Source organism: Micrasema longulum, unplaced genomic scaffold, assembly GCF_059751315.1.
Source record: "Micrasema longulum isolate JH-2025_06_02 unplaced genomic scaffold, ASM5975131v1 h1tg000343l, whole genome shotgun sequence".
NCBI lineage: Eukaryota > Metazoa > Arthropoda > Insecta > Trichoptera > Brachycentridae > Micrasema > Micrasema longulum.
In genome coordinates this window covers 82,119-370,476 of record NW_028277546.1, presented here as the reverse complement: position 1 = coordinate 370,476, position 288,358 = coordinate 82,119, and the positions used below count along the sequence as shown (strand labels likewise).

Genomic DNA, 288,358 nt, shown 5'->3' with positions numbered 1-288,358 from the left:
TCTTTAAAATTAAGTTCTTACATTTTTGCATGAAGTAATAAAGTAAATTTTACCATCTATTTTATTGCAAATGAGGAAGTTCAGTGGTTTTTTAAATTATTTTTTATTTGTCAATAGCTATTAAACTAAGCAGAGTTTATTTTTTATTTTTAGTATCGTATTATCGGCGCTATGATTTTTAAAGTTTTGTGTTTTTCAATTCCTTCGCTTGTGACGCCTCAAGTTCTCTTCCCCTTCTTCTCGATGAGTTTTGCTGATTCGTCAGTTGACTTACCGTAAACCAGATATCCCTCACAATCCTCTTATCATCGGATAATTCGGAAGAACTAGTGACGTCATTCAAAGTAGTTCGTTTTTGTTACAATCTTTTTTTTTATGCATTTCCAAAAAAGCTCGCCGTACAATTTAATGCTCTTATTTTTACCGCGCGTAAGAATACATTTTTTATATCCAATTTCCCGTAGGGCTGAACATTCTTATTTAGAAGATTATGATTTTTATATGATCTACATATTTTAAAATCTATCGAAATGTGAAAAAAATAACCATTGCTCAAATCGTTAATTTAATCATTTACAATAAACCCAAATTTGAGAAAAAAAATACGTTTAAAAATGTTGATATTATTTCATTTAAAAAAAAATACTAACGGTTGTAGCCAATTTGTACAAAACGTATAAAGTTTAAAGATTAAACTAAATTTAGTAAAGGGAAAGCATAAATATACATTATGTATGTTGTATACGTTTGCATAAATAAATTATATTTTACAGGTAAACAGATTGAATTTTGGGTTTCTTTGTTATTGCTGTAATGTCAGTAGTTTTTATTTCCTATGTATCACTTAATGAATGTGTTAAACCATTCTAGATAGTAAGTATGATTGTTTAATGTTTCAGAGGTCTCAAACTAATTATATTCTTTAAATCTTTTTAAAAAAATGTCTACAAAGAGTGGTACATATAGAACGAGATATTATGCATTTATCAGAAATATTGCGATTATTATTACGACTGTTATCATGGAATCAGCTCGATAATAAAGAGACAGTCAAATACTCAAATGCATAAAAAAGGCGTAAAAATAGAATGAGATTTTCTACTGACATTTCCGTATTATAATTATTTAAAGCAAAATACGTTATAAAGATCAAAACTAAACAAAATCATTACTTCCCGTTCTAAACTGGTTCTTTGGAAGATACCGCGAATGTACATTTATATAGGTATTATTTTAGAGTCATAATTCTATAGAGAAGCCCTTAAGCTCTTTTGCATAGAACAAAAGCGGTTCTATTGTTTTATTTGATTTTAGTTTGATTTTTAGTTTATCAACAAACACGTAATGGACGGTTTTGGTTAGCACTCGCAATTCTCTACCCGAGTACCTACTTACGGCCCGTTGCATTGCTGTAATCTGTAGCTTACTTCGTGGTCAACAGTCGTAGAATGATTTTTCTCGGTATGGCGACTCTATTTTGTCATTACTCTAAAGGCATTATACATAATATATATTTTACAAAAAGTAGAATAAATGAAATAAAAATGTGTACAAATCCTTGTCTCGAGTAGTGGTTGGTGAATTTATCTACCATCCCTGAGGTCCTAACAGGGTGTAAAATTATTATTTAAAGTGCAATATTTAATGGTTCTGGATCGGCACCTGAAGCGTAAGACTGATTTCCTTACGTTTACGTAACAGATGATCGATATATATTGCATTTGGTTTACCAATTCAGTGCCCCATGCACCACTGGGTGCGGAAAGGGGATGTTGATTAAAAATACTGTAATTTTTATTTACTTCAAAAATGATATTATTTTAGCAAATAGTTTGTTTGAGTTATTCGGGACTTGAAAATACACGTGGCCTCGTAAATCTGTGTTGAGTTTACTACATTTAGTGCTTGAACAGCTGAGAATTATACTCGTATTAGCTAACCCAGCTGAAAATAAATATTCATAAGAATTCATAACTCATTTACAACCCCTAGTTCAATAACGCCAACGACAGAATAGGCCATTTAGCATCCCTCGCTAATAGATTGCGAGAAATATGAAAGGGAAGGAGGCTATTTCTGTCTTCGAAGCCCCCCATCGTTCTCTCGAATTATAATTTTAAATATTAAACTTTGAAATGTTACATCTCTGACGTGGGCTGTAAAAGTAAAGTATTGACAGGCAATAAATCAACCCAAATAGAAGTGGAAGAGTTGCCAACCGAATTGTTCTCCGTTACTATTGATCAGTAAACGGAGCCATAACTCATGTTCGTACTCTGGGCCGTTTTTCTGTTCGTCTCTTGTCTCATTATGTCACTTTAAAGGACAATCAAAGCACATTTGTTTTCAAATCATATAAAGGACAATATCTAATGATTATGACTTCACAGAGGTGTTTTCAGAAACAGGAACTATTGTTATTTGATTTTTCTGTTTTGATTTACCGTCTTGCTGTGTTAAAGGATTTAAAGCATTGTTTTTCGTTACATATTTTTTTCTTTAAAGGCACTATTTGGAAATATCTAATGCATCCATTTTTTCAAAGTTCCAATTTTTTGCTATTCATTGATTTACTTTCCCTTTTATCAATATTTTTATGCCTATTTACATTATGTACAATACACTTTTTTTGCTGTGATAAAATTAGGCAACTAATGTAAAATTAAAGACACAAAACATAAATATTATTAACATCACACCATTTCTCCGAAGGGGTAGGCTGAAAGGGTGGACCGCCACACACGTCTACCCTAACGTACATCTTAACTTCTTCTAGATTCATCCATCTTATTTTACTTGCCGTACAGCCCTACGGTTGTGTCTGCTTTGCGATCATTAAACTTTAACGAAATTAAACTAAATACCTTTACACGCGGTGATATAACATGTTTTTACCTCAAGCAGAAGACTATTCTGATGTTCAGACATTTGAAAAAAGAACCATATAGGCATACTGTAAAATAATTCCTTTTCCATAATTTAAAAAAATGTAATAAAATAACGACAGGCCTGTTATAGCAAAACAAATTAGTAATCATAAATACGCCGATCATATAACTAGCATGCACTCCCGCTCACTGCCAATAACCTACCAATTGAAGGAATTTCTTATTTTGTTTAAGTCTCTTTCACACAAACACCGGCCACAGAACAGCGTCTCTGTCTTTCTTGTTATAAGTTTTTCTTATACAGTCTTATACAGTAAAAAAGACTTATTGTGGTGTTGGCATTACTTTCATTCGTATAATTACAACGCATTGTAAATTTTACTTTTTAAATCCAATGAGAAAATGTCCATTTGAAGATTATAAAAATTTAACTTCATCGTTTAAATAAATAAGAAATATATATCAAGTCTTGCATTATATGTATACTCGTGTTACACCACAGCCGCACAAGAGTTTAGTACGTAATCTTATCGATAACAGATTTTTTCACCACAACAGGTTAGGAGGCCAAAAAACAGTGATCAATTACAGTACAAAACGCCCAAGCGATGATAAATGAGAAAAACCGCATTTAATTTTTGAGTTCTCACCGGGAATCGATCCCGGAACCTTCCGTACGTTAGTCAAGTGTCTTTATTTTTATTTATTTATTCATATATTTTCTCTTACAAACTATAATTAATAATAAAAATAATGTGACCTCACTGTTACCCGTGCTGAGGACACTTAACAATATACTTTTTTTTAAATATTTTTACATTGGAGAATAAACAAAAAAGACTAACTGAATAAACAGAGACAATTAACAAAATGTTCGGACAGTTTTAAACACTACGTATTTATGTTTATAATTAATTTATGTACATTTATATTATACATATTACAAAACGCACAATGTAAGAACAAAACCCTAACATAAGCTTTACACTTGTGGAGCAGTTGATTCAATATTGGTTTGAGCGAATGAGACAATCCATTTTACTTCTACCTAGCTCCACTATCCATTTTTAATAGCCTTTTTGAAAATTTTCTCCTTGCTAATTGTTTTAATAGATAGTGGAAGTAGGTTATAGATTTTAATTGAATAATACTCAAAATCCCTTTGTCCGAAAGTGGTATTAGTTTATAGTTGTTTAAGTTGTCTTTGTGTTGAGGATCTAGTGATTATATTATTTGTATGTGATGTAGTGTAGGGGTCATGTCTTTCATTTGAGTAAGAGTAGTTTTTGAATATGTAAGTGAGTATTGCTTTAGCGCATAATTCTTTTAATGTCATAAGTTGTGATTTGTGGAATATTTCTTCAGAAGATTATTGCCATTTGACCACGAAGGCCACCATGCAGAGTTGATTGTATATTTTGGGTAAAATTGTACTGTTTTATTTAAAAATCATTGCGTATATGTAAAGAAAAAGTCCCTTTAATACGTAAAAGGTCGCTTAATGAATGAACCCAGCTGCGTTCTGACAAAAAACTCCGCATCTCGATATCTTCATTCCGACGAAATTAGACACGTAAATCTTGTCTTTGTTTCCCGCTTACGAACGAATAATGACTACCTACCTCAACGTTTATTTTTGAACACCCCCCACCCCCACAGCGACATTCCCCTCCGGTTCTTACGTGGATCTGTAAGCGAGCGTTACTTTTCTTACGAAAACGACAGAAATGAAGATGTTTCTTAAAATAGTTGGACGGCACGTGCGTGTGTGCAGCGATACGCGTGTTTTGGTATACGGGTTCACGGTTAATTTGCGTTAATTTGGAATCTAGCGGGTCCTGTGATCTGTGTGATGCCGCGGATAGTCCGTCCTGATTAGGGAGGATCGCTAATGAGATAACGCTGCGCGATATAGATCGTCACATGAATTAGCGCCGCGCGCGCTAACGTACGGAATCACTCATTCACTTTGTAGCGAATCTCTACTTCGTACTTAGTTACCTATCTTCGTTTGTACTTGGTAAATGCAGAGTCGCACAAACAAAGCGTTTCATTGGGCAAATTCGACCATTCGTAGAAAACCACTCGGATAATTTGTTACCTCTCAGAACTCAGAGCGGGTCAATTGTCGGTTCTACCTTTAATTTTGATTTAATTAAAATTAATTGATCGTTTTAACAAAACATTACATTATTTGATCAGTATTTTATATTTATATATGGTGAATGGACACGTTATTTCATTACTTGCTGCGTCTCAGATTTATCGAATACTGTGATGCCATCCAAAATTTAAAAAAATAGATAACACATCATCAACATCATAACACAATGCACATCAAAGCATTCGTGAAAAAATTAGACATACATATTTTAAATTTATATTTCTTAGTGATTCGTTACCATAGTTTTAGCACTAGCCATCAGTGTTAATATTTATGTGCCTTTAAATAATTGTAGATGAAGTGAGCCCATTGACAAAATGTTCAAAGATTTAACTTTGTAAACTTTTTGCCTAACTCTTTTGATATTTTTGATTGACAGGGATGATTTGTACATAAAGAACCAGGAACAAGGTGTTTTATTATCCTGATTACCAAAATGTAATAGAAGCAATGAGTTTACTTTACCTTTTAAATAGAATTGACTTCACCAGCAATGGGCTCAAATAGTATGACCTATTATCTACTGATTCAATAAATAGTACCGCATAGTCCTAACGCTCCTATATAAATATGGACCCCTGAGAAAAATTTCAACGCTTGTCAGTTCATAGTTTAGCTCTTCGTTTTTATTCTTAAACTAGCCTCCTTACACCCTTCCTCAGTTCCTCTTTCTGTTATTTCGTTTTTTGCATATTTTCGTTTTTTTTTATATTTTATATTCTATTGAGTACGTTTTGAAACATAAATTATATAAATGAAACTTTTAATTTATTAGTTCATTGGAGAAATCGCCATTTGGCAATAAAATCGCCAATGTACTATTGATGTAATGTAGAAAAAGTTAAATAAGTCGCTTGGATTGTGTTTACGAATGAAACTATTTAAATATCTGTGAAAAACAGTATTTTTATTTAACGATCGTTTTCTTCACAGCTGCGGGGTATTTTATTCATTTTATGCATAGCGACGCGTCGGATCAAGAAGAGAGTATGTAAGATAATGAAATCAAGGAAGGTAATTCCCTGCGAATTGAATTGCCATCTACATACTACGTGCTTGTAACGCGTCTTTTTAACTATACGTCTTTGGTATTTTGTGTATTATTCTCGCTATCGCATAATAATATAATATGCAGAAAAAATGTAGAGTAACTTTGGATATTATAGATTGGTCTGGCTATGTGAACCACCGCATTATTCCCAAAGCTAAAAATTATATCAACAAAAAAGTAGATTCTGTCTAATCCTGACATGCACGAAATTGACCTCAGTTCACGAGAGCAGCCGGGAAGGACGCACGTCCGTGTTGTGAGTCAAAACATCAATTTATGATTATTATTCACGGGTAAGTATTTTTGAATATTTTGTTAATTGACCATTGTTTTTTAGATCTGATATTTAGTCACTCCTATAAAGGATATTTTGAAATCGATGTTTAATGAAATAGTGCGTGGTTTTGAATGACCGTTATTATTTTAGATTGAAGCAAGTTTAATATGCGTGTTGCAGTTAAAGTGGACTACATAGGGGTCGGACAATATGAACTACCAATCCATAGATACTGAAAGTGGCAAATCTGAATTCAGATGAGGGCGGAACTTGCAAAAGCCATGAGGACTCCGACGATAATTTGCATTTTGCTGAAATATCAAAGAAAATTGATGACAAATTGAACGTAGTTATGCAGAAAGCAGCCAGCCACAGAAAGGTGAAACTGAGATAATAGCACAATAGTGAAATGGGTGAATAAACAAATCTACACAACAGTTGGAATATTTTTTACTTTAACAAATGATAAACAATGAATGTATAAGTTTTTTATATTACCAACAAGAATCTTATTATATGTTTGACCAGCTAAAATAATTTTCAAAATTCGTTAAGATGTTTCTAGTACTGTGGGTGTTTTCTGCAAATTGAGAAATACCGTTGAAACCATTTTCAAAAGGTGATTAAAATATTTTTTTGTATGAAAGCGGTCTTGCTGTTTATATCAGGTCATAGAATCGTCCTCACTGCATCCGATAACATCATTTTCTCACTTTCTCAAAATTGTGGACTGGCTGCTTTCTGCATAACTACGTTCAGTTCTGATACATTTTTTTCTCCTGCTCGAGTTGGGGAGGCATGGACCTAGTGTGTTATTTTCTAAAATTGGAACCACGGTGAATTTGCTGGTTGCGACAGAGTGCGTACATTTGTGAAAATTATACACAACAAAATATTAATTTTATTTTTAAAATGGACCATGTCAGGTATTATAGATTACTTGGTCCACACTACCCTCCTCTGTTTTAAACGACCGAATTTTCCATTTTCCTTTATTTATTTTTAAATTGTATTTTGATGCTGTCTTTTCTTGTTTATGTATGTAATAAAATACAAAGTCCGTCTTTTTCCTATTATTTTTAGTTTTACTGACGAAAATAGGACTGGTAGTGCATATTTACCTCCCTTGCCTGACTCAAACCTCCACCCGTTGTGTCAATACCACATCCTACATCTACGTGCTTACAGTAATTACACATTCGTCGTAATCATTTAATACAAACGTCTACATAATAAAGGCAGTGTAAGAACGTATAGAAGATGATATTGAATTGATAATACGTTCCAATATACACAATAAACCAAAGTGATCATGAAACTTAACCTTCAATACCTTTAAAGCAGAAACAATCTCGTTTGAAATTTAATTAACTTCAGGTTCATCAACATGACACACACAGACACACATAGCGTACAGACACTGTAACCGGCTTCATACGAGCGCAGTTGTAACTTACCTGTACACGTACGCACGCATTACACATACACAAGTATTCTGTCAGAAAATCACCCGGTGCAGTCAATGGGTGGCTGTCCTTCGCACACTATTACAAGCACTCGCATACCGAGACAACGTAATAATTTTAAATCACGTTTGCCCCCTCTTAACCCTCCCCCAGCCACCCTCCTCCCCCCGTCACTGCGCCAATGGTATCGAGACAGGACACGTAAAGGGTTGGCCCGATCTAACGTAAACCATGTCATACGCCGCGATACAGATATAAAGGGATATAACCAAAACAAACTGGTTTCAGGTATATTATTTGAATATGGCCGACCTCACATATTCATAAAGCATTCAACCCCCCTCCCCCTCCGATCCAGGGTCGGGCGAAGAATTTTAATTTCACTGACTGAAGGAATCGCGGATTTGTCGGTGTATTCTTTCACGAATTTCTCAAACTAGATTTTTCCTCGCCCTGTCCTGCCAATGTCCTATTTAAAATATTTCGAAATTCATTAAATATAGGATGATAGAAGTCTTACAAAAATACAAGAATTATTATTTTTTTATTTGCATTTTTCGCTTGTATTTTTGATGGGGTAAAAACGTTAGTATTAATATTTCAACGGAACATTAAAACCTGAGAAAAATCTTTCAGGATACTGTCGCAATGATATTCCAAAGAAAATGTCAAATTTATTATTTAAATCGCAAAAAAAGATAACGTTAGAACAAAAAGGTACATTATATGTAGTTTTAACTCTATTTATCTAACGGGTGATATTCATATTTATTTCTAAAAACCAAGGTACTCCAAATTATGAGAGCCCTCCGATATATTTATCAAATAAAACTGTCAATTCAAAATACTTACTGGCATTTTTTTACACCATCCGTTGTATTTTTTCTTCTTTATTTGATTAGATTTGAGTATGTATGATATAAATTTTATTATTTTTACCCTACTTAAACAATAAGATAAAATAAACTAGATAAAGTTTTTTAATAAAAATAGCAAATGAATTGCGAAAAAGGAATACACGAGAAAGGTAGTAAGTATATATAAAAGTATTTTTCAATCAGTATTTCTTGCTTCATATTTAATTAAACTAATCACACCAACAGAGAAAGCATAATTTTTATCGCCGCATCAGGCCAAGCGACCCAATCACTGGAATCATTTACTTTTTGTAAATAAAAAGGTATAGAAGATTCGATGCTCTCTTAGTACCGCACTGCACAATACTCCATCCCTTTCGGAATGCTTTATGGCCTCCTCAAACCAACTGACCATACTCCATAAAGCCTACAGGGCGAGCCTTTTGGTTCAAATGGCGCTTCAAAAGTCATGTCGCTCTGAAAATACTAAGTTTCGCTTTCAGCGTAAACAACACGCGAGCTTTAAGCTGGAAACTTTGCTTGCTTTATTGCGATCCATACATATTGTGTACGTATGTGGTTTGTAAAAGGTTAAAAAAACACTTTGATAAAGGTTTGAGATAACTACCTCTAGGTACTATCATCACGCCATTTCACCGTAGGGGTAGACAGAAAGGACAGGATAAAACGCCACATGCGTCTATCCTAAAGTGCATTTCTAACTTCTCAAACATTTATACACGTCCTTCAATTGCATCTGATTGGATTGTTTTTACATGAACAGACACAGAATTTTAATTTATCAAATCATGCCAAATTTTTCTTCTCTGTCTTCGTTCTATGTTGCTTACCATTATTTTTTGCTTAATACCTATATCCGTTTTACTTTTCTTTCATCATCCATTTGATCCAGGTGAACAAACCATCGTTATTTTCTTTTCTTAATCTAATAAATAAAATCTATCTCAGATTTACATTTCCGTCTGATTTCATTGTTTGAAACCAAGTCATAAATCGTTTTTTAAAATAGTTTCAATCAAAAAATAATTCAACTCAATTCACCTGTTTAATGAAATTTGGTTCTTAAATTCAAAAAATATTTATAGTTTTGAATAAACTAATCGGCATAAGAAGCATAAAAATGGATAGTTTTTTCAGGGGTTAACTTGTAGCTGAAATAATTCAGCCAGATGAATCTCACCCACATCAATAAAGGTTTAAACCTTTTCACTTTACAGAGTTCAACAATAAATAATTGTAACATAAATATTATAAAATCTTTTTATATTTACCATAGTAAATGATATAAATTATTCATTTCCTTATTACAATATATAAATCATAACATTATCAGGATACCATGAATATAAAACTTACTACACGAGTATCAAAACTCAATAATTAATAACGAATCCAATAGTAATATCGTGGGGTAATTGCTATAACTCTAATATAAAGGTAACTTTAAAATCAGCATCTTAGAATTACATCATAAAAACTACAAATAGTCATGTCATAATTCATTCAAATCATATTATGATGATTTGAATGCATGGCTTGTCTATTAGAAGCATTAATGGAGGAGTATAAAAAAAAGTGTTTTTAGTGGGTAACTCACAAATGCTACTTTTGAAGTTAATTAATTTCAGTAATTACCCCGCGATATTAAGTAGTCAAATTAAATGAAAATTATTCAATTAGCAAGATGTGAATAATGAGAGAGAAAAATATCGTTGTGAAATATTATTGCATAAATAAATAATAATATCAATAAAAAATAAAATGAAAATTTTGTGAAATTATTAATCATTATCATCATCAACATCATCATTCCCTTTCCGCACCTAATGGTGCATAGGGCACTGCATCGGTACACCAATCGGATCATTTTTGTTACATTAATGTAAGATGATCGGTCTTACGCTTCAGGTACCAGCCCAGGGACTATAAAATATTCTAGCGTATAAACACCCTTTTAAATAAATATGTCATATCAACCACGTCGAGAATCGAACCCGAGACCTCTTTCTTGCGTGGTAGGCAGACGCGCTGACCATTACACCGCGAGGCCGATATTAATAAACAAACAAATTAATTAAATAAAAATATTATGAAAATGAGCATATTTTTTTGTATTGTGACACGTAAAAGTTATAATGAGAACCGATTTACGCTTAGAAATGTCTGTTTTCGTTGGTACACATTAACGATCATAATATATTAAAGTTTGATGATTATACGAGTACGTCTATTTGTACTTTATTTACTATATTACATCGTTCATTCCACGAACACATGTGTGAGCGTGTGAATCTAGACTTTTTACATGTAGGATATTAATGTCCATCGTTAAAGGACTTGATAAGTTAGTGTGGGTACCTGTCGATGGACTGAAAATCGAGCGATATACCTACTACTACCAAGACACGAGATATTAGTCATGTACATTGTATTGATGAAGTTTGCTGATACTTGCTTATTAAGTTGATCATTAATTAAGTGCATTCCGAATATTGGATATAATTTGTATTTAAGTTATAGCTGACTACATTTCAGATTTTATCTGTTTAAAAAAAATACCCCATTCAACCTTAAGAATTCAATAAAAATACATAAAAAATGCGTATGTTTTACAGAGAACCTAAATATCTGTATTTTAAATATATTTGTTTTTTTATTGAAATTTCATTGATAAAACCTGACGGTTTACATACATTTAACAAAATATTTTCACTTTTTAAATTCACATTCTACTGTTAATAATAATATTTTTAACATCTTTTGTAAATGTTGCCTGAGTCTTTTGTTTGGTTTTGTCTGGTAGTTTATTGTATAATTTCAGTCCATGGTTTATTAGTCTCGATTGTCCTTTTCTCGTTTTAAAAGAGTGTATATGATATTTTTTCTGATATTCTTGTATTGTGTTCATGTTTACTACAGTTTTTTTTCAAGTTTGAATTCTTCGTCTACAATTACATCAGTGGCTAATTTATGAATAAATTTTAAAGATTCTAGTTTAAAGAGTTTAGTTACATTTAATTGTTTAGTTTGTTCAAAAAGTTATTTAGTTGCTGTTAGATAGGGAAGGTCATATACTAACTTTGATATTTTATTTTGCTGTCTTTGTAGTCTGTTTATGTCATTTTGATTTCCTGTTCCCCATAGTAGTTGCATATAACATATTTTAGTTTTTACATAGGCTTCATACATTATTTTATTTTCCTTTATTGGAACAAAGTTTTTGATTAAAAAAAATAGACTCGATAAAGTCAATGTAAATGTGTGCTTTGATCATTTATTTTAACATGTGTTTTATATTTTTGTCTTCGTGTCCCTTTTTTAATCTTTCCTCTTTTCTATTACAAAGTTTATATTTGAAGCACTAACTTTGTGGTTATGCATTATAATAAAATAAATAAAACAACTTTGTTTTTAACCACTAATTTTTATTATTCACCTTGACAAAGAAGCTTGTTTGCTTTGAAACCGGTAGGTGAAAAATAAAAATTAGTGGTTAAAAACAAAGTTGTTTTATTTATTTTATTTTATTTCCTCTTTTCCTTTACCTCTATTCCTCTTTTCGTATTTAATTTCATACTGTGCTATAGAAATTCCGGGGGCGAAGCACCCGCGCGAGCTTCCTCATCCGCAGACCAGATCAGTCAAGTACAACACATCATAGAGAAACGGAAAGTGTGACCCGTGCGAAAATATGTGACGTCATACCTACTCAAATTTATTCGTCAGCATACTGCATATTATTACAACTGAAATAAACAAATAAACTAATAAAATTTAATTTGTTGGTTGGCAGAAATTGTCATTTGGCAATAAGCACGCCGATGCATAAATACGGATGTACAAAAAGTCTAATAATTTTAGTTTTTTTTCATATTTAAATAAATATATCAATGGATTGTACGAATATGCGTTTTGTAAATACGCTGAAACAAATTATAACAAATAAAAAAATATTAGCAACCACTACAACAACCAGTCATCGCGCCGTAGACAGAGAGGAAACAACATCTCATCACTCTTTCTTTTTACATACAGATCCAGCTTCCTGTATATTAAGAGGAAACGTGGTCTGTCTTTTCTTCATACAAACGTTTTCCCATGTTTTCTGCATGGTGTATGATACACACTATAGATATGGACCACTGTATATATATATATATATATATATATAGTTAGAAAAATTATATAGCGCCATTTTTGGGAAAATCACCTCAAGGGCGCTGTACAATTAATAAATATCCCAGTACGTCTTGCAGCTACAGAGTGCATGGACGATTGGGATTCTAGTTCCTCGTTTTCAATTAGATCAATCAAAAATTATAACAGATAGGAGCTAGATTACAGGACGTCTTGCAGCTACAGAGCGCATAGACAGCTAGAAATTTAGCCCCCATTTACACATTTCACTGTCGTGTACCTATCGTTTTGTTTTTTGATAAATTGTTTATTATGGGGACTAGAACCATCTAAAATCATTTTAAATCGCCCAGTTTTATCTGCCGTCTTCAGAAGTAAGTACGGTATAAAAAAATATTTTTGAAAAACGCAAAAGGTATCGAAACAGAAAATATCATTCCGATATTCCTTCTTAACCTCTAGCATACTGTGTGAAAAATCTCCCTCGAGTCACTGTGTGGTAACCTGAGGTTAGGAAATGATCGCCTGATAATCCATATCTGTAATCTGGTTAGATTTAATCTCTTTCTCTCAAATGAACGTTTTATATATTTGTCTTTGCTTTCACTTAGTTGTTTAGTTTTAATTTTTCTACTACATTTCATGTTCTGTATTACATAATGAATTGTTCACTGCTGTGATTATTTCTGTAAAACTTTTTATTGTAAAAGGTTCTTTGAACCGTTGATTTATAAATAAATACAACCATTTTTTTTTTGGATTGCATGGGAAAATGGTTGAATTGTGTATTTTAAGGGGTAGTTTTGGAGAAAAATAATTTTAAAAATCGTAATCCCGTAAAAAATATAATATTGAAAAATAATTGGTATGATGTATATTTATTTCATAATTTAATTTACAATTACTTAATTGCATTTGATATTTTTAATATATGGGAAATGTATGTTTACATTATTTTTCTCTTAAAAGGAATAATTCGCTAAACCTCTATTGTAGAGGCTTGTCAGCAGGTCGGAAAGAAAGGATATGGAAGGAAGTTATGATTAATACACCATGTATGAATACTAAAATACTAACCCTTTTGATCAACCTTTCGATTTTTGTCTCCTTTGAAAAGATAATGAATAATTGAGAAATTTGAATATGAAATTTTGCCAAACTCCAGACATTACAAACGCTCGCTGCCAAAATTTCAACTAACATAAGACAAGACAAAATGTAAACATAAGACAAAATGTGTAAGACAACATAAGATAAAATATGGATTACAACTTGTGATTTTAAATAATAATGCCTAAATATTTGGTACCATGGAAATTTCTATCGCGATGCATTAAAGGTTTAATATTTTTTCCGAATCTTCTACAGATTTGCAACTTTAAGTAAATTGTCTTAAAAAACAAAATAAATGTGTGAAGTCAAGTCTGGGTAGACTTACGCTAAGAAGTTGACAGAGTCTTCAACTGTCTATAAACTAATAACTTTTTTTGGTGAAAATTTGTATATTTATATAAAAATTTGAATTAAATTTATTGGTTACCTGTAATTAAATATGTTTCAAAACATGTTTTATAAGAATGTTACAATTTTTATGAAGAAATTTTTATTTTATTTTAAAGAAAATTGAAGTTAACTCTCTTGCCTTCCCATTGTAATACGGGCCCTGGTTTTTGACCACTCACTTATATATCAAAAAAAAAATCCTGTGAGGATAAAAATATAGTTTTTAACTACAATTTTTTGGACTTATTAAAAATATTTTATATTTCTCAGTTAGTTAATCAAAGGTATGGACTAAAATTTTGTATTGCAAGGAATCACAGGAGCAATACAAGAGAACGCATTCCTTAACTTTAGAAGAGTGTAAGGTTATTTATATAGTTTAAACGTGGCGATTACACGTGTGCTCGTGTTGCGATACACCTTGTTGGTATTCTAGAGACAAACATCACCGTGTGAAACGCGACTTTTGGCGAATCACAAAGACATCCAGGCTCCTAAACTCGGAGTCCATCGACCATGAAAATGGTACAACAGCAAATCATACAACCATTTTGAAATATTATTTGTAGAGACAAGTTTTTTGTAAGCGAAATTTAAAAATGTAAGAGTAGTATAGCAATTTTTACCAAAACTGAAAATTAATCAATCTTTTTTTTTTTAAATAAACTTTTTTATAGCAATAGTTTTTATTGTACTTATTAAGTTTAATTTTACATTTATTTATAATTTTCACTAGTCTGACGATGACGGTCACGATGGAACCCAGTCACCAATACGTACCAATTTTTATTATCATAATTAAAATGCAGTACCTACCACCAAAAAATGTCAGTAGAACAATAAAAACCGGTTTTTTGCTAAGCAACACTTATGATTTGATTGTAGATTAGGTAACGAGAAACGTTTTCTACAAGAACTTGAAAATATCTACATATTATATAAAAAAAACTGAATTGTCAGTAAAAACTGACAATTTTTTTTAACCGATTCTAAAAATAGAAAAAATGCAGAAAAGTTACAAGGGAAGAGGCGTTTTTCAGACGAAAAACAACAACACAATTTAAACTTAGAGAATTCTGAATGATTTTTTATTTATTTTTGGCTTCAATAAACCCATGTAACCTATGCGAATGAATCGGGTGTGGGACTTCCATAATTAAAAATGCATTATTAATCCTTTTACACTTTTATTATTTTCTTGCGGGGATAAACTGCAATATACCTACGTTTTATTATAAGAATATTTGAAAATAAATAATAAGAGGTTTTTTTCGGTTTTCTGTGTGACGCGATCGCAGATCTGGGCATTACCCCAGGAAAATAATAACTTAGACGAAAAAGAAATAATAAACATATTCTTCGAAAAACTATTTTAGAAAAAAACGAATCAAACTAAGATTCAAATAAAAACATAACTTTTCAGAAAGAATATATGTAGATGCAATTGAAAAGTAAACAAAATTTTAGGCATAGCGTACGATTTTTTTTTTACTAAGGAATATTTTTCTGTATTGTATTTGTGCAAAAATATTACATAAACTATGAACTCGGGTGTAAGGCACCCGATCGAATTTTAAACCCACCTTTCTCAGCCCACGCGCAAGGCACTACTTAAACTGAGCAAGCTATCGATACGTCAGTTTTTTTACTCAAGCTACTGAATGGGAGGGGATGCGACGTTGTCAATTCTATAAGAAGGGAGCGTTTACAGATGTGCCGAGTGTCTCACGCCCAGGTTCATTGACGCCGAGTTATAGAATATTTTACATACAAGCAATTTTCAAAAATACAGTTTTTATCTAAGAGTTTTCGGGTAGTACAATAGACAAATCAATTTTTTAAACCTCAGTGCAATCATGAACACTACTACTTCTATCATCTCGTTGTTTCCCCTTAGAAGTGGGTAGATATAATAGAACGTCCCATAAAATACTTACTCCTTTCCCTTTAAACATTTTATCATACATGCCCTTCGATTATGTATTTAATATTTTATTCTTGTTTTATATTTTGAAATTGATTTTTAAGCTCGGCGAGACAGAGCATCAGTCACTCAATTGAGTAGGTTTTTGTGATTACGCCATAATTTTTCAGTAAGCTGCTTGTTGTATGCTGACGATGCAGTTCTGTTAGCAAGCAGCAAGGCTGATTTGCAGCAAATAGTCTCTAGAATGTATGATGTATGCCTGGAGAGCGAATTGGCGATGAACGAAAGTAAGTCAAAAGTGATGGTATTTGAAAGGGATAGTGAGGTTACTGACTGCGTAATAAATGTAAACAACGAATGTCTCGAGCAAGTAGAAGAATTTGTGTACCTGGGAAGCATGTTTTCAAGAGATGGAAGAGTAGAAAAAGATGTTGAAAGAAGAGTGAATGCGGGCAACAAAATGAACGGAGCACTAAGCACAGTAATTTCTAATAAAAATATGTCAATCGAAGCTAAACTGGCAGTGCACAACGGAGTTTTAGTCCCAACACTTATGTATGGAAGTGAAACATGGAACTGGCAGAGGAAGGATGAAAGCCGAGTGAACGCGGTTGAAATGCGATCTCTTAGACGAATGTGTGGGAAATCAATGTATGACAGGGTTACGAATGATGAAATCAGGAGAGAGTGTAAATCTGAGACAAGTATAATTGATAAGATTAAAAAAGGGTCTCTGAGATGGTTTGGTCACGTAGAACGAATGGACGATGAGAGAATGGTAAAACAAGTATATATGGCAAAAATGAACGGCAACGTTAGACGAGGACGACCAAGGAAGACGTGGCATGATCAGATAAACCAAAATCTTAAGTCTGGTCATGTCAAAAGCAGACAGAACCGAAGGGCATGTATGACAAGATGTATGAATGTGGAAGAGGCTAGGAGTGTATGCCAGGATAGACGTGTGTGGCGGTCCATTCTCTCTGCCTACCCCTACGGGGAAATGGCGTGATGGTAGTAGTAGTAGTAGTAGTAGCCTTGGAGCTTTTCGTACGTGTAAGATTTCAAAATGACGAACTAAGAAACTGAGGTACCGCCTAGATCTGCGATCGCGTCATACAGAAAACCGAACAAAAATCCAGACCATGTCGAGGAGGATTCCTTAGTGCTGCTTGGGAGTTTTTCATACTTGTAAGATATTGACCACTCCGGTCGTGTCAGCCGTCCAGAGCAGGTGTTGAGATTTATGAATGCCGAATATTGATATTTATAGGCGCGGGAACGTTGGAGGTTTTTTGTTAAAACAAAGTCCCGACAGGCTAACGCGTTTGAGGCTTCGGATCGAAATAATTTCGGGAGATCTCGCCCCGATAGGACGAGCAGGGGGCGCGGGTGGCGGGGGCGGGAGATATTTCCACTTTGTGAAAATACTGACTTCTGACTGAAAAAACATTCATCTTAAAATAACAATGCGAAATGTTTACTTCTCCAACAGTAAACATTATATAAAAATATTTAAATAAAACTTTTGGGTAATTACCAACTTCATAAGTAAATTCAAGAAAACTTTATTCAGCCGCCTCAAAAATACTGAATATAAGTGAAAAATCTTGCATTTACACTAGTAAAAAAGTATAATGATATTTAAGTATTTTATTTTAAAGGCATTATTTGGATGTTCTGGTCTTATGTTTCTAACTGTACATGTACAGTGCATTCAAATCTTTTATAATCTTAGCTTTGTGTGTGTGTGTGATAATAAGTTTTCATATAAATCATTATAGTGTGACTACTAACTCAAACGAAACACGAATGTTTACTTGGTTCACCGACAGGGACGAACACATTAATTAACACAGGGTTATTAAACATTCAAAAGCACTGTATCTAATTATGTTTTTGATTATTTTGAATTTAAAATCGAAATCACTCGTATAAATATGTACCAAGATTTATATTTTTAATAGTTTTATTACGGTTATTTACTTAAGAGTATAATCTAAAGTTATTTGCAATAAATACACGACACTGGTTTTAAATTTCTGTAACCACTTGCTAGAAATAAAATCCACGTAAATCAGACTTACAGATAAGTAAAGAAGTAAAATTATTTTCTGAAATTAATAGGTTAAATTTTGTTGCAATATGTATATCGAATAAATTATGAAAATATGTTTTACAAAAACTAGTTACATAATTCATTTTAAAAGTAGATTAAGTAAAATTATTTCAGTGCAAAATATAATAATGAAATTGTATCCTCTTTGTTTATTTTGATATTATTTATTTTACTTTTTGTGCATAGTATTTATTTGTACATTGGCGGGCTTATTGTCAAAAAGTAATTTCTTCCAACCAACCAATAAAATTAAAGTTTTATTTTTATAATTCAAGTTAAAATATATTCAATGGAAAATAAAGATATATAAAAATAGAAATAAATGTATTTGTGTATAAATTACCTTAAATAAAAACCATCATTCAATGGGAAAAAGGAAAAAAGAGGAAAAAGGAAAGAAAAGAAAGGAGGAGAGATTAAGGAAGAGAAAGGAGATTTTTCAGACGTTTTTTACAATGAATCATTAAAAAAATATTAAAACCACGAATTATTTGAAAATGATAGTTAAATTGTGAATTAGTTAGATTACGTATAATATTTATATTCATCTATTTTAACTACAATCGAGCCACGGTCCAACTTGTGAATATAATAATTTTATTAATTACCTTATGAATAATAGTGGTATTTTCAATAAATTATCTCAAATGCGAGATAATATATTTTAGAATGTCAATTTGACGATTTATCAAATTTACCAATATTATTTAACGTCAATTGTGACTTTCAAAAACATTAATTCACCTATTAAAATGTCTCAAAAAGATTTTTCTCGTCAGCCACCATCTTCCTTAATTCCTTGTTCATTTGCAAATATATGCCAATGGATCATTTTATTTTTACTAATACTTATCCTGTTTTTAACCACGATCTTTAATGATCATAAAATGTTAAATACTCTGGAAAGTACGTACTCAAACGTATTTCTGTAAAATATTTATTACAATTTTTATAAAGTACACCGTAATACCGACTACTTAATTCCAGAAGTTTATAAACAAAATGTCGACTAATAATAAAATGTATGAATAATTTGTGGGTAAAAATAAAATAAAAATAGCAGATAGGTAAAAAGTCACTAATAATTTTTCAGTGCCATATTTGCGTTTGATTTTACCTCACAGTAAAAAATAACAAATTAAAATCGATAGAATCGAGATAAGGACGAGGTTGTCAATGTTTTTACAAGTCGAGATTAGCAATTAGCAAAAATTTACAAATCTGCTTTCCTTCCATACTTTTACTTTTATTTACTTTTTATACATCTTGATATTTTTATGTTTTTTCACTATGTATTTTTGTATTATTTAATTTAGTACGTACTATTATTTGGCATGTGATTTATTGCTCCTATTTCTGATATTTCTTACTATTGTATTAGTATTGAGTGAGTTTCTAGAAAACATATCTCAATTATCATTTCAATTATGTTTTTATATATAAATTCTTTTTCTGTTGATTTCAATGATACTTTTATTTTTTTGTTTTAAATACTACTATATTTTACTATTATTTTGTTGATTTTAATGATACCATTATTTTGTATATTTGATTATGTGTGATTCTTAATTTGTATAATTTATATTTTAAAAATTATTTTTTTTGCATTGTATTCTTTGGAATTTTATTATTTATTAATTATAATTTTTTTTTTCTAGATTGTTATTCTATTACATCACATGTCATTATAATTTAATATAATTAATTTGTCAGTGAATTTTTTTTGTGGCTTGACACGGGCATAGCCTAAAAAGCCTTAATAAGTTTATTAATATTTAAACTAGAGTAATTTTCAATGAATAAATAAATAAAATCTTAAAATGTCATAAAAATACAAATCGATATTAAGAACTTTGCGGATGATATTAGCAGGTGCTAACTTCATTCGTTTTATTGCGTCTAAGGTTAAAAAAAAAAAAAAAAACAAGGCAAATGGTGAAACGACTCTTCAATTAATAATGAATAGATGAGACACTTATTTGGATATTTCGTCATTTTTTTATTTTAAATGTACAATAGAAATTTTTATTACAATATGAATTATGTAGTTTAGTACCAAGTGGTAGTAAAATATTTACATTTTGTAGAATTAATTTAAAACAAAATGTCACAGAAGTTGTATGAATACAGATATATTATGTGTAAAAATATAATAATCGTCTCCACGAGTCAATTGACCAAACAAGTTTTCTACCATTCACTGTTTCATTCATGGATACGAGTGTGCCAGGAAACATTTAATTAACTTAATATTTTTTAAAGAATTATGTGAAATAATTGAATTCAAAGTGGTCGTGGACTTTCACAAAAAGGGTCGGGTCGGGGCGGTGATATAAAAAATGGTCGATGTTAGGTACATTTAATGAATGGTGTCGTTAAGTTATATTTATATCAGGCCGTAAACTTCATTAAACAAATAAACCGATCTTTTTATAAAAAGAAAAATTATATTGGATTAAATATTTTACTGAAAATATTCATTTAAATTCATGTTTGTTTAATGGGAAGAAGGCTACAAAATTATTTAAATTAAGGATTCAAAAGATTCTGGACAATCATCCTTATTATTTTATGGGATTGTGGTTAATGAGTTGTTTGAAAGATATTTTAGTAACGCACCTTACATAAATTATCAATAAAAAATCTCATTAATTAAACAGGTAACAATCTACGCCAACACAAATTAGATAGCGTATCTACTTTATAAAATATGTACATCAGAACCCTATTATCTTATTTAATCGGAACCTTAATTAACCGGTCAGAAATCGTAAAATTAAATTATCATAAATTATTGAAAATATCATAATTGAATTTTTTTACAAATATTTTTTTTTAATGCGAGTCAAATAGCTGGTATTTATACGAAGGTATCTTTAACCTTCTTAAAAATATTTTTTTATTGATTTCAATATCTATACTTGATGAAAAATAATAGGTTGATCTCTAAAAATGATAAACTAAAAGGATCAAAAATAAAGTTATGTAATATTTCATATATAGCATACCGGAGTATAATTATATGCATTAAAAGTATTTTTTTCAATTTTCTTTTCATACATATTTTTTATTTCGTTTTCTGATTTCTTATTAAAATAAGCGTGTGGATTGTCAAACATTTGGGTACAAATATTTGTATTTACTTTATTTTTTGTTAGATAATAAATAAAAATATTCATAAAATCATGTTGGTGCACGTGATGTTTTAATCAGTGCATGTGCTTATTAAACTGCATATCGTGTTAGCCACAACTATGGTGAAGGTGTATAGTGGATTTCGCTTGTTGGTTTAATTGTCCTGACAAAGAGACGGGTACGTCTTGAAACCGGTAGACATAGAAAAGTCGGTAAGTGGTTATATACTAATATTTAATAACATTTAGTAAATTTATACTTTTTTGGTGCAACTGGCCCTTAATTAATTCGGTTTTTTAAATATACGAGTCTGGTGTAATAAAAGAAAATAAAAATAAGAGTACGTATGAAGAATATTCCCCCTCGCGCTCTAAATACTGACGATATCTGATGATTCTCCCCAACCGACTATACCGCGGAGCCGTAGTCGTCTCGGCTAATTGGATGACACGGTATAATTTCAGAAAATGTTACAATCGCGATGAAATTTTCAAGCTACGTACGCAGTACGCATATAACTCACACCGTGTACCCACATACGCAGCATACCGTCACTTTATGCCAAAACTTTACCAAAATCATTGTTTCCACTCAAAAAGAGGACACTCATTTCGTCCTCTCCTTTATGCTCATTATGTTACATTACTGTTTAGTTTCAAAACCAACTCGTTTTATTTGATATGCTGAGATTTTATTTTCAGTACAGAAATACGACGTCAAATATTATGTATATTTGTTGTTATTAACTTTATATTACATATCATAATAGGAAAATATCACAAACTACAATTACCGATAAAAATATATTCGAATAAAATAGAGAAATGTTTTTATATAATTTTTTTTTTAAATATAAAAAAAACATGTCGCTAGAAAAACGTAACATGTTTGGCATAGATAGATGTGACGTTAAGATTCATGACGATGTTCCATACAACTTTAAATGATTTGGAATAAAATTGAAAATGAACATGAATCGTGACGTGGCCAATGCAATGGCCGTTTTTGCGGGAATTCAAAACTACAAATTCAAAAATACTTTTCATGTTACCTATTAATAAGTAGCAACATTTTTTTTTTATTGAGCAGTATTTCATAGACCCTTATTACTTTTAAAATGTTAAAAAAGTGATATTTCCCCGTTGGTTATATTCATCTGAGAATTTATATAACACTTAAGTATTTGAACATTAATATGAAGTGACCTCTGGTTTGGTTACTCTTTATAAGCTAATGTTAGTAAATATTAGTATGTAACCACTTACCGACTTTTTATTTCTACTGGTTTCGAGACGTACCCGTCTCTTCGTTCACAGTTAAACACTAAAATAAAATTGTACGTTTACCGTCACCGTAGTACACATGATATTTAGGAAAAATACATAAATTACATGCAGAGTTAAAGGGGATACAAACACCACCGTGTCCGAACATGCGCTAAAAAATAGGTTAATAATATTTAGTGAGATGTTGGAGAATGGGAGTTTACATTAGTTAAGTTTGTTAACATTAGTTTGAATGTTTGACCACAAGTTACAAGTTAATGCGTTAAGCATAAATAATAGTCTATTCAATATACTTCAGTTCATAATTATCAACTAAAATATTTAATTTTTTGGACCATTTTGTTAAGGTCGAAAATAGATTGTGCTGGAAAAATGGCAATCGAGCTGTAGTGGAATGAGATTTGATCCTCATATTGAACGATTACTTCTGCTACTATACTACTATCTACTACCATCACGCCATTTTCTCGTAGGAGTAAGCAGAGAGGATGGACCACCACTCACATCAATCCTGACACGCATTCCGTGCTTCTTCTTCATTCATTTATCTTGTCACACATGCCTTTCAGTTCTGTCTGCTTTTGACACAACCAAACTTCAGAATTCATTTCATCTGATCATACCAAATATTTTTTGGAGTCTAGCGTTCACTTTTCTTTCAACATCTTTTTCCACTATTCCATCTATTAAAAACATGCTTCCCAGATGCACAAATAAAAACAGAATGGAGATCATTATATATTTAGTGACCTAGAAGTTCCGTTTTCAGGCGGATAAAGATACAGTTCTATCTGTGAAATAAAACCAGAACTCGATTTCGACTCGATGGCTTCTCTTACGTAATCCTCAAAAGGTAATCGAGGTGAGATAATATTTCCACTTCGCAAATAAGCGGTTGGCGCGTTCGCCAACTATCTTTAAGGTCCCGAATTCGATTCCTGGCAGAGTTAACTTGAAATATTTAGATCTAAATTTGTTGCAACAGAGAAAAAACATTATTGAGAAGAGAATATGGAAGTCAAGGCATTTAAAGTCAATGACAGGTCATAAGCCCTATAAATACCTCGACTTCTATGTTCCCTTCTCAAAAATGTTTTTCCTCTTTTTCAACAAATTTAGAATTGAATAACTCCCTAGGAAGGAATTCTAGCCAGTCTGCTAATATTTAGACATACTCAAAACATAGTAAAATACTTTTTTTAAATATGGTTCATTGCAATATTTCACTGTTCCTGGACTGGCACCTGAAGCGTTAAACAGATCATCTTACCTTCATGCAAAAAATGATAATTCATGCTTAAATACGAAACACAACGGATGTCCTAAGAACCAATGCGTGCGTAAAAAAATGATGATGAGTAATGTTTTAGTTTAAAAATAATGGCATATTTTAGACGTGAGTAATCGATAAATTAAATCAGTTGTATTTGAAAGCAGTTTGTATTAATAGTTGACACCTAGGAATTGAGTTAATGTCAATATTAATAAGATTGCAGTGAAGATGTTCATCATAGTCAGTGAGGCGTGCCTATTGTGTGACGGTTCCCGCCTATAAATAACAATGTCCCCAACTTCAGGAGCACATCCATCTCCAAGAGAAGTTTACCCCCGCCTATCCTGCCGCCCTGGTACCGCCATGACCGCCCACTGCCGCCCAACTTGATTTACGCGTAAAAATTACTAATTTATGTTTCTTCTAGACACGAAAATGATGCTGATTTAAAGGACATATTCTTCGGATCCTTTTAACATTATTTATGAGTCTCGTCTTAAAAAAATGTTGAAAAATTATTTTTAATATAGGTGATCGTTTTTCTAGAGACAAAATCATTTTTACGAAAGAGTAATGAAAATATAAATGCTGCGTCATAAAGTGGAAATGTCAACTTTATTATTTATTATACTGCCTAAGTAATATAATTTATATTTATATCAGTTTGTGTCTATCGAATAAATGATTTTAAAAAATTGACATTAAAAACGAGTGTTTTCGACTCGATGGCTACCTTCGGGTAAAAATCCTGACGAAGGAAATCGAGTGGAGAGAAGTCCGCCTCGTAGTTAATGGTTCGTACATTTGCCTATAATTCTTGAGGTCCCGAGTTCATTTCCTGGGAAGCTGGAACTGAAATATTTGTTCATCAGGTGGTTATACACTGATATATTATACTGTCCCTGGACTAGCACCTGAAGCGTACGACGGATCACCTTGGTTTCCTGTAACAGATTATCAAAATACGATGCATTGGTTTAGTAAAACAGTGCCCTCTGGCCCGCCAAATGCGGAAAGCCGGGTTCGATATCGAGAACTAAGAATATTATTTTATATTTATTTATTTTTACTTTTACATTGTTTGTATTCTATTTTTTATACAGAATGATGTTCCCTCACTGGGGTGTACCGTGCCGAGGGAAACATTTTACAAAATGTGAAACATGCCTTAAATTAGTTATTTAACAAAGTTAACATGATAATAATAATAATAAAAATACGTAATTAATCTTATCAACCTAATTATCATTAACATAATAAACGATATAAACTAAAATAATCATAACAAACATAACCAATGTATACAGATCAATAGAACAAATTTCATAAACAGTACACACATTTTACCTATTTGGCTTGATCAACTCATCGATCCGTGCGCAACCCACCTCCGCTATACATTTCTTAATAGCAATTTTATATTGAAAGTACTTACTAATTGTTCTTATGGATAATGGAAGTAGATTGTACACTTTAACCGAGTAGTAGGCCAATCCTCTTTGACCGAAGGTTGTATTATTTTTTTATTATTTTTTTTCAGCATCGGGAGGGAGTATCTATAATAATAATAATAATTCTGGATAACTTATAAAGCGCCATTTTCGTAATATAATACCTCAGAGGCGCTTTGCACATAGTGATTATATAAATATATAAATTTAATTTTAGCTTTAACTTTTTAATTTAAGAAAAATAATGTACTTTTTCATACTACTTTTCCACCACATGCTAAGAATTTATTCAAATGATTTAGAGAAAAAGTGGGTTTTAAGTTTCTTCCGAAACATCACTTCACTCTCACAGATTCGGACCTCTGCTGGGAGAGCATTCCATGCCGTAGGGCCTGCGACCGCAAATGCACGTTCGACGAATTTAGTGCGCTGTTTGCGTAGAGGTTTAATAACTTTTCCTTTCGACGTAGATGTAGCTGATCTAAGCGTGAGACGTCTGTCAGCTAGTTCATCTGGAATGCAGAGTTCCCTTAGGTATTCTGGAGCAAAGTTGTGCAGTGACTTATACATAAGCCAACAGAGTTTGTATTCCACCCTCTGTGGAAAACGTAGCCAGTGCAATTCCCGAAGTAGTGGAGTGATATGACTGAATTTAGAGATTCCAAAAATAAGTCTCGCTGCGGCATTTAATACAGCCTGTAGGCGAGTCATTTTATTCATCGGTAGACCTGCGTAGATACCATTACAATAATCGACTCTAGACACTACAAACGAATTTATTAATTGACGGGCGGCATCAACTGGCAAATTTTTGCGCATGCATTTAATCTGTCTCAGCTGGTAAAAGCATGAACTTATCGTTTTACTAATTTGAGCGACAAGAGAAAAGTCAGAATTCAGGATTACTCCCGGTAGTTTAACGGTGGGTAAAGCGGTACTCCTCACATCGGGTAGTGCCGTATCCTGAATCAAATTCTGTCGTCTGGCTGAAGCCATCCATAGTTGTTCTGTTTTAGATGGATTAAGTGTTAGTCTATTTTCAGCCATCCAGTTTCCTATTTTCTCAATGCATCCATTAATCAAATCAATAAGCACATTTCTCTCGCTCGGTTTACAATAAAAATAAATCTGCGTATCATCTGCATAGCAGTGAGACCACAATCCACATTCTTCGATAATATTCTCTATATCTTTGGTGTACAGGATAGAGGAGTGGTCCGAGTACTGATCCTTGGGGTACTCCAGTAGACACCTTAAAGTTAGATGAGCTAGTAACTTTTGTAATTGTAACGGAAGGTAGAGAATAATGTTTATGTGCGTATAGTAACAGAGCTTTTACATAAAGTTGTTACAGAGTATGAGTTTATTTTACCTTGCAATTGAGAATTAGATACCTCCATTCAAAAACATGTATGTAAATTATTTTGTTTTTAACGTCATTTTAACTTTTAACGTTTTATGGGTAAAAATTCGTGAAAGTTAATTGGTCAAGTACTTTAAGCATTGATTTGCAGTTAAAATTTAAGTAATATTTTTTTGATGTTATTGCATTCCCTGATGGTTGATCATCGCATAATCACATAAAAAATCAGTAAAACAAGAAGTAAATGTATATTATATGTATTTATAATATTAAGAAATAAGAAAAATTCGAAATAAAGACAACATAAAAAAAAAACTATTATTTGTTTCACTCATTACTACAGTATGAGATTATTGGGTGTGGGGGGGCGTTCAATAACATAACAAACTTTTTTATTACTACAGATAACAATTATTATCGCCATACTTAAAAAGGTCAGTTTTCTCAACAAAGGCTGTAGGTATATTCAATATTCCAAGTTTCTAACGTAGACAATATTTACAGATTATTCGATTATTCAGCTGAAAACTACAAATGATTCCAGCAAAATTACAAATCTTTTTGCGAAAAACTTTGATAACCTCCCTACAGGAATTAAGAAAATAAAATACAAAAAGATAATTCATCAGTCTTTAAAATGCCTACTTAGGTGAAAGCGCTCGTTGGTCAAAATAATAAAAAAGTATAACCAAACCAAAAAGTTTCATTGATAACTTAATTTATAATTTTATCAAAATCATTAACTATGGAGTTTTGTGCAAAAATATCAACAAAAAACATCAAAGTTAAAAAGGTTCGAAATATGTTTCTTTTCATTCGAATTCATTGCTGTATAGGAGATCCTCGGTTTGTATTTTAAAATAAATGTTGATCGATTACGTCGTTACAATGAGTTGAAACGCAAGAATACAAATTACATCGCGTGAATTAAGGGACCAAAGCTTCCTTGGGGATGCGGAATAAAGAACCATGAAATCAGTACTTCAGATCAGTTTCAGTAAGCCCCCGCGAATCGCAAACACCTCGCAGCTATAAAAACATCGATTAAAAATAAACTGGCTTACAAACTGGAAAAATCGTACAACAAGATCGGTTGTCAAGCAGTTTATTGCAAAAGACACGCTTCCCTTCGGTGTGTTTCATTAAGATCTTATATTAATTGCATTCCACATGCAAAATAAATAATCCGCATTTACACCTGTGTTTCTGCTTATCAACACAGGAATAGGAAAAACGCACGGTTATTGAAAATATAAATAAGGGCAGATATATGGAAACTACTTCATTAATAAACAGGTGAAAATAATTACGAGATTTTTATTATGATATTACATGAGTCTACATAAAATAGTAGACTTGATATATTGTCGCTTTTTATTTTTTGAATAATAAAGTCGTATTTTGCTATAGCAGGCCAAAATTATATCATTTTTTACAAATTATGGGAACTACATTATGAAATAGTAAACATATTTTTTAAATTTTTGTTTTGAAATATGTGTACATAAAAACATGTCATTTTTTGCGGTCATCGATGATACTGATCTTGTAGATACTCTAAATTTTAAAAAATACTGTTTTTAAAATTTACGACGACGTTACCGCACAGTTGCCAGAAGATTTTTTTAGCACAGCCTTTTAAAAGTTGAAATACTAATTTATGTATTCTTTCTAATTGAAAAAATGAATGATCAAATACAATAATCAATAAAAATTGGAGATGTGTTGTTTTATTCAGTCCCATAATGAATTATTAGTTATTACTTATCCAGTACTCCTAGGAGTACTGGTTGTTTAACTAAAGCTGGCGCGTTTGCAAAACTCACCCAAACACATTTAAAATCTACAGGATATTGATTAAAAAAAGGTTATATTAAATTTTTACCAAATGTGCTATCTTTATTGTTTATCAATAAGGTAATATACATTTTTTCTCCAATATAATATGTACTGTGCATTTTAATTTCACTGTATTCATTATTAATATAATAAACACAAAATATTAATTGAAAAACATGCGTATTTAAAAATAAATAAATATAAGACATGTAAGTTTTGCGAAAGCGCACGCACTAGATAATTGACATATACATGATTTGAAACGAAAATATATATTTATAATCCAGTGTTTTTAATCCATAGCTTAATACATTTTACATCGAATACATATTTTTATATTTTTACTATTAAGAATCGTAGCGAAATTTAGACGAATACAGAAGCTTTCTGTATATATTTTACCACAATATCATTAGCAACCAATAAAGCCATAGTTGTCTATGTCACGCACATAAGCGCGTCTGAGCGCGAGAGAGATATGTGTTATTTTCATAATGCGTGTGCCATGTGATGTCATATCATGAGCTTATTCACAGATACTACACAATGCGTTTGTGTAAGTATTGCGAACGCGCCAGCTTAAAAAATCCACCAGTAGGCACAATGTTTTTCAAAGGAATAATTCGGGTATAATAATTGCCTATTTTAAGCATAATGAATGATTCAATTCGACTGATTGATAAGTAAACTTGATAAATGATGTTTAAATTATGCAAGTTGAGAACAACGATACGAAGAGATGAGTCAAGACGACTTTCAAATCACAGGCACAGATCTCACCGAGTGTCAATACGACACACACGGTCAACTACCGTGACAGTAGCGTGACAGTAGCGTGCCCAGAATGCAGACTTCCCTTAATACCCAGGTGTGAAACATGTATTTTTAATATTAGTGTGATGTATCACGCGCGTTTTTATAATCAATTCATATAATAGTATTATTGTACGTTTATTTACACGAATATTGGTTGAATGTTAAATTACACGTCGTGGATTGCATTCATTCCTTATAATTTTTACTATTTTTAAATTTTATTTAAATTTACTACCTGATATCATAAAAATAGTCCATCGTACCTTTCTTTATTTACATCCATACTTCGCTACCTCTATGATTATTCACCCTTTCATTTTCGCATACTGATTATTACATTTTTTTAGTGACCGACCGAAACGAGATTTTCAGCCGAAACCGAATTTCGACTTCTGTTCTAATTTCGGCCAAACTGAAAATGAAACTAATTTAAGTAAATTAAAAGTCACTTCAAAACGCCTAAAATTAGGCGTTTTAATTGTTAAACCTCAAGATTTCATTGAAATAAATACTAGATATGATCCATAAATTTAATTATTAAATTTGTTTATTTTCAGTGCTTCGTGGTTCGTAATTATGTTTTACATTCGTTTTAATGTTATAGCGTTCATAAAAGAACATGTCAGTTTCTAGGAACTTCAACTTATTAACTATAAAGGGATTACACCAAAATAAATATGAAAGATCTTAGAATTACTAACTATAGTCAACAAACTACAATATCGGCCTAGTTTTTATTTTTTATGTTAGGCAATCGCGATACAATAACTAATTATTTAAATAAATAACAATCCGAAATCTCAAATTATGCTAATTTTCTACTCGAGTTCAGCCGAACGTAATCCGACACATTGCGACTAGCGACCGCAGGTTTCGGCTGAGCCGAGATTTCGTCCAATTTTAGGCCTAAACCGAAGCGTGCCCTGAACTCGTTTTATTGGCCGAAATAGGCCGAAACCGAAACTTAGGTTGATCACTATAGTTTTTACATGGCATCTCAGAAAGAAATGAAAAAAAAAAATTGATCGTTATATGTCTTTCTGAAAAGGTTTAAATTCAAGTTATGTTATATAGTAATGGTTTCTTCAAAATTCATTGCTCTGTTTAATTTTTTTACAGGAACAAATTTTAGAAAACGTTACAATTATTAACTTCAATTCAATGCAACTAACCCTCAATTTTTCTTAGCAACATTAATTTGAACTGCAAATATGTTCACCCTGAGGGAGATTAAAGCTAGACACTTATGTTGCAAGAACAAAAATTAAACCTGCCTCCGCCTGGTCGGTTGCTTTTCGTAAATTTCCAATATGAAATTAACTTAATATTAAATTTATTGTTAGATTTTCATGCTTGTTTGCCAGTATTTTGGTCATGAATCACATCGCGATTTACACCAACAAGCTGCGTACATTGTTAGTTTTCTGTTGCCATTAAATCTGACAAAGCCGAGACGCGGATTCGCGGTGTCGAGTGCCTCGGCGAGGCGCGGCGAGGCGAGGCGAGGCGAGTAGAGGCGGGCGGAGTTCCCATGGCGTTAAATTTGTTTCAACACGATCATACTTTGCATACTCGAGACAAGTTACCTGTCCAGCTGTCCATGCCAGAGTTAGGAAAACACTACGGGCATGTTGACTTTAGTCATACGCGATGCACGCATGGATCAATAAATTTACATCGTATTAGTAGGCATTTAAAATATGTTTATGGCTATGTGTTAATCCACAGAATTATTTGATACACTTATTCATATATTTTAGAAGAAAAAAATCTAATAAAAGAGATTTACATTCAGTAAACTTTCAGAAACAAAACCAAAGGATGCAGAAACAAAAAAGAACAGGGGATGCCTACATTACAGGGAAAGTACAATTATTTCAAGGGTGGTAGTTAGCGCGTTTGACTTTCATGATTGGCTCCTGGGATTACAATGGAAAGTTAACAATTATCTTAAATTTTATCTCAAATGTAAAATTAAGTTTTTTGTATGAATAGCAGAATACGCATACAATTTTTTCTTCTAAACATTCAGTTATGGGTTACCGACGAAAATACTTTAAATGTTCATGCAAATAAACTCATTTTCGTAAACTAATGTCGGTTTTTCTTTATGGACCGTCGAAGATAACTCTGTTAACTTCCCATCGGGGCCCTGGGCTCGATTTCCTAGTTCTTAAAGATTTTTTAAATTTACAATTTTTGTGATTGATTTTGCATGGTTATTCATTTTAATTTATTTTTAAGATCAGCAACAAATAGTTTTTTTTTCTTGGGCATTTCTGATAGTGTTTTTTATTGGCTGATGCAAGACGTTCAGACGATAATTTACAAAGCTGTTAAAAACGTTGACAATAAGTGCGAACAATACATTTAAATAAATTTCTAAGCCTTTGCTCTAAATGTCATTTTAATTTATTTATCGTGTTATTTATTTATTTTATTTCATTTTATTTTGAATCTTGAAATAGGGCACACATAAACATATTCTTATGTTTGCTCTAATAATAACAATGTACATATATTTAATTTATAAGTTATTTAACACAGATTTCTTAACCTTCTGTTATTGTTAGTGCTTTTGTAAAAATGTTTGATCTTATCATTATAAAAATTAAATTTATAATGTGTAATAAATTGTAAAAAACAGCAGATTCTTTTAAAAAAACTCGCTCTGTTGCTACTCGTGCGTTACAATTGTTATAAATGTGCATAAAAGACAACAATAAAGGTATCTAAAAAGCCGTGAAAATCTAACGATTTCATCCTTTCTATCTTGATTTCAAAATAATATAAAACCAAAATGTTTATTTCAAGTAATTTTTCAGATAATAAATTATTTGGTGGGAAAGAAGATAGCTAGTTTCGTGTTAATGAATCACAGCCTATCGATGTTATATCGAGTTATCACCACTTCGGATAAATGTTTTAGAGTTAATCTATTCCGATGTTAAACAATAAACCGGTAATGTAATTATTGTTCATTTAACCAGTTTGGTCATAAACCAGAGTGAGCATATTGGACCCAGTACAAAACACGCTCTTCCATTCCGACATTGAAATAAATGGGGTATTAAGTTCAAAATATAAAGCAACTCATTTATCGAGCAGTTAAACTTTAACTGAAAGGTTACTTTTTGAAATTTTGTTAGTCGATACCTTCGTTTTTATTGTTTATATCCTTATTTAAATGACATTACCCACCTATTGACTATAAAATTCGATTCCAATTTACATTACTTTAAAATTGACAACCAGAAAGTGTAACTATAAGGAATCATCTTTATTTTCAAATCTGCACCTAAATATACCCACGGAAAAAAAAATCAATCCAGTATAAAGGCTTAATAGTGCACAGCTAATTTTACCATTCGACAAAAAAAGTATTTAAGCTTCGTAAAATAATATAGAAATAACTCACATGTATACAAATGTTTTTTTATAATTTTCCTAAAAAATACCAATTAAAATTAATAGAAATAAACTGATGGTAAGGTAAAAAAAATTAATGCATTTAAAGAAATAAATAAAATTATATCTACTATACGAGTATATGTTCTTATGCCAGTTTCCGCATTGGAGACTCCATTGAACAGGGAGGAGTGGGTCCTGAATACAACACTATCACTAAGCAGTTTTTTTTTTCTAAATTATCAAGTCGATTATTACCATATTTACTAAAGTGGCACATTTGTATACGTAGAAATTTTTTAAAATACATCATATTTCCATTTTTCAATTTTTAAATTAACTGGGTTGGGGTCCCGTGGATAATGTCACGGAGTTTCGAAACACAGGTCCGAGGTTCGAACCCCATTTCACCACAAATATATCCCCATTTTCTAATAGTGAGTAACAGAGTTATTTTATTTGTATATAAAAAAATCGGGTTGCGGTCGGTCCTGTGGCTAGTGTCTCGGACTCACGGACCAAAGGTCCGTGGTTCGAATCCCACTCTACCCCAACTCGATTCCATTTTCTAATAGTGAGTTATTTACAACTCGTTGAAAATGGCCCTCAAAATTAAATATTTGGGTAAATCATAAGAAAGCAAATATTTCTTTTTAAAAAATATATAAAAATAGCAATGATCTACAAAGGTAGTGCTGCATAAATATATCTAAAATATTTAAAATTCGTTGAAAATGGCCACCAAAATTGAAATACTTTGGTTAATCGTCAGAACGCGTTAAAAAAAAATATTTCGGTATAGTATCCAAAATTTTAAATTGCATAATTAGAAAAAATGCATGGTATAAGGTTTTTTCATGTTTTGATCATTGGAAAACCTAAGAAAAGATTATTTGATTCGTAAATTTTTGTATAAGATATAAAGGTATCATACATACTTTAAAAATAATCGTAAATCTAAGGTGCAAAAATTAAAAACACCCATATCTAATTTAATCTATTCTGTCTATTAAATTCCGAGATGAGATGAATATTATACTTGTGGTTACAAATGCAATGTTAAAGGTAATTTACCACCGCCATATACATATACTACATTGAAGCGAACTCTGAAAATATAACGAAGGAAATAAAATGTACCTATTTATAAGTAATGGGCATAATCAGTTAAGAAAATCTAATAATTCGTTTATTTTCATAACAGATGAATTTCATTTATACTCGTAACTGATAAGTTAAAACGATTACAAATCAACTGTGTTTCTCATTAACGAGAATTAAGAAAACCAACTATCAGCCATGGAAGGAGCCATTTTTAGGATAATCTTGAAAAATAGAGTTATAAATTAAAAAGTGAGAAGATGAACAAAAGTTACTGACATTACTCACAGCATAGCGACCCTAAAATGGCAATAGGCAGACCACGTAGCCAGAAGCTCACAAGAAATGGGCAAGAAACTCGTTGACTGGGAGACCTCGAACAACAAAAAGAAGTGCAGAGCGGCCACGACCATGGTAATTTGACCCGGATGCGGTCTACATAGGCTAGGGTGACATGGAGGCAATTGAAGGAAGACTTTGTCTAGGAGTGGATGTAAATAGGCTGAAAAAGAAGAGGAAGAAAGATTACTAATACGACGTAAACACAACTGTTAAAATAAACAGTTATTTATTTATTCATTCAAAATTCCACTAGTTTAAACATTAATAATCTAATTGAGGCTTTTTAGGCTATGCCTGTATCAAGCCATAATAATTAACAATAAAGATATATAGTAAAATTAATTAGATTAAATTATAATGACATGTGATGCAATAGAATAACAATCTCCCGACTTAACACGGAATTTTCTAACAAGTCGGGACATAAAAAATTATAATTGTGCTCTATGATAAAATTGTCTATTTTATGCATTAAAAAAATATAATTAATAAATTAAATCTTGAAAAAAGATAAAAGTAATAAATAATAAAATTCCTAAGAATATAATGCAAAAAAGATAATCAGAAATATTATTTTTTTTAAATATAAATTTTACTAATTCAGATTTACACTTAATCAAATATACAAAATAATGGTATCATTAAAATCAACAAAATAATAGTAAAATAAAGTAGTATTAAAAAAATTAAAATAATAGTATCATTGAAATTAATAGAAAAAGAATATGTATATAAAAGCATACTTGAAATGATAATTGAGATATGTTTTCCAGAAACTCAATACGTAAGTAAGAAATATAAGAAATAGGAATAATAAATAATATGCAAAATAATAGTAAGTACTAAATTATAAATCAAAAATTAGTCGTATGTTAATGATTATTTTGAAATTACCAACAAAAAACTTATTCATCTTTCTTTGAAGAAAAAATGATAACATGGAAAAACAGAATAAAATTTTCGAAAAGATCAACCAAAAGTTTATTAAGTTTTCCTTGGAGAAAAACTGATAACAGGAAAAAAGACAGCAAAACCCGATAATTCCTGCGGCGTATGCCTGCCTAATAATTTATTTCTATCTGACTGTTGAATAACCAATCGGATATTCGCATATTTTTTAATGATTTGGTTATATTCATGATTCGGTTATGCGCATCGCTAGAATTTATTGTTGAATCAAATTTTGTTTTTATGCGTCTCCTTAATGCGGCGGTTTAAATTCTAAATAGCCATCATGAATTTCGGTGTATCGTCCTTTGGTTTGTAAGGGAAATATTGAATTCATTAACACCCGCCTTGAATTATTGGGGTCCTTACTGTAATGTAGGAGTAGACTATATGAATGACCTTTTTTATTTGAGGACAGACCCTAACATGTCATTTTATCTCTCTCCAATCTGTACGCACGCGAGTATGGGTATATTTTATTATAATATAATCCACGACCATTATACAAAGGTGTTGTAAGTAGGGGTGTGAAACCCGGGGAACCCGAAAAATTATAAAAATAAAACACTAAAAATGTTTCATAGTATTCATTTGGAAAACAATACTTATATTTAGTACCATGTAAAATATTTTTTTATAAATATACTTTTATTTATTGACACTGTTATGAAAACGTAAAGAAATATTATCTTAAGTTCACGTTAAGTGTAATACCTAAAATACTATAATTTTATTGAATAACAATTATTTTTTCATATTTTATAAATCAAAAAACATTGTTTTAAAATATCATGTTTTTAATGGAAATGCAATAACAATATTTTAAGTACATAAAAAAAAAATGATATTTCATAAGTGATAAAGAAAGTTTTTTTGGTAGGATAATTAAAACTAAATTAACACTTTCAATTTAAACTTTTTATTTTAATTTTAACTATTAATTTTTAATTTTAATTTTAAATTTAACTTTTAATTTTAACTCTTAATTTTTACTTATTCATATGTACATCTACTACCCGCATCTAATTAATTATTGTTGGTTGTAATTTTTTACTAAAAAAATAAATCTTAATGGAAGCAGAAAGATTGAGGGGTAGAAAGTATAGTTGGAGCTATACAATGTCTTCTCCCTTTTATGTACTTTTTATTTAATATTAATATTTTTTTGTATTTATTTTTTAAAAATTTAATTATTATTTTCCCTGTCCTCCTGCATTCATATTAAATTAATGTGAAATCTGTAATTGGTCTTACTTATATTTATTGTTTTTTTTTGTACTTTCTATTTATGTAAATACTGTATGATTTCCCTAATAAATAAATAAATAATGAAAATCTACGCATTGACAGAGCTTAAACGGGAGTATAATCATAATTTTCATCATTACGTTTCTGCACCTAATGGTTCAAAAGGCACTGGATTAGTAAGCCAATCGCAGCGTATCTTGATCAATTTTTTTACATGAATTTATGGTAATCAGTTTTACGTTTCAGTTACCAGTCCAGGTACTATAAAATATTCTAGTGCGAAAACACCCTTTTAAATATACATTTCATTAACCATGTCGGGAATCAAACCCGAGACCTTATACATGATAGGCAAATGCGCTGACCACTACACCACGAAGTCCACGAGAAATATAAAAATTACATAATATTTTAAATAATTTAGGAAAAATCTCATTTCGAAATTCGTAAAGTGCGTCAAGCGGTCAATTTCAAACTTTACAAAAATCAATGATCAAATTGCTACTTAATATTTAAGAAACATAATATTTTTTATTGATTGTCATTTTTTAAATTAATTTATTTCAAAATAACGTATCCCAAACTCTATGAGGCTAAGAGTCCTGTGTTGAGTTGGGATACAACATTATGGTGGAATAAATGGAAGCACGTTAATAATGAAATAATAGCAAAAATAAAAATAGTTTTTTACTACATTAACATACATTAATAACAAATCTGAAAATAAATTATCAGTTTGGGCTCTACTTTGGTACAACTTAATTTGTCAGCATGCGTCGCACTCCAAGTATAAACACAAATTGGTACATGGTTACAACACCAGGTTTACTAGTATGAAAGGGCTGTCTGATACTAGATATTGTTGTTAATATCGCAAAGGGACACTGCAATACAGTATACCTAAAATATGTCACAAATTACCAAACAATATTAAGAACAGTAAGTTTATTACAGAAGTTAGATATATGCTCAAATTATGGCTAATAGAAAAAAGTTTTTTACATTAATGATGGTCGTAATTTTTAAAAATAATAGTAAAATATGTGATTATTTAATTAAAATAATTATTAATATAGGTTAAGTATGGAATATTGAAAAAATATATGGAACCTGCTGACGAATTATATGATTACATTTCAGCAGGACAATTTGAATATTAATGTGTAAATATTTAAAAAAAAAAAACAATTAAAACCAACAATGGTAGGTCGTAAGATTAATAAATGCCTATGCTTCCATATTCCTGACACTAGATCCATATTTTACCGTAACGCCATTCTTTTTACTATTTGACTTGCAGCAGTGATTTTCAAAATTGAAAAAGTACTTCAAATAGATAAACGAGTTTCATTAACCGATTGTTGTCGATTCCATCAAAGCGCGACGAAAAAGGGTTGGGGATCGAAGGAGTTCCAAAAATTTTAATTTATTTTTATGATGGCGTCCATTTGACAGTACACGCTTTTTTATTGGCTCGGAGAACAGTACCATCGGTCCATGTATTGGTAAGAGAGTGTGACGATGGGCTATACACACAAAGGTATAATGAAGAACAAACCGGTCACTTTGTCAGACAATATATACATATTTATATTTCTCTGGGAGATCAAACCAGCCATTATTTATGCATATAATAGGCGCATTAGATAAGGTTTTGTTTGTAGCTGAATGTGTATCTATAGGCGGAAGGTTTGAGACGCGATAATTACGGGTTTCTTTAAAAACATTAGGTCCTTTGGATTTGAACTGGTTCGTTTTTATTTTTTATGTGTTTACAGGGCCCAATAAATTTTCATTAAATTTGAAATCGACACCTTTTGAAGAGGGAAATAAAACGCTCGAATATGTTTGGATTAAAAAACGCATTTAAATACGTATAAATATTTTGATTTAGAAGCTTTTGATAAAATTGACCAACGTGCGACTCCACAGAATGCATTTTATTGATGTGTACACTTAGTTTTGGCCTCGTGGTATAATGGTCAGCGCGTTTGGCTACCAAGCAAAAGGTCTCGGGTTCGATTCCCGACATGATTGATGAGAAATATTCATCTAAAAGTTTGTTAACACACCAAAATATTTCATAGTCCCTAGACTGGTACTTGAAACGTAAGACTGATCATCTTATTTTTATGTAACAAAGAAATAATAGAGATCCACTGCGATGCACCATTAGGTGCGGAAAGGAAATGATGATGATGATGATGATACTTAGTTTAGGTACATTAGATAACACAAATGATTTATCATAATTTAGTGCTTCAAAACAGCGTTAATACTATAAATAATAAAAAAAAACATAAAATACTTTTTTTTATTTTATTTATTTATACTTTTACATTGTTTGTATTCTTTTTTATACAGATTAATGTTCCCTCACTGGGGGGTATCCCGTGCCGAGGGAAACATTTTACAAAAATGTGAAACATGCCTAAGATAATAATATTTAACAAAGTTAAAAAAATTAACAAAATAAGAACAATAAAAAAAACGTAATTAAACCAATTAACCTAATTATAATTTACATAATAAACAAAATGAAAAACAAAAATATTCATAAAAAACATAACCAATTTATATAGACTAATTAATAAAATTCATAAACAGTGCATACATTTTACATATTTGGCTTGATCCACCCATCGATCCGTGCGCAACCCACCTCCACTATCCATTTCTTAATAGCAATTTTATATTTTGAGAACTTACTAATTGTCCTTATGGATAATGGAAGTAGATTGTACACTTTAACCAAATAGTAGGTCAATCCTCTTTGACCGAAGGTTGTATTTTTTTTTGCAGCATCAGGGTGGAGTATCTAGTAACTATTGTATTTGTAACGGAAGGTAGATAATAATGTTTACGTGCGTATAGTAACAAAGTTTTTGCATAAAGATGTTTTATAGAATTTACATTGAGATTTTCAAATATACCGAGGGAGCTAGTTCTGATTGGGACTCTTAGGATAATTTTTATCAAAGCTTTTTGTCCAATTATTATTTGCTTGATCAGTGTGTCATCCCACTAAGTCTAGAGACGTTTCAGTTGAACAGGAATTTAAAACTAGTTTTGTAGTACTGAAAGATAAACTTATAAAATAAAATTTAGAAATAGAAAAACAAAGTTATACTTTTAATATAAATATTAAAAATAAAAGAGAATAAATTCAACCTATATCTGCTTCTGAAAATTAAAAACAAATTTCTTCAGAACTCTTTTTTTTCTTTCATTTACCAGCATTATTGTTGTGAATTGGGAAGTGCATTAATCAAATTATTATGCAAATAAAACGTTGTTATTAGTGTTACACATTTTTTTTTGCAAGAACACTACTACAGTTTCGGGAGAAGACTCGATTGAGAAGACTGGAAGGAGTTTTATATTACCCGTTGATGGGAGGAGTGATCTTTAAAAACTGTAGTAGTGTTCTTATAAAATAATAAAAATTGTAAAACACTAATAACAAAGTTTGATTTTTATCATAATTTATTATGAAGTGTTACGAAGTGAATGCCGATTCAATTAATAATATTAGTATATTAATCAATCAATTGGAGTAAATTTCAATTATGAGGAAGTTCAGTGGTTGAAATAAATATAAAAAATTGTTAATAGACTATACAAAGCTAACATTTTGTTTGCGTAAATTTTTATATATTATCAGCGCAACGCTATGATTTTTCAAAGTTTTGTGTTACTAAAATTACTCCGCATGTGACGTCAGGGGTTCTCTTCTGCTTATTTTTGATTAGTTCTGCTTGATTGGTCCATTCACGGTAAGTAAACCGGATACCTTTCAGAGCTCTCTCATCATTGGTTGATGCATATGAACTAGTAACGTCGTTCAAAGTAGTTCGTTTTTCAAGACAGTACAATTTACTACTCTAATTTTTACCGGGCGCAAGAAAATATTGCTTGTATTCAATTTCCCGTAGGGCTGAAGTTCTTCATTATGTAAATGTCAAAGGCCTGTTTAACGGTGGTGGAATATTGCAGTAAAAAAATTTATTTATAAAAAACCTGGCAAGCTTGTGAAAATCATAGCAGATTAGCCAAAAGCGGTAATTACTGCACCATGAAATAAGCAATTAAAACTAATAAAGTCATAAAACAAATTATTTAAAACTATATATCTCCATGAATATGTTTTAAATATGTGTCAATTCTCAAATACAACATTTTGTTTTCATTTCATTTTATAATTCTATCTTTTGTTTTTTTTTTTACATTACTATTTGCTAAAAATCATAATTATTCTTTTCGTGATATTTCGTGCATGCAAAAAAATTATGTTCACCCTTTTAGAATGTAATCTCGTGAACCTATCAGAAATATATGCACAAAAAACAGCCCTTTTTGTTACAATATTATGACAGGAAAACGAGCCAGTTTAAATGTAGCTTTATTTTGCGTCTCTTTTAAGTCACCATAAGCAGGGTGTGTGAGAAAAGGAGTCGAAAACATAGTGGTTAGTCTACACACTTTATAGTTTATACTCTAAACTCGTGACGTCAGAGGTGCGTACCTACTTAATCCGTGTGAGTTATGCGCTTGAGAGAGTAAATGATTTAAGCTTGCTATTACGTATGCCTGACGCAACAGCAACAATATGCTATTATAAAGTATTTTAGCGGCTTGCGTCTGTACTATTGTAGGAATTAAAAATTGTCGTGCATTATTGTGAGTTATGACAAAATTCTAGATTATATTCTTGAATGTATTTTTGCAAGATTTCCTTTTCTCATATTCGAACATTATAACTTTACCGAACACCATCCAATATATACGCGTTAGCATGAAACACAATAAAAAAGATTTTTTAATTAGAAGAAAAACGAATCGCAAAAATATTTATGTAAAACAAATAATGGTAATGACTTACGTATAAAGGTCCAAGGTTTGAACCCCGCTCTACAACAACATATCTCCCATTCTTGTTGAAAACGGGAAAAAAAATTCAACGTTTGAGTAAATCATAAAAATGAAAATAATCTTTTTTTGCTTGAATTTGGATTGATTGAATTGACTTTGACAATATGTGTCGATTTTTCCCAAAAATAATCAAGAAATGTAATGTATTTTTCACCATTTTGATTATTTTGGACAAAGGCAAATTTAGTTTTTTCTCACTTTAGCTATACAACTTATCTTTGGTCGAAATAAAAATCAGGCACATTGAGTATTTATTTCTTAAACTATTTAATAAATAATTAATAACCACATTTATTTTTTTACATATCACGTTCACTACTTTAGATGAATAAGCATAGTAGTATTAACTCATCCGGGCCTAAGGGGGTATCTAGGATCCACCAGGTTACATGTTTGTTATTTTCAATGACTTTTTTGTGAATCATCATTTGGATTTAATTTTTTTAATAATTCTACTATAATTTAAAGAAAAAAATTATTTTTTTTAATTCTGCCGAACTCTTTCAATCATAATTCACATTTTTCTTTGCTTTTTCCCCGTGCAAACGGCAAGCATAACGATTTATTGGCCCTACAATTCAGTCATATTCAGTTCGAATGCGTGTTTCTTACTAATTGCTCGCTTATTTCCAGAAATAACCACAAAAAACCGAATTTTGAGAATTACACAATAAATTCATTTTCCTCCCAACTCGCCGCTAACGGGTTGACAATCATAATGACAAACATTACTATGACAATCTTAATGACATTAGATTTTTTTAAAGTTGTATTTAAAGTATTTTTGTTGGAGTATTCTCGGTACCCTTCTCCGAAACTCGCGGATTTTTTTCTCGCTTAAGCCTGGAAAGGTTGATCTCATAAAACATACCCGTCTTAAACTAAAACACAAAAAAATTATACAACTTATTTATATATGTATTTTACTTAATTGTACATGTTTTTTTTACCTGAAACATCTTTGAAATATAAACGTATTACATATATTGCGAAATCTACACTTTTAAAATATGAAATCTACCCGTGCACTCTAAATGCCCACCTTTTCTTATTTCAACCATTTACGGATTAATTTTTTTACTCACAAAAAAAACAAATAATATTTAGCCAGTCGTTGAATTCTACGAATGATAATATGATATCCAACAATTTCGCATTCGTCTTTTCACAGGGGACATTTCTAATCATTCTTGTATTTGAGGACAAACAAAATAGTCGCTTCTAGCCGTCAGTTCGCATCAATCTAGTCGCAAGTCCAGCATCCGTGAAATCTGTGCGACATCCAGAAACATGTCCCCGAAATACAATATGGCTACATTGTCAAATTGTGTATCTTTATGCAGAAAAAGATAATCTCACTACCAGTTGGTATTATTAATAGGCGGATTGCATATTGGAGGGTAGTGCTGTGTAAATAAGCTCATTGTGTTCTGATATGTCGCGGATTGTTCGCCAATGTTACCCTGGGGTCAATTATAAAGCAGTAACGGAAAAATAATATTAGGCAATGAATTACTCACCCTTGCTTCTATTGTAGATGCGTTTATTTACTGCTACGAATAAAATAAGTTTGATATTAAAATGTTTTATGTAATATATGTTGTAATGTAGGGACCTGCGACCTATATTATGTGCAGAATTTACCCTATGATTCGGTGGATATTTTTTACTATTACAAATCAAAATTAAATCTGCTTCAACGTATTAAGTATGGGTTAGTATTTTTTATATCGAACATCAGATTTGATGCCTGCGTTCATGTTCTAATTTTCGTCAATTCGATTTGAAATATAATTTTTAAGTTGTTTTTCACTGTAATGTTTCGAACTTGCTATTGTGTTTATTCAAGTATAAAACGAATATAAACTTTTCATATTGTTTAATTTTAAAGTATCATAATAATATTCTTACTTTATTTCATTTTACACAATAATAATTGAGTCTCGATGACAATCTATAGAAGTTTATTGGGGTGAAAATCTACTGCATTACACGTTTTGTACAAATAATAAATTGCATTATTTCATATAAATATGTCATCTGAATTACAATAAAAATAACAAAATGCATATTTACTAAATTCAATGGCGCCGTGGCGCAGTTGGATAGACGGCCAACTTTGAAACTGGCGTCACTGGTTCGATTCCCGCCAGTTGCAAGAAAAATATCCAAGAAATATTGTTTTCTCAATTGGTCTGGGTGTTGCGGTGTATTTTTCATTACCTCCGTCCAAATCCTTTCCTAACCTATTCCGAAAAGTCCTAAGAAAATGTATCAATAATGTTTTTTGATAGTAAATAATTATAGTTTTAACATTAATATTTGAAGCTCTAACTTTGTGGTTATTCTTTACGTAATTAAAATAAATTGTAAAATATGATTTTATTCATTTCCCAATTATACCTCAATTTAGGATCCAGTATAAAGGAGCAAAATAATAAATTTAATATTTTACTGTTCCTAACTGTTACAACTGATATACTTGCGAATGCTTGGCCGGGTTACCCGATTTAATAAACTATTATATGTAAACGTACCCACAACAATTTACTGTGCACACTCGCCAATAAGAAGAATTCATGCGTTTGCAAATGAATACGCAAATTATATATTTAATATAACACTTTAAAATTTTAAATTTTACAAGGCAGTGTATCAATTCACTATCTTCAGATCTAAATATCTAAATACTACTATATTGATTTAAATTGTATACCTTTAACTGTATTCTTAAAGATTGTTTTTCTAACTTCTTCTAATATTAAGCTTCGTTTGACAGTGGGAATAAATTCCTGTTTGTTCTCTCCACTGCAATATATGTATGTGTTCTATGTACCTATATCCATATATTTTTACTCATATGCAAACAAGGTTTTTTTCTTTTTTCCTTATTCTTCTTAATTCACTTTTTATTTATTTATTTACAAATTTATTGCCAAAAAATAATTTACATACTTAATAACAGGGAATCTTTATAAAACCAATTAATGTAAAATGAAAACGGAGTGTTCTCTGTTTATGATAATCTCCATCTAACATGGCACAGCCTGTTCTAAGATGGAGATTTTCTATCTTTAGAGCGTAAGTAGTCCTATACTAATAAAACAATAACATAAAAAAGAAAAACTGAAACTACTTAATTATAAATGCCTAGCTAATTAAATATAAGAATTTGAAAATCATTATTATATAAATGTAAAGTAAATATATGTGGCAAGAATACATGTTACTTAAACATAAATAATATAGTATAATATATAATAAAACAAATATAAAGCAATGAAATACGTAAAAATATATTTTATGTGTTACTTTTCTGTAAAATGTATTTCTGAGTTTATATTTAAGATTTCGTAGATATCAACTTATAGATTCCATACAAAAAACAATATCGAAGATACAGTTCAATTTCAATCATTTTCTTGGGGCAGGAAACGGCATTTTCCTAAAAGAGAACGAAACAACGAAACTGAAATGTCTCCTTAAAAGATGCATTCTTATTGCGTGATATATTGATGAATACGTATCGGTATTTGGGTTATAAAAAACCACCGTTCATTGAGATTTTGGTCTCTAACAAAGGGCCTCGCGTGTAATTGGATATGTTTGTCATATACTCTCGTATAATTTCATAATAGAACCCAGCAAATGGCACACATAATTGCTTGAATGACATAAGCAAGGAACCGACCACAATGAGACTCAGCTGAAGCGAGTTATTAAATATGCTTGAACAAGAAATGTACACCACTCAAAACTTAAACCCTCCCGCCCGCTCCCTTATCATATTGTCAGGAAAGTTTTATTAAGGTATGTCAACCTAACGACGACAATATTTTAACAATACTACAGTGTGTTGAGAAACATTAAACATTCCAATTTTAGTATCTCCATATAACTTTTTTTTTAATTAGTAAAAAAATAATGATCATACAGGTATTTTCATTAATGATTTAGGTATAGGAAGTGAGTTTTGTATAAATTCAAATACATCATACATGGGTTTGATTACCATTTTGGGCGGCCTCCGTGGTGTAGTGGTCAAGACGCTTGACTCACACACGAAAGGTTCCGGGTTCGATTCCCGGTGAGAACACAAAAAAAAAATATAATGTGATTTTTTTCAAGCCTGTGTGTTCTGTGATGTAATTCACCACTGTAATTGGGCCTCCTGGCCTGTTGTGGTGCAAAAAAATAAATAAATAAAATTAAAAAAAGGTCCTCGTCTAGAGCGAAAGTACTAATTGATAAATAATTAAGTGTGAAATTGTTACTGAGTGTTTTATTGTTTAGTTTTTTTATATGGAATTCATTTCTAATCAAACTATAAAATTTATTTTAAATTAGAATTTCTATTGTGCACTTTTTTTATCAATTTTAAAAAATGTTAAACCATTTTAAAAAGTTAGAAATAACTGTGCTTGAGCAATTGGAATTAAATCGTGACTGAGCGGGGCTTGAACAATGGAACTGTGATTTCGGTTTGAACTTCAAACCACCGATCTATGAGTCTAAGTCACTACCATGGGACCACAGTCTGTACTTAAAATATCTGTTCTGCGTCAAACTATTTCAATCGATAATTTGATCGGAGTTTTAAAGGTTCAAGATGACCAGTTAGTTTTGAAATATGTTGATGAAACTATATTCTTTAAATGTGTATTCACATAAAGTATTTTTCATCCCCCTGTTGAAGGTTTTTTAGGAAGCTACGCAGGAATTAGTGGACAGTATGATGTAAGGGTATACAATATACAGTAAACCCCATTGGAGTGGATGACAAAGGTAAACATAATATAGATAAGTAAATATCCATGATTTTATAGACTGTAAGGGCAATAAAAAGATCAATACAATGTCTTACATCATACTTCTCTCCATCAATAATACGAGTAGTCTAAAAGAAAAGCTATTGGGTGATAAAAATAATAAAACGTATAAAAAATATGTTGAACGGAGATTTAAAAAAAAACTTAAACCACCAAAGGTCATTTGCACCAAAAAAAGTTAAGTTAAAGTTGAATATTTGTTGTTTTCATAAAAATTTACTAAATGAGTTATCTTATCGTACTTTTGAACACATTTTGCTCATTGTGATAAAAAATAAATAATTATTTAATTAAAAAAATCTCTTACCCTTTTCCTGGCTATGTATCCAATAGAACACACTTGTTTTATTTTTTTTCTTATGAACTGAAAATCGAGTAAAACAGCATTCAGTTCTTTACATTTTTCATTCTTATCGCAAACTTCAAAAACGTTCATCATAAACGTGGATTCTGAAGCTTTTTCAACCATCAAATTCAGATTAGAGTTAATTAAACTTTTTTTTGGTACAACTAGCCCTCATAAATAATAATCAAGATAAAACATTACAATAATAATTATAAAAACATTTCTATGTATTTCATCGTAAACTCGGTAAATTTAAAATTTGAAGAAAAAAAAAATTATTTTTTTTTCATTTTAAGATTGATCAAAATAGTTTCATTCTTAGCAGTGTTGTTTTTATAGTCAGTTTCTATTTTTATCATCTATAAACAATTTATTTATAAAAAATGATTATAGTGTAGTGTAGGATACTTCTCAAAGTGACTTACTTCACAAATGCAATTTGTCATTTTATTTAATAAGCGGCTTTTTTTGTTATTCTTCATGAAAATAGTGTTTTAATCGTACTAAAAAATAGTTTTTTTTTATTTATTTTTTTATTATCATATCATATACATTCATTTAACATTTATACAAATAGTATTTTTTACTACAATAACATACGTTATTTATATGTATTAATCCAAAAATGTTTTGAAAATTGCTCACAAATTCGATAGCAAAAAAGTTAATACTATTCGGTATATTTTATTTTTTCAAATAACCAAGGAGTCACATATAAAAAATATGCGTTAATACTCATATAAATACTGTAATAGGTATGAACGATAGATAGTTATGTAAAATAAAAGGCTAATTGATAAATAAATAATAAAAAAAAACCTCAACACTTGTGTTTATTAATATTTTTTTTTTTAAATTAACACTTTTCATATTTATTCATTTTTGTCTAATTCACATTCAAAACATTCTCGCAAATATTATTTTGCAGTAGTGTATACATATGCCTTCAATTCGGTTGGTTGTACGTCCATCAATAATAGTTTTGGAGACAAATTTTAGATTTTTGTTTGGATTCTGTGAAGCGTGAACACTAGAAAAGGTTGTTATTTGATTTTTTTTCAAAACATTGCATTCAGGCAATACCGATCGTGTATGAAATGTTATACAAGTAGGCAAAAGTAGGTACTTAGATACCTAAATGGTAGTTATCTCGTTTCTAGGTACCTAGGTAGGTTTATTTTACTGGCAAGCGGTCTTTTTGAAGAATTTAGCGAAATCCACAGGTCTGTGACATTCATTTATTAAAGTTTTCGTTTGATATTTTACATTTCGTAAAGTTTTTATTACCTAATTTCAATTTGTATGGAACGCTTATTTCACTACCGTTATTTTAAAATTAGTTTCATATACAGTTTTGAATCAAATCGGCGAATATCTTTATATAAAAAAATGTCCCATTAAATGATAAACGGTGTATTAAATCAGACATAAATAGATATATTATACTCGCTTAATTTAATCATTTCCGTTTAATCAAAATTTTCATCCATAAAATCTTTTTTTAATAAGAATAAGTTTGCTTAAGAGGTGAAAGGTGGTTGTGCAATATAGATACAAATTATGTGATTCACGCCTAAACTACAATAAGGAATGTCACTTAAATTTAAAAAGGGGATTAGTCGATGCTAACAGTTTGTGTACATTGAACGATTGGACGATGAAAACAAAATAAAATCATTAAATTTTGATCCAAATTTTACTACATGTATTTTACTAGATAAATTGAGAAATATATTTATTAATAGATACGATACAAATTTTCAGCATGTCTTTTTTGCATGTTTTCGTATCCCTTAAACTTTCCATTTTATTATATGTACAGTAATGATGGTAAAGGAGTCGTTATATTTTTGTGTTTATTTGTCAATGGAGGGAGAGTTTTGACGAAGAGACGGGTTAAGTAGGGTAAGCGTTACACACTTATATTTGCCTAGCATAATGTGTCGATATTATGTATTACGTACCATAAAATTGACGACATAATATATGTCTACGCATAAATATAAACTAAATTATACGGAAATTTTCTTTAAAATGGAATTCTGTATTTTCTATAAGATGCTAGGCATATTAAAAAAGAATTAATTCTTTCAGGCTTATTGCATTCACAACTCAATGCATTAACGATTATTCTTACTAGGGTTTCCCACAAAGAAAATCGCAAACAATGATTTTAGTATCATAATTACATACCATAGGTAATAATACCTTTTGAACGTGGGGGTGCACAAGTACTTGAAAAATTAAAATCTATTGTTCGGTACAATCCCTTTATATCCAGTAAATGGAACAATCATCGCCATCAATCTGTAACGGTCATCATCAGCACATGCCACTTCATCAGTCGGTTGTACTGCAAATCCCTTTAACATCCTTATTCCGGACACAACTAGACCACTGTCCACCCACGTCCTTATAAAACACATTCCCCTATCGATCGACTCCACTCACATCTGCCTGTCAAATTTGATTCATCTACCCACATAATAAATGTCAGTTCTTAATAAATCAATAATTTCATACATTTCAAAATCTACTAAGTTCTGTTCAAAATTTTTTTTTTTTAATTAATCTGATTGAGATTTCCGCATTAACAATATAAAGTTAACGCGTTTCTTGAAAATCTAAAGGCGCGCGAACTGTACGTAGCTTAAATTCAAGAGATTACTAGTACATTAAGTTCTTTTTACATTTATCTGTATCAAATTTTGGATATGAATATGCCTTGATTTATTTACAATTCTTGCCATTACGTGAAAGCCAGATGAGCAGTCTTCAAGTGTCAACCACGGTAAACTATGAAATATTTTATTCATCACCTGTTAAATATACAAAACGACGCGACGATGGAAGGGGAAAGTTCTCAAGCAACATGTAACACCTTTTCAGAAGAGCCAATCGAAGTTTTATTTGTTTTTTATTCAATAGAAAGATCTCATACATACCTATTACATTTGCGTGATTCCTACATAATTTAAATGTTTTTTTTTTTTTTTAAAAACTCTCACTGACTCGTCGATAATATTTCATATATATCAGCATGTTTTGAGAATCTAATCATAATTACCTGTAGACTTTACCTTTATAATCTTGTACCCATCACTTCCAAAGTTTTTAATTTTTTTTTCTACATTTTTTAAAGCCGATTGACAGGCTTAATGAAGCCCTAATAGAAAGCCCTAATAATATATTTAATTAACCTAACCTTAACAATCTTTGAATCTATTTAGTGTACAATAGACATAGTCATGGCATGATCTAGACATACATGGCAAGTATGTCATCTCAAGTCAGAAGAGATAGAAAACACCGCTTGAATGCTTATCTTTGCCTTAGGAATACATCGGCGCCGGCGGTACTGTTTAGTGAGATTTTGTGAACTGTTCTGAGGATCCTTGGCAGAGGGTAAAAGAATCCGACGCTGGTTCTAAAATTTCCTACAACGAAAACAGCATTGGTACGCAAGTTACGGTGAGGTACATTAAGATTAATCAGAGCAAAGATATCATGGGCATATAGGTATATAGTCAGTCCTTCTGAATTCTAAACTGTAAATGTGAATGTATTCTAGACGACCATAATTATATATAATCTATTATTATACTTTATACACAAACAAACAAACCATCACGCCGTTTCCTCGCAGGGATAGATAGAGAGGATAGAATGCCACATCTCTCTGTCTTTGCATACAGGCATCGCTTCATCTACATTCTTCATCTTCTCATGCACGCACAACATTTTTTCCGACGTTTAACATGTCCCACTTTAAGCATTTTTTTAATTTGACAATGCCACGTCTTTTTCGATGTTCCTCATTTTCTGCATCCATTGACATTCGCATCGTCAATCCTTTCAGCCGCTGTTTCGCTGTCCAATCGCTCTAAATGTCCAAACCAGCGCAGCGCTCCCCTCTTTATTCTGTCGTTAATGCTAGTCTCAGTATTTAATAATTTTTATTTTTTTATTTAACTTTACAATACGCCCTAGGAGCATTTACAAAAATTATACAGGTAAGTACAAACATAGTTAGTAATGATTTACAAAATAAACAACGCTTTTTTTATACATGTACAAACAATAAAAGCACACTGCAATGCAAAATAAAAATGAAACATTGCATTCTCGACATTTGTACACCTATCCGTAGTTTTACCACACATTCGCTTGAGAGATCGCATTTCGACAGCATTCAGCCTACTTTAATTATTGTTATTCTAATTCAATTCTATACTCCACTAACACTTTATATATGTAGATATATTATTTATTAATAACTGATATATTTAAGTGATGCTTTTTAGACGCTGACACGTCAAATTGATGTTAAATATGCAGGATATTTTAAACGAATGGGCTGGCCATTTGCCACAAAAGCCATTTTGATGCAAGGTATCCAAATATAATATTTTGTCTGTTTATTTTCTGGGCGCGTTATTATTATATACATTGACAAACATTAGAAGCAGGAAATTTTACCACGCCTCATCATAAAAAATATTAAATAGCAAAAAATAACATCGAATAAAATGAATGATGCCTACCATATTTACAACACCTAAGAAATTTAAAAAATATATATACATACATATTAGAAGATGTTTTATGAGAAAAGCAGAACCTCTTTGAAAATCTTAGCATGTACGGAGGTTATGGCCTGTGATTACTTGGTTTAAGTGATCACTTTACACAACGTGTAACATTCAACATTCTGCATTTCTTTAAACGTGCATATTTCTGCAAGTTCGTTATCTGTTGATATTTAAAATTTATAAAAGCTCTACGAGTATATAAAAATATCTGAACTTCTAAAAATGATCGTTTATCCCATTTTATTGTGAATTTTTTAAGCAAAAAAATTTTGTTTACCGAACTCACAAATTCTCTAATTTTCCTTTTTATAACTGTCTTCTAATAATTTTATTCATGCTATGTGTACTTACTGATTTGGTTTTTTGTTAGTTAGTTAGTTAGTTAGATAGTTTGTTAAATTGCTTTTGTTGTTATTATTTTAGGTATAGGTAATTTATTCCGAAAAATCAATAAAAAAGTTAGTAGAAAAAATGGATTTTTAATGTCTATTTACCAATTTTTATGCTTTTAAAAATTGACAGGCGCCGTGGCGCAGTTGGTTAGACGGCTTACAGTGAATCTGGCATCGCGGGCTCGACTCCCGCCAGTTGTAAGAAAAAAATCCAGAAAGATTTTTTTGTTTGGTCTTGGTGTTGTGGTGAATTTTTCATAGCTTCCTTCCATATCTTCTATTTCCTACCTGCTAACAAGCCTCTTAAACAGAGGCTTAGCGGGTTATTCCTTTAAAAAAAATTAAACTAAAATTTCGTTTTTAAACATCTTATTTTTGCTCGCAAAACTCGCAAAATTGTTCAACTGTATATTATTGTAAAATAGCGGTCCTTGTTTTGTTCAGCTGTAAATTGTTTAGAAATCAGCAGGATGATGAATTATCTCTGGCCACATAGGGTTGTCCGTTGTCCCTTCAAGGAACGGGGTTGGCGACAGACGTCAGGCGACTGTAAAGGCGCTACAATAGGCCGAGGTCAAATGACGTCATTAGCCACCGAAGGTTCTGGAGCGCTGGAGTATTCATCGGGCCTGGTATTTATACCGAACCCCATTATATTTCGCTAAATATGATTCCTAGTTACAGGTTTACGGCACGTTCGTAAAACCCTATTATTATTTTTGTCGAAATAGCCTGCATTTTGTGTGAAATATCGTCTTTTGTTTAGCGTTTAGCAGTTTAGCCCATTTGTGTACTTTAGTCCAGAGAGGTGAACGAAATCTCTGCGCTGTTTCCCAACATGTTTTCGCCCATATTGTGTTTACTCCATACTTTGTAGATCCCGCATGAGCATTAATAATAGTGTATGTATCAGTGGCGAACGGTGAATTTGAATATTGTTTTCTAAATCGAGAATCTTCAAAGAATTTGTGCAATCTGCATGTTAACTCTAGGAGAAAAATCTCGCTAGTAGGTTTAATATGTTCAAAATATAGTACACTTATTTGTATGAAGAAATAAGCTGGAGTAATCGGCTAGTTCCTTAGCTCATTGCTGGCGCTGGTCGTGCTTTATTAATATTTTTATTTATATTTGGAGAAGCATAGAAATGATGGCAATGATTTATAAGAAATGTTCATTCAAAAGCCTCTAAAATAGTGGCTTGTCAGCAGGCTTAGCGGATTATTCCTTTAAAAAAAATGGTAAATGCTATGTTTTATTTTTATATAACCACTTACCAACTATTCTATGTCCACCAGTTTCGAGACTTACCCGTTTCTTCGTCAGGACCTCAATTAAACCAACATGCAAAACCCACTATACCTACACCTTCACCATAGTTGTTGCATAAAAATATAAAACCAACACGACATGCATTTTAAGAAGCACGTGCACTAATTAGGATAAACATGCACTGATTCGGTTATGAAAATACTTTATTTTGTGGGAGAAATAATTGTAAAAAAAGAAAGGGGATGAAGGGAGGGGCTTAAGTTTAATAGGGATAGGGTGACCATTACAATGAAACATCGTAAAATGGGCTATATTGAAAGGTTGTTTGACTATCGATCAATTGATCAAAGTAACATAATTTCTTAAAGCTTTCCTAATGTGAAATATTTCCATTTTATTTACTTTTAATTCTTTAATATTTATATGGAAGATTTTAACTGTTGTATTTTTATCAAAGACATAATTAAAATTGATTAGGTGATTTACGAATTCGGATATTGTTATTATGAAATATTAAACTCACGCCCATGAATTGTAATTATATTAAACTCACGCCCTCCAAGATGTTAAAAATAAAGCATTCGTATTTTTATGAAAAATAAGGTGGAATAATTGGTTAATTTCTTGACTCACTACTGGCGCTGGGGGCGTTTTTTTTTTGAGAAATATACTAACGGTGGCTATGATTTACAAGGAATAACAATTATTTATCTGTTTTTCTCTAAAAAAAATTACGATAAAATTATATTCTGGATAGTCAAATATAATAGTAAGCTGCGCATAAACGCCTTTATAGACGATTACCCCTTCAGGTTCTTGCGGTCCTGAAGACACACGAGGACACACAGGAGTTGACCGCTAGCAAAGAGGTCTGAAAAGATTTCGTTTACATCATATACTCCACCTAGGGAGTGGACATGGATTAAGAAATTATTCTTACAATATTATTAATAAAAAAATACTTGTATCTCAGGATTGAGAATTCTAGGGTAAAAATGAAGTATGAACGCGTGTCCGGTAAGCCATCTCTAACACAAAAAAAATAGCAATAATTATGCTTGAAATACATTATAAAGTTATGGTATAGGGTTATGTTAGGTTAGGTGCGCACGAGGGGGTAGGAATGAGTTATGGGCGAACTGCGGGGGTGGTTTTCAGTGGCGTCACGCGTTAAATTTAATTACAAAATTAGTATTTAAACGATATCACCAATTGCATCACAGATAGATATATATGATTTTTTACTAGCTTTAACTTCATCATGAGTAGTCATATATATTTTTATGTATTATAAACCATGTCCGGGGGGAATAAAGACTTCAGGAATGTGTAAAACAGAAGTCTGGACAAACTATTTATAATTAAAGAAATATCTAGAACACGTAATATTTTTTCATTTATTTTTATATTTTATTTTATAGGAACATACGATCAGCAATGGTAAAATTATATTTGGGACAGACCAGCGAAGTTTCCAAATAATAATCATACATTTAATAATGATACACTCTTAAATTTGTGCGTGCGTACATATAAATATATATATATATATATATATGTAAGGGTGCGTGTTTGTGTGTATTTGTATGAGAAAAAGTGTGTGTAAGAATAATCTAGAACACTTAATATTTTTTAATGTACCTTCGTGGTACCTAGAATTTTTACCGTCCATGCGCTTTGTAGCTGCAATACGTGTAATCTACCTCCAATCTGTTATTAAAATTCACAGTGTTTTACAAATATGTAAAAGGGAATATTATTTTTTACATTTGAATCAAGTTTGAAATGTCACTATCTAAACGATCTTTACTCTTTCTCATTTCCTTCCTATCCCCTCTCCTCTCTTCGTAGTATAGTGCAGATGTTTAGTTCATTTTCGTTTTAAATTTGGATAAGATTTTGTATAATTACCCGGAATATGTCCATGTACTTGAAGTTTCTCAAACTGAACGATTTAGGTAGGTAGGAAAAAATTGCCTTAAGGCAATATGCCCGCTTTTATATGTATTGGATATGTATATAAAGTGCTGAATAAATCTAAATCACCCATTGATATGCTCTATAGCTGAAAAGCGAAAATAAAACACCCTTGAAATGATTTTTACAAAAAGGACATTTAAAAAATTATCCAAAATAATATTGATTAACTGTTTGATATATCGACTATTTTATTATCACAGAGGAACATCTATGTTCTGAAACCGACCAGCGCATAAAATTAGGTTTAGTAATTTTACAAAAAATAAATACGTGGGAAGTTTTTTTTAATTATTATTTTTGATTGATTTATTCATAAACCATTGCGGATTACATTCATTTTACAAAATCATATTCATTCATGATAAAATTAAATTCATATTCATTCATGATAATATTATTTTTAATATCTTTTGTAAAGGTTGTCTGAGTCTTTTGTTTCGTTTTGTCAGGTAGTTTATTATATAATTTCAGTACCTGGTTCATTAGTCTCGACTGTCCTTGTCTCGTTCTAAAATTTTGTCTGTGATATTGTTCTGATATTCTTGTATTGTGTCCATGTTAACCGCAATTTTCAAGTTTTTGTTCTTCGTCTACAATTACATCAGTGGCTTAATTATGAATGAATTTTATTAAATTATTTAAATTCATTGTCGTTAGTACCTATCTATAACATTTTATTCTTTTTTGGCCGATACGAGCCGCTCTACTGGTCAGGCGCAAGGCAGTAGCCAAGAGAAGTGTGGGGCGCTTAAGTGCTTTACCGAATAATGATGGTTTTATGACGCGCCGGCAGATGCTCTGGCACCCTCCACCCCCTACCCGCCACCCTTCACACAACAGAAAAAAAAGATATTTCATTTTATTTAGTGCTTCACAAAATTACCTGAATTTTGTCCAAAGAGACAATTGATTTGTGGCATGCGTGCTGTTCCAATATCACTCAAATATATATCATTCCATTCAACTGGAGTTTCATGAAAAGATCCGTTTTTGCGTTCAGATTCCAAATCGTTTTTCTCTGAACAGTGTATCTTTGTGTTCTTTTTAGAAAACTGTTTGAAAAAAAGAGTTATAATAAATTAAACAATAAACTTATGAAATAAGGAATTCGTTGCATACTTTTCTCGTAAATAAAGAAAGTCACCGAGAGACGGGTACGTCTCGAAACCAGTAGACGTAAAAAGTCGGCAAATAGATATGTACTAGTATTTACTTACACAAGTTGAAGAATATGAATTTCACAAAGTTTGTACCTGTGTAGTTTTTCTTCTATCCATTAATTCCTTCGTGCATTTTTACTTTTTGAATCATGATTGGAATGGGGAAGTTCGGTGGCTTTTTAAATAATTTTTTTTATTTGTCAGTAGACTATTAAACGAATCCAAAATGTTTATTTTCATGTTTCGTTTTAGGTATAAGCGCTGTGATTTTTATTGGTTTTGAATTTTTTTTATGACTTCGCGTGTGACGTCTCAAGTTCTTTTCTCCTTCTTCTCGATGAGTTTTGCTGATTCGTCAGTTGACCTACCGTTAACTCACAACTCTCTTATCATTGGTTGATTCGGAAGGACTAGTGACGTCATGCAAAGTAGTTCGTTTTTATTAAAATATTTTTTTATGCATTTTTAAGGTGCTTAGCCGTACAATTAAATGCTCTAATTTATTCGCGGGTAAGAATACATTTTTTACATCCAATTTCCCGTGGGTCTGTACTTTTTCGTTACACTGAAATTAATACAAAAATTTCATCCTATTTAGTATAAGGATAACATATAAAGACGCTTAACTGCCATTCTTCTTAATTTTGTTACATATATTGTACTCAATTCGTTTTTTTAGTCTCTCTCTTTTTAGTTCTGCACTCTTTAAATTCAATTGTGAATAAACCATCCAGGGCCCCATTTAAACCCAAAAAAATCATCTAAGTTGGTCCAGCCGTTTAGAAGTTCAGTGACATACACAATACACACGTACAGAAAAATTATGTATATATATAAAGACTATACATATTATTTTCATTTTTTTATGTTTTTTTATTCTGGATAACTTCTATAGCGCCATTTTCGTGAAAATCGCCTCAAGGGCGCTGTACAAAAAACATCCCAACACCTCTTGCAGATACAGAGTGCATGGCCGGTTGGGATTCAGTTCCCCGTGTCCAACTATATAAAATTTTAGTAGCATACCGAAGCTAGATTGCAATACGTCTTGCAGCTACAGAGCGCACTGACGGTTAAAAATCTAGCCCCCATGTATTATATTACAATGAAATTTAAAATAATAATTTATTTTACAAATAATGTGAATGGTTTATTTTTAACAAAATGACATATAAATTCTTAATTACGAAATATCTTGCAGCTACTAAGCTCATGGATAGTTAAAAATTTATACCAATTTTTTTACAGTTGAAGCTTATGTTATTTATTTATTTATTTATTCATTTAAAATTACAAAATTAAATATTTATGAACTTATTAAGGCTTTTTAGGCTATGCCCGTGTCAAGCCACAATAAACAACAATAAAAATACATAATAAAATTAATTAGATCAAATTATAATGACATAGAATCACAATCTGTTAGAAGAGTATTCATGATATTTAATTTGTTAATTTACATTATATCAAAGCTAATATTACCAAACCATTCGCAGCTACAAAACGCATGGACGGGTGAAATTCTAGCAACTTAAAATGTTTTTTTTTTAATTTACTAAAAAAATCATATTAAATACATCGAGCAAAGTTGTAAGTTTGAAAATAGTAAATAAAGGTACATCGGCATAAAAAGTAAACATTTATTAAAAAATTAAATTATTGCAGTAAACATAACCTTTTCAACTACTTATTTCTTTTTTTTGTCTTTATACGTCTTTCAGGTATTATTAATTCAACACTTTTTCTGCATACCTAAAAATTTTTTTACGTTTTTTTTTGCATTAAATACGGAGGTTATATTTATTTTTGTTTCTAGTAATATAATCGTAAATTGTTATTTAAAAGAGATAAAAACGTAAAAGAAATATATTCTGATACAAATATAATTCCATTTAGTATTTTATCTTTGTATGAAACAACTAACACTTTTTTGCAAAAATTGCAACATAAATTAAACTCAAATTTAGCGCTTAAATTTAACAGTGATATACAAAACCATCGCACACGATCTCATAACTGTCTACATTTACCCCCTGTACACTCCTTTAAATTCGGATTGAGGTGACATTCTACGAATGGAAATCAAATAACACTAAAAAATCATTTCCTTAAATTATTTCTCGATAACCCTTGACCTATGTAAAGTTAATGTCAAACAATATATTATAATTTGTTTTTAAAAAGGTTTCCGAGATTTGTCCATTTTTGTTTTAATTGTGTTTAACTAAATATATTTTTATCTTTAATTGTACCAATCCCAGAATGAGTTTGCTAACTCATATATTTTTTACATTTTTGTATCAAGAAATGAAAAAAACTAATTAAGGGAGTAATAAAAAATATATATAAATGATTAAAATAAATAATCAAACCACACGATTTCGATAACTTTAAAAATACTTTTATGCATTACACATTTTTTTTACATTAAGTTGAAAATAAATTTCCGTTGCTTGTACAATTTACCTACGTACTATAGAATACACCAAGATACCAAAATACTTACCTTATAAATTATGTGGCCTCCACATTTTTTTCAATTCATTCCGATTTACAATGATAATATTTGCAACCGTTATCTGAAGACCTTGTGAAGTTATGTAATATTTCATAATCCTTCGAAAGCTGCATCACAAAGGATCTGTTCCTTCCATTAGGATCTAGAACATCTTGGTGGTCAGATGTATTATACGAATAATGATCCTTAACTAAAACGTGAGGGTTCAATAGATATTCTAGCATTGTGAGCACGTGGTCACGAGGACATGTGTTACGTATGACTGTATTCCTTTATATTGTACTGTTATTATTCATTACCAAAATCCTTCCGATTGTTGCTTGAAGATTAAGGTAGCTAGCTAACAAAGTTTCTTCACACTTTACAAACTAAACAAAGTAATAATACCTACAATTTGAGTCTAAAATCAATCGGGGGTTCTAATAGTTTCAAGATTTTTAACTAATTGAAATTGTTAGTAGAAAAACCTATAGGTACGTCTATAAAACCTTGTACACAAGTAATGTTAATAAACCTTCGCGATAGAATGATACCTCCAAGTAATGGTGAAATTTCCATTGTTTCATATTCCCTTCTATGGAAGGGAATATGAAACTATGGAAATGAACAGCTCTTATGATTATAACATATAAATGTTTAAACTTGGGTAAAATAATAATTAATGTTTCAAAAAGGTTTTCCATCTCTATCAGGCATCTGTCAAGATGTAGGTTAGGGTGGCCAGATAATTTTTTTTTTCGAATTTTGAAATGAATAGGGTCTAAAAAGTTGTCTCTTGGATTACTCGGAATGCGAAAAATATTTGACACTACTTTTGGCCCTCAACCAGAGCTTGAAGTTTGCGAAAGAGTAAATTTTTTGCGCTAAACCGGGTGTCAATTCGTATTTAAGTAAGAAAATCCGTCCAATTAAATTTTATAATGTGCATTAAACATTATTAAATAATTATCTACAGGCGTAAGTTGCACTTTGTTTTGTAATAAATGGGTAGCATTGCTTTAATGAGCTATTGTTTTCGTCAATATTAGCCAGGCGCTCAACGGAATCAGTTCCGCGGAGTGTAAACTTTTTGCATTTCGGTAGTTTTAAAACGTGTTTGAATTTGTAATGTGAATAAGTTATATCTTTACCAACAAAAAAAAATATCAATATAGATAATTAACAAAATATTCAGATAGTTATAAATTTCAAACCACGGTTGAGGGCCAAAAGTAGTGTGGAATATTTTTTACGTTCAATGCACCTTTTTAGACTCTTTTCACTTTGGTGTGTAAAAAAAAACTTCATACATCATCGGCCCACTCTAATGTGAGTACCCACAAAATTGTCACGGAATGGGTTATCGAACCTTAGAACTTTTGTCAAATATCTACAACAATCACAAACTGACTTCCACAAGGACCTATTTTTTAGATTTGGTGTCCTTCTGTGTGTAGGTTTCAGTGCATTAGGTACATATTTTGGTTTATATGTGAAGCTACCGACAGAAGCTATAAGGCAGTAAAGGGGCTCTCTTATTTACCCTGCTCCTTGCTTCTGCCTTGCTTGTCTAGCTCCCGAAAGAACAGTCATGTTCATTGGTTCCTATTTATACACTAGAGTTCTCCTGATTAATGTTTAATCTTCCAAGAATGAATCTTTACAGAAAAGCAACGCCTTTAATTACAGTCCACAGATAATATATGCAAGGAACCTTTACGTCAACCTAAAATGACTTTCTTCATTATTTTATTTTGAAATAATGAAGTCATTTTCGGAAAGTAAAAGAGTTAGGGGGATTAGAAAAGAATTGGAAGACCCAGGTTAGAGGATGACGTTAAAAATTAGCGGTGGGATGAGCGAAACGGTGGCTGTGGACAGGTGGACAGGTCAAGGCTCGATTCAGGCTCTAGCGCCATCGAAGGTGAAGAAGAAAATTGTTCGTTAACTGCATCAAAAAATGTACATGCATCCAGGCAGACGAACCAGAACCCAAAACGAAAATTTTTGACTCAATGACTATTCTCAGTCAAAAATCCTGAAGAAAGAAATCGAGTGGGTATAAGATGGCCGTGTAGTGCAATGGTTGGCGCATTTACGTACCACGCTTGAGGTCTTGGGTTCGATTCCTGTCAGGGTTGGTGTGAAGTATTTATTTTAAATGTTTCACATACCAACAAGATTTGTCTCAAATTACTAGTGCATCATTATTCATAATAATCTCTGTATCAATAGGTATGAGCATTGCGCAACAAATCCTCCAGATAAGGAGTTGCTAAGATTGTGAGAGTCATCACATTGCATCAGTCAATATCAACGCTTTTAGTCAAGGCGCAGGTACGCAGGTACCACATCATAATTGTATTATAATATCAGATTGTGGGACAGGAGATCTAATGATCATCATTATAAATCACGTCCATTTTTGATCGTTATATAAATGAAAATGACACAATGACTGCCATTTTAGATGCCTATTTTGTAGACTTTCATTAAAGCTAAAATGTTGCGAGTATTATGCAAGAATGACCATCATCTAGTCTGACGCTTAATGTATGTGATTGATTGATGTGTAGTAGTGACGGAATAATTCGCATTAGCATTGTTATGTTATAGACAATGAACAATAGCAATAGCAATTGTCAAAAATATGTTCTAATTTTATTGAAATTTTGAATGGTTAATGTTACACAGTGTGTAAAGTGGATACTTAAACCAGCCAATGCCAGGTCATACGCCCTGTAAATGCTTTGATTCCATATTCCCATATCTAAAATGTTCTCTATTTTTATTGTAAAATGTTAATCTTTATAAAACCCTGGGGGTGAAATTTAGTCTTTATCTACTAACGTTCGGACAAACACAAAATATTGTTGAATCAACCAGCTGGTCCAAGAAAAATAATTAAATCTGAAAAATATTTTTATGCGTCTCCTAGTAGGTGAAGTAATTTAGGAAGTCGAGTTTTACCCGCATATATGAAGGTTTCAGCTCTTTAACTTCAAAAAATTAATTGATTGAAGAATTGTAGCAATGTGGATTTTCTAAAAAAAGGTAGAATAGTGAATGTTACACAACGTATAAAAAGGCCACTTAAACCAGCTAGTTACAGGTTATTAGCTCTGTAAATGCATAAAATTCCGTATTTCCTTCTCCAAAACGTTCCCTAATTTTTTTATTTTTTTAAAAATAAATATTTGCGTTCTTATAATTTACCTTAATATTTTGATGGCCATTTTCAACGTGTTGTAAATAAATCACTATCAGAAAATGGGAATCGAGTTGGGGTAGAGTGGGATTCGAACTAGGGACCTTTGGTCCGTGAGTCTGAGACACTAGCCACAGGACCACAACCCGATTCAAAATAATAAATTAAATATGTGTTAATTAAAACAGCATTTAAAATACCTTATTGCATGTAATGTTTTTTTTTAATTCTCTGAAAAAAGCTCTGTAAAAACCTAAGACGTACTGGGATATATTGGGAAGATTTCAAAATGAATTTCTTAAAAAAATGCGGACTTTCAAAATAGCTTTAGGATTGCAAAAACTAATGTAACTCCAAAAAAACTGACTGCTCACGGGGGGGATGAATAATTGTATTGACCCTGCCAGGAATAAGCAGAACAAAGACGATGAAATTTAAATAAAGATATACATAAATATACATAGACTGATAGTTATCTTAGTTTATATGTAGCTATTGTTAATGAGCTACCAATTTTATCATTTGAGCATAGAAATTGTATTTCACGTGCTAAGCTTATTAAATTAGCATGCTAATAAAACTTTGAAAATTTAATCAATCTCGCGTGGTTAGTAGATATAATACCTACAGTTCACTAATGTTAATATCGATCCTTTATCGCCAAACCATAGTAACCGACAAAAACTAGTATTTTTACAATTTATTTTTTTATAAGTACAAAGAATAAGTACTTTAGCGGACTTATTACCAAAAGCAATATCTTCCAGCCAACCAACAGATTGGTCAAAAAGAAGAGATTGTCAACATTTCGTACTAAAAAAAACATCAATAACTTATCTTTTGGTATATATTGATGTTTTTTTTAGTACGAAATGTTGACCAATCTCTTCTTTTTGACCAATCTGTTGGTTGGCTGGAAGATATTGCTTTTGGTAATAAGTCCGCTAAAGTACTTATTCTTTGTACTTGAAGGTTTAAATAAATAAATATAAAAAAATACTGTTTTTGTCGGTTACGGTGTTTTCTCGATATGCAAATCATATTACAGAACTGACATCTTGTCTGTGTGGCGTACTGGCTTATCGATACACTTCTTACAACAAATGAACGCTGAACGTTTTATTGATCATTATAATGAAATATGTCTATTTGTCTATTAGTTATGTCTACAATAAGAACAAGGACAGTCAATTCGAATATTTTGCTGTGAGCTAAATAGTCTACCTCACGGTGTAAAAAATAGTCTCTATTTCGATTCCTTGCAACGTATATTTATTACTCGTAATTGACCCAAGAAAGAAAGCAAAAATCTACATACATGGCCGCCTTTTCTAAGTCCAAGCAAAACAGTTTAATAATTAAGCATTCTTACTGTCAATATTTTAAAGAATCTATATGATATGTATACGTGATGTATACCCGTTAAATATAATACATTTGCTAGCTATCTCAAAACCGGTTACTGCTTATATGTTATAATAATAAAAATAGCTAACCGCAAAAATTGTGTATATAAATATGTATAACAGCAATAAACTACAGAAAAATTCTAGGTAAGATTTTAGTAACTTGTTATAAAAAACTATTTGTTTATTTATTTTTATTTATTATTAGTGTATACACGGCACAAATGCCTTTTATAAACATAAACACAAATACATTTAACATAACAGTGTTCTATTACAAAATTATGAAATAATATAATTACAATACATCTAAACATATTACACAGTTGTTTTATACAAAGTTCTATATAATTACTTTGGGACTTTAATACTTAACATACTTGGATGGAAAAATAATTTAAAAAAAATAAAGATAACGCGGTATATACGAAATAGCAAAAATCATAAATCATTGACTTGTTGGTTTTTTATTTATTTATTTATTTATTCATTTATTTACGTATTTATTTATTTATTTATTTATTTATTTATTTATTTATTTATTTATTTATTTATTTATTTATTTATTTATTTATTTATTTATTTATTTATTTATTTATTTATTTATTTATTTATTTATTTATTTATTTATTTATTTATTTATTTATTTATTTATTTATTTATTTATTTATTTATTTATTTATTTATTTATTTATTTATTTATTTATTTATTTATTTATTTATTTATTTATTTATTTATTTATTTATTTATTTATTTATTTATTTATTTATTTATTTATTTATTTATTTATTTATTTATTTATTTATTTATTTATTTATTTATTTATTTATTTATTTATTTATTTATTTATTTATTTACTTATTTATTTATTTATTTATTATATATACGGCCTAAGCCAATTACAGCAGTTACATGAAGAAACATAAATGCAAGAAACTGAACAAAAAGAACATAAAACTATTTAGCAAAGACAAACAAGGGCGAAACAATAATTGTATTCAATATATTCAAAAAAACGAAAGACCTAAAACTTTGAGCTAAACCATGCCAATCCAACTTCATCCCACACTGTTTAGTCGCGAAGAGATCTACGAAAAGCCGGAAGATCTATTCCAAAAAATTCCAAGTCGTGTGATGAATTGACTAATCTACATATTCTGGACATTGGGGCATAAAAACCAAAGCTGATCTTAGAAGATTTTATAAATAGCAGATTTTGACTTCTGGTGACACGGTTGGGAACATGAAAAGAAATTGATTGCAACAGAGATGGGACATCACTAAGCATTGAGTATTTTGAAAATGCATATAAGGTTCATCTCAATTGGTATTGTTGCAATGTATATTGAATGCCCTATATTTATGGATTAATTTATAATTACATTTTGAAAATAAGTATACAAGTCAAATTAATTGTAAAAAAAAAACATTTTGCGATGCAATAAACGCTGACTCTGTAAGCACTGAAAACGAACAAAAAATAAAAATGCATTATTAATTGTTTTCCTGGTAGACCGTAAGACTGAACTTTCGTTCACGAGAAAATTGATGAACATATTTTACAATTGATACACGAATCTGGTGCTCTATGCACTAATAGTTTCCTGACTTATGGAATTGTAGTAAAATAAATAAATTGTGAAAACACACATATATAATACAAACATAATAACACTACATGCGCGCAAACATGCGAATACATGTAAATAATTGTCCATATTAAAGTGGTGTACAAAATGTCAGTTTTTATATATTTCACATATCAATTCTCTCTTACAGGGATCATTTTGGACATATTTCCCCTATTTGTTGAATTTGGTCATGCCATGTCTTTTCCGGTCTTCCTTGTTTTCCGCAACCATAAATATTTACTTCATAAATCTTTTAAGTTGCTCTTTCTCTGTTTATTCATTCTACATGGCGACTAAACACCTCTTTCTTAATTTTATCGATAATGCTTTTCTCAGCCTTACATACTGCAAGGATTTCGACATTATTGTGCACCTGCGCACAAATTTGCCTAATAAATCCGCAACAGCATTTATCCTAAATATATTCTTCCTTGTTATTCCAATTTCATACTTCACCTTATACATAATAAAAAAAAATATATTGATTAAATTGTATTAACCTTTCCTCTTGGCACTAAGTAAAAAATACCTAGGTTTTTTATTTATCCCGCTTTATCTTAACTCTTATTTTTTGTTTATCTCGCAATTCGTGGTTGCTGGAAGTTCCGGTAGGTATGTTAAACGTTAATATAATATTTTAATGATTAAATATTATTTATCTAATTGACTTCTCCCATCGGCGTTAATATAAACTGGTTGGACCAATAATAATTTAAATTATTCAAGAAGTAAATCAGTAATATAAATTAAAGCAATCAATAAATCTTAATTAACGAGTTGAAATAGAAAAGTTATTATGACGGCCTTATCGTTATAAAAACTGTCGATAAAATCCTTCTATATATTATTATATTGTATCAATAAAACAAACATCGAGACGAAAAATATTTTTATAAAATTATTTTTCGATTTTAAAACACAGGAATGAAAACACATACCTACGAGTATCTATAAGACTTTTTTTTTAAATTAGACTTCTAAATGTAAGACTAAATTATTGCAAAATATATTTGTTTACTTAGGAGTACCTATAATATTTGAATAAAATTAAAAATAACAAGACATAAATAAACCACATTATAAATTTGTCCTCAAATATAATTCATTACAAATTCTAAATACCTATAAAAATAACACGTAAGCCCCGAACAGACAAATTATTTTAATAGTTTAATTTGGAATTTAATGCAAAAAAAAAAAACCTAAAATGAATAACGTCTTTTTAATTGCTTTCTATTTCAGTATATTTTTTACTGTTACAAAATTTAAAGTGTAAATGTCTCTTCCCATGCACAAGTTTTTGTATATTTTTTGAAAAGCACTGTGAATTGGAATATGATAGGTAAACTTAAGAATCGAATGTTACGACATGTATTTTTGAATTGTAATAAAAAATATTAAACAATAATATGTTATAAAATATATTAAACAACAATATAAATAAATAGGTAATAAACCTATATAATAAATAAATAGTCTTCTAGGAGGGGTATTATTGATTTATTATAGTGTTGAATAGTCTAAACGACGAGATGAGAATCCTGTGTTAAAAAAATACGTAAAAACCTGTTTAACTAAAAAGTCGGTTGATATTTATTACTTACTAATTTCACTATTTTTTTTCTTTCTTATTAAATGCTATTGACTTCAGAGCGCGTGTGACAAAACCTCACACATTGGATGAATTGAAGATTAATAATTTTCACAAAATGGCCGGAATCAACAAACATATTATTTTGACGTCAACGGCTTCAATTTTGCATCAATAAAAATTGACATTACTTGAATTATGTATTTTTTGCACTTTCATCATGGTGTAGGGATATTCCATTTTTTAAATATTTTAATATGCAAAATTTACGTAACTGTTTTTTAAAAATGTCCGCTTCTGCCCTGTAGGTACATAAAACGTCGGTTCGTAGATATGGAGGTAAATAAACGTATGTATATAGATACAAAAAGCAAAACAATGTGATTACATTTTAAAATAATTTATTTGATAACATAACCAATGTAACACCGGCTTGTTTATAAGCATGCTCTGCTTATTTTAATTCCTAGTATACCTATGTTTCTCCATATGAATCAATGTTTTAAAGATGAGAAGTTCAACCACTACTCTACACCTCTACAGACACGTAAATAACTTAACTATTCAAAAATCTTAGCATAAGGTAGCCCAACGTAGACATTTGTGTAATAAGCCCAAACCTTAATGTATTCAAATGTTATCTAAACTGAATTATCTCTGACAAATATTATGGGATAAATCAAAAGAGAGACGGTCAAATGCTTAGAAGTTTAAAAAAATATTTTCAGTACCAATGTCCAAATCTTTATTGATAGAAAAAATAGTCCAAACTTTATGATCAATTTTATAACTTTAAAAAAAAAAACTCATTAGAGTTATATAAGAACTATTAGAAGGGCTAGTCATATTATGTCTCGTATGGTTAGTGGTGTCAGGATTATTATTATTATACTCGAAGTGATTTTAAAAACAAATAAAAAAATGTTATTTACCCCGTACGGATCATTACATTCGTTTTACAAAAATAACATATCCGTTTTTTTCATACTCTGTTGTTGATGAAAATATTTTTTTCGCCTTTTGAAAAGTTTGTCTAAAAACCGTTGTCCATTTGTCTTGTTTGTCTTTAGCTAAAGATTACACAGATAAGGTAAAATCTAAGCTTAACCGACTTGCATAGTTTCAACCTGGTTTCACGCAAGATGTTGAATCCGTACAAAAAAAAACACAAATAACGAATTCGTAAGAATTTTCAAGCACTTCAAAATAATTTCAACGAATATCAATAAAAATTACAATTGCTAATATTTAAGAAATATTAACGATCTAACAAGGGCATACTAGTAAAGATAACTCAGTGTGTGAAGCGATTGATTGGAGATAAGTTCTGTAAGTGACTACGCTTTCGTATTTTATTACAAAATATCTAAACTTAGACATTTTTGTCATCTATTGTTATTTAAACTTTGGATAGATGAAAATTATTTTCGGAATTATTAAACGAATTTATTTTTAAATATTTATAAATGAATGTGAGGGTAAAATGAATTTTATATACATAACATCGTGAGAGTTAGAGATCTAACTTCGGGATAGAATAAAGTCATTTGATTAGTCAATAAATTGCGAAATCATAACTTAAGGAGTCGTATGTCTGTCCAAAAGTGGCTATTTATGTACATTTTTTCTTTTTCTTTTTGGTTAAAATCTTTTAAATCTTACACATTTACTTACTCACAATCTCAAAATGCTCAAAAAGTTCATCTCCATAGATAAATGATAACTTAGGAAGCATTCTGAGATCTAAAAAGGGTAAGATCAAAAAGATTTTAACCAAATATTTTTACTGAAACGAAACGAGACACCCCTGCTTTAAACCAAAACAATTTTTTAAATCAAAAAATAGAACAATGCTGCCTTGATATTACAAAAAAATATCGAGATACTCTGTAATTAAATAAAATAATATAAGTCAAATGTATTTTGATCTTGAATGCTGTTTTTATATTAATTAAATATTCATGTATTTTGTCCTTACTCTATTCTGGATATGAATAAAATTGAGTTTTGTTACCATTCGACGTTCAATTTGAAATTCATAACTGAAATATTTTCAGTGAATTTTAATGAGTCGTTACATTACAATAAAGGAAAATTACATGGAGCATAATGAGTCTATTCTTAATTTTACGTCATCTCACAGGGTAATTAAGCTGGGTTATATTAGGATTACGAGTTTACTTGAAAATCTATTCGATAACAATGGGTTTTAATTAAAATAATTAGATCATTAGTTACCCATTTTTTTGTATATTAATACCTTTTTATCGTTTCAATAAAGTATCGAAATGTTGTGGCGTTTCAAAATAGGCAAAAGTACCTACATTGATTAACAAATACATACAGTCAAGAAATATTACGTATGAAATCGTTAATACATAGGTAAAATAGTGAATGTTACGCAATTAGTTTTTTTTTTTTTTTTTAATAATTTGGTTAAAAAATCTTTTTTAATAAGCGTTTCATGTCAGCCATTTCGGGAATCATACCCGAAACCGCTTGTATTGTAGGAAAACGTTCTGACCAGTAGACCGCGAGGCAAGCGTTTTAATAAACATACTTAAAATATCGTTGATACGAGTAAGTAGTTAGGTAAGTAGGTACCTATATGATATTTTTTTATCAAGTTTTTAAAACACTCTCGATTTTTGACGCTTTCGCCTGACGCTCATATTATATGGTCAAAAATCGAGCGTGTCTGGTTGCGACTCGCGACATTTTACAATAGATATTTGTCGGCGATATTTGACAATCGTAAAAAAACTAATTTTAACATTAATTTGGCGATCAAAATTTGTCGTAAATGGACGATCGTCAAATGCGGCCATAGGCACTTGCTTATATTTATTAATTATTTTAAAGAAAAAAGCACAACGGATAAATGGTTTTTATCATGCTTAGTGCTAATGTTGCAGATTTAGTGCAGATAACGGATAGTAGACCAAGATATTACATGGGAACATATTTATGGATACACAACATACATTTTCCTTCTAGAAACATCGCTAGGAAAGGAAGGCGAGGTGGGTAATAGATTAGGTGGAGTGTATGGCGTACCTTCGTTTTTTGTTGAATTGAATATGCAATTCCCTCCCAGACGTTTAACATTTCTATGTAAAGTCATTTCTCAGGCGAATCCAATGTAAATGTAGATAAATACATAAGACTACGAAATAATTTATCAGCTATTATTTTATTCAGACATTACAGGCTCGGTTTGAAAAATAATTTGTAGGTAATTAAGCGCGCTAATTGACTGGACGGCTTTAAAACGACTGCGTTTTGTATAAAATCGATAAGAATAGGAGACGAAATGTATTAAGGTTGGTGCGGTTTATTCAAATCATTTACAAAATTTTCTTATGTGTGCGTAGCAAAAAGTTTTCGTATAAATCAATAAAATGTGCGTGCTTACACAAGCAAGAATTTTATGTTTACTATTTGGATCGCCGACAGGCACTAACACGCTCACATTTAAAAATCATTCAAACTAGAGCATAGATACCGGTTTTCGGTTTCGAATAACCGGAATATCGGACCAAAAATGCGATATTGAAAATAAATTAGGAATATTGTGTTCCAATATATGTATAGTTTTTTATTTTACCTATATTTGCAGTGTGCTAAAAAGTTACTGTTATTTTATACTCCTATACATTTGTAATTGTATTGTGGGTAACTAAACAAGTATTTATTTTTGTTTTAGCTTTTTAGCTTTTAACCTTTTGGCATGAACAACACTTGACAAATTATTTACTATGCTCAATGTTTTTTTTTTGTAAATTGATTGATATTATTTTAAGTTGCTCGAATTCCACTCGTCCATGCGTTATGTAACTGCAAGACGATTGGTAATCTTGCTTCAATATATAAATGATTTCAACCAGAAAACACTTTTTCGATTTTGCAAATAGCATCTTTTTTTATATTTTTTAAAAATCAAAAACATACAATAATTAACATATAAATTATCAAGTCCTACATAAAATGCAGTTCGTCAACAGGTGCTTATAGTTAAGTTCGAATATATATTTATGTATATATATATATATATATATATATATATATATATATATATATATATATATATATATATATATACATAATCTTATCTCTTAAATTCAAATCTATTTTAACAGTTCATGGACTCAGTAGCTGCAAGATTTGTTATTATCTAACTCCTATTTTAAAAAAATAGTTTTTTTTTTATTTTTAATATCATTGTCAAATTAAAACATACCGTAAATGGGGGCTAGATTACTTACCGTCCATGCGCTCTGCAGCTGCAAGACGTGCTGAGATATTTCTTTATCGAACAGCGCCCTTAAGATAATTTTCACAAAAATGGCGCTGTATAAATTATCCAACTATAATAAAATAATAAGTATGATCCGCGCTAGGTCGGTCCCTCCCGCTGTGCAGTCTGTTTACGTTTTGATTTCAAGGGCTGGTTTTTGGTGAACCTAATGGGAAGGTACCTAACCAGATAGACGGTGATTTTATTTATCTCCGTTGGGCGCATGTTTAGTAAAACCAGAAGCGCACGCGTCTTCGTCATATCCGTTATTCTCGTGTTCCACTAATGATACTGGAGACTGCGCCGACTACAATAAAAATATATTTAGGGCAAGTAGCACAAAAACAAGTTGTGTTAAACAAATTATTAAGTAAAATAATCATTTCGTTTTCGAGAAACTGTATAAAATTACGTTTTATATTTCTTTTTCGATGCAATCTATTTTGCCGATTTGAACGAAATCGCAACAATGATTTAACTTTAAACATTCCGTTTTGGTGCAATTGGCCCTTGAGAATTAATTAAAATCAAATCATAAGATAAATAAGTACTCCGTCTTCGTCAAAATTACCTAAATAAATCGTTTTATCTTACTTTTTTCATGCATTTCACTAAGTTCATTTCATCTTATTTCGACTATGTAGGGTCAGTTGTCATTTTTAAAAAATTAAATGACATTTAAAGTAAAATAATTGTTGCATTTTCGTCAAAATGGCCAATAGAATTCGCACGAAAAAGTAAAATAAAACAACTCTTTTTTATTAATTTTGACAAAAGCGCAACAATTATATAACTTCAAACTTGATTTGGGTTGACATTTTTGACGCAGCTTACGCCCTTAATAAGCTAAATGTAGATGTTTATTTACTAATAAATGATTATTACTTATATGAATTGTTTTTAACTTGCAAAAAGAAAACTCGAAAGACCATAGTTTTGTGATATGCTAACAAGTACCTACGAAAATAAATGCCATCGTCACAAATTAATGTAAACTACTTTTGACATGTAGTAATTCACTGTAATTACGTATTAATCCGTCTTTTTCTCAATAAATTGTATTTAATTATATTTTAAGATGTTTTATTGTTACGTATTTGTACATTTCACTTTTATTGTTTCAACTTTCTGGTTACTTACATATTTTAATGGCATGGCCCGTATTACAATAAAACGTTAACGTTTATCTTTAATTTTATTTACAAAGTAAAATAAAGTTTTCATTATGAAAAATATTTTAAAAGTAGATTTTTTTCTAGACATGTTCAATTGTAGGTAACCAACGAAAATATATCAAATTTTCCTACAAATATATACATTTTCGTACATAAATATCGACTTTACTTTACACTTTCGCGAAAGATTTTATTAATTTGTTGTTGTTTTCGTTTTGATCTCGACACCGGCTGGACAACAGATTTTGATTTGTTTATTTTTGCACATTAATAAGTAAAAAAATAATACATATTACCTACTTTAAATGAAAAAAATATTTTGTGAGAATTGTATCAAGAGAAATAAAATTTCAGCCATTATTTAAAAAAATAAGAACAGTGTATTTTTCCTAATTAGGGGTAACGAAATGTAAATAACTCAATAATAGAAAATGGGAATTAAGTTGTGATAGAGCGGAGTTCGAAATCCTGAACTTGAAGTCCGCGACTAATATTTATGATTTATTTTGTAATCTGCTTCAATATTATATCAACGCAGTGCTCATAACGAGAGGTGTCAACAATCCGTTATTTAATTTAGTGACTAAAAACCATATGTCGAGCGTAACGTGATACTAGCACTACTCCCTGCATCCCCCAGTGGCTCGTGCCTTGTGACTCCTGCGATCTTCAACACCTGTCAATATCCGTCACTATCACACCCGGGCACAAGTCACTCCTGCCCGCCGTCACTCGCGGTCACTGCGTCTAATTTTAACGGAGCTTTTTTTTGAGAAATGAAATAAGGTGCGTAGATTTTCACAACAACAGTTATCAATATAATCATTATTATCATCAAAAACTATTCCGCACCTGATGGCAAATATGATACTGTTATGGTAAGGAAAATGCAACGAAACTCGATCATCTGTCGCGGGACGATAAGGTGACACGTCTTACGCTCCAGGTTCCAGTCTAAGGGCAATGAAATATTGCAATGTTAAACTACCTACTTTACAAACAAATATTTTACGTAGACCCTTCAACGAATCGAACCCAGGACTTAAAGCATGGTAGGCGATTGCACCAACCACTACACTACGAGGCAGACTTTTCTCCATTCGATTGCCTCTAGGTGTTTTACTTGATGGTAGCCAATCGCGTCAAAAACACACGTTTAGGATTTAGGTTGTGTTTCTTCACACACAGAACTTTATTTTTCATCCGCCTGGACGCAAATTTAATATACTGACCTACCTAATACGAATTGTTTTTGAACCCGTTATTCCACACTCGTTTACCCGAAAAAAATGTTTCTGTGCATTTACAGGATTGATTATTTATTAGTCTGTCAATTACTTATACACCGTGTAATATTCACCATTTTGTTGACATTTTAACTTAGAAATTTTACTATTGAATCACTTAAACCAGACATATAATGTCCACTCTGATAATTAAATGTCAAATGGTGTATAAAACTGCTTCAAAAATGGAAATAAAACTAATACGGCTGGGTCAATTTAACCTAATTAAGTGTTTTGGGTAATGCTTAAGGTCACAATAATGTTCTGAATGAAAATCATCATGTTTGATGTTCATATTTTTCGGCGTTAATTCGTCAGTGTCAGCCATATATGAAGCAAAAATAAGTCGCATGGAAAAAATAAATATCCCCAAATCAACCACTCTCTATGGAATAGAGAAGATTCATTGTTGCACCCCTGAGATGCTTTTCTGAACCGTTCTCGCGGCCGTAGAAAACACTTTATATCGTGTATTTTAAAACACGAGATAAATGATTTGTGATAAATGATGTATGTAAATGCACGAGATAAATGATTTTCCTACGGCCGCGAGAGCGTTTGGAATACCAGCCCTGGACTGACATCAGAAGCGCAAAAGTTATAATCTTACTTTCGTGTAACAAAATTATCCAGATACGCGGCTATTATTGTACCAATACAGTGCTCTATGCACCAATCGACGAAGACAAAGCAATGATCACGATGGTAAATGTAAAACTAAAAAATTCTAACAAAGACGGGTAAAAACGCTTAAAAAATCTAGAGCATTAATTTGTTTTCTACAAAAGCTATTTTCGAATCGATAAATTTAACTTAAAGATATCTACAAATTTACGCTCATTCATTAAGCTACCTACGCTTCTTCTGCCAATTTTTTAATGTCTACCTAATGCCATACTAGTTGGCGGGTTTGGCTACCATTCATGATAGCCCGGGTTAAATTACTGACGAATTTGACATAAATGAAAACGAAAGACTACTTTTAAAGACTATTTTGCCTTTATAAAAGATTACAGAGAACACTGCAATGTACATATATAAAATAAATATTTAAAAGACTAATTAATTCATCATTATAAAGAACAGATAAAAAATAAATAAAAAGGCAATTGCACGGTGGACTGACTATGCGCACATTGAGCGTAATATTTTTATTTTTCGTACCTCAGAACTATACTGATTTTGTTTTGTTTTTGTTTAAAACACTTATATTCATTTGTTTACCGGACGTCCGAAAATGGCGCGGCTGTTAAAACTATGCGGGTTTAAGGGTTTTGGATGCTCCTAGACGCCGAGCTCATATAATTATTTTTTTTAATCTCTAAGGCGTCAAAAAATTATCTCTCAGTGGCTCTATAACCATTAAATTCAGCGAGTACATTTATTTTCCGAAAAGTCGGACCGCGTGCCTCTTAACAGCATTAAAAATATATGTTTTAGTTATTGTAGGTAGTTACTTGTTCCAAATATGTATGTTTATTATTTGGTAAGTTTTACGAACAACATAACAGTAAAAATCGGGTTACCCGGCTATTAAAAGTCATTTTGAACATCGCAGTCAAAACAAAATTATTAATATCCAGCCACATGGAAAAAGCCGTTTATTTTTTGCAATACCTGCAAATCCCCGAGAAGCAATAAAAGTTCTAAAATATTATTTCAACATGCATTAAAATAACGAATTCCCTCTTTGATACGTGGCACTGGGGCATTATTTTCGGAGCTAAAACCGTCTAAGCTAAAGTGTGCCTCGCGCCAGCCCGCTGGCGTTTACGCGAGTTTGCGGGACGCTATTTTCTCCCGAAACCAGTCGATAATATTGGTACAAAGTCGGTTCGCGGGTGTGATGTTCCCCCTCTCCCGAACCACACATAAATCAACCCCGATTCCTTCATTTTTTATGAAGCACCGCGGGGAATGTGGGGCGAGATGTGGCAAGGGGTTACACACAACGGTTTAGATCGCAGTACCAGAAATGAAACGATCTACCTATCTCGCATTTTCTAGTAAAGTCTCCTGTGCTAAAAAATCTTCCGGTTTTATTATCACATTCGTAGTATAAGAAATTCAATCTACGTTTATTACCTACAAAAACTTCGTATTTGTTTGTTGTGAGGAATAATAAAAACTTTGTTTCCTCCTAATTCGACTGAAATTTAAAAACTGAACAATGTTTAAAAATATTTTTTTTTATACTTGCACTTATACAAATAAAAGTTGTCGTAAATAAAATGTATTTACCAACATTTTTTACTTTTCACTCGTTTCAATGAATTTATTTATATTATCTTATTTCATAAGTATGTACTATATACATGTACAGTACCTACACTTAAAAGGCTTTAAAAAAGCATACAAATAATTGAGAAGATACAAGAATATAAAGATACAGAATAGTAAAAAAATAGTTAAAATTTAGATGAAATTGGCACTTGTGTTTTATTATTACTATTATAATGGATAGCTTATATAGCGCCATTTTTGTTATATAATACCTCAAGGGCGCTTTACAAAGTTATTATATGATGATATAAATATAATTTTAGCATTTTTAATTTAAGATAAACTATGTACTTTGTCACCACATGCTAAGGATTTATTCAAATGATTTAGAGAACAAGTGGGTTTTAAATAATAGTATACCTACACACATTAGTTAAGTACTTTTATTAAAAATTTGAAATGTGCATCGGATTTTTATTGCTTTAAATAAATATGGAAAATTATAAAAAAACTCAAAAAAAAAAAACTTTTTTTATTTATGAGAAATGTTTACGACTTCAATAAAATAATATACTTTTGTGGTAAATGTTTTAACTGAGCTATTTATTAACTTGTAAATATGCAGCGTGAACATAATATCTACAAACCATTTAACTGAAAATTGATAACAGGTACATACCTATTTTTATCTGATTATGAGACGGTGATAGTCAAAACCTTAAAAAAAAATAGTATAATAGTTATTAGTAAATCCAGACTGGCAGATTCCTGAGTCCATAAAGTGCCATAAAGAGCCACACGCGACCAGAGTGAAGTTTTGCGCAAGTCTTGCGACTTGGTATGCGACAATCCGCGCCTGAACTATTAGAAATTATTATAACAGTCCGTGTACCTAGCACCCCCTGTCTCCCCGTTTGATTTACTACAGCGGAAGTTAGCTCCTTCCCTCCCCTAATGTTCCTCCTCCTACCCCAACAATCGCTAAGCCCTTGGGGTCGCGATTTTATATGACGCGGGTCTCAAATCTTACGAACTTTTCCGGAAGGATTTCAAGAATCTGAAGGAAATTTCTGAGCGTTGCGTGAGGCGGGTTCATTTTGTGGTGAGAACGTTTATTTGTACTAACTAATTAGGGTATTTTAGGCCTATTAAGGGCCGGTAAATTGTAGTTCCTGTACTGTTATACCACCACTAAAATTTTATAGGAAAAAAACAGCACGTTATACCGATCATAATACCGATCATAAATATTTTAAAACAGTGATTTGCATAATACACTTTTTTGTTTGCGTTGTTAAACTAGGGAGTTTGTTTACAGACCCTTGAAATAAACGCTACACATTTCGTATGAAATGTATCACGGACATGTTTTATAACTTTAAAATCCCAACTGATTTTTCTCTTAAAATAACTTCATTAAAAAACATCAAGAACAGTTTTGGAACTAAGACATATTTTTCAATCAAACCGATCGATGCGCCATGTATTATGGTGACTATTTATATATATATATCAGCCTCGTGGTGTACCGGTCAGCGCATTTCCCTACCAAGCAAGAAGCCTCGGGTTCGATCCCGACATGGTTGATATGAACTATTTATTTAAAAGGGTGTTTCCACACCAGAATATTTCATAGTCACTGGACTGGTATCTGAAGCGTTAGACGGACCATCATATCTTCATGTAACATAAAAATTATCCAGATACGCTGCGATTAGTGTACCTATGCAGTGCCCAATGCACACATTAGATGCGTAAAAGGAATGATTTATTTATATTTTTTTATTAATTTTAAAGAAACAAACAGTCAACAGTGATACAATAACTTTTTTTTTTAAATACAGTTTTTTATGACAGACCAGCAAAGTTTCTAAATAAAAATCATACATATTATTAAATTGTGTTACAACAAAAGGATGTGTTTATGTGTATTTGTATGAGAGTAAGTGTAGATGTGTGTTTATGTGTATTAGTGTGGGAGTAAGTGTTCAGGAGTGTGCATCATTAAATTGTAAGTGGGATCGTATCGCAGCCAGAAATAATAAGTCTTAATTTATTTTTAAATAAATTAAGGTGTATGTAAAAGTAAAATATATCAATAAATTTTAAAAAAACAATATAGTTAGAGCAAGAACGATACGGGAAAGAGTGTTGTGCATAGTTAGTGCTACAGACTGGCAGATGGAATAAATACTTATTTCTTGTCACGCGAAAGGGGACATTAAGATTAATTTTGGAGAGTAGGTTAGAAGAGTCAATAATTTATGTAAATAGCATAATTCAGATTCAGTGCGTCTATTTTCAAGGGTAAAAAATATATTTTGTTTGGCAAATTAGCTGTAAGTACAAAGCGTTTTATTGTTTATGTTATAATGATGATTTATATAAAAGCGACACTTTTAGAATAATTATGAAAACGATGCAATGTCTGTTTTGATGCTATTTTATGAATAAATACTTTTTTTTCCATTTTCAACTAGTTTTAAATAACTCACCATAAGAAAATGAGAATCAAGTTGTGGCAAAATTCGTTATGAAATCCCAGACATTTTCTACATTTAAATCAAATCGTTTGTTTTCTTGGAATCGGGATACTGACTCGCGTGATTAATTTAATATATTTTCGTACTTTCAACGTGAAATGTGTCACTCGTATCATTGCCCCCCTGCTCCCTGCTGGCACCACCGCTCCCGCCCCACAGTTCAGTGCCGCGTGTTAATATACCAGACCAACAAGACAATGATTTAGGGATGCTCCGAGGCCGGAATTATTGCAGGCCACTCACATTTGTGCAAGGTAAACACTGGAAATTTGCATGGCTTTATGGCGCGGCGTCTGTAAACTAGCTGCCAGGAACTGCGCCTTGGACAGAGGTTACCAACTATTAACTATGAATTTAAACTCTAAAATCTATTTTTTGCCTCCTCTTTTACAGTACCTAGTATTAAGCTGATCAATAGGGAAATATCACATACTACGAATACCGATAAAAATATATGAAATGGATTTGGAATAACTAATTGTGTTTTCAAATTCAATGTGGATTTGGGGATAAATATGGATATGTTTTCATAAATAAATTTAACAAATATCTTTTCTTTTTTTTTTTAAACATAGGTACGTCACTAGAAAAACGCGACATGTTTGGCCTCGATATTTGTGACAATGTTCTAAATAAATTTGAATGGTCAGGAACAAATAAACATTAATCGTGACGTATAAGGGGCGTGGCCAATGGAAAGGCCGTTTTTGCAAGAATTCAAAATTACGAATTTTAAAATATTTTTTATGCCACTAACAAAAAATATTTTGATAAGTCCACCATTTTTTGAATATTTTTTTTATTCAGATAACAAATGAAAATACAATATTACAACTAAATACAATTTTTACATTTATTAAATACATATATTTACATTAACGTTTGCCATTACGTAAAAGAAATAAACAATTCTTTTTTACCTAATGGGGAGTGACGTTTTACAATAGTTTGTTTATTTTAGTTTTAATTATTAATATTTTAAGGATAACATATATATATTACGAAAAAATCTTATTAACGGTGTTTTTAATCAGTGCAACATAAAGAAGAATTATAAATGTAACTTTTCACTTCTTTCTTAAATATATTGTATTCCTGGAAGAAAAATATTCCTCTGTAAGTATAATGATGCTGTGCTGTAGTTGTTTTAAATTTGGAAATTAAGATATTACCACCTGTTCTAGGTCGCGTCCTTACGTTTTGTGACCTAGAAACACTACTATTTATTTTGTCTTTATGTATTTGAAGCCAGCAATTCTTTTTATATAACAATTTTATATCTAAAACCTTGAATTTTTTAAATAATTGAACAGTGGGAAAAGTAGACGTTTTTTTTTCAAAATAACTTTTAAGATTATTTTTTTTTTTTCGACCGGTAAAATATTTGTTTTAAAAACACCACCCCATCCGATTATTCCGTACTGTAATATGGATTGGGTTAATACAAAGTAAATTGATTTTTATTTTTCGATGGTTAATATATCTCTTAATCTAATAAATACATATATATATATATATATATATATTTTCTCATTCTATTTACAATATTATTTATTTGCTCTTTCCATTATATATCTTTATCAATTATATTGCCTAAATATTTTATGTTAGTTTAATCAGTGATTTGAAGGCAATTATCATTATGAAACTGATATCCCTCATTGCATTTTGTTGGGTGGATACAAATATTTATAGGAGGTAAAACTTGTTCTCTCGATGTAAAAGTGATGTAATACGTTTTTTCAGTATTCAGAGACAAAATATTGTCATCGAACTATTCTTTTAATTTATTAATATCTATATTTGATTTTAATTTTACTTCGTCCCATGAAAATACCCTTATAATGAGTACGGTATAATCAGCATTTGAAATTATATCACCATTCATATTCTGTAAAGTAAAAATATTATTAACATATATAATAAATAAAATAGGTCCAATTACTGTTCCTTGAGTACATTTGATTTAAAATATTGTATATTATGGTTAATAAAGATTTATTATTATAAATGGTTGCAAAATACTGTACTACTCAAATAATGTCTATTTTTTTTATTCTCCGAGCATTAATTGCATCTACCTATTCAGATACTCGTACATGATATTTACTCAGCTATTTATCGCATAAATGGATTGACACCTCCGTAGACTCCATATGTAGTCTTTATTTAGGTAACCTAACTTATAAGTATAAACTATTATCCAAACCTACTATTTAATTCGTTTTTATGGAGACTACGTATCTATAATTGCATGTAAAATTATTTTAATCAATGAAGAAATTCTCAATTTGGTGTTTCTGTACATCTTCACCAAAATAATATTTAAATGTTAATGTTAATATATACCTGTCCGGGTCAGCCATGTCAGTTTATCGTTTTCCCAGGCTTTTTTATCGTGATTAATGAAAAAAGCATCGATTAAACGGAGGTATGTGGGTAAAAACTTTGGATTGAAGAACCATACCACACGACGCAAACCGAAAACAAAAAATATTTTACATGTGCACGCCGCGCCGTTTGAATTTTCAGCGTTAGAGTAAATATGAACTTATCTATCCCACAATATATTATAAAGTTCAAGACTCAACTAATTTTAAGAATGCCGGTTTTATATAGGTTCTTTATTCTATGGAAAAAAAAATACTTAGACAATACCTGCTTATAGAAGATATTATGACGAATTTCTACTCGTAGATTACTCAAGGTACCTACTAGTAGCAAACAGTGATTTATTATATACAAAAAAAAAACATTAATTTGTACCTTTATACATATAAGTAGGTATATAATAATATATAAGTTATTTAATTATAAATGTCTATTTTTTCTGTGATTCTGTGAAAATCAAATCAAAAAACAATTATAATTAACTTCGCGATATACCTACGTAGCTGTTTTCTACATTATTTTAATAAAACACTTAGGGAAAAAAAATGCTAAATATAGATGGTAGTTCTTCGGCCTTCCCCTAAATACGTCACGATTCATGTTTATTGTTTCCTGCCCGCTGAAATTCGTTCAGAACAATACCACGAATCTTGACGTCACAACTAGTAAGGCCGAACATGTTGCGTTTTTCTAGCAGCGTATTTTTATTAAATTTCTCTCAACATTTCTGTGCGAAAACATTTCTCCACAATATCCATATTGATTTCGAAAATACAAATAATTATTCTAAATCTATTTCATATATTTTTATCGGTATTCGCAGTATCTGATATTTCCCTTTTGCTTATTGCGCCCGTTTTGTTTTGTGAGGCGTTTATGTGGATGGCGTTAGGAAAGCCCTTGACAATGTTACTGAAATAAGCATTTAGTTGAGGAATGGTGTAAGCCGCGCCCGCCGCGGGCATTAAAATAAAAATAGAAGAAATTTGTGTTCTTGTAACATTAAACCCTAAATACACATCGATAAATATGTCAAAACGTTTCTCAATGTCTATTTGCTGTTTTATGTCGTTGCGCCCGGAAAAATCTCTCCAGCGTAAATATTGTGTTTCCTTTCTTAATATTTGGAAACGTGATAATCGAGGAAAATAAACACAATTAGCTAAGTAAGTGCGTAGTAGAATAGCTCTCCTCGCAGCGTTGCGGTTGGCGCGTCTGCTCACCGTGCTTGAGGTCCCGGGTTCTATTCCTCGGATGGTTGACGTGAAACATTTATTTTGAGTATGTCAAAATGTTAGGAGGCAATGCGGGATCTCACTCCGTAGGAGTCACTGAGATTTACATTTATTGCAACAGAGAAGGAAAGCATTGAAACATTCCCAGACTTACATATTCCCTTGGCAAAAATATTTTCCCCTTTCTGTTAATACATTCGATAGTTTCATTGTTATACTGATCTCTCGTATATGCTTACAACATATCGAGATGCGCCGCATTTAGTTCAACAAAACGGTGCTCTATGCTTTCATCGGGTGCGGATAATATTACAATAATGATGATAAACAAGGGTTAGGTGTTAACATAAGTTGTGTCCGTTTTTTTCCGAATTTAAAAATGAGCACCAAAAGATTTTAAAAAATGGTTTTGGAAAAAAGTTATACGTCATTCGAAAGAAAAATTTCTGCTCTACGATACGTTTTGTTTGCTTCTACGTACATACATTAGTTTATTTGATTGCTAGCCTTCAAAATGGAATGTCAAGAAGACGAAAAGGAGGATTTTCGACGCTTTTTTTCTGTAAAACTGACGTAGCTACTCGTGATATTTGCGCAGTTTACGGTGTAACTAATTTGTTAGAAAATAATGAAGGAGGATACAAATATGTCCATAATACCTACGTAAAAAAAAAAACAGATGTTAACACCGTATCTTATTGGGTGCTATGTAATGTAACTTTTTTTTACAGGCTAAATTTTTTTTTTTTTTTTGACCTATCGGTTTTTTGGTTGGCTAGTGCTTTTAGCAATATTAGCCATCCAAAGTTAGAGCAAATCGATATTTTTTACCTAAAACAAGGTTTAATAAGTACTGAGGAATGTTTCAAAACATTTTTTCCCGATGTTTATTACAACCGTTTTCCGCTTTCGCAAAGTGCGTCTTTGAAGTTGAGTTTTCAAATCCACAATTTCTAATTATTCTTTTTTTAATGTCTCGGCCGTGCTTACAAAATTAACCGAAATTTCATTATGTATTTTTTTCATTGAAAATAATGATAAATATATTTCAGTTCCTCGAAACAAGTTTCTACGCAAGAAAATAGATTGTGTAATTAAGATTCCTAATCGTTGTAAATTTGTTTGAATCTCGCGGTCAAATTCACAAGATTGAGCCGAAATTTTCCGGAGCTGTGACAAAAGGGACCCTTCGAGTGTTTGCGCTCCTTAACAACTCCAAACTTGGGTTTAGTTGAGTTTTAAGGGTGTCTGTAATGAAACCTTTCAATTCGCCACTACAGCCTGGTCCTATTATCCGTTTAGGTAATGCGAACAGCTAAATGGGTCCAAAGTTGGACCTAAGATCTAATACTTTACAATATATTCAACCCTATTCTAGAAAATCTACAATCGAACCACTTGTAGCGATGATTTATTATTAAATTAAGAAGATACCTACAATAACTAAAGGAGCATTATTTTCTTGCAAATCTAATCATTGGATTATCATGGGTTCATCGCGAATCATGGGTTCATCACGAATCATAAGTTCATCCCGAATCATGGGTTCATCCCAATAAATGTGCTTAGTACTTACCAAAACCACGCTGAATTGAATATAAGTTAGTAGCTACATTCTAACTTTTTATATTTACGCTTAACAATTTAAAGCTTTTACTAAATGTTATTAAATATTTGTATATAACCACTTACCGACTTTTATATGTCTACCGGTTTCGAAACGTACCCGTCTCTTCGTCAGGACACCAATTAAAAAAACATGCAAACCAACATGCAAAACCCACTATACACCTTCGCCATAGTTGTTGCACAAAAATATAAAACCAACACGAAATGCATTTTAATAAGCACATGCACTGATTAGGACAAACATGTAAATATAGAAAAGTCAATAAGTGGTTAGATACAAATATTTAATAACATTTAGTAAAATGTTTGACCACAAAGTTAATGCTTTAAATATTGATAATATTAAAGTTTTTACTATATTTTAATCTATAACTCTACTGTTAAACTGTATAGCGTTTTTTAAAAATACTTTTTTGTTCTATTTTGACGCCACTTCAATTTTTTAATTTAGATTTTAAAAACCAACTTTTTTTAAACTTGTGGCGTCACACTTTCTTCCTGAGCCCGTATTACAATAGGAAGTTAACATTTATCTTAAATTTTATCTGCAAAGAAAAATTATTTTTTTTGAATGAAAAATAGAACATGCATAGATTTGTTTCTAAACATGATAAATTACAAAGATACTTTGAATTGTCAAACAAATATACTTACACATTTTCGTACATAAATATCGATTTTACCTAGCCTCGATATATACCGATGAAGATAGCGTTTGTAACCGCGGCCCTGGCTATTTTCACGGAATATCTTTATTGTTTATGCTTTGTCTAAACTTTCTTTGCCTGAGTGGATGAAGAGCACAGCTCTGTGAGTGAAATAGAACCAGAACACTGGACGAGTGTTTTCGCCTCGATGCTCTGAGGGAAAAATCCTGGAATAAGAAATCGAGTGGAGATAAGTCCGCCTCGTAGTGTAGGTGCGTATGCCTACCGTGCAAGAGATCTCGGGTTCGATTCCCAATATGGTTGACATAAAATGTTAAGGTATTTAAATAAGGTATTTTTTTAACAAGAATATTTTATAGTCCTTGGATCTGCAGCGTTAGACTGATTTTACCTTCAGCTAACAAAAATGTTGTAGGTACCGAGGCAGTGCCATATGGACTATCAGGTGCTGATGGAGAAAATATGATGATGACGATATTTGAGCTGGCGAACTAAATTAATTGAATCGTAATTGAATTAAATTTAAAACTATTTTTACTGCCTTTTTATCACATTTTTAATTTTATTATATTTTTATTTATTTGGGAAAAAAACAACAGTTTTTACATTGTAAAAAATATGTTGAAAATAAAAGTACAAGGAACATAAATTATAAAAACAGTCGATAAATATTTTCCACAGAGATGTATTTTGGACCTGCTTTGCTCCACCAATGGTTAAATGTTCGAATTATGTTCAAGAAAACACAATTTTGGGTATAGCACTTAACATTCTTATTGATTGGCTGTTTTCGTGGCTATTATAGCTTATGCATAATGTCCAGGGTTCGATTTCCGGCAAGGTTGAGATGAATAATAATCATTTTTGGAATGTGTTTCTTTCACTGTGGTATTTTATAGCTCGGGGACTGGCAGATCTCGTACGACTGGCGATTTTGCCTTCGAGTAACTAATGAACGAGATACCTACACTGCATTTAAGTGTTTCAGTACAGTGCCATACGCACCATTTTGTTTGAATAAGGGAGTGTGAGTGTGTAGGTAGGTGCCAAAGTAGGTTAGTGCGAGTAGATAGGTACGTACCTACCTAGCTGGGTAGGTACCTACCTACCGAATTTCAGAGCATAATATCAGTCGACAATATTAATTTGATTTGTCACAGACCCATAAATAATCAGCCTGTACCATAAAGCAATCACAGACTGAAATTTATTACGAGCGATAAATTTGAAATTGAAACCGTCGCGCACGCCGGCGGCGCAGGGTTAATATGAAAGGGGGCGACGCTTATTAATGCCGCGGTTATGAAAATGTAAATATGCCCCGCCCCGAATATGGAAAGGGGCGGGGGTTATGATTGGCGGGCGAGTGGAATGGACAATGTTTGATTTATGATTGGTCGAGGCCCCGCCCGCTGTCATAACCGGTGCGGGGGCGGCGGGGCGCCGCGCGGGGCGCGGGGCGGCGCGGGGGCGGCTGCGCGGGCCCCCTCAGTCGCGGCGCGGAGACCAAGGCGGCCGGCCGCTGTTACACGTCTGACGCTCGCCGGGTAGGACGTCCGCCGTGCGCCTATTGTCACACGAGACAAACACTAACTCGACGAGAGATAAAAATATACATCACCTGTATATCAATCGCTGGAAAAAAGCTTTCGCAGCGCGACAAGAGTTCAATGAAAATATTACACGTGTGATCATATTTCAGTGATTTTGAACTAAAGACATTTGAGCATTTTGTTTTTATTGCGTTATTTCTCGATACAGATGCATTTTTATCGACATTCAGTAGTGGTTCACGGGACATTTCGCTTTTTTATTTATTTTTTAATGATCTAGTCGCAGAATGGACTCAGTGTGTGGTAAACCATGCCGAAAGTGGTATTTCGATGCAAAAGTGTTTTGAACGTTTCTATGTTGTACCTTTATTGAACTGTAGTTCAAAATGATACAATTCGGGACAATAAAGTATGGAATACAGTTTAGAGCCAGCAGTAAAGATAAACCGAAACATCAAAGGGGTAAGTCTATATTTTTATCATAAAAACAATTAGACAAACAGGTTTAATATTCATTTTTAATGACTAGTAAAAATGTTTCAAAACGGAAGCAAAAATAAATTTGCGAAATATGAGTTTTAGGATAGGACAGAATAAAAACACGTTTTAAGGATTAAATGGGAAACCCTTTTTTTATACAAAACGCATGCAGTTCAATAAAAGTACACATGAAAAAATGAAAACAGTTTTAAGTATTTGTACATAGGTAATACAATCAGACTGATGGATTTCGCACTTACATTGAAAAAATTCGTGATTTTTGCATTTAAATTTAAGCTATATAACTTAATTCACTAACTAAATATAATGGACTTTGTCCGTAAATAAATAAATAAATAAATCTCGATTGGTGTGTGAATTTGAGTGACGAATAAAATGTGTTTAATTTTAAAATTAGAAAACACGTTTTGTGATTATGAATATAGGAAGTGATAAGCTATAAATTTTAAAATAAAATAGCAATTGTGTTATATAAAATGCAGGTGTTGTTTACGTTTCGTTGGCTACAGTTTGTGTGAAGATAAACAGGAAATTTATTGAAATTCACGAAATCTTTGACTAGGCAGTATAAGATAATGCATACGATTTTTAAAGAATAAACTCATTCGATATTTCGTACACATCGTTAAAATAAATAATTAGGTATCTACGCCAGTTCAATAAAACGTATTTTTTCGAATGAGTTCTGTGCAATCGATAAAATTTCCTTATACGGATATAAAAACTTTATTATTTGAGGATAAAATCATTTTAATTACTCAACTACACACTGTGCAATATATTGTATTTACTTTTATTGGACTAATGTCGCCAAGGCGGGAGCAATGTAAAATAATTAAAATCGAGATGGATTAAATTTTACTTTAATCTAATTGAATATTTAAATAAAGATAGTTTTTTAACGCATTTTAAAAATCACAAAGTTACGAAAATTCTTGTTAAAATTACATTGAAAAAAGTTCAAATTTTTCATTATACCTACCTGGGTCGCAGAAAATATATTTTGTGTAAATTAGTGTTTTTTTTTTTATTTAACATGATTTCAATTATTTTATGAATAAATCTAACTTTTGTTTTTTTATGGATAATTAGAGGCCTATTTTTGATTGCCTTGATTTTTCAAAGATTTGGCGTAAAAAGCTTAGATTTAGACGTATCGATTTTTAAAGTTTATTTTTACAGATAGTTAATTTATAAATTGATAGAAAAAAATTCTGTGTTTATTTTAATTAGAGGTCTCGGGTTCGAATCCCGGATTGGTTCAATAAAATAGGTATTTCAAAATAATTTGTAAGAGTAAAGAAAATGGGAAGAAAAAAAATCGTGTTCATTTGATTTGGTAATTTAAGCCTTTTCTTTGATATTCACATTAAAATTTAAATCACTTGTCAATATTTTTTAACGAACATTATTTTTATTAATGCGTACATTTGTACCTTGATATCTTATTTTTTTATTGACTGATCGATAAATGCACACCTCAACAAAACATGGGTATAGGTAAAAACCTTAATTTTTTTCTAAAATAATTTTCATGAAAAAAAACTTGAGATTTTAAACATGCAAACCTAAAAAATTAAACAGTAGGTAATGTATTTACCCACCTGTTTCGGAAAAATGTTGAATTCAGCGATAGTAAAATTTTGAACAAAAATCTGCCGTAATTTATCCAAAAGGTGTTTGTTTTTATTGAAATTGCAGTCAGACGATTATTTTGGAATGTAGATATAACTTTGCATAAAATATTTTGATTTAAATTTACCTGCATATGCAAATTAGATTTTTTATATTTGAATTCATAACCCGGCCCGTTACAGACGCAACGTATTTCACTGATAAGCCGTAAAATGTATTTAAGCGTCATTATAACCGACCGTAAATTTGTGTAATGATCACGTCGGATAGAAAAAACTATTTTTATAAAAATATTTTATTGCATTTTTACGCAGAATCTGTTTTTAAAATAGCGGGCTGATTTTAATGAGTACCCACATAATTATGTTTATTGTATTTTAATTTGAGAGATATTTATATTAATAAAACATTGCATTAAGTTATTTTTCCTTAAATATAACATAAAATCTACTCGTAGGCACTGAATATACACAAAAATTCCCGCGTGGCGCAATAAACATCTCGCAGGATAATCTTGAACCGAGTTATCGGGTTCTATTTCTGACTGGTTCAAAGTGAAAATTTTATTTATGTTTTTTTTACACGAACAAATACTTGAAACAGATATTTTATATCGCGTTGATGGAAAATTCCAATGGTGTAGATGACAATTTACGATATTGCCGATATAGCAAAATACTTTCCTACCAACATAGGATTTTTCTTTAAAAGACAAGATAATATTTAGCAACAAATTACTCTTAATCGTCGAATGGCGTAAGATTGATAATTTTTAGTAATGTATAAATATTTTAGGTTTATTTTTAGATTCGACAAAATAAATCATAGTGGATTTTAATTTCACGAATCTGAAATGCTACAAAAAAAAACACAACTGGGTTTATTTGTTTACCAAATCAATGCCCTATGCACCATAAGTGAAGATATATGTTAAGATCGACATTGATAGTTAATTTTGCCGGTATGAAAGAGTTAAAATAAGTTAGTTCCTACCTAAGTATCATATAATCTTGAGTAGGTAGATTCATACATAGGTTGGTATTGCTGGATGGAGTTAATTTTTACTGTTTTTTTTTACTACGAAATATCTAAGTAGGTATAAAACAGAACCCTGTATCTCAATCACAAATAACTGTCGACGTGCTAATAAGCGACGTGATAACAATTTCTCGCAATGGTTGTTTATCGTATTCGCGATCACAATGGAACATCCGTGAACACCTAATATTAAATGACAAATTATTTACGTTTCGCGACCTATTTACCTACCGCAATTACATATTTGAACTTCACCAGTGTACATATGAAAAATATTCAAAAACTGCTATTTTCATTTATTTATTTATTATTTATCACGCTATTTATTGCATTTAGCCGGCGGTTGGCAAGCCAAATGCCAAGAAAAGCAGTCGCCATAGTAATTGTAATTTAATTTTCACTTTTTTGTATTAGATGCTCCTTACTATTTTGCAAATGCAATATATTGTATTATTTTTTAGGGTAAACGCCGATTTTTCGCCAGTGAACTGTATTTATTTACGAGGAAAACAAAAAACAAACCGACACGAGCGTTGACTTAGAGATTACATACGCGTCGAATTATGTCTGCGATAACTTAAGCGTGTTCATTATTGTTCATTGTGATCGCTGAAATGCTTAGCATGTTTTTAAGCACGTCGATAGTTATTTGTGGTTGAGCTACAGGACTATTGTTTTCCACTCAACAGCTACCCTGAGGTGAAAATCCTGAAAAATTAAATCATGTGGAGATAAGTCCGCCTTATAGTAAAATGGTTGGCGCGTTCGCCTACCATCTTTGAGATCATGGTTTCGACTCTTAAGAAAGTCGATATAAAATCGTTTTCAAAGGTGGTTTTACACAAAAAAATCGTTGTCCCCGGACTGCAACCTGAAGCGTAAAACTGATTGCCTCGCCTTTACGTAACTGATTATCAAGTTACATTGCATTTGGAGTACCGATGATATAATATAATATCATTGGTACTCCAAACCATTGGTACTCCAATATAATATAATATCATTGGTACTCCAAATACATAATCGGGGATGATTATAATGTAGTAGGTGTTATTCTGTGTATTTTTAATCGGATTTCAATTCGCACTTTGATTTTTTGCGAATCAGTGAAGCATTTAATAATCTAAGCCGGATATACCTACCAACAATCATTTACTCGCCCAGCTGTCGGGAGGTCATTTTTTACACCTGTAGTTGAATTATTTACCTAATTATATTAATATTATCAAATCAAATTATAAGGTTTAATTAATAGAACTCTGCTGTATAAATTGAAATACGCTTATTGAAGAAATATTATCAGTGTATCGGTGTGACCCAGGCCAGGGGGCGATAACAGTGAGAAGTTAATATAATTTTGTTAAACTGTCTATAAAGTAAGTAATTATTTGTAAGATTTTTTTATTTAAAACGGGTTCACGTACATTTTTACACGAATATCCACATTTTCGTTCAGAATATTCAATTTTACTTTATAGACATACCTACTTCGACTTTATAGACTACATAATATAGAATATAAAGTAAAATCGAATTTCAAAGTGTCTTCGTCGATAACCAGTAATTTACTAGTTTCGGAAAAAAAATGCTTGGGTTAGTACACACATTTTCGTACAGAAAATTTTATTTTACTCTATAAACGAAGTTTATAAGCTTTTAAATTTAATCTCGACGTTTTATATGTTGATCGAGCTGTTGAAAATATTATATACCATTATTTTATTACCTTGTTTGTCTTTGCTACATAGTTGTATATTACGAGTATTTTTGTTTAGTTTCTTGTACATACATATATTTCTTCATATAACTGTGTTAATTAGCTAAGGCCGTATACATAATAAATAAATAAACAATTGAATATAACTCTGTTAACTTCCCATTGTTACCGGGCCATATTGTAGTGAACCAACCATTAAAATAAATACTTCACGTTGACCCTGCCAGGAATCGAACCGGGACGAACCGTGGACATATTTTCACTCGATTTCCTTTTTCAGGATTTTCATCTGAAAGTAGCCATCGAGTCAAAACGCTTATCCGAGTTCTATTTCACTCACAGAACTGTATTATTTATTCACCTGGACACGAATAGTAGGTATAATACATAATACAGCATATAATATTATATTTATTTATAATATCAACCCAGTTAATTACATTATTGAATTATATACGCATCCAGATGTCAGTCTTAATCAATACTGAAGAAATATTATACTAAATCTGGTATTCGTATTCAATCGGGTATTGTCTATAACTAAATAATATGAAGGTATAAAGTTTTATTTTACATAAAAGTATACGAATAACAACATTTTTAACGACGACTTATTTTTAACTTTCAATGGGATTCTACCAACAGATATAAAATTGAAAATCGGGCGGAGTGATGAATGTTATGTAGTGAAAGGTGAAGCCTTAAACCAGTCAATGACAGATCTAAGGCATTGAATGTCTAGACTATTATCTTCCCTTCTCAAATAATTTCTTAGTCTTCTTTGAGATACTTGCCAGCATTAGCTGAGTACCTAAACCTGATTATTAGAGTACCTAAAAATATCATTACACTACAAGTTATAGGAGTTGAAACTATTTATTTCAACAATTATTCATATTTTCATGTAGGTAATAAATAGTTGACATAGATTGTTTTGAACTATGTGCCTACCATTCACTTGCCTGTTATATTTCTGTTAGTAGCCGTAGGTAATGTACCACTATCTGAATATTGATTATCATAATAACGTGCATAATAAATAACTTATGATAAAAAACATGCAAAACTGAAAATGTTTCGTCAAAAACTCATTTAAACTTATAAACCTACCTACACGTATCTATTTTTTTATGTTGACTTTTTTCTTATGAATATTTTATAAAAACTATGCAATCAAACACACCGACTTATATTTTTCAACGTTTACATGAATTTAGAGTCGTTTAAATAATCTTTATCTATTATAAAACATGATGCAAATATGGTAAAATAATAATATCTCTAAACTTCCTTAACCTGCTCAAATTTATAAAATCAATAGTCCCTTATGTAAATTACTTAAAATTGTAATAACCTGTAAGTGTAATTATTATATTAAGTACTTCATAATATTAATAATATTTAATTAGGCTTGTCCATATGTCCATTTCAAAAAATATTTTTTTATTGACTTATTTGTGCGTGTTGTGTTCACGTATTAAAATTGATGAACAATATCTAAACGTAACAAATTGTGACTAATTACAATACCACGTCATACGTAGGTATTGTTTATTGTTTGTGAACCATAATAATAAACAAATAAATAATCTTTGTCTCTGTTTAGATATTCGAAAACATAAGTTGACAAGAATAGTAAGATAACTTAAGATTAGTAATAAAATTTGAATTAAACTATTTATTTTATAAAACAAGATATCTACCTATTTCTTAAATGCTTTATTGTGCGAGATTATAACATCTTAAGTATTAAAATAAACATTTAATAGCATTACCTGCATTTAATATAAAAAAATATCAAAAGTATATTCAAAGAGATTTAAAGAGATTATTGGTTCTTTTATTTACTAAACCCATGTACAGTGATTTTTATGAAACGTTAAAAATGAATACCAACTTGTTTCCAATTGAAGTATTTGAACTTTACTGAATTTATTTGATTATTTTATTTATTTGTTTACGCCACACAAATACCAAAAATCGGTCCTAAAAATAAAGCTATCAAAAACTCATATCACTGTAAGCAATATATCGTCGACGGAACGTTAAAACAATGTTTATTTTTTTAAATAATAATGTTACCTGCCTACATTTAAACTAGTTCCATTTTACTTCGCAGCTTATTAAAAAAAACAACTAATCATCATCAATCAGATATAGGTATTTTAAATAGAAAAATTATTTGCAAGTACCTACCAAAAATAGTTTGTTAACATTTTTAGGTTTGTAATAAATTACATTTATTATATGCAACATGACTCGTATACAAAACCCTAAACTATTCATTTGACTAAAACCGAAATGAGGGCTTTAAACTATATATTTTATTCATAGTTACTGTCCCAGAATGAAAAACTAAATGAATAAATGTAAAATGATTGTCTCAATTTTTTTTTCATGGAAATGTTTCTTTGAATTTTGCAAAATACTTCCCTGATCCCCGCAAGAATTCCCGACGGCATTTTATACTTGCGACTAGCGCCATCTACGATCGGGTAGCAAAACTAACTCACATTTATTTTGAATCATTTTTATTTGTGTTGTAGTGTTCACAATCAATCTTCAAAGATCATAAAAGTTATTTGGCAAATAAATTAAAATAAAAAGCTTACTAATATTTAAAATATTAAAAAAAATATCTTCATCAATATTTCATTACTTTTACTTTATTTTAAAAAATGCTGGTTTTGATCAGCGTGTTTTCTCATATTTTTATTATTAGTTTTTTTTAATATGCAATTAGCTCACTTCTACTAAATTTACAATTTTCGGTTATCTATCAAGATTTTATTTTAGAAGTTCTTGTTTTATTAACATATCGACGCTGGAAAGAAAAAAGATACCAAGCGACATGTAGCAACTTTGCAAAAGAATCAATTAAAGTTTTTTTGTTTTATTGTTCAATCAATCAAAAATTTCAAGCATACGTATTATTTTGGTGTGATTTTTACATAATTTAAATAAAAAATACGAGATTGTTTATTACTTTATTTAAATAAACTTAAATTGGCTCTTTTGTAAAGTTGCTACACGTCGCTTAGTAACTTTTTCCTTTCCAGCGTCGATATAAGAAAATTCGTATTTTTTTCTTAAAAGGTTATTTAAATATGAATGTGGGTGCACATATTTGAATATACGGTAAAACTCCAACTATCCGGATTTATGAGATTGTATTGCTTTTGAAATAATACAGCGAGTTGAAATCACATTAAAAACTTACCTAAACATGTCCGGCCAAGTTAATTGCACAATTAAATGAAGGAATTTAATGAATCTTGATGAAGAGAAAACCACCGAAAAGTCGGTCCAAGAGTAGCCATCGAATCAAAAACACTCGTCTAGGGTTAAGCTTTATTTCGTATGCAGAACTGTATTCGTAAAAAAATATTTTATTTTAAGTGATATTTTTATACGCCTGTATTGGTTTACAAGTGTAAATACCTATTTATGTCAGAGCTTAAAAAAAATCGCTGACCATTGGATTAATTATGTGTTATTATTATTGTTACAGGTGAAAGCTCCGGATCGGGCTCAGAAGAGGAAAGTATAAGGACCAGTGGAGATCTCCCCGCATACATGCAGCAACAATTGGGGAGACCGGAGAGTGAGGACCTCTCTGGGTTGGCGGTGGAGTCCCGGGGGGGGAGTGCGCCCCCTGAAGAACCAGAGGAGATCATGCCCTCTGACCCAGAGGATATGCTCGTATCAGGGGACGAGGACATGGAGCCCGAGCCTGACATGGACGATGAGGAGGGTGATGGCGAAGGAGGCAAACGCCTGGAGCAGGTCCGCCGGCACCGACAGGATGCTGAGAATAACAACAGCTTGGAAGATGGCGAGGGTGATACGCCCAACCCAGCTGTGCCCTTCCCTTTCCCCGCGGCTAGCCACGTAACGCTAGAGGCTCTACAAAATACCAAAGTGGCTGTGGCTCAGTTTGCTGCCACAACTATGGCCAATAATGCAGATAACGAAGCGGCTCTCCAGGAATTGGCAGTTCTACAAAGTACCTTGTTTACTCTGCAACATCAACAAGTCTTCCAATTGCAACTGATTCAGCAATTACAGAATCAATTGTCGTTAACGAGGCCTAAAGACGATAGATCTATTACTCCACCTTCCAGTGAGGCAATTATTCCCGTGCCAGTGACGGTACCACGTCCTCCGCCTCCTAGATTACCAACCCCTTCACCTCCGAAGATTCAAATACCGACGCGAGAACCGACTCCCGTCCGAATAGACACGCCAGTTTCCTTTCCGACTTCTCAAGCCGTCCCTCCCTCGCACCCCCAGCCGCCGGCGCTAAAGCAAGAATTGCTATCTATTCCAAAGCCTCCAACGCCGTCACCACCAGTAATGTCTGCCCATCCGCCTTATAGTTCAATCTCTGCCGCTCTTGCGTCGACAATAATTACAAATAATGATCCTATACCATCTATGAATGAACCAAATACTCTCGAGATGCTTCAGAGGCGAGCGCAAGAAGTTTTGGACAATGCTTCTCAAGGACTCCTTGCTAACAATCTTGCGGACGAGCTTGCCTTCCGGAAGTCTGGAAAGATGTCGCCGTATGATGGAAAATCTGGTGGCAGAAACGAGCCGTTCTTCAAACACAGATGTCGCTACTGTGGGAAGGTGTTCGGCAGTGATTCCGCGCTGCAGATCCACATTCGCTCCCACACAGGTGAACGCCCCTTTAAATGTAATGTGTGCGGCTCCCGCTTTACTACCAAGGGCAACCTAAAAGTGCACTTCCAGCGCCACACGGCCAAGTTCCCGCACGTTAAAATGAACCCTAACCCGATCCCGGAACATTTAGATAAATACCATCCCCCGTTACTGGCTCAACTGTCCCCGGGCCCCATGCCTGGGATGCCCCCTCACCCGATGCCCTTCCCGCCCGGCGGGTCACCGTTCCCGCCAGGTCTACCGCTGTACCGCCCACCGCCGCGAGATATAATGCCTCCACGACCACTCTCTGACAAACCTTCACCCCTACATCCGTTGTTTGCTCTGAGAGACGAACAAGAGATTCCCGCTGACCTCAGTAAACCGGTATCGTTAAGTCCTCATGAAGTTTTGGATGAAGATCGGTTTAAAATGGAGCCTCAGGATGATGAACATCCGAGAGATCGAAGTTTCGAAGAACACGATCGCGTAACACCTAAAAGAGAACCAGATATTGACCGAGAGTCACCAGAGGCTGATCGGGAACCAGATAGATTTCCGTCACCTTCGCCTTACGACGAGTGCAGTATGGACTCCAAGTACAGCAGTGAGGACATGCAAGGGCGTGACAGTCCCGACGAGAAGCGCGACCCCGACCCCGACCAGCCGGAAAACCTTTCAAGTAAGACATCGTCGATAGCAGGTTCCCTTTCGATACCCATGGGACGACGAATGCCCTCATCTTTTCCATTTCCTTATAATGCCTCCCCTCCTAGTAGCGCTTCCTCCGGGAGCTTATCCATGTTTCACGCCTCTGGCCTGCCCGGTTTAATGATGGACGCTGATCCAACGAGGGATCCTGTAGTATATAATTCTCTTCTTCCGAGACCTGGAAGCAATGACAATTCTTGGGAAAGCTTAATTGAAGTCACAAAAGCATCAGAAACCAGTAAACTTCAACAACTAGTCGATAACATAGAAAACAAAATGACAGATCCAAATCAATGTGTAATTTGCCAAAGAATTTTATCATGTAAAAGTGCTTTACAAATGCATTACAGAACACACACGGGTGAGAGACCATTTAGATGTCGAATATGCGGAAGAGCTTTCACTACAAAGGGAAACTTAAAAACTCATATGGGTGTTCATAGGATGAAACCTCCAATGAGAGTACTTCACCAGTGTCCGGTATGTCATAAAAAGTTTAGCAATACGCTTGTATTACAGCAACATATAAGATTGCATACGGGAGAACCAACAGATCTCACACCAGAACAAATACAGGCGGCCGAAATAAAAGAATCTCCTTATATTGGTGGCTTTCCAGGACCGGGCCATTTTTTTCCCCAGGGTTTTCATATGCCAGGCAGACCACTTTCGGGGTTTTCCGACCTCCGAGATACGAGCCAAGATTTTAAAGATGAGTACTTGAGTGATGATGGTACGATGGACAGAGACGATTATGATGATGATTCGAGTCAAAGAGGTTCGGTAGAACCAAAAGCATCAGAAACTCCATCATTTTCCGCGTCATTAGCTGCCCTCGAAAATCAAGTGAAAACAATAACGACTATGGTATCTCACCCATCAGCGCCACAAGTGAGTTCTTCTATAGAAAGCCTTCAGCAGAATCGACCTAGAACGTCCACCCCTACCCACATTCCTGCACCCGAAGGAGAGAGATCCCCTGCTCCATCTCCACAGCTGACTACCCCTTCGCCGCCACCGACTCCGCTTCAGGGTGCCATGGACTTGACCCCGCGGCCACCGTTCGCCAATCTGTACAATTTCTCTCTGCCGGAGTCAGGAGTCACGGGCGGGGGCGCGCTGTCGTCCCTGGCGAGTTCGATGCTGGGCGGCACCCCATTCAGCCCCCTCGGCCTGGCGCTGGGCCCCGCAGGTAGGCGGATAGCGGAGCGCCTGCCCGACCCGACCGACCTCTTCGGGGTCTGCGGGGTCCCAGCCGCTCCGGCCTCGGTACCCGACGGGGTCGGTTGTGCACCACTTCACTCCGGGCAGGCCTCGATTCACAGCTTCCTTACCTCTTCCTAATCCCTTTCGCATTTTCTATTATACGATTTTCGGAATTAGATATTTATCATTGGTTACTTTATAAGATTCAGAAACGTTGTAAAAATTACCAATTTAAGAGATTGCGCAAAACCATATCATTAATAAAAATAATAAAAAATAAGGAAACATAGATACATATGTAATAAATCATATAAATGCCTGATCGTAAATGGTACTACAACATAACTGCACAAGCTGCCTACTAGATGGAATCCATTCTTGGCAGAATCCCAAACTTGTCGATATTGCTATAATATTGAAACAAAAATACAGACTCAGATTCGAAAGGAAAACAATTGTATAAATGGTTTTGATCAAATGTATAATTTGAAGTAACACAGTGCATTTCAGCATTTTTAATGTACATATTATATTATATACACTTAGTACAAATTACTAAGTATAAAAAAGAAATAATGGAACAGCGAAATAGCGAAACGACACGTCTGAATAGGTACAATGAAAATAATAAAATTAGTTTCATGTTACAATAAAACGAAAAAAACTTAAAATATTTAATCCGTAATTCTATTTTGATAATTGTAAATAAAATTGTTTCCAAGAATTAAACAAATAACATCGGACTACAAGTTAATCATGCGAAAATCTGAATTAAATCGATATGTTTTGGTAGCAATATTCTCGGTAATTTTTACAGCGAAAAAAATCATTTTATAACTTCTTTTCTTGCTCAAGAAGTTGTCTAGGCGGCGGTCACTCAACACATCTGGAGCATTACTGCAATATTAATTATTACAATATCCAAATTGCATTACAAATAGTTTTCTTTCAAATAAAATGCCGCCTGACAGCATCTTATGGAAGTTTTATTGTTTTTATTATTCAATGATAAATCTAATTGCGCTGTACGATGTTTAAGAAATAAGCTTTCCTGTGATTTTTGCAATAGAAGAACAGATTGAATCCAATCAGATAATTTATTGTTGCGGTTTATCTTTCTGAGATTATTATTTTCTTTCATCTCCAAATTATTACGATAGTGTATTTGTAAATTACAATTATAACATAGATTCTTTGTATTGTTTATAGTGCGTGGAAATACGACATGCAACATCTGCTATAAAACCTTCGCCTGTCATTCTGCCCTGGAGATCCATTACAGAAGTCACACTAAAGAACGTCCCTTCAAATGCAACGTCTGCGACCGCGGCTTCTCAACAAAGGTAAATATTTCAGTTTAATTCAGGAAACAAGAAATTGCTCAATCGAGGAGGCTCCCAAAGACAATAAAAAATGGATCATCGATAACTTACAATAACAATAGACTCTCAAAGATAACTATAAAAAGAAACCACAAGAAATAGATAGAAAACGGCCATCTTAAAAAAAATGATGCAGTAGGTACCTACCCTTCCAGAGGCTCCGTGATTTCAAAATATTAATTTGGACTTTATTGAGTAGAACCAATCGGAATAAATAAAAACTTTTTTATGTTGCCAATTTCACAAACAGCATTTTTAATGGATTTTGGCGTGAATGAATGCGATCGCGAAGTTTTCTTTCGAGATTTAAAAACGAAAAAAAGTACTTGTATGTGAAAAATTGAATAGTGTACCAACCGAGTTATAATGAAACGAAATAATTTTGACAGAGCAAAGCATTTTTTTATACATTTTTGGTGATTTTAAATATTACTAGGTTTCTGAAAATCCTGTCACCACGGTGGTGAATCAAAACTTAGATCTCAAATCAACAGTTGTCTTACTGCTAGACCACAACTCGATTATATTAGCATATTTTGATTTCAAACTTACATATACATATCGCGTAAATGTCATTGAAATGTAAAAATCCTGAAACTGTAAGTCTTTCCTACTATGTCAGAGGTCTCGGGTTTGATTCCCGGCAGTCCCTGAACTGGCACCTGAAGCGTAAGCGATCCCACTATATACCTAGTTTCAAATGAATAAATAATTCATTCATTAATACGATCGATGATATGCCAAGTTTGAAATGTGCATGGCCGTATGCATATAAGAACAATTATGATAAAAAGATACGAATTCAATGATAATAATTTTTCCAAAGACCTATATAATCTACATGGGGTATCGAAGTTACGCCAGGCCTCAAAATTAAATGTATAATAATAAATATTGGCAAAAATAGTAATGACACGATGTCTTAAGTTATACCAGAAATGTAATGACCCTTGGGCCATCCCTGTCTTATTGAATTCGATGATTGAAAGCCAGTGGCGGCGATAATCGGGATTGCCGTCTGTTAATTATTGTGATAAACTAAAAATAGGGTTTGTCCTGGGTTGTTTTGTGTGACTGGCTCCCGTCCAGTAATTCCGTTCTATTGTACGGAACACAAATAGTAACACTTTATTCCTAGCCGTCTGACTAATATGTCTGCACAAATCTCACTAAACTTTTGATGCGACAGGGCTGCCAATTCTTATAAAAACGCGACGCGACGAAGGAGACGTGCACAAATAGGGCTTTTTTTTTACTTTTGTGAAATATTCTTGTACTAACTCATCAATTGGTGTATTACACAATGGAATTTAACTTGACAGAAATTTATTTATTTCAATTATAAACTTTGAACGAAATATTGGTATGAAACATAAATTTACTTGGCTGCGTCATACTTTTAGAAAAAAAAAGTTTATTTTAGTTAAATTAGTATTTAGAGACGTAGGAAAACTTCTAGGGTATTATTTATTTATCGGGGGAATCGTACAGCTCATTACTTACAAAAAATAATCGTGTCCATTATTCCTTAATAATGCGGTTTACGTGTGAAGCGCAGTGCTACCACACATTTGTTTGCCTTAAGGTTTGCATAATTTAATTTTGAGTTTATTCAATATTCATTTTTCCCAACCTTGTTTTAATAGATATCTATCAAATGTATTTATCGCACGTTTGTTTGTACATATAGCTAATTGAATTGAGCTAATTTGCGTTTTGAGTAGACCGCCTCTGTGGATTAGTGATCAACTGATGTTTTGAGATTCATCCTATCCTGAGTTCTCCTGGGCTGATATTCTGAACGGTATAGTGCGCGTAGAGAACGCTTTTTTAGCGCGTATTTATTACCTAAAATGAGCTAAAAAGGCGTCCTCTACGCGCGCTATACCGTTCAGAATACCACCCCTGGATCAGTGAGCATATATAATAAAACCGCTTTTCGCGAACATGGCAGTCTGATAAAAAATCGTGTCATCGAAGTTTCAGTTTCGGATTCCTCGGGCACGCCACTTTTATTACGAACAGCCAAGAGCAAGGAGAGCTAGAGAGCTAGAGAGAGTCCAGCATCGCACTGCAGGTGTACATATTCAAAAAATATTCGCAGCACTGACGTCCTGTAGACATGAAATATTTGTTTACATTTCGAACTCTTGACTTGTCTTGTATTCAAGAGAGTATTCAGTTCGTGTAGGAAAAAATGCGTTTGGAAATCATTTGCTAAATATTTAGTTAACTACCTGTGTATAATTGTGTTGACCGATTTAAATCGTCACATTATATACAGATATTGTTAAATTTGATGTTCGCGAAATCTCGCGATATATTCACTATTCCGCTTTTTGAAACGCTTTCTCTATACGCACGCAATGACACCCGAAGATCGATGTCATTCTAAACTTTTGTTATGATTTCCTCGTTTCAGAGCAGTGGCGGCCGCTGCTTGTGCCAGGGGCGGAGTGTTGTCCCCGGTGCCCCCAGGCGCCCCCCCAAGCCGCAGTTCGCCACTGCTTTGAACCATTGGAGCCCCTTCTCATTCCCGGTAAGGGTCAGTCCTTGCCGACCGCACATTACTAAGTAGATTTAGCTCTCCACGGCGAGACTGACGGCTGCCTTCTGTTGCAGGGAAACATGAAGCAGCATATGCTGACCCACAAGATCCGGGAAGCGGGAGCTGGCCTAGAGCAGGAGGAGCCCCCGGAGCCTCCGCCTAAGCGAGCACCCCCTGACCCGGAGCTGCCACTGCCCAAGAGACCTTCGAGTGAGCATCCTTTCTGTACCACGCCTAATCCTTCTAGCGCTTCATTAATCCCTCATCCGGCTAAACGCTTTCTCGTGTAACCGGCTAATAACACTGGCTGCTGACTAAACCGCCTGTGTGTGCATTGCAGACGGCCCCCCACCGGGAGCGGTGCCCCCCGCACCCGCGCCCCCGCCCCCGGCCCCACACCACCCCCAGCTGCACGCGGCCGGCCCCCCGCCATTGTCCAGCAAGCACCTGTGCGGGGTCTGCCGCAAGAACTTCTCCTCCAGCTCCGCCCTCCAGATCCACATGCGCACCCACACCGGGGACAAGCCCTTCCGCTGTTCCGTGTGCCAGAAGGCCTTCACCACCAAAGGGAACCTCAAGGTGAGCCTCCAGCACTACCGGCTAGCCGAGCAGCCAGGCAGCCGCGCGGCCGATCTAACTTTTTTTTAACGCTTCGCCATCTCGCTTTACTCACAACTCGCATAATACCCAATATCGATAAATTGATTATGTTTTATAACAACTACGTAGAATAGCTACTAATGAAAGTTATATTTCAGGTACATATGGGAACCCATATGTGGTCGAACGGAGCGTCCCGAAGGGGACGCCGTATGTCCCTGGAGCTGCCCCCGCGCCCCTTACCCCTGAGCCCACAGGACTCCGACTTTCTGCAGCGCCGCCCAGATCTCTTCTATCCCTACCTGCCGGCACCCTTCCTTAATGGCATGCAACAAAAGGTAAACTTTTACAATTTTTTGACCATTGAAATGTATGAACCAAATCAAATAATTAATCTTAAAAATTTAATGCTAGTAAAATTCTCTAATCAAGCATATTTATTTTAGCTGAACGAAATCTCCGTGATTCAACAGAACGCTGCCGGCCAGAATGGGCTCTCGTCCCCGGGAGCCAAGTTCCCGGGCCTACTGGGGTTCAGCCCCTTCGGGCCCCCCCCGCCGCCTCTCTCGGGGCCCGGTTCCCCGATGAGCGATAAGCCGCCCTCGTCCCTCAGCTCCCCTCCCCCAGAGCGCGAGGAGGAGGAGAGGCGGCGGGAGCTGGAGGAGCGCCGGAGCCAGGTGTGGGAGTTGCACTACGAGAGGTCGGGCGCCCCAGAGGGCGAGGGTCCTCTGCCCCTACTGGGGCCCCCGTCTCGAGGAGAAGGGCTGGCCGCGTGACTGCCTGCACACCTCTCGACCTTCCCCACATATCGCAAGTTCGGTGAAGTGACATTCAGGAATGACTAAATTGTTCGTACTTCAGTGATATTCCGTTTGTGTAAGGTATGATAGATGTTATAAATCAACCATGAACCGTGTGTACTCGAGGCGAATGGATGAGCGTCCCCATTTGTACTTATTTCTAGGAAGTTAATCATACCAAAAATGATCTAAAATAATGTAATATAAGCGCCTTGTTTAAGAAATACATCATTGCTAATAAAAGCGGGTGTAACTGACCATCGGTGTTGTAAAAATAATTACGAATCTCTTATTTTGGCATTTACTATGGTGTTTTATATTATTCGTTATACGTAGACATAATTGTAAATCTTTACAGGATAGTATAATCCGTAAGTGCATCCATCACATGTATAGAAGTAATATTTAAGTAAATATGTAATTAAATAGACTATCATAAAACAACACCATAAGCAACTACCATCTCTTCTGACATTTTGCGAGTGTACAGACTGGCTATTACAGACGTGGATGTAATGTTCCTATTTTAAAACTAGTCTGTAATATACATAGTACATGGATTAATATGTATATGGAAAGGCCACATGGGGCTAATATAAACATTAAAATAAATTATTGATTAACTACATTTATGGTCTGTATTCGATGCAACTTGTCTCTTATTCCACTACTTAGTTAATTTCCAACATCAAAGTTCTTATTCGTCTTGGTCGATACTCTAAAACTGTAATTTAAATTATATCAAATCTAGATAAACAAGCGACCATAGAGTATAACAGTTTTCTAAATCTTAGGAGATTAAATTAACTCGCATCTTGTAGGTTTATTTTACTCGAGTAAAATATCACACAACCCAATGTATAGACAAATTATTATCAGTGTTAGATAGTTGAGATAAGGGGATAGAATCTTGGAAGAGTCACGGCGGAAGGTCAGATGTAGCGGCCTTCACCGGACTCTCGAATAGCTTCATTCCAGGAGTTCATCTCAAGTCTGATGAGCATTTTGTGCTTGCAGCACACGGTCTGTAGAATTAAGTTAAGTATAGGCGCTAACGGGCCCGAGGCAATGATCTGTCAACCTGTGATACACAACTGAGCCATCGAGGGCTGCTCCCTAATTATTTATTCCGTTATAGAACGATTGACAAAGCTCTCATATCATACCATCTAAGTCAATCTTAAAACAATAGTTTTAACACAAAAATTCAATTCATATTATTTACACGCATTTATAAACAGTTTGGTGTTTATTGATCCTTTTGGTATGCTTCATATTTGTAACAGTTAAAGCATTTAATATAAAAAATCTTTTCTTTGAAACCTAGATTTAAAAAATGAGCTCTTATCATAATGTGAGGAGTATATTTTTATAAATAGTATGTGCTTTCTTATCAATTGTTTAATAATTAAATTTTAAATATACCATCAAAATATATATTCAATCTGAAAACTAAATTATTCAGATGTTCTTTATTAAAAAAAACCTTATCAATAAATGTGAACTTGGAGTAAGCACATAATAAAAGAATATATTTTATAAAAATTATCCCACACATGTATGGTTTCCAAGAACCTTTAATAAAAATTGAAGCTTGAACTTCTTTACAATAGCAATTATTTATTAATCCTTTTTGTATATATATTTTTAGTAAGTTCAGCATTTGTCTATAGCGCAAAAGGATAAAACTTTTCCATAATTGTACTGTAAATTTATTATTGGTAAATTAATAATATACACGTTTCCATTCTCACCATTGCATTATACTTACATAATTTAATAATTGAGAAACCAGTGAACATAATATCAAATATCACAAAAATCCTTAATATTTAATTAAACAATATAAAGTAAGTAATTATTATTATAAATCCTTATCAACTAAAAGTGACTGTAATAGATATCATGTGTAAATTATGTTTTCAAAGTGTTAATAATAATTATTTACATCTTGATAAAATCAAAAGAACTGTGAATTTTAGATTTGATACCTTATTCTTAAGTTTGAGATTATACGAGTATACTTTAGTTTGAAATGTTTCCGGCAAAACACGTATTTTACTTAAATTAAATTTGTTTTCTTTATATAAAAATTATTATTGTTACCTTTAAAGCGAGACTTTTATTACTTTGCATCAACACTCACGTGTATGTGTGGCATTATATTATTATCATATTTGTACATAAGTATTATTAGATATGTAATATTATAGAAATATTTTAACTATTATTGTATTGTATTATCAGTGACTGCCTATATGATATTGTAACCAGAATGAAGATATCAACAAAAAGGATGATGAATAAATAAATGTGTGCTTAATTTACTGACCTCCTTTCACTACCCCCCATATTTAAACAAAAACAGAAAAAAATACTAGATCTTCCTTATATCATATTATAAGCTATACGGGTAAATTTACTAACCTCCTTTCACTACTTTAAACAAAAACCGAATAAAATACTACTTCCTTATACTATAGCTGTACCAAAACCCGCCTATATATCACACGCATAATACCTATTCTCCTCCATGTATGCAGATCGTGGCACACCTCACTAGGGCCCAAAACAGCAAAATATTGAGTTTTGAGAATAGGTGTCTTAAAAGAATATTGTGTGTGCGGCGCTTTGACTTTGTTTGTCATCAAGCCGAGGTGATACAGTTAGCTGGCCCATATACTGTGGAAGCCTCCCGAGAGCCTTAACTGCGCTTGCCTACTCTACAGGGCATCAGGCTTTCGACGTCCGCTGCTGACTGTCAACGGTTCATGTCAGAACTGCGGGATGCGAACCTGACTTGGAAGTATGCACAAGAGCTGGCAGCTGACAGATACCTGGAAGCTCTTTGTGAACACCATATTCCCAACTAGGGAGTATACATTGAAATGATGATGATACCATAACTAGGCCAAACGTTTTATTTATTATTTTGAATCTTAAAATCCCCATTAACATTTGGCGCTTGAGAAATCACAATTTTTCTGGTTGGAGTGCATTCACAAGGTGCTATTAAAACAATTAACTACGAGTCTCCAAATATATTAATGTTTTTCGCAGTGTCTTTGGTAACTTGTTATCTTACTCTCTACACATGCGAGATAGAGGATTATAATATCCTATATTCCTAGAAATAATCTAATCTGAATATTTATCCGGATTACCTATGACTATTCGTGACCATAGAATTATAATAGTCTATAACTCTATGGTAGTAAGTTACCGTGTATATTGATATTATTAATAAGAGATGAATAAAGGTGGTAGTCAATAATTTTATATAACCAGAGGTGGTATTCTGAACGCAAAAGCGCACATAGAGAACGCATTTTTAACGCGTATTTATGTACTAAATACACGCTAACAGAGCAATCTCTTAGCCCAGGTACGGTGTATTGCGTTTCTTCATTCTTCAAGTTTATTTAGATTGAAAAAAGTTAAACAACAATCTTCATAGATGTGCAGATTACAATTTTCCCCCATTTCTAAAAATTTCGCTTGAACAGATTCTACTCATATAATTTTCGAATTGTAACTACACAGAATTATAATAGTTCTATGTGTAACTCATTCCTTTTGACACAAGACAGTCAGATTGTACTCAGAGATAACGTAGAACTATGATTGCATTGAAAATAGTAAATTGGTCAAATTGTAATTAAGATCATGATTGACAAACTATTACAATCAATTAAAAAAGAAAAATATGATACACAAAATGTGTATATAAAATGTGTAAAAGTTTATACCTACTTTTTAATTTCAGAGAAGATTCTCCAAACATTTCAATCCTCAATTCGTTATCATTGACAAAAAATGAGTAAAAATTAGGGTAACGCTTGAACAATACGAAAATTCGGCCGCAGTTCACACGTCACTGCTACGAAAATGAATACACAACGGCGTTTGTTACGAGCTAGTTCACGATTAGAATACCAAAATGGATTGGAAATGTTGGAAGATGAGTAGATAATAATAAGAAAAAACTATGGATTAGGAATTGGATGGCATGCAGATATTCACTTGGATTGTCTGCGGCGATCTTTAAAGAAAGAAGTGGAAGATCCTCAGGAGTTTCAATTGTGCGTGAGAATGTCACCAGAGCTATTTGATTTACTATTTCACCAAAAATCCAAGGCGAAAATCCAGTAATGAGAGAATGTATACCTGCCCGGGTTAAACTGCAAATAACAATAATAATAATAAATCTTTACTAACCATAATATACAATGTCATACATACAAAAATAATAACAAAGGTATGCATAGTTAAATGGCGGACTTATTGCCACTTGCAATTTCTTACAGTCTAACAAAAACTAAATAAAAAATACCATAAAAATTTATTTAAAAATAAAATAAAAACACCAAATAAATAAAAAAGCATAGCAATAGCATTTTTAGTGACTGATATGGAGGAATTAATTTTGAAATTTCCTCCAGTTGCCATTTACGGGAAATTTTCGCCAAAAATAATGTAAGAACTAAAAATATTTTTTTAAAATTAAATTAAATTTAAAAAACTTCCAAGTGACACACGCTCACGCCGAGAAAATCGCTGGCGTCACAAGGTCCTGTCTCCTGTCCGTTCGTGTTCATACGAGGACAATACGATGCTGCCGTTGGCCAATGTTGGTATGCGGAAAAAATTAATATCGGAATTTTGCCATTTTTCAATTACATTTTTAAATTTCTGAAAGCATATATTATTGAAACATCTATTATTATTCAAACAGATAAATCAATGCTTCTCCAATACAAAACTTAACTTATAATATTTTTAATTATATAATGTATAATTTCTCGTGATACATAATATTGAAGTTTGCAGGTATTAACATTTTTTATTTATCTTGCTGTATATGTATCCCAATGTATCCCAAGATTTTCGGGACTCGGGGCAGCAAAAAAAAACATTATTATTGAATAGCATATTTACATAATATTAATAAGACGACAAAGGTATACTTGGTATTAAAGGAAAACAAAATTAAGAATTACGAATTAAAGCAAAAGAGTAATAAAAAAAAAAATTATTGCAAGGCTTATCTTTCTAATACTTACTGAAACTGACATTTTATAAATTTGCATTTGCATTGATTTAAGTATAATAGTATTACTCAAAAATAAATTAATTTTAAAATTTTAACATTAAAAATAAAATAATTAACAAAATGAAGTGAATGAAAATTTAAAATAAAAGCAGATTACTAATTTTAGGTTAAAACAACAAAAAGTGTTACTTGTTTTCAAATATTATACTCTGATTATGCATTTACTAAATCTTAACCAATTTTAAAAAGCCCTTCGGGTACCCCAGTGTCAAGTTGTTCGGGGAATTCGATTTATTAGATATAAGGCAATTATATATATCTAGAATAATTAAGTTTGTGAAAGCAAATTATTCTACCAAATCCCAAAAAGAACACTCCCACACTACCAGAAGTCAAAGTAAAGGATGGGTCATGGGGTCTACCACAAACTCTGAATTCGGGCAAAGAAATTTCAGGTTTCTGGGCCCCAAAATATTCAATATGTTACCCGAACATTACAAAACCGTGACCCGAATTCAATTAAATAAATTTGTAATAAAATGGATTCTGGATTTAGGTAGAGAAAAATCGGAAAACTTACTAAAAAACATTCTAAAACAATAAATGGTATATATATTGTATAACTTTGTAATAAATTAACTAGTAGGTAGTCATGTTATTGTTTATTTTTGCATAAAAATGTCTGCCTTAAAACAGGTTGTACCTAGTTAGGCAGACTAGACATAATCCAGAAAAATCTATTACATAAGTATGTATGTAGTAGATAAAGAATTTGTAATTTTTGTTAATAAACCATTATTATTATTTTATTTTTTTTAATTCATAGTAAGTACTGCTAGATATTAAGTTTTTTGTGTTCTAATGTCTTTGTTGAAAAACAAAGATGTATTATTCCGTTGCTTGGAATTCCCCAGATTTCTAACCTTTTTCTGAAAAACTCCCGCTGGTGGCCCCGCGCGGTGGTGGGGGGGGGGGGGGGGGTAATCATTGTTCCGTGGAGATAGCTTGTCCGTCTATCTCGGTGGCGATGTCCCGAAATAAGTTTTTGTCCTACAATTGCTGTTTACACGTGGACAATGGTCGAGTCCTGCACGCAGTGGTGGGGGTAATCATTGTTCCGCGGAGGATAATCTGCCCCAGTTTGCCCGTCTATCTCGGTGGCGATGTCTAGAGACAATGTTTTGTCCTAAAAATTGCTGTTTACATGTGGACAATGGACGATTCTTAGGACAAATATTGTCCTCGTGTGAACCTGGTTTAAAATACAGACTTACGGAAATAGAAATTCATGATCTTGTCATAACCGATCACAAAGCAAGCCTTACAATTTGGTATTGTCAGCATAAAAATCAGTAGTGGTTCAAACTTTTACTCTTTCCTAATCTTTTTTGGCATAATATTATCATATAGATAAATAACAATTTGTAATTTTATAATAAATTTTATTTAAGCAAATTACATTTAGAAATAAACATTAATGTTGTAGAATATGGGTACATGATCGAGTTAGAAGTTAATAACGCTGGCTAGTTTCTTGACCCTGTTGAGCAGAAGGTCCCCTTCACGAATGGTGGCCTGATACAGAGCTCCTCTGTCTGCCGCTCCCAAAGCACTACTGCCCGCCGCTCCGATAACGGCCCCCCCGCTGCCTGCTCCCGTCACCACACAGCCGTTGACAGCGTCGATGCGACACTGCAGTCTCCCTGCAGCTGTGAATCTACAATGCAACAAATATCTTGTTGAACACTCATCGTTACCACTCATTCACCTAATGGTGCAGGGCACTGCATTAGGACAGCAATGGGGAAGTTCAGTGCTACGGGAAATTGGATATAAAAAATGTTTTCTTACATGCGGTAAAAATTAGAGTATTTAATTGTCTGGCGAAGTCTCTCGAAAACGTATGAAAAAATTAATAAAAATGGTTTTAATAAAAACTAACTAATTTGAATGACGACAGGAGTTCTTGTAAATCAAAAAATGATTAAGAGTTGTGATAGATTTCCAGTAAATGGGAAACCAATTCACCAATTAGCAGAACGCACCGTAAAGAAGTTGTGACGGCACAAGCAAAATAATTTGAAAAATCATAGAGCTGATAATATGATACATAAATTCTATTATTTTTATTTTTGGCTTAGTTTGATAGTCTGTTAGGAAATAATTTTTTTTTAAACCACTGAACTTCTTCATTTCTGGATACTTTGATCATTTTAGTTTTGCGTTTGTCTGTCCAAAAAGGATGAAATATTGCAATGCAAAAACACATTTTTAACTATTATGCTAGGGTATTTCTACAAAAGTTTACAATATTTTGCTAGGATTTTTCGGAACCTCAAATTAGAATGTCTTCGGAGAACAGCTCAAGTGCGATTTAAGAGAGAACAGAGCTGGCATCAGTACAGAAAAGTCCTTTCCGAATTGAATGGAGAGCTGAAAGTTAAGAGTATATTAGAGGAATTTCTGCGATCAATGATCTGCAATGATGATCAATCAATGGAGCAGCACATAAATCTAAGATTCGCCGGATGCTTTCTAAAGCTTCCCCATCCCACCTAGGGCTACTAATAATATATGACGGAACATTTACCGAAACCGCGGAAGAAACACTTGAGGCTTATGCCTAGGTACATTTTCCTGGTTCTGTGACGACTGACAAAAGAGAGAACTACCTTATCCAGCAGAGAAACTATAAAAGACCGGCGATCAAGGACTGGACAAGATCAATTCTAAATTAATCTTAGAATGCCTATGTCAGTGAGTGTAACAGCATAACATTAATTTGGGTACTTGGACACTCAAACATTGACGGTAACGAGGCAATTGATGAATTGGTGAGGCTGGAAGCTGAGACAGCCCCAATAGGCCCAGAATATTTCTGTGGGATGCCCAAACGTGCATAATGAACTTAGGCCGTTTTAGACCAGATTTTTGGATTTGGATTATGATATTTTTCATTACACTTTACATTTATACATAAATATTGGTCATTCACCGGTTATTCCACATTCTTTCACAGTGATACATTCCAGTTTGAGCAAACAAATTATGCGAAATCCTGTTATATTTTTTCTGAAAACGTCAAAGATGCCGCATTCTACGTTAAATCAGGAGAATGAAAAAAACTGGTGGTCATAAATGTCGACCGTATTAACGGAAAATAGTCCTTTTTTCAAAAAATAAAGTTTTTAAATAATATTCAAATGTTTAAGATATAAAATAAAGTGACTTTTATGTGCGGAGAAATAAGTATTTGTAATCGGCTAGTTTCTTATTTTACTGGGAAAAGGCTGGCCACGCTTTATAGATATTTGTATTTATTTTCGAGTGACATACGATCGCTGGCAATAATATTTTTATTTTTAGATAAATACTATTAGAATAAAACATAATAATCGATAATAAAATATGATGAGAAGCTGTGCATAATCGCTTATATGTAAAGTTCGCCATTGGATAGAAGCTCCGGGTTGAATTCCTGGGATGGTCAACATGAAACAATTGTATGATGGGTCACACTAATATTTTATCATTATTAAACTATCACCTGAAGCCTGAGATCGATCGCCTTACTTTACAGTAAATAGTTACGATAAGCTGCATTTATTTTTTACAGCACCTTATGTTCCATCAGGTTCAGATAAAGCTTTGAAGATGATAATTTTTTATAAAAAAATACATTCGAAATCAACAGTTTGTCACTGATTTTTAATTTCAAATGTATATGTAGAAAATATGCATGAATGGACAATTTTATTATTTTTAGGCAGTGTGTCGTTTTATCCTCTCTGCCTACTCTTTTGTAGAAACATTATGATGGCAATATACGTAATTAGTTGTTAGAGCCTCATTGTTAATAGTATATATTTGTAGGTATTATTAAATATTGATATTTTTTAATAAACAAAAATATAAGTATGCAGTTATTGCAAACATAAACAATGGGAAAAAATAATGTTAACTGATTATTTGAAAATTACAGTTAAATAATTTAATTTATTCCCAGTAATCAAAATGTTTTTTATTTCGATATTATTCACTTCGCTAAATCTGTAAAACGGACCCTTGAATGTCTAGACGAACCATATTTCACGCATTGGGCTCGTGGCGAGCATGTGTAACGAGGGCCAGTCTTGTTGTACAGGGTATAGAGCTCTCACAGAGGGTATAGGCACTGCAGATTGTATAAACACCTTGCTAGAATGAATCTCCCTGAAACTTCTAGATGTAGATTCTGCAGAGCAGATGATGAAACACCTGTACACATTTTATGTGAATGTGATGCTTTGCATCAAAGCCGCATCCAAAGATGGGTGAGCCAAAAGGTGAGCCATTGTTTAATCCGAGGATGTGAGAGTACCTGCCCCCTGCCTCATAGCACGATGTTTTAAAGACTCGGGCTTGGAGAGGAGATTTAGCCATAGATATGAAATATTTTATTACTATTTATAAGACTATATATTTTAATAATAATTAGAGAATTCATTCATTTGTGCATTTACGCAGCTCAAATTTTACTGAGTATGAGAAACCATAACCAAGGTATATCATCGGTGATACTGCAATACCACGTAACTACCAATTCTAATTTTCACAGGGAACCTAAAATAGTTCCGTTAATATTATTTTCGATTTTAACCAACCAAAAATACGGTTGAAGTATTAATTAAATTATTATTATTTAGAATAAAAATACTAATAATTTAAAACTAACTGCTTTTATTCCCTAGAACAAAATTATTCAGTAAAAACATTTTCGTAAGAAAATGAGGTTACGTTGTATTGCACCGACGCTATAATATCACCTTTAATAATATAAAAAGTACCTTGAAATTTCATCTTCAATATAGTCCCTGGTAAGGCCGAAAGTAGTAGCAATATTGTTAAGGCTAAGACTGCGATAAGCTCTTAGAAGTTGTACATAAGCCTTAATACGCATCTCTCGTACGTAGTGATGATAATGCGGATAAAATACAGGATCCGTGCAAATCTGAGTCTCCACCTGTAAACACAAATGCATACATAAGAATATTTTCATATTAACCTATTTCAATCTTAACTCAACTTCTCATACATCAAATGAATTTTGAAAAATATCATGATGACAAAATATAAAAATTGTTAATTGGGAGAAATATTTATATGAGAATGTATGGAGGAAAATGAGATCTGAACATTTTGGAAGAAAATCAGGAAAACATGAAATTTTTACAACATGAGGTTTTACTGATATATGTTCTCGGGTTTTCAATTTCATACTGAAACCATTATATAATATTACAATATCATATAGAGACACTTAGGCTTCAAAATTAAAATAAACTAATTGGGTCCTGGTTCTATTGAGTCATAGACTGTGGTGTCCGATATCCATAGTTCGTTTCACCATTCTGTGGCAACATAGTTACAATTATCTAGAAAGGTGCTGGTCAAAAACCATTTAAAAAGCTTGTACAGTACAATTTTATTTTATTTTAAATGTACAATACAGGATACTCCAATTACAATGTACATATACGACGTGTGTTCAGAAAATAAACGGGAATTTTTTAATTTTGCGGATTGGAGAGTCAGATTGTTAATTTTTTTATTATGTTGGTATACTTTTGTTCCAAAAATTTTGAATTTCGAACAAAAACAGCGGCGAATGGAAATTGCTCAGGTGTCACTAAATGAAGTCAACAGCGATGCAGAATTACTGTGACGTGTTATAACAGGTGACAAAACATGTGTTTGCGGATTTGACGTCGAAACTACGGGCTCAATCGTCCCAGTGGAGGCATTCTGGATCGCTAAGACCGAAAAAGGCTCGACAAGTGCAGTCAAACGTGAAGGTAATACTCACTGTGTTCTTCGATTTTATTAGTATAGTGCATCATGAAGTCTTGCCACGAGGTCAAACGGTCAATAAGGAGTTCTACCTACAAGTTCAATGCCGTTTTGCGTGAAGCAATCTAAAAAACGCCCAATTTGTGGCAAAACGATTCATGGCTTTTGCACAAGGATAATGCACCTGCACGCACTTCATTGCTATTTTGTGAATTTTTGGCCAAAAACAATGCTGAAACGATGCCCCAGCCTCCATATTCGCCAGACATGGCTCCATGTGACTTTTTCAAGAGAACCTCAAAGGGCCGTCGTTTTACAAGCATAGATGACATTAAAAGCTTATCACTGAAAGAGCTACAGGCTATTCCAAAGATCGAGTTTAAGAAGTATTTCAACGATTGGGAGAAGCGCTGGCACAAGTGCATAATATCTAATGGGGACTATTTTGAAGGTGACAACATTAATGTAAACAAATAAATATATTTTTTCAAAAAACGAAAATTCCTGTTATTTTCTGAATACACCTCGTACGATTAACATTGTTTAATTAACTACCTGGTAAAAGAAGAAATACAAAAATTGGAAAATTGTTTTCAGGTGTTGCCTAGTAGGTGAAACGGTTCAGCCGGATGAATCTCACCCACATGATAAAGGTTTCGGCTCTTTTACTTCACAAAGGTCAAAAGATGGAAGGGTTGAGGAAATGTGATGTTCAAACATAGGCAGAATGGTGAATGTTACAGTGTTTGAAGTGGCCACTTAAACCAGCCAATGACAGGTCATAAGCCCTGTAAATGCCTAGACTTCCTTATTCCCTTCTCAAAAGTGTTTTCCCTTTCTGTTGCAACAAACTTATTTATATATTTAAAAATACGAACCCAAGCTAAGCTTTTCATAAAATCAGCATATCTGCATTCATGCAAAGCTTCCACAAACTCCCGCAATTCTGGAAACTGGCATCGGAGAGCCTGAACAGTGGCACCTTGCTTCTGTAGAGTGGTCTGAAGCTCATGTCTGGCCAGGGCAATCATGCAAGCTAACACACAATACTGCACGATAGTTCCTGAAATAGAAAAATAAACATGAAATTACAGATTAATTAACAAATATTGTAGCTACAAGAAAACTAACCTTAAATTACACAAGAATTATTAAAAAATAATGCCACAATACTATTCTTCGGTCATCACAGAACTGGACTAATTATGGCATAAAGAGGTTAGGGATACTGGGTTTATAGCATTGTTTCGTGGGATGGCGATGATTTTTGTTAAAAACAAACATCCATATAGGTAGATAGAGTGTCATCGGAAAGCGTCTAGATTTTATAACAATGTTTTGTTTATGAAATTATTTTTGTGTATATTGTTTGTTAGTTAAGGTATAACTAGGTGTTCAAATTTTATTCATACAACTACCTAAAAATACATTACATTTAGGCCCGTTTATTTTTAAATTTTCATTTCATAATTTCATCATTTTTGTAGTTGCACTTTATCATGCCTAAAACACGCAAGTTAGGTGAAAGTGAGAGTTCACAGATATTTTTTTTCGATGACAACCCAGGTTAAAGAAACCAAAAAAATTCAGTGGTCCAGATATGTGGTCCAAATGACACTTAGATTCTTAGAATCAAATTCTTATAAAAACCGGCCAAAACCTGTCAGGAGAAGGATTACTACAAGTCGCAGGGACTGAATTTAGACATACACACATGTCGCTAAAAAAATTGTCAAAGCACATCTTCGAAAATATCTGCAGAGCTGAAAAGTGAATGCTGTGTTAAAATTTTACTCCACACAGTAAGGAGGTGTCTTCGTCTGGGTTACGAGGCTGTAAAGCGATAAAAAAATCCACGGCTCTCCGAGTCAACGGGAAAAGACGGCTAAACTGGGGGGTACCAAAACTGGACGGCAGTTGACTGGGCAAAAATTATTTGGTCCAAAGAAACAAATATCAAAGTAAATATATTGAAATAAAAGAACCAATATTTTTTTTAATATTTCATCTGTGGGTGTTTAAAAATAAAATAAAATGTCAGCCATCTTTTTTTTTCTCTTTCTAGATTTTTGGGATTCCTGGTTCTATATACGTCCGTCATAGAGTAGGTGAAGAATATCACCCTGATTGTGTGATGCCCATAGTAAAATTTGGAGGAACCATTCAGATATGAAGGTGAATAAGGTCCACAAGCGTAGGAAAGCTCTTCGTGAGCAAGGGATGAATGAATTTTGACACCTATATCACAATGCTGGTTGATATTTTCCTCGATCTTTAAATTTTATAATGCCGAGTCTCGACAGAGTGTTTTGTTCCAGCAGCGCTAATTTATATTAACAAATCTAGTACTAATTAGATACAAAAATTCTTTAAATTATTTTTAAGCGGATATATTGTAAATATGAAATTTTATATTCAAAAATTGATTAATAATTCGTGTCAAAGTTTAAAAAAAGTAAGGAGTGGTTTAAAAAATAAAATTAACTTTATTAATTGGCATGCACGGTCAATGGACTGTAAATAGACTTTTTTTTTTAAGTTGTTGCTTCCATACTCTGGAGATAATATAAGATTGAAAGAAGAAGAATAAGATTGCAGTATTGTACTGGGAGCAAGTACCTGTTATTTCAGGGACATGAAGCATTGAGAAATTACATTGGTACTGGAATTCCAGATTGTTTTGATTTTGTATGAAGGTAAGATGATACTTCATGGTCCTAACGCTCCTATATGCCACCATGAAAACTTTCAATGCTTATCGGTTCATGGTTTACCACTTCATTCTAATTCTCAAAGCACCCTCTTAATACCCATCCACAATTCTACTTTCTTTTCCAACCCATATAGAGTCCATGCGGCTCGACTGGAAACTCTGTTTAAATTAAGTCTGAAGAAACATCTTTCTCTTCTTTAATCTATCCTCCTTTCCTCTTTCTTCTTTATTAAATTAATTAAAGGTAATTTATACACAAATACGGTTATTTCTATTTTTTTATATCTTAAGCTTTTATTTTATTTTCAATTGAATACGTTTTGTAACTTAAATTATATAAATAAAACTTATTTTATTGGTTGGTTGGAAGAAATTGCCATCTGGCAACAAGCCCGCCAATGTACAATTTACATTATGTACAAAAAGTTTAATAAATAAATAAGGTGATCAGTATTAACTAAACATGAGTTGACCAAATGAAGATTCTAAATAGGAAAAATCCCTTGAATGAATGAACAGGGCCCCTGATGGGAAAAAATGGAGACAATTTGTGCAATGGCTTTCTAAACATATAGAGTATCTAAAGATTTGCGGCAGCTGTTGCTCGGTTGGTGTTCGGAGAAGGAGAAAAATAATTTTGAGAAATTCTTACCAAAGTCAACGAGTTCGTATGATTCAAAGGTGGATACACAATCAATGAATAATTCAGCAGCGTGGGTATAATCCCTAACCGATAGGCAATACAGAGCTTCATATGCCTTCAGTTTATTACGTGACCTCCAGTCCCCACCACGATCCACTAACTCGTGTGCCTGAAAATAAATCAATATTATATTAATCATCGATGTAAAATTTTAAACAAAATATTTCAAAAGATACTAGGATTCTAGATTAAAACAAAAAATCGAATGCCTTTGCATAGCTGTCTTTTTTTTACTGGCGAGCAAAATATCTCTTTACAATTATCGCCAGGGACAGTTCTCGCTTTATAGCAAGGAGTGCAATGCACTCCCGATAATTTCTGAAATAATGCGTCGAAAGGGATAATAAATAAATCTGTGCTCGTTTGTTTATCATCTTAACTTTATCCCATACAATAAAATCAAGTGTACGACGCCCGCCCGCACCGCCCACAAGTCCCCGCCACACACCAGTACTAATTCGGCAAGGCTAAGAGATGCAGAAATGAATTTGCTCTCAAGGAAATTCCGTTTTGTACGGATATTAAAGGGAGAAACCTAAACCAGCTCAAACAGTGAGATAAATCATAGCAGTAATACTTAGGTATTTATTAAATCTAAAGCGATGCTCCTCCTGATGCAATCTGCGAACCCCAAAGGATACCGAATTGTTCCAAATGTTTGTTGCATTTTTATAATGTATTTCTATGCAAATCACAAGACATCACTCCTCTCTTTTTACTAGATTTATATGTTAGAAGAGTAAAGAAGATCTGAATTATTCACATCTTGGATAAATGCTTAATTGTTATTGTTATTATCTTAAAGAAGAACTAAGAATATCCTGTTACTATTTTGAGTATCGAGGGCTAATACCCGTATGCAGAGACAAACCTTAAGGTGAGGAAAGTACATTCTATTGTCTTCACCTTTTGGTTATTCTCTGCATTTGAAATTAGAATGTACTTTTCTCACCTTAAGTTTTGTCTCTGCATACGGGTATTAGTTCAGAGTTCAGATCAATTATGACATTACATTATCAGTCGTTATGAGTGTTTAGTGAAACTACTTAGTTATTGTTTATTATTTGTAGAACTACAATGACTTCAGTGGAATGTGAACATTATTGTTCATTTTAGATCAAAAGGTCGTAAAATCGACTTTTTATGCAAGTAACTTTCATGTAGTTTTACTATTTACATACATATAAATATGCATATATATATCGTCAATTCTGTGTTTTGTTTGTTTTTTTTTTTTTTAAATAACTAATTCACCACAAAGAGAAAGAAAGAAAATTATATTTTTCTTTATCCAAGGCAAGGATTGAACCCACAACCTATGGTTTCGTCGCACTGCGGAGGCATCAAGTAAGTCTTCTTTTGCACCCCCTGAAGTTTTTGCCACTGACCAATACTGATTACCGCCATTATTGTCTTCTGTTGTGTTGTATTCAATGTGGAAGCTAGTGTATTCAATATTTATATATTATCTTTCTTTTCATAACTTCCTTCTAGCGCTTTCATATCTACAATAGGATTATGGAAATACCTACAATAGAATTATGCAAAAATAAATATAGGTTGGGATAGATACCCTGTATATCCACATCTATCTATAAGTGTAATGGTTTAAACCACAAAGCTCGTGATTGTAAAGATACACAATCGTGTCCTAGATGTGATGAGGCTCATGATATAAAAAATGCAATGAAGAAGCAGACATGTTACAACTGCAAGATCACAAATGAACGACTGAAATTACAACTTAATACTAACCATCCGGTTCGGAGTAAGGAATGTGCGGTTTATAAAAAGAGACTCAGATCAGAGAAAAGAAAAATAGATTTTTTTAGAGTGAAAAAGAGATTCAAAAATATTTTTTATATTAATGTTTCAAGTATTTTAGCTCATTGCCGAGAACTGGAAATATTATTGTACAAGTATAAACCATGTATGCTGATACTTGGTGATACACATGTAACTAAAAAAATAGCAAATAATGAAGCAATGTTTCTGGGATACACAACTGTCAGATGTGATTTGTTAAGTCGGCTACGGGAGACGTAATAATCATAATCCAAAGTAAAATTTCTTTCAATATAATTTCAAACGAGGTTCTGCAAGAAACAAAACTCACAATGCTAATTTGTTGTTCTCATCAAGTTGAGAATAAATTTATAACCAGAACATTTGCTGTGGTGAGTCACTCTCCAAATCAAGACCATAAATCTTTATAGGATCTCTTGAATTACTGGTGTTAAAAAACATTGAATAAAAGATGCAAAAACCAAATTACAGCAAAGAAAAAATAAATATTGATCATCAAAAAGAAAATTAGAATAATGAAACATCTATATGCGAAGTAAATGATTGAGAATATTGTTTTGTGAAGAAAGTAATCGACAATATCATGCGTAAATGTATGATATGTGGACCCGAGAAAAATATATATCTTTGAAGATACCTGCTTTGAGATTGAACTCCTAAGCTACACTATGCATCCATATATTTTTTGACAATGATGCGAGCTCAATCTTACCTTGTGAATGGCTTTCCCCATTTCTTTGACATTGCATCCATGAAAATAAGCAATTCTGAAAAGTGCAAAAATAGCCTCCAAGCGCCTATTAGTGGTGAGGGTAGTATCTTCATGCTTGCTCACAGCAAGAGCGGTAGCTTCCTTCTGGTCTCCAATAGAACAAAGGTAGTCCAATCTTAAACGTAAAATTGAAGGTTAGAATGACTCTTCAAAAAACGCAGTTCAAAAGTGATTTTTATTTATTTTTATATGATGAAGTAAGTAAGAACTTTACCTGCACGCGTAAGAATCTATTAATTTATCTCAATTTAAAATTAAACTGTTCAATCTAACCTGTCTTGCCAAACGGGAGTCTCGGAATCATCTTCCACAAACTTTGATAGTCGATTTTCATTTTCTTTAGCCATTTCGTCGTACAACTTTTGGTTAAATTCCCAATTTAAATCGTTACAAACTTCTTTATAGTAGGGTGCCATATTATTGTCTTTAATGCCCTGCATTAAACGATCTTTAAGTTCCTTGTCATTCTTAAATTTAGGAAGACGTAGTTTAAATTTAATAGAGGCTACTGCCATATAATCAGGCGTAGTTCCTTCGGCAGATAGTTCCATTTTTGTAAAATTAAGTTATTAACTAAACAAATAATACTGTATGCTGTAAACAAGAATATTTTAAAAATCCAAGCGCAACACGAAGACCAGAGACTCGTAACTTTTGACAACTAGTCACTGCTCACAATTCACTGTGCTCATAACGGTAACATATCAGTAACTTGCAAATCATTGTTGCTAGCTTCATATCTGTTCAATATTGTACTAGAAACATTTAAAGTACCTACTGCGGGAAAAAAATCTTATTTAGAGCAGTGGTTACCAAACTTATTATGCCCGCGGACGCCTTCTGCGGATTAAACGGTTCCCGTGGTTAGTGCCGCGGACTCACGGACCCATTGTTTCAATGTTCGAGCCCCGCTTTACCACAACTTGATTCCCATTTTCTAATAGTGAGTTATTTACAACTCGTTGAAAATGCCCCCTAAATTGAAATGTTTATATAAATCATAAAAAAGAAAATCTTCATTTTATCAACAAAAAAAACCTGACCTAGAACCCCAAATTAAATAAATCTATACAACGACATTAAAGTAATATAAATTTTGCTTTGATGTTTTGAATAGTGATGGGTGACGTAAAAATAAAATATGAAAAAAATATTTCAATATATAAAGTAGTGATGATTCGAATAATATTTTTTATTTTGAAATACCTACAAAAGCACATTCTTTTTCAATGAGACGGGTAAATCTTATGGGATGATATGAAATTATTTATGTTGAATTTAATGTTTGTGAGTAACATTTTTAAGTTTTCACCAGCACTAATTTGCGGTTGGTTTCTTTTTTTCGTGATTAAATGCATAACTATACTGAATCCACACTATTCTAAATAGTAATACGAGATAGCAATAAACAGCTTCTGTAGTGACTAGTACTACAGAATATATTTTCTTGCTTTTGCAACCAGAATTTGTGGTATCCTTGTTCAAACATTGATTTCAGCTCCTGATTTGTGGATAATTCAAAAAGTTCATCCTGTATTAGTGTTGATTCGTCTGAGTTTATGGTTTTATTTGTGAAAGTGTTCAACACCCAATCGGAGATGTTCAAGTGAAAAATGTATTAATTTTTTTTTCTGTTTGTCCTTTTTCCTGACGTTGTCCACGATCCCCAAATTCATTCAATGTTCCACAGACCCCTTAAGTGTGTAATCCCCAGGGATCCACAGAGTTAAAATGAACAGCAACCTATTATAATATTATTGATATTTTTTCGAAAACAATTATCTCAATTTACAAAACTATAAAGCTTCATTAATTTTCTCACAATACATACTTGTATGTCAATAAATACTTACTTTGTTATCATCATCATCATCATCATCAGCCGTCTCTTGTCCAATGTTGAACATAGGCCTTCCCCTTTAGTCTCCATATTTCCCTATACTGAGCTAACCGCATCCAACCACTTCCTGCAACTCGTCTTATGTCATCAGACCAGCTTGTCTGAGGCCTGCCGACACTTCTTTTACCCGTTCTGGGTCACCATTCCAAGACTTTTTTGGTCCATCTAGAGTCTGTGATTCTAGCTATATGACCAGTTCAGTTCCATTTCTGGTTGGCAGTTTGTTATATTTTCCCCGAAATTCAAATATAAATACATAAATTCCCCATTACCTATTAAACACTTATCCTCACCCTTAACCATTGGTTTTTCCTTCAATTATGATTAATGTACATGCTATAGTTCATAAGATTACTTTTATTTTCTACTTAAGTACCTTGAATTATATAACTATATAAGGACATTCAATCCAAATAATCTTCACATTCGTTTGAAAATGCCCTAATAAGGCGAAACAATTGTCACGAAGTTTTTATTTTTATTTGTTTATATTTGTAAAAATAAAATAAAGTGTTCACTAGACTCAAATCAGTGTTTGATTTCTAATTTATTTTTTTTAATATCAGTAATTCATATTATTTCAAATTGAAGCCGGCAAACCTGTTTATTCATTGTAAATTGCTTTTTCAAATTTAGGTACGCATTTTTTGTATAAAATAATACATTATTGTATTGCGCTCATGTGATGTAAGTATTTATGTGGCAAAAAAATTCAGTGGCCACTTTTCTGTCGAAATTGATGATACGAGTTCACTCGTACCATTTTTACGAGTGAATGACATATTATTTTTTAAAAAAAGTTTTGGAAACAGATGATTCATTTGAGTTTCTCCATATCAAAAGCTTATCTGCATAAAAATTATGTTAGTAATTTATTTTATTTTTGTCTAATTCATACAGGTTCACAAATATTATTTCGCCAACCACCCATTTTGAGAATGAAAGATTTTCTAGAGCTCCCAAAATTTTTTTAAATCTACCATCTGTTGCGCATCTTAAAAACGGTTATTGCAATTATTATTACATTTTTAAAGCGGTTTTATCCTCTTTCTGCGTTCAAACTTACATTTGAATAAAGAAATTAAAACGCATACCTACTTAATCATGTTCAGAAACATTGTTATTGGAATCTAAACAAAACTTTCAAAAACTTACTATCTAATCAGAGATAATGTATGAAGTATGAAACTGATGCACTTCAACGAGTTTGTTAACAAAAAAATAATTGTTAGAACATGATTGCTACAAACAAGACACATGGGCTAAGAAAATCGTGATAAATAAAGCAAAAACAGGATAGAAATAAGAACGAAATTTATTTTATTTTGAAATATCAGGAAAATACAAGTTATCGCTTTTTTAAAAATCAGCCATCGCCACCCTAGACTGTTTTTCGATTCTCCTCCCAATTTTCTCTGGGCCGTCTACCACCCTCCTAAAGGCTTTCAGCAACAAAGAGGCGTTATCGCCCACATTGAGAAAGGCTGGTTTGGCATATGAACAAGATATTAACCTATAGTTAGGGTCTACGTTGAAGGAATGCGATAGTGTGTTGTGACGCTGTCCGGTTGAGTTTAGATAAAAATTAGCAGATCAATATTCACCAATATACTAGATTCATGAATATCGTGGCGCCAATTTAATGTCAAAACACATTACCGCATTCCTTCCGTGCACCTTGAACGTAGATCCCGTCTATAGAACTACCTACTTATTACCGATAATTTTATATATTTTTATATTTGATAATATTGTTTTTCATGTTTGGTAATGTATTTTATTTATAATATGATAAAATAATATTCATTCCAAATTATTTCATATATATTTAATAAACGCTTAGAGGGCTCTTACAATATATAGTTAAAAGTTCATTAAGCATAATAGAAAATAATTTAAAATAAAATCTTAACTTTTTCACTAACCGCGTAATTAATTAATTAATATTGATAATATGAGTAGAAGAAAACACTCATTCAATTATTTTTCACCACTCACTGTTAAAAACATGGTATTTATGTTGGTAAATACCTATTATGTATATTCAACCGATGCTTTTATGGTTTCAGTTTGATCCGTGTACGAATAGCTCTCAGTACATATTCTGCTTATTCCATCAGTGTACTAAAGTTATTTGTGCGAGTTTCATCATTTTCACCTCTTAAAATGAATCAAGATAAATATTTCATATTTCTTTTAACTTGTTTAATTCATCAACCATTGCATTGTTCTGTAAGTGTACAATATTGTTAAGTATTTAAGTGACATATATTGAAAAATAATTTATTAATATTTTTTAAAGGCAGGACATTTTAAAGTAACGGATCAAGTGTTTATGGATTTATCAAAAAATCACCAACCCCTTGGAAGAATAGTTATCGGGTTGTTCGGTGAGCTTGCTCCAAAAACTGTAGAAAACTTTAAACAAATCGCATCCACCGGAATTAATGGGAAAACATATGCTGGATCTAGATTTCATCGGATTATCAAACGATTCATGATCCAAGGTAGGTAGTCAATGATTTTATTAAAACACAAAAATGATACTATTGTTTGACTTATGAATGGTTATTGCAGGGGGAGATATTGTCCGAAATAATGGATCTGGATCACTTAGCATTTTTGGATCCGTATTCGAAGATGAAAATTTGGCTACAGAATTCAAAATTTCTGGACTCGTGGCTATGGCCAACATAGGTTTGCCACTAATATATTTTTTTAATCCAAGTAGTTATTAGTTACATACTATTACGGTATAAAAATATACATTTGCATTGAAAATAAAATAAAATGACACATTTTAAGGTACTCATACAAATGGATGCCAATTTTTTATTACTACGGTTCCAACACCCTGGTTAAACGGCCTTCATACTATATTTGGAAAGGTGGGTAAGACATGTTATATTTAAAACATTTTTTTATACTTATGTAAAATATTAAACAACGATAAATAAAAAATCTTACCTATACTTACATGAAAACAAAATATTTGAAAATGTTTTCCCATTTTAAAAAAGTGGGGTTGAATATAAATATTAAATAATACGTATCTACTTAAATAAGGTTAAGTAACCCAATTCTGTTTCGCAGAACAATATAGAATACAGGTTTATTATATCGTCGACATTACAATATATTTTTTTTATAACGAATAATCAGACCTTACCAAAAGTAAAACGTTTTTTTGACAAACACACTTGTTTTAATGACTATGTAATATTAAAATAATATTTTTAGGTTGTTGAAGGACAAGACTTTGTTCATATAATTGAGCACGAGCCAACGGATAAAGACGACTACCCTTATTATGATATAACGATTGTTAATAGTGGTTTGATGAAAATTTCTAAGCCATTTTATGTGTCTGACGAGCCATATGAGTATGCCAATTTGTAATATTAATTCGAACAAAATAATTAGATAAACTTAACTATTCTATTTTAATGATTGCCCATTATGTTAATATTTGAGCACCTATTAATAATATAAATAGTCGTTTCAATACAGTTTTAGTAAAACTAAAAAAAATCATTAAAGATAATGCTTAAACATCAATATAATTTTTTCCATTTTCTGTTATTAATGATGACTTATATTTCAGTTTATGGGCCTGGCTGCGGGCATCAGCGGTTCCTTTAACAATGTCATTTTCCATACTGGGACTCTTCCACTGGATGATTAAAAAAATGGAAGTTTGAAAATTGACACATAGAATTTTTTTGGAATACAAAACTAACAAACGTTTGTTAATAAAAATTATTGGTGGATGTTTAGTGTAATAATTTGATTCATACCATATAATTATAAGAAATAACAATTTAAAGAATAAAAAATATTGTGAAATAACTGTAATTGTCATTTCATTTTTTAATAACGTTTTACAATGTTATAAATTGTGAAAAAAGTGTACTTTTTAAAAATACAAAAAAATATGTTGTTCAAATACTAGACAATAAAAATTTCAACTAGTGGGTCACCCTCAAACTTTTTTCAGTGCTGCCAACTAGGAGAAATTTATTTGTGTTTATTTTTGGAATAATTGTGAATACAGAAAAATGAACGAAGAGTCTAGTAAACGCGTGCCTTTAGAATTAAGTTTATTAAAATGTAAATGCTGTTTGGAGTAAAATAAAAAGTGATTAAATAAATTATGGAACTGTGATGATTTTCTCGTGAGTAGTAATGGTGTAGAAGATTAAATTTATAAGTATCTTAGTGTTGTGTCAAAATATCTTACAGTAAGATGGGATCGTTCTCAAGAGTTTGTATCGAAAATACTACGTCGATCAAAATAATTATATGACTTTGTTCTATTAATTTCACTTGATTATCATTCGCACTACGCAAGCAATAAATAACTTTTTTTTCGTATGCTTTTGATGTGCGTCCTTAGACATCTGTCAATTCTGACAATGTCATTTTATCATTAATTCATTATCAGTATATTTTGTTTAGAATTGTAAAATTTGCCGAATACTTCTTTCTTCGCTTATGTGTTTTCTGTTTTTACGTAGTCTTTTCAAATGGTAGAATTGTTTTCAGAATAGTCTACCTTCTGATATATCCTATTATTGGAACAGTGAATAGGAAGGTTATTTATGGGCGGATCTGTTTAAAATGAAATACAGGGAAATTCATGTCAATTCGTTCACAAATATCTATTCGAATATATAATTGATTAACAATATATACTCCCTTGTAAAAATGCGCTTTAAGTTTTTTTTTAATGTTCATAATATGTGCTCCTTCATTAAATATTACTTACCTGTAATCTGTTATTTAATCTACGATTTTTATTTCCGCCATTTGAAATTTCTACAATATTTACAAGATACAACGAGAGTAAATAACAGTAAATTAATTCTCGTCTATAAACCAAAAAAAACTTTTATTTTCCTAAATATATTGGCACCACAATTATATTTCTGTAAATGAGGATCATTTCATATTTGAAGGTACTACTTGCAAACCCGGCAAAATCCAAAATTTTAAAAATGTGAGATATTAATTGAAACTTATTCAGAATACAATTTTTTACAATAATTATAACATTGTCAGTTAAAGTACGGCTTTATTTGTAATAACTTAACTTTTAAATTGTCGGGTTTGTTGCAAACATGGCAACCTCTACTTGAGTATTGTGAAGTTGGAATGTATAATTTAAATTTATTATTTCACTTCTGTTTCTTGATATAGTCATGCTTATGTCACCACTGCTTACATGTAAAATATTTACTGATTATAATAAAAAATTAAAGTTTAAAAAAAAGTTGAATTTAAGTATTGTATCAGTTTATTGCGATTTGCTCAAAATAAAGAAAGATGGATTTTGCCGGGCTTGCAAATAGTACCCTCATTTATGCAATGTTTTCAAATCTTAAATAGTCTTCCAATTAAATAAGTAATACCAAAACCAAACTCTTGAGCATTCTTTCCCTCTATTCTATAATTTAATATTAATACATAATAATAACTAATACAACATACATGGATACCACAGATATCTTTTGAAGAAATACTTAAGTCATTTATTTTTAAAGCCAGATGATTAAAATAACAAGAAATATCTCTAATTCTAATAAATGACATTATGTAGTTACAATTTTTATCAGGGGAATGGCGGAACATAGTGGAATGCTTAAGATTCATGACTCCCAAACAGGGTTTTGGCTTCAAATCTCAATGAGATTACAATAGATAAAATTGAATTTTTTCAAGCCTTGGAATAACAGAAATAGGAATACAGAATATGTACTGTGATGCACCTCTGTAATTGAGCCTTTTGGTATGTTGTGATGCAAAAATAATAAGGGACACATTTCAATATTTTAAAGTATTTTATAAGTTCTTAAGTACATTATTAATTATTAAATACTAACAGGCCTCCAATCAAGGAGTTACATTCATCTCTAAACATTCTTGGCAAACTGTGATTCAGAAACACATCTCTCTTGGAATAATGCCAAATAACTACTGAAAAAGTATCCATGTTTACCGTAAGCAAATTATTAAATACAAATTTCACATATGCACAATCTGTGATATTTTCACAAGATTGAAAATGCCATGAATTTTTTTTGCAGTATTTAAAATATGTGAAAAATATCCCTGGAATTCGGTAAACAAATCTGATTCTTTTGTTCAGTGTGCGTCATATTTTTTTTGTTTCATTCACATGTGTTGACCTGTCACAAGGTAATAGGCATGTTGATGTATGTGTGCATTTTCGTGATGAACAAGATCTATATTTGGAGAACATTTCCTGTCTTAAGAAGTATTTAACTTTTATCTGGGTGGAAATTGTTCTTTGAGTTTGGTTTATGATCATTTTTCATTCTGCCTATGCTTTATTTCTACCAGTGATACATTATATTCATATTCTCTCAACTTGTAGACACAATGGAATAAAACATTTTTGTAAATATTTTAGATTAATGTCTCCTTTTGACTGTTTACCCCAACGATGAAAACTTAACAAGATATTAGTACATTAAAGATGGCGAGTGATTCAAGTAACCTAGTTCAGGCTATTTATACATTTAAAGGCAAAAATAATGATGAGCTATGTTTTAAAAAAGGCGACATTATAACTGTGTCACAAAGGGAGGAAGGAGGATGGTGGGAAGGTACATTCGGAGAAGTCACAGGGTGGTTCCCTAGCAATTATGTAAAAGAATATAAGGGTAAGTTTAATTTAATTTTCTCCACCCTAGATAAACTAACGAGTACTAACAGACACAATAATAAGGTTACTAAGAAAACCAAGGAAAATATTATTAATAAAAAAAAAAAAAAAAGATTTTGGTTTATTTTATGGCTATCCTGTATGCCATATTTGTTATATATTTTATTTTTAAAAATTTTCTTTATCTAAATATTTTTTTAAATATGCTAATATGTCTTCTTGCCCATACTGATCATCGTGGTTTCAGATGTGACAGGGTTTAAGGAACACCCTGTATATATCCTTTAATATCCTGTGATTCTTTTCTTTATCTGTTTTCATTTTAATTATATCTCATTATTTTAAATATATTTTTAAATTTATATTAATGTTTTAATTTTTATTATTAGTAGTATTGATTTAAATTGTTTAACCATAATCCAGTGAAAAAACACATGTAACAAAAAAGGTCTTGCCTTAACACGGGAAATTCCTAGCTAGTCGGAACCTGAAACAAATAACCAACGTACATTGTAAACATATTGAAATAAATTAAACTTTTCAAATTTAAAATATTTATTTATATATATAGCACTGTTATAGTGATTTAAAATTACAATTCGAATTTCAATTACTCTAAAATTTTTATGAAATAATCCTGCCTTTCTGTAAAAATAGTATTGAATTTGATCAGTTTCATGATAAAATTGTTTAGTATAAAAGGGTTCCGTTGCATAGGATAATGATAATTATATTAATGTAAATAAAATATTAGGGAAGAAAAATAATGTTATTAGATATATTCCTTCAAGGATTGATTGTTCGGGAGGGGCCTTGGTATGAAAAGTTTGAGAATCACTTCTGTAATGGATTAAATATTGAATAAATGGATGTTTAAAATTTGAGCAAAATATCACATTTTTTCAAGCAACGTTTTAGTAGACGTTAAAAAGTATTAAAAAAATATTTGTATAAATTAACAGAGTAAGAGGATGTGTAAATGAATTTTTCTTGTATTTGATACTTCTATGAGCTTTTCAATGTGCCTCTCCCACCAGGTCTAAATGACAAGTAAATAATAATATTTTTACATAAAGGTATCAACTTCTATTTTAACTGGATTATTTATGTAAGCCAATAAATAGTCTCTGCTACTTTCATAATCTTTAGAATGTTGCAGATCTAAGGTTTCTCATGAAAAATATTTCTTTATTAAAGTAATTTCTAGATTAAAAAAAATAAAATGAATGTTTGATTTTAGAATCGAGTGGTTCTACAGCGACCTCTCCAGTAAGAGCACCATCAGAAGTACAAGCATTTAGAAACGTGGTATTAAAAGATATAGTCGATTCTGAAAAAGCACATGTAGCAGAATTACAGGGACTTGTCAGTAACTTCCTTTTACCTCTAGAAAAAAGTGACATGTAAGTAAAAACTGTTTGTTAACACAAATATACACTTTTATATATATTTTTTTTTATTAAAAAAAATATTGAAGACTGAACATTTTTTTTGCACAACAGGCCAGAAGGCCCAATTACAGTGGTGAATTACATCACAGAACACCTAGGCTTGAGAAAAATCGCATTTTAACTTTTTTGTGTTCTCACCGGGAATCGAATCCGGAACCTTCTGTGTGTGAGTCAAGCGTCTTGACCACTACACCACGGAGGCCGCCTAACTGCTTAAACTATTGTTTCATATTGTACAAATGTAAATGTACATAAATAAAAGTTCTATAAAGAAATACACAGAATTTAAGTTTATTTAAGAAAAAACTTTATTCCTCTATAGTTTTCCAACCATTGTAGTATTCTGACCTTGTATTGTTTGTTTGTTTTAGTTTTTTAAATATTTATTTAGTTGTAAATTATACAAAACATAATTAAACAACTATAAAACTGTTTCCAGTAGCACTTATTACCATAGTGGTGTCATTGTGCTAAGCGATGTCAAAACAAATAATTTATGTTTTTCTTACTTCAATGTGTTGCACAGAACTAATTTTTGTGTTTATTATTTGGTTAGGTGAAATTGCTGCATGCGTAGAAATTTCCCTATAAATAATTTAATTTTTAAAAATTATTTAAGACATCCAGCTGGGTACTAGTTTCGTGATAGTGCTGTTGTGGACTCGCGTATCAAAGGTCCGAAGTTCAAATCCCACTCTACCACAATTCGATTCCCATTTTTCCACCACAAATTGTTTACGACTTTTAGGAAATGGTCTGAAAATTTAAATATTTAGGTTGTTAATAAGAACTCCAATATTTCTTGGAAAAAAATTACATTATTTAATTGTTAATATGTTTTTTTTTCTTCATATTATGTAAATTTAACGATTTTAGTCTTACCCGTGATGAATACAAGCAGCTTACAAGTAATATTTTAGATGTTTTAAAAGTTCACGAAGAACTTTTGGCATTAATAGAAGAATGTGGATCTCGAACTGGACCAGACCAAAGAGTTGGGGGATTGTTCCTGCAATGGGCACCAAAAATAAAGGGTGTGCACGAAATTTATTGTGCCGCGCATCCCAGAGCTGTTTGTATTCTAGACAAATTCAAGTAAGTCTTAAGTTTAAAAAAATCTAATTGAATGTAAATTTTTTGAGTTGTTGGAGTGTGTTTAAAGGATGCTTAAAAGTCAACTGACCAAAGTCTATGCAAAATTATTGCAGTTATTTGAAACAATGATCACAAAATAATTACATTTTTATCAGTCTTTTTGAACATAAATGATTAATCATAACAATTATTCATAAAATGAATGAAAAACATAAATTTAAATGTTTCTTATATTTCCATAATTAATAGTACTGATTCTTGTTTCAATCACTTGATAGTTTTAAACACATCAGCTATCGCCGACTGTTACATGATAGAGAATTCCGTTCTTTGGTTAATTGGTCCTCCAGGCCTCCAGTTAATTGGGATCTTGGATACCTAGAAATTTCAGCCTCAATCCATTTTTTGTTGCACTAAACATTTTACTTCATTAATAATACCATTGAACTCTGTTTATCCAAACACCAGTCATCCGGATTTCCAAATATCTGAATCATTATCAGGAAATAAAAATTAAAGGAGATGTTATAATAACAAATAAAAAAGGACGCCGGTGGCTGGCGCGTTTCTTCATCAAAACAATTAACTTTGCTGAAGGTGTTTAAGTAAGTTTTATGTGATAACTTAATTATTATTACGTTATTACATAAAAATCTCATTTATCCGGATAATTTGAGTTTTACTGTATATAGAGATTGGAAAACATTGTGTCTTTTTTTGTCGAATGTGCTGTTATTTAATTTGCAAAACACAAACAATAAATTATTTAAGATGTATAAAAACAAACAATATTATATAAGATTTTTAGCAAACAAACTTTCAAAATTTTAAATTCTTTAAAAAACATGTACTATCCTGGATTCAAACTAAAGATATGAACTCTTTTTTTCTATGATTTATTTTGTTGCCCTTTAATAATAAGGATTATTTTTGTGTTTTTTTTAATATTTTTTATTTCCTTTTTTAATTAAAAAAAATATATACCATATTATCTTTTACAGAATATTTTATTTTTTCTTTCTTATGATATACAAAAGTATTATAACTGTCCATTATTTACTATAGGAGCAAAAATTCATTAACATTTTTTTGTATACCCACGAACAGGCCATGCCTTTGTGGGATTTTTTGTTTACTATTTTTCTATTAATATGTATTTCATTGATATGTAATTATGCTTTATTTTTTTAATACTCTGTTTTATTATTATGTTTATTGTAAAAAAACAAAAAAAATTAAATAATAATAAAAAAAAAAATTAAAAAACTCTCCACACACACAATAGCCACACCAAAATTTAGTTTACTGAGCGATCGAAATGTAATAGAAAAATATCTGTCATTCAAAATAATGCTCCCAGAATCATACAAATTATTCAGATATAACAAATGTGCACACAAAAAGTTAGGTTAGTGAGCGATGAAAATACCAAAATAAAGAAGAACCCTTTTTTCGCCACTTCAAAATAAAAAAAATGCCATCCATAGATGAATAGATGACTAATTAGTAAAAAAGGCCAAGACATCTCGATCGAAGACCTTGACAACTTTTAAACGTTTCGACTTCATAGTTTTATACATTATTCTTGGTCTTATTAGCGTCAAATCCTGAAGCAATAAGTAAGCCGTGGTATAAGACGTGTTACCATTTATTGTTTGCAATAGGGCTTTAGTTGAATACGATAATTATGATATAGATTGGCTAACATTATCGATTGATGTTTGATGGTAGGAAATTGAAATTCTTTAGGTATAAATCTAAAGCTAAATCAAATTTTTAAATATTCTCTCGTACATATGTATATTGAAACGCTTCAAGTTTTACAGTGCTTAAATGATTTTTTGAATTCTAATTATAATTTCCCAGTTATTCCTCATGTCTGATTTAAAATGTAAATTTTAACTGACATTAATTTTATTTCCAGAGACGAGCTAAACTCTTTCATGGAACGATGTGGCGCAGTCTGTCCAGGGATTTTAGTACTAACAACTGGGCTAAGTAAACCTTTTCGGCGCCTTCACAAGTATGCCGCTATGCTACAGGAATTAGGACGTCATGTAGTGGAGTCGCACCCTGATCGTGGAGATACACACCGTGCTGTTGTTGTCTATAAAGATATTGCCGTGAGTCCAATTATTTATCCATTTCAGGTGATTTTGATTAAATCCCAGTCAGGGAAGACTGCTGTATTCTTTTCCTCAATCCAATGAAGATTGAAAATAATTGTAATTTTAATAAAGACATTGTGTTAAAGGTTCTACATGTTGTAAATTAAAACATTAAAATTAGGCAACTCCGAAATCTTAGAAATTAATAAAGCAATAAATAATGAATAATCAAATAAACAATATTTCCTATAGTCCACTCCTGTCTAATTTTAGAACAAGTACAGATGATTGAATTTCAAGACCCCTCATACCTTAGTTCATACCTCCACAAACACAAAATACTACATGACATAAAGACTTGATTTACTACCTCCATAATTCTGTATTGGACTTAAGACACTGTTAAAAATTTAAAAAGGATTTGTATTGAATTCTCAATTATACCTCGATAAAGGAGCATTTGTAGCTTTAAAACCGGTCAGTGGTTAAAACGAAAGGTGTTTTAATAAATATTTTTATCATATGTGTAATGAATAACTACAAAGTTAGTGCTTCAAATATAAATTTCATGTAATAATTAAAATTTAATTTTTTCAACCAGTCGGGATGCGCTGCTACCCGCCGCCAGAAGGAGCTAGAACTGCAGGTTGTGACGGGGGCCGTGCGAGGGTGGCGCTGTCCAGCCGGGCTGGGGGAGGTGCTTCACATGGGAGGGGTGGCCCTGGGGGCCCGCCACCATGACCGCTATCTCGTGCTTTTCCCGCAAACGCTGCTCGTTCTGTCCGTTAGCCGGAGAATGAGTGCTTTTGTTTATGAGGTTATTATTAAGTTTTTTATGCCTTATTTGGGAAGCTTTTTTTATTCAATGCATCACCAGAACACATTTTATAATTAAAGAACAATGTATTCTTCACTAGGAAACCCGTGCCGAGGAATACATTTCACAATTTAGATTTATTTACCTTGTGGTTGTCTTCCATATAGAACTCAGGCAATATTACCCTAATTGTCTTAATACCAACACTAGGAACAATCCTGTGCATAGACCCTAATCGTCTTCTTAGACCTTAGAGCAGACGAAACGGGTCCTAGAGCAGTAGTCAGCGCGCGGTTTTCTTGGGTTAGTCTACTATTTAGATTTGTAATTTACCACTTCCCTTCCATGGGACAAGAACAACACAGACAGACAAGAGTTCAGATGGAAATAATGCATCAATGGTAAATAATGTATATTTTTAAACTCAGTCTGAATCCACATCTATTTTCTTCATGAACTCACCCTGTGCTGTTCAAACTTTCTGCCATGATTTCCTTATTAGATTAGGAGTTACTTTCTACCAACATTCTGCCAAGTCATTCACATAAATTGATTTTCTTGAGGATAGACAATATGATGATATCTTCTTCACCAACAATTTTCATAATGAGTTTCTTGCAATATTAATTTTTTACCGCCTGAATAACATTTTGATTCATGGACTGCAGGATTTTGGAGGAAGAAACATAACTGTGATTTGTCCATCATCACTTATGAAGTCTGCGCAATTTGGATAGCCAAGAGCATTATCAAGTAACAATATGGCTTTTAGAGGCAGCTTTAGTTCTTTCATCATTCCCCCGTCCTTCACCTGATTCTATGGTTCGGATTACTGGAGGTTCAGTTTACAATGGGTTCAGTTTACAATGATTACAGAGACTATATTGTATTCACACAGAATATTTGGGTTTTTAAAATGGCAAAATCAGCGTTTGTATGGATTAATATTACTATAATTTTCAGGGTTCATTGCCTCTAACTGGAATAACTGTGACAAAACTAGAGGACACAGATTCAAGAAAAAATGCCTTCGAAATATCTGGTCCTTTAATAGAGACAATAGTGGCAGTATGTCAAACAACATCAGAGGCAGAAAAATGGGTCACATTACTTCAGCAGCACTCTAATTGTGGTCAGAGTATTCTTTCTGGCGGGAGCCAGCCACAATCACCAACGCACGTAAGTTGTATTCCTAGAATAACTTACTTTTAAATGTGATTAAAGCAGAATGATGAACCAGTAATTTATAACAGGTGTATGTACATATATTTCCTTGACTAACAACATTGTCTTATTTTCGTTCACTTTACAGGGCACTAAGAAAGATGCTTATTATATTAAATTGAAGAGGAATTAGACTTTGAGTTTTTAATAGGCTACAGTTTATGGATAAATATTTCATTTTAACACATTTAGAGTTGTAATTTAGTTTTTTTCAATAAAATAAGCAGTTTTTTCATCCTGTAAAAAAAAACTAAAATTACTTACGCGTTGTTGTTAGCTAAAGGGATGGTATTATGTAGTTATGTTTTTTAAATGCATTTCGTTGCACATTTTTCTCAGATAGAGGTATCTGCTATGTATGTACATGCACCCTTAATAATTCTTAGTTATCAATGTGAATTAACTATTTTTTGGTATAATAATTTCTTCTTTTGGGCATTTATTAATAAAATAATGTTATTTTCAAAAATGTAAGGAGGAAAAAATAACATCTGTATACAAATAATGGTGAGCACATTTGCCTACCATGCAAGAGGTCTCGGATTTGATTTCCAACATGTTTGACATGAAATATGTATCTAAAAAGATCCCCGGACCTGAAGCATAAGACTGATCACCCCACCTTCATGTAAAAAAAAAAAATAGCAATACGCTGCCATTTATATACAGATGCAGTGCGCAGTGCGCCACTCGGAGCCAAAAGGGGAATATGATAAATACCATCATGATAATGATGATGAATATGTATTTATTTATTTTATTTTCAAAAAGCTATAGTTGAGAGTTTTGCAGGAAAGTAAAAGTACAATTTGTAAGAGGGAAATCATTTCAATAAATGGGTTTTTAAATGCTGGTTACAAAATACCTATGTTTGTGTATTTTGTTTCTTATTATTCGGGAGCCCACTCAAAATGTATTGAATTAATGGATATACAGTAAAACCTCGTTTTTACGTTCCTCGATTTTACGTTTTCCCACTTTTTCACCGAAATGTTCAGGACTTTTTCAGGAATTTTTCTGGAAGTATATGTACACTATAGTGTAGAAAATCAATTATATTTTTATGTAATTGCTATTTATTCCATACATTTTTCATTTCCTCACTTTAGCGTTTTCCTCAGTTTTACATTTTTTTCTTGCTCCCTTAAAAACGTAAAAAGGGGGTTTTACTGTATGTACTTTTGTAAAGAGTATTTTAGGTCAATGAACAATTCTGCTTTAATCATGTTTACACGATATACATTATTTTACTATTATTTTGTAGTGCTATATTATAAATCAATACTATTTGTAAATATATTTATTTTGTGTGGGTTTGAACAGGAATCGGCCTGTTCATCTAATCATCACAATTTAAGTATGACAAAGCCACGTAATCCTCGAGAGAGCCTTTATCATGTGACTCTGCCACCATCAACATATCCTTCAGCCGCTCCTTATGCAGCGCTGTCCAAATATTTTGCAAAGTTGGTGAGATTGAAGGTTATCACTCGTGCCATATTAAAACAACTTTTGTACGTGCAGTCTGGTATTCCACCACCAGATTTATCTAAAGTAAAATATCGCCATCATCACACAAGTCATGTCACGTTACGCCTAAATGATCAAGGAGAAGTGGAAAGTGATTTCACAGATAGTGATAGCGAAACTGAGAGTACTAGTTCTATGACAAGTAGACATTGTTTGTCTGAACCAGACCTTTATGGTAATGGAAAAATTGCTCGACAGGATGCTTTAGATCACGGCAGCCACAAAAGTGTATCTTCTGTTGGAAGCAGTTGCGCCAGTAGTCCCTTCGGTTATATCCGCTATTATAATGCATCTTCTAAATCTGAAGAGAACTCCAGCGATAAGACATCGCCTGGAAACATCCGAATAACGGACTGTACACATGAAGTATATAGAGGAGTTGATGATTCTGATGAGGAGCTTTCTCCCCATCCTCAGACAGATCAATGTCCCATTATCAGGATTATGCCTGACATGTCTATAAACTCGGTAGAAAATTCTTCAAACAAAATGCCACTGGCCTTTATAAATCAATATTCTGAAGGGTCCGATAATTCTAGTTTTGATTGTGGCAACTCAAAACCATACATGGCTTGTGAAGACTTGGTAAATTTAGATCAAAATTTGCCAATCGAAACATTTGGATCAAATACATTTTCCCCGATGAGACCAATGAGGCAAAGTTGTCCAACTAAGTTTGTCGCTAATAGATTTAATGATTCCTCATTAACATCAGTTTGCACACCAGGTTGGCAATCCTGTAATGATAATTCACTTTCAAATCATGATGACCAAGAGATTGATATTAAACGGATAACTATGGGCTTTGATAATCGATTATCGAATGATCCAAGTATCAATGAAAAGAAAACCCACACAAATGTATTCCAAAACCTGGATCCTCCAAATTTAATGTTAAATGAACTTTCTACATCGGATTCAAACTGTAGTGATATGAGTCAAGAAACAGTTAAGATGATTTTAGAACCTCCTTTGATGTTTCAAAATGTTGTTGAAATTGAAAAAGCTACCATTAATTTACGGAAATCGGGATTTGAAAATCACTCCATTAATTCTGATAAAAAGATACGACGTTCTACTTCTAAATATACAGATATTTCACAATATACGGATAGTCCAGTTCCAACTGTTATCATGAGGCCTAAAAAAAATGTTAATGACTCAAGACAGTGTGTTAGTTGCCATTTTACTACTAATTCGGTGACAGAAATGGAGAGTTTATCAAATTGTGCGTGTTGCAATAGATCCCGATGCCATAGTCCTAGATCTTCAGACTCAGGAGTAGCTGGCAGTTGTAATATGGCTTCTCCAGAAATTCACCATAGGGGAGATTCTCTGTATTCTCCGGGTGAAACAAGATCGTTAAATGAAGTGTCCTATCCTAAAAGGTTGCATCACGATTATAGTATGTCTACTGGAGAAATCAGTAAATTAGATTATTTGAGGAATAAATTGACACTCTCCCAACTCGAGGCTGCCAATTTCGAAGCTCAGTGTCCTTGCACTTCTCCATTTTCTACTCCGCGCACTTCCTGTCAGCCCAGTTTAACTTCAGAGAACATGACCGTAGGTAGTATAGATGCTGCTGATACCTCGGTTACAAACAGTGTAAACGATAGTATTCCTTTCCCCCCAAACACCTGGAAAGTAAAAAAGCAACAGCAGAAAATCAATAGTAATATTGATAAACCGCATTTGTATAGAAAACCTAGTAAACACAATGAAGACCCTAAAAATGTTAGGCAAGCGGCTGTGCATCACGGGTGGAGTACTCCCGATGTAAGTATCTTACATCAAGCTAAACCCAGTGTCCACTATCATATGAGAATATTTAGAGAAAATTCCGAACCCAAATGTGAAAGACAAAGTAGACACTCGAGTACACAACAGAAAAGTTCCGGCGAAGTTAATAAACCAAATCAATCCACAAAGTCAACTCACTGTCAGAGGAGAATCCGATCCAGAAGTGAAGATTTGGCCAAGAAATGGGCAGTTTCGACAAACACCCAAACGGGCCATATAGTGTACCGTTCAGATCTGTATGCCCACTGGTGGATGAAAGCCAAGTTGCCCATTACTGTCATCACCTCAGGCAAGGATATTTTTTCACAAGCACTGTGTTGGTTTTTCTGTTACTTACATACTTATGTTAATCACAGATTGCAAGTGTTTGTTCATGTTATTTGTAATATATTGAAATATATAATGGTTGGCATCATGACTTCAGTGCTTATGTATGTTTGATCATCCTTGCCTGTGACAATACATGCGCCCCACTAACTTGACTTGTTTCCCTAACCTAACTGTTTGCTAACGCAGAAATGGCAAACATTAATGTCATATTTTTTCGAAGACTCCTGCGTAACAGTTATGTCACTAATTTATCTCATACGATGGCAAATAGTGAGCACAGGCTTTTCCATCCCAATGGTTTCAGGTTCTGAAGTGCTATAAGTTTTATTTTACATATTTATTATCAATAGATCAATACATGATCGAATAATTTGTTTTCAACCATGCTTTTAGTCTAGTTTTTTTGTGAATATAAATAAAATTTACATGCTTTACATACCAGCTTTGATTTATTCATCTAAAAATAATTATAACCAAAGCTTTTACGTCTTCATCCTGCATGGTTGTGAACACTGTAATTTTAAAATGTATATATTATGTATATTACACAAATGTAATTTATGATCAAGTGGTATAAATAAATTGGTTAAAATAATTAATGTTTTCTGTAATTTTATATATTGGGTACGTGATGTTAATGATATTTTCTTATGGCAGATTTCGTCGATGGAAATGGGGAACATGAGTGGCACAGCGGGCACAAGCCATAAACGATCTCATTCCTTCAACAACCACCACAGTTATTCACAATACGTACAGCAACAACCGCAGAACAATCAGCAAAATGAAATCAACAACTGGCTGCAGTCATCATCTGATGCACTCTCTACACGTGGCTCTTCCGCAGGAAACTCTTCCAGGCTTACTTCAGCCACAACATCACACAAGATTACAGCTTTTGAGTTTGCGGAGAAACTCGAATCCAGTAGTAACTTTCAAGGTTCGCAAAATATTATGTATTCATTTGTTATCAACCTAATCAGTGTTTTCATTGTATGATATCATCGCTGCATGTAAAATATAACTTATGTGACAAGTGTCAAGCAGTGGTTAGAAATAAAGTGTTTCTATTTTCGTTGTACAGTAAAACCTCGTTTTACATGCCTCGATTTTACGTTTTCGCCGCCGCATGAATGGAGAATAAAATCAAGGTAAATAAAGAAATGTGTAAATTATTGTTTCAAACTAAATTGAAAGTAGGTGCAGTGTAATTGACTATTTTGTTTAAGTGTCTAATTTTGACATTTTACTAAATAGTGACATGCAGTTGACGCATGTTTAGGAAGAATAAAGTCTTTACACCAATAAATTACAATGCAGAATGTTTAAAAAATTGCTAATAGAAATATTATTTGATGTTATAAAGGAGATATTTTGAACAGTTATCATAAAAGTGTGAAACAATTTTGCAGCGATGTAAATGACAGTTGAAATTTTGTGGTGCCATACTAAAAAGATGATACCATATAAATACAATTTCCCAATATTTAGGGAAAAAAACATTGTATGCATTTTATGCAAATTCAAATTCAATTTTTTTTAATGTTATTTAGGTTAATTTAATTTTTAATTATATCATTGGTAAAAATGAATAATCCCCGATCATGACAGTTCTTACAATTTTTCTGCAGTATATTTAGTATAGTCTAGTACAATAATTATATTTTTATGAAATTTCATTTTTTCCATTCATTTTTAATTTCCCCACATAAGAGTTTTCCTCAGTTTTACACTTTTTATGTTGCTCCCTTGAAAATCGTAAGACAGGGGGTTTACTGTATAATTAATATACTTAATAATCGCAAAGTTAGTGTTTCTAATAAATTTTTTATATTTTATATAGTTTTGATTTGAAAGGGCTATAAATCTAACTTCAAAATCCTAATTAGGGTAGCACTAAACTTTCTCATTTATCTGGTTCCAGGCTGGACAGTTAAGAGCCTTCGTCCGGCAGCCCCCCTTCGCCCCCTTCTAGCCCCCGACGAGAGCGGTAGTGGGGGGGCTGTACACCCCTACGCCCCCTCCCTCCGCAAAGTCAACTCCTACGAAGAAGACGGCCTCATTCTCCGCGTTATAGAAGCCTACTGCACATCTACCAGGTCCCGACACACCATCAACTCTGGTGAGTGTAGAGCTTAACGTTACCAGTCCCGAAATCAAGTCCCGAATCGAATCTTATTCTTTTTCAAGTCTTGCTATCGATAAATTTCTTAACACGCAAATATTACTCAGATTTTCACTATTATTACCATTCACAAACTAGAATTGAAATCAATCAAATAATAATTTATACATCCGTTCTTAACCGCTCGTATGCCAAACTAGATGGCCACAAAATGTACCCCAACTAACGAGCATTTTGCCTGAACGTACTGATTTTTAGCCTTTTTTTTGCAATTGTCATTTTTACGTGAAAATGGAACATAATCGCCGATGGATTGCAATTCTATATAAACTTTATATTTACATGATTTTAACTTTTGACATTCTTAGAGTGATAACTAAAATTCTGTATTTTGTCTGGGAAAAAATGAATAAAACAAAGACTGCATCACAAAACTGTGCATTTAAAAAAAGCATTGTAAAATATACAGGCTATCAACTTTAAAATCCCGATCCGTTGAATGCGGTTTTCGGCACTGTTATGACGCTAACGACATTTGCTAACTGGTAATAATTTGTTTATCCAAAAAGTAGTCTATAACAGAAAATAAGACAAATTCCACTTGAAGATTTTTTAGTGCAGATCTACACTCCGGCACTCGAGGGGTACCGAAAATGATAGCTGAGGTCTATGCTCCGGCATTCAAGCGGTTAATGCTTCACAATGCACTGTGCATTGGTTCACCAATTACAGTGTATTTAGAATATTTGTTACACAAAAACAAAATATAATCAGTCTTATGCTTATACATGTATTTAAATCATAATATTTGGTCATGTATTATTCATAATGAATTAATTTATTTATAGGATGAATTATTCTAGTCTACAGATAATTATAAAATCATTTGATCAAAATAATTATTTTATTGGTGCAAATAAAGCTTTATGTGGATTTAAAATAAATAATACTGAAAATAATGTGTGATACATACATCCACATAGTATTCAAAATACAATATTATTATTATTTTGGATAACTTCTATAGTGCCATTTTTGTGAAAATCATCTTAAGGGTGCTGTACAATAAACATCCCAACACCTCTTGCAGCTACCGAGTGCATAGGCGGTTGGGATTCAGTTCCCTGTTTCTAACTACATAAAATTTTAGTAAGATACAGGAGATAAATATGTAACATTACTAGCCGTATATTTATTTTGAATATTATGTTCCAAAAAAACATGATTTATTCAACCATTTAGCTCTCAGATATTTTTATGTATCACTTTGATTTTATTTTTGTGTTCCATTAATAATCAAAATGTAATAAGTGCATAAAACGTATTAATCAATACTCAAAAGTGTATGCATGAATATGCATAAAAAAGCATAAAGTTGTGATTGCTTTATTACAAAAATCGCCAAAAAATATACATACTTGATTCTGAATAAGGTCATAATGAGGTTGTCACCCATTTGAATTATCAGTAAATAAAAGCACCATTTGACATCTCTTAATATACATATTTACTAAAATATAATATAAAATTTTCCTAAAATGAGTACATAATAAGACGCTAACCTTTAAAAAAAATATGCTTGAAAATTAAGGTTGAATTCGGGACCGATTTCTCAGTTAAGGGGGCCTAGGATGCAGGCTTTAACAAACATACTATTGGTCCAGTTAATATTACTAGTAAATAATCACGTAGATAGTAAATTCATACATACATAAACAATAGTTAACACAAATAAAAATATTAATGTATGCATTATAATACGTGTACATTATTCTGACTTAGAGTTTGTCAATTGAAAATAGTATTTAATGTTAGTTGTCATTAAGTTTGTAACCCGTTTATACATTTGGATGATTCCCTTTTTGGATGCAGCGAATGGTTGATAAGTAACTAATTATATTCCTCCATTTAGATTATATTATGCGGGGTATTGTTTCAAATACCGGGCATGCTACTTAATTAGATAGGACCTGAAAATAGTTTAAATCATTAATTTAATATTACAAAAATCTTGATCACTTTCTTCATTTCATTATGTATTCTTTTTGACCTTCATTTCTTATACTCCGAAAGAAACAGTACGTAGTTTTTCTAATGGAATTGGCAATCTAAATTTTTAGAATACCTTTTCTTTGTAATTGTAATGTTAGATTTGTATTCAATTTCTTCCCACAATTCTTTTACAATACATATTTATTAAATCCATCACATCATTCTAGATGATTTTAATTTGAAAGTAGCTAATTTAGCTATTGTATTACCTGTTTCATGAAAATAGTAATTATTCAATAATCATTATGATAAATGGTACTTAATACAGTCTCTATAGGAGCATGGGCGTTAAGCACTGAATTTTAATATACCCAGGTAAATTTGTAATTGAAATTATGCATTATATAGCTTGTACTAGTAGAATAAACCTGTAATCATTTGATAAATTTTGTGGTTAGGTGCATATATTATTTACACACATGATGATGGTGTGATTGTATTTTTTAGTATTTTTGTGCTGTAAATACACATTAATTTAGTGGGTGATGGTACAACACACATATTTTTTTCACACCATCTAACAAAAACACATAAGTGTATTTTAAATAAACATAAAATATTTCCCGTTATTACTATTAACAAGCATTATATATGATTCACCTGATTGGCAATGATACACAGCGCACCGTAAAAAATATATTTTGTGCAATCTCTAAAAGTAAACAAGTTTTCTAGATTTCAATTAACAAATAGTTATATGGATGTAATAAATCTTTATCAAGCTATATACATATAACAATTACAAGGTGTTTTTATACAAATTATGCAGTCGATTTATATACTATAAAGCAGTGGCCGGCAATTCGTGGATTGCGAGCCGCATGTGGCTCTTTAGCCACTCAAGTGTGGCTCACACAGCCTTTGTTTTACTTTTCGCGTATATTGTCAACGGATCTTAATGAAGAACTTTTAGGATCTGCTACTGAAAGTTCAAACATGTGGCAAAGATATTGCAAATGACGTCATACAGAGAAACATCATCTCAAACTCGATAAAGTTGTTTCAATTTCAGCAGATAGGCCAAAACGTATTACCGGAGTGAGAAAAGGTTTTGTTTCTATGTCGAAGGCAAAAATTGATCAGGAGATACTTGTTTACCATTGCATCATTCCCCAGAAAGCGCTTTGTGCGTAGAAATTTCCAGAAAAAATTCAACATTTTGCAATTAGTAATCAAGATTGTAAACATAATTTTACAATAGTTTAAGCTCTTTATCATCGCCAATTGAAATATGTTTTTGTTGAAATGGAGAGTGAATATGCAAATCTTCCGCTACATAATTAGGTTCGTTGGCTTTCAAGAGAAAACGTTTTTAACGAAAATAAAGTTTTCTCTCAAAAGAAATCTTAATTGTTGTACTGCTGATCTTCGGCTCTTTTGACTAATGAGTTTGCCGACCACTGCTATAAAGTGTATATTTATGAAAAATAAAAAAACCATCTACATAGATACATTATAGCATCTACATAGATACCTACATAGGTACATTTTATTTTCCAATTGTAAAAATACTATTTAACTTACAGTTGATTCTTTATTTTCTAGGACAGGTAGAATAAATACACTTTAAATAAAATATTTACCAGTTAATATGAAATCATAATCAAACAGAAAAAACCTACTTAAAGTGATTTTACTTCACCATTAATTAAATGCGGGTAGCTATTGATGAATCTATTTTATTCACATGAATTTCTTCTTGTTATTAAATAAAATAAGCGATTTAAACTTATAATTTTTCAAATTGGTACAAGGTACAATGTTACCAAAAACAACTCACTCCTTTAATTCAACTAATATTGAATATGAATACACGCAAACTTACATATGTATTTTTACAATACACACATATTATAAATAATATTTCCAAATTCTCCATACTGTGTCTTAGAAAACATACCATAACATAAACAAAAAACAAAAGCAAAATAGAAAACTCATAATAGTAATCAGAGTCAAATAGTTTAAAAACTGTGTAATATACATAATCGACCTATTAACAGTTAAAAGTTTACTAGGCAATAGCAAAAGTAAAACAAAATTATAAAAAGTAATTATGGTTTGTGGGGTATATCACTTTTCTACCATAAATTGAGAATTAATTGTATTTACAAACACATTATAATTGCTTTAACATTTCTATATTTTGGATGGTAACATAACTATTTTAATGAAAGTAATAAAAGTTCTTTTTTATATTTATGTCTTTACTAAATATTATATAAACCTCATAAAAATTCAGTTTCTTTAACCAGCATGCATTTGCTTTCATAATAGTACATATGTATATGTACATCTCATTAAAAAATATCTTAACAAAATGATAAGTTAAGCATACTTTATGTTCATCTTAAAATGAATTTGATTGAGTAGTACTATAAATATTGACCTGCACAATTATATTTGATTGAATTAAGTATGTTATAAGATATCCTTGCTTCGATACTAACCTATTTTTCATCACATGAATCACGTAGTTCCAAATATACCATTGGAGATATTCAAGTCCAGCAGACAACGCCAGAGCAAATCAAGAAGAGGAGTTTTCAGTTGGTTTCTGTAGTGACCTGACAATAATCATTTCCTGTAACATCAATTTTCCTTTGGCATGCTATAAAACAAAAATACAATATAACGGTAAATTTAAGCGCTCTAGAATCATGTATAGGTTTTTTTTTATATCATGTATTTGTTGGAAACTGAACAAACTATATCACTAACAGAATTAAAATAAGCTTAAATGAGTAGATGTTCAAGTGTCAATTGTTTTTTCCATGCGGCCGTTTGTGGTGTCTCCCGCAGTGGACCTGGCCCATTTGTCGCGCGGTAATGTACACACACACGCACACCCGACTAATAAACCACACGCTAATTCTAATTTCCCGCACATCTCGGAGTTCGACGTGTGCTGCAATTTGAAACCGCTGAATATCAAGACTGATCGCAGTCCGGGGTCCAAAGTGAGAAGGAATAACAGTGCACAACCTGCGGACTACAAGTCTCGCGTGCACATGGCCCCCGATACTAAAAAGCTTCTAACGGAACGTAAATTTAAACTTAACCGTTCTAATCCTTCTATCGCGGAGCTGGGACGCTGCAGCAGTGACAGTCCCTTGAGGAGATCGGCTCCCGTACTCGACATCAACCCTCGCCGAGTGTCCAGCCCCCTGCTGGGGGGAGGGCGTGGCGGTCGGGGGGCTGTGCTCCTCCCTGCCCGTGCCCCCTCCCTTCCCCTGGCCTCGGCGTGGTGTTGTGGCTCCTTTGTCAAACAACTGAGAAAAACTCACCACTTTGATTAACTACTGACCTTGTATGTGTGTGCGTGTCCTTTGTTGGTTTTGGATAATTTTATTTTGCTGATTCGCTAATTATTGTTGTTGGCTCTTGCGTGTACAGCTGTGGTGTTGCCTTACGTTTTACTCGTCGATATTATTTATCGAGCGCGCGTGTAGATAATCTATTCGGTGGATTTAATTTATTTTACTAACTTTATAAGAAGCATGCTAGTTGTATTGCGTTGTGATGATTATATCGAGATTGAAAAAATATATTTATTTTATTGGTGATGAGTTATAATAAAAATAACTAACATTTTATTACATATTAATATTTAACTTTACTTAAAACATGTTTATTTTCTTAAATACCTATCAATATGTTGAGTTATTATAAATATTATTTTAATAAATTGCGCCCCAAATATTTTGTTAATATTGTTAATGTTACCTTTGATTCTCTTACAGCTGAAGTTTAAAACTCAGTTAAATAATGTGCCAAAAAGTAAGCCTTATAATGTACTGTTAGAAGTATTTCTGTGATGGATAGTAAATGTAATATTTTTTCATAATAAAAATGCTATTAGAATTGGCAGGTTTATTTTATTGATGTTTTTATCTGAGATTACTTGTTTAGTCTAGTTAACATTTTGTCGCCAATTGACAATGCCGCAAAATGCATGTAGATTTACCACTTTAAAAATCTGTTGTGATAATATTACGATTGTGTTTATTCACAATGAAAACATCAAAGAAAGCTTAATTTGTTTGTATTGTTAAGTTTATAGCTTTACTCGTGGAAATTCTATGAATATATTATAAATTGATATTGTAATATGATATTGGATATTCAAAAATCTATAATCTACTGTAGAAACTGTTTATTGTCAAGAAAAAATGCAAATTTATATAGAGTTATTCTTATTCTATTTCTTGTGTATTGAATATTTTACAAAGTTATGTAGAAACATTAACTTGCAATAAAACATTATAACTATACCGACTTTATATTTCGCATGCTTGCTTCTGTCCTATCCTTGTTGCTTCGGGGCATGGTAAATATTTGACTTGGCGGGGGGATTTATGGAGCTAAAGAAAACACATACACAAATATAAATCAACTCCATTTTTAATTAAATATCAACTGTAAATGTTTTGGTTAGATTATTTTTGTATTAAATTTTGGCTAGTGAGTGCATATCTGCACATCTATATATATATACATATATTTTATAAAATTAAATTAAACAGATACCACACAACATATAAATTCTGTAAGTTCTATATAAAAAAAAAAACGAGTCAATAAAGAAAATGTATGATTTTCGAATCATTTCTGATTGATACGCACATCCCAATCCATAATTTTTACACATTTACACTATCCATATCATGGGAATCGATCCAAATTGAATAAATTTTATTTAATGTGGACAACAATAACTTTTATGCTTTTCTTTTAATTAGAGTTGAATGAGGAAATTCAGTGTTTTTATTTTATTTGTTAATAGACTTCTACTAAGCCAAAACATATATTTTTGAATTTTTATGTATCTTATTATCAGCGCTATGATTTTTGAAATTACTCCACGTGTGATGTCTTAAGTTCTCTTACCCTTCTTCTCAGCGAGTTCTGCTGATTGGTCGGTTGACTTACCGTAAACCAGAAATCTATTACAACTCTCTTATCATTGGTTAATTCCGAAAAACTATTGATGTCGTTCAAAGTAGTTAGTTTTTATTAAAATAGTTTTCATTTTGTTTTTCATACATTTTCAAGTAATTTCACATACAATTTAATGCTCTATTCTCTCTCTGCTCTCTCTCTGCTCTACTCTCTTATGCAGTACAAAGGTACTGCGCATAAGAATACATTTTTGGTATCCAATTTCCTGTAGGGCTGAACTTCCTCATTGTCTATACAGGGTGTTCATTAAACCCTGTCACATCCGAAACCACGATGATCAGTATGAGCAAAAAGACATATTGGCACATAAAAATAATTTTTTAGAACGAATAAAATTTAAAAAAATCAAAAAAAGCAAATGGTTGCTTACTTCTGCAGGGGAGAAGCGAGGAGAGGGAAACTGGTACTGCGCCGCGCTCCCCTCACTTCTCTCCTACAGAAGTAAGCAACCATTTGTTTTTTTAAATATTTTTTTAAATATGCTAATATGTCTTCTTGCCCATACCGATCATCGTGGTTTTGGATGTGACAGGGTTTAAAGAACACCCTGTATATGTATGCAAACAAAATATGCTTGAGAAATTGGAGCTTCAAAATGTAGCAGCTAAACCTAATTATATTCAAATGTTTTAAGGTGATGGGGCAATTACAATGTAGGTATTTAAAATTTGTTATAACAGTAATTATTTTCAAATTTGTGATGTACCTATTAGTGTGATAATATTTTCAAAAATTAAAACTTAACTCGTAATAACCTCCATAAAAGTAATACTTAATACTTTTTGTATATTTCAGAAGTTCATTTCTGTCTAAATATGATACAAACATATTGCATGTTGGGAGCATTTAAATATTACACGGTGGTTGGTTACCTATGTATTGAGAAAATCTCAGAGAAAAATAATTTTTGATTTAAAAATAATTGAAATGCAGGATGTACATTTCTATAAAAACGAACACTATTCTTAGTTATAATACTATAAACATTGATTTATTTTTTAAACTAGAGAATATTACACCAATTACTACTAATAATTTACATGCTCTATTTAATAACAATAAAAAAAAGTGGTTTCAGCGAGCAATATGTATATTTGTGTCGCATATAATTGGATTTTTATATTATGTACTTATTTTTGGTAACAAAATCCATATCGTATCTAACAATATTAACCCTTGTGTATCACTACGCGTGTTAGACTGTGGAGAGGACAATGTGTCGTGCGATTGGCTAGTCCGTTCCCCCTCTCTTCCCCTCGCGGGGGCTAAAGGAGCTCCATCACCCTGGCCCAGCCTACTGCAGCTACAGAGGGAAGTAAGACATCTCCGGGAACAGCTGGAGCAGGAGAGACATGAGAGAATGTTGGCTATCGCTGCTCTCCAACCTAATGTAGCCCTACGAGATGCTAAGGAGAGCAACTGTTGACAAATTTAGGATTTATAATGCTAAAAATAGAAAAATATCAAGCGTTTTCAAATCGAAGGAAAACGATATCAAGATTTAAGCTAAAACAATAGAAAAAACTCAGTGTTTAAACTCTTTCTCAACCAATTAAAACAAATTATGCATTTTAAAAACTAGTAAGTTTGTTGTTTCAATATTTTTAATAATAGTTTTTAAAGCAGTCCGTGAAATTTTTCCAATGAAATGTTGAATATTCCCGTTTAAATTCTTCAAATCAAAGTAAAATAATTTGTTGTATATCTTTGACAAAGTCATTTTTTGCACCTTATTTGGTGTATTTTTTGAAAATGACTTTAGTATTACAGAAAAAGCTGGTGGAATTATTAATATATCAAATATAATAATACGATCAATTAAATAAAACATAATTATTTAGTGACAAAATTATTGAGTATTTGACTGACCAAAAAATTACAACCAGTTTGATCTAATTTTAGAATTAGATAAGAAAAAATCGTCATCACTTTTTTGTATGAAAATGCTTTAGTATTTGTATTCTGTCCATTTTAAACGTCTTCGGAAAATATAATTATATTGATACATACATAATTACTATAACTTTTTATCTGGCAATAGCTCAGTATTCAAATTGTAAAATTTGCCTAAAATTGTAAAGTTAAGCTAATGAAATGAGGTATGTCGAAAACATTTCTTACAATAAAATTTAAAAAACTGAAAAATGACAATGACTTATGTTAGTATATTATTCATAGTTATTGATTTGTCTCGAAAATAATTTGTGTTTGTCTATTTGTAATCTTAAAATAACTGCATCGAGTTAAACTTTTATAGTCAAGACACCCAATGTCACATTTCACAATGCGTATAGATAAATACATAATTATTTCTTATCAAATCAACTTCATTTGGAAAAAAATATCAGTCTCTTTGACCTTAATGAACTTGAGAAAATAGAATACATAGTTATTTTTTATGAGCTTCTGTGACACAAAATGTGATTTTTAAAATGTTTTTTGCTAAGGAAAGAATATGTAAATATTTAAAAGTATATACTTTTATTTTATAATAATTGGTAAAACAAAATAAATATTATAGTTAAGTGTAGATTTCAAATTGAATTTAACATAATTTTTATACATTATCTGTGCACATTTCTAGATAATTTTAAGGGTTAAAATTTGACTTATATCGTTCCAATTTTTTTAAATTATTGTTTTTACTATTATTTTGACAAAATAACAGCTTGTTTAATACAAAAAATATTTTTCCAATATTTCCGTTATTATAGACTAACTTTTTTATTATTATTTTGTTAAATATATCATAATTATATTCCAAACATTCATTTTATTTTAGTGCTACAAAGGTAAAAACAATTTACAAAAAAAAGAAATTAATACATTATTTTTGTGGTTTTGTATTTTAAGATGGGATGTTTAAACCTTGTGTAGCTAATGTTGCATCTGTCAAGATTGTGTGTATAAATTTTTTTATCTTAAATAAAATCAAAAAATCACTTTGAACGTTATCCAAATGTAGGTATTTTAAATTTTCCATCATTTATTCGAAAATACCTGGTATATTCTCTTAGGGAAATTACAGCACCAAACTTTGTTAAATAAAAATTTACAAACTCAGTTTTTCAAGAGATATAGCTGTTGAAAAAATATTTTTCCATACATAAATAATACATTATATTACTTGTATGATTGCATGTAAACTTTATGTTATAAAATGTACAAAAATAAGTTTGTATTTGTATGTTTTGTTGTAATAAACTTTATGTTATAAAATGTACAAAAATAAGTTTGTATTTGTATGTTTTGTTGTAATACATACATTGTATATCGTAAATATATTAGAGAATACCAAAGTGCGTAATATTTAATAGAAATTGTAAATTAGATTGTAGAAATATAGGTGAGTACACTGATTAAAAGCCAAATGATTGTAAATAAAATTTATGAATTAATGTTCATAATTGACATAATATAATTATTTTGTTGAATGCTTTGATGGTGCCCAAAAATTATTTGATTATGATGTGAATGCATGATACTAAATATTTTGTATTACTTAAGAGACTGTTAAATTAATATGATTTTACACAAATGTATCCAAATAAATATTGAAAAAAAATAATACAGTATTGCGTTATATTTAATACATCCTTAATATTTTTAGACACATGCAAAACTAGATAAATAACTAGTAATTATTGCTAAATAAAAAAAGAACTGAAGCAAACAAATAAACCCAAATTATCAAACATTTCTTTTGCATGAAACTGAAGCAGCAAGCAAAATAATTGTTTGTAGGAAAAGAAGATTGAGGGATTTCGCACATTCTTATAACATGATGCTACAATGCGGCCTCCGTGGTGTAGTGGTCAAGATGCTTGACTCACGCACGGAAGGTTCCGGGTTCGATTCCCGGTGAGAACACAAAAATTAAAAATGTGATTTTTCTCAAGCCTGGGTACTCTGTGATGTAATTCACCACTGTAATTAGGCTTCCTGGCCTGTTGTGGTGCAAAAAAATGTTAATGTTAATGTTAATGTTACAATTGATTTTAAAATAAAATCAACTTTTTGTGTTTTTATTTTTGATACTCATTGGGGAAATTCAAAATGAGAAAATAGGATTTAAATAGTATTTTTTTTATTAATTAAATATTGGAAAATGCTATTTGCTAACTAATTTGTGTCTAATACATTATTTAAAAAAAAAATTATTTTATTTATTTATTCATTCAAAATTACAAAATTAAATATTTATGAACTTATTAAGGCTTTTTAGGCTATGCCCGTGTCAAGCCACAATAAATAACAATAAAAATACATAGTAAAATTAATTAGATCAAATTATAATGACAGAATCACAATCTAGAAAAAAAGGTAAATGTAATAAATCATCAAATTCCAAAGAATATGAATGAAAAATGATCTATTTATATGCAAATATAAATTAATCATACTATGTTTTAATAAAAATGTAATACAAATGAGGTGAGGAGTGAATTAAAATAAAGAAAAATCCATATTATTTCTGGAAAAATCAAGAAGTTATTTCACAATTAAGCAAGTATCCAAAATTTAAATAAAACATTTTGAATGAAACAAAATGAAATATTTAATAACTATATTTGCAAAAATAGACGTTTTACCTTACAACATTCATAATATGTTAAATTAGGTATTATTTATTGATTTATTTACGGCCATTGTCCATTTGTACAATGTATAGGGATGAATATTACAATTTAAGAATAGTTAAAAACATTAAAAAAAGAATAAAAGAAGCATTGACAAACATAAGGGACATCAAGACAAGATCTGGACTATTTATTTAGTGCTCGTTTAAATCGTTGTAAACTTAAACCAAAACAGTCCAGATTTTGTCTTGAGTTAACAATACAATAAAGACGGGTCATTGGAGAATTAAGGCCATAGTTTGTTCTATGCTGATCGATGAACAGTACCTCATTGCCATGTAAGATAATTATTCAATTTTTTTCTCTCCATTCTGCCACTTTCTTTTTGATTTCAACTATGTTCTTAGCATAAGTTCTGCAACAACCTCCAATATAACGAACTCCGAGATTCAACCAATCTTCAACAAATGTTTCAATGGCTTCACAATTTTGGCCTTCCCAGCTGTAAAAAAAAATGTTTTCAAAATAGAGATCTCATTATGATCATCAAAAAACACAAAAAATATTTTTAATTTACCCTTCTTTTTCCACAACATATATTTCGCCACTGTTTGGATAAACAATTAACGGTATCTCTTTATCTTTATTGCTGTTGATTCCTTTAAACAACTTCTGTATAAACATTGGATTGAGACAGTTAACTCCAACTGCCAATATTTGTTTTGGATTCAAATTATATAAATGAACAGCAACATCTTGAAATGTTTCACCATGGACCAGTGACATGTCATCCTAATAAAAGAGATATCTATATTTTAATATGCAAAAATATTATTCACTGAGTAATCAAGTGTGTTTAATGTATGTAGATTTGTAGATCGGTGCCGGTTTAATGCAGAAAAAAAAATCAGTAATTCGGATTATTTTAAACGATACTTCTCCCAGTTTTTATTTCCTGTTATGAAATTATAAAAATGAAACCCTTTGACAGATTCTCTCTAATTTATTCCGTTGGAAGACAGCAAGAATCAGTTTAATTTTAAATCATCTGTGTACCAAGTTTAACTTTGTTGAAGTCCGATCATACATAGTAAATAAACACCAATATCTTATATTTTTTAAACTTCAAAATTCTGTGAAAAATTGGCTGGTTTTAACAAGAATGCTATTTATTATTTTGTAAGAAAAAATATAGTGAACATAAAAATCTATTAAACAAAGTTATTAACGTATACACAAAACAGGTACTATTTTTTTAAAACATACTCATTTAACTCTTTTAATACAGTATTGGTATATGGTATAGTTAGTTTAAAAAAGGTTATTGTATGTACCAACTTTGCAACTGAATGAAAACCAGGCTTTGATATCGGGATGTTCTTCCAGGATAGATAATAGGACTTCAGCTTCTTTCTGGCAAGGTATTGTTTCAAAGGCAAACACTTTGATGCCAGTCTTTATCAATTCATCAATACGGGGTTTGTGCCATTCTTTCAGTGCCTGGAATTAGATGTAACACAGTAGATAAGAAATGAAATACTTAATATTGGACATATTAATATATTTATTAACAAAATTTTTGACCGCAAAGTTAATGCTTTAAACATTAATAATATATTATATAGTCTAGCCATGTCAAAAGCAGACAGAACCGAAGGGCATGTATGACAAGATGTATGAATGTGGAAGAAGCTAGGAATATATGCCAGGATAGACGTGTGTGGCGGTCCATTCTCTCTGCCTACCCCTACGAAGAAATGGCATAATGGTAGTAGTAGTAATTATGAAATGGAACAAAAACAACAGTATAATCGCGGCTTCTGTGGTGTAGTGGTCAAAACGCTTGACTTATGCACGGAAGGTTCCGGGTTGGATTTCCGGTGAGAACAAAAAAAATATTTGATTTTTCTCAAGCTTGGGTGTTTTGCGCCGTAATTCACCACTGTAATTGGGCCTACTGGCCTGTTGTGGTGCAAAAAAAAACCATAATACTGCCTTAAAAGATTTTTACTACATAAATGGAATATAAAAATAAATAATTACCTCTTTTGGTATAGCATCTGTATAGTTGCCAGTGTATTCTGAGCCATCATGTAAAGCTGCTCCATAAGGTCCAATGGACCCAACAATTTGAGGATTCTTATCTATTGGAGACTCGTAAAATCAATTACTCATTACAGTTACCATAGACTGGAAAACCAGTAGCAGCAATATCTGGAGTATTAGTCGCATGGAGGTAGGAGATACATCTAAGAATATTTTATGTGCAATACCAGGGTACAAATATGAGAGCAAAAACTTAATATTTATTAAATAGACTAAATAGTCGGGCATCAAATTCAATATCTCATGCATGGTAGAAGCAAAGGGAACAGCTTATTAGTATATAAATACTGTAATTAGAATAATTTAATGTTTTTACCTGGAAATTCTTTACGATACAATTGAATAGCCTTGAGAGCAAGTACGGCTGCTTCTCTTATAAGAGACCTAGCTTTCTCTTCCGAAACATTCAGATACTTCATAAATCCAGGAATTGATGCCTGATATGTGCATGTTTCAATAAAGTCTGATCCAGCTTAATTAAAAAAATATGCACACATTTAATTGATTGGTTAGGAGAAAGGTCGATTGAATATTTTATATTTTTACAAAGTAGTAATCCACTATCACCAGCTTACAAGGTACACTCAACAAATAATGACGTACACTTACCCTTCAAAAAGTCAAGATGAGTTTGGACAATTGCATCAGGATTTGTAGCTAAAAACCTGGCAGTCCAAAGTGGATCACCATCGACCTTATCAGACACATGGACGGATAATTGTGTTGAAAATCCACCATCCAATATTTTAATATCAGGGGCCATGCTCAAATAATTTATTTAGACGTAACACAATCACAATAAAACACTTGAACTTAGGAAGCAAGCTAAGAAGAACGTAGATAAGCACACACTGCGAGAAATACAAATATCTAAGTAAGTATAGTATAAGAAAACAACACAGACTGTGGTATACGAAAACAATCCTTCACACGTGCGTCACACTGTGATTTGAATTTCGGTCATTCGGTATTCGGATTCACCATAGATTAAGGGTTATGTTCTACAATGATCATGATTCTGCCCGGTTTTAGTACAATTTTTGGTTTAGAAATGTTTTTTTAAACTTTTATGCTGGTATGAATATTATTTTTTTCTACCATTTTTTAGCAATATCTCAATAGTTTATGTCATCAAAGTCGAATTTTAATGAACTTATTTCGCATTTACAAAATTTATGCCTACATTGAAAAAAAACTAATTTTCTTAAAACATTAAAAAAAATATTAAAATCTGACTATATAAAATATATTTGCTATCAACATTAATTGGATGATATGCGAAATAATTGTATTAATTAATAGGTGGGCCGAATTACCCCCCCCCCCCCGCTCACTGCCAAATTCATAGAAATTTGCATAATTTTAAGAGTTGTGCCAACGAGATGCCCAGCCATGACAATTTTGCCCACTGCTGAAATCCTTAACAAAATCATGTATTAAAGTAAAAAAAGTTACTGGTATCATTAGAATTACATTTGGTAAGTATATTTGATAGATGGCAAAACTAAATATTCAGTTTACTGCCAGTTTCAGTTGATCACTTGAAATTTGAAGTTAAACTTGAAGGTCTGTTTTTGTATATCTATAAATAGTGTCAAAACTTTGGTTGTTGCGGAGTTTGTGTTGAAACGAGGCAAGTAAGTTTTATATATTTCGTTGCATAAATAATAACAACGCTATAGAAAGTATTTCTGTATATCTATTTGAACAAACACACTAGATATTTAAGTGGGCAAAATTACCTTAGATTTCTTAGCTAGTGTTTTGACAATTTTGCTCACGTCTTGGTTGTCGCTATATACCACTTTGAAAAGACATTATCTAAGACAAAAAAAGAAAAAAAGACAAAAACCAGATAACAGAAAAAGAATACATCAGTTGACCCGAAGAAAAAAAAGTACCTGCTGCTTAAACAAAGCAGAAATTATAAAAGAAAATGAAGTAAGCGACAAAAACATGATTATAAACGAGGTAACCGAATGTTTTGTTCAAACTGACCCATAAATCAGATTTTTTGCCAAAGATTTAACAAATAGGATAAAAAATCTGATGGGTGTTTCAATTCAAATACACGCTGAAAATAACAAGCCAGTTATTTTGCTCATCAAAACTTTTTATACCACACAGCATTGGATGACAATCCATCCAATTTTTCTCTGCCATCAGGATAAAAAAATCAGGAGAACATTAAAAAAAAATCATATCTACACGGACACAACAGACTCTGATGCCTACTCAGTTGATAAATCAAAAGATTTCGAGACATTCATCATAGGTCATCACAACGAATATGAACAACGTGCCTCCGAATCTTCGGCCGAGGAAAACGAAAAAACAATGTCTGATCCCCTTGAAATTAATAACGGTAAAGAAGTCGCTTCCGTTTTAGTAAAGTTTAACACTGTTGATACGCAAAACGACAAATATTATGTTGGTTAAGTTGTCAGCGCATCAACAACTACAATTTTAATTCATTTGTAAGAGGCAAACGTAATGGTACTTTGTGTGGCCTCAAGTTAATGATATTGCTAATGTATTTAATTGAAACATAGTGAAATCTTTGTCTGAACCTGTCGTCTTTCGTAAAAGTTTCCATAAATTCAATGTAAACCTTTAAAACTGCGAGATTGAGTCATTTTCTGTGAGTAAATTAAAAATGATTTTACTTAAACCAATATTTGTTTTTACTTTTCAAAAACAAAAAAAAAATTTAAAAAATGTAAGTAACGTAACATTTAAGTAAGTTTTACTTTATTAAATTTGCCAGCTTTTTTGTAAAATTATGAATACCCATTTTATTTATTTTAAATATTTTTTTGTATAAATATTTTTAACAGTCTAAAGAAGAGAATAAAACAAAGAATTTATTAAAATAAAATACAATTTCAAAAGATATGTAATCTAGCAAATAATTGCACTACTGTAGTAAATTAAAAATAAAGTTTTTTTTGTTTTCGGCATACATATTAAAAGAAAAATCGTTTTGAGAGCTTGCCCCTTTAATTACGAAAATCGCATCAGAACTGAAAGTGTTTGTAAAAAAAATGTAAAAACGATCTATAATTTATTGGTTTATGCATAGTCAAACACAAAAAAATAAAAGGATAAGAGATTAACTCCTTTGGTTTAGTTAAAGATCCAATTATGTGCCAACCCTAGCACACAAATCCGCATTGTATAGAAAAATTGAGGAAATAGTAGACAATGTTGCCCACCTATTTTTTGCATTAATTTTATAATGGTGATGCCTCAATGATGCTATTGTTTAAACATAAACAGCATTTTTCGCACAAAAAGAAAAGTAATAATAAACCGTATGATACGGATGATAAAACCTAAATTAACGGTTAATGACCAAGTGGGCAAAATTGAAAATAAGTGGACATAATTTTGCCCAGTATGTTTTGTCTTCTAAAATTGCATAAATAAAAGAAAAGCAATCGTTGTGTACTTGTAAAAATGCTCAGAGTAATTTGTATAACTTATTAGTATTATGGATAGGAGTAGTCCCATACAAAAATTCTATGATATTGGGCAAAATTGACAAGTTGACGATAATAGTTACTTGCCAGATTTTTGGCCTGAGATTGTACATTTTTAAAATTTAATATTTATAGCAGTTCTCTGGTAATAATATTATAATTTATCAACAAGGCATATTAAATGCCCTTGTTTTATTTTTACGATGTATTCGGACAGCCACAGGCTAGGGGTTTCACTCTCCAATCATTAAAATTCGAAAATGAGTGGTTAACGGTTGAAGTTGAGTGGTTAACGGTTGAACATTGAGTTAGTATTTATTAGCCGTCAATGTGTAAAAAAAAGACTATTAATTTATTTTGTAACATTGAATTACACTCTATTCTTATCAAAATATGTAACAAATAGTGACCGATAGAAACTTTTAAACAACAGTGCGCCTGTTACTTTAAAATTGTAAAAAAGTGGATGAATCCATTAAAACTGTTTAAGAATGATTGTATTAATTTGTGACGCGTAATTACCCAAATTTGACTATTTGAAGCCTCTCACAATGAATTACAACAATGTTACTAAAAATGAACTTACTTTTTAGTAACATACGAAATGACACCTCAATCCTTGTACCATTTTCATACACGCGTTTGTCTAATATTAATGTAAAGAAATAAATTGAGCGTAAATGTTGCGTACCCATCATAAAACGAAATAGTAAAGATAAAAATGGACACCAAGTCATTGGAACAATAGGCGCAATTCCTCGGTAACTACTAACTACACATGTGGCGGCCTCCGTGGTGTAGTGGTCAAGATGCTTGATTCACACACGGAAGGTTCCGGGTTCGATTCCCGGTGAGAACACAAAAATTAAAATGTGATTTTTCTCAAGCCTGGGTGCTCTGTGATGTAGTTCACCACTGTAATTAGGCCTCCTGGCCTGTTGTGGTGCAAAAAAAAAAAACAAATGTGCATCTTGCATATTCCAGGAATTGGCAAGCAACTTTTTGGCCACATGCGCGGCAGTAACTACTTACAATCTTCGAAAGCAACCCTTCGAATATCTTTCACGAACCATTGTATTGCTCAATGTTGATTTAAAAATAAAACTATGTCATAATTTTGAGTTGCTGGAATTCCATTCGTCCATGCACTTTGTAGCTGCAATACGATTAATAATCTAACTTCAATATGTAAACTTTATATCAACTATCAATTACCTAAATTTTGTAAATGGGGTCTAGAATTCCAACCGTTCATGCGTTCGGTAGCTGCAAGACTTGAGGCATAAAGTCCACGAGTTACCAATACAGAAGACAAAGTATTCATAGATAGTATAGCGACATAGAACCGGGTTGTGGTTCCGTGGTAGCATTGTGGACTCACGGGCCAAAGGTCCGAGGTTCAAATCCCACTCTACCACAACTCGATTTCCATTTTTCCAGCACAAGTTATTTACGACTTTAAGGAAATGGTCTGAAAATTTAAAAAAATTGATTAAATAATAAGAACTCGGGTATATATCTTTTTATTTTAAAAATAAATAAATAGTAAAGTTGGTAACAAACTTACCCATAGTGACCGTTAACCGTCTTTTGTTTTTTTTTGTATGACGACGATATTTTAAGAATAAATATAAAAATCCAACCTCTTAAGCATTAAAACCCAAATATGGAATATTCCATAATGAGGAAGTTGAGTGGTTTTAAAAAAAATAAATATTTTTACTACTTAACTAAGCCACAATTTTTTATTATGTATAAGCGCTATTGTGAGTTTTGTATTTTTGAAATTACTTCGCGTGTGACGTATCAGTTCTCTGTCTCTTCTTATTGATGAATTCTGCTGATTAGTCAGTTGACTTACCGTAAACCGGAAACCTATCACAGCTCTCTTATCATTGGCAGATTCGGAAGAAATAGTGACGTCATGGAAAGTAGTTCGTAATTATTAAAATATATAATTTTTTGCTCAATTTCAATTTAATGCTCTTATTTTTACCGCGTGTAAGAATACATTTTTTATATCGAATTTCCGATAGGGCCGAACTTCCTCATTAGACTCCCCGTGACTTATATAAAGACAAACATAAATACAGCTTGCTGAACATAGGTATAATCATAATATTATTTTCAATGAATTTACAAAAATTATCTAGCTTTTACGTACCTTGAAAATTTTTCTATCACAGCCGAAACAAAAATCTTCCCCCACTCCATCAGCGTTCGTCGGAATGGCTAGACAAAATGAGTGCGATACTAATGTGAGTGAATAAGATAAAATATGGTCTTGTATTGCGTCATTCGAAATAAATAATAGTAGGATATTCGGGATAGTGTTCTATATTTAGCCAGTCTCCTCTAATATTATAATATGAACCCTAATGTTTTGTAGTAGGTAACTAATCATAATATTATTGATGTAAGATTGTTGCGATAACTGGAATAATGCTTTCCTCTTCGCCATGCGAATTCTAGTTTTCATATAAATAATTGAGAAAAACGTTTCTTACAAAAAATCAACATTGAATATATTGTATATTATAATGTTTACAAAAACCAAATTAAAAAAAAAACATGCTTAAAGATAGATTTTTTTTATTGATGTTGGAGAAGGATAACTTAACCGTTAAAAAAATAACTAAACGAATATGTTTTCTATATCACATTTATTTTAAAACTCAATTGGACATATATTTCAAAGTTCAAAACATTTGTATTGAAATATATTCGATCAATTAATTTCATTTACATACCTATCATAATCATAATGGCTAGGCAAATAAACATACCCTTGATACAAAAATATTATACGTAGTTGATATTTTCAATAATTTTTTTATTTTTAATATATTTAGACATAATTTTATAATTCACGAAGCGTATTTTATTCATATTTCTTGGCCACCTCTTTTTGATTTTTTGATCATCTTGTTTTGATTTTTTGATAATCACGCTTTGATTTTTTAAGTAGGTTACTATTAAAACTGTATCATTTTGTTTTTATATGGAGGCAGGTATTTTTAAAGTAAATATTTATAATGTCTATAGCATAAACTTTCCTATGTAACCTTTTTAATTTTGACCATTTTTTTTTGTCATAATTATTTATTGATACTAGACATTTTTATGACTAGACACATTAGCATAAAAATAAAGCTTAAACTCATGAAAAACTTTTGCATAATGTATTATTATTTTATCGGTTAGTATTGAGTGTGCCACTTGCCTCTTGTTAAATTTATTTTTTAATTGATTTATAAAATGCACGTAATATTTTTTTATTTACTTTTATTTATTTACAATTTTAAAAAACCCGTTAGGGTTACATTAGAAATTTTATATTGTCTAGTATATTTATATTACAGCTCGATTTACATATTTATGGCGCGTCAAAGATGGCGATTTTCTTGTTAGTTTGTGAATAATCAGTGACTAATTAAAAAGTATTATCTCTGGGCCGCGATTATTAACGCTATCTTCATCGGTACATATCGAGACGGTGTAAAGTAAAATCGATATTTATGTACGAACATGCGTATATTTGTATGCAAATTTAAAATACCTTCATCGGTAACCTGTAACTAAACATGTTTAAAAATAAAAAATGTACGCATATTTTATTTTTCATACACAAAACATAACTTTAATTTGTAGATAAAATTGAAGATAAATGTTAACTTCCCATTGAAATACGGGCACTGGATTCATAATAGTTACATAATGTAAATGAGGAGGTAGATAATACAATAATAGATCCTCAGGTTCAAGGAGTGTCTTCTGTCGTCTCGTGTTGTTAGAGGCCGCCACTACTATTATTTGACAATAATATTTTATTTTATCCAAATCATTCTAGACACGAATATACCGTGTAAATAAGCGTGCACCCTCTAGAGAATTTATTGAGATTGACAGATATTTCTATATGTAAATAAAGAACCCTTTTAAGAAGGTTATTATATGAAAAGCCATTATTTGCTGGTTTAAGAGATCACTTTATTTTGCCTCTCTTTTAGCTTTCATAACTTCTATCTGTTTTTATTTTATTGATGTGTGTAAGTTTCTAACGAGATATTTCATATATTGGGAAACGCCTGGAAAGGTTTTTGAATTTCTACTCCCGTTTTAAGACATGGTTTTAAAATTTTATGCAGTTTGGCAATTACAATATTTAATATTTTCTGAGATGCATATATTTTTTTGATTGAAATTACAAAATGAAATCTGTATTTCTTGCATTTTTTAGTTAAATCAAATGACTAAAATGATGTTTTTAACAAATATTTTGGGTTAGCAGTATTTTTACCCGAGAGTATTTATTCTAACATCGATATCTTATTTTCGTTTTGAAATTAAACCAGCTTTGTTCACCTAAGCTACTCACATAATTGAAATAAGTTCGTGTTGTAAATTAGTAAATTACAAGAATAGTAGACCCTGGTATTATATGAGATCGTGCGAAATTATTATTATATTTGTAATGTGGCATTTCGTTTGTTCAGCCACCTGAACACTTGAGTCCTTATACGGGACACATCAGCGGCGTAGGTCCTACAACACCCTCCTATGTATATGACCCCCATGTCCAGCCATTCGTGAATAAAACCTTCAACTGGCTCGGCCTTGTCGCGATCGATCCACCTAAAAACAAAAAAAAAACACTTTAAAAAAATCGGATACACAAAATTTAAAATAAGTGCATGATATTTATGTATTTCAAATTTTGGATCATTTTCTCAGCTAATCAGTATAGTATTCAATGGGTATGTACATTATAATTAATCATCACCATAATTTCTCTTTCCACACTTATTGGTGCAAAGGGCACTAAATTGGTACACCAAAATGAAGGTCGATCACAGTCCAAAACAATACTGATAGTGCTGTGCCTTTATGGGGCACATGAATCGGGCAATAATGTTTTTTTTCCTGCGAACGTACTACACTATTAGTATTATTTAGGAATATGATCAACGGAGGGTTATTCAGGGTGGCGTAATATAAATTAGAATATGGAAATTTGTTGTTGGGGCACTCGAGAAACTGATCTTAGGCGTAGATTTTCACGAAATTCATAAAAGTGTCAATTCTCGAAAAAAACTTTTTTTTAACCTTTGATTTGCCACCTCTAAGGTGTTTTGCCAGTGCCATGTTAAATATAAAAATAAAACTTGCGAAGTTTTAGAATAAGAAGTTGAGGAGAATGAAGAAGGATTTGCATGTTGTAGGAAGGTGGGAGTATTTGATTTTTTACTGAGGTCATAGTTTAACACAGCAGTGATTAAACTATTTAATTATTAACGAAAAACATGTTTTGTTTTGCGAATATTCGACAATAATTTACCTGCAAGTGTAATCGTAATTCGTTATTCTATGTGCGTATTATGTTTGTATGTGTTATAATATGATATATATTATATTTTAAGGTACATTAGGTTGATATTCCTGCTATCAAAGTTGACCTATTTTTATTTGTATGTAGATTACAGGAACTTTCTTTTTGTTGTTGAATATGTACATACGAGTAAATAAATAAACGTTTAAATAACAAACCACAAAAGAAATAACTTTTTATTTTTATTTATTATTTTAATTTTGCAGCTATGACTTTTTATGCAATTTCATCTGGCAAAAGTGGTGAAATTAAATATTCATGTAGTTTCGAATTACCGCTAGTTTTATTTCATATCGAAGAAACCCGAAAAGAAATTCGCTTCGAAAATCATGTTTAGGCCCGGTTGTTTGATCGTTAGTAATAGTAAAAACATCCGTAGTAATAGTAAAAAATGGACAAAATGGGTTGTTTCATCCATAGTAACTAACGGTGGATAGTAAAAGTCTTTGACCATTAGTTAAAAATTTTACCCGCCAATGTTGGCAAGTAAAACGTTTTACTATGGTAAAATAATCTAGATGGCGTCATTTTTTGACGTTTATCGGTTGTCGTTATTTGCTCACGTCTCTCAGTTTTGCTTTTATTTACGAATACGGAATGGATTACGCGTATTATGATCAATATAAATCGGAGGGTTCTTTTAAATTATAACATTTTGTACTTATTGTCAAGAAAACGAAAACATTTTGAAAACAATTTGGCAGTATTATTCCAACAAACCTCGGACGGACAATTTTGTGTCAGTCAAATCTTGTCTTCTTTTTTAAAATAATGCGGTTAAATATTTAACAAATGTTTTGGATATTTTTTTAAATTATAAATAATGGCATGAACAAAGAACATATAAATATTATATTATATTCCCAAATTATAATATTCTAGAGCTAAAATTTTCTATCTTGATGGATTGACAGTATTTTAGTTGTCATTTTATTTTTCTTATCATTCTGGCTTTCAAATAAGATATTATAATATTGTTATTGTAACTCGGATTTTATTTCATTAAATTGAAAAAAATAAAAATATTTTAAGATTATGTTAACCGATGTTATTTTGTTGCGTTTACTCAGTACCCATGCCATGTTGTCACGTTGTTCGGTGTTTTGACGTTTTCAAAGTCACATTCCACAGTGTAACCATTTGTGAAAAAATGAATAAAGAACAATATTCCATTTTTGAGCTTTGGAATCGAAAAACCAGTGGTTACATTTTATTATAGTAAAAATGCGGGTGAAACAACGCACTGATGGTAGAACGATAGTAAAACCAAAATCGTTGGCAAATTAAACTATAGTGAAACTCTACTTTTACTAACGATCAAACAACCGGGCCTTGGTGCTTTAAAAAAAATGTTTGTTAAAATAATATCAAATTAAGCCAAAAAAATAAACACTGTGTTTAAGTTTATTCTCAAATGTAAAAATATTTAAAAAAGTAAACTTTTAAGTGTCCTCGGCACTGGCAACCCCAGTGAGGTCACATTATATTTATTATTAATCATTATTAATAATGGAAAAAATTTGAATAAATAAATAAATACATATTATCGTAGCTATGATTTTTTAACGTTTTGTAATTTTAAAAATCCCCACCGAGACTTCGAAATTACACCAATCCCCGACGTCACGAGTTTAAGTCGGTGAGTTATTCTGATTTAAAAGCAGAACCCCGTTCAAATATAAAAAGAAATTATTTATACCCCCTGATCGTCAAAGCACGCTGAACGTCTGAAAACATGGCTACCCCAAAAGCCGAAAATTCGTTGCCACAACAAAATAACAACGTTATAATTAATTGGTTATTGTAAACATGTATTCACATGAACCTGAGACGTTCCAAAGTAGTTCATTTTTATTGAATCATCTTTTTTATTTTTTTCAAACATTTTTGAGAAACTTTGCGGCACAATTAAAGTGCAAGAAATATTTTTTATAATCAATTTTCCGTAGCTCTCAACTTCCTAATATTGTTGTATATTGTATTTGTAGCTCAATTTCATACCGCGCATCTCTACGACTAATCGATTGTGAGTTCACCCATTTTATTGGTTCCAAAAATGTTTTCTTTGTTGTAGATTTGTATTTGAGTACATATACATGTATGTCTTTTATCAGCAAACTATATTCGCGGCACTAACACTTTTGGATAGGTCGTTATCAACAACAAAAAGTTACATGTTATAATTTATTTATTCAGAGTTATTTTTGCGTCAAAAGGAGTTTGATAACATTATTTAATAAACACAGATAACCAAATGTTATTTTTATTTGCTATTGATTTATTTTCGCTTTGTTTAAATTCTGGAACAAACGAGTAAAGTTCATGACAGTTATTTTAATTTGTTCAGTGATTAAAAATACAATATAATCAAAAGGAATAATCTGTAGATTATAAGGAATAATTTAAGAATATATAAGGAATTTAATTTTTATATCTACCCCTAAGAGGACACCTAGAACAAAATAGTACATACATATACCACCAGAATAAGAATGTTCAGCCTTATAAGGAATTGGATATAAACAACGTATTTTTATGCGCGATAAAAATTAGGGTATTCAGTTGTTGTTAGGCAAAGTTTCTTGAAAATTTATGATAATAATTCTAAAGATGATTTTAATAAAAACGAACTACTTTGCATGACGTCACTAGTTCTTGCGAATCCACCAATGATAAGTTGTAATATGTTTCCGGTTTACAGTAAGTACACTGACGAATCAACTGAATGCATCGAGAAGAAGGGGAATAGAACTTAACACGTCACACGTCACACGCGAAGTAATTTAAAAAAAAAAAACTTTTAGAAATCAAAGCGCTGACACATATTTTTTTAATTTTTTTTATTTTAATAGTATATTAACAAATAATAATAAAAAAAAACCACCAAACTTCCTCATTGAAGTCTACATTTTCTATTTTTATTTATTATGATTTAGTATTAATAATAAGTCTTATGTCACAAGAGTAACGTAATAACGTTCATTGGTAGATAAGTCTACAAATGCAATATGTTTATTATCTTTTAAAAAAACATATTTAATTATAATTTTTGGTAAAGCATCCAAAATAAAATAATTTCATTAGATTTAATTGTACTTTATTTTTTTTAATACAATAATGTATAATGTGACGCGTTTTATCTTGTAAGGACATTATCAAACTCTTTTTATATTTGTTTGTTCTCATTATCAAAAAAAAGCAGAATTGAATCCTGTAAAACTATTTTATTTTGGATACCTTACCAAATTTGAATATGGGATTCTACCAATTATTTCATTAGGTTTGGAAGACGTAAATCAAACCAAAAAATGTGTCCTATAAAGAGTTATGTTGTTATTTAATATTGAATAAAAAAAATTTGAGTAATTAATTCATTAATTTACTTGCAATCAAATTTTATTAACGTTTATTGAGATAAAAGTCACAATCCCATAGGACTAGAGTCCTGTGTTGACTTGGGAGTTGTGACGAATAATATACTTCAATATTACACAAAACATAGCACGTCAATAAGTCTGTAAATAAATAAATATGAAGAAAAAACAGACGAAAATAGACATTTGATTTACATGAAACAAGCCAACTCAAATATTTGAAAAATCACCCCACTCAAATCCCTCCCTTAAAGGAAAATCCAGTCCTGAACCCCTCTCTTGAAAATAGATTTTGCCCTTGAGAGCTTAATACGCTCTTCGAAAATATTTAAAACTTTCACTGCCATAAAGAAGAGGTACCTTTGAGAAAAAGTCGTGTGGGTTTTGGGTATAACATAATTAAGATTTTTGAAAAATCTCGTTTGAACAACTTGCTGAGACATATCTTTATTGTTTGACCAGACATTTGTCAATGCTTATTATTTGATAAAATTGTCTCACATCCACCGCATTCATGCACTGAAACAACTGAACGTAGTTATTCAAAAAGCAGTCAGTTCACAATTGAATAAAACTGAGATATTGGTGTTATCGGGTGCAGTAAGGCCAATTTTATGTCATGCTAAAAACAGACCGCTTTCATACAAAAAACTGTAATAATCACCTTCTGAAAATAGTTTCGATCACAAAAACGGTATTTCTCAATTTGCAGAAAACACCCACAGCAATTTCATTTGCAATCTCCTTCTGAGTCATTGATGTATGTTCACTTAAGGTTAAAATCTTCTCCCCTTTCCTCGGCATGATATCTATGAATTAAACCAACTTAAAAACACTGCTTAATATGCAAGCAATATATAAAATTAGTCCTTTATTGAGAAAATGTAAAAAAAAAGAAACAGATAGTACACCAACAAACACCAACATAAGTTCCCAAAGGATTAATGAACTGTAAGTCATTATTTTTGGCGATAAATAACTGTCAAATTGACATATGAGTGTTGCTATACGTAAAAAATGATAAAAATGACTCTTATTCCACTAATTCGCACAATACTGTAGATGTATAAGTATTCATCCGCCCCCCCTGCACGAAATCGCACCTGCGCGCATGCGCGAAGTGGCCGCGTAATGTTATCAAACCGCGAACAATATAATATCATAACACACGTATCAGACAATTTTGTGTTATGTTATGTTATGTTTTAACACAAAAAATATTTTGATGACTGGACCATAAAAAAACCGGCACTTTTATTAGGCAAACGTAAAAAAAACATTAAATAATCATTTCGTGATAAAGTGAAATTAATACAGTTTAATAATTATTATCATCATCATCATCATCATCATTCCCTTTCCGTGCCATATGGTGCATAGGGTACTGAATTGGTACACCAATCTCAGCGTACCTTGATCAATTTTGTTACATGAAGGCAAGATGATCAGTCTTACGCTTCAGATACCAGTCCCGGGACTATGAAATATTCTAGTGTAAAAACACCCCTTTACAAAAATATTTCATTTCAACCATGTCAGGAATCGAACCCGAGACCTCTCGCATGGTAGGCAAACGCGCTGACCATTACACCACGTGGCCGACAGTTAATAATTATGCTTGAGCTTATTAATAAAATGTAGGGTAAAAAAATCGACTACCCCGGCAATTGGCAATACTAACAAAATGTCTGCCTTGTTTTATTGAACAATCTGACAGACGGTGAAAAAATCGATTTCTTAATAATATTATTTATGAAACCGCCACTTTCATATGAAATGTGATCCCACCCTATTCCCTTTTAATACCAGTAGTATTTTGACACTTAAAAACGACACAACACGGCGTAAGAATTTAAATCGGCAGTTGCGTACTAAGCGACGTCTACAGATAAAATTATGGCCAAAACGTAAAACTACTAATTCGTGATTTTATTTTTGAGTAGTTTTGTCAGCTTCTGTCAGTTTCCTGACTATTATAATTCTATGATCATACATATAGTTCCCGTCTGAAATATCGGTTGTGCCTACTAAATATAAAGGACTTGTTACGGGAAAAGTAATTTTGCCAATAACACCATCTTACCCGTAACTCCCTCGTGCCCCGTTCTTCCCTGATTAGTAATTTTCAAACATTGTTTGCTGTCAGAAAGTAATTTGAAATAAATCAATAAGATGGAAATGTTAAATATTTTATTAATGGAATTACCCGAGTTGTGGGTTGTACTTTTCGCCGCTGTTGGGGTATACAATGAGTGGGATTCTGTTGTTTTCCCTGTTTTTGTTGATACCAGAGATGAGGCCCTTGACCAAACTAGGGCTGAGACAGTTGACACCAACAGCTACCAGTTGAGAAGGATTACTGTCCCAGCACTTTGTGGCCACCTTTTGAAAACTCTCTCCGTGCGCTATACTACGGTCATCCTGAAAAAAATACAATTAAAACATTAATGCAGTTATTACTGTGAGGGCATTGCTTATAAACCTGGTATAAAGTTACGCGTAGGCATATTGGTAGAATACAGATAAGAAAACCACCTTCACTAATATTATTCTATCACTATGCGTAGGCGCAACTTTAACTACGCGTAACTTTATACCAAGTTTATGAGTAAGGCCCTGAGTATTCGATGTTTTTTTTTGTATTTCAGAATCAAAAAAAAATAAACAATAAGTAGGTTTTTCGGTTCAAATTTCGCGTGGTAGTTCAGTAGATATGGCGTTTGGCTATCATCTATAAACACGCTCTTAATTTCTATCCACAATTCTTCTCCATACATTTCCATACGAGCAGCACATTTAAGATCGTGAAATCATCTCCCATCCTGTATCAAATATGTTTCTACAGTAGGTCTGTTTAAATCACGCCTGAAGATTCGTAGTATGTGATATTTCATTTTTACGACCTGAGATTGATATAAATGCAATACGAACCGAAGATATCAAGGCTTTGGTTTTGTATTCACACATTTTTAATCGTAGAAATTTAAAAAAATCAGTAAAGTAAAGTAAAAACAGTATGAAAAAAATAACAATTGAATTACTAAGAAGCAATAGAAAAAAAAATAGAAAATTACGCACAAACATAAGTTTGTATATAATTTTAACAGCTTCGTGAAAGATGTAAAAAATATTTACTTCACAAAAAAATATACGTTTTTCTTCTATCAAACAACTGCTTGAAATTTTTTTCATGTACGTAATGAGGTATTACATCATTTCCACATCGAAATTAAATCTGAGCTTTCAGGTTTTCCTATCTACAAAAAAAATAATATTAATTGAACATGAATTTATTTTGCTGACTCAACATGCAAACAAAATCACAATTCAGATTTCGGTATTGGTTATTTTGGCTTAATATTTATTTGAAAGTAATTTTTTTTTTATTGAAAATAAGATATGAGCTTCAACAATGCCTCGTTTTTTTTATGATTTACTAGACATTTTGTTTTGCAATTCATACTTCTAGGATGATCCATAAAATGATTCCTGTATATGTAGGTCTTTATGAGTTAGATTTATGAAAAATGGATAACACCAGATTAAAATTGTTTTACAAATGGATTTGGCTCTTTCAAATGCAAAACGTCAGTTCAATTCTGAAATTATAAATTCTCAAAAATATATATATTAGTGAGATTTTTTTAAATAAATTTCATATCAACAAAGTTTTGAGTTAATTGTTGATAAATTCACCTGGTCCAAGAAGAAGTTTAAAAATTGAAAAATGTTTTCAGGCGTTGCCTAGTATGTAGGTGAAATAATTCAATCATATGAATCTAACCCGCAACAATAAAGGTTTCAGCTCTTTAACTTTACATACATCAACAGATAGAAGAATCGAAGGAATATAGATATTCGAATATAGGCAGAATGGTGAATGTTACAAAGTGTGTAAAGTGCCCTCTTAAAGCAGCCAATGAACGGTCATAAGTCTTGTGGATGCATAGACTTCTATATTCCTTTTTCTAAAAAGTTCTTCGTGTCGATGTTAATTTCATATTAGAATAACGGTCGATTTCAAATATTTCGATAAGGCGGCAATTTTAAATTAGCCCTAAATATCCGCTTTAGAAAATGGGATTTGAGTCGTGATAGAGCAGGAATTGAATGGACGTCTACCGCAACTCGATTCAGACATCGATGACCTCCGTGGCGTAGCGGTGAAGACGCTTGACTCACGCACGGAAGATTCTGGGTTCGATTCCCGGTGAGAACACAAAAATTGAATGTGATTTTTCTCAAGCCTGGGTGTTCTTTGCTGTAATTCACCACTGTAATTAGGCCTCCTGGCTTATTGTGGTGCAAAAAAAATAAAAATCTGATTCCGAGTCCGCGACACCACAGGACCACAAACCAGCGTAACTTCGTAATATTATTTTATAGTTTGTCTCAATATACAATTTCTTATGGGTACTATTTAAAGTATTAGTCCTATTTTTTTCTTTCTCGAAACTGACCACAATGCAGATTCGTTGTACAAGTACTGGCCTAATTATAAATAAATATTATCGATATCTTACCTTGCAGCTGAATGACAGCCAAGCCTTCATATTGGGCCACTCTTTAAGCAGTTCCACGAGCATCTCAGCCTCCTCTTGACAAGGAATGGTCTCCATGGCTAGCAGATCCACTCCTGCGTTGATAAGTGCAGTTATACGGGGTCGGTGCCATTCTTTCATGACCTTTGGTAACAAAACATCTCTAAATAAAACTATATTTCATTCATCTACTTAATTTAGAATCTTATACAAAAAAAAAATCAGAAAAACAGTCATTATGTGTAAAGGATCTAGGTGTCTACCATGATACACCTCCTTCTGTTCACGTTCAATTGAGAAAATAAAGCTGCTCGCCATATTTGCGCAGTTTATGGTGAAGATTCTATGAATTATTGACTGATTTGTTTTAAAGTAATGAAGGAGAATACATTATTGATTGATTTGTTGTAATTTTTTTGTTGTTGTGTCGTCTTCATTTGGAAAAAAAACGGACACAATTGATTAATTATATGTGGAATTTTTCAAACAATTAAATTATAACTTTAATAATTATTTATTCGCATTATCTTTTTCATTTAAATTATTTAAAAAAAACAGCTCTTAGTGGAGATTTTTCTTCTCCAATCTGTCACATTATTAATTCAACTAAATGTTACAAATTGTCTCATTAGCCGTGTACAATTATTAACGTAGTATAATCGATTTTAAGAAATGAATCGTTTCGTTATTTGAGACCGTAGTCGATCAACATTTAAAGTGTGAAACGTATAAAAATAATAGCTATCAAATAAAATATCAAAGTTACATTTAAAAAATATATATTTGACCTGATTGTGTGTGAACTCCACATTTCAGTTAACTGACAATTTTTATCCGACTCACTCGTTATATTTCCAAAACACACGAGAGTGACGTTTATGAGTCCGTGAAAATGTATTTCCATTTAAATTTAGGTAGGAATCCGAACGTTGTGAAGGGTTTGCGGTCAAATATGAAATTCATTAATTTATATTCTTGATGTGAGTTTTGTTAGACGTACATATGTATTGTATATTATACCTAGGTTTACAGGTATCATAATAACAAGAGTCGTTTGTCCCAAGCAAAACTTACTTTTGACAAATTGCCATTCAAGTAAATATTTTTCAAACCATCAAAAACAAATAAATATATGTTTATTATTTTATATGTATACAGTATTATGTCTGTACTCTTTTATTTGATTATTAATTAAAACTAATGTCTGAGCACCAGATGACAAAATATTATTTAATAGTTTATTGGGACAAAATATGTTTAAATACTTTGTTTTATTTATATAATGTATTAATATTGTAATAATGTGTGTATTTTATTGAATAAAGACTCAATAAAATAAAAAAAGTAATGAATTCAAAGAAGTAATTTTTTGTACTAAGTATCTATGGTTTGATATTATTACTGTGAAATAAATGTAGTATGTACGTAATGATTAAAATGAAAAAACTAAAAACGGTCATTTCAGATTGTTTTTAATATTTTTAAACAAGCAAAAAAATACGTTGGTAATGATATTAATATTTTTCCGTGCGACGAAATGCCGGACAAACTTTCTACAATGTTATAAAAAATGCATATTTTGAATTACCTGGAAACGAAACGTTTCGCGCCCCATGGAACAAATGGCACGTATTACCCTACCGCGCCATAAGTGTACGCAAGCGCATTCGACGGGCATGACATGTGACGTGTGACGTCAAAATGACGTGAAACAATCAGCAAACCGTTTTGTACGTGCTTGCTTTTAAACTCGAAAATAATTTTTTTATGCATTGATAGTTATATCATTAGAATCGTAAAAATCCACTGAAAATTTATGGATTGACGATTTAAGTTTAATGTAAAAGGTATGTTCATGTTAAGTCTTTGATCTCTACTTGTTTATACGATATCTAACAATTTATCTATAAACTGCATTTAAAAAAAAGATAAATGGAAAAATTGCAGTCAGTGTTATTGCTTGGGTATAAAACTTAATTTCGGAGTATGTTACACTATTTAGTTAGTAAGTTAGTTTATGTACAATATTAGGTAGTATATTTATATATTTTTTTATAAAAAAACCGTTCTTTGTAAAAAAAAAGAACTTATTAAAAGCATTCCTCCTTACGGGATTTCTCAGCAAAGAATACAACATAACCAAATAAGGTACCTTTATAGATTTATGATTTACTTTATAAATAAATAATTCATGAGTGTAATGTTTGCGTGTTTATTGAAGATATGATTAATCAAGCGTTTAATATTTATAAGTTTAAATACAAAGATATTAACAAAGACTTCACTATGTTCACTAAATGGACTAACACAAACTTACTTACACTTAATAAAAAAAAAGTTATACTATCCATTTTGAATCTGGAAGAAAATAGTATACAATAGATGCTAACATAAATAATGAACGACTTATTGAAATGTGAACATGTCAAATACTCAGGACTAACAGTAAACAGACAATTGACATGGGCAATTCATATGCATAATTTAATTAGCTAAGTGGCGATATTATCGAGTGAATTTTTAACAGTCAAAAACTTCGTTCCAAAAATAGAAAAATAATATATGGGTAAAGCCTATGTAAAATCATAATATGTTTAATGCAACAACTACGGGGAAGAGGAAACCAAAATGACATAAACAGACCATAAAGACAGCAAAATAAAATATCAAAATTAGTATATTATGACCTCCTTTATCTAACGGCAACTACAGAACTCACTAAACAAACTAAACAATTAAATGTAATTGCACTTTTTCAACTAGAATCCTTTTTTTTTTTCATAAATTAGCCACAGATGTAATTGTAGACAAAGAACTAGAACTTCAAAAATATTGTACTAAACATGGATACAATACAAGAATATCAAAACAATATTACATACAACATTCTAAAATGAAACAAGGACAGTCGAGACGAAAACCCGGGACTGAATTTATACAATAAACTAGCAAATGAAACTAAACAGAAGACTCGGACAACCTTTACAAAAGATGTTTAAAATATTATTATTCATTATTGAATATGCATTTAAAAAGAAAAATTATTTTGGTTAATTAATGTAATTCGCAAGGGTTTATAAATTCAAATAAAACCTATAATTAAAAATAAAAAAACTATAAATAATTAACTCATTTCGAAAAATACTAGTGCTAAACAAAAATAAACCCACTAAACTCAAAGACGTGGCAAAGTGATTAAATTAGTCTTATTGTTACAAATTTGTCAAATTGCTATTTTTTTTGTAAATAATTTCAACGAAAAGCTTCAGAATTTTCAATGATATGACATAGGTGTTGCGTTGAAATCCTCGGGGCAAGGCTACATAGAATGATCGTATGTGAAATATTTTATTATTACATTTTCCATTGAGTTACACCCCTGTCACTCACCTCACCTGTACGGAAGTTGTGTCAGCATAGCTTCCATCATATTCCGAGCCATCATGAAGATAAGCTCCATAAGGACCGACTGATCCAACAACGAGGGGCTTATTGCCTGAAAGAATACAATCAAACGCACCCTTTAAAGCCAAGACGATTTAAAAAAAATCCAAAGCATTTAGTTGACAAAACAAATATAAGGAAATTAACTAGCAACTAATTTGATAAAAACTCCGTTAAATTTCCAATAAAATCATTATAATTCATATGATTTTCTACATTCCTGAGAGTTTTATTTATTAATCCCAATAAATTTATGCTTATTGGTTTGAATCATTGTGGTGCATAATTTTATTTTGATTCCCACTTTCCAGCATGGTTATTTACGATTACTTGGAACTTGGAAAATTACATAAGAATTGAAATATTTTAAAACAAATCAATAAAAAGTCAGCTATGGTCGACTGTTACATACAATTTGAGCAGACAAAATTGACCCTGATTTAGCGTTGGTACCACGACAATAAGGCTCGGCTTAAATTCCTGAGAGACAGACGCAATGAATCTATTTTAGAATATTAATATTATAGATACTTTTTTATAAAATGAATGGTAGTTTTACCTGCATCCGGATACTCCTCTAGAAATATTTCCCTGGCCTGTTTAGCTAGGTCCACAGCCCTATTCATGAGAGCCAGGCCTTCAGCAGTGTTCACCCCAAGATACCGCGTGAAGCCTTCGATTGATGCTTGGTAAGTATTGGTGATTATGAGGTCAGCTCCAGCTATGAACAAAACAATTGATTTTGTAGTAAAAAATCGTAAGCCACTTACTGAACAAAAACACTAACAAAACCGAAAAAAAACATCACAAGTTAATTTATTTTGTAAAAGTATCAACATATTAAGTTTTTCACTAGCTTGTGAAATGACGAGTGGCTTGAAATTTGTTAAGAACTTCTAAAAATATTTGGACATACTCGTAGATGTCCAAACACAGTCAAACTTGTAATTGTTACACTGTGTTAGTGATGACAAAAACCAATCAATACAATGACAGATCCTAAATCTTATAATACTTAGACTGGATGTTCTTTTTTTAAATAATTTATTAATGACAATATTTGAGTTTGTCCAAATGTTTGTTGACAAAAGACTGGATTTCACCCCTTTGGGAGTCATTAAGATAAACAAATTACAACAGGGATGGAGAATACCTTAAATAAGGGAATATGGAAGTCTAGGCATTTACTAACTTTAACTACACTAAAATCAACAAATGGAAGAATTGAAGAAATATGGATGTTCAAACCATAATCAAAATGGTGAATGTTACACAGTGTGTAACGTGGCCACTTAAACAAGCCAATGACAAGTCATAAGCCATTTAAATGCCTAGACTTCCATATTTCCTTTTCTAAAATGTTCAGCATTTCTGTCGTAATTACTTTGTTAACATTGAAAATATTTAAAAAACGTCATTGCCTTGATTGCTTCGTTGCCGTCATTGCTTATGATTTTTATTTGATTTACCTTAAAGGCAAAAGAACGGAAGCCAATTGAGTAAGCGAAGAAAACTTAAGCGGCCAATAACTATACCCATTCCCTTATATACGTATTTAGAAAAAAAAAAACCCAACAAACCATAAGGATGAATGGTGTTTTCTTAAAACATGCGGTTCAATTTAACGTTTTGGGACTTGTTATAGATTATTACCTCAACTAGTCCAAGCATGTTGACAACGTTTTCAAAAAAGCAGCAGCTGCAACAAATAAAATTGTTCAAGCAGCCAAACCTGAATGGGAAGCATCACCAAAAGTTATGCAGTAAATATTCGTAGGAACGGTAAAGCCTTTGATTACGTATGCTTCAAGCGAATGGGTAAAAGCGGTTAATAAGAAATACGAATGCAAAAATATGTATTCCATAGAGCTACGTAGTTCCACCAAGTCTCGTCAGCGATATAAAATAATATTCTTAGCATCAGCCTAAGTTTTGAGTGGATTTATGCCCCTTTATCTTAAAATTAAAGAACTTGCAGAAGTGTAAGACGTATAAAAGACTCTCACTTTACAGAAATTGCCAAACGACAGATATTACCAGAGAACCAAAAACTTTTTAGTTTTATTGCATCCTACTGAGTGCAACCGGATTGACCTTGCCAACAATGGTGGAATTTTAGTGAAAATGGAGTTAGAGCAGTTAAAAGAAATATAACTTTTGCAGTAACGTTATTTTTGTTAAGAAATCTTTCCTAAAAAGGATGATATGTGTACGATATTATAATTCCACCTGCTTCATTAAACGAGCTTTTGTCTATATAGTATCTATGAAATAATGTGTATTAGATGAGATTTACAATTTCTTGTATTTTTATAATAGTTTATCGAATAATTATATTGTCTCTTCTTTAATCATATCTTGACTGTCAAATCAAGTAACTGTTGTATAACTTTCTGAAAATCGATGTCTATGTGAAAATATCTGCGAGAAATTATGTAAAATACTTGGTTGTCTATTTTGTCTATTATGTAAATATAACCTCTCAGCTTTAGGGATAAAATAAATTTATCTCCTATCCATTTTTAAGTAATAATAACACAACGTAATACTTAATAAGTGGTCAATCACTCAACAAAATAATTAATTATATTCAGAGATTAGGATAATTGTCATAAAATTATTATGGCGTCACCCGGCCACCAGGAGATAACAGACAGATCTCTCATAATATGGACTCCAGAAATCAATTCAGAACACATAATATTGGAGTTTTACCTACCATTAAAACTCTTATTATGTTTCTATTGATTTCTGGAGTCTAGGTAACACCTACCTGGTGCATTATGAGCTTTATGAAAAAACAAAATCCATGGACGGACAGAGCGACCATAGATTAAGATATTGACCCAGGAATAGACGATACGAAACCACAGACAACGGGAAAGAAAATGAACGCTTCTCTCAAGATATTAGTATTTTGGATCAGTGACTCTTTACCTTATTAATGTCACGTTAATTTAACAATGATTTTTAAATCGCTCGAAAGTGTATATAAACTCGAAAGGGTCGACTTCAATTTGCTGTTCTTTTGCCAAAAAATGAGGGCTCACGAGATTTAAATGGGGGAACACGTGAATAATCTCCATAAAAATGAAGCCATTTTCAACATTCCGGTGATCCGTTAATTATATTTTTCAAAAAAAGACTTTTTAACAACAAATCACGAAGAGAAATATATCTATACAATGCACCTGAGACTTGACGAAAAAATTTTGCTCTTGTAATTACTTGTATTTACATAAAACTGAGTTTCCAGCGAATGTTTTTACGAAAAAATATCCAAACAAACAAAAATCGCACATAATTTCCCATATTTTTAATATTAATATTATAAATTGTACTCTTACATATTTTTTTTTACAATTTACCAGCCCACTATACAAGTAAACTTCTTAAAGCGAGTAGCTCTGTGAAAAATGCATTTGAAACTAACTAGTTTAGTGAAATTCAATATATAGTAGACAAGAGTCTACAAAAGACAACATGAAAATCTTAGACTTCTTAGAAATCTTAGTCGCGTTTTTAATGTTTACATTGCTTAAATATTGTTGATTTCAAAGTTAGTGATTTACTACGTAACTGAACATCACTCTGAGCGTAGGACAGGCCAGCAGAGGGCGCTGTCAAACATTATAAAACAAATAACACTAGAGAGATCGATCTATTTTCCACGCCCGATGGCTCCCAACGAATTCGTTTTGTTTAATGTTTAATCTCTAAAGCTCTTTGTTGTAAATCATTCTTACCTTTTAAACTCGGTGAAAAATAAATCTCACGAATACCCATGTTGATTTTGAAAATACAATTAATTTTTCTAAATCCTTTTCGCATATTTTCATCGGTACTAGTAGTTTGTGATATTTCGATATTGTGGAAATTCACTCTAAAAATCACTGTTTAGTTTACCAAACGCATAAAGCTCTTCGTGAAACCATGCATTTTACTAAGTTTGGCAACAACATTTTTACTAGAAACGATCCTGTTAGCTAACCTCCAGGATCCCGTGATTTGACGGCATGGATTATTTCCTTAAGTTAATGGTCTATAGAAACAATAAAAAAACTCTGAAGCATTGGAAGCCGATATAACACGCACATTTAGGGTGCCGGATTTGTTGGAAAAAGTAGTCAAAAACTGTGTTGACAGAATGCGCTTTGTTTAAAAAAATAAATGTGTTTTTTCATTATTTTGAATATCATAAAAACCAACTAATTTTAACAAATATTTCCCTCTCTTATTTTTTTATTGTTTTTATTTATACATTTTATCATATATACAATTTTATTGCACTTTGCCCAGCTAACAGCAAAAACATCCGATATATGTATAGTATATACAGTGAATTATTATATTATTTATTAGCATTGTATTGCTCCCAATCATCTTGACCTATTTAATTTTGTTGGTGTGCCAAATCTCGTAAAAATTCATTTTGATATTTTATACAAAGATTTCGGGCGGAAAAGGTGATAATTTATTTGTCCTCGATTTATTTTTAATACGTTTTTACTCAAGGTGAGAGCATGTATTTAAAAAAAATCTCTCTCTTGTAAACGAGATTTATATGATGTGATTTTGTAGATTATCTTAATCAGATATTTTAAATTGTAATTTGATACGAAAACGAATATTGACTGTTTATTGGCAATGGTTCAAAATATGTTTTATTATGATTAAAAGATATCGTACCCCAGTTTGTTTGCAAAATTGGTTGGAGAAAAATCCGCCTCCCGCTTGAGGTCCCTGCGTTTTTTTTCTATCTGGGTGAACGTAAAATATTCATTTTTACTCTGTAGTTACTGTCCGTGGACTAATATCTGAAGCGTAAGACTAATAATCTTACCTTCATGTAACAGATAATTGAGATACACGGCATAAGGTAAATATTAATCACCGAAAGCAGAAAAGGCCAAGGCAATGAAATATAACTAATAGACGCAGATAACCTTTTTAAAGAGGAAAAATGGAAGCTAAGACAAATTGTTGTCCGATGAAGAAGGACCTAAGCTGATTTCTTGTTTTACTAGTAATGACTTAGGACTTAGGATATAGATATTTTGGTATTATTTATGTTTTTACTGTATATTTATTATTTACTTTTAAGACTGAAAAAGCACACATAATAATACAACTGTAATTACTGTTTAATGTTATTATATTATTATTATACTAGTTAGGCAGTTTAGATGAACCAACAGCAAAAATAAAAAATATAAATGTTTACTTTTACTACTTAATTAATTTGTTGGATAAATAATTCATTGTAAATTGCTGAAATAAATAAGTAAAAGAAATATTAAAAAAGACAATTCTAGGGCATATGAGCTATCAATGGCTAGTGGTTTCGTCTGTAGATTCTCGTTAAGTAAAGATAACATCTTAATTATTTATGTAGGTAAGAATTTTTGGCATGGTGAGTGTTACACTGTGTGTAAAGTGAAAACGTCTTTTGTTTTTTTAATGAAATCGCCTCTCCTTTGGAAAGGAAGAGTAAAAATGAATAGAAAATATACTAAACATATCATCAGAACTAAACGCCATCGTCACCGGTTTTGGCATCGGGACCGGCTGATTTATTCACATTTCTGCCTCTAATCGTAGAAGAAGATTTCTAATGTTATGCCTTATACTATACATCACACGGCGCAAATAAAAGCAGAAAGTAGTAAAATATGAGAGTCAAAGAGTTTCGAAAATACAAGTACAAATAATTGGTCCGTGAGTCCACAATATTACTACGGCACCACAATCCGGTTTATATTATATTACATTATTATTGATATATTATTAGGTAGTTTAGCAGTGTCAAAGTTAATTGTAATTGAGCCAGTCCACAATTTTGAAAAAATTAGATATTATTGTTATGGAGTGCAGTAAGGTCAATTCGATTTTCCGCTAAAAACAGCCAGACCGCTTTCATACAAAAAACTGTTATAATCAACTTCTGAAAAAACGTGTCGATCACAAAAACGGCATTTCTCAATTTGCAGAAAACACCCACAGCACTGGCAAAATCTTACGGTACTTTTAAAATCATTAAAACTGGTCAAATACATAGTTAGATTCTTGTTTGTAATATAAACAAATCTATGCATTCATTGTCTATCATTTGTCAAACTAAAAAATGCTCCAACTGTTGTGTAGATTTGATTATTTGCCCTTTTTACGAACGTGCTTTTATCTCAGTTTCACTTTTCTATGGCTGGCTGTTTTCTGCGTAACCACGTTCAATTTATTTCTAAGGGCGTGAAATAGGCAAACAAGGAATACTATGGGGGTAACTATTAACATAAAGTAAAGTATTAAAATACTTGAAAACTATGTAGGTACGCTAAAAAAATAAATAAAGTGTACTATAAATATAAACTGTTATTTCTACATGAAATACGTGAACTCAGATTATCATAACTAAAAAAGAGCTAAAATGCTAATGTTCACATCCATTAATTTCATTCCATTCTCTTATACCATGCGACTTTTTCCTGTATCTAAAGATGAAAAGGACTATGAAAGGACGACGTTTCGCGACCGCCAAAACGATAACGCCATGCCAAATTGTGTGTTTTAGCGGTGCTATTCTGAACCGCCTTCTCGGCCGTAGAAAACACTTTTATCTCGCTAATTTTGTACGTGGATACGCAAAATAAACGTTTTTCTACGGCCGCGACAGCGTGCGGAATATTACCTCTGGAATGTTTCGAGGATTCTTTGAAAGAGACAATACGAATATTAAGGAATAAATAAAAGTTTTTTTAAATATACAGAAATTCAGTGGTTTATTTTGCTCAATCTGTGTATAATATTTGAATAAATGTGTATTTTACATGACAAGTGTTTTTATTAAAAATTTAAGCAATTTCTAGTTTAGTTTGACAATTCAACGCAACTGGTTTAAACAAAATTGTACAGCTAGGTAATTTGGAAATAGGGGTGAGTAAACTAAAATTGTTGCCCTAATACTCCTTTTCACTAACTAAACTGGTTTGAAGGGCTATAATAGTAAAGGAAGTCAAACCCTTACAAACTCAGTGGTTGTTTTATAGTTCGAAAGTTTCACTAACTGCTTCTGTTAAAATCAAGAATTTGTTAGTTTCACCCAAAATGTGTTCCCACTTTGAATAATTTTCGTTTATTGTATTGAGCTATTTGCGAATCTTTTTTACAGCAATATTTCATTAAATAAGAAGGTGTACATTAAAACAAACATAATTAATGCCTATAAATTTACTTTTTTTTCTTCATGGAATACAGTATTTTATTATCGTGTTTGTTTTATTTCTTATTATTAATTGGCAAAGTTTGTTATCGTCGGGTTATAGTCGGGTTGTGGTCCCGTGGCTAATGTCGTAGACTCATGGGTCGAAAATCCGAGCATCGCACTCCACTCTACCACAACTTGATTTCCATTTTCTAATAGTGAGCTATTTACAACTCGTTGAAAATGGCCAACAAAATTGAAATATTTGGGTAAATCATCAGCACGCAAAGATTTCTTTAAAAAAAAATCTTTTGTTTAATAAAAATGGTTTTGGGCGAGAACGGAAAAACATAATTTAAGAGTGTTTTGAGTATGTCCAAGTGTTTGCAGACAAGCAGGATTTCCAGGGAGTCTTACTCTATCTTCAGGGAGAATAACTCATCATTTTTTTTGTTTTGTCCACCATTTTGTGAAAAGGACCGAAATTATATTGCTATGGTATTTGTTAGAATAAATATGTTGTAAAGTTTTTGCAAACCAAGTTTTGTAAAATTTCCATTGAAAATAAATATAAAAATTGCATTTTTCAATAAAAAATGATAAAAGCGCCATCTATGATGAATTAGTTTAATATTTGTGTTTAGAATCACCTTAAGAGAAAGAGTTTAGATTTTTTTTCCTAATCATTGATACGTAGGTACTCACACAAATGCTAGATACCTTTCGTGTAGAAGTTAAAATAATTCCAAGTTCTAATTATTGTAATTATGTAAACGGTGTTTTTGTCAGCAAATATTTTTAACAATATTTTTGGTTGGTCCAAATGTTTGCGGACATGGACTAGATTCTTTATTGGAAAGATAAAGACGTCTTACCTTGATGGTATAGTTAAAAATAAATTACGAGTATCTCTAGCGATTACAAAGATATACTACCGACCCCCCCTTTCAAGCTTTCTGTAGGAACATCGATATGAAACAAGGGGAAGCGTACGTCACGGTACACATATCTACGCTCTAAAATAACATAGCTTCAGTATGACGTCATAGTTGAAGATAAAATTCTCCCGACTGACTACAAAGATATACTACCGATCCCCCCCATCAAGTTTTGATGTAAGTACATCGGTTTATACCGACGGGTCTAGAACCCCTCGATACTTTTATCTATGCATTAAAAGTGACAAAAAAAATCCACTAAGCAATTTTTCCTTTAATTGTAATTTATTTAAACTTTTAATTGTTTTAAGTTTGGATTTTTTTTTCTTAAAATTCTTTTTAAAATATGAGAAAGAAATAAGTCAATTTTAAAATTAAATTCCGACATAACTGTCAATTTAATAAAACGAACGCCTAGATGCAAAAAAATAATGTCGCTAGGTTCTGTCCTATTAACATATAAGAGTATTTAGGCGTTAGAAAGTTACCACTGTAAAAATAAAATTTAGTTATTATATTTTTTTAATCTGAGAGAACGTATCGAGAGTCGGTTTTGTAATCGCTCAGTATTACCTCAGTAGATAAATGCAGACGATCGTTAAGTATATCTTTTTGGCAATGGTTAAAAGTCATTTAAAAATCATATCTAAGCGAGCTTTTTATGCTTGGATTGGGATTTATTGGAGTTAATCGCTTTGAAGTGGGAACTTTCAATCACAAAAGCCTATTTAAAATATAAATGAGAACTATTTTAAATGTTAACGAAGCAAGGAACACGGACTAATTTTTGAGGTCATTCATTGGTTTGTTTCGATCACATGATGTCGATATGGCAAGTAAGTAGAACATATCGAGGTAAGATACAGATAGAACAGAAGTTAAGTATACCGTTTCGGTTTATACAGATGAAGATATCGTTCATAATTGAGGCCCAGGAAGTTATTAGAAAAATATGTTATACAATAAATGGAGAATATTTAAGAGAAAGGAACATAAACGTCTAGGTAAATGAAGGCGAAATATCTCCGGCACTAATAAAGTTTTAGCTCTTTAAATTTACAAAAATCAAAAGTAGATAGTTGGCATACGCTGCAATTAGTGAACTGCATGCATTGGCCTTTGCACCATCGGATGGAAATAGGCGTATAATAATGATGAAGGTAATTAACTGATTTCAATTAAAATAATAAATATTCACGTAAAGAATACAGCGTGATGGATTTTTATCCTAACAAATATTGTTAAATGATTTTGTTTACCCCTTAAAAAGTCTAGATGAGTGCTGATGACTTCGTCGGGATTCGTAGAGAGGAACCTGGCACTCCATAAGGGATCTCCATCGACCACTTCTCCCAAGTGGCAGCTCAACTGGGATGAGAATCCTCCATCCAAGATTACTATTTCTCTCTTCCGCCCCTCGCCGTTTACCGGTTTCATCGCCAGCTAAAACAGAAAATAGTTTAAAGGATAAACATTTAGGTTCGTGTATTAAATTAGTTAACCCTTTCAGCCCGGGTGTTCATTAAAATATATTAGAATTTTATCATTTTTTAACTCTTGTACCTACCTACCAAAATTTAAAAGGGGATAGTTTATTTTTTAATAACTGGGACCTCAAGGTAAATCTAATTTTTTTTTGTATACGTCGGTAATCGCCATTTTTATTTTTTTCAATAAAAAAGAGAAATATTTGAGTACTAATTATTTACTTAAATATTTAAATTTTCACACCATTTCCTAAAAGTATTAAATAACTTGTGCTGGAAAAATGGAAATCGAGTTGTGGTAGAGTGGGATTTGAACCTCTGACCTTTACCTATACAGAAAAGTTCGTTTTTAACATTAACAGCTTTATTCTGGCTGGTTCGTTTGTTTTGAAACGAATTCTCGTCGCCCTATAAATGATATGTAAGGCAAGTTTAAAACATATTTCAGTAAAACTAATTTTATTTGATTGAATAATAAATTAAATAAACAAAAATACCAGTTTTTCCAATAATTACTTTAGTAGACACATAAAAAAATCACATTCAGAGGAATAAATTAATTTGTTTAAGGGTTAAAAAAACTCTTAGATACTTTTTTCATAAATAAATATTTGAATTGTCAAAATATTCGATTATTTTTCCTCTTAACAAAAAATGGTTAGTTCTTAAAAGCCCGCCAACAAAATAAAACAATATTATTGATTTTTATTTTGTACTTTTTTGATGAATAAATTATTGATATTTATTTTTTGTTAAGATTCCATGGTCAATAATTTCGATGAAAAGTAAGTTTAAAAAAAATATATATAGACCATCCATCAATCCTCCTCCGCGTCTTTAATACATAAATTGTCAATATAATGTTCGCACTTAGAATAATAGTAAAATTATTAGGCTTAAATAAATTGAGAGACGAAGAATTTATAAATTTATTGTAATAATTAAAAATTAAGCTTAAACACAAAGTTAGCTAAAATGTTCCAAGAAAACACGTAGCGAAATAAAATATTGAAAACCAGTTAATAAAAATATACAAAGCAGCGAACGGTAAACTTTATTTTTTCAATTTCGAATTATTTATTTATTCATATGTACGTTATAAAATATTACATCTTTTTATGTATATTTAATTTTAAGCAACTCATAAGAACTACACATAGGTACATATATTTATAATGTCTCAAGTACACATATTTATAATATCTCAAGAAAATGTTTGAAAAGCGAATCTTGCATCGAAAAACTCCCTCAGTGACGTGAAAAATAATGTCCAAAGTGATATTGTTCGATACGGAGGACCCCCTTCTAAACATTGGCAGGTTGGTCTGTATATTGGAATCTGGGACAGCCTATATTTACGCTATCTAAGGTAATTAATTAATCAGAACGTAAAAACTGCAGTCAGCACATACTGTTTTACCTCATGGTTTCCAGGACCAACCTGCCTCTGGTAATGCCGATTGGAAGAACAGTCAGTTAGCTTAACATTATAACTTTTTCAAATGACACCTTTAACATCAGTGAAACTATGTTTAAGAGGCAAATACTCTTGCAATTGGAGAGTATTATACTATTAAAAAGTCGAACCATTGCTTAAGGGTTCTTAGTCTGATATTTTATCCCAATATAATGGCTAAAATATTTTGTCTTTTTTATAATGTTATTTTGGTCAAATAAATTCATATATATTTGAAAAAACACAAAAAAAAAAAATTATACATACTTTTAAATGTACTAGAACTAATTGTAAACATACATGCTCAATACTAAGTCCACAAATAAAATAAAATATCTTGGGTTGTTTATTGATGAAAATTTGAAGTAGAAAACATTAATTAAAACATTAGTAAAACAAACACGAGAGTAAATGTTTATATTTAAAAGACAGAAATATCCTGAAAATGTAACAATTAAAAACGGTGTATATATTCAATTGTACGGTCAATTATAGTCAAGTATGTTATTATTGGTTGGGGATAGTTGTGTAAAAATATTATAAATTTAGAAAAAAATATTACAAAGAGTTACATAAAAATAACCTTTAGCTATCCGAACATATTTTTTTTTCAATTATCTAATGTACCACCGATTAATAAATGTAACTCCCTTTAAAAATCATACATTTTATGACGTGCCTACATATCCTAATATGGCCAATCAAACGATTATGCATGATTTGGCACGTGGTGAGTAATTGCCAATTTTTGGTTGGGCTTGTGGGAAAACTAATGTAGGTCATTGAAGGAAGTTTTATGAAGTGAATAATACATCACCGGATTGGTGGATAAGGTCAATCTGCTAATTTAATAATGTTATTTGAGGTAAATAACAATAAACCGCAATTAATAATGAGTATTAACTCCTTTTAGAAGACAACAAAATATGAATTAGATAAAATTATAAATAAAATTATCAATGAAACTTCTTGGTAAAGTTTCACATTTATTTAATTTTAACCAACGAGCGCTTTTGCCCGAGAAGGCATCTTCAGGACTGGTAAATTAGTAATAATAATGGTTTATTAACAAACATAGCAACTACTTTATCTACTACATACACAGTTAGGTATTGGATTTTTCTGAATCAAGTTTAGTCTGCCTAACTAGGTTTAACCTGTTTTAAGGCAGACATTTTTATGCAAAATAAACAAAACTATTAATACCTAATATTTAATTATCTGTACAGTTATACAATATTAATTTATACCATTTATGATGTCAGAATGTTTTTGAGTAAATTTTTCAATTTTTCTCGACCTAAACCCAGTATTCATTTTTTTTACAAAGTTATTCAATTGAATCCAAGTCATGGTTTTGCAATGTTTGGGTAACATATAGAATATTTTGGAGCCCAGAAACCTGAAATTTCTTTGCCCGAATTGTTTACAACATTTTGATCGCTTATAATATTCGTTACAATATTTGGATATAAAAAGTTAAGTATTTTATTAAAGGACAGACAGCATAAATATAATAATAACTGAAATTTCCAAAAAAATGAACTGTTTTTGCAAACCAGTCCCCGATTAGAAGCTCTTTAAATGCCTAGACTTCCATATTCCCTTCTCAAAAATGTTTTCCTTCTCTGTTGCAACAAATTTGAAAGGACAATTTTAGAATTTCAATTGCATATACAACCAAAAAACTTAATAGTTTTAGTTGAAAGTTTCCTAAAGTTTCTTACAAACGGTGGTTCTAATGAACGGAAGTAACAAAAATAAGTTCTTATTGCTGAAAATATTTCATAAAACAAAGATTATGAAACTTCGTTAAAGTGTACAGTGTGTTTAATTAGAAGGCCAGGAGGCTAAGCGCAGTAAGTTGAAAAGAATATTTCCCTTTGCGTCGGTAGAAGGTTTAAATCGCTGAAATTCCAAATATCTACAAATGTTTGATTGCCTACTTAAAAATAAATGGAACGAGAAAGAATAAACTCTCTCGGAATATTTTCGAAGAAACGCAAACGTTGCATACATAAATATAATTTCAATGTAGATCCAAGTTTGGTCAATGAACTCTATTACAAACGCTTCGTTTGATTGTTTGCGCGAGTTGTCTTAGTATTCGTTATCAATAAAAAATGTTGTTTTTTTAAAACGAGGCCATCGATATTTTATTTAAAATTAATATTTCAAACACGGCATCATCATCATTTCCTTTCCGCACCTAATGGTGCTCGTGTTCCGCACGATCAGTACACCAATCGCAGCGTATCTTGATCACTTCTGTTACATGAATGTAAGATGATCAGTCTTACGCTTTGGGTACCAGACCAGGAACTATGAAATATTCTGGTCTGAAAACTCGCTTTCAAATAAATATTTCATATCAACCATGTCAGGAATCGAACCCGAGATCTCTCGCATGGTAAGCAAACGCACTGACAATTTAAAGCACTAACTTTATGATTTTCCACGTTGATAATTACTTCATATCCTTAGACTTAGAACCCCAATATCCCCTTCCTACCGTCTTCCAAACTAATTACCTGATCCGATATTCCTCATTCTTTGTAGCATAAAACACAATGTACTCTTATTAAGTTCATAAGTGCAAGATTTATCTCCTCATAAAACAGCTCATATTTTAAATTTATTAAGATTATTGATGTATGTATCTTTTGATATATTTTTTAAGTACAAATTTTTGACTAACTACTAACTCTGCTTTTAATTGTCTGTTTTATGGTTGGTTGGAAGATATTTCTTTTAAAAAAAAGTGGGCAAAATGACTTATTTTTTTATATTAAAAGACTTACGCAAATAAATAAATGAATAGTTTAGGTCCAGTCAAGCACCAGTAAAGGTGATCAGCCATACGCTTCAGGTGCCAGACTACTAAAAAAAATTATTTCTTAGTGTAAGACTATCTTTAAAACTAATATTTTACGTCCACTCTGCCAGGAATCGAACGCGCCAATCACTACTCCACGAGGCGAACATTCCAGACTCCCTTTTTCATTATTTTTACCTGAAAGTGGCCAGCTATTGAGTCCACAATACTCGTCCAGGATTCGTGTTATTTTTTACGCACAAAACTTTATTCTTCATCCGCCTAGACATCGAAAAAATATTTGTAATGAATTGGTGTACGTTGTATAAAAAAATGTGCCCGTTTAATATTTCCGTTATCAGTCGTAAAGAGATAATAAAACCAATTGCTATGAAAGATAACCTAAATTTTTTGGTAAATGTGCAGAAGCGGTTGGAAAAAAAACTGCGTATGAGAAAAGGTGAAGAAAATAATTAATTTTACAAGAAAGTGTGGAAGTCGGCCTCATGGTGCATCTGTCAGCGCTTTTGCCTGTTACGCAAGAGGTCTCGAGTTCGATTCTCGGTATGGTTGACATGAAATATTTATTACGCTATAATATTCATAGCTTCTAGACTGGCTCCTGAAGCTCAAAACTGATCATCTTATGTTCATGTAAGAAAAAATGATCATGATAAGCTGCGATTGGTGTACCAATGTAGTGCCCTATGTACTGTTATATGCGGAATGACGAATGATGATGTAGAAATTAAGGCTTTTACGACTGCCTGAGAAGTTATTGATCAATTTAAGTGATCTTCACACGGGTAACATTAATCATTCTGCCCATCTGAGCATTTGTATCTCTACAATTTGTGACGCAAAAGAGCAATGAAAATTTTATTGATGTGAGTGAGGTTCTCCCAATTCTACAAATGTATACCTACCGGAGTCTACTAAAAGCATTGTTTTTAGAACTATAAAAGTTAGTAATTTTTTGCGTATTACCACCTACCGACTTTCCTATGTCTACTGATTTTGAGATCTACCTCTATCTTCGTCCAGACACTAATTGCAATTTTATTTTTTTTATTTAATTTTTAAATAACCTTGTATATACATTTATTGGGGACAGAGACACGGTTTACAGTGACACAATCGGGAACGATCCATGCCTATGAACTTGTTAGGACAATTCGAAATTAAGTAAAATTATACTCCTCTCTTCCCCCCTCTCTTTTTTTTTCAACTATTGCTCTCACAAGAATTTTTTAAAAATCAGTGCACCACAAAGTTAACGCTCTAAATAATAATAAAAAAAAAACATTTTTTATTTTTTTTCGAAAAGAAAACTTTAGTTTTTAAATATGACGTATAAAGAAAATATGATAAAAAGAAGCTAAAATTACAAAAACAATCTCTACACGTCTTCCACAGCGATATAAGATATAAATTAATCGCATTATGATAACCCAGTAATTAAAAAAAAATACTTTGTGGAAATGTTGGAAATCAAGGAATTGCAAATGAAAAATAAACGTTTATAAATATATAAAATAATAAAGTAAATACTTTTATTATTAACATTCAAAGCAACTTTGTGGTCCAACATTTTAATATTATGTGAATAAAATTTGTATAAAACCACTCACCGACTTATCTGTCTACCGGTTTCGAGACGTAATCCGCATGTTGGTGTAGTGTTGTTGTCCTGACGAAGAGACAGGTTACGTCTCGAAACCGGTAGACAGATAAGTCGGTGAGTGGTTTTATACAAATTTTATTAACATAATATTAAATATTTATTTTTTAAATCACAAAATACATTTTTTATCGGTCATCAATTAATTAATTTAAAAAATAAGAAACATAATCCATACTAATCTCATAAATGCGGAAGTGTATTCGTTTGTGTTTCTTTCACGTCTCAACGGAGCGACTGATTGTCATTTTTTTTGCAAAGGGATAGCCGGAAAAACGAGTAGTAAAATATGACACTTATTTTTCATTGCGAATTGAAAAAAATGCAATGAAAAAAATATATAGTATAAACCATGAACAACATTATTTGAAAATGTCAAGGCAGTAAGGTGGGATGTCAAAAATAAATATTTCGATATTCATTCTTTAAAATTTCCATAATTGACTTGCTTTTCGCTTTAGTTTTGTAGTGGGATTTGTTAATATAATAATGATGCTACGTTGCCATGGACTAACGGGTCGTCGTATTTTTTTCATAGCGATAGTTCTAGGACCGGCAATCGATATAAACTACTTTCTGAACCGAAAAATATATTCCATAGGGAAAATTCTTATTGCTAAACGATATACTACCATAACTAAATGAGCATACCATCAACCATAAGGAGTTTTTTATATTTAGTATGGAAGAGATGAAAAATGTCTGCGTGACCGGAGAGAACGGTATTATAATGACATGTATAGGAAAATCGGCAAATTTTGTTTGGAATCTTGTCAAAAATACGGTGTTATCTAAACATCATAAAACTTAAAAGTATTTAAGATAATTTGAATAATATCTTCAGCGCCTTACTTATAAACCTGGTATAAAGTTCCATCTAGGCATAGTGGTTAAATAAGAATAATAGTTCCATCCGTATTCTACCACTGTGGCTAGGCGTAACATTATAACAGTTGTATGAGTAAGGCCCTAAGTTATTTTCAGTATAGTTACAAATTTATTTAATTGAAATGTTTATTTTTTCATTTGGGTATTTTTTATATCTTCTGTGGCCAGGCGGACGAAGAATACAGTTCTGAATGTGAAATAAAAGCAGATCCCTGGACGAGTATTCTCGACTCGACGACTGCTATATAAAAATCCTAAATAAGGAAATCGAATGGAGATCAGTCCGCCTCGTTGCGTGGCAGTTGGCGCGTTCACCTACCATTCTGGATGTCCTGGGTTCGACTCCTGAACGAGTGGACTTGAAATACTGATTTAATAAAAACAAAAAATTAACTGCAATATTCCATTGCTCCTGGACTGGCGCGCTGAAGCGTAGAACTGGTCACCTAAATTTCATTTAACGAATGATCAAAATACCTTGCATTAGGTTTATGATATCAGTGCCCTATGCACCACGGAGTGTGGAAAGGAGAAAGATGATGATTTTTTGTTCTACCCATCAATTTTCTAAAATATGAAAATAAATAAATAAATTACTATGAATTTATTTTTATGTTTTTTTTTTATTGTTTATTTAATTTATGAGCATTTACTACAAAAGATTTTTTTTCGACCGAGTTTTGAAGTAGGGAAATGATTATGAAAATTTTAGGTTTCTTTTCCAAAACCACAATTTTTCTAAATTTTAACTTTTTTAGCAATCAAATTTTTAATTATATATTTGAGATATAGATACAATTTAGAAGATACGATGGGACGTTTTAGTTCCTGAAAAAAGTCTATCAAATACACAAAAAGATATTAGAAAAAATACTGTTATTTTTCCAAAACCGACTAATTCCTGGAAATAGTAATTTATTTTGAATTTTTTTTAAAAATAAAAATAACCGACTTTTTTGTCGAAAACGAAATATATAAACATGTTTTGCGTCCCTTAATCTATATAATGTGATATAAAAATCGACTTTCGATATTTTGGACCATGCGATTATTATATAAAGTTTGATATCAAATATTATATATAAAATACTTTTTTAGTATATTAATAAAAAATTACTGGAATTAAATATAAGTAAATGTCACTTATTTTGTATTTCGCGCAAACAAACGACGATCGAATGGGTCAAATAAGAATGTCGACTACCGGTTAAACATTAACTTCAGTACCATGGAATAAACTCTCTTAAAAACCGAAGAATAATGGTAGGACAGTTGTTTTTATACAAATTAATAAATAATAAAATTGATTCTCCTAACCTACTTGAAAGACTTCCATTCCGTGTGCCATCTAGACCGACAAGACAAAATCTTCTGTTTTACACAGAAAACGCGTCAACAAACTATTTGAAACAATCTACAATACCTAGAATATGCGACCAATATAACAATATATTTACCGAGGCTGATATTTTTTGTGACAATGTATGTAAATATAGGTCAAAAATCATAGAAATTTTGAGAGAAGCAGATATTTAACTTTATTATTATAAACATATATTTTCATTTCTTTTCTTTTACATTTGTTATATTTAACATAATTTAAATTATTGTATTGAGTGTTAACAATTTTTTCGGTGTGTGCATGAGTGTCCTATGCTAATATACAAAGAAATTGTCAATATTTGTTTACACACTGTTTCTTTACCCAATAAAATAAATAAATAATTCATTCTATATCCATGAACTTTATAATATCAATATTCAATTGTTTATCGGTTCATTGTCTTTCACAAAATAAAGTTTACTGCGACTTTATTAGGGTCAGACAAGCGAAGTAAAGAGGGAGAGAAATGTATACAGATTAACTACAAAGGATTGAGTCAGAAGGCGATAGCAACATTTATCTGCAATGATTGATAACTGCTGAACCAACAAAACATAATTAATTTGATGATTAATAACGCAGTAAAAACGTTAATCTCAATACCTTCTTGATTAAAAGTACCAATTAAACAAAAGTACAGACGGACTGTGGTCTCATGGATAGTGTCACGGTTCCCGGATCAGGAGGTCCGTGGTTTGAATCCGAGAAAATCATAAATAACGCAAATATGTCTTAGAATTATTTTTTTCATATTTGTAATCTGCAAATGTTCAATACAATTTAAAAATCTGTAAAAGTTTATGAAAATCATATCCTTATCTGCACCCGATGGTGCATAAGGTACTAAATACGTTCACCAAATTCAGTGCATTTTAAATATCTGTTACAAGGTAGGGTGATCAGTCTTACGCTTCAGGTCTGGGGAATGAGAAATATTGCAGTATGAACCGGATTGTAGTTCCGAGGCTAATGTTGCCGAGATCTGAGATACAAATCACGTTTTACCACAACTTGATTCCTATTTTCTAATAGTGAGTACTTTAAAACTCGTTGAAAATACCCCCTATATTGAAATTTTCTTGTAAATTATTAGAACGCGTATACTTTTTTATAAAATAACCTTCTTAAAAGATATTTTACGTTGACCTAGCCAGGAATCGAACTCGGAACCTCAAGCATGGCAGGCGAACGCCCCAACCAATACATTATAAGGCGGACTAATCCCAACGATTGCTTTCGTTTTTAAACAGGACATTGTTTGTTTCGATGATCGGTGTGACTTAACACTTAACATTGTCGAATACTGTATAATAATATATTTCTCTCGACGAAAAAAACAAACAAAAAAATATTTTCTTTTCGATGGTTTCTTCAATAAAAGAACTCTGTATCACTTTAGGTAGTAAACTGTCCTATCGTGAACACATTGATAATATTGTAAACAAATTTCGCACACTTCTTGGTTTTATCAACATAGAATGGCGACGGACTTAAGAAACATCATTACCATCGAAATACTTCACTGCCTATAAGTTCAACCTCATATGCATCATTATTGAGTCTGTCCAGCACCAGTTTCTGAGGAAAGTGTCATGGTCGCTCGGCTAACAAAGAAGCAATTATTTCAATGTTGAAATTAAGCAATATCTTAAGCTATCTTCATTAGAGAAACGTAAAATGGAGCAAACAATATGAATTTTCAAAATATTTAAGAGGAAATGCCATGTCACTTTTCTTCATACAAACTTTTCCCCGTATTTTCTCCCTGGATTGGAAATGATTTTTTTATACACTATAAATATTTACCACTGATTTGTTTCTATCGTTTCGCTTTTTTGATAATTTTTTTCTTATGGGAGATGGCACCATCCAAAACCCAAAAAAAAAGCACCCAATTTTATTTGCCGTCTATGGATGTACGGCATACAAATATAATAAATAATTTTTAAAACATTCATATAGCACCTACATAGAAATTTTCATTATACTTTAAAAAAAAAAATACTAAATCGGTCACTTTTCGGGTGCGAAAAAAGGACCAGCAAAACGTTGATTTGTAGATTTTAGTTTGTCAAAATTAGTCCAACTTGCAGTTATCGGGTAGGCATTTGCGAGGGAGTCACAGAAAAAAGTATTCAAATACCCGCTCATCAAAATTGGGTGGCATCGCGAATCCTCTTAATGCAATAAATAATGTCCCATCTTTATTGGAATCAATGTATTTTTATGTTCCCAACCGTATCATAAGAAGTAATCATTTGCTATTTGTTAAATTTTCTAAAAGTCAATACCCCAATGCCAATGTCCAGAAAGTGTAGATTAGTTAATTTTTCCCACAGCTTTCTTCGATGAAGTTCTTTGGGATAGATACCACTTTTCGCTCTTTATCACTAACACAGTTCGGGTAGGTAGGAAGAAATTGCCGTAAGGCAATATGCCCGCCCTTAAATGTATATAAATTGTATATGCATATAAAATGTAAAATAAATAAACACGGTGCGGTGTGCGACTGCGACGAAGAAGGATTGAAAAATCTTATATGTAAATATTTTTTTAAAATATATTGTTTATAATTATTTTGTTGACCTTACTTTATTTTTACTTATTTAAAATTAATTGATAAACCTTTACGGATTATAAAATAAAATTAAGAAAATAATTTTTCTTTGCTAATTCATACTCTGATGTTAATTGTAATATTTTTAACATCTTTTGTAAGGGTTATCCGAGTCTTTTGTTTACTTTTGCCTCGTAGTTTTTTGTTTTTAAAAAAGAGAAAGACTTGAGTTCTTACTAATTACTCAAATATTTAAATTTTCAGACCATTTCTAAATGTCGTAGATAACTTGTGCTCAAAAAATTGAAATCAAGTTGTGGTAGAGTGAGATTTGAACCAGGGAGCTTTGTTCCGTGAGCCCTTAATACTACCACGGGACCACAACCCGGTTCAAAGTTTATTTCATAATTTCAGTCCCCGTTTAATATGATTCTTACTTAAAACTTATGTTCGAGCACCCAATGACAAACAATTATTAAGTAAATTATCGGGACAAATCTGTTTATATACTTTATGTTTTTCTTTTTATAATGTATTAATATTGTAATAATATGTGTATTTAATTGAATAAAGACTATAAAAAAACAAAAAAAAACAGTTGAGACTCTCCTTGTCTTTTACACAAGTAACAGTTTACTTAATCTGATTAATGTACTTGTGTTCTGGTTGTGCAGTTTCTTGAATATATTTTTCCTTATGTATAAAACCGCCGTAAATGTTATTTTTTAAAAATAAGTAAAAAAAAAATGGACTTTTGGTGACACGGTTTGGACCAGAAAAAGAAATCGATTGCACGATAACAATATGTGTATAAATGAATCAATTATATTACTTCCCTCTTAAGGAGAGCGTACGTTACAAAATAAAACAAAAGTAGGACAAATAAAAGTCAATAGAAATGACATTTTCATAATCAAATAAATGTTTGCGCCTACTCGTATGATATAAAATCACGGAGACAAACCAAAATGAATTTTATTGCAAAATAATCTAACGTCTTTGTTCTTTAATCAATTTAATTAAATTTATTGATACTTGTTTTAAAATTACATACGCGTACATGACAGCTGTATGCATTCGCATCGGTATACTATTGGACAGTTAATTAAGTGGCTTTTGTATGAAACTAATGCTACTGTATCTTATACCCGTATTTAAGGTTTTTCAGTAACTGATTAATTTTAGTACGTCATGTACAAGTAGGAAAAAAATTACATTTTTTTAAAAATGCTTACACAAGCTGGCAATATAATGAATAAATTATAGAAATAATGGTAAATGTTACATGGCATATAAAGGGGCTATTTAAAACAGCCGATGTCATATCTAAAGCCCTGTAAATGCATGGACTTCCATATTTCCTTCTCAAAAATGTTTTTCCTTTCTTTTCCAATAAATTTCAGCCTGATAACTCCCTAGGGAGTGAAATCTAGCCCTGTTTATAAATATTTAGACATAATAAAACTATTGCTGATTTTAATCAGATATCTACATTGATTTTTTAAATATTAACATTTTTATAGTTTTTACAAATGTGTAATTATATACTTTTTCAACCACTTAATATCAGATAAAAAAACGTTTATTATATTGATATTGTATATTTTTTTATGTTCTTTTACATCACAACAGGCCAGAAGGCCTAATAACAGTAGTGAATAGCACAAACCACGGTTTGAGAAAAATCACATTTATTGTTTGTGTTCTCATCAGGAATCGAATCCGGAGACTTCTGTGCGTAAATCAAGCGTCTTATCCATTACACCACGAAGGCCGCCTAATTGTACTGAAAGCAATTATTACCAAAATATGCCTACCTTGTAAATGAAGTTTGTGTAGCTTCGAAACTGGAAGTGAAAAAAATAATTAAGTGCTTAAAAAAAGCGCTTTTATTTCAATTTTAATAATGTTATTATCGTTTGTGATTGTAACTTTATTCATATGGTTTTTATTTTGAATCTTAAAACAGGGCTCTAATAAAAAAAATTACGTTGCTAAACAATTTAACTCGATGTAGTTATATATAATAAACCGAAATGTACTCAACAAATAAAAAATGTATCTTCTGAATAAACAACAGTATCGATATAAACGATCTCGGCGATTATTTGAATACACCTTTGACATTTGAAACGGACTCCATAGCATTATTTATATTTTCGAGATAGTAATGCCTTTTTTTTCTCCTGAATGAGTTCAATAAAGTGGAATATTAAAAACTAAAAAAATGTAGTTTCTGGTTTTATAGATTGTAGTAAACAAATATTAAGTAACGGATGGCAAAAAATAGTCAAAACAAAATGCGACAAAAAATGTTTGCTAAAACGAGCTCGTTTTTGTCGGTTCAAGAAAGGAGTTTAAAAAAAAGACGTTTTTTTTTTCTTCAGCGATTGAAACTAAAAGTAATTATTTCAATTATTGTACCCCTACTTTATGAAATTATGAACCTGGTGCCCACAAAAAACTTCTTTTTGCTCTCTATAAGCCCGTTCTTACCACGTACCCTTCGTTTCGATGTAGCCACCTATTTCAAGCGGCCACTGCATATAATAATGAACCCATTGAACGGGGACACCAAGATGATAGTTTTTATTTCAATTCCATGTTTTTTCTAAGCGGAGCCTTGGCCGATATCAGTAATACATACACATGTTCATAAATGATTCGGTTCCTAGTTCCTTGTTGTGTTGGCGGGTATTTATCGTTATGTTCGTTTCGTAGTCGGGAATGGAGTCATCGACCTTCGGCATTTTTATAAATCGTCAAAATAAACTATCGATGGAAACCCACCATTTGTTACAAGTAGCGAAGCGAATTGCCTTTCTGAATTCAAATGAAACCTAAGAAAAAAACATTTCTCAAAATATAAATTTATTTATTTATTTTATTCATACAAATACTATATTTCACAAAAAAATAATAAAGCATCTCTAAATCTATGAGTCCAAGAGTCAAGAGACTTAGGATACAACATAATGGATAGTGGATGCACGCATATTATAAAACAATTGCAAAATATTGCGACATACCCGCCACAGATCTCCTTTTTGTTCTGCAAGTTTTAGGACCAACTATCACATGCACTCGCCTATCCCTAGGCTCCATAGATATGGCAATCAGTATGAGGACAAGGCTGAAATATTTGGTGCTAGACTTGATAGTTATAAAACGAGTCTGATTTCTTTTTTTCTCTCGCAATATTATTCTTAAACTTTTCTTTATATTTAAAAATGTTTTTCCTTTTTTTTTTTTCATATTTATGTATTTATTTCGTTAATATTTTTGGTTGCTTATGTGAATTAACCTACTTGTTACTATTGTTATAGTTATGCAATTTTAAATTTTTTTGTTATGTTTTTATATTTGTATTTTTTTAAAATATTTTTGTTTAATATATGTTAAAGGCAATTTATGCCGTTTATGTAAAATAAATAAAAACAAAAATCAAATCATTTACACATATTTCAATAAACATCTGGACAATAAGCTTAATAGTACATAAATCTATGAATTATCATGGAGACATATTATGCATGTCTTATCAAACATAGACCATGGATATAATTTACGAATTGATTTTCAAGTTAAAGTAATTCATATTTGTCTCGTAGTGTGCATAACTGCAGAAAATTTATTTGTTTGCAATGAGGAAGTTCAGTGGATTTTTAAATTTTCTATTATTATTTATCAATATACTATTAAACTAAGCCATTTTTTTTCAATGTATCGTATTATAAGCGATATGATTTTTGAAAGTTTTCTATTCCTGAAATTTCTCCGCGTGTGGTTTTATCTATATTTATTCTTTAAATCCTGTGCGAAAATACATTTTAATGATGTGTTCATTCATAATAATCTCGAAAAGTTCATATTGTACCTACGTAGGTAGTGTACACATATTTTTTAGTACAAAGCTCGACCTGTAAAGCTAATATTCCTACTAAATTCCAAGTTGGGTAAGTAATGGAACACCTGTGTTTTAGGAACACGGGATGGTTATAGTAAAGCCTAGATCCTAATAGATACATAAAAAGTTCGAACTTATGTTAACTGAAAATAACATTTCGAGAGCTTTCGAATCGTGAGTTGAGCTGTATGATGTTATTTGCTAAATTTATCCGCTAAAGAAGGTAAAATACAAGGAATCATAAAACTAAAGGATACAAATGAACTTCATTAAAAATGTGCAAACAAGCAGATTTATAATCATTTTTTAATGTTGAACATATTTATATATTACAATATGGAAGTCTAGGCATTTGCAGGGCCCATGACCTGTCATTAGCAGGTTTTAGTGGCCACTTTACTTCTCTGAAATGTTCTCCAACTCTGTTGTAATTTGTTTATATATGTTTTGTATTGTATTTGTATTTTATATTTCATAGTCCCCGAACTGGCACGATTTGCAACAACTATACTTTTACCTACATAAAACAAAATATGGTCTAGATACTCTGCGATCGGTGTAATAAAAGTGCCCTATGCTTCGTTTAGTGCGGCTAAAGAAATGATGATGATCATAGGTAGATTTTCACGGCCGCTGTTATCAACATGTTTCGTCTTTTTTGAGTGATTCCGCGTAGGTTCGATTCGTTCGGAAGTTTCGGCTTCCGTCGCAGGAGCCATCTTCAGGGTAAAATAGTAATGTCCGACCGAAATTTCGGTTTCGGTTTAAGTCAATAAATCTCCTTACGGCTGCGGTTTCAGTAATGATCAAAAGTTGGCTTTAACTTCGGCTCAGCCGAAACTTGCGGTCGGAATGTGTCGGATTACGTTCGGCTGTACTCGAGTGCATCTTATGGCTCGTGACTAAATTCTCGGGAGTTCTAAGATGTTTCGTATTTATATTTTTGAAATTTCTTATTAGTAATAAGTCAAAATTCCTATAGCGTACATTGAAGAACTGTTCATATATGCCTAAGTAATATGACATTTATAACAAAACAAAAAAATAAACATACCTTGTTACCTTACCTCTTAGACTATCGTCCTTCGGAGAGTTTATTTAAACGAACTCATAAGGTTTAATAAAAAACGCCTCATTCTGGGCATTTAAACTTATTTAAATGAGTTTTGGTTTTGCCCGAAACTCTCGTATCAGTCACTATAAACTTGTCAAAGTTTGCTCTAAGATGGCTCCTGCAACAGTAGCCGAAACGAGCGTCGGAAAAAATTCAACCTACTGGGGATCACCCAAAAAAAGTTGATATTGTATTGATGGCGATAGCGATTATTCGAAACGAAACACAACATAACACATAAACGTCTTTAATAGTTGACAGAAGGGTTTGCTGTTGCAACTAGCTTGATTTTGTCGTCGAATAGAAACGTAGTTTTATTTTCCAGAATAAACCTCCCGAGAAACAAAATGAATATTTTCATCTTTAAATAGTGACATCTGTCGTCAACGACCATCAAAAGTGAATGTTCGGCTTTCCGTGTTTATAATATAATATATTTATGAGGTCTTTCAAAACACTGCGACGAAAACACGTGGTGTTTCAACAGGTTGATTACGAAATTCAAAACATATTTATTGCCGCACGCAAAAACAATAAACAAACGCCTTCCGTAAACTTGTTTTGAAAGGAAATCTCTTCGTTACCCATTATCATAATGCTGAATTTTGGCACGACGCGCGACGTCTTACTTAGTATGCAAAAGTATTTATACAAATTATCATCAACTTGACAAGTTTAGTTTACCTTCACGGATAGACGACAAACATCTACTTTCCACAAACATAATATTTACATTAAACGATAATTTTAAGGCATTAGTAACACATGTAAGTGGGTACATTAAAATATTTCACTTATCAAATGCATACACTCGAAAAATTTGGACAAACATTGTGTTTATATAGAAACTAGTTGAAAAAATACACACCTGAAGATTTTTACATTTCATAAAAAATATATGTATTATTTATTGTCATCATTTTACTATTCAAATATTTATTTTCAAGTCTGAATGAAATATCTGAACTTATCCACGGTGTAAAGTAAAAGCAAAATAATATTTTTTTAAATTAGATCGTAATATTATTGGTAAAATTTATTTCGTACAATAAAATAAAAACGGTTTTTACAATCGCATTTTTATTTGACAGAGACGTTGAAAAATCGTTATTATTTTATTTTAATTATTAGTAATACTTTGAAAAGTGAAAAACATTTCAATTGTTTAATTGTTTTTAAAAAAATATAGGTTTATGGAAATCTTCAAAAAGAATGAGTACCGTAAATTTATTGTCAACTATATTTTCCTTACGAAACAGTTTTTTTGGCAAATTAATAATCTTTATATTTAAGAAATTATACTACAAAAAACGAAGGAGAATAACAAATTTAGCTGCCAATTTATTTATATTGTTAACAAAACGCCTGGTGTTATTTTGTTTACAAAACGCAAAAAAACGCTAGGGGTAATAATAGAACACATGAATACCTTTAATTGTGATACAATCTCTTTGAATAAACGCTGGAAAACGCCTCGAAGGAAAGCGGGAAGTCTTCAGCAAACAAAAGTTAAATTAAAATTGTGTCAAATACCACACTTCGGATTAAAAACAAGAATCGATATTAAAATACGCCACAATTATTTGGTATGTTGATCTTAATTTAAAGTTATGCTTTGTTAGAATCAAAAAGCAAAATCGATTTCATTAATGTTTGAAATTAGGTTAAATCTGTCGCTATGTTTTGAATGTCTCGATATTCACTAATGACTAGCTCAGTCACTCACTGTCAAATGGCGTCTCCGCTTGGCTACCAGCAACTAGCAACTTGTCAGCTCGTTCGCTGATGATCAACAACTGTCTGCCGTCCACTGTTTGCTGTCTACTTGGGGGGACATTATTACGATAACAAGACTACATAATGTTGTATAGCGAATATAGCGATGATACATTGTACCTACGCATTGTTTACACTCTCACTGAATTAACGATATACGTAAATAACATACCTACTTGAGGTAAGATCTTTAATACAAATATTGTTATCAAGTAAATTTATCTAGTATTATTATTATTTATTTATACTCGTATATACGCCTAATCGGCATTTTTAAGGATATATTTATACATAGAAAATGATTATAAAGAAAAGTAGAAAGACACAATGGTATATAGTAGACTTTGTGGGAGTGGAAGCGGGAGAGAGGTGTTTATAATTGAATTTGATTCAGTGATCGTTTGAAAGAAGACAACTTGTTGTCAAAGCAATCAAGACTGGTATGTTTGTTTGTTGGCAGACCTTAGAATTCTGGGCATTGGGGAATGAAAACCATAGTTAGTTAGTTCTATGGTTATCGGTATGAAAGAGTATGTTTTGTCTGAGGTTTCAAGTTGGGATATTTGATTTTATTGAGTTCAGTAGTTCAGGCGCATCAAAGCGTGAGCTGAGAATTTTAAATAGGACCAGAATGTCGGATTTATTTCGACTGTCTTGAAGAGAAGATATATTTAAGCCATGTTTGTTATGCGATATTTTTTTGTTTTAAAGATAATATGTTAGTTAAAAGATAACATTTTGAGTATTTTTATCGCAATAGGTACTCATCGACGGTGTAAATACACATTTTTTACGTATTTATTTTTTGGTTCAAAAAACCTTACATACCCAAAGATATAATTAAAAGTTATTCACAAGTTTTAAGAACAATTTTACCAGCAGAACTGCGTATCCAATTATTAAAAACGAAATAAAAAGTATGAAGCAGAGGTAAGTACGAGTACATTTCAAAAAGAGTATATTTAAAAATAAAATAATAGATAAAAATTCTCTCATTGTACCCCAAATAATATTTTAATCCTACAATCAATTGAATAACTTGATATGATAAATGTTATTAAATATTGATACGAGTATATACCCACTTACCGATTTTTCTATGTTTACCGGTTTAGAGATGTACCTGTATCTTCGTCAGGACACAAATTCAACCAACATGCAAAATCCACTATACGCCTTCACCATAGTTGTTGCACAAAAATATGAAACCTTGAAAACCATGAAAACTTGTTTCGAAAATAATAAAAAAAAACAGAAATATTTGCATTCTAACAATTACTTAAATATTTCAATTTTGGAGCCACGATAATAAATCTTAACAGAAACAACTTCTTCTCAACTTCTTCCCTTTCTTCTTCAGCCTTGCTCTCTCTGCTGCTGGATAAAGGCTTCTTCCAAACGTCTCAACTTCTTCCTATCACCCGCTTTTATCATCCATGTTCTACCGGCTATCGAAGAAATTTCGTCGACCTATATTTTTTCTAACCTTCCAACACTTCTTTCGTTTGCCCATGGATCATTTGTACAGAGCTATAGTAACCTTTACAAGCATGTTAAAAAATATATGGAAAAGTAATAAAATAAAATAATAAACAAATAAATAAATTGACATTTGCTGCTTCCACTTGGAACGGGTATATATAAATTATCCACACATACAGAAGCAGTACTAATCACAAGTAATTAAAACACATAAATGATTTGTAAAAAACGAGTATAATCGTACATGTAAGTACTCATTAAACTATGTGCGTTAATTCTAGAATATTCAAACAAACAAATGAACCGCGTGATTACCGCCGGACAATCACGTGATGGGGTTAGGTAGGCTTTCTAACCCGGCAGCTGTTTTGCAGTCTCATGCATGTCAATCCCGCGGAATCCCAGTATTTGCGGGATCCCAGTATTTGCGGGATCCCAGTATTTGCGGGATCCCATTATTTGCGGGATCCCGCGTGTTTCTGGGCAGAGCTTAAACAACTTGTGTTTAGTGTTCATCATTGATCATCATTCCCTTTCCACACCTAATAGTGCATAGGGCACTGCATCGGTAAGCCAATTGCGTATCTTGATCATTTTTGTTACATGATGGTAAGATGATCAGTCTTCCGCTTCAGGAACCAGTCAAGGGACTATAAAATATTATAGTGTAAAAACACACTTTAAAATAAATATTTCATAAAAACCATGCCAGGAATCGAACCAGAGACTTTTTGCATGGTAGACAAACTCCCTGACCATTACACCACGAGGCCGATAAAGTAATGTTTGGTATTGTAATATCAGACATTGTAATATTTATTCAGTTAATAAGAGTATACGAACTAGTGAGGTTCTAATAAGGTGTTAAAATATATATGACAGTTGCCAGCTAAATTGAAAGTCTATGATTAACGAAATAAAGTATTTTTCCCGACATCCCGGATCCCGCAAATAAAATATCTGTACAAATTTGTATTGCATGTTTTGACTCACGGCGCGCGGTGACGTTTTAAAATAAGTAATAATTCCAAGAATACATCAATTTATTCGTCAGCTTGAAGAAAAACTTTGAGCTAGACGCACGTTGCGATGTGAATTGGACGGACATTTTAGGGAAAAGAAATTCATAATCAAAGAAATACTAGTTTTTTGTGAAACACTTTTTTTTATTAGGAAAAACAAAACATGTTATATAAATATAATAATAAAATATCAAAAATTGTACTTAGATCCAGTTAAAGTTTTTCACAAATATAATGATAGAAGATTTTACTAAATAAGGAGAAAATGTAAAATATTATACATGAAAAGAAAAAAGAACACTCTACGGTGGCTAGGAATGAGGAAAATGGAGCAATTATTCATATTACAGTGCAGAGATTTTACAAGTCAATAGTTTTAAGTAAATTATGGTCACTTTTATTGAACTTGAAAAAATCATTCGCTTTGTGAAAATAAAGTGGAAAATTTACTGACGATAATAACACAAAAATTTTAAAAGATACATAAATTAATTTATTACACACTGATAAATATTAGTACATTACCACTTACCATTAGTATCGAACATTCGTTTGAAAATGCCCTAACAAGGTAAAACAATTGTCTGATTTTTGTTTTTAAGTTTAATAATAAAATAAAGTGTTTTAGTTAACAAAAATCACTGTTTAATTTTAATGTGAACATTTATTACGGACTTCTACAGTAGAAACGCCAGGTCAATAAATAATTAATGTTTAAAATTAGTAAATAAAAAAAATATTTTAATGTGTGTCCCTTACCGTTCGCAAGTCTCGCTTGTGTTTCAAAAGGTGCGTTTTAGTTTAAAACAACTTCATTTAATCACTTTATATTTTGTTTTTCAAAGTTATTTAAAATTCGGTGCCAGTCATTCCACATTTTAAAAATGTTTTTGATAAGTTTTTAAACAATTTTAATAATTTTATGACAATTTTCACTTTTTTCACACTCATTTATACAAAGTTTATGCAACACAAATTAAAAAACGGCACTTTGCCTATTCTTTAAAACAAAATCTTGGCGCCGAACGTCTCAAAGAACATTTCTCGAATTCGATACGGTACCTGTAAAAAAACATATTTCAATAATGTGCCGAAACGGGGAGCTTAATTAAGATTCATTATAAACCTTATTTAGTATGTTCTCAGAAAAAAAAAGTATCATGTTACGTCACGAAAGGTGATTATTTCAATATTTTTTTATTTATAATGTAGAAATTGCAGAAATACGTATAGAAAATGTACAAACGTTCAAAACATGTATCCAAAAATATTAATTAATACTAAATCCACTATAGATCTAAAGTACTTTGTATGACGCGCAATTTGAAACCGACTCAGGTAAAATCGCAAGCGCATATTCGTTGTCGCCTTACTGGCCCCAAGATCATAATATATAGATTTCAACATAAATTGTGCATGGCTCTCAGACACTAGACTTGTTAATTGAATACATTTTTCACATACAGTATTTGTTTTAAAATGGCCGTAGGTCCACTTTGGTATTAACTTCTTCCTAAACTCGACGTTTAACCCACAGGGCGTCGGAATGAATTGTATTAAAAAAAATTAAAGCGAGATATGGGACTGTGCACTTGCACTTGCAGTACTTACTTATGTAGGTACTATCTAGCTACCGAAAAATACCTAGCGTCTGCGACCGATTAGTCTGTCTCGGGACTTAGGAGGATATGCGGTTGCTGAAAACTTTAAAGAATACGTATTTAAATATTGTTTTTCTGTCACTCTCTCGCAAATGCTTTCCCGGTCTGATTATGCACAGCTACAATCGACGTTTCGAGGTTCCGTTTTCCACACCTCAAAACTGAACCGATATGGTTGGGATCTTTAAAAATGAGTATCAGAATAAATTATAACTGGGCGCTTTTAAGGGTTTGTGTATAGTTCTAGTTTCCATAATAAACAATTTTTCAAAAAAAACAAAACAATTAGGACATACTAAAAGTAAATATTTATAGCGTGTAAAAAACAAATAATAATCAAATAACACTATTTTTATACATAAAATTTAGGGAGAAAATACGAAATACTCGAATGAGTAAACACTTTGATAATCCAAAGGCCCTAATTTCATTATATTATACATTTGTCAGAAGCCATTTGGAATACGCATCTCAGATATGGAATCCCCAGTATGCCATATATTTAAGTAGAATAGAAAATATTCAAAACAAATTTATACAGTACCTTAAATACAAAACAGGTATTTCTTTTGTATCTACTCTCACTGCCTCCACCTTCCATGGAATCATTTCTCTACAATACTTTAGAGTGTGTGCGGACCAACTAATGCCTTAGAAAATTATGACAGGAATGGTTGACTGTACAGAGCTGCTTGGTTTAATAACAATACATGTGCCAGCCAGGATTTGTAGACGGTACCACCTGTTTCATGTCCCAATAAGTAAAACATCGTATGTTAAAAATGCTTTATTTCGTAGGACTTTTTCAATACAAAATTTAAAAATATAGATTACACAAACATCACTCTGTCAGATTTAAAATTTACACTAAAATGCATTATGTAACTTAGTAGACATTATAATAATAAATATGTACATCTCCCTTCCCCTCCTTATCCTCTCTTTAAGCATTCTTGTCCTAATCCCGCCCAATTTACAATAACTTAATGTTCTTAAAATAAATATAAAAAATTCTTTGATTATTGAGTACATGAAAATAACATTTTTATATGTATAAATTATATGTAATATATTTTCTTTACTAACTTTGTATACTATGTGGAAATCTGTTATTAGTTCTGAGTTTATACACTATATCTGTTTGTTTACTATAAATATGTATGTAAAACTGTTGATTTCCCAAATAAAATAAAATAAAGAAAAGTCAGACCGTGTGCCGAAATATTATTTCTGCAAAAAAAATCGAACTACCTATTCTACCGCTTTTTCGTATTTTCACAATTACTCCAACCTTTTAATATGTGAATATTGTGTTTTCTAAGCAATAACGATTATTTTTATTATAATTACCTATCAATTGGTCTCTCTCTCTCTCTTGTGTTTCTTATCAATTGGTCATTTATAGAAACAAATCCTCACCAATACCTTAACCTTAATACGCAAAAGATTAGTGTAATGGCCCAAGAATAAATAGAAGATAAACGAAATATTGTTTGCTATAATATTTTCTAAGTGGTTACCCAATTTAAGAGATCGCGGGTTACTGAATTCAAACATTTTCGTGATTTAAAAGACCATTAATTTTAATAGCCCATTAGGTACTAAAAAAATATTACTTTACGTTTTATAACGGGCTTAATGTAAAAATCTGCTCCAAGAAATGAATTAATTTCATCAGAATTTTACTTCGAATAAACATTACGAAAATAAAGATAAGTGTGTTATGATTGCATTGGAATAAAACAAACAAGCATTATTATTTATAATAATCAAATATGTGCTGTGTTTAATTGAATTGACCTGAGTCCCAGAGATAACTTTTAAGCATATTTATATTTATAAAAACACATCATACACAGTTGTCACGTTTATAATTAAATTACCTATTCTATATTACCTATAATATTTTGCGAAATAATGTGAGCACAGGCAGATTTACGATAAACATAGTTTTTAAAGGAAAAAGTATGTACTCAGTAACAGTGAATAATGATATATTTCTGTATTATTAAATACAAGATACGTCAACACGCCTGAATATTATATTAAATTACCTTAACGTTTATTGTACAATAGATTTTAGTGGTTAAGACGTTTGACTCACACATGGAAGGTTCCGGGTTTGATTCCCGGTGAGAAAATAGTTTTGATTTAAGGTCAGTTATGAACAAATACGTTTGTTTATATTTTTAGCTTTTTAATCTTTATTTTCTATTGAATATGTTCTGTAATTTGAATTATAAAAATGAAATTATTATTTTATTATTTGGTTGGAAGAAATTTTCATTTGGCAATAAGCCCGCCTATGTACAAATAACATAACGTACAAAAAGTTAAATAAATGAAAAACATTAAATAAAAAAGTTATTTTTCTCAGGCCCTGGCGTTCTGTTCTATAATTGGTCTCTAACCCTGTCGTGGTGGAAAACAAAAAAAAAGGATTCGATTTATTGTTCTTGAAATTGTGTAATGTTGATACAAATTCAAAACATTGTACTTAACCTTGCTGAAAGGTTAGTTCTCTAACAGCGTGATTCAAATCCTTCTAGTTTCATGATCAAACATGTTTCGAACTTTGCTTTTTTCAAATTAATTTGTTTTTCCAAAATACTATTACAAACAACAAAATATGTAAGGCGTTATATTGGGACGACATTTCAAAACAGCAACCCTTCAGCAATGGTTGGACATTACTAAGGTGTAATACTTTACTATAGCAAGAGTATTTGTCTCTTAAACATAGTTAGTTCCACTGATGTGAAAGATATCAGTCTCCAAAGTGATAATGTTCAGATGCCTGACTTTTTTTTAAATCGGCATAACTAGAGGCAGGTTGGTTCTAGAAGCCGGGAGGTAAAACAGTATGTGCTGACGCTGTTGGATATAATCACCAGGAGCATAAAAATTGCTACTCTCTAAAATGGCTGAGTTCTCAATAAAACCTCTTACCAGTCTGAAAAAATGGGTCAGTGTGAACTCATTTCTTCTAAGTTGCTAACTGTTGGTCCCTAGTACGACCACGAGGAATATCTCAGTAAAATTAATCGGCAAAACGACTGACATTTACAAAAAATCACAGAACGACAGGTTTAGTGATTTTATACAGAGCTTATGAACTTACAAAATTGTCTTGCAGCAGTGATGCCATCTAAAAAAATAAAAAATCCCAGATGTTCACATTAATTTGTACAATATTTTGCACACTTTCCTTTCAAACATTTTTTTTGTCTACCGTGTAGTGTAGTGGTCAACGCAGTTAGACACACATTAAACCTAAAATCACGTGCAATAAGTTAGTATCTTGATCATTGCACTACCCCTGACGTTTAACGTGGTGTTTATTTTAATAGAAATAATACGCTTAGCTTCTATTTTAGAGGTTTGTCAGCAGGTTCGAAAGAAATAATTTTTAAAGTTTTTTTTTAAAAAGTCAGAATTTAATTTTTACAGTATTCTATTTATTTATTTTATTTTATTTTTTTAATTTTTTTTATTATTTTCTTTTATTTAGGAAACATACAGTACAGTTACAAAGTTTAATATTTTACACAATTAGACTTAATTTTAATGGACCAGTGAAGTTTCCATATTATAAAGCAATTATATGTAAGGTTAATTATAAAAGTATAAAAACGAATCAGTTTATCAATTCTTCGATATTTTGCACGTTAAAAATCTTTTCTAGGAATTGCCGATTAAGTTTTTTTCCCTCTCTGCTTTAAACTTGGTTAAATGAGACATGTAAAAGAATTTGCTAAATTTGCATTAATCAGATCCTCATCTCTCGACGTTTTTGACTGAATCTTATTGAGCCCAAATTTGAATTTAAATTCTTAAGGCGATAGACACTGGCGTAATTATAATGATCGCTTTGTAAACAAATTGGTAGGCGGTTGCACAGAGTGTCAGTTATAAGATGAATTCAACCTATGTCCAATCAACAATTTATTCTAAATATTTTTTTTCAATCGCTCATTGGTATCTGCTTTAATAATCAAAATTCAAGATATTGTGTATATGTCGGCAGTCAGATTGTATGCCTCACAATATTCATAATTTATCACTAAAAACGGTTTTAGAATAAAACGATTCTATCGGACTCACCTATTGTAAGTTAAACTATATTAATATTGACATAAGTCTTTTCATTTTGGGTATTTTTAGACGGTATTTTATTTGTACTAAGTATTTTTTCGATAACGTATATTTTTACTGCTTTGATTATTAAACAAAGAATCATGACTAATAAAGATAATTGACGTCCTCCGTTAAAAATATTTTTACATTTTATTGTTTTTTAATACTTTGGGCGATTATTTTTAAATGTGAAAATAAATATCAGTTGCATAGAAAAATATTATAAAAGATCTAAATTTAAATTATTGACTAAACTTATTCTATTACTTAAAAACTATAACAATCGTTTTTCATTTACTGATTTATGTATATCCAAATTGAATTTGGTCCTATTTTGTGCTTCCGATACATAAAAAAAGTTTTCCAAAGCCATATTATGAAAATGTATTCATTCTTCTTATTATAGGACTTAATTATTTTGGTATAACCGCTAAGAATATATTTGTGTGTGTAATTCATCCATGAATTTAAAATATTTTTTCTTTCGCGCACTTCCTGTATTTTTTTAGATAGCTGCAAAACTTTAACCATTTCTAAATGTGGTGATAATGGAACTAGTTGAAAGTATCATGAACTTAAAACATCGAGAACAATTATTTACTTGGAACCCTTCGTGAACTAGAAGGAGTTTGAGTAGATTTAGCAAATCAAGTGGAATACTTTGGGCATCTCGAATTGTATCAAACATTGAATGAAGGAAGTTTTGAGTTCCAACGATGGCTACAGAAAACATAGTAAGGCGAATGTTAATTGTAAGAAATTGAACCGAAATTATGAAAGAAAATTACAAATTGGCTGAAAGCTAAAAACATTCCATACAATTGACGAATCACATCAGTGTAGTCCAAAAAAAAAAAATACTGACGTTTTCATTGAAATAGAAAACATCGTCTAATTACCAGTTGTTTCTTACTAAACAAAGTATGAATAAAATTATAATTAAGGACACATTTTTTCCGGAATCAACAGTACCAGGATTTATTCCAGGACACGGAAATTCCATATAAAATTGTAAAAAATCAATTTATCAAACCACATGAACATGCTATGCGGTTAGATAAAATATCGATTGTTACATAAGTCATTGTATTAACTAAGCATTTATTTAATTTAATAGAAATAAAAATATGTCCATAATTGTGGGTGAATTCTGATGTAAATGACATTATTTAAGTTTTAAAAATTATACAATTACAAAGCACCATACCACGGTTAATGTTACTTATATAAAAAAGAAAAAAATGATGTACAATATAAAACATGTATAGTGTGCGAGGGTGCGTAAGAGAGGCTGTGTGTGTCAATTATAGGGAGGGAAAGGGTAGGGGAAGACATCAGAAGAATTTCGGTTATTTGATTGTTTGATTTCTATTTTCTCGTAATCAGTACATAATTATGGATACCAAGTATTGAATTTCTACTTTACTAAAGACATCGAGCTACAGGAAAAAGTTTAATAATATGCTAACGAAATCCACAAATTACTCAAAAGATTGTTTTACTACCGTACATTAAAATCACCAGGACTTATGTTACATGATTATAAGAACGATGGAAGAGATGGGACTTGATACTTGATAGAAACTAAGATACTAAATGATTACTATGACTTCCTTCTGCACGCGCTGTGTCAATTAAATCCAAACACCAATTTACGGGATCATAACTATAAGCTCTATAGTCCCTAATTCAATCACATTTCGGTCAAACAGTTCAAAAACCGTTTGTATGCCTTTATGAAGAAAAAAAAGAACGTGGATTTTTTTAATTTTTTTTTTTATTATATTGAAAACATATTATACATAATTATATACAATATTCCCAAGGAGTTTTTTTAAAAAAAAACTCATTTAGGGACATACAGATAATAATTTTTTTAGAGACGTTTTTAAATTTTAAACTATAATATTATTTAACAAAAGCAGAAAAATTAAAATTATGATATACTACAAATTAAAAAGGGTATGAAAAATACTTGAAAATAACAGAATAAACAGAATACTAGGCATGGAAATAAATTCAAAATAATGTTTACATTATGCAATCTGGGAAAGAAAATTGAAAAAGTTTAAAAATTACATGGATGTATATATACATACTGAACAAAATAAAATCATTTTTTTTAATTAACAAAATATGCGCACACCCAATACAGGTTAATTTTTTTTATCAAAAACGTTGAAAAAATTGAAATTATGTATACAAGCCAAAAAAAGTATATAAAAAGAAAAAAACACAAATAACATTTAAATAGTATTAAAAATTACATATACAAGCAAAAACGGTGAAATATTAAAAGGTATATGTTCAAGATGCGCATTCTCTATAAACTAACATTATTTATTCAAAGTACTTCTGGAAAAAATAATTCTTCAATTCGCACGTCCTGTTTCTATATTTTGAAATAGGTACTTTAAATTTTTGTGGCAATTTATTAAATTCCTTGAAACCTATGTATTGTAAAGATCTAGTACCAAAAAGGATAAAAAGCAGTGCACGAGATATACTCGTAGATGCGCCAGTAGCTCAATCACAAATAACTATCGACGTGCTTAAAAACATGCTAAGCATTTGAGCGATCACAATGAATAATAATGACCATGCTTAAGTTATCGCAGTTATAAGTCAACGGGTATGTAATCTCTCGTGTCGGTTTGTTTTTCGTTTTCCTCGTAAATAAATTCTGTTCATTTTGCAACAAATCAGCGTTTACTATAAAAAAAATACAATTTATTGCATTTGCAAAATAGTAAAGAGCATCTAATACATTGTTTTTCAACCTGTGGGTCGCGAGAGGTCGAGAAAACTTCAGTTTTTTTATACAACATATAATTTGTGAGACTTCGATAAGAGTTAAAATTATTATATTTAACGAAATTTCCCTGTAATCAATCATACAAGTCAGAAAAATGCTAGTTCAAAACATGTTATTACAAAGAAAATAAAAATAAAAAATTTGTTTAAATAGAAAATGATTACATCTGTGCTTGCTTATCTTCGTTCATTTTAATGTGAAGGTTGCACTTGAATTAGTTCAATTAATTTCTCCCATCGTGGATCCGTTTTTGCCACATTAAGTATTAAATCGTTTTCCAAATTTAAGCGATTTCTTAGTTTACATTTTATTCGCGCCATTGATGAAAATGCCAACTTGCACAAGTACGAGGTAGAAAATGGAATCAAACACTTCAAAGCCTCGGTTGTTAATTCCGGGTATTCTGTTTTTCTTTTTAACCTAAACGTATCCAAATTTTCAGACTTGAATTCCAAATGTAACATCCCATCGGCAGATAGTTCCAGCAGATTCTCTTTGAGCTTAGTTGCTAAATTTGCTCCGTTTATAGCTGCATTTAAAAACGGATTTAAGATCCATCTTTGCCCAGTGTTATCCGATATCTCTTGCAGTGAGAAGTACTGGCATAATTCTTTCTTCAAATTATGTAACACCATTTTCACACCAGATATATATGAGTTGATGTTGATCTCGCTTCCGACTTCTTCAATGAAAGACTGTCTGGACGAAAATGAATCAAAGCTGTTTTGATTTATAGATGATGACCACAATTCATTTTTTTTATAAAGCCATGGAGTTTGTCTTTTGCTATAATGACATTTTCATCACGCCCTTTTATTTAAGTTATTTAAATGTTCAAATAAGTCAGAAAGAAAAGCCAATTTTAAAAGGAATTCCGGGTCAGAAATGAATTCAGAGTAATGTGACTTGGCTTGCTGTAAATATACTAATAGTTCAGCGTGAAGTTCCATAACTCTGGTCAGTACTTTGCCTTTTGATAACCACTTAACTTCTGTCTGGTAAAGCAAATTACGGTGTGGTGTCCCCATATCTTCACAAATGATTCGAAACAATCGAGTCCGCAACGCTTTTCCTTTAAAAAAAATTACAATGTTAATAATAATATTAAGAACTTGACTGTATTCTTGCGGTAAGGATTTGGCTGCAAAAGCTTGGCGATCGAGAAACCAATGCATCCAACAAACGTTTGGCATCTGTTCTTTCAGTCTAGCAATAAATCCACTCTTCGCACCAGTCATGGCTTTTGCTCCGTCACTACAAATAGCAATGCATTTTTGTGCCCAATCGATATTCATATTTTGCGTAGCTTCAAGGAACATGTCATGCAAGCATTGACCTGTAGTATTTTCGGGAAGTGCCTTGCAAAATAGTATTTCTTCCATTATTATTTCATTGGATTCAAAACGCACAAAAACTCCAAATTGCGCACAATTCGCAATATCCGTTGATTCATCAAATTGCAAGGATATAAAAGAACTTTTCATTATTTTTTCTATGACTTGATCACGAACATCAGTCGCCATATTGCCCATCCTGCGTTGAATGGTATTGTCAGAGAGAGGTATACTTTTGAGCTTTCCGACCTCTTGCTTGTCAAACATAATCTCTGCTATATCTAAAGCCGCTGGTAAAATCAAATTTTCGGCAATAGTGTGAGATTTCCCTACTTTAGCCACACGAAAAGCTACTCGATAACTAGCGAGCAACGCTTTCTCATTCAGGTTGGACATTTGTCCTCTAGCAGTTTTTTGACGTTCAAGAGCTTTTAATTTTCGCTCAAAAAATTCCACGGGTTTATTTTTTTCATTAGGATGTTTTGTGTTTAGGTGGCGTACCAACTTCGATGGCTTCGTGCTTTCTCTTGACAAAATTTCAAAACAAATTACGCACTGCGGTTTACTGTCAATAACAGTTAACCCAAATTTTAAATAAATGTCGTCATAAAGACGTTTTTTTAAAATTTGTTCCATTACTCCCGCTAGACGTTGATGGTTCTGATGAACTTTACAAGAATTTATCAATTTTCAATTATAACAACTCAAATAAACGCGTACCGTAAAACAAGTGGTTTGCGCTCTTCAAACAATTAAACAGCAGACATGACTACGCGTGACTTACGCTCACAAATCAGTCTATAATTACTCCAACTCCAAGGCACCTTACAGTTCACATAACACCGAATTTACACTTCTGAATCGTTTCCACTTATCGGGATTGCTTCTGATTCCACTTGCTTCGCTGTCTTGCATCAAACTGCCATGGCCGCGGTCAACCGCCGTATTTATAGGCCAGCGCGAGAATTATCTCGAAGCGTAAAGAAACGTCTCAAAACTTGTGGATCTTTCAGACTACCAGCGCCATCTGTTGCTAACATCCGGAACCTACACTAGTTCCTAGTGTTACCAACAAATGGCGCTGGGAGTCTAACCCTAACGATAAATTTAATTTATTTATATACATCTAATGTGTTTGTATTTGTTTTTTAGCTATCAATTGGCCACGTATTCAATTAAAAAATTTATGTTTTACGTATTTAATACTTAATTATATGTTTATATCAGATACATAAAAAAAAGGGTTGGGGGGTCGCGAAATATTTTTTGATACTAGGGGGGTCGTGTCATGAAAACGGTTGAAAAACGCTGATCTAATACAACAAAGTGAAAATTAAATTACAATTACTATGGTGACTGCTTTTCTTGACATTTAACTTGTCAACAGCCAGCGAAATGCAATAAATAGCATGATAAATAATAAATGAATTAATAAAAATACGAGTTCTTGAATATTTTCCATATTTACACCTGTGAAATTCAAATGTAAGATGGCGCAGCAAGATTAGACGTCACAAAACGTAAATATTTTGACATTTAATATTAGGTGTTCACGGATGTTCCATTGTGATCACGAATACGATAAACAACCATAGTGAAAAATTGTTTTCACGTCACTTATTAGCACGTCGATAGTTATTGGTGATTGGGCTACTGCAAAGGCTACCCGCCTATAACAGACAATACAAAATAATAAAATAACAATAATAAATAAATAAAAAATAAGTTATCCTTAGGTAGTTAAATATCGGAAAACCTACTATGAATTGAAATATTATGTAACTAACAAAATCTTTGTGGACAAGTACTGAATGTTTCGCAATGTAATTAAACTAATCAGTGATAGATTATAAGATATATTAATGCCCATCGTTCCATTTTTCTATACCTAAGAGGTTTACCTCCTCTATTGGAATACGTTTATCTTAATAAAGCATTTTTTGACATTTTTGATATTGATATTTTGATAAACATACATTGTGCAACTCAGTCTGAGTTTATTTTTAGGTAGGGTGTTTCGTACCTTGAAAATATCTCAAAACTCCAAGAGTGTAAATGCGTTCGATAATGTGTTCTCAGGATAAACGCTCTTAACCTAACAAAGGCCGCCCTTCAACGGGGTATAGCATTTTACGTAGGATGATAAATGGTACAGAATGGCAAAACTCAAACAGAAAGATGCCATTAAAACACAAAAAATGTAGCCTTAATTCACTCACAATGTACGAATGATTTATAGTGGAGAGCTGACGAAATATTTAACGGGTGGAAACAAATTTTCTAAGAAACTCAACTTCTGGAAGGAGTGTAACAAAACCACGTAACTTTTGTAGCTCAGGATGTTTGTAAACTCGTCGTAACTTACTTTTACCTTCGCGATAATATATTAATTACTATACGAGTACTACGCATGTTCATGAACTTAAGAAAATTCACATTTAAAGAAGAACATATTTCTAACAAAATATTAATGATGATTATTATTAGTTACAATTTTTTCGTAAAAGTTGTATTTTGATTATCAAAGTTTTGTTTCATCTATTATTCGAATATAATAATGTTACGTTATTATTTGTAACTATATTATTATCGAACATCTGTTATTTAAGTGCCCATTTTTCAGTTTGCAACGCCATAATCTTGAAGCAGAATGCAGGAAAGATGGAATATCCTTAACAGATATCCACACTGTAGTTAAAAGTAGTTTTCACGCGCCATTATTCTTGAACTTTGCAACGATGGTGATTGGACTCATAAAGGTAATAAACCAAAATCAGTGATCAAACATCCCATTTCCAAGACAAACAAAAACAATTTTTTTTCCGAGTACCTAAGCCTTGTAAATGACACGTAAGGCTACTAAATACAGGGGTCCAAATATATATTTAAAAAAAAAAGAAAAAAAAAAAGAATGTGTTGGCGGCGTGGAGCGCGGTGCGTCATTGGACGTTCCCGTTTTCCGAAATATATCTACAACTAACTACAGTGCACACTCACCTATGAGGAGAATTCATATGTTTGCAAACGAATACGCAAATGATATAGATATATTTAATACAAGGATTTTGAATTTTAAAAGGCAGTGTATCAATTTATTATTTCCAAATTTAAATACTTAAATAAAACTAGGTTGTTTTATATTGTATACCCTTTATTAACTTATATCTGTATTCTTAATTATTATTTTTCTACATTCTTCTAATTTTAAGATTCTTTTAATATAACCGATGGGAAAAAATGAACTTCTGTTCTCTCTACTGGAATATATGTATGTATGTAAGATTAGTTTTATATATTTTTATTTTCTTTTTCTTATTACTTCATTTTTAATATTTTGCTACTTTTGTGTAAAATATGTCTGTTTTTTATATATAAATATATGTAAAACATGTAAAAGCCTACAAGGCTTTTAAATAAAATAAATAAATAAATAAAACAATAAATGTATTTTTGTTGAATTCAACTTAAAATTTACAACACTGATCAATATTATAATGATGACGTATCAACAAATGTGCAAAAAATATAATTGTACATCCATTATCATATGAAGTTTCACTAGAAACATGATTTAAAAATTATTTTATCGCTCGTCGTATTTGAAATATATTCGTATATTTTACAATATGTTTTTAAAATCCCTTAAATGCATATGGAATATTTCTAATAATATGTAGATGTGTGCTATGTCAAAGGCAAATAATACTTATAAATTTTGCAGTGTCTCAGTAAAAAAAATTCTTATAATTTTTCATAATATTCCATAGACAAAATATTCAACGGAAGAAGTCTGACAAGAAACAATAAAAGTTTACGTGTGGCAGGAGAGCCATAGGCCATATATGAATACGGATTTGTTATTGTTGCCACATTCTCATTCGTCTTTATAATTAAATTGTCGGAGGGTTTTCAAGAATGGCATTATGACCAAACAAAAGAGATGCCCAATCGACTATTGTCGAGTGGGTGACAAAATGTCACATCTTTCCAGCATAAGACTCCAGTTCATCTTCAGCTATCAAGTAATTAAAGACGTGCACAAGGCAACCCTTTCCGTCACCTTCACTTTGTTTGTCCGTCGTTGTATCAAGAACAATGGCTTTAGGAATTTTATACTTATCGTTTAGCTCAGGATGTACTTTTCATAACTAAACAAGCTTGTAATTACTAACTCTTTTTGTTCTTTATTATTTTTATTTTGTTACATTATTTGCTTTACCTTTTTGTATAGACTTGTTTACTAGTTTTGGATCGACAGCCCAAAGAAGATCCCATCCCTAAAAATAAAGTTATCATGCCGGCAGTTTTAGGGTAGTATAGTCGATAGGTAAGCCTTCACTATCCCATAACTTTATACTGAACCTTTATATTGTATTGTAATGTAAATATATGTTTGTATTAAATGTATACAAAAATGTATTTAGTAGAAATATTGTGTACTTAGATTTTTTATCTGAATAAACTTTATAAAAACATAAAAACATTTTGCAAAACCACACTTCCCTGAGAAATACAATTAATTGCTAGAAAATAAATAAATTATACACGTTTATATTTCCTTAACAGTAAGTACACTGAGCTGTTTGATTTTGTAACTAAAAAAAATACTTTTTTAGAACTACACAATAATTCGTAAAAATGCGAAGTATAAAGAAAATATGTCAAAAAAATATTGTTTTTGTAATGCAAAAACGATAAAAAAATTATATACAAAGAAATTACAACAGGGATAGTAAACATTTGAGAGAAGGGAGTAAAGGTGGAAGTAAGATTAGAATATAAACATATTACAATATTTTAAGATTGTCCAAATGTTTGTGAACAAAATACCGGATTGTAAAGGTGTGTAAATTGGCACCTAAACTAGCCTACGACTGGTCATAAGCCCTGTAAATGCCTAGACTTCCATATTCCTTTCTTTAATTGTTAATATGATTATATGTTTATACTTGAATGTATGACATAGGAGGTATGCGTAGAGGCGCGCTTTTTATAAAGAATCGAGATATTAACCTTTCGTCCACTAAAATTTACAACAAAAAATCATTAAAAATGTTTGAAGTGAGCATAAGGTTTTGGATTTTTATAAAAAGTGTGAATAATTTATTTACTGCTAATTCATTTTATTACCCTTATTTTTATTCCGTAAATATGTTTATTTTCTAAGATACGTATTCTTTGTTTTTGATTTTAAATACGTATTTTTGTGAAATTTATTTTAAGGATAAAATATAGGTTTATCTATTCTAAAAACGGAAAAATTGCCCCACGCACAGGCATTTGAGTACTTTTGGTAGGTACGTTTTATTTTCATTGTATTTTAATAGTGTCCGTACGGCATCTATATTTGTATAGTAAATACGGTTTATTATATTAATATATATATTATTTAAGAAATTTTAATGAATGTAGAACAAACACAGTTTGACACACATGATTTCCTAGATAAACTTGTGGGTTTAAAAATGATGAAATCAATCTAGATTAAAAATCTGCGGTATACAAAATTGATAAGTTAAATAAATGATCACGAAGATGGTTTGGGCACATGAAATAAATAGAAGAGGAAATTATAGTAAGGTAGGGCTAGGACGACTAAGAAATAAAAAAAATATGATTTTTAGGAACCAAAATCTTAAGTTCGATAACGTAAAATAGACATATACAACGGATAAAGGCGTACCATCATCTCTACGTTCCTATACAGAAAAAGACGTGATATTATTTGTAGTAGTATTTTTAGTTAAAACTTTAAAACTTATACGGACACGTTTTTTAATAAAAATAATATGCGAGCAAAATAGTGCTTTTTTTAAAACCCTTGTCAGTTCCTTCTATTGTCACGCCGGTAAATTGTAGCTAAATCTTACCCGAATTGAGTGACGGTCTGTAAATGGGGCCTACCTCGGGTCGTTTGTTGAGAAGTAACAAGAGGCAAAGGAACTATTGGCCATTTTTCCTCCCCAGGTGTTCTCTCTTATTTATTTCGCAGGCTCATCCGGCCAAAGTTTTCCTATTAGTCACATCATAAAGGCTCTCCTGAGGGGGTTTTTACTTGGAATTATTTTGCGTAGACTTATGAACCGGAAAATAAAGCGCGAGAAGGCAAAGCGCTTCCTCGCTGACTCGCTGAAAATCAGGTTAACACAAATTACAGGTCTTAAACTCGGAACTTTTCTTGTCCGTTATAAATTGGCCACAAAACTGAATATTTTTTTTTACAAAACTTAAATTTATTTAAAATTTAAATTTGAGAAACCTTTTATAAAATATGTATCAACCTCATAATTTCCCTTTCCGCAGTTCTCAAATTGCGACGCATCTGTTATTGAAATAACAACCTGAGAGGGTAAATCACCCAGTAATTGCATACAAAGATTTAGGTATGCTTGAAATCTCATATGGACGTGGTTAAAAAGAGTTGTAGAGTAAAGAAGGATACGTATATGCATACCTGTTGACTAGAAAAGTCAATAGAGAAGTAGGTCTTAAAAGCGATTCTATTAAAGTATATCTTATTTTATCTCCGATATTCTGCTATCTCCGGCAGACGACAGTATGTCTCCTGCAGGCTGCTTCTAGAAAGGCAACTATGTTATCACTACGTATAATGTGTGTTCTATATAATAATGTACATGTCAGTGGAAAATAAATAACTTCTTTATGATCTGAGTATTTTTAAATATAAAAAAAATTATTAAAAAATATAGTATTGCGTCATGTTAACATAAAACAATAATAACAAAAAAACTTTTTCTCAACTTAAAAGTCCACTGAAATTTGCATTACAGTTATAAACTTCAAAGTAAAATAATGCTCAATCTTTAAGAGCGAATTCAAACAAATTTCCCGGATTCGAGCACACAAGTTTCTTTACTAAAGTATTGTGTACCTTTGAAACCGGTCGGTAGAAAAAATAAAAAATAAGTGGTTAAAAAAAAGTTTTATTGTAATTATTTGATTAAAATGAATAGCAACAAGGTTGATGTTTCAAATATAAAATAGATATTTTACTAATTTATACAAAGATGCATGTTACAAAAAATAATAACCTATCCACAATTTTATGAGGCCAAGAGCCCTGTATTGATTTGAGATTCAACATAATGGAAAATATTTTTAAAATTTAAATGTACAATACATCACAATTGCCAATTACAATGTACGAGTACACGTATTAAATAAACATGTTTAAAAATAAGTATAATAGATTATTAGGATCTAACATATAGTCTATAAAAACAATTGTAAACAATGACAATGAAGTCAATAATACACATTATGATACATAGTTAGAAAGAAAGAGTCTAAAACTGGCAATCACAGCACGGAAAAGATCCACCTCTCTCGGTAGGCTGTTCAACAGACCCATCATTCTCCCCACAGGCATCATCAACGGTGAATTTGTCCTGCTTTCAGGAAGAATAAATGATCTGTGGTGCCTAGTTCTTAAATAGTTGCTCGGTACATAAACATTTTATGCGCTCCGAAATGTTGGGATTATAAATTAACCGTTTAGAAGTTTAAAGGTTTCGTTTCCGGTATCGCAAACTTGAGATACCAAGCGTACCGTAAAAGAACAATGCTGGGTACTGCAATGGGTAGTATCCATACTCTCTCATGTGCAGGTAACGAAAAAACTTATTTTGTATTCTCTCCACTATTAGAGAGTTAGTCGCTTCTTCAGGCCAAAACAAAATTTTCTTCTTTCAAAATAGAAACATGCATATTATTAAAGAATACCAAAAATAAAAATTATGCCATGAACATACATTTTTATAAGCATCTGGACAACACGATTAATAGTTTATAAATAATTCTTAGTTAAAAATGCAAATTATAACATTCCGATATAGTTAGGTATTTAATTAATTATTTCATGGAAAAAACGCTTCGTATAATAAAACTGTATGATAGCTGAATAACTTCATCGTTGTAGTTTAGAAAACAAACATAAATAGGACGGTACATATTGACAGATCAATAATGTTCTGCATTTGACCATCAGGCGCGTAAGGCTATGATAATGATAATGGTTATCCTCTTTGATTTCCGTTTACAAATGAGCCTATAATAAACAAAAAAGTTCTAACTTTTGTACTCGATGTTTTTTGCATATTTTTTTTAGTAAACTGGATAGATATTTATTTATTAATTCAAAATTACACTAGTTTAAATATTAATGAACTTATTAAGGCTTTTTAGGCTATGCCCGTGTCAAGCCACAATAAATAATGCTTTTCAATTTGTTTATTAATGATGTTGCTAAATCATTCTCTTACTCTCGTTTTTGGCTCTTCGCGGACGACAACAAAATTCTCAAAATAATTCAAACTTTACAAGACTGCTTTCTTCTTCAATCAGACATTAATTCTTTTAACCGATGGTGTAAAGTCAATAAATTAGAACTAAATATTAAAAAATGCAAAATAATGTCATTTCATAGAACAAAACAACCAATTTCCTTCGAGTACCTATTAGAAAACTCCTAAATTGATGTAGTCAAGTCCATCAGAGATTTAGGAGTTGTTTTGGACTATAAACTGACATACAACGAGCATATAGATAATACAGTAAATAAATCACTGAAATTACTTGGCTTCATTAACAGAATATCCTCTGATTTTACTAATGTCCGTACAATCAAAACTCTTTATTGCTCAACTGTTCGCCCTCTTCTTGAATATGCCTCAGTGGTCTGGTCTCCATTCTATGTCAATCGCATAAATCACATTGAATCAGTCCAACACCGCTTGCTTCGAAAAATATCGTGGATGCTTGGACTAGAAAGAGATAATTATTCTTATGCTGAAATAGAGTCAATGTTGAATATTTCTAGTCTACAAAAACGTAGAACTAATATTGACTCCATATATATGTTCGGCATACTAAATGGTATAATCGATGTTCCATCATTACTGGGACAAGTAAAATTCAATATTCCGACTCGTAGATTGAGAAACAATGAAGTACTGTTCATCGATCAGCATAGAACAAACTATGGCCTAAATTCTCCAATGACCCGCCTTTGTCGTATTGTTAACTCAAGACAGGATCTGGACTTTTTTGGTTTAAGTTTACAACGATTTAAACGAGCACTAAATAAATAGTCCAGATCTTGTCTCGATGTCCCTTATGTTTGTCAATGCTTCTTTCTTTTTTCTTTAAATGTTTTAAACTACTCTTTTATTGTAATATTTAAACCTTATAAATTGTATACATGGACAATGTCCGTTAATAAATAAATAAATAAATAAATAAATAACAATAAAAATACAGAGTAAAATTAATTAGATCAAATTATAAATTATAATGACATAGAATAACAATCTAGAAAAAAAGGGAAATGTAATAAATAATAAAAATCCAAAGAATACAATGCAAAAAAGACAATCAGAAATAATTTTAAAAATATAAATTATACAAATTAAGAATCACACATAATCAAATATACAAAATAGTGGTATCATTAAAATCAACAAAAAAATAGTAAAATATAGTAGTATTAAAAAAAAAAACAAAATAAGAGTATCATTGAAATCAACAGAAAAAGAATGTACTTATATAAACATAATTGAAATGATAATTGAGATATGTTTTCTAGAAACTCACTCAATACTATAGTAAGAAATATTAGAAATAGGAGCAATAAATCATATGCCAAATAATAGAATGTACTAAATTAAATTATACGAAAATACATAATAAAAAAAACATAAATGTATCAATATATATATATATATATATATAAAGCGAATAAAAGTAAAAGTATGGAAGGAAAGCAGATTTGTAAATTTTTGCAAATCTCGAACTTTAAAAAAATTGACAACCCGTCCCTATCGATGTGTAGCAACCAATTGCAAACATTTTTCTTAAATACATTGGCACTTATTAGTATTTAACATAAATGTTATGTACATAAAAAACCAGATCAAAAAGGTTTCTCGATTATACTAGTTACAGAAATGTAATATACGTAATGAGTTTACTTCACCTTTGAAATGTTAGTTAATTCACTTCAATTGCAATGGGCATAAATGTTGGGAAGATTAAAACCCATTTGATACCAATTTTCTCATCAATATTTTTTATCGAATCGATCTCTGATTTTTAACAACTTTGATTCTTCTTATTCATTTATTAAGTTCATTATCATCCAAGGGGTATTAAAAAAATGCATGCTGACGTACTTTAAAATAAAAAACAATTAATTCAATAAGTAAATGTACAGAAAAAAATATGTGAAATTATAAAAAATATGATAAAATTAAATAAAGTGAAAAGAATAAAGGTGAACACAAAAAATAGTAAGTATATAAAAAAAAATGCAAAGATAATAATTTTTTTACAGCATACAAAGTAAGTAACGTGTTTCGGTGTGCAAGAAAAAAATGTGTGAGTGAACTAAATTATCAAGCAAGCACAATATGCTATATTATAATATATTATATTATTATTTACGAAAAAATGAGAAATAAAAAATATGAAATGCGTTTTTGCCAATACTTAAATGCGAATAAAGTTAATTGAGTATTATATCAAATAATAACAATTATAAGATAATACAAATAAAAACAAGTATAATTAAGGTTATACAAATAAACAACAGAAAATGGAGACACAAAATGATAAAATATGTGATATAAATACGGTTCAACATACTAGTTTTGTGACAATTCTTTTTTTTTTTACTGCCAAAGTGGATTCGCATTTTATAAAAAGATATTTTTTTTGGGATTATATACAATTTTTTTTAGGAACCATTAATACTTTTATTTTTAAATACAATCTCACGATTACATGCCCTTTTTAAACTACTACTACTTTCATAACTACACCTATAAGTATGTAAATAAATAAAGTTTTTTTAAAAGATAAACTATTAATTTATATGACATATTTGAATGTTGTTTTCAGGTAAGCCAGGCATAAGTAGTTAGGCACCTTCAAAAAAATGTTTTTAAAGAATATTTAAAAAAAAGTCGGAGTAAATGTGTTAAACGAATGGGGACAAATTTACAGGAAATACCTCATTAACTATGAAGAGATGATTTCAAAAGGTTTCGTGTCTAAATCGGTAAATCGAAGAGAGCCCATATTATGATTGTATTTCTGTCTCAGAGGTCATGAGGTAAAAGTTTACCGTATTAAGGTATACTGCGGGTCAAGATTATTTACCGATTTTACGAGCTTAAAAACCTTTAATAATAAGGTGTTTTTACATTTTTTTAAAATCATAGATCTTAAACAGCCAAAAAATAACAATGGTAATGGAATTATTATTTTTTGCATGCGACACGACGCCGGGTAAATTTTCCATAAAGGTTTAAAATAAATGAAAATTGTCAGCCGTTTCGTAAGCGCTCGTTTTTAAACCAAAAAAATATTAGTAAAAATTTGCTTTTTATAGATTGATAGTTACATCATTATTATGAGGAATTTTATTTTTGTTAATGTACTTTAAAATTCAGCTAAAATATAATTTTTATGTATCGTATTATGATCGGTATGATGTTTCAAAGTTTCGTAATTTTGAAATTATTCCGCCCGTGACGTCGTTAGTTGTCTTCGGTGAGTTGTCCCGACATTCATATAGTTAACCCCATACTTATAAAAACACGCCAAACATGGCTTTCAATTGGAAATATATCAAAACACATAATTGATTGACTGTTATAAACATCTGTTCGCCAGCACTTTTAACGTTTTAAGGTAGTTTATTTTCATGAAAACGTATTTCCGAAAAGATTAGTCGTACAATGAAATTCTGTTATTTTTACTGTGTGTACGAAAACATTTTTTGTATCTAATTTCTCATAAAACTAAAATTCCTCATTGCCGAAATTTGCTGTAAATATTTTATGAATTTTGATGTTATTCCTGATTTATGAAAATATCCTGTTTGATATAGAATAAAACCAAAACAGCTTGTTTATAAACACGATTAAAAATATCTACTTTTAAATGGCAAAACAACTAATATGAAAATAAGAATTTTGTCATCATCATACCCTTATCTGCACATAATAATGCACAGGAAACTTCATTTGTAATTGATCCACCAAATGTAGTGAATTTTGATCATCTTGGTGATGAGTCTTGGTTATCAGGTACCAATCCAATGACATTAGAATATTATGATCACATTGAAAAACAACATTTAAATTTTCTGAGCCTAAACAGAAAATACGAGAGTTCTTGAGGAGGATACCAAGAATATCCCGGCTAAAATGCTAAAATCCGACAGAAAAAATAAGTCATAATGATTGTCATGGTAATGTTTATAAAACTTTCATAATATTTTGAGTTTTCTGCGAAATTCATACATTTGATCATAAAATACTGTTGCGAGAGGATGCTATATGACATCGAGTCACTCTCACTGTGACATATTGAACAGCACTGATTTGAATTATCACTACACGTTAGCGACGGATTGCAGCGGGAAGTCGGGAAGGGGAGTGCGTGTAAAATTTTAAGTACGAAAATCGTTTTTTGTAGTTATGGCTAGAAAAAAAACAAATAGCAAAAAAGCACGAATTATCAAACTGTAGAGCGATGAATTGTAATGTTTGCTGTCTGCACGGGGGAAAGCAAAGACAAATGTGAATTATTACTAAATTAATTAAACAGAAAAATATTTCGGTAGGATTATGCAAAAAATAAAATCAGTACAATGTCGTAAAAATATGAGACAGCCTTACGTGAATCACATTAAAATTGTGTACGTATTTCTTATCTTATCCAGCATGTATCATCATCAAAATCATCAGTCCATTTTCGTCCCGAATGATGCATAGAGCAATGCATTTGTACTGAGTTATATAAGCTGATTAGTCTTACGCCACAGATGCCAGTCCAGGGACCATAAAATATTCTAGTGTAAAATCCCCCTAATATTAATTTTATATTTGAAGCACTGACATAACATAAATAACAACAACTTAGTTTTTTTGCTACCGACCGGTTTTAAAGCTATACAAGCTTCTTTTCAAGATATACAAATGAATTAAATCCTATTTTATTATATCAATGCTTACTAAATATAATGCTGCGCATGGAGCTAATGAATCGCGTATTTTCGTTTTGTAAGGGTTTGTAAATTTTTGTAAATTTCTTTAGAAAATATAGTTCATTTGGTTCTTAATTATCTTTTTCTTATTATGAATCGCTTTTTTAATTTCTAGTTTGCCCAACTTTAAGTTTAAAAAAAAAAAAATTTTATTTTCAACATGAAGAACTTAAATCAAGTGTTTTTTTTTATTATGATTATTTTCCATCAGATGACTTGTGAATTCAGAAAAATGATTATTATTTAGGAACCTTAACTGTTCTTTTACTCTAAAATTAAAGTTTCTTTTAGTTTTTGAATCGCAGCTATTACAATTAAATTAGTGTATTCCAGATTTATTATATTAAGGAACTTGGTCTCCGTAATTGATTAACCATGTTTTGATATTATAAGTTGTGTAGAATGCAAGTTTAATGAATGATGGTAGGGAATTACATAATTGTTAAGAAAAATTGTCATTTATAAAACAAATCCACCTCCAATGTTTAGGTGGGTTAGCTTTATTAATTGTGGAAATATTAAATTAAATATAAAAACGCAAACTTGTAAATAAATATTCCACATATTATAAATTACTTACTAGTACTTACAAGTAATATATAATACGTGGAGGGGGGTTGATGGTAAATATTTGCATAATTTCAACATGACTAAATTACTTTTAATTGTGATCTACCGTTAACGGTTGTGCGGGTTGTTTTAAGCTGTAATTTTTATGAGTTTATAAAAATCAAACTAATTTGTAGTCCAAACACTACTTTTTTCAAATACTGGTCTTAGAAGGTGTTTGTATGTAGTTTGAAGGTGGAAATAAATAAATATATTGAAAAAAAAAAACTTTTTATTTATTGTGTTTATATTTCGTAAGATACTGAGAAGATTATTAACATTATAATTTGCATTATTTACATAGAAATAATTTTTTGAAATATGTGTATTTTTTATTGCTTTTCATTTATTTTATATCTACGGAAAACACTTTGTGAAGTAAGTTTTGAGACTCCTCATTGGTAATCTTATCTTATCTCTGGTTTTATATTGGATGATAATCGAGTATAATAATGCCAATAGGCTATATTTAATTATATTTTTTATTTGATTTAACATCTTAATTGTTGGGTTATCAAATAATTTTCCATTTAATCCCCTAATTATTTTATGAACTTAAATCGAACCATTATATTTAATCTACAATGTTTTGACTATGTCCAAATGTTTCTAGATAGTCTGGATACCTTCCCTTGGAAGTTATTAAGATCTAGATTTGTTGAAACAGAAAGGGAAAAGATTTTTGAGAAGGAAATAAGGAAATCTAGGCATTAACAAACATTTGGGCATATTTCTCATTAATTTTATATATATTTTTTTTATTTTCTTTTATTTAGAAAACATACAGTACAGTTACATAGTTTTATATTTTACACAGTTAGACTTAACTCTAATGGACCAGTGAAGTTTCCATATTATAAAGTAATTATATGTAAGGTTATTAATTAAAGTACAAAAAAAAAGAAGGAAAATAAACATAAATAGAAGTTAACATATTACAACAGAGATGAAGAACATTTAAGAGAAGGTAATATAGAAGTCTAGGCATCTACATAGAAAAATAATAAAGAAGTATAGAAATTGAAAGAATAAGATTTTCAGGCGTTGACTAGTATGTAGGTGAAATAATTCTATTAGATGAATCTCATCCGCATAAATGAAGGTTTCAGCTCTTTAACTTCACAAACATCAACAGATGAAAGAATTGAAGAAATAGAGATGTTCAAATATGGGCAGAATACACTTAAACCAGCCATTGACAGGTCATAACCATTGTAGATGCCTAGACTTCTATATTACCTTCTCTTAAATGTTCTTCATCTCCGTTATAATATTTTCATATAAACAGCTCCCCAGGGAGTTGAATCCAGTTTTTGTCTACAAAAATTTGGACAAACTCAAAATATTGTTGATCAATATTTATACTGTATCATATATGCGAGCACGATCATATGAAATCAAAATATTTTACACGTAATGAAATTAATGTACTGATGTATATTACTACAAACGCGCATAGAAATAAGGCTCTTAATTTGATTCAAACATACCGTAGTGAAATAACGAAACGGAAACGTTAGAACCATTTATCTTGTAATTTTATTTTGTATGTTTGCAAAGTATCGTTCATTAAAGGGTACATAATCACGGTTTGGAGGAACAACCGGACGATAAATTAAGAAGCCGCCGTACGTGCCACCGTATAAAGATAATAATTTTTAGAAAATATTCACAGCGCCCTACAACCCTTGTCGAGAATATGTCAGGAAGGGAGCGTGACCTGACTGCGTATGTTTATCCTAATAATAATATAAATATATCAATCCACGCGCCGATCCTTCGCCTCCATGATTACTCCTGAATATAGGCAAACCGTTTATTGGCAAAAATACGAATATCCCAGCGGTGAATAGATAAACATATTTCAATAAAACGCTACATTTTAGCGTGAGAATGTGGAAAGAAAGCCGGTGGAATAAATTTCAATAAATGTTTTTATATGCCAGAAAAATAGCACTTCGCATAAAAACAGAAATGAAGAACTGTTTTGAAAAGGAATAGTACAGACATTTGTAAAGATTTTCCCGTGAAAATGGAAAATAGCTTTCATATGTTATTACATGGTTATTTCGTTGGCTGTGGAATTTGTGGTATTTTGGTAAATATACGTGTAGAAAATACAGAAATTATACCCGAGAGAATAATTAGCTTTTCTAGATCCTTTAGGTTCGTTTATAATGCCCATTTCATGCCCTCAACAATTACATGCATATTTTAATGTAACTTATATAATATGACGTATTTTATATTATGCTTAAACTTTATTTAACTATATGTGCACGGTTTTATATTTTAACAAAAAAATAATTTAAATTATCCTTTGACCTAAGCTGAGAAGATTTTAAGTAAGCTTAAAGGGTTCAATTACGTTTGGAGGGTGCGATTTTATTTGTTATTTTTACTAAGCCACAGAGCAATTCATAAAATCAAAAATATACATACTTGTTTCCAGAAATAACAAAAAGGTTCCCAAATGTATTCTGGAACCCAATTAAAATTGATTTGGTACTGTTCTTTTTATTAAGGAGAGATAAGTAAAACATTTTTATAAAGATAAATTTAAAATGTATTTTTGCAGTCATTTAACATAAAATTATGCAAATTTCTTACTTAAAATGTGTGTAAGTGCACATTCTTCTACTTCTTTTGACGGCGTTGATTTCATCATGTGCAACAAATTGCACCAATAGCCTGCATGTGTCGGTCACGATCCTTTGCTTGTTCGAACAACTCAACCATACCCAGCCTGGTTTATTTGCGTATTTTCCTTATCCAGGAAAGCTTCTTTCTACCCAAACCTTGTTTTCCTTCCACCCCTTTATTATAATTTGAAGAACCTTGTATTTTGGGTCAATAATTCTATATACGGGGTACTCCGTCTTGCGGAATTTTACCGTATTTAGCAGGATGTCCTTGTGTAACATACTATAAACTGTCTTATTTCTAATACGACATTTCTTAGGCATCCAGATGTTTACTAACTGAGATGGATATGTTCTCATCATCACTATGACAGCATCATCTGCATGGCATGTGATGTTAATGACTTTATCTCCCTAAGTGGATTTACTCCTTTTTTTTTGTATTCTTAAAAGCGTTTTTTTATATATATTTATTCTGTTTGTGTAGGAAAAGGTTTTAGGCGTATATATTGTCGTTGTATATTTAGTTATAAAGGTGCTAAACTTGCTTTGTTTCTTTGTTGTTCTCAATATGTGTTATTTTTAAAATTTTAATATTATTTATGTCCCGAATTGAGTTATTTTAACTCCTGGGAATGTCACTCAATGTATTATACTTTGTGTTATATGATTTAAAATAAAAAAAAATATGATGATATGTGATATGATATCTTTCCACGATATTTTTAACAATCTTCGGTAGCACCACATTTTGAACGCCTTGAGTTTATTCATCAGAGTGACTGTGAGAGTCCATGTTTCAGTACAAACCAAACGTGAGATTTTCAGGCTCTAAATCCTTATGTTGATGGTAATTCGCGGAAAATTAATAAAGTTGTCATTTTTGTAAAGAAATTTCTTGCCATATCAATTCTTGCTCTGAGTTCTTCCTCTATCCTTGTTGATTCTAAACTTAGGCATTTAAAATGCTTCAAATTCTCAGTTTGATGGACAAAAACTGTTAGTGGGATGGGATGCACATTATTACTTTGAATATTCTTTTATAATATATTTTCCAACATTTTTGTTCGATCCAAAAGACACATTGTAAATATTTTTTCTCACTGTGTTATTGCTTTGATACGAAGAATATTCGATAAAAAATTCCCCACGTGAATTTATAAAGACGTTTTATTGTTGCATATGAAATTTTTCTGCGTATAGTCTTTTTGATCATAGTTATATATTCGTAAGAGAAAATTCGTTCAAAACATGTTCCAATACAAAATAAATTGATGTTGCCTATATTTGCAAGCTAAATATACACTGAAATTTATTGCAACACAGAAGGAAAACATTTTTGAGAAGGGAGGATGAAAGTTAACGCATTTATAAGGCTTGTGACATGTCATTGCCTAGTTTAGGTGGTCACATTATATACGGCATAATATTGACTATTCTGCATATATTTAGACATCCACATTTTCTCAACTCTTTCCTCTTTTTTATTATTTACCGACCTTCTACTTGAGAAGTTACTAGCAGGTATGAAATAGGATATTGAAGGAAATTATAAAAAAATCACAACACCCAGACAAAGAGCTGAAACCTTTTCGAATTATTCTGCAATGAGAAGTATGAGCTTCCTTAACTTATTATGGAAGGAAAAATAGAGGGCAGGCGGGGTATGGGACGGAAATGAGCATCATGGCTCAGAAATCTCAGACAGTGGTTCGGTGTGCCGGATGCAGCAGCGCTGATTAGACTGGCCCTGGATCGTGATGAATTCAGAACGACGGTCGCCAAGAGCGGCAAAAGAAGAAGAACGTAGCGTAGTGGTTGGTGCATTTTCCCATCAAGCTTGAGGTCCCGAGTTTAATTCACAGGAAGTTCAACATAAAATATCGCTTAAAAGGATGGTTCTATACTGCAATATTTTATGTTCCTGATCTGAAGCCTGATCCGTAAGGATAAACTAAAATGAACTATCTATGTATATTTAGATATCAGAGTGATTCTTTATTCAAGGAGTTTGCAGTTCTTGATATTAGACAGCAATATTTACTGAGAGCAGTGGTGGTCACTCACATTAACAGAGACGTACATCCATCAGTTGCTTATCATTATGAGACTCGGAGTTCCAGTAACGATCTGATTTCCCGATAAATGGTTAGAACTTCCTTAGCACAGAGACAATACAGGACAAAAGCTATATAATATAATGTTAGTCATGGAAATGTTGCAAGAACCACTAGCTAAAGAGGTCGCTGACTACTTTCCTTGGAGATATTGGTCGCAGAGAGTCTGAGGGGTTAATGGTGGCTGTTAGATGACCAACACATGTTTTAATTTAAATTGTTTTAATATATTTTTAGTTTTTTACTGATTTAATTTTTTAAGATCCTCATGACTTTTTAATTTGTTTTAACTACATATGTATTTTTTTTTTATTACATCTTTTACTTTATTTTTTAATGTGTTTTTTTTTCTCTTTCAACTAGGTATTTTGCTATAATATTTTTAAATATGCTTTTTGCTATACACAAACATTAATTTTTTACTATGACTTTAAATATGTTTCTTACTATGTATTGTGTTTTTATTTCGAATTTGACTTAGTTGTAAAATATTTTTGATACATATTTATATATTTTTAATGGTTCTTACGATGTTTTCACTACATTTATTACATTGTTTTTATTATGTTTTTGCTTCGTTTTTTACTACATTTTTACTATGTTTTTACTGCACTTTTACTATGTTTTTACTACATTTTTAATATGTTTTTACTACATTTTTTACCATGTTTTTACGCCATTTTTTACTTTGTTTTTCACTTTGTCCTCTATCTTTATAGCTGTTTCTATATATTGATAACGGTTTTTTTTACTGTCTTAGAACGCGGTAAATAACGCTAGTTAGGCAGTCAAAGCAACTTTGCATAAATTATAATTTTGTGTATGTAATATAATGAAAATAATAAATAAATGTTTACGCCCTACTAAATGCCTCGTAGTCTAATGGTCATCACGCGAGCCTACCATGCAAGAGGTCTCCGGTTTAATTCTGACAGTAAATATTGATTCAAAAAGGTGTTTTTACCTTGAACAGTGCATTGTTTCTGGACTACTACCTGAAGCGCAAGACCAATCACCATTCCTTGATGTAATAGATGATCACTATGCGCGGCAATTAGTGTGCAAATGCAGTTCCCTATTCACCATCGGGTGCTGACAGGGTTATGATGACGATATAAACAATTATTATTTAATTTAAAACTATTTACAATTTAATTGCTGTTTTAAACCATGAGTCATTTGTTAAACCAGTGAAATAAAAAGATTAAATAAATTTATATTTGAAGCACTCACTTTGTGGTTATTCATTATTATTATAATAAAAAAACTATGTTTTTAGCCACTTATTTTTTATTTTTTCTACCGACCAGTTTCACAGCTACACAAGATTCTTTATCAAGGTATACTCAAATAATGAATTCCATTCTATTTCGTTTTTGCAGTGATAACTATATATAACATTATTGATTATGGCAAAAACAATTGACTTATTATCTCCATAATATGTAACAATAAAGTTATATTTAGTTATCACTGTAAAATTAAAATAGGAAAGAAATTGGTTAAGTGTACCTTGATGAAGAAGCTCGTGTAGCGTTGAAACCGATCTGTATAAATAAGAAATGATTGAAAACAATGTTGCTTCGTATTTATTTTACATTATATTATATTTCAGTTAGGGTCTGCTTTTGTTTTCATGTTCAATGCATTCTCGCAGTAATGCAATCAGGTTTGGTTCTGAATCAAAAGGCCAGGAAACAAGTATGTAATACAAATGTTCACAAAATAAATAACCTTTATAAAATATCGAAAAGAAATATGACAGTCGGTAAAGAAGACCACTACGATTCCTGATTTTATGTTCCGCTGGCTGATTGCGTCCGCTCTCTGGATTACCAAGATCCGCCTGTTGGAGACATTTCCGCGCGGCTGTATCCAGAACACAAATTACGTTATAGGTCTCGCCAGTGTACTGTTCTGGTATTAGGACTCCAGTCTCCAGTTGGGGCGGTGGAAATTGGACCTAAGGGAAGACTATTGGACAGTGCAACGATACATTTTCTCGGAGTTTCCCAACATTTTTCTGATCAAATTATAATTTTTTGTACTTCATTTTCCCTTGATAAACAACTTACATTAATTTATTTTGACTTAAGATAGGTCGTGTCCATTTTCTCACTAATTTAAAAATGAGCACCAGAAATAAAAAAAAGGTATTTTTTTTTATAATATATTGCGTTTGCTTTTACGTTATATAAATTATTTTACTCGAACAGTAGCTTTCAAAATAGAATGTCAAGTAGACAAATGTGGGCATTTTAGACCCCTCCTTCTGTTCGCGTTCAATCTAGGAAATAAAGATGCCAAAGTTTCTTGTGATATTTGCGCAGTGTACAGTGAGAATGCCATACTGTGTATACCTTTATTTTATTTAAGAATAAACATTTACTTATTTTTATATTTATCATTCATTATTTACCAAACTGTTGTAAAATAATGAAGGAAAATACATTATTGAGTAGTTTGTTGTTGTTAACACGAGTTGTGTCCCTTTTTTGTCAAATGATGAGTACACAACAAAAAATGACACAATTTAGGTTAAGACTTATTTTTTTTAAACAATAACAGCAGCCATTTGCACGTCTCTGAGGGAGTTTTTCAATGCAACATTCCCGTATTTAAAAATTTAATATAGTTATTATATGTTTGTTTTATAAAATTAAATCTAACACTGTTAATTTTCACTTTTTACAACATTTAGGAATCATTTCTAATATTTTTTAATACATATAAATAAATTAATTGAAAATGCAAATGGAATGCTGTGGAAATGCGATCTCTCAGGAGAAAATGAGGTAAAACTATGTACGATAGATCTGCACATTATGTATGGCTGAAATAAGCGTTATTGACAAAATCAAGAAAGTAGCTCTGCAGTGGTTTGGACATGTAGAGCGAATGGACAGCGAAATAATAGATAAAAGTATTAACGAATGTTGATAGATGTAGAAATAGAAGAAGACTGAGAATGACAAAGCAGACCAAATCTAACAAATACTAAAATAGACATATCAAAAGTCGGAATAATCGGCGGACGTGCATGAAAAGATGTGTGAAAATAGGCATTCCCCTAGAGATCTGTATGTGCTAGAAATATAGGTGCAAAGACATGATTTTTTCAAACCGCAATATTTCATAGTCCTTGGACGTACGATCAGAGTACTTACGCAGTGCTCTATGTACCATCAGATGCTTGTAAAGAAGAAATGATGAAATAACCGTGTTTGAAAATGGGACACGCCCTTGGACCACAACCGTAGTCTATTTCATTATTTACTGTAATTGAGCAAATTTGGCGCAAAATTAACATCAATCGGATGTAACATCGGAGATGGAAAACATTTTGAAGAACAGTTGGAGTACCAATGCAGTGTTCTACCACTACACTGGGCAGGAAATAAATACATATGAAATAGTATGGAAGTAATGGTGATATATAATAAAATTGTTATATATACGGTCCATTTCAATATTTAATCGTCTTTGATCGCGTGTTCGAATTATATATATTTTTTAAATAAAATAAACAATTGTGTTTACTATCATTAACAAATGTTGTACCTTTACTTGGCTCATCAAAAGGCACATAAACATAGGCTATTAAGCATTTAAATGGACTACAGTACCTTCTCAACAAAATATGGCCATGCGGAATTTTACGTAATTACTCAATTCAAGATGGAATTTCTCAGATATTAATTTGAATAAATTAATAAGATTTTTTTAAATAAAATTTTCAAAAGGATTTTTTTTCAAAGGAATAACACGCTAAGCCTCTATTTAGAGGCTTGTCAGCAGGTGGGATAGAGGGGGTATGAAAGAAGGTAATAACGAATTCACCACAACACCCAGACCGGTTAAGATAAAAGTCTTTCTTAGATTTATTTCTTGCAACTGGCGGGAATCGAACCCGCGACGCCAGTTTCACAGTTAGCCGTCTAACCAACTAAGCCACGGCGCCTGTTAGATTATGTTTTAATATTTAGAGTTTCCACCTTTGGCAGAAATAACTACCTCAATTCTTCTCGGAATACTTAAATCGCACAGTTCTGAAATGTTTTTATTTCTTCGTTTTTCGACTAAACTTAATCTTTTTTTAAAGACAGTTTTTTTTTTAAACTTGAAGTTGAGTTTTTAATACGCTCCTCATCTTTTCTACCTCCTTTCTAAGTTTTTTCTGCGTTATGTAATTTCTGAGAAATTCCTGCTTGAATTGAGATATTGCCTAAAATTCCGCGTGGCTATAATTAGTTGAGAAGGTACTGAATTCGTACATTCGAACCCTGGACTTAAAATGTAATTTTAAAAACTTATGGATAAAAACAGCTCTGCTTGTAACATAGTAACAGAATTCTAGACAAGTGTTTTTGACTCGATAGCTACTTTCAGGTAAAAATTCCGAATAAGAAAATCGAGAGGAGATAAGCCCGCCTCATTGTAAAGTGATAAGCGCGTTTGCCTACCGTTCTTGAGGTCCTGGTTCCAATTCCTGGCAGAGTGGACTTGAAATATTAAAGTTAAATGTTATTTACACTGCAATACTTTTTTATTTCTAGACTAGCACCTAAATCGTAAGACTGATCACCGTACATTCACATAACAGATGATTGAATTAAGTTGCATTTTGTTTATCTATGCAGTATTCTATGCACTACTGGGTGCAGAAAGGGGAATGATGAAACTAGTATTTGTAAATGATTTGATCGGTCTGGGTAAAGACCTACACATCATGTTTTCGAATTCTAGTTTTCACAGCATACATTTTATCTTTTCACTGCGCAGCAACGTATCCCTTTGATTCTAACATCCTTGTTCGAAACGTGTTTTCACATGTCGATCGTATAGTGCGGTCCAGATTCCGGCATTTGGTGCAGTAATCTCCTTGAAAGCACCACACCTGAGTCGCGGCCCAAGTACCAGGATTACAGAATGTAAACAGCGCGGTAAACCAGAGCTATGCTCTACCCTGGGGATTTACATTCAACAGCCTCGCCTACTGCAGTTAACGCGGTTGGAAGGACGAATGATAATAACAGGCAAAAGACAAAGTCGATAAGTTATTCGTAACGCTGATATTACTTTTTTTTAAATAAAAAAACCCTAAGTCTATTTGACAGCCTTGTCAGCAGGGAAAAAAGAGAAGATATGGAATGAAGTTATAAAACATGCACCATATTACTAAAAACGTTTCGGGATAAAAAGGTAATCCATACTTTAGTGTTTCTGATTTCCTTTACAGTTAATATTTGAAAAACTTACTCGATGTAGTATTATTAAAAAGAAATATTGATGAATACTGTAAAGTCACCACTACAAAATATAAGTATTATTTAGTTTCGAGGGTCGGTTTTGGAATACCCGATTCGTAGTTAATTCATTGATGGATATGGGAAAACGGTCGCAGAGACAAACTAAAGAGAAAATTTAAAACAATAATAAAAAAGAAGAAGAGAGAAAAAGAGAGAAGAAGAGAGAAGAAGAGAGAAGAAGAGAGAAGAAGAGAGAAGAAGAGAGAAGAAGAGAGAAGAAGAGAGAAGAAGAGAGAAGAAAAAAGTTGGGTTTATAACAAAAAAAAACAGAAAAGAACGAAGAAAAATAAAGGAATATGAAAATAAGCATTCTTGCATTTTGCGCAAATACCATATGTGCGTCTTTATTCTTCCGGCCGGTTATAGAAAGATTTTAAAAGGACAAATATTAACAGTAGACGAGTAAAATATGTAGGTAACATCAAATTTTAGATGCACCCTCAAACTTAGTCGCTGTTTGAATGAAGAACTCAAAATAGATAAATTATCTAATAAATAATCTAAGCTGTTTTACAATAACGTGTAAAGTAGATTATATGTATATGGGGGTAGAATATAATGTATTTTATTATCCGCATATTATACAAGCATCTACCCCTGTGAAGGTATCCATTAAATATAGTAATTAAGCAATCAGTACAATCCCTTGCAAACGAACAAAACACGATGATATTATATAAAAACCGACATTAATCTCTGAATGTTCGTATTTGTGATCATTTAGAAGCAATTTTAGGGTAGTACTATTATATTCTCAACAAATACATTAATATTTAGGTTCATCCTAAAAACGAAATAACTGTCACGATAGGCTGCAGAAGATATAATATATCTTGGTTTGTTTGCGGGAATAATAGACTTTGCAGCCGAAATTGAATATTACTGTGTATGTTTATGGCATATTCAACAGAATCTGTATAATAAATTGTCATAAAAAGCGGACCGACTCTCCCCCTCGCTCGGAAAATGAGCTGGTAATTATTCACAATTTCAAATTCGATTGAGATGTTTTGCGAAGAAAAAGCAAAAGTGAATTAGTTAATCTTTAACAAATTATTGTTTAATGCGAGGAAATCCAATTCGGTTAAATTATTACATTTTTTTAAAAATTTGTCGGTGTTAATGTAGCTTCATATTTAATGCTAAGTGCTAATGGCGATTTAAATCGGTTGAGCCATATTTTCACTTTATTTTTTCTTTTTTGCACTTGATAAATTGTTATGGTTTGGAACAGGAATTACTGAGTTTCTGATTGAATTAATGAGATATAAATAAATGAACACTGTTTCATTATATACAATATACGCTATTTAATGGTAAATTGAATTAAAATCAGAACAGATTACAAGTGTGCATTAAAGAAAATATATTGTTCCTTAAATTGTTGGTTGGTATTTATGCGTAGTTTCTATAAAGACGACGCTTAAGTGTTTATCACCTTTATTTCGACTCGCCTCTTAGAAGTCAATGAGGTTTATTTCAAAGGGAGAAAGAATGCATAGACGCAACTAACCTGTCGTGATCTTCTTCATCTTATGTCAGGAGACACTATCACCAGGAGTATTACATTTGTAATAAGAAAACTTATTCAGAAGGCTTCTTGGCGTGTTGTGGAATCAAAAAAACTCTGTCACGGCAGTGACGTCTATTTCAAAAGGGTTTAAAGAGTTTCTATAGAGCTTGTTCGTGCAAAACTTAGGTCACTTTTACGTCACTGCGAGATACGATAGCGGGCAATAGCACAAAGAAACGGCCGGTGACTCATGTACATAATATTATGTAGGTAGGATCAAAATTATCGGAAACTATCTGTTATTGGTCGGGAGAGTTAGTTATTTCGATGTTTATAATGTGATTGTGAATTCTTAAATATACAAAAAATCTACTTTCGATTATCACGTGAGTTCAATTTTAGATTTTATAATTAGGTGTTTCCTACTTGACACGAGAAATATATGAGAAATACGTAGCTAAAAGCATTTTAAGTATTATGATGCTCGTACGAAAGGCAGTACAAAATTCAAATTTTGGAGTCTATTTGTATTCACTCTTCATATTATGTTGCGAATATTTTTTGCACTTAACTGTATTTACTCATAGAATATAATATGAGTTATGTTTGGTAACGTATGCGAAAAAGAAGGGAACACACGTGGTACCTCATATTGTTCTGTGGGGTTATAATGCATATTATATGAATTCAGAGCTCAGAATGTAGATTCGAATTGTCCCACCCGTTGGTTTACCTAAATGTCCCCCCGTTTCAGGATTTCAATCAACTATTTGCATAATATTGCGTACTAAATTTTCTCTTAAAATTATTCCATATATTTTGCATTCAGATAGCAGCTGGCGTTTGTGAAATTATTGCACAGCCAATGAGATATGAGTTAATGACAAATTGATATTTTTGTCGTGATTAAATTGTATGTTATTTGAATGGGCGATAATTAACATTTGAATATTCATAAATGGTTAAATGAAATTTAACATAAATTCATGAATTGTTTTTTCAACTATAGTGAAACCACCTTCATGCGGACACCAAAATTGCTTATCTAAAAAATTATGATTTTCGAAAGCAAAGCATTCCAAAACCACTGATATAAAATATATCCATATAAAAGTTCAATACATTTATGTAATACTAAATCAAGAAAAATAATTATAGTAATGGAAAGTTTTTCTTTTACTCCATTCGATCAAATAAAAAAATCTAAAAGGAAACAATAAATAATTAGAGATCCTACGCAATGATTTATGTACGCAAAAAATGGCAAGTAGAATACAATTTAATTAACTTTTTGTGGAATTAGGGTAAGTGGATTATAATATACATTTTTCATTGTTCCAAACAAAGGAATTTAGTAATGAGAATTTTATTTAAAAATATCAGATTTTTGGACTGTTTTTAGCTTTGAAATTTATATATCATGAATTTTAATTTAAAATTCATGAAGTGAAAAGCATTCCTTTAAAATGAAATTTAATTTTTCGTAATGAAACGCTTGTCCATTTTTGTTTAGACATGCTGGAGTCGAATTGTAGTCGCATGGCACCACATACCTGGATCAAGGTCTCAAGTTCACTCCTCACCCTATCACAATTATTTATTCCTGTTTTCAAGCAGTTGTTAATTAACATATTATGTATTACAGCAGAGATAGAGAACATTAAGGAATACGGAAGTCTAGGCATTTACAGGGCTTATGACATGCCATTGGCTGGTTTAAGTGGCCATTCTACCCACTGTGTAACATTCAATGACAAGTCTTCTAAGACTAGTCTTCTAAGATTAGTTCTTCAGACTAAACTTCAAAAAGTTCTTCAGAAAAACAAAAATTGAACACTGAAAACTATTGTTAATAAGAGAAAATAACATTTTTTAGTTTCAGTTGAATTTATTCTCTAGTTCATAAACTTACTCGAAAAATTTAGGTATAAACACATTTTTTATATTTATGATGATGTATTAAAATTATTTTGGAAATTTATATGCATTCTCTTTTCTTTTTCAATTCTTCAAAACTGTATTTTTAAAACTAAAATTAGGTTGTAATTGATGTGAGAGATATAGTTTTGAAAAAAAAAATACGTTTGATACTCCAGAGCGTGCTAATGAGCCGCCACTGAAGTTGCTACATTCACAAAAGAAGAATATTTTTTTTAAGAATGGAGAAGCTTACTGCATTTTTAAAATTGGTTATACGAGTAGTTTATAAAACTAAGCTAAATTTATTTTTTATTTTTCATGTATCGTATTATCAGCGCTATAACTATAACTCCGCGTGTGACGTCGCAAGTTATCTTCCGATTGGTCCGTTGTCTTAGCGTAAACTGGAAATCTTTCACAACTCTCTTATCATTGGTTGATTCATATGCGCTAGTGATGTACATATAAGTAGTTAATTTTTATAAAAAAAAAAAATATTTACTTTTTCGCACATTTTAAAGAAAATTTGTCGTACAATTGAATGCTCTATTTTTTACTTCGACAAAGAAAACATTTTTGGTATCCAATTTTCAGTAGGGCTAAAGTTCCTTATTGAGATAAAGTAGCAAAAAAAACTGTGTTTTTGTATCTTAATGTTGAATTATTGACATAAATGTATTCAAACTATTAGAAAAATATTGGCAAATTGTATGTAAACCGCAGTGTATGTTTGCTTTTAGAGCGCAATATAATGGGAACAAACATTCAGTCAAAGAAAATGATATTTTACGCAATTTCAGTAGAAATATCAATGTTTACCTACAAGCTCAATCATCTGTATTGTCGCATATATTGCTGAAATAAAATATACTGAGTTCAGGATGTTCAAGGACTTTTGAACCGAAAATAAAACACTTTTTTGTTCCTTTTGTTCCTTTTCAGTCATCCATTAAAATTAAATTATGGAGCGGTAATGGTGCCGAAAAATATTTGAATATATTTTTCATTGTTTGCTTAACTTAGAATATAGTTTGATGAAAAAAAATAACAGGTACGCACTGTAAACAAAATAAAAAACAATAAGTTTGTGAGTGAAAATTCTTGATGGAAGTTCATTGTAATTTAATATATAAATAAAACACGAGTGATACTTTAATCCACAAATTTGGAATATCCAGTGACCGGTTTCATCGCTTTCGCGACATCTTCGAGACTGGTATCTTTATTAAAGAGTTAAATGTATTTGTACAAAACACAGGTAAGGATAGATAATTCAAAGTTATATGTAAGTAAATTAAATTAAGTTATTTTTATCTTAAGGATCATTATCAAAAAAAATTCTTTGGGTTAACTAATGAGTTGATATAATGCTATTTTAATGAGTTTAAGTATTTTATTTTATTTTTAGAGTCCCAGTACGGGACAGTAAAAATATTGTTGATAAATCCACCTGGTCCATGAAGAAGTATAGAAATTGAAAAATTAACATTTTCAGGCGTTGCCAAGTATATAGGAAAAATAATTCTATTAGATGAATCTCACCCGCATTAATAAAGGTTTCAGCTCTTTAACTTCACAAACATCAACAGATGAATGAATTGAAAGAATACAGATGTTCAAATATGGACAGAATGGTGAATGTTACACAGTGTGTAAAGTGGCCACTTAAACCAGCCATTGACAGGTCATAAGCCCTGTAGATGCCTAGACTTCTATATAACCTTCTCTTAAATGTTATTCATCTCTGTTGTAATATGTTAATAAATCTTTAAATTTGTATCGTCTCAATACAGGTCCAGTGAACTAACAGACTGTTGATCCCGATTTTATGTTAGTTAGTTATATTATAATGATGTCGGTCATGATTATGAAGCAATACGCGATGAAGATTATTTACAAAGGATTAGGATTACAATGGTAAGGATAGTTTATAATCAACAGTTTAAGAGATTAAACGGCACGTATTCGATTGGAAGCTATCAGCTAGCTATCGTGGAAGAAAAGCAATCTGCCTTGTATTATTTGTTTTACAAAGTTTTGGAATCGCCCTCTGTTGGCCGGTCTTAAATTTCGCGCGATGTTCGGATTCATGACTCCCTTTTCAGCTAGTAGCGATTCAACCGGGTTGCATGTGACTGACTTTATTCAGTTAAAAGACAAAAAATGGATCTGTAACTCAAGAATAGAATACACGTTCGGTTAATGTGTATTTAATTATAATAAAACTTGCGTGGGACACAAAAACTAAAGAGAATAGAGAATTATAAAATATGTTTTGAACTTGAAACGTGCAAATAATCTGGATAATTTAAGATGCGTTCGTGTACTATCTATTGTTTTTTAAGCTTTATGCAACTTTAAATTGATGAAAAAGAAGCAAATATTTTTGAATATGTTTAAGACTAGGTTCTATTTCAAAATGAGGGAGTGCCTTCAGAGGGTTCCTAAAATGCCTGATTTTTTGAGAAAAATACCTATCTCAGGTAAAAATATTTTACTATTATTTTGTTGATTTTAATGATACCATTTTTTTGTATATTTGCTTATGTGTGATTCTCAATTTGTATAATTTATATTTTAAAAATTATTTCTGATTATTTTTTTTACATTGTATTTTTTGGAATTTTATTATTTATTACATTTACCTTTTTTTCTAAATTGTTATTCTATCTCATTATAATTTGATCTAATTAATTTAACTATGTTTTTTTATTGTGGCTTGACACGGGAATAGCCCAAAAAGCCTTAATAGTTCATTAATGTTAAAACTAGTGTAATTTTGAATGAATATATAAATAAAATAAAAATAAAAGCGGTAGATTCAGAAAAATGAATCGGTCGATTCGAGAGATAGAGGTTTCGGTAACAGTTATAACAACGTAGAAGTACCAGTAAAAGTTTCCGTTTTACCAATTATACTGTTTCTTGAAACGATTAGTATTGGGGGGGGGGGGGGGGGGGATGGTGAAGAGGGAGGCTGCTATTTTGTCAAAAACTTACCAGTACTTGTAATTTTAGATGATAAAAGTGCCTGCCTCGGAACAATGCCGGCCGCACGCTAGTCTAGACCTTAAAATGCCTGTCAAATACTTTAACGCCTGTTATGTGATAAACCTTATGCGCGACTAGCAGTGGCGTAACCTCTCCGGAATGGTACGTGTTATGTTGGCTCCCAATGCAACAAGAGTTGTAGGTTTGTTTTACATAGACCATGGACTAGACTAACTCAATAGGAAATAATCCAATGGCGACAAATCACGGGATCGTATAGGCCAATTAACAAGACCATTTCTGGAAATAATAGTTGCACGAAATGCCCATTTCAAATTTATCGTGCCAATCCACCCGGTCCGGTAAGATAAGGGTGGGTGGGTACTTATTTATTAAGTTCTTTTTTCATTTTATTTCCTTAGTTTCTATTTGTGGGTAAAAATTTTGCCAAAAAAAATCTAGTCGAGATTAGTCAGCCTCATGGTGTACTGGTTCATGCGTTTACCTGCCAATTAAAAATAAGATTTTTTTTTAAATATGGGGCCCGGAGGATTTTCGCTGTGGTGTGAAAAAAATCTTGTAACGCAGTAAATTCATGAATTCACGAAGGGTAAACGAAGTATATCGTCACCCTAACTAGTAAAACTTTTAATTCTGTGAATGGTCTGGAATTGAATTTTTGAGTGTTTTCAGTTATGACTTATAATAATATCTATGTAGGTAAAACTTATATATCCGCACAGTGATGCAATAAAAAAATTTATATTGAAACGTTGTTTCATTTTGCTACTGAAGAGGAAAATGTTTTAACTCTCCACTGAAAAAAAATATGTTTGGAATTTCCGTTTTTACAAGTTTGGCCAACGATATGAAGAATAAACGTTTTACAGATTGAACACTAATTATCATAGTAAATTTTCAAAAAAATTTAATCGTTGCAAGGTGCAAAACGTACCACAATTAATTTGAGTATGGTTACACAAATGTTAAGTGAAAACTGTCATTATTTTAACCAAAGACTGTATTGCTAAACGAAAGTTCTATCATAATAAAAAAAAAAGTCCACTATAATGAGATGACAATACGTAGGCACATACATTTTTAAAATAACTTTCGCTAACTCCAGTAGAAATCTGCGTAATTACGAGTAGATTAAAAAATATATTCTTCATGGGTCTAGAGAGAATACGTTTAAATGTGATAATTTTACTTTTTAACAAAATTACTCACCTCAAAACAAACACTAAATGCATTTTGTTGTGGAAATTTTGGCGTAAAATGTAGTATTAGTATACGGTTCGCCCGCCAGGGTCGTTAAATAACCATATTTCATCCTTCTTCCTGTACAGGCAACAGTTATCAAAACCACGTGTTTTTCTTTGCTTTGTGGCCGTATTCCGGCCCTGTACGCAGCGCAAGAAGTAACAGCAAATTAGTTCTCTAAGCAGAAATGAAAAATTTGAAATGTTGCGTGTATTTGCTCATTTCCTTTTCATGTGAATATTTTCGCGCGTTGTGAAGGATTTGGATCTGTCTTAACCAATGAATTTATGGTAGGAAGAAGGCAAATTTTTTTTTCTGGCGAAATTATATTAAATATTAAGATTGATGGTTTTATTGACATAAGATCTGCTTTACTTAATTGTAAATTTTATATTTCTTTGTGTAAACAAATGCAAATATTTGCGCACCGTAAATGATATATATATATATGATATATACATTAACTGTATTTTGAAAAAAGAAATGTATGTTTAATATGTGCCCGTGTTTATAAATTTTGTGTTTTTATTTAATATTTTTTTAGTGTTATATTTTCTCAATTTTTGAAATTGTTTAATTTTTTATTTATTTAATTATTTTGTTTTGCATTTTAGGTTTTATTTTTATGTTATTTTGTAAACTTGCCAAACACAAGAGCTAGACTCTTTTTTGGCAAGTTCAACCTTACGTGTTCCATTTTTCTACTGAATGTATTGTTTATTTATGCCAATAAAGGTTTTTATTAATAAAAAACATATTATTTTTTCATCAAGGAAAAGGACAAATCATTTTGGATTTGTCAATTTGTAAACTTTTTATATTTAGGCGTAAATTTTATAGAAGTCTTAGAGTATATTTTTCAATTATAAAATATGATCATTCTATTTTTAGCATATTTAATCAAGCTTTAGCGGAAAAAAAAAACCTTCTTTTTAAAAACATATTGAATACATATTGTAAAGTTTAATTTTCTTCCGCCTACTTATATATATATTGTGAACAAACGTGTTTTTAAATTCCCGTTAAAACAAACGCCCTTGATTATTCAAACAAAGGAAAAATACTAATCAATTTTCTTAATAATATTTGATTCGTTGACATTATCAGTATATTTTAACATACTTTTACGTTACGTAAATAATATCGCAAGAACTTCCCGAAAACCTATGGTCACAAAGTTGGTAAAAAATCATATTTAATATTTTGTTTTAGTTTGAATTGTATTTATTTAACATATATCGCAACATTATTTAAATAATATTTCCAAAATTAAGCAACAAAAAAAGATACCAATTTTATGTGCCATTTATTTAAGGTATTCTTATTTCCAGGATTGATAAAAGTGAACTCGCATCTCAATCTACCAACATCTTTCGTCGATTTCAGTTCAAATATTAAATATTTATTTAGGCGTAAAACAGAAGTTTTGAAAATGTAAACTGAAGCTCCAGCATTAGAAAGGTTTAGTCGAAATATAAAAGGAAATCCCAGCTACTTTAACTACTTCGCACACATAAAAATGATTTATTAATGAATCAGGATACTAATTAAGAGACTTTCTTAACTCTTAAAATACTGTGCATACCCTCTGCAAACGGTGCTGTGACGTTATGTTACATTAAGCAAAAGGCGAGATATTTTTAAATACAGGTATTACTTATTTATTTTATTCCAGTAAAATGGCTATATAGTGCAAAGCCAATTCTACCATATAAACATAACCATAAACATAAATATAAACAAAAATATTACAATAAACATAAATATAACAATAAACACAAATATAAACATAAAATAAAATGTTATATTTGCAGCACTTATGGTGGTCTTAGCATATCGCGCCATCGCTCTAACAACGGTGAATAGATCCACCCTTTAGTGGCTTGGAGAATTTCGTTATTAGAGCTTTTCATGATTTCCCATAGGCTCCAGGCTCTTTGCCGAAGTACTTAAAAAACATTTTAAAAATACGCATATACTGTGTAATCTATTTTCCAAAATTGATAACAATAATCATATGATTTAGGCCTGTTACAGAAAAATATCATACGGCTTCATCATTAAAAAAAAAGTCTTACATTCAGTTGTTGTATTTTTTATAGACTCGTGTAACGTCATAGCCATACAGTGATATACCTCTATATAGCCACACGAGTTTTTCAAATTAATTTACTTATTCATTTCAAATTAAATTTGTATACATATTCACTGTCTTATTACAAATTTTTTTAGGCTGTCCCCGTGTTAAGTCATAATCATTAATAACAAATAAATATATAGAAAGTTAAAATAGATAATAATTACAATTAAAATAAAATATATAAAAACAATTCAAATACAAGAAATTACATACAGGAATTTGAGTAATAATTATATATTACTTATTTATAATTTTATCAACGGTTCAAAGAACCTTTTACAAAAATTGTAATGCTTAATAAATAACAGCAATGAACAAATAACAATATAACACAGAATATGAAATATATGATATTAAATAATTAAATCTACATAAAAAGAAAGCAAAATAAGAAAAAAAACAACAAAAAAGTATACAAAGCGGAATGCAATAGTAAGATAGAAACGTAACGTCAGTAAAATAACAGATAAAGATGAGTAAATTTTATGTACTAAAATAAAAATGTAAAAAACAAGTAGAGTTGAAAATTATATCAAATAAAATAAAATAAAACTAAAATAAAATAAAAATTAGGTGCTTTATAATAACAGAAATAATTATTCTTTTTAAATGAAACAATAATATTATTTTCAAAACTAAGTAGAATAAAAAAAATCTATTACTTTTCTTAAAAATAACGAGTGAGACTACATTTCAATTGATGACAGAATTTGTATTAAAAGAGACAAATATTTGCTCAAATTAATAACTATTCCTATATTTTCTTGGTATAGGTGAGCGCATTTCGCAGTTGGTACGTGAATTATTATTGTTAGAAAATAATTATGATTGAATATTAAAAATGCAAACAAAAAAAAAACATTAAGTTCCTACTTATAAAACTAGTAAAATATAAATCACACGTAAATAGTTGCAAAAATAAACCAGTATACAAAATAATAATATCATGAAACTTAATATAATATAGCCTCGTGGTGTAATAGTCAGCGCGTTTGTCTACCATATGAGAGGTCTTGGTTTCGATTCCCATTCGACATGGTAAAATAATTATTTAAAAGGGTGTTTTCACACCAGAATATTTCATAGTCCCTCGACTGGTACCTGCGTAAGACTGATCATCTTACCTTCATGTAAAAAAATTAATTAATAGACGCTGCGATTGGTGTACCAAAGCAGTGCCCTATGCACCATTAGGTGCGGAAAGGGAATGATGATGATGATGACTTAACTGTTAAAATAATTTAAATATGGTTTATAAAGTTTTATTACAAGCAATCAATAATGTAACTATGTAACGCATATTAAAAAATAAAACGAAACATTAATTTTGTTATTTTTTTTGTTCGTGAATAGACAGTTCAACTAACAAAAAAATAAACAAAAATTATGTATCGTATTATCAGCGCCATGATTTTTCTAAGTTTTACTCCGCGTGTGACGTCTTAAGTTCTCTCCCTTTCTTCTCGTTGAGTTATGCTGATTGGTCAGTTGAAAATCTATAATAACTCTCTTATCATATGCTGATTTCTAAAGACTAGTGACATCGTTCAAAGAAGTTTGTTTTTATTAAAATCAATTTGGTTCTTTTATAAATACACTTTCAATCAATTTTGCAGTATAATTGTATGTTCTAATTTTTGCCGCACGTAAGAATATATTTTTTAAAATTTTATTTTCTGTAGGGCTGAACTTCCTCATTATTGATTTAATGTCAAATATTATACACCTTACTTCTTGTGGTGCAACTGGCTTTGAGCAGTTGTACTTTCTACAATTCCAACAAACAAAACGCAAAATTATAACTCGGTTTCACCATAAAAGATAATGCTTGTTACAAACAGTTTATGTTCGCATTATGTTTAAGCGATACTACCAAAGGTCTGTAGTATGTATCGACCGAACTAGCATATGTAAAGGAACTCTAGTATAATATCAATCCTAGCTTTGTACAGAACAGGGGTTTTGCAATCCAAAGAGTTATTATTATTTCTGAATTTTGCCTATCCCATATTCCTTAAGCACCCATGAACAACCCCTAGGTACAAAGTAAATGTTATGTTATGCACTCTACGCTCAAGTATCTTAGGTTTTTAACGTAGTCCATATATATAATGCAATGTTCGTATGTGCGAACACCAATTATACCAACATGCAAAATCCACTATTTACCTTCACCATAATTGTTGCACTAAGATATAAAATCAACCATGCATTAAATCGTTACATCCACTGATTCGGTTATGAAAATATTTTATGCTGTGGAAAAAATCGTTGAAAAAAGATGGAGGGGATGTAAGGAGGAGCATGAGTTAAATATGTCCATAAACCATCTCCCTAGGCAAAAGTCAGACTCTTATATCAATTTTAAAAATTAGTCGATATTTTTGCGTGGGATCTACCTCTATATAGTTTTAAATTTATGAATTTGAGAAATTGCCTTCTTATAAATGTTCTCCATCTCCGTTTTTATATAAAATAAATATTCATTTAATCAATCAGCGACTACTATGCTCTTCACGTAGTATCTCATACACAGGATGTTGACAATAAACATACAAACACGCGTGCAAAGACATACAGGATGATTTTCGTTTACATGAAACTCTGAAAGAAAACCCTGTGGCAAAGGCAGAACACAAAAAGATAAACAAAGACAGATGAAGAGGAAATGACACGTGATGATACAGAGAGAAAAAGAAGATAGACGATGAAAGGTATCAGATATTTTTGTTTGTTTGTTATGCGACAATTTCAAAGGCGAAAAAGGGGTTTCGAAAACATTTTCAAGAGAATTTAAGTAAAGAAATATCTTTTCTAAGATCGTTTTATTCATTGTGAGAGTGCAAATATGAAGTATTATCTACGAATTATCCATTGGTAACATTTATTTTATTTTTTTATTTTAAAATTAAAAACAGATTAAATAATAAAATATAATCATCATCATTCCATTTCCGCACCTAATGGTGCAAAGGGTACTGGATTGGTACACCAACCGAAGCGTACCTTGATCATTTCTGTTACATAAAGGTAAGATGATCAGTCTTAGGCTTCGGGTGCCAATCCAGGGACTATGAAATATTCTAGTGTTAAAACACCCTTTAAAATAAATACTTCATGTCAACCATGTCGGGAAGCGAACCCGAGACCTCTTGAATCGTAGGCAAACGCGCTGACCATTACATCACGAGACCGAAAAAAAAAATTATATGACAAATGCATTTATTAAGTATATGTTTGAATGATCGAGTCAGATTACAGTATTTTTTTTACTGTCAACAAAAACATATTTGAATTTTTCCGATACTAGTATTTATTAAATAGCAAACTTTCCAAATAATTTTGTTGAATAATCTCTTTTTTTCAGTCGGCGATGTACTCGTATTTAAACTTGATGAAAAAAGTATTGCATAAGGTAAGTCATACATTTTTAAAATTTTTATTTAAATCTTAAAGTAGGGCACACATATCATACATATTGTTATGTGTGTTCTAATAATAACATTGAAAATATATTTAATTTATAAATTGTTTATCACATATGTCTTGACCATTATTTTAAATTTTGATATGTTTTTTTCTTCATAAATATTTTTTTCCATTTCGTAATACTTTTTAATTGCTTTAAATAAAATTGAATTTTGTGACTTTGCCTTTTTCCTAAATGGAAGTCTAATTTTGTTCTTTTCTCTAGTATTGTGATCGTGTTCATGCTGGTTCCGATCAATTTTTTTCCAAAATTCTGTTTTTTTATTAGAGTTTATAATTTTATGAACAAATATCATTGTATTGTAAAATATTCTTTGTTTATGTGTTAATAATTTCATTTCATTTACCATCGACTTTACCCTCGTATATCTGTTTTTTTTTCAAAATGATTCTAAAGGCTTTATTTTGTAATACAGTTAGTTTATCTATGTTTTCTTTGTTTGATAAAAATAAAATGCTACTACAGTAGTTAACGTGTGGTTCAATAATTGCTTTGTAAATAGTTTTGCAGGAGTCCTTATCAATAAATCTTCTGATCCTTCCCAAAATTGATATTTTTTTTGCAATCTTATTTATTACCATCTTAGCGTTTCGGTGAAATGTAAGTTTTGAATCCAACATTACACCTAAATATTTAATTTCAGTCACTTAAAATTGTTAATAATAAAACATAAATACTTACAAGGAGATTTTAAATTACTACTTTATGTATTTTTTATTTTAAAAAAACACCCATGAAAGTCTGACAATTAAATAAAATTGAGTACCTCTCATATCAATTGACTCATGCACTATATTTTAATATTTTAAACGAAAAATAATTAAATTTTTACTAGTAATATCAGAGCATGACGCGCGAAGCTTTTGAAATAGTAAGTTACATAATTTGTGGAAAATACTGAAAAAAGTAACAGCGTAACGTTCTTAAGCTTTTCTTTTTAGCTCTTTGTTCAAATGATATAAATGAGTACGAAATACGTCACAGAAAATGCTGACAGTGTTTACAAAAAACCCGGCTTGCGAATAATAACATCAATTTGAAAATGACTTGAGTAAAACAGATTTTGATGCCAAAAATGTACATATACCTATTTATATATTTATATATATATATATTTGGATGTCATTTACAATGATTAAGTAAATTACACAAATTCTAGAGAAAATTGTAAACGAAAAGAAGAAGTATTAAAATTGAAAAATAGTTTTCAGGCGTTGCCTAGTAGGTGATTTGGTTCAGCCGGATAAATCTCACCCAAGTGATAAAGGCTTCAGCTCTTTTACTTCACAGCAGTCAACATATGGAAGAGTTGAGGAAATGTAGATGTTCAAACATGGGCAGAATGGTGAATGTTACACAGGGTGTAAAGTGGCCACTTAAACCAGCCAATGATAGGTCATAAGCCCTGTCAATACTCAGACTTCCGTATTCCCTTCTCAAAAATGTTTTCCCTCTCTGTTGAAATGAATTTGAATTATTAATATATATTATATGGGTATCTCACAAATAAACGTGTATCAACTTAAAATATATAAGTGTGGTGGATCATATTAAACTTATGTTTGTTAAAACTTATATGAGAATGAATCCATTTTCTTTCATTCTCTAAAAAAATACTTGGATAAAATTCGTACAGAACTAAATAATTTGAATAAACTTTACCTAGTCATTATTGATTTACCTGATAAAATAAAAAAAATAACATTTTATTCTTTATGTAAGATTATCCCATTGTGTCGTGTTATGGAGTAGTGTGTTGGGGAAGTTAATGGCAACACTCCACAATACGACATAACAATATAAATCTACCTTTATTGTACAGAGCTCTTGCGGCGATTTCACAGAAATAGCGAAATAAAAATTAGCCATTCAGAGTATTTATGTTGACAAATAAAATCGTATTTATAGTATTTAAGAACGGAAATTAATTTATTTCATAAAAAGTCGACCACATAAATAAATAAGGTATCAAATGAAAATGACAAAATTAGAACCTTAAAAATATTCCATTAATTCGAATTATTATTTGTTACTTTCAATTGATCACCTATGTAACATTTTAAAATAAAATAATATATATATTTTTTTAATTAATAGACTGAAATGACATAATTATGAGAATTTAATCAATAATATGGAAGGGTTCATTAAAGGCATCAATTATGTTTTCTCCCCTAATATGCAGATGAGGCTGGGACTGAGTTTTCATTTCCAAAACGGAATTACGTGATACTTCGGTATGTGATTTCTCTACAAATGTATGTTCTGTTCTCCCGTCTCCAGAACGTTTGGGAGTTGCGACAGTCCCTAATTAAAACGTCACCCCCTTCTGAGCATTTGATAAGATGCGAAATCTCCGGAAAACTGAATTCGAAATCATTCCCATTTAAAGTGAGATTCTGGGCTAAATAATCGTTAAGGAAACTTAAACACGAGAGATTGTGATGAGACTGTAGAGTAATACGTACAAAATGTATAGTATACAGAAGTATAATTATTTAGCTTTGTAGCATTGCTCCAAACGTCTTGAAAGGCATTGTGACAGACACATTCGTTTGATCACAGATGCACTTTCCATACTCAATCTAACCTGATGTTTAATTACAGCTTGTCATTCAAATATTTCAATAATAATTTATATGTATGACTGCATTTTAAATATTGATAATAATACACAATTTAATTAATGCGTTGTGGTGTATGGCAACCAAATTGCTCAATTACAATGGCAATGGCCGCACTTGTCGGTAATAACTTATAACCGACGCTATAAAAATTTGGCACCACGATTGTTTATCGTTTTAACGATTCTAATGGATCGTTGATTAAAATTTGTAGATCAGGATTATTATATTTTCAAATATTGCCACACTTCAACCTAACGGAAACACTTAAAATTAAATGTTTGTATTCAAAATATGAGACGTATCATCTCGACGTATAGATCGAATTAAAATATTATTAGGCACCGGTGAATTTTCATATTAATTGAAGATGGAAAATACTTCAAAACTCTAAGTAAAGTCAAATAAATTTTAATATTTTAAAAATAAAAAAAAATCACTTCGTTTTTATGTACCACTTATATTTTTTATAATTTGACAACCAACTAGTTTCGGCAATACTATGCCTTCTTCAGGAGAATATTTTTATACATTAACAATTATTCAAATAAAATTTCAGAAAAATTACCGGATGACATAAAACCAGCATTTTACACTACCAATATATAAGGACTTATACTAAAAAACACTAAACAAAGAACTGATAAATTAGATCGATCAGGCATTTACAAGTTGATGTGCCATGACTGCAAATCATTTTACATAGTAAAAACATCACGTACTTTTAAAACTAGAATTGAAGAATATATGAGATGTCTTAAAAACAATATTTTTTCTGAGTTTGCTGACCATATCCTAACAAATAGTCACTCATTCAACTTTGAAGATCGCATCAAAATTCGACATACAAACAAAAAAAGATATGCACATGATTATTTTGAAATATTGGAGATTAGAAAGGCTGTAAATAAAATTATTAATAATCAAATAAATCTTAGTAAAAGTCTCATTTTAAATATGTTCCCTCTCCCTAAATCCACACACAACCCCCATTCTTCTCTACCCCTGTTGCCACGTCTACTCTACCTTCACTGTGAAAAATTTATATATGCTATGTTAGTTTGTAATTAACCCTGAAGAAGGCATAGTATTGCCGAAACTAGTTGGTTGTCAAATTATAAAAAAATATAAGTGGTACATAAAAAAATGTGATTTTATTTTATTTTAACATATGAAATAATAATGTTCTACAAAATAAGTGCTTCAAACATAAAAAAAATATCAAATAAATTTGATTGATATTTTAAATATAGTTGTAATTATTTGTGCACAATTTATCTTGCGATATATCGCGGTCACATGGCGTTTGGCCACGTGATAAATTAATCATAATCCACGATAGTAAAGTGAGGAGAGGCTGAGCAATGGTATCCAAACGACTTTTTACCAGCTCGGAAGTAATTCCACCTTCGCCTGGATCTTTCCCATTTTCTGACCGCCTTGATGATTTCATTAGTGGTTGGAGAATGGTCAAGAATATTGGCTGCTCTGGGGAGGTTTATTTGAACAGCTTCTGCCAAAACATAGAATAGGTCCGAGGGAGGTGGGCGATTAATAAATCGACAGAAATGATTCTTCCAGATGTTGCACACTCGCTCCATATCAGACTCAAACACCCCACTGGGATTGCGAACAGGACCCGGGGACGGTGTTGTCTTGCCACATATTTGGCTAGTGATTTTAAAAAGTGTTTTGGAGTCATTTCTGCGAGATGCCTCTTCTGCTGAATTTATTTTCGACTCCAGGAAGCGACGTTTGAGGTCCTGGGTTCGATTATGTGCGTGTAATGGAACCCAACTTCTGCACGAATGTTTCTGACTCAATGACCGCTCTTAGATAAAAATCATAAAAATAAATCAAGTGGTGAAAGTCCACCCTGCAGTGTATTGGTTGGCACGTTTGCCTACCACATTTGAGGTCCTGGGTTCGATTCCTGGTAATACAATATTTTGATACAGAAGAGAATTTTATACTGCAATATTTCATTGTTTCTGAAGTTCCCGAAGCATAACATTAAAATAAAGATTTAATAATTAACGTAATGATTAATATACGCTGCATGAGATTAACGAATTTAGTGCTTCATGCATCACCCGATGCGTAAAGAGACACTATGATGATGAATTATTTCACAACTTTAAATTGAGTATTTTCGGTAACTTGTCATTTGTTTCCATTTTATTATTATTTACTAACGTTTTCCAATTATACCTTTTTAAAATGATTCTGATAACTTGAAGAAGGGCATAGGTATTCTATATAAATCATATAACACCTCGTATTTTTATTTTAAATTAATAACTCTATTATTGCGAAATCTGAATCTTGTTAACTTTTAAATGCCGAATTGAGTTACTAGAAGTACAAATCTGTTTGTAAATTCATACCTACGTAGACACAAACTATGCACGATACTCTCAGCGTGTACATTATTTAAGCTCAATTACATGGATCAGAAAATGTTTGTAAATGTAAAACGAAAAGTCGTGTAATACAACACAAATTGGGTAAAATATGTGGCCTAACAAAAAGATATAACACTTCTTATTTTGCAACAAATGTTTTAACTAAGATCGACGGGCGCATATAAAATGTGCCCGCGCATTTAACGCCTGCGACACTATCTACTGTCAACGCATTTTTGTTGTTGCTTGTGTCACCTTATTTATCCTCGGTTTTTTCTGTTTCACTGCTCTTAACGCTTGCTTTTTTTTCTGGAAATGCCAATTTTCAATAACGTGTAAGATTTATGTTAAAATTTTAGAAACCCGATGTTAATTGTTGGTTCCAAGATAATATATTGTTAGTTGTCAGTAGTTGCGTCTTCACAAGATAGCTCATATGATCAACTGTGAAACTGACAGTTTATCTGTCATGGCGCCGAAAGTATATACGTACTGCACATATCTACGTGTAACTTTCAGTACCAGAAACTGCCCCGTGTAAAACAGCAAATAAAATGGGCCAAAATTTGTTGAATAAATTATTTTTGAAAAAACTACACAATATCTTTTACAATTTTCTGACCATTGTAATACAGTTTAGAGAAAAATTTACGTATGATATCAAGTAAAACTGATACAATAATAGCTTCAACTTTTTTTTGTGTTTGAAATTTTTTATACAACTAGTTAAAGTTTTATATGTAACAAGTGATGAAATAATCGTGATTATATAAAAAAGCTATCGCCAAATAATTAATTTAATTTTTTGGATTGCCAACTTTGACATACGCAGTAGACTTTGCCATATTTGCAACAAACACAATAATTTGAAAGTCAGATTCTCACAAATAAAGCCGTATTTGAACTGATAATGTTATAATTATTGTAAACGATTATATTATAAATAAGTTTATATTAAGCATATCTTACTTTTGAAAGATTTTTAATCTTGCTGGGTTTGCAAGTAATACCCTCAATTATTATTCATTGATCTCAAAGACATGTTCCTGTTTCACGTGTTGGCACAGTTATTGCGGAATGAAATCCATGTGTACTCAAAAGATTTAGATATTCAAGAACCTAACGGTGCATGTTATTGATAATATTAATAATAATGTCGCTTAAAACAAATATGTTTTTGGGGTTTTTTTGGATTTTAAGTAAATATTCCGATCATTAAATAAGAAAGCTACACCGCAAGACAAAAAAAATTACGAGTTTACCTGCTACCGCGCCCCTTGACTTTACTGAACCCTTTTTCTAAGAAATCCTTTATCGATACCTCTTTCTTTTGTTTAACAAATTAAGGACACTATGTGTCACCTTTCTACAATATTTACATTTTAAAATGTCTCAACAGTCTTGTTTTACCCGCGTTTGAGTGAACATAACACAACAATCATGGAAAGTGCAAAGCAAATGTCGATTGCGATAAAATCCAAAATAATCACATTGTCGCAAGAAAACATATCTAATTGTGAAATATCTCGTCGAGTTGGGTATTCAGAAGGTGCAGTGAGGTTTTTATTTTAAAAAATCCAAGAAACTGGATCCATAGAACGGAAAAAAGGAAGCGGACGGGGGCGCGTGACATCTGCCCGAGATGATTGCTTAATAAAAAAAATTGTTATGCGCGATCGATTTTTAACGGCACCTGAAATACACGCAGAGGTGCAGTCTACCAGCACATCAACATTTTCAGTAAAAACAGTGTCCAGGCGGCTGTTGGAGCATGGTTTCCAAGCACGGAGTCCCGCAAAGAAACCATTACTCACGGACAAAATGAAGAAGGCTAGACTGGATTGGGCGAAAGAGCACCAGAATTGGACCTTGGAGGATTGGCAAAATGTTGTTTTCTCTGATGAATCAAAATTCAACCTTTTTGGTCCAGACGGCAGAAAGATAGTTCGACGAAAACGTGGGGAAAGATATCATCCGTCGTGCGTCACTCGAACCGTTAAACATTCACCCTACGTGATGATTTGGGGGTGCATGACAGCATACGGTTTAGGACCTCTAAATTTTGTACAGGGTACGATGAATGCCATTCAGTACAAAAAAGTGTTAAAAAAACATATTATTCCAACAATCGAGGACATTACGCAGTATACCGCGGACCCAATTTTTTAGGACGATTCTGCGCCGTGCCATAGAGCCCGCACTGTGAGTACAAATATATATATTTTTTAATGCATTTTGTGACCACATGATAAATAATTTATTGTTTTTTTATAGATCAATGAATTCAAGGAGAAAATTGGCTTAAAATCGTTGACGTGGCCCGGGAATAGCCCTGATTTGAACCCGATAGAAAATTTATGGGCGATTATGAAAAAAAAATCAAAAAACATTGAGGAATTAAAAAAAAACTTAATTCAAGTTTGGGAAGAAGAAATAACATCAGAAATTTTAGATTCGCTTTACGCTTCTCTAAATAATAGAATTTTACATGTTATAAAAAATAAAGGTGAATTCACTAAGTACTAAATATTTTTAAATGTTATAAATATGTTTAAATGTAAAATACTTTAATTTAAAATAAAGCGATAAGAACCTACTTCTTAAATATGAATTAAAAAATAACATGTCTTTTATTATTCCATCACAAACACTCGACCATAAATGAACCGTTATGGGTCTCTAAGGTTCGGGTAATCTGATACCTGATATATAATGGCAATTTCTAAGTACAATTCATGAGTAAGATTTTTTATTTTAACCTTGAAATAACGAGTAGTTATCACATATGTCAAACAATATAAAAAAAACTAATTAAATATCAAGAATAATTCATTATATGTCAATTTTAGTTTTTTTTGAGAACTCGTAAATTTATTTGTCTTGCGGTGTATATGTGAGAGATGAGGTGAACGATAAATTGTCAACAAAAATTCTTAAGGCAATTTAATTTTAAGACAATTGCAGTTTGGAAATATATTCTCTTTAGTGGGTGTTAAAATTTCACTCTTAATGTAAATCACGATTCCGTCATATTGTATTATATTATTTTTCGTATTGTAACATGCACAGTTATGAATTCATCCAGCACTTGTACAAAATTGTAATGTTAGAATCGCAATTCAGGTCTGTCATAGTTAACATCAGGTTATCAAAAGTTTTATTAGAACTTTTAATGTTTATTGCAAACATTTTAAATAATTGCGTACCTATATATTCCCTTACACTTCCAGGTATCGATGTTTCTATAAGTGGAATGATCCAAAAGTTGTCTATAACGTCTTGAAATTTACGCCAGAGGAATAGAATACTCCATAGTTTGTTCATTATTAGGTGGTTGAATTTTTAAGCCATTCTTTAAATCGTGTTCAACTGACGATATGCAGAAATATTTGAAAACTACTATTGAGAATTTGAGGGCCATGACAAGGAAGTACTGAAGGAAACATAACATAATAGGGGTACAACATGAGGTACGGTAACACACAGCGCAGCACATAGGTCGTTACTGACTGTGTTTCCATCCTGATAGCATAACAATAAAAATACAATAAATAAAAACTGTAAATAAGTAAATATCCATTATCGTGGCAAGAAAATGTCTCCATCGTGAAAGCATAACCGTAACACTAAAATACAACAAAACAGTAAATACACAACAAAATATCAATAACATACGAATACTAACATTATAACATTTCATCTTGCCTAGGAAGTACGTGGCGGAAGACATTTGTCCGCAACATCCAAAATTTCTAACCGCTATTTTCTATTAAGTATTCTAACTTAAAATATTATTTGCATAAACGTGTATTATATCAAAAGTGCTATTTTTTATCAAACAAAGGATATCCATTTTGAGAGAAACAATAACGCGACGGACGATTGTAGACGCCGTCATTATCGTTTTACTTCGTAAAAAAATAATCCTTCATTCAAATTGAAATCGATTGACCGATACATCCAATCTAGCCAAAAATCGGATTTGACAAATTTCGTTTGACGGGCATTGTGAAAACACGGAGCGATATCCATTTATAAGCCGCTATTTGTATGTCAATTTAGTTTTAGTTGAATTTTTCGCTCACATTCATTATAACATGAAAGAATATTTTATAAATATGTTCAAATTTTCATGCTCATTTCTATAACCGCACCCAGTGGTGCATAAGGCATTGCATTTGTAAATGCAGGGTATTTTGATAACCTGTTACATGAAGAGATGAAGGTGAGGTAATCAGCCTTACTTTCCAGGGCCCGTATTACAATGGGAAGTTATCATTTATCTTCAATTTTATCAACAAAGTAACAACCCTGCTAGGAATTGAACCTGGGACCATGGCCAGCGAACGCGAATTGATCTCATTTAGATAACCTCTTTTAGAATTTTTACCTGATAGTAGCGATCGAGTCAAAAACGCTCGTCCAGGGTTTCGGCTCTTTTTCACATGCAGAACTGCATTTAAAGTCCGCCCGGGCATGGACAATTTAAATTTAAGTGTAGAATCAACAATATTTTGAGTTTGTCCAAATTTTTGAAGACAAGGACTGAATTCAACTCCCTGGGGAGCTGTTAACATTAACATATTACAACAGAGGTGAAGAACATTCGGACAAACTTAAAATATTGTTGATAAATCCACCTGGTCCATGAAAAAGTACAGAAATTGAAAAAAAAAAAACAAATTTCAGGCGTTACCTAGTATGTGGGTGAAATAATTCAATTAGATGAATCTCGCCCGCATAAATAAAGGTTTCAGCTCTTTAACTTCACAAACATCAACAGATGAAAGAATTGAAGGAATATTGTTGTTCAAATATGGGCAGAATGGCGAATGTTACACAGTGCGTAATGTGGCCTCTTAAACCAGCCAATGACAGGTCATATATTACCTTCTCTAAAATATTCTTCATCTATGTTGTAATATGTTTAGTTTAAAACTTCAAGCCCAAGAAGCCCCGGCCGGCATTTCGGATCTCAGAACCGGATGCCGCATGCAGTAGACAACCGTACTAAACGGCACATTATAATATGTATTTACCCCTTTATTTATCACATACGGATGAATTAACAACTTGTTTACTATTTACATTAATTTACAAAATATATTTCGACGTATGAATATTCCAGGTGTTGCCCGTAGAAAGGTTTACCAGCATTAAGGGGATGCGATAGTTTGTGTTGACACCGGTGCTGGGTATTCCGTTTACCGTATACCCCGATCATTAGGCTGAATTTAGGACTATGGCCTCAAAGGAACTCATTATTAGCCCATTCGTTGTTAAGTCTGGGTACTTGAGCATTCTGGGAGAGGTTTTCCTACATATATTAACCATTTTGATAAATACTTCGCATAAAATTATAACAGCGCGCAGCGGTGAAAACTTAAGAGTTAATATTTGTTATGGTACAGTCAATGTGTGTGAAAAGTAAATTAGATATAATTTAATCTATAAGATTCTGTGTACATTCTTTAGATTTCGACCATCTTTTAAAACCTGAGTTATGTTTAGGCTGTTTTAATTAATAATTTGAATTCTTATAATGTAAACGCGTATTCTGTTCTACGACTCCAAATTATATAAACGCATACATTATTCAGGTTTTAAATGATTTTATTTCATGAAAATAACTCAACACGTTACAGTAATAACGTTATTACTGTATTAAATTATATTATTTACTTTTCACGAACACATTGACTGTACCATAAACAAATCTATTAAACTCCTTGACTTCTTTAATAGAGCTGCGCCTGATTATGATAGTGTACCTTTATTTGATAATTTGCCCTTGGCGGCCTCCGTGGTGTAGCGGTGTAGACGCTTGACACAAAAATTGAATTTGATTTTTCTCAGGACTGGGTGTTCTATGCTGTAATTCACCGCCGTAATTGGGTCTCTTGGCCTGTTGTGGTGCAAAAAAAAAAAAAAAACATTTTTTATATATTTTTATACTAGATTTATATTTATATTTATTTTGTACTACAACAGGTCAGGAGGCCCAATTACAGTGGTAAATTACATCACAGAACACCCAGGCTTGAGAAAAATCACATTTTAATTTTTGTGTTCTCACCGAGAATCGAATCCGGAACCTTCCGTGCGTGAGTCAAGCGTCTTGACCACTACACTATGGAGACCGCCTTAAAACGCTTAACTGCTCGTTGATTCATCCCATTCTTAAATACACCTCTGAATTAGGTTATCTTCGCATGTTATTCATATTAATAACATTGAGTCTTTTCAGCATAAATTTTTAAGGAAAAATGCTTACAAATAAGAAATGCACAAAATATACTAATTATTTTCAGAATAATAATAAAGATTACTTGAATGATAAGGGTAAAGATTGAGTTAAAAAAAGTGAGTGAAGATAAGAAACTGATTGTTTTCAAAGAAAAGAAAAGAGAAAGTAAGAATATATATATAAGTAATAAAATAAAATAACCTAAAATCAATTTACTATTATAAAAATTAAGATAAGACATTTGATTTCAGAAACACAGTAGTATTTTTTAAATAATCATTTGTTTTATCATAATAAATGACAATATCACCTTTTTTATATTCATATTACGATATATTATACATAGAATAATACCATAGTAAATTTCTCATGTAGTATTAAATACTTCATCATAATCATTCCCTTTCCGTATCTAAAGGTTCATAGGACACTGCATTGGCACACCAATCCCAGCGTATCTTGATCATTTTTGTTACATAAAGGTAAGATTATCAGTCTCACGCTTCAGGTACCAGTCCAGGGACTATGAAATATTTTTAGTATGAAAAAAAAAATACACACAATTTTTTTATTTATTTTCATATTCTATATAAATCATTGCTATATATAGTTTTAAAAAAACACACTTAAGAAAATAAACAAATGAAAAAAAATACAAAATGTGAGTTGAAATTTTTTTCAGTAAAAATAAAATATGACAAAAAGTTAATGTATCAGATTTTGGTGAATTTGATGTAATTTTCTTTTATAAATATTCCCAGTTATTCCGTCAAACGCTCGTTTGTTAGGTGGGTACGATGTTTTGATTTTATAAACGTCAAAAGCGAGTGAAGAGATTAACAGCATTTCGAAAGAAAAACCGGCGATAGTACAAATATAATGTGGAATGTAAATATCAATATATTTATCAGGAGACGGGTGCAGCCACACTTAACCCAACGTAGAGCCAAATGCGGCTCTTGGCGTCGCATTGTCCCACATTTGTATTGGACTATTAATACAATGTCGGTCCTGAGAAAGTTCCGTGCTACAGGAAACTAGGTATACCCTTTTTCTCACTCGCGTTAAAAATTAAAGCATCTAATTGTTTTGTCATTTTTCATCTAAATTTTTCGAAAATGTATTTAAAAAAAAAATGTTTTCATAAAAAAGAACTTTTTTGCATGACGTCACTAGTTCTTCCGAATCAATCAATGACAGAATACTGTGATAAATTTTCGATACTCGGGAAGCCAATTCACCAATCAGTAGAACTCACTGAAGAGAACTTGTGACGTCACAGGCGGAGTAATTTCAAAATCAGAAAACTTGCGCTGATAAAACGATACGATAAAAATTTTCAAATAAAAAAAACCTCTGAACTTCCTCATTTTATTTCATCTAATTCTGAGCTAATCAGAGATTTTACAGTTTATTCTGTATTCGGGAAATATTAATTTTAAGTTAAATTGTGTGTATAATGCTGCCATCATAAAACTATCAATTCAAACAATATCTGCATATTTCCAAAGCTCCGGGATATAAACTTTTGAAGGAGCGTATGTTATATGCTAAGTTCATTTTGATGTGTAAGCTTTTTGAGTTCAGTTCTCTTGAATGCGAGATTGTCATAATATATAGCCGAGGGTTGTGGTAAAGCGTGCTTGAGATTTTATTCATGTTAGTAAGAATACTGTTTCCCCCATTTGATATCACGATATGTGATTCTTTCGAGATCGAATTAGAGATGGGCATTTAAGTTTTTTGTAAAAATGCTAATAACAGTTACCGTTTCACAAATTAAGCTGTTTCGTGAAGACGTTTAAAAAAAAGAATTTAGTGCAGCGGGTGACCCCCCTCCCCCTAAATTTTTTTCTCAATTTAAGTAAATAAAATATTTTTTTTGGCTTCCCATTTCCCTTATTGTATTAAATTTTATGTTACGAATAAAAAAAATAAAAAAAGGTTTTTTCATTGCTCAATTTTTGAAAATTAAGGAACAAAAAATTACTAATATTCTTGTAAGTTTTTTAATTTTTTAAATAATTATTTAATGTATTTTATACAACCCTTATTTAATGGAACAACATTAATATTTTTTTGCTTAAAACTATTTAAATGCAAATAGAGACCTTTGAATTCACAAAATGTCATTTTATTTATAAATATAATTATGTTTGCATTCGAATTAAATATACTTAATTTTTAATTTAATATTTATAATAAATTATCCACGTTAAATATTCAATATTTATTTACAATTTTCAAGTGTAAACGTTTGAAACACGTGTAAATTGGGCATGATTTTTTACTTATATCGTTTATAGGACTTTACACTAAAATTAAGCCACTAAGTCAACTTAGAATTCCTTTTAATCAAACGGCAGAGTCGACGTTTTAAAGAAATTGTGCACTTAAGTGTCTATTTACTGTATGTAAATTCATACAATGTTGTATTAAGTTGAGATGGGTGGGTCAAAAACGTAAAAACTAACACCCTAATAATATTTTTAAACAGGTTTCTTTGAAATGCAGTTGTTTTTAAACGGTGTTGGCTTACAGTTTATTTAAAATGGTGAAGTTTTCTCGTTTTTTTTAATGGCTTAAAAATCTAGTTATGACACTTTCAGTTTAATTTGCTAGAAACACCTTCAGATTTTGGTGTTATTTGTATAACGGTAACGACTACAACTTCGTGCTGTTTAAATGTTCGAATTTTAAGATACAGAATAAGGATGGACAAAGTCATGTGACTGCGCAAGTGAGGGGTGGAGTAAAGACGAGCCGGGGAGATTTAATGTGTATATGTGGAGATACTTTTTTCTTGGCAGATTACAATACGAGTAGGTAGGTATTATGGATAAAGATTTGAAGTTAGGGAAAAGCGCAGTACGGTGTGGCGGGGCGTTGAATTCTTCGCGCTAAGCAAAATGTTTTTTTTTACTTCTGCCTTTTTAAACGATTTAATTTATTTTTGTTAAACTGTTTTAAGTGTTTTGGAAGGGTAACTGTTTTAAAACAGTAGTTACAATTTTTTTTCCACCTCTAGTTCAAATCACAATTTACATTTATGACGTGTTTTACCAAACCCTTAAAATATATTTATTTATTCATGTTTCAATTATTATTATATGTCTCAGAAGATGAATAATACAGTTCTGTGTTTAAAATAGAGCTGAAACCATGGCTTTTGACTCGATGACTACATTTAGGTAAACATCCTGATAAAGGAAATCCAGTGAAGATAAATCTGCCTCACAGTGTAGTAATTTGCGCATTCGCCTACCGTGCTTGAGGTCCGGGGTTTGATTTCTGGCAAGGAAGACGTGAAGTTTTGATTTTAATCGTGATTATGTACTGCAGTAGTTAGTTGCTCTTGGACTAAAATCTAAAGCGAAAGACCTAAGCGCTTCTTAAATTCCATGTAACAAAAATGATTCAGATACGTTACAATTGAAGCACCAATGCAGTGTTATATAGACCAGCGGGTGTTTAATAGGATAGTAATGAAAATTATATTTTTTGTAACACAGTGAACTTGAGAAATTTTTGAGATTCATTGTCTAATTTTCTTAACGATGTATGATTAAATGCAGAATTGTCCTGATTACAATTGGAAGTAACAGAGTTATCTTTAAAAGAGAAATATGTCTTTTTTACAACTATGAATTAATAAGGGTTTGTAAAATACTTTTGAATAAAAATAATTATAAAATAGGCTCATTAGTAGCGTAAAAAATATATCTACATATAAAAATAAATCGCCAAGTCATGTCTCGCAAAAACTCGAAAACAGCTGTACAGATTTAAGTTCAGTTTTTTGAAAAAAAAATCTAATTTACGTCCTCTAGGTTTACAAATAAAAACATCTTTAATATATAAATTGTAAAAAAAGTTAAAATACATGAAATGTGTTTTTATCGATTTTACAGGGTTGCATTCGTCAAAAATGCAAAAAATAAAAAATTTAGAAGATGTTGTTTGTTTGTAAATTAAAAAAATTGGTACTTCAACGTTTACAAACAGCAATTATTTTTAATGGATACTGAATTAATTCATTTCCCTTCAATTTCTTGATTGTTAATGGATTTTTGGTAATGTGTAAATAGTTCTATCTGCTGTTTTCGGGCGCACGGCATACAAACTATTTTTAAAAAACGCAAAACGTACTGATTTTGATATATTATTTTGATACTCTGTCTAAATACATGCAGTTGTCTTTTTCGCACAGTATCGGAGAGGCATCGCAAGACAGTGACAGCAAAACAATATTCGGATACCTATTTATCAATAGGGTAGCCCAGAGGCAGTCAGACCCCATCTAAACGTTTGGGCCAACAGAATAAAATACGGCTGTCAATCCGCCATTGTTGTGTCATCGTTGCACTGTCAAAAAACCTCTTTGAAAAGTGAAAAGCTTAATTAGCGTTAACCTGGTTTATTAGGTGTGTTATTGCGTGTTTATTGAGCTACGTGTACTGAAGTCAATAAGTACTAATACGATTAAGAAATAATTTGGCAAATTCATGCATCATGAAGTGTTGGAGAATTGGTGGAATTATGTTGAGGTTATTATATTTGCGGCTCGTAAGAACGTTTAAACTTTTAGCCTGGTACCAAAAACGTGACTAATAGCGCCATTTTTTTTAAATATTACAAATTAAAAAACATTTTCTCACGAGGCACACGAACAGTCGCAAAACGGGGCATACGGACCCCATACTTTGTAAGGATTTTTAAAATGATTTATTTGTATATTTTTTTATTTATTTTTTTATTTATTTGGATAACCAACAGCTATAATTATATCATATTTATATAACAAAACAAATAACAAATAAGCCAATTACAGGTTTTCACAAGTAGCATCACAGTAAGTTAAAAAAGATTCTCGAACATAAAATGAATAGTAGTTAAATGTAAATTTAAAAGAAAAGAAGAAAATACTACGAGTTATTTCGAAAGCAAACGCCGCACGTTATTAAGATTATTTTCAAATAAATCTATGTTAAATGATTTATTTATTACATTAAAATTATTAAAAGTTCGCCATAAATATGAATTTTGCCTATAATTAGATGAAACAAGAGGTATGTGAAGAAGAGGGTTATTTCTTAAAACTTTGGAAGGAACATTAATAGAAAGTTTGCAAAGTAGTTCAGGACAGTTTTGGTTGGGATATGGTCCGTAATAGACCAAAGACGTCTTATCGCTGCTCTTGAGATGACGAGGCAATGCAAGCAGCCATAAAGGTTCTAAAACTTTGCGAAATGCCTCTTAAGATAGCAGCGACCACATAAGATTATGTGGTGCCAAGAAATACACTCAGTAGGCGAGTGTTAACAAATCAAAATATGCCAAAATTAAAAGATCGCACTGCCTGGGATGTAGATAGCGAGATTTAAATGGTGGAATACTTAAAAACCTGGATAAAATCGGGTATGACTTCAACTTTCGGGTTTTGCGTCATCTTGTTCATCGTTTTGTTTTGGTGAACGGAATAGCTGGAAAAAATTGGTGCAGGAATTTTATGAAAAGGAATCGTTGCCTAAGTGTACGCATTGCTAAAGGTTTGTCACACGTAGGGGCAAAAGAATCAACGAGCGCTGCGGCTGCTAAATTTTATTATAACCTCTCTAAGATGATGACGAAACTACCCTCCTGTGCCCGTTGCTCCCGTATACTGCAGCTTCTTCTTTTGCAATTTTGCCCAATACTCTTATGCTCACTGCACCACCGTGTATCTCTCCATTGCCTCTTTCTGCTTCACCATTACCGTATTTATAAGTACCAGTACACCAAAAAATGTATTTCAATCATTTGATCATATCAGCCTCCAACCAAGCACTTTTAGAGGCACCGGTGTATTTGGAAGAGGGTGCAAGAAGACTTCATCAAGAATTTTGATGTCGAAATTTTTTATTTTGGAAGTCGAAAATAAAAAAAGAGCCCGCAAAGAAAAGGAAAATAAAAACAAACAAAAAACTGCCGCAGTACACAATCTCAATCTGAATTTTGCGCATACTGTAGGAAGTGATACTTTGATGAAAAAGAATGGGTGCAGTGCACTGACTATTGAAATTGGTATCATTAAGAGTGTGATGCCAATGGAGAAGACCCAAGTTTCAGATGCATTCAATGTGAAAACGATGACTAAATTTTTTTTGCACATTTGCTTCTTTTTTAAAAAATATTTTGTACTAGTCATTAATTTTATGGGTATAATAATAATAATAAATATAATAAACATTTTATATGATGCTATTTAATTTTTAGTACATATTATACAGATTTTTGACATTAAATTGCCGTATGCAAAACAAAAAACCTAAGGACGGTCCGTTTGCTCCTGGGTTACCATATTATCTGTCTTCACAATTTATGTTAACCGAAACACAAAAAAAATGTATGTGTACATATTTAATTTGGACTAAATACAATAATTGATAAAAAACTTTCGATTGTGTTCATGAAATTTAATTTAAACGAGTAATACTCAAATCAAGCAAAATCAAAGCATTGTTGGGTTCAGCTCGTATTTTATAATTTTGAAATCCTGCGAAAATGCTTCATTCTATTGACATCCCACATTATAAGTCATAATTCGCATGTTGACGTTTTGTCATTTCAGTACGTACTTAGTATAAAGAAACCGTCGAACATTATTACATCCGCGTTTATGGACATATACTAGTGATTTCATAACTATTTTTTGTGTGTTATATCTGTAAAAAAGTTTATAATTACTGTATAAATACCCAGATGCACAGCGAATACAAATTAACAACGTAAAACCTAACTTTACTAAAAAATCTACGCTACTGTAAACGCCCATACAAATATTAAGAAAAAAAGGCGAAATTTGTCGACAAACATGAATGATATGACTGTTCAAAAATGTAATAAATCGTTTTAGATAACCTGTAATTTAACACGTTTTGAAAGACAAATTATTCGCATTTTCATACCGAAAAATAGATTAAACTTCATAGATTTTAGAATATTTCAAATAATTATGTTAACTTCCTATTTAATCGGAACCCGAGAAAGGTGAACAGCTTAACTAAAAAGTTAATGCAGATGCATTAAAACCCATTCATTGCTTCTTAAAGCTATGCATATATTTTATCTTACAACGTGTGTTCAGTTTATTGCAGTTTCTTATCAAGGCAAAGTTTTGTTTCTGGAAATCTCAGAAGATAGTTTACACTGGGTCGCCATAAATCTTACGAGTCGAGTCATCTAAGTCCATTAACTTCTCTATAGGTTGTTTATATGCACAACGAAATTAAGTTTTGATTGTTTTTTTTTTGCATTAACATCTAGACTATTCGAATCGCAATTTAAAAGCTTTTGTAAAACCTTCTAACAATACACACAACTTGGTGATCAAATTTCTTTTTTTTTTTAATCATTCAAATAACAAATAAAAATACAATGTTACAACTAAATACAATTTTTTTACATTAATTAAATACATATATTTACATTTACGTTTCCCATTACGTAAAAAAAAAAAAATTCTTGTGTACATAATGGGGAATGACGTCTTACAATAGTTTATTTTATTTTGATTAATAATATTTTTAGGATATATAAATTACAAAAAAAATTATAAACTATGTTTTTAATCAGTGTTACATAAAGAAGAATTAAAGATGTAGCTTTTCACTTCTTTCTTAAATCTATTGTATTTCTGACTGTACTTTTTACTATCTGTTCATTTCATTAAAGAAACGGAAAGTAACGTAAAAATAAGTATAATAATGTTGTACTGTGGTTGTTTTCAATTTGGAAATTAAGATATTACCACCTGTTCTAGGTCGCGTGCTTACGTTTTGTGACCTAGAAATACTACTATTTATTTTGTTTTTATATATTTGAAGCATACTATTCTTTTTATATAGCAATTTTATATCTACAACATTAAGTTTTTTAAATAATTGAACAGTGGGAAAAGTAGATAAATAATCTTTTTAAACGAATATTTCACATCGCACCAACCACATGTTTTCTATTATTTCATTATAACAAATACTCAATTCATGTTCGCTCCCTGGAGCATGCGTTATCCAGGACATGATTTCAGGTCCTATGTCTGCAGCTAGCTTCCTTGTGTCCTCCCAAGTTAGGGCTGCGTCCCGCAGGACAAATGTAAACAGCTGAAAAACTGCCATGGTCGTTCAGGACTGCGAGAATCCTGATGCTTTGTAAAACAGGCAAGCGTGGCTTCGGGAGAGTGTTCTTAGTATATGACCTAGCCAGCCATGTCGCCTCCGCTTGATGACAGTTGTCACCGGATATGTTTGCGTCCTTTGTATTATTTCAAAACTCCTAAAACAGTTTTACAATGCAGTGCCTTATGCACCACTAGGGGAGGGAAACAATTCTAATAAAAGTGGTAAATACATAACTCAATTTCAGCTATGTTGGTGCATTACTAAAAGAAGAAAACTAAATGATTTGTTATTTTTATTTAAAATACTAAATTCAATTTTTGATTGTTCCCAACTGTTACAACCAATTAATTTTCGAGTTCGGGCCGGGTTAACCGATTGAATAAACTATTATATGTAAATGTCCATAACAAACTACAGAGCACACTTTTTAATAAGGAAAATTAATGCGTTTGCAAATGAATACGTAAATGATGTAGATATATTTAATACAACACTTTTGAATTTAAAAAGGCAGTGTATCAATTTACTTTCTTCAAATTGATATCCCTAAATAATTCCATGTTGATTTCAATTGGCTACCTAAAATGTATTCTAAATTATTGTTTTGTCACTTCATCTAATTTTAAGATTTTTTAAAATATAACTCATACAAAAATATGCACCTCTGTTTTTTCCACTGCAATATATGTATGTAGGTACTATATGTTTAGTATACCCATGTATTTTATACTCATATGTTAAAATAATTTTATTCGTATTTTTATTTTTATTGTTCTTCTAAAAATTATTTATATTTTTTGCTACTTTCGGGTAAAATACATGTTTTTCGTAATTTGATTATATGTATGTTAAACATGTAAAAGCCTTCGAGGCGTTTAAATGAAATAATTACATAATCACTTAACCTTTTTACCATCGATATGTAAAATAATATGATTCAATTTATCTCTTGATTGATGCATTGCGCCTGTTACTAAGCAAACTAAACTGATGTAAGCTGAGCAGTATCAAGAAGCATAATATGATCCGATTTTTAATCAAATTACATTATGTTGTAGGTACCGAATAATTTTGTTTGATTGACCTTAATTGGCTGCAACTCTGGCACAATCTACTAAGGTAATTTGATTTAATATATTACAATGAAATAAATTTGTTTTTATGTATGTACCACTTTAGTTTATATGATTTAATAACCAACTAGTTTCGGCAAAATACTATGCCTTTTTCAGGATTAATTACAAACTAACATTATATAAACTTTTCACAGTGAGGATAGAGTGGGTGTGGCTTAGGGAGACGGGAAGGGGTAGAAATTGGGGGTTTATGTGTGGATTTAGGGTGAGGGAACTTATTCAAAATAGGACTATTAAATTTATATGATTATCAGTTATATTTTTATTTTTATTTACAGCCTTTCTAATTTCTAAGTTATTGAGCGTACTTCCATTTTTTGTTTATATGTAAAATTTTAATACCATCAAGATGTTAAATAAGTAATTGATTGTAAGAATATGTTCTGCAAACTCCGAGAAATTATTGTTTTAAAGTCATCTCATGATATTTAACTCTTATTTTATTTTAAATGCAGGTGATGTTTTTCTAGTAAAAAATAAATTGTAGTTAATAAGTTGACACTTGCAAGTTAATTTGTATATGCCTGATTTATCTAATTTAGCAGTTTTTTATTTCGTATTTCTAACATATTTTTCATATTGTTGTTTGTGTAATATGCTGATTTTAAAATAATTGAATAGCAGATAAAATAATCACTTTGAAAATGCTGAAAAACAATTAGACTCTCCGAGAAACGTTGATATCTCTGGAGACTAGTTAGGGGTTTTAGAGAGGAGGAGAGTTTTGCAATTATTGTTGCCCTAGATCAGAGTTTTTCAACCTTTTTAAATACCGTGACCCCCTTACGTGTAGAAAAATAGCTGGCAGCATCTCCTTCTCCCCTAGGAATAAATTCTGCCTTGTTTACGGTAGTCGAAGTCACAAGCAATGCAAAGATGAAATAAAATTAAGGTCCTAGGGGAGGCGGGGGAGGAGGAGAGTAGCACCCGCGACCCACAGGTTAAAAAACACTGATTTAGAAATATTTTTTTATTCATCGTCGGTGATTTTGCTATACGCACGTAACCTGTTTTTCTGAAGAAAATGTTTTACTAAAATATATATGCTATAGTGACAGAGAGACAGTTTTTAATTGATGCTATTTTAACTCTAAATAATGATGTTTTTCCTAATATTATTATTGGTTGATTAAATTCGTCAGTAATACTCGTATATAATATTAAAAGAACGCTTTAAGGATCCTTTGCTAAAAAATCTATGCATATTCATACACAGTATTGCAGTTTCACCGACGATATAACATATTTATTCATATTTTTAGGTTTTTAAATATTTTTGGTACTACAATATTTAATTATTTCCTTTTTTTTTAAATCCTCATGTTTTTGATTTATAAGTTTATAATTTACAACTACAAGTACAATAATATATGCACTTTAGCAGGCTTTTTGCCGAAACCAATATCATTTAGCCAACCGAAAAACATACTGGTAAAAATTTTCACTTAAAAAAAGTTGATATTTATATGTACATATGTACAGTATTAAAAAAAACAGCTGTTTTTATAACTCGCATGCTGTGGATTACTGGATTACTAGTCCAGTTATATTTTGTTGTGTATGCAATTTTGCCAGTAATTTATTACTGCTCTGTAGGATTTTTGCTTGTTGATGCAGGGAGCTCATATCCTAGTTAGAGATGACTGAAGAAAACGATGTTATGATTAGATGTTTATTTTTTATTACATCATCATCATTCGATTCCGCACCAGATGGTGTATAGGGCGCTGGATTGGTACACCAATCGTAGCGCATTTTAGCCGTTTTTGAAACATGAATTTAAGATGATGAATCCTACGCTTTAGATGCCAGTCCAGGGACTATGAACCATTCTAGAGTATAAAAACCCTCTCAAATAAATATTTATTTATTTAAAACTTTAAGTACAAAGAAAAAGTAGTTAAGCGGACTAATTGCTTAAAACTATATCTTCCAGCAAACCAAAAAACTGACTGGTTAAAATAAAATATTATTAATAATTATGTACCAAAAAACCATAAATATATATCAAAAGATACATACATACGTTTAAATAAAATTTTAAAAAACCAATAACGTTATGTTACTTATACATATTAAATGATGAGGAATGTGGGATCAGATAATGGGTTTGGAAGGAGAGAGAAAAAGGAATCTAGGAAAGAAATAAGAATAAAAAATAAAACAGTAAAAACTTTGTGAGTTCAGGATTCTGGGGATATATAATAATGTTTCAGGCGTTTATTGAAGGTGACTAGAGAAGGTGCATTTTTTATTTAAAGGGGTAGCTTATTTCAAAGTCTAGCAACTTAGACGGAAAAAAAATAGCTGAAAAATGATGTGCTATGTCGAGGAATGGAAAGTGTTCTCTCCTGAGAAGCGCGAAGCGAAAGACCATGATCAGAAAGGTAAATGAAATTATCACCAAGATATTTTGGATCGCAAGGATTTTAAATAATATTATAAATAAGTGAGAGAGATTGAAAGTTTATACGCTGATAAAAATTAAGCCACTTGAGTTCGGAGCAAAAGGGTGATACATGACACACTTTTTGCGATTGAAAATAAAGTGGATGCATTGATTCTGCAAACGCTCCAGACGATCTATGAGTTCTATATTGGCGTCAAGATAGCAAATATTAGCATAAAACAGGGAAGATAATAAAATATTTCATATCAACCATGTAAAATAATTGAACCCGAGACAGTTTGCATGGTATGCAGCTGACTATTACACCACGAGGCGGACAATTTTTATTACATGTTGAACAAAGGACAGTGTGAGAGTAACGGTGATAATTGAATTAAATTGATCTGAACTACTTCATGTCTGAACTCCACGGAACTACTCTTTGTGCTTAAAGGTGCTACAGCTTTTATTATGATTGTCTTTAGTGTTTTTTTTTTACTTCCGAGTGCTTCCGGTCATCTTCTATTCCTCTTATTAGCAGCAATTTAACATCCGTGGTAGGTAATCGGTATTTTTGATGTTTTTATTATTTTGTTGTTTATGTACAGGAAATACGTGATTGATCTTCTTGACTGCTTGTCAGCCAATAAGCCAGGTGACAGTTAGTTTTGGTTTCAGCGTGAGTCCCATAGTAAGAAAAATTAAAAAGAAACTCTGTTATTAAAAAACAAAAACGAATGATTTAATATTTAGGTAAAAAATGTGGATAGTACAAGTGATATACAAATAATTAAATTGACCGTGTTTTCAATATTTAAACATAATTATTGACATAATATCGATTTTGCAATATAGATAAAGAACATTTTCAATTACGGAAGGTAACGATTAGATTAATGACCGTCACAGACAATATAATCATTTCACCAATCTACGGATTTTTTCGATGCCAAATACGCGTCTATGAAGCGACTAATCTAAAGCTAGGGTTTCCTAGGACAGCGGTGTTGATAACACTATTTTCCTGAGAAACCACTCTCTAGTCACCGTTACGACGGCTGTCCACCGCATCACCGTTCACTATGGCCGTTAAGATACGGGCACCGCTGTCCTAAAAAACCCTAGCTTAAGCCTTTATTTTTGTGACAGAAAGTAGAAAAATATAGTTTATTCAACACATTGAAATAAATTTAGGAATTAGGTACTGACTAAAATTGCTAGTATTACATGAGCAAATTTTTATGTTTATGTGTGTTTAAGGTGTTTTATATCAAGTATTTAGTCTCTCATATATTTCTGTGTTTCGTGTGATAAACATTAAGCCTAGGTATCCCTGTCATGTTCTAGCGTTGTGGCCTAGCCGGTGGCGAATAGTTTTGTGAAGGGAGGATTGCAGATTCGAAAAGGCATTTTTAGGACAAACGCGTCCAATTTTTAAATTAAATTTTGTTTGTCGATCCTCCTTGAGCTCACTGTTGCATTTACAGGTCTTATAATCAAAAATCAAGAAAACATTAATTTAATAAATATGGATGTTCAAGTACAGGTGGAGTGGTGAATGTAACAGTGCGTAAAGTGATCACTTAAACTAACGAACCCTAAAATGTGTTCCCCATCTTTTTTGTGATATATAGATAAGTTATTAGTTATATGTTATTATTCTTTATTTGCACTAATAGTGCATGAGGCACGGTGTTGACACTCCAACCGTAGCGTATAAGCGATAACTTGTAAACGTTTCACAACTGATAACTACAATAAAGATGTTTGTAACATATTCAAGATTTAGTTGCGTGAAAGTAATATCTAATGGACTAGCATATGAGGCGTGAGACTTATTATCAAAAACGAAAAATGTTTAATATCCGCTGCGGTTGACGTAAAAATATAGAGTCCTATGATCGTTAAGAGAAATTAAAACAAAAAGGAGTAAATTAGACATAAAATTATTTGATCTTGTCAGAAGAGCCATCTGCCTATCAAGTTACATTCTTCTAAAAAAACTTTTTTGTAAGGAATAAAACACATCACCGCGCCATGACACTGAAAAATAATTTAAGACATTTTTGTCATCTATATATTCATAAAATATAATACGCCGCTACAAAAGCTTTTAAAACGTAAAAAGAAAGATGACAGAACGGAAAAAAGGAAATCTTCGCACAGAAGGGTGAAGACTTTTTCAATTTCAAAACAAAAGATCTTTGAAGAAAACTTTGTGTTTTCAAGTTATAAGTTTTCTCTATGGATTTTAGAATATTGATGTTTTTTTTTGCAGGATATACATTTTTAAGTTTGGTAAAAACAATAAAATTCATTAAATTATTTTTTCTTCATATCTTTTTAATTTTTTTTTTTTTTTAATTAAATATTTGCGTTCTTATGATTTACCCAAATATTTAATTTTGAGGGCCATTTTCAACGAGTTGTAAATAACTCACTATTAGAAAATGGAATCAAGTTGGGGTAGAGTGGGATTAGAATCACAGACCTTTGGTCTGTGAGTCCGAGACACTAGCCACAGGACCACAAACCGATCAATATTTTTAAAAAATAAATTTAATATCCTTTTACAAGATCGACAGTAAATAAATAATATTATAGTAGTACAAAAACAGCATACCTATTGTTTTATAAAAAGTTTCAACATTAATGCAATAACGAAATTTTGTAAAAGAAAACTATTTTCTTTAAATTGATTTTTTTATAATAATTTATGTTGTTTTGAAAGTTTTTTATTTTTCAAAGTAGTTTTATACTTTTCTTTGTGGTTTTAGTTCTCCTCCTAGATCAACAAAATATATGGATTTTTTCTTTTCTGCCACTTGACAAAATTGTAATGACGACATAATAAAATGTGTTATTTTAGTATTTCAGAGATGTTTTGCAACGAAAATTCTTATTTTTATTACGTCAAAAAAAAACTGTTTCTGTTGCTGATTTATGAGTAAATTTTAAGGATTGAAGTTGAAAAAGCTCCGTTAAATTCAATTATTTAGTTTGTTTAAAGAGTTCTTTAGTGGTGGTTAGATGAATAAAGTAATATAATAAATTTGATATTTTATTCTGCTGTCTTTGTAGACTATTTATGTCATTTTAGTTTTTTGTTCCCCATATTTGTTGCATATGACATATTTTAGATTTTACATAAGCTATATATTGCACAATTTATTTTTCTGTTTTCTGAGCAAAGTTTTTGATTTATAAAAAAACTCGATAATGTTGCCACTTTGCTATTTAAATTATTGACATAAATAACTCATTGCATATAATCATTTATTGACAATTATTATACATGTCAACTGTTTGTCTATTTTTAGTCCTAAATATTTAACTTGTTTAATTTAAATAAGTCATTCATCATGTATAAAATCTTTTTATTTTTTTAGATTCGAAATGGATATTATTACTTTTTTTTTCATCCAGCGTAAATAAGTTTGTGTTTCTCCATTTAGTCGACATAGTTATTATTATTTGTTACACAAAAGTAAGACAATCAATGAAGAAAACTTTCTACCGAAAATTTTGAAAGGTAAAATAAATCTCTTAAAATAAAGAAATTTTTAATTAATCGGTTTATACAATGATACTTTTCCAAAAATAAGTCAACTTTTAAGAATAAAAAAAATACTGCTGTTTCAAACAAGGAAAATGAAACGTTAAATAATTTTAATCAACGTTGTATTTTATTTTAAAAATCAATACAGCTGACGCTTGAAGGCGCAATAATTGTTCACACAAAATATTTTTTCTGCCAAGAAATCAATTGAACATCGCCGCAAATATACGGACGGGATCTAAAGAAAACATAATTTTTCTTAGGCAGCGGTAAAATAAACGATTTTCTTGTTTTGAAAAGGCAGAATTAGCAGCGCAGAAATAAGGTCTTTTGTTTTTTCAACCGCCGTGATTGCCCGAAGTGTTTGCCGCCCCTCCCCAGCCCTGCTCTGCGTGCTTTGTCCACCATGTATAATGAATTCTACATAGATGAATAATTGATCAAATCGTGCGACAATGCCCACACTCTACGCGATAAGGGCTCTCATTTTTCCCCGTCCATCAGATATTTGTTCTCTCGTGCTAAATGCCACGGTTCAGGCAGAGGCACTTGGATTTAATATCTCCGGGGTAAGTAAAACAGTATTTAATTAACTTTGTTTTAATTAAAAAATACAAAAGCCTCCGTTGTGGTAGAAAAAACCGAGAATTATTTTCTCGACTTGGACGCAATGTTTTGCTAAGAACATTATTTGTTTCTTTGTAACCGATTGAAATAAATATTGACATGTATTTTTAAGTTGGATATCCTCTTTGAGAGCGTAATATAAGAATCCGCACGGTAAATGTATTATTTATTTATTTATATACACGGCACGCAGTGTTTTTTACCTTACAAAGATACATATTATATTTAAAAGAATATAACTACTTCAATATGTGAAAAACATAAAAATCAAGTTGAAAAGTATTATGTTACTTAATTACGATAGCAAAGCAGTTTCGTATAACGAACATATTTAGATAAAAACAAAATAATTAAACAATGTGTGCAGATAACATTTTAAAAAGAAAAAAAAAAATTTTTTTTCTTGAAGTTGTAAAAAATATAATAAAATTCTTTTGTCTCTCTCAAAAAAATCCAAAAAAATAGTAATGATAATAATAATTAAAGTAATTTAAAAAATAATTATACATGTAAATATATATTTAACATATACACGTAAATATATATTTGACATATATATTTAACAGTTTCCCGGGTTTGACGTCTGAAGCAAATACCTGAATTTTCGTTTTGTGTAATATTGGTGTACCAACTAGTTTAGATTATACATTTAACGTGCATTACATAAAAATATGCATTTATCATATGAGAAGTAATATTATATTAGTCCCAGGAGGGAGATTGCAAACGCTATTGTCATTGGTGTGTACCGTCACTTTTTACTTTGTTACGAAGTCGGCTGTACCGACAGGTCAATACGAGTTTTCAGGAAAATATGGGGCTATAGATGAAAAAAATGGAATGGTTTTGTTTATTTTATAACATTTGCAACATTTGTTCCAAAGTGTTGGCAGTGCACCTTGTGGGGCATGCGCATTATGTCATCTCACACGTCAAACAATCTGACTATCTCAAATTTTCAAATCTTAACCGCTAAATGGTTCTATCTCTGTTGTTTTTACTGTCCAAGTTTACTCCGCCCTTGATGCCAAATTCACATTTATTATTTCTCTGAAAAATATAAAACACAATCAAAGCTTAAAGTACTTTCTTGAATATGGTTTGTAAAACTTCCAGTGCTTATAAAACAATAAAGTATGGGTGCCCTCGATAGCTATCGATGTATATACCTTCTCTGAATGTCAAAACTTGATGATACAGAGTCCATAGTTCGTAATCGCTACGGACAATTCATCTTCAACTTCACCATCGTATTAAAAGTATGGTAATCACCCCCTCGGAATATATTTCACACACAAGGTTTTAAACTAAACTAGATAATCATGTTTTTTTTTAGTTATATTAATCCTTATCTTGGCAGAATGAAAGAATATTTTTTCACACTTTTAATGGCTAAAAAGTAGCTTAACAAATATGACGTGTTGTCAATTAAATTTATTTTTATTGATGAATTTGACTTTGCGGTAATGCGTGTACATGCATATAATTCAATTATTTAATGTGAAATTAATAACAATCCGGTTTTGCACCACAACCCCTATCACCAATACTTTTTTTATTTTATAATAAGCCGTTAAAAATACTAAACTAATTAAAATACATTGAATCTCAACGGAAATCGCGTTTGGTACTTTTGCGAGCAAAGAATGTGACTTATTGGAGTAGCCAAATTAAAGAAAATTGATCAAAACCTTATTCGTATTCTGAGAAAATAGAGGTCAATGCTGTATAATTTCCTGACGTAACTGCGACCTACATAGATATATTGTGACGGGTCCCCGTAAATTAGTTATCACCCTCCAAGTCTAGGTCCTTAAATAGCCTGCTACTGATTGAGAGCGAGTATTTTAATATTGCTAAATCTCCCCCTCCAAGCCCAGATCCTTAAAGTGTCGGGCTATTGGGCAGGGCATGATCGCTCTAGCATTCTCAGGTTCAGTGGTCCTCCGGTGATATAAAACATCACATTCACATATAAAGTGTATTGTGCATACGTGTTTTATCATCTGCACTGCAGAACTTACATCGAGAAGTTTTATAATGGTCTATTCTAGCAAGGTGTTTATTCTATCTGCAATGCCCCGTACTAGCTTTAGTGATAACCCGTATATACCTACCTTACCTTATGACAAAGCTATGTAGAATAAGGGTTTTGTTTATTTTCGTCATAATGTATTAACCATTCTTCTATTAATGGTAACAAGTATTTTACGCGACGTGTGCAATAAAAGGTTTTTGAAAATATTTAGTTCAGAGCGTCAACTTGATGTAGTAGATTCAATTTTAAAATCCATCTTGTACATGAAATAAATCAAATAAAAAAAATACTTAAACTCAAATTTCTAAGTAAAAGTATCTTAAATAAACACTATTTTATGGACATAAATGAGAATTTTCTCATTTTACGGCGGGTCGCATAAAGCCTGAAAAATAATTACAAGAATATTTTTGAACAGAATAATGTCATTGTTGATAAGGTAAAAGTAGGCAGATAATTATGAGAGCTTTCACAGAAATTTCTCGTTAAAAGGAGTCTGCAGTTAGATGGTTTTACTCATGTTTAATGTAAATTGCATGTTTAAATAATGTCTATAAAGTTATGCAGAGGAGTATAACAAACATTCAAGTAACATCAGAAGGGTAATTTTTCTCATTTCCTCTTTAACGTTTATATTCTAGGCTGTAGATAAAGATTATTACTTTCGTTGATGGAATTCCAGAAGTTTCAAACGCACTGTACAACCTAAAGTTATAAAACATAATACCTGAAAAAAGTATCATCGGAATGAAATATAATGAAAAAGATAAAACATTTTCGACAATTGTTATTTAGTAATGAATACATTAAAAAAAGAGTTATTTGAAATGATCATTAATTTTCATTATATACAATATACAATCAATGCTTTTGGAAGGTATTTCATTGTCACATAAAACAACTTTTGATCTACATATTTCAAGTTGATTAAAAACGGTTATGATGAATGGCTATGTAAAATATTCAGAAAAATTTTAAATGCAAAAAAATAATGAAATAAAATATGGTTTTCCGAATATCAAATGATTTGTGTAATTTACTGGGAAAAAACAACGTTTTTCATCAAAAAGCACTTTTATGGTTTTAGCTGAGATTAGGAATTCTTTGAAAAAAGAAAAACTGTTCTCATTTTTGTTGTTAAATGAAAGAAAATATACGGAGCTTAATTTTTTTTTTTTATTGTTACATATTGATAAATTTATTTAAGATTTTGTACTTGTCTTATTCAAATAATATACTCATTAACTTTCAACTGATGCTGAAGCATTGGATTTCAAAATATTGTTATTAATTACAGTAAATCTTTCAGGATAACTTGAGATAATATAAAAAAAGTAGTTAAAGCCCTTTGTGATTTTTTGTATGAAATATAACTACGTTATGTGTATATATAACTACGTTTTGAGTTTGTGTAAAATCACGAAAATAAATTTAATAAACCTACCGTGACTGAATTGCCTACTTAAAATTTGCTTCTTTATTTATTTATTTACATAAACAAGTTTATTGTACATTATTTAAGACAATGAGTCCCAACTCCATGGGACTAAAAGTCTTGTGTTGAGATGGGACGAGCAATAATATGACTCAGATACATGAGTATATCACCACAAATATAGGATAAGGAACATAAAAAATAATTATGAAAAATATAAAAAAAAACAAACATATGGCACATCAATATGGTAAACAGTACACTCAAGCATTTGGAAAATCATCAAGGAGTTTCCTACTCAAATCCCTCCCACTAAGGAAAATCCAGTCCTTAACTCCTTTCTTAAAAATAATTTTTATCCTTGAGAGTTTAATACGTTCTTCCAAAATATTGCACACTCTCGGTGCGATAAATGAGAGATGTCTCTGAGCAAAAGTCGTACTTAAAACGTGACTGCATTTGTAAATCACCTAAATAAAAATTATCACACTTTTGATAATAAAAATGGAATAAATCATGCGTTTTTTTAAATAGAGTATAATACCCGTATGCAGAGACAAAACTTAAGGTGAGGAAAGTACATTCTATTGCCTTCACCTTTGGGTTATTCTCCGCATTTGAGATTAGAATGTACTTTCCTCACCTTAGGTTTTGTCCCTGCATACGGGTATTAGACTATGCCGAAAATTGTGTATTTGTATATTTAAATATCATATTATCATTGCCATAATTTTTTGATATTCGGCAATTTTCAAACTACTCTGCCCTTGACGTCACTAGTTGTGGTTAGTAAGTTGTTCTGACATTAAAAAAGAGAACTCCGCACGTTTGAAAACACGCGAAACATGACTTCCCGAAAACCGGATATTATCAAAACACACAATAACCTGCTATTCTACACGTCTGTTCTTGAACTTGTGAAGTATTAAGTAGTTCATTTTTATGTAATTATTTTTTTACACATTTTTGAGAAATTTAGCAAATTTGAATGCTCTAATTTTTACAGCGTATAAGAAAACATAATTAACATCAAATTTTCCGGAGTGCAGAATTTTCTCATTATGAAAAATTCGAAATTCAAAAAGTTGTCAGTAATGCCATTCTTAAAATTTATAAACAAATTAGACATTAAAAAAACAATCCATTACTAAAAACGATAAATAATTAAACATATCATTCAGTCCGATACCTGCTACCAACCCCTTATTTACGTTCAACCGCTTCACAAAGATTCTGGCGTACAATCGGATCAGACATCGGTTGAAAGTTTGCACAGCCAATCACTATTTTCATCTTATTTACACTAATTAGTACAAAACCGTGTTCGATTCCTCATAAAGTATTTTTCATTTTCTGGACACTATTTTTTTGTTGTTAAATATCAATATGCGCCACCTCCTTTTGTTTTGTTATTTGTCTTCTTGCTTCTATCCAGGCGATAAATGTTAAAGTTATGCGTTTCTAATTCCGAAGTATTTATATCCACGTTTCTGTGTTAGTAAAAACACAGTGCAGTAATGTTGGCGTAGTTTTTGTGAATTCTGGAAGCTTTGTGCACATATCTCTAAGATTTCGATGAATTATTTATATTGTTTTTAGTTTTTTGGTATTGTGTAAATCCTTTTCCCCATTACTTATCCGAGATTCTAACTCACTTCATAGATCGGTTAGGTGATTTCATTGTTCGATTGTGAGGTCAGGTTTTATTTGTTTTTTAATTTCAAATGTGCAAAATCTCTCAACTAGTAAAATATAGTTACCAAATTGTGCCAGAAACCCGACGATATTATATATCGCGAGTAGGCAGCGGCGCGGCGGCCGGGCTCTGCGTTCATTCTGGTTTTGCCTTCCTAGTTAGTCACACGTTCTTGGGAACATTGGGTTGTATCGAAATTTGAATAATACATTGTAATAAGAGCTTTCCGAGTTTTAATTATATCAAAGTATTGATCGAACCTGATTTGTTATCACTTAGGCCTGGAATAAATAAGGATCGAGACCATGGATTTTACACATTTCTTTAAAAGTACGATTTCAACGTCATAAAATTATATTTTTACATGTTTGCTTGGATCAAGTATCCAATTTACTGTCAATTTTTTTTTATATTTCAACATATTATGTTTTGAAATTATATTATTGAAAATTTGTATTTATTGATCTTTTAGGGATCTAACGCGTTCTTTGACTATTGTAAAAATTATCAGCATTAAAAAAATAATGGTGTGAATATTGTGTAAGCTAGGTACATTGACATACATTCACGTGAAGTAGGATTGAAGTTTTTCACAAATAAACCCCTTTCTTTCACACATTAATTAAACTAACGAGATGTTTTGTCCCCTCGTATTGTGCTAACAACAGAGCAAAGAACATTAGGACATTAAAAATATGTATTTATTTTCCTACACAAAGGAGTTCGTCTGAAATGTGTGAATACAACGTGAATCGTTCCTTTCCACGCTGGGAATTTATGACCTATTGTAGAAACATTTTTCTTTATGCCTCATTATTGTGGGTCATTAATGAATCCCTGTTAACTGACTTAACAAAAACTTGTTTCTAAGATTAGTTATTTTCGTAAATTAACTAAAATGTTATAGTTATTAAAATAGTCCAGGATCTAAATTGATGTACTTTAACAAAAATATTTTCCTCTGCAGTATGACTCCGTGTTATTAAAAATGTTAAAAGTCATGTTTACATACTGTAATACATATACAATATTCCCAATGCCAATTTTTTAAATTCCTCATAAAACTAGGTAGAATAACTTAAATTTGCGGAAAACACAGTCCCAATTCTCCACAATTTCCAACATATTTAACTCAAGAAAAAATAAAACAAGTTTTAATAAAAAATCGTCAATATTGGTTTAAGTTAGCTGGCAATATTTAAGTTAGGATCATTATTATTTTTTTCTACGGATGCTTTTTCAAATAGTAACACATAAAAGCAATAAGTAGATGGCAATTTTGAAATTCGGGAACATATATTGTCCCGCCCCGTTTTTATTTAACTGTACCCCAGTAACTTTCGGCATCATCATCGCCATCAAGGTCATACTATTGGCTAATGCGCTCATCATACTATCATTGTTTTCGTTCTCTGTCGAAAGGGGCACTCCCCAAATTATTATTTGAAGTTGATGTAGTGTTGTTATTATAAACTATCGATTTCATTAGTCACAATTGATGTTTTAATCTTTAACCGTCAAACAAACAGTGTATCTGCAATCAATAAATTGATAAATGGAAAAATGTTTAAATCTCTGCATAGTGCCAATCCCCGCAAAATCCCCAATCGAATTGAGATTCTCCGCAGTTTGGGGAATTCCCCACAAATTGGCTACCCTGTGCATATATAGGTATCGTTAGATCAGTAAATTGCATCTTTCGGCTTCGTTCCGTGTTCTTGGTAGTCACTTTTTGATAAGTCTATGTATTTAGTAGGTTAAACTTTTACTAATTAAGTAAAGAAAGCATCCATATACGATTATATGCATGTTTAAACGAAATTACCAGTTTTCTTTCGAAGATATGCGATGATATTAAATTTACTGGGATTTTTTTTATATTCAAAACCATCTCAAATATTCCAATCCTCGTATATTTGTTAAGATAAGGTTATTATAACACACGCTGGTCGTTAAATGATTATTATAATTTTCATCGTCATAATATTTATTCATTTTATTTTATTTGGGAAACCAACAGCTCTACATACATATTTATAGTATGCAAACAAATATAGTGTATTAACTCAGAACTAATAACAGATTTCCACAAAGTATACAAAGTAAGTAAAGAAAATATATTACATATAAAATAAATACATATAATTTTTTAACTTATAAAAATGTACTCGTAAATATTTTTCAATAATGTATTTAAAAAAAAAAATATTTTTAAGAATAGTAAGTTATTGTAAATTGGGCGGGATTGGGACAAGGATGTTTAAAGAGAGGATAAGGAGGCAAAGGGAGATATACATATTTATTATTACAATGTCTACCAATTTACACAATGCGTTTTTAGTGTAAATTTTAAATTTAACAGAGTGATGTTTGTGTAATCTATGTCTTTAAATTTTGTATTTTGTAATCTCATATTTTCTCGGTACAAATTAATTAAGTGAGTTATATTTACGTGTTATCTTTTTTCCAACCAAAATTGGTCATAATCGTAACACATTTACTAATATTCTCCTAAATTCACATTTATGTGAATTTTTTAACTGTGATCATTCACGTTTACTAAAAAAATTAAAACGTAATTTTCTTACTTAATGTATCTCAGTTTCAAAGAATACAGCGTTGAAAGAAAGAGATAGCAAATAACATGCAAATATTTATGGAAAGAGATACAAATTGAAATTCCATCTATTATGCGCTTGTCACGTGCCTATTCAATTATACGTCATTGACTGACAGTGAACGTTTTCTAAATCACTGAACCAGTATGTTATCAGAATTATCAAGTTTATGAAATTTTTAGCTAATTCAAGCTATAACATTCTCAATATTTGTGTTACAGCAAAATTCTAGCGAAGATATTATATAATCAAATTAATATATAAAGCACTAATTTTGTGATTTTCCACGTTAAATAATATAACCCTTCATTTTTGATAATAATATTGATACAAATACCTTTCGTTAACTTGAAATAGTGATCCAACAGCAACAACAACAAACCTTCACACAATTTTCCCGTATGGGTTAGCAGAGAGTAAAGAACGCCATATTACTCTGTCTTTGCAAACAGATCTTGCTTCTTTTATATTCATTTATCTTCTCATGCATGCCCGCCGATTATTCAGACTTTTGACATGTCCATTCTCAAGTATTTGTTGGATTTGGCATGCCATGTCTCTTCGGTTTTCCTTGTTTTACGCATCCATCAAAATTTACATGGTCAATATTTTTAGCCGTTCTTTCGCTGTTCATTCGTTAAACATATCAGAACCAACGCAGAACTCCTTTCTTGATTTTGTCGATGATGCTTATCTCAGCCTTACATTAGAAAGGACTGTTGATGACTGCTATCACACCGGCTTCTTCTAAAGATTTTTTAAGTGATTTTCTCTTCACAAAAGCAAATGCTGAGCAGTTCCTGATTAGCCCACTATAGAATATCCCCCATGATCCTACAATGAAAGAGAAAATAGAAGATCGTTTAACGCAGAAAATTTCTATTTTTACCCTAGGCACCTAACCTTCATCGAATCAATGAATACGGGATAGCATATAGGTTGTTTCTTTTTTCCACGCATACCGATGTTCGTGTTCTAACTTATCAACTTGATGTTTGCCATGGTCTTTCGGGAGACAATGATGTTCTTGGGTAAGTACACAGTTTTTCGAGATATTGCAAATCTACTTGTTAATTCGACGAATGGTTAGGGTTTGTGTAAGTTGTAGTACTTTTGCGGTTGTTGATACGCCTGATGGTGATATCACGCATTAATTATTAGAAGACCGACATCAGTAAATTAGAGGATTATCTGACAGTAAACAGAAGGCAATGTGAAGGTTATATATTCAAGACGACCGCGATCCGTCCGACAGTAAGGAAAATCAACTGGATGTTCAAGGACGATTCTCATCTGGTTTACTGGATTATGTGTTTGAATTACAACCATAGCCTATTCTATAGGAAGACATTTCCGGTAACTCAAGTACCTGAACTTTATCACAAAGTAATATCCACAGTCTGAACCGTCATGTTTGGGCCACGAGTAAAGGGCCGTACTTCAGGCAGAGCAGCTGCAATAAATATTCTACGAATTTCCAGAGGACCAGCTCTTGATGTAAAGAGTATGATATACTTATTCCTATTATTCAACCAATTCATGACTTATCAGAAATTGAAAAAAAGAAATTGTGAAATGGACACATACGAAGATTGCAAAAAAAAACTAAACACCAAGACCAAACCATTAAAGAAGGTAACAACAACACTGTAACATTGAAACGTTTTGCGCGGTTGAATTATTTTCTGAAAAGTGCACATATTAATGAGACAAGTGAGAAACATTTGGAAGAAGAGGCACTGGACTTCGAGTGAGAGTGTTATCTTTCTTTTTTATAAATATTAAATTTGTTAAAATTCTATCTTGTGATAAATATACTTTTGTCAAGTCATCAGAAACGCCAAACAAATTTATCATTCCTACTGGATTGTATCAATATAGGCGCTGTCAACTAAATTTATTTATTTATTTATTAACGGACATTGTCCATATTAAATATTACAATAAAAGAATAGTTTAAAACATTAAAAAAAAAAGAAAGAAGCATTGACAAACATAAGGGACATCGAGACAAGATCTGGACTATTTATTTAGTGCTCGTTTAAATCGTTGTAAACTTAAACCAAAAAAGTCCAGATCCTGTCTTGAGTTAACAATACGACAAATGCGGGTCATTGGAGAATTTAGGCCATAGTTTGTTCTATGCTGATCGATGAACAGTACTTCATTGTTTCTCAATCTACGAGTCGGAATATTGAATTTTACTTGTCCCAGTAATGATGGAACATCGATTATACCATTTAGTATGCCGAACATATATATGGAGTCAATATTAGTTCTACGTTTTTGTAGACTAGAAATATTTAACATTGACTCTATTTCAGCATAAGAATAATTATCTCTCTCTAGTCCAAGCATCCATGCTATTTTTCGAAGCAAGCGATGTTGGACTGATTCAATGTGATTTATGCGATTGACATAGAATGGAGACCAGACCACTGAGGCATATTAAAGAATAGGGCGAACAGTTGAGCAATAAAGAGTTTTGATTGTACGGACATTAGTATAATCAGAGGATATTCTGTTAATGAAACCAAGTAATTTCAGTGATTTATTTACTGTATTAT

At 31.4% G+C, this 288,358-nt stretch overlaps 6 protein-coding genes across 20 annotated transcripts; 3 read left to right on the top strand and 3 right to left on the bottom strand.

The window, feature by feature from the left end:
• The first annotated feature begins 85,394 nt into the window (after positions 1-85,394).
• LOC148282285 (homeotic protein spalt-major-like) lies at positions 85,395-103,469 on the top strand. 6 transcript variants are annotated; one of them, XM_088225343.1, is made up of 8 exons: positions 85,395-85,919; positions 93,860-95,032; positions 98,143-98,276; positions 100,738-100,854; positions 100,938-101,073; positions 101,204-101,442; positions 101,622-101,801; positions 101,910-103,469. In XM_088225343.1, the coding sequence occupies exons 1-8, from the start codon at positions 85,844-85,846 to the stop codon at positions 102,237-102,239; spliced, it is 2,385 nt and encodes a 794-aa protein (XP_088081469.1). In that variant the 5' UTR covers positions 85,395-85,843; the 3' UTR covers positions 102,240-103,469. The 6 variants fall into 6 exon arrangements, with proteins under 6 accessions (XP_088081469.1, XP_088081467.1, XP_088081464.1 ...); XM_088225341.1 differs by having other exon boundaries at positions 93,860-95,698; XM_088225338.1 differs by having other exon boundaries at positions 93,860-96,919.
• A 5,274-nt stretch (positions 103,470-108,743) lies between these two features.
• Rpn7 (regulatory particle non-ATPase 7) lies at positions 108,744-119,802 on the bottom strand. Its single transcript, XM_088225337.1, has 6 exons — positions 119,413-119,802; positions 119,080-119,254; positions 116,511-116,670; positions 114,024-114,208; positions 112,143-112,318; positions 108,744-109,033 (listed from the first exon to the last, which is right to left on the bottom strand). The coding sequence occupies exons 1-6, from the start codon at positions 119,688-119,690 to the stop codon at positions 108,823-108,825; spliced, it is 1,185 nt and encodes a 394-aa protein (XP_088081463.1). The 5' UTR covers positions 119,691-119,802; the 3' UTR covers positions 108,744-108,822.
• A 3,061-nt stretch (positions 119,803-122,863) lies between these two features.
• On the top strand, positions 122,864-125,027 carry LOC148282283 (peptidyl-prolyl cis-trans isomerase, rhodopsin-specific isozyme-like). Its single transcript, XM_088225336.1, has 6 exons — positions 122,864-123,271; positions 123,342-123,546; positions 123,617-123,736; positions 123,845-123,927; positions 124,280-124,422; positions 124,644-125,027. Exons 1-6 carry the CDS (start codon positions 123,206-123,208, stop codon positions 124,738-124,740), a joined length of 714 nt encoding a protein of 237 aa, XP_088081462.1. The 5' UTR covers positions 122,864-123,205; the 3' UTR covers positions 124,741-125,027.
• Positions 125,028-125,062: 35 nt separating this feature from the next.
• Positions 125,063-148,685, top strand: RtGEF (Rho-type guanine nucleotide exchange factor). Of its 7 annotated transcripts, none has more exons than XM_088225331.1 (10): positions 125,063-125,214; positions 127,473-127,725; positions 128,968-129,130; positions 130,055-130,273; positions 132,198-132,396; positions 132,983-133,198; positions 134,162-134,377; positions 138,743-139,025; positions 140,010-140,207; positions 148,424-148,685. In XM_088225331.1, the coding sequence occupies exons 2-10, from the start codon at positions 127,539-127,541 to the stop codon at positions 148,648-148,650; spliced, it is 1,908 nt and encodes a 635-aa protein (XP_088081457.1). In that variant the 5' UTR covers positions 125,063-125,214; positions 127,473-127,538; the 3' UTR covers positions 148,651-148,685. The 7 variants fall into 7 exon arrangements, 5 of the variants coding, with proteins under 5 accessions (XP_088081457.1, XP_088081455.1, XP_088081459.1 ...); XM_088225329.1 differs by lacking the exon at positions 148,424-148,685 and adding an exon at positions 145,065-146,534; XM_088225333.1 differs by lacking the exon at positions 148,424-148,685 and adding an exon at positions 144,740-144,958.
• Positions 148,686-151,777: 3,092 nt separating this feature from the next.
• LOC148282281 (betaine-homocysteine S-methyltransferase-like) lies at positions 151,778-154,853 on the bottom strand. Its single transcript, XM_088225335.1, has 6 exons — positions 154,520-154,853; positions 154,227-154,382; positions 153,848-153,948; positions 153,143-153,304; positions 152,382-152,596; positions 151,778-152,306 (listed from the first exon to the last, which is right to left on the bottom strand). Exons 1-6 carry the CDS (start codon positions 154,671-154,673, stop codon positions 152,156-152,158), a joined length of 939 nt encoding a protein of 312 aa, XP_088081461.1. The 5' UTR covers positions 154,674-154,853; the 3' UTR covers positions 151,778-152,155.
• Positions 154,854-160,474: 5,621 nt separating this feature from the next.
• Positions 160,475-201,366, bottom strand: LOC148282280 (betaine-homocysteine S-methyltransferase-like). Of its 4 annotated transcripts, XM_088225327.1 has the most exons (8): positions 201,292-201,366; positions 200,995-201,058; positions 183,536-183,719; positions 174,700-174,861; positions 174,092-174,192; positions 170,679-170,840; positions 168,362-168,576; positions 160,475-162,027 (listed from the first exon to the last, which is right to left on the bottom strand). In XM_088225327.1, the coding sequence occupies exons 3-8, from the start codon at positions 183,711-183,713 to the stop codon at positions 161,856-161,858; spliced, it is 990 nt and encodes a 329-aa protein (XP_088081453.1). In that variant the 5' UTR covers positions 183,714-183,719; positions 200,995-201,058; positions 201,292-201,366; the 3' UTR covers positions 160,475-161,855. The 4 variants fall into 4 exon arrangements, with proteins under 4 accessions (XP_088081453.1, XP_088081451.1, XP_088081452.1 ...); XM_088225325.1 differs by having other exon boundaries at positions 200,995-201,366; XM_088225326.1 differs by lacking the exon at positions 200,995-201,058.
• Positions 201,367-288,358: the final 86,992 nt, after the last annotated feature.

Excerpts from the sequence above, each read along its gene's own strand:
- LOC148282281 (XM_088225335.1), bottom strand. The coding sequence starts at position 154,673 with ATGGCCCCTGATATTAAAATATTGGATGGTGGATTTTCAACACAATTA. Across the intron at positions 153,305-153,847 it reads CAGATGCTATACCAAAAGAG|GCACTGAAAGAATGGCACAA; the intron begins GTAATTATTTAT and ends ATCTAATTCCAG. Across the intron at positions 152,597-153,142 it reads GGTTTTCATTCAGTTGCAAA|GATGACATGTCACTGGTCCA; the intron begins GTTGGTACATAC and ends CTCTTTTATTAG.
- Rpn7 (XM_088225337.1), bottom strand. The coding sequence starts at position 119,690 with ATGGAACTATCTGCCGAAGGAACTACGCCTGATTATATGGCAGTAGCC. Across the intron at positions 114,209-116,510 it reads ATACGAACTCGTTGACTTTG|GAACTATCGTGCAGTATTGT; the intron begins GTAAGAATTTCT and ends TTTCTATTTCAG. Across the intron at positions 112,319-114,023 it reads TTATGAAAAGCTTAGCTTGG|GTGGAGACTCAGATTTGCAC; the intron begins GTTCGTATTTTT and ends TTGTGTTTACAG.
- LOC148282280 (XM_088225325.1), bottom strand. The coding sequence starts at position 183,713 with ATGAAACCGGTAAACGGCGAGGGGCGGAAGAGAGAAATAGTAATCTTG. Across the intron at positions 174,862-183,535 it reads TCATCTAGACTTTTTAAGGG|CTGGAGCTGACCTCATAATC; the intron begins GTAAACAAAATC and ends TTTTGTTCATAG. Across the intron at positions 168,577-170,678 it reads GGCTGTCATTCAGCTGCAAG|GATGACCGTAGTATAGCGCA; the intron begins GTAAGATATCGA and ends TATTTTTTTCAG.
- LOC148282285 (XM_088225338.1), top strand. The coding sequence starts at position 85,844 with ATGATACAATTCGGGACAATAAAGTATGGAATACAGTTTAGAGCCAGC. Across the intron at positions 85,920-93,859 it reads TAAACCGAAACATCAAAGGG|GTGAAAGCTCCGGATCGGGC; the intron begins GTAAGTCTATAT and ends TTATTGTTACAG. Across the intron at positions 98,277-100,737 it reads ACCGCGGCTTCTCAACAAAG|AGCAGTGGCGGCCGCTGCTT; the intron begins GTAAATATTTCA and ends TCCTCGTTTCAG.
- LOC148282283 (XM_088225336.1), top strand. The coding sequence starts at position 123,206 with ATGAATCAAGATAAATATTTCATATTTCTTTTAACTTGTTTAATTCAT. Across the intron at positions 123,272-123,341 it reads ATCAACCATTGCATTGTTCT|GCAGGACATTTTAAAGTAAC; the intron begins GTAAGTGTACAA and ends TATTTTTTAAAG. Across the intron at positions 123,547-123,616 it reads CAAACGATTCATGATCCAAG|GGGGAGATATTGTCCGAAAT; the intron begins GTAGGTAGTCAA and ends TGGTTATTGCAG.
- RtGEF (XM_088225329.1), top strand. The coding sequence starts at position 127,539 with ATGGCGAGTGATTCAAGTAACCTAGTTCAGGCTATTTATACATTTAAA. Across the intron at positions 127,726-128,967 it reads TTATGTAAAAGAATATAAGG|AATCGAGTGGTTCTACAGCG; the intron begins GTAAGTTTAATT and ends GTTTGATTTTAG. Across the intron at positions 129,131-130,054 it reads CCTCTAGAAAAAAGTGACAT|TCTTACCCGTGATGAATACA; the intron begins GTAAGTAAAAAC and ends TAACGATTTTAG.